Consider the following 278,502-nt stretch of genomic DNA (forward strand, 5'->3'; position numbering starts at 1 on the left):
GTTGACAATAAGAGCATTTTTGGACTGGTTAAGTCCAGTTCTCTTAAGATTTATTAGAGCAACTCAAAGCATTTCTCAACAATTAACCTAAACTTGCAATGCATACACGCATATGCATAGAATAATAATTTCCAAAGAGAAATTCGCCTTTGAAACTCTTCAACCCAACTTTCTTCGACCGATCATAGGGAGAAGTATTTTGACACTGAGAGGATGAAGCCACTAATATTTTCCATTTAAACAAAGCCATGTTCATTGAAAAAAAAACAGTGACAAGCAACACTTTTGTAGACTGCCTTTGCTTCCGCACAGCAGAAAACCTGTCAAGCAATCAACGCAGAGTAGAAGCCGTTTCACTTTAGTGGTGCAAAATAACTGAAATCTAAAAGCCATATAGATACAAATCGTCCAATAGTATTACAACTCGACCTTTTTGCGGTAAGCAATCATCCTGGAAAGGGAAAAAGAAAATAAAGGGAAATTTCTCATGCCCGGGACAATTACACCTTTGAGAAATAAGGAAGCATTTGCCTCCACAGCTGGAGATTTACAACGTGAACAGAGAATGACTAGGTATAATCAGCATCCATGACAACATCACCAGTAGACTTGCAGCTTTAAATTGCATTGCCTTCAAAACTTTCATATTCTTCACTTCAATAATGAACTATTATAGGCCCGTGATGCTCAAAGGAAAAAACTAAACCGCTTTTAGAAAATGCTGGTATTACCTACACAATGGATGGCACACAAAATCCGAATACAATGAACATTAGTTCATCTAAACCAAGAAAAGAAAACATGAAACAATTGGCAGAAGCACCAAATCAAGATAGTATGCAAAATAAGAGCATAAAGAAAAATCACTTCAAGAGGGTGACTTGAAAAGCTGACAAGATGGCAAGCCAACAATACAGAGAAGAATGTTATTCGATTTTTCAATTTTCACAACTAACAATTACCAAGCGTGGAACCTGCAAAATGTTTGCACATCGACTCCACGGAAATTTTCATGAATTCTCTTTTTTCCTTCTCTTAGACTTCTTATTAGGACTTTCAGTGTTTACAGCAAATGTTTCCCCATCATTTGCGGCTTTATCAGGCTCTGAAATTTCTCTGTTTTGCTCGTTTGCTCTCCTCTTTTTAATTGTACTGCAATATCAGTTTTCGCAGACAACATCACTACTCGTCAAGCCAAATAGTAATAAACCGTAAGATAGACGCACTCATTTAAAACAAGATAAATAAACTCAGACCAAATTCATTTTTATGCCAAGTAGACTAGAACCTGTCAGATTGTGACCATTCCTCCAAGTGTCTTTCCAACCATTTAACACATCCTGTGTGAGCAGGAAGCAATGAGCCAGATACGTGCAGTATTTCTTCATCGAAGCTACAATGACAAGTTACCACATACAATTATTTAACCATTTCATCCAAATTTCATAGTGAAACTACTGAAATCTGCAAGTATTAAATTAATCTCGTGAAATATTCTTACTATATGAAGCACAACTAGGCTTTATAACTAATGCGAAAAAAGCAATCACAACAATCTTATACAGGATCCCAAATAACAGAAATTGGTCAATTTCACACAGAAGATCCTTTCTCCCCTCCCCCCCCCCCCCAACCCCAAAAAATGAAAAATCCAGGAAAAGGGTCTACTATTGAAACAATCTTAGAGATCATATTAGCCAGCCTTACAGTTCTGTGAAAAAGCCATCAGATGCAGTTTATGGAGATATTTTCCTACAACTTTTCCAATTGACCAGAAAAACATGATTCAAATGACTTTTGGGCCCCTCTTGATATAAGGTTCAATATTTTCACAGAACGCGTGACACATTATGCCGACCACAATGGCATATGCACATAAAGAGGAGGAAAGTCCACCAAAAAAAACAACAACAACAACAAATCATAGACAGAAAATCACATCTTTTACAAGCAACTTTCCAATTAAAGTGAGATCAACTGAAACAAAGGAACTTGAACACATGAACCCCAAGTTACATATTAACTTGTAATCCAATTAGAATTCAGAACAAATGCAAAAGACATGCAAACATCCTTCATATCTCCCTGCTCTTCTTTTATCAAAAATCATAGAAAGACAACCAGGATACTAGATCTTTGCAGTGTGTCTACCCTAACAATATAAGACATTCTGCACAAGTACCTATAGGGGTATTAAAATAGTGCACAGTCAACAAAAAATACAGTATTCAAAAGATTTGCCATTCTACCTTTTAACTACAAAGCGTATAATAGTTCCAATTTTGATCCTGTGTTTCTTGTGAATTGTACTCCGAAAGACTTCTTTGCCAGGTTTCTGCAGCAAAAGAGTTGACTTACATTGTAGTCGCATTTAGGAGCTTAAATACACACATACATACCAGCCTCCATCCCCCTAGTCCATGCCTCCCTCAACCAAATTAATAAACAGATAGAAGAGTAAACTTTTCACTTGTGAAAGCTCACAGCTTTGAACTTAAATTCCTCACGAATATCTTCGGCCATTATAGCAGCGGCAGAAAAACCAAGAATAACAACATGAATGGACTGTTCGCTAAGTCTAACTACCTCTCCCTCTGCAAAAGAGAAGCAACAGGGAAGCAATTACTGAGAAAGTTAAGCATCTGCAAGAAAACAGACAGTATTAACCAGTGCAACAGAATCCCTCCAGTGTCCGGGCAAATTTATCATCATTCAAGTTTAGTATTGTTTTAATACAATAAAAAATGTTGCAATCTAATAAGACAAACTTTGGGAGTACCTAAAACCATGTCTGGTTTTGGATGAAAAAGCAGCAGTTTTGTTTCTAGCCGCACTCCAAAATAAGGATGAACTCCCGGCAAAATCTTAGCCAAATTACTTGGGAAGTCCGTGTCATATGCCAATAAAACACCATCAAAAGTTTCATTGAACCTGGTACATGCATCAATTACCCAAGGTAAAAAAAAAAAAAAAGATAACCAAATTAACCACAAATTAAACAGATTCTGCAATGAACTAGCATAATGCTGCAATTATTCTACCATTCTATCACAAAACTCTATACTTTCTATGCTGGGCACAAAGATTAATGGTTAATACACAGTATAATTTAAGGTTCAAGGAATTTTTTCTTACCATGCCATAAAATTCAAGTATACTCTTTTGACAAATAAACCGTTTTTTCACTCCATTCTGTAACCAGTCAACAATGATTTCGCACATCCATGGGATTTACTGGAATATTAGCAATCAATCAAAAATTCATATTGGATTCCAATTAGGACAGGAAGGATTTTGACAAGTTTCACTAGAATGCGGGGAAAATATACAATGAAGCTAAAAGTACAATAAAAAACTTCCACAATCTTAGAAGAGTTCGAGAATTCGCAGGCTCTGATGTGCTAAGATATGTGAAAGCTGAGGAATTCAGTTATTGACCAAACAATACATGCAATCAATTTTCATGTGCAAGGGCCAGAATCAAGCTTTATGATTGGCAGCTAGGACATCAGCATTGAGTGCACATTCATCAAGATCATGTTGTATGATGACTCAAGCTAAAATACAAAACTACAACAAACCAAAATCGTAAAACCTGGTGCATCCTTACATCAAGTTCTGCTTCAAGCTATTTGAACTCAAAACTTTTTAAATATCTATGCTTGACTCCATATGAAGATTCATCATTTTGAAAAAACAACACACAACAGCACAAAACTCTTAAACACACGTCATGAATTTTGCATCAAATACCAGTTCAACGTATCATTTGTGCGTACTAATCACAAATACGAACTCAAAGGTCCTAAATTGCCCAACTTAATAAAGACAATCAAAACACACAACAGATAGGTGTTTTACTATCTCAGTGGCACTTGTAAAGCACCTAAATGCACATAATTGCCATAACATGCTAACATCCGTTAGAAACTCACTCCTTAAGAAACTTATGGAGTATATTATCATAATAGCTTTGGCTTCCCAAGTTTTGTCAGAGTTGGCAGGTATGATTGCAGCTGGATCTTTTCGCGTCATAACCATAGTACAAACTCACTTCCCAAAATAGCTGCACTTGAGCTTCATTCAGACCAGATAAATGAATAAATTGCCATTTTACAATCTCGGTGGCCAGCTTGCTTTCATGCATTAAAACAACATTGTTCTATCCATTTTTTGCCAATAAGTTGACCAGCATGGAGAAGAACCTGGAGAACGAAAACTGAAATCTATGCAAACGAAATTATGCAAATTATAAACCTTCACCCAATCTTAATTGAGTTTTACAGTGGACGATACGCATTACAATTGGCAGCTAGCACAGCAGCATTGACTGACATTCATGACACTCACCAATAACGAAGATTAAGACTCAGTACGCAAGATTACTAAAGACCGGGATGCTAAAGAATACATTAAGTTCTGGATTTGAAGTTTCACTTAAAGGTATGAAATGTGCACGAATGCAAAGAACCATCAACATGAACTCACCGTTCCTTAATAGCCGCGGTTGATTAAAAAACAAATAAGGAGAATTAACAAGAAACTAGAAATTAACTGCACTCTATAACATAATTTTGGATAATTGAATTTGCAGAAATTAATTAAATTTATTACTTGAAAAGTAGAGAGCTGATTTCACCATGAATAGCATCGGCAACATTTTTGGCCTTGGATGGATGTAGATAGACTACCAATTTGGCGGCAGCCAACTTCAGCCCTTCCATTGCTTTAACCCACCAAGAGAATTGCTTTGTGTTGAGCAGCGAAACCCTAGGGATAATTTCATGGAGGTTTCTTCTACAATTTCACTGCCCTCCTCTAAAGTTTTGAAAATATCACTGACCTCCCTTATAAACTATTTTAGACCCATGCTTACCTCATGATTGGTCAAATGACTTTTATATCCTTACAACTTAGAAAATATTACGTATTTATTTGGAGATAAATAATTTAGTCACTTGTACTAAATTAATCATGAATTTGAATATAAAAAAAAATTGAAAATCTTGAATACTAAATTTTATAACGATAATTGTTAACATTTTAAAATTCTTTTTCTATATTTTAGTAGTTCTTGCAATTTCTTTCTAAAAAAAAGGTTAAAATGTCTATTTAAATATTATTCTTTCATAAAATTTTCATAAGAATAACAAGATGAATATGAAAAATACACAAAGAGAGTGTAAAGTATTAAAATATATTTATAATTATATTTTATTAAGTTATGGATAAAATGCAATTGCACATAACCTATTCTTTCCTTTCTTTTCCAAAATATTTATTAAATCTTTTCTTTCTTTGTATAAGTAACGCAAACAAGATGGTTAGAAAAAAAATTTCTACTTTGATTTATTTGCTTTTCCATTAAAATCATACCCTTTTATTAATCCAAACGCTTCTTGAGAATTATTATTTTTTAATTACAAATGATAAAATTTTCTTGTTAATCATTTGAAATAATGGACCCCATAAGTTAAAGAAATAATTCAAAATTCTAATACTAATAGCTAGTTTGAAAGTTGAGATTAGAAAAGAAAATATGGGAAATGTTAAATTATGAAAGAAAAGTAAAGAAGAGAAGATATTTTAATGTTGTTTGGAAATTAAGGTAGGAAAATGGATGATTTTGCATATACATATATATATATATATATATATATATATATATATATATATATATATATATATGTCAATAAAATTTTGTTCAATATGCATTTGAGAACAAAATTGGCATTTAAAAAATTTTATTAGGCATTCTCAACTTTTTCGATGCTTTCTGCCCAAAGGGTAACCATAACAGTAGGACCTCATCCGCTTAAATCAAATGCTTTTCCATAATTTTATATCCCTCAAAAACTCCCAAACGTTAGAAAAAGTGTTTTTTCTAATCAAATCACAGCTCCCAAACTAGCTATAAGAGTTTAAGAATTTTTCGCGTAAATTTTGATTCCAAATTAACAAGTCTTTCTCTCCAATACTTTGATTTTACTATTTTATGTAATACTATGAAAAATAGTCATTATTACTATATTCTATTACACTTATGATAGAGTTTAGTCTTTATTATCTATTTTTAACTAATACTTTCTTTTGATAACCAACTAGTAATAAGTTAAGGGGTATTTTTGGTATGAAATATTCTTCTTACTCTTGAAATCATTTTTCTGATTGTTGATTTTGTTGAATTGGGCTAATTTGTTACAAGAACATTAGTTTTAAGGAAGGTTGATGATATTTTGAAAACTTTAGGGGAGGACAGTGAAACTGTCATAAACCTCAAGGGAGGTTTCTAAAACTATCCCAAACCCTAGATAAACCCTTATTTGAAGTTTCAAACTTGCCGGGTCTGGAAAAGGAAGACGTTTACGGGCACGGGCCTAACATTTTCATCTGCCACAAGTTGTGGGCACCGGTTTTTGATCTTGACCCCAACTTCATTATGCTATTATTCGGTGACACCCAAAAATATGTTAGATTGAAACTACTGGGCCGTTTGACCCACCTGGCGATATGCATGCTATTGCTTGATTAAGAGTATCTTCCTGGCCCATGGAGTGTCTACTAACGCGTTGGCAAACAATAAGATATTTGTATGCGACTTAATTCCGGTCTCTAATTGGCCCTAATAAAAAGGGACAGTAATCTTTCTTAAGAAGAAAAATAGCAGTATACTTTGTACATAAATTCGCTTGTTGGGGGAACTAAGGTAATTTGTCACACCCTTACCCTTTTATTTTGAAGAGCAATTTGTGATAAATGGGACTGTAAAACCCAAAATGCACCCTGAAATTAATAATTACTTTTGTTGTCGCTTTAAGTAACTAGGAAAATAGGAATGTTAGCGGTTACATATTGCTCTTAGCCATTAGTTTTTTCAAATCTATTGCTTGTTCTTTTTTTCCTCTCACATTTTAGATATTTTTATATCCAGACTTTTAGGCAAATTTCGTAGTTTTTTAAATAGAATCCCATATTGAATGGAATCTAATTTTTTTTTTTTTTTTTTGTAAACAGAGTCTCGAATCCCAAATCTCTCACATACACTCGCTCTTTTGAATTACTCATTCCATCCCTCCATGGCACGTAGTTCTCAAGTATAAACAATTAAGGATTGGATATGCCACAAAATACACAACTAAGATGGTACTAAATTCACTGGCAAAGTAAATTTTAAAGCAGGAAGAATAGTTACTAAGCGAGAGAAGTTTTACGTTAGTTGGCATAACTACGAGGCATGCGTAGTATTTGTTCCATAACCTATAAAAAAAAAAAAAAAAAAAAGACATCACATGAACATATAAGTATCTCACTTACTAATTCACATGCTAAGTGGAGTTCAATAGACATGTTAAATGAAGCCAAGTGGACTCTTATATGTTCACGTGGAATTCTTTCATTAGTTAGGAAATAAGTATTAGACATGCTTTTTATAGTTGTTTTGAGCATATATAAAACTTTTCATTAGTAAAAGGATTAACAAGTTAATTGCCATATTGGAGGAAGAAATAGATTGAATGGTACGGAAAAAAAAAAGAGTATAAATAAGAGAGAATCTTGATTTGATTCTAGACATCCCATACTAAATAAAGAAATAAGAAAAGCAAATTTTAATTACCCGAATCTCCCAAATTAAGCTGGGAGTGAGTGGGCGCGACCAACGAAGCGAGTAGTACCGGAGGAATGAAGGATAAGTGGGCTGGACTGGAGTGGGACAAAACGGGGCTCTCCAATGTGTCGCGATTCGTACTTGATCGTCATCAGAGGAAGCAATACGAGTGTCCCCCTCTTATCCCTACACACAATACTGTTGCGATGTTCCCCTGGCAGCACGCTCAAAATTCCCCTTGCCTTCTTTCCTTCTGTCAATTATAACCACTGGCGTCTGGACCCCACCTCCTATTATGTGTTTGTCTCTCTTAATACCCCCTCCTAATTACTCCCTTTGTTTTTACCCAAATAAATACTCTCTTATTATGTCCCTAATCATAATCCTAATCATTCCACTGTTCCATAAAGTTCCTGCAATTTTTTGACCCATCTATTATGAAAAAGTGCTTCCTCTGTGATGGAATATCATGATTGCACCACTTACACTCCTGTAATTATTGATCTCCTAGACCTGCAAATACCCACGTATAGACTTTTAATGTATAGTCTTCCTCTTCTTCTTCTACGTGGCTTTTTTTTTTTTGAGGGATGACATGTTTCTGGCAATCAAATTGAACGCACTTTACAAGATCTACGGAGGAAGAGCAAAAGAAAAAGGTAGGAGTGGTTGCATTGCATATCATCCTTTTCATCTTAAAAAAAGAATCATATAACAAAAACAGTAGCGTTACACTCTTTTTTTTCCCCTAATAAAAAAATTTCCAAATCATCTTCGATCTGAGCACGCTAAATCGTCATTCTATTAAGTGCTTGCAGCTTTGGAGTCCATCTCGTAGATGTAGAGGTGCCACATGGATAATTCATACAAGTTCAACAAGTGATATGTCTAATTGAATAAACACACCTATATACCCACTTAATAAATGAACATGAACATACCTAATTGCATATTATTCATGACCGACCTGCTTAAAATTCTACTTATTTTTTTTTTTGGTCCAGATGTTGTTTGACAAGTGAAAACAACATTTTATTGGTATTGAGTTTGCTAGAAATTCAAATTCATCCACTTAATGTTCACAAAAAATTGAGTTCGAACGTGCAATTTTTTTAAAATAGGTATAAATAGGTAATGCGAATCAATTTATTGCCCACCGATTGGATGGGCTTGATTGAGTCACCCACCTAAATCTATTTAAAATTCATTGCGCATTCAAAGTCACTTATTAATTGATGGATGTGGATGAAGTAATATAATTGAATTGTAATTTACACCGATACTTGCCTGGAAGCATATAACCAACACATACCATATTGCTTAGCAAATGGCACGCAAAAAATTAAAAGCGCAACTCATAAATCAATAGTAATTTGCGTTATCTGTACGCTCAAGTTACGTAATTTGACGAGGAGCAGTTCTTCCTTTTCGCTTTCTCTTTTGTCATTGCCATATCGCTTAATCTCCACACTTCAACTCATGCCACATACGGCCTTCAGTGAGGTCGTCCCTGTGATTGCAGATTGAGGGAAGCCCACTTCGAATCATCATAAGCAACCGCAGCAGCCGGATGTCCTGGCTTTTGCTCTATAAAACTTTCTTCTTCTTCTTCTTCTTTTTTTTTTGGGTGGTAAATGATTGACATTAATTTGTGCATGATGTAGAGTGGATTTGACGAAGGCGCAGGATGGAGCACAATAATGCCAGTGTCCTCCTTATTCAACGTTGTAAATTATCACAATTGACCAAAATTAATCACGAGTAGCCACTGGCCATTTGGTCCGGTGGTCATCACCATCTTTGGTGATGCTGGGTTCAACCCTTATCTCCCACAAACTTGTCACTTTACGTGGCTGATCTTTTGCCTCCACGGGATAGCTTGAGCGGCCCGCTCCCCCTCTTTAGGGTATGGCGACCTTCTTGGCTTGTTCAGGATTCGAGTCCCGTTGTTAACGTGCTCGGTGTGGAGTGGGGCCTTCTCTCCCGGACCGCAGGAGATTAGTCGGACCCCGTAAGAATTGACCCTGTGTTGACAAAAAAAAAAAAAAAAAAACACGAGTAGCAAATCCAGAACTTAATGATGGAATGGAGAGATCCACGTCGGCTGATATGACTCTCCAGCTATGTATGTATCTCTCACTTTTTTTTTTCCCTTCCCTTATGCTGTTCTTTTTGTGCATGACTCACTTTTGTAAATTCATTTGCATTTTTCATAAAGTGATTGCTACTAATTAATAGATACTAGTAATATCCCGACTGTCGTAAAGGTCCAAAAAAGGCACCCCACATCCAAATCCAAACCATAATGAAAGGCTAAAACCGCGGGGCTCTTCAGTTTATTTGAAAGAATATCTCAGCTTTACCAATATTCATCGTGATCTTAGTGTTGTAGAACAGAATGTAGACCGATGCCTGGACCACTCTACAAACAGAGATACGTTCGACATCAGTACTACAATTTTGGCTTTTTTTCACTGTCCTCCTCCAGCTCAGTGGTGCTTTCAGTACAGTAAAGGGATAAAAAATAAAAAAACAAAAAACACGGAGAGAGAGAGAGAGAGAGAGAGAGAGAGAGAGAGAGAGTACGATAACAAGACTATAAACCCCATTAATAATTCATTGTCCATGATTATGGTTTGTTCTCGATTGATTATTTTAATTACAGTAATCTTAAAAAATTTATCAGAAATTTTAAGTTATATATTTCAAAATATCTAAAAATTTATACATTAAAAAAAAATTAATAATTTGTCACGGTAAGTTATAGTAGAATTTTAGACCGATACCCGAAAGAACTCATTTGCCAAACCGAAAATTTTGATACCACCTTTAAGTACATGCCAAATAGGATATTTGATGTCCTCCAACATCTAGACTTGATAGTATTAATTTGTCTTTCATGTTTTTGTTTGTTGTTTTGATAGATGGTAGTAGTATATAAAACAATCACCTTATCCTGAGGCTGCTGCAGACAGAACCAGGCTTCCTTTTTTTTTTCTCTTATAAATTACCTGGCCCTTCACCTGAAGTCTTGAACTATAGAGATAGATAGATTTGTAGGCCAAATTTACCTCCGTACGTGGGGAATTCCCAGCACCAGTAAGGAGAGGGGTATTTAGTATTTACTACTACCAGTACTTTCGTGGGATGCTTGCTTATTTATTATAGTCCATAGGACCCAAATTAAGGCAAAATCCATGTCGTGGGACCCAGTGGGAAGCATGTGCATGATCGACACGTGTGATGAGATTAAGGGTGGGGGATTAAGAGGTATCGAGAGTACCGCAAAATTGAGGAATAATCAATAATGTGCCGCTGGGATTGCGGCGAGTTTAATTTCCAAAGGTTTTGAAAAGTGTGCAAAGTGCAAACGAACCCTCCGATCCAATTCCTTGCTACTCACTGTACAGAGCAGAGTAGATCGCAAGTAGCGGGAAGAGGAGGAGGAGGAGGAGGAGTAGTTCGCAACTTCGCGTGCTACTGGGATTTCGATTTCGGAGAAGAGTTTGGACCGTTGGATCAAGTGAGCATCCACACGCGCATGCATGCATGATACTTACTCTGTGGTCCCCATCCATTTAATCACGTGGCTTGCGCAGGATTGATGCGAATTTGTGGATCAAGGATAAATCTGTAGTGTCACTGCTAAATACTGCACGGTAGTATTTTTATTTTCAGACGCATCCCATTTAATCTAAATAAATTTAAGCCTTGTTTGAATTGTCATTTATTTTTTTAAAATTTTTTAAATATTTTTTGTAAACATATTTTTAATCATCTTTTTATCTCATATACATTAAATCGTTATAATATATTATTCTACAAAAATTTCACTAAATAACAATTCAAACGTATCCTTAAATCTGAATCTCAAAATATGAATATATATATATTAATCCTTTTTTCGATTTATCTTTTGGCTATCCTCTGCATCCTGTGAACTGCGTGCAGGAGTCATTTTTCAGATTAAAGGACTAAAAGGAGATGATAAAAACGAATCCACCCTTTACTGCAGGATATATTAAGAAAACTGGGGCTCTATTCAGATTATGTTCTCGTTTTAAGGATGATTAGTGTCGCTTATCGTCCGCTGAACGGAACATTCTCTTGATAACAACCCCAAAAAAAAAAAAAACCTTATTAATTGCTTTTCGTTGTAACTAAAACGGTTTGAGCAGACCTGCGCCAGAATGAACCATTAAATGAATGGCACGTGGCCAGTTTCACTAACATGCGCCTCTCATAAATTTGTCGTGAACCGCAGGCGTGGCCGAACGGTCAAACATCAGAAGGGAAAGCACAGTGAGAAAGGTAGGCCCCAATGAAAAGGGCAGAGATCCCACGAAGAAATTTGCATTGAAAAATCATCCCAGAAAAGGCAATACAAACTTTACAAAGTCGTGGAATCTGAATCTCTTGGTTCTTGAAATACATTTAAGAACTTGGAGCATTTCCTCGATATGCCCAATTTTTGCACTCTTCATCCCTTGGCTTCATTTTTAATTCTACTTTAGCCCGTCAAGTTTCAACAATATCATATTTGGTTCCCAAATTCTTATTTTCGTTCTATTTTGGTCTCTCGTGTTTTAGTATCAAAACATTTGGTCCTTTATGCACCTAAAGTATAACCATTTGAAGACGAAACAATTATTAGATACAGTTTTCGTACAATTAAGTGCAACAAATGTACTTAAAAATAAAAACCTATAAGTTTTCATAAATACTTAGGTAAATCTAGTGTACAGTTTCATTTATAATTTAAATAGTATAGTTAAAAGTCACATGACTTTTTTTATATCATCACAATCATATATTAATATTTTTTAATATGATACTATTAGATATATCACATATTTCAAAATGTCTCATTTCAAGTTCAAAAAACATTTATGAAATCAACCCATTTTTTTTTTCAAAGTGTTGGAACCAATTAGTTCAATTTTTAATCAGTAGTTAGCAGGTGATCAACGTACCTATTTGGCTCGATTTTTCAAGTTAGGGCGAGACCATGAATTGTATTTTCAATCTATTAATTGGTACACGCCATTACAAAGGTTTTTACAAGCCAAACACTGATGCTAGTGTGTTCAGCAACAATGCTTATGGTGGGGACATTTTTCGAAATTGTAATAGCGGTATAATTTTTCCTCTCTACAAGGAGTTCTAAAACTTTGGACATTTTTTTACTGCTTAGAGCTATGCTTTGCTTCATGGGTTGCAATTATGTGTTTCTTAGGGTTATCATGCTACATAAGTGGAAGTGGATTTAGCTACACTAGTTAGGTCGTTAAGTTCCAGTTCAAAAGCTAAGTGGCCTTTGTGCAAATATTTGAAATAGATTCAGATCACCATTAATGTCTTCAAATAATCTATCTCTCATGTTTACCGCGAGGCGAATCCTGATTCCTGATGGTCTTGTCTTGTTTTCACTTAGACCATGTAGTTGTTTTCCCTCATTCCATCATCTTTCAACTAGAATTTAGGCATTAATTAATTTAAATATAATTATTTTGCTCTACTTAAAATTACACACTGTGAACTGAGAGTGTTGTACCCCTTATTTCATTTATATTATTTCTTTGTACTGAATGCCAGGTCCTTGTTCCCTCCACATTTTGTTGATATTTTAATAAAATAACCCCTCCACGTAAATGGAGTTTGCTACAAAAAAATTATCACATGATTTACAAGGAAACTAAAAAAAATTAACCTACTTGACTATTTTTGTATAGTGATGCCAAATTCGATTAGCTATAAAAGACATACGAATAAGTTTTGATCGAAATATTAATGGCTAAAACTGACGATGACGTTTGTTAGATACGGCATTACTATTTCCTATGATGAAATAGTTAATAGTAAAAATCTAAAATTGTATTTGGATTGCATTTTTCTAGATTTTTGGTAAAAAAAAAATACTGTAGCGATTGATATATGTAAGGTAAAAAGATGATAGGGAAATGTGTTTACGGAAAATGTGATAATTTTTCTTTGAAACAAACAGGGCCTTAACATTTAACAAGAAATTAATTGTGCCCGTCATGCCCAAGAAGAGCTGATTTCCTCTTCGCCCTTCGCATGCGTGAAAAACGGGTCCCAAATCCCAACCCGTCATGTACTAAAGAAGAAACACAAGGGACGGAACAAATTTGGTCCAAACCTTGAGGACTGAGAGTCAAATTTAAAAAAAAAAGAGTCAAATTCTCTCCCTCGATATCCACGTGCTAAAATGCGCCTCGCGTCTGTCTTATTCCCATGTCCCAAGTCCCAAATAGCACTCCCTCCATTTCTTTTTTAATTCGAAACTACAAAAGAAAACGGGAAAAATTCAAAGATTTGTTTTCTTTACTATTAGACTAGTGGATATATGCACGCAAGAAACGGTGGAGATGGTAGTAGAATACTTCAGTTATTAATTCTGACACGATCGATTTCGTGCTGGGATAGCTTTCCCCTGCTGCATTTATCCCATTTTTATTTACTCGTCACAAAGTTTTATTCATCAGATTCCTAAAGCTGCAAAACAATTCACCCATATCCAGTGTGTATGAGCTGGGCTGGGTAAGACCATGCATTCACACTAATCCATTTCAGTTTTAGGTTCATTTACTCAATCAAGAAATAGAAATTAGTAGAAAAAACCCAGAAGAAAATGGGCTATCTTTGGAGAAAAGTTTGTGTTTTTGGTAAAAAAGAGTGAAACTTTTGTGTCAATTATGATGAATGAGAGAGACAAATGGGAAAAGAAAAAGGGAAAGGCAAAACAAGGGGTGGGGCGAATAGGACTGGGATGGGCGGGTTGTTTCAGAGCTTAGAAGAGAGGAATCAGAATGATGATCACTTTCATTGAAAGGTCGGTTTCTTTTGAGGATAGGTAGAAAAAGAGAACAGATAAAAGGGATATCAAAGGCACACTTGATAAATGATAATCCGACCACTCGCTAATTTTTAGTCATGCTTTGGTCCGCGTGCTTTGATACAAACTGACCGGCCCCGGCCTTGGCCCCTGCTCCCGGACCTCCTTTTATTTCTCTTCTTTGTTTTTAGGGGGAGTTCATTTTCAAAAATTTCCCTTTCGCTGTGATGGCGTTGTTGATGGAGAGAAGCCCCACTTAGATTTTCAGTACCTTTTGCAGGGCTTTTGTTCCTTGGTTTTGGATTATTTGGGCATGCTCTCTCGCTCTCTCTCGTGTGTCAAATGGATTGTTTTCTCACATAGTGTTACTTCTAGATTCTCTAATCAGCTGTGTTCACTTGTTGGTCTTTTGGCGTAATCCTCAGTTTCTCTCAGAAATATCATGTTAGGCTAGTACTTTGACATGGGTTTGTTGGTGCCTATTAATAAAGTTGAAGACAGCATGAAGAAGAATCTTTAAAAGGGGTAAAGGGATATTTCTCTTTGCTTTGAAGAATTATGTGATCCCTTTTCAGGTGTGTTAGTGGTTTGCTAGCTCTGGTCCTTCTTTTGAGCTTGTATTACTCCCTTAGGATGGGTGGAAAGACTGGAACTTTTTGTGATGTTGATCAGTTGCATGGCATATTAAAGGGTTCTTTCTGATTTGATTGCTAGGTTCAGTGCTTGAGCAAAGATGAGTTCTTTTACTGTGTTATTGAGTTGAAATAGAAGAGGTACCGGCCAAGATGGGTGCCGTTGAAGAGAAGATCAAAGGCGGAGCTTTGGTTCCCGGAGTACAGAACAGTCTACTTGAGGAGATGAAACTGTTGAAGGAAATGCAGGATCAGTCTGGTTAGTTCCCTAAACTGATTCTTATTTGTCTCATAACTCTTAAATTGAATAATGTCTTCACCAGTTAAGAGGCTCGAGAGAGAGGTAATCTTCAATATTCTGGCTTTAGCATTTGTCTCTTGACATTATTCTGATAGGAGTCTTATTCTTTGCTGAACCTGAATTTCCATAGGAATTAGAAAGCCAATAAATTCGGAGCTGTGGCACGCATGTGCTGGTCCACTGGTGATGCTGCCTCAGGTGGGAAGCCTTGTGTATTATTTTCCACAAGGTCACAGCGAGCAGGTTAGTAGTTCATTTTGTTGCTACTAAGTTCAACAGAGTTATCATGTTAAAGAAATAGGTAAAACGCTGCTTGTTTTCAGTTTGCACTTGCATTGAATTTATCACGTTTCTGGCAGAAATTTCACATGCTTTGGTAGGGTGCGGTAAATTGGATGCTTGTTTATGACAGGCGAAGTGATTCTTTCTAAAATTCAAGTGGAATGTTACCTTTTAGGAGATGGCCTTAGGGATGGGAAAAGGTTTTCAGTGCACCCAAAAACAAGAAAAAGAAGAGGCCTAGAAATAAGGAATCTTATAAAAGCTCACAACGCCATTTTACCGCTGCTTTGACAAAAGTGGCTCTGAGGTCTGAGAAATTGCTGACAATTTGGGGATTTTTTTGGGTAAATAACAGATTGTGAATGATATAAACGAACTATTAATTAAATCTAGACAGTGTGTGCAATACCTTGGTTGTAGGCTTCATAGACTATTGAAGTAGCCAGACCATTTCCAGATTTGGTGCTTTTAAGTTTTCAAGCTTTAGTGTTAGGTAGAATATGTTGTGGACTTTCCAGATTATTTAGAACTTTGCAGGATTATGATCACTAAAAATGGATGACTAAACTTAGAATAGATTAAATGTGCTATCATAGGGATGTATCAGGAGTATGATCTACTTTTGATATGATTAAAATGTCAACGCATGCAGTCTCTTTGGATGCTTTTCTGGGTTACTGAGTTGGTTTTTGGGCTAATGGGATTTTGCTTTCATTGACACAGGTTTCAGTTTCAACAAATAGAACAGCAACGTCTCAAATCCCAAATTATCCCAATCTCCCCTCTCAACTTTTGTGTCAAGTGCACAATGTCACACACCATGTATGTGCTCTCAGAGATGTTTTCAGGAATCTCTCTATATAAAATCTTCGCTAATGTGTACAAGTCATTGACATTTCTCGTGGCATTCTTTGGTTGTGATAGGCAGATAAGGATACTGATGAGATTTATGCCCAAATGAGCCTTCAACCTGTGAACTCTGTAAGCTCAAAGTTGAAAAACTGTTTTTACTTGTCATAATATGAAATTAGCTAAGCCTAGAATGAAATAAATAAACAAACTCCTTTTAAGTTCTTTTACCTTAGAAAAAGTTTCCTTGACGGAATTTCTTCTCTTTCTGCATCAGGATAAAGATATTTTTCCCATGCCAGACTTTGGAATAAAGCCAAGCAAACATCCTACCGAATTCTTTTGCAAGACTCTGACCGCAAGTGACACTAGCACACATGGTGGCTTCTCAGTTCCTCGAAGGGCAGCTGAAAAACTCTTTCCTCAACTGGTGAGGTTCCTTATTGCTTGAGATATCTTTGCCAGCTTCTGTTGATGGATCATCTACTCCATCCATTGATTTTTCTTATCTCCATATTCAATTGTGCCATTTTAGGACTACTCAATGCAACCTCCAACTCAAGAGCTTGTTGTCCGAGACTTGCATGATAATACCTGGACTTTTCGTCATATATACCGAGGTGAGCATTCTCTGATTTCCCTCTTAAATTTCACTCTATATATTATTTCATGCTTGTTTCATTGAGACTAGGATTGCCTAGCACAATTTCGTCTGTAACGATAAGGTTCATTGAAAAGTAATCTTCACATTGATAGTCTCCATATTTCTACAATGTCCAACTTTCTATTATTCATTGATAACTTGCAATTAACCATTCCAACTAGGAAGCCAATGACATGCAGACATGTTTGTCATAATTGTATTGTAATATAGCAGGGTTGTCCTTGTTGAGGCCGGATTAAGTCTTACATTATTATTATCCAATACTGACCTGAAGTCAGAATTGATCTTCAGCATTGACCATTTCTCATTTTACTTTTATTGACTGTTGCTTTTAATACTTTGGTTTCTTATGTAGGTCAGCCAAAGCGGCATCTTCTTACTACTGGTTGGAGCATGTTTGTTGGAACAAAGAGACTTAGAGCAGGTGATTCTGTTCTGTTTATAAGGTAATTTCAAGTCAAATCAACTGACTGTTGGTTATTTTTCGATTTCCAATGCGTGGCATTTCTTGAGATGGTTGGATTTTTTTATTTTTTTCGAGCCATAAAGTGATGTTATTACAAATTCTGACGAGCATGTGCATTTCTCTGTTTGAGGAAAAGAAATGAAAACTCATTGTTGCGTGCAATGCGACTATTGATCTTCATAAATTATTTGGTGCTGATTATTGGAATAATACGGTTCATCACATAAAATTTAGTTTTTTAGTTGGCTTCATGTGTGGTTATTCATGATAGAAAAAGTGTTCGAAATACTCACTGATCAAGAATGTGTAATTCATTGATTTTTGAAGATTAGTAATGAACGACCCTATTTGTGATAGGGATGAGAAGTCACAGTTATTGCTTGGAGTGAGGCGTGCTAACCGTCAACAGGCTGCTTTACCATCATCGGTACTCTCTGCTGATAGCATGCATATAGGAGTCCTTGCTGCCGCAGCTCATGCTGCTGCAAATAGGAGTCCATTTACAATTTTCTACAATCCCAGGTACTTTGCAAATATTTTGTTACAATAATTATTTTTATATGATCAATCATTATTTGAAAAAAACGAGTAACCTTTGGTGAAATTTGTACGTTCACAGGGCATGTCCTTCTGAATTTGTCATCCCTTTGGCAAGATATCGAAAATCGGTATATGGAACACAGCTTTCAGCTGGTATGAGGTTTGGAATGATGTTTGAAACTGAGGAATCAAGTAAGCGAAGGTAAGTTCTGTTGTCATTGGCTGTTTACTGAACAAGGTCCCTTTTGACTTCGGTTTTCTCAAACTTTTCCGTTTCATGGACAGATATATGGGTACAATTGTTGGCATAAGTGACTTGGATCCACTGAGATGGCCTGGTTCCAAGTGGCGAAGTCTTCAGGTAAAGTGTATTGGGACTAATGTTGGATACTTCAAGAACAGTCAATTTGGCAAGTTCGGCAAGTTTTGCTTTCATGTTTGCTTATTGAACTTTACCTTTGTTCAAACAACAGGTAGAGTGGGATGAGCCTGGTTGTGGGGATAAGCAGAATAGAGTGAGTCCTTGGGAGATTGAAACCCCTGAAAGTCTCTTCATTTTTCCTTCTCTGACTGCAGGTCTTAAACGACCTTTCCAATCTGCATTTTTGGGTAAGTTTCTTCTTATGATGTCTTGTGGCCAGCCCCTGTATTAAAGTGATACTAACCAAATCAAAATAATCTTGCATCAGGAGCACAAACTGAATGGGAAAGTTTAGTTAACAAACCTTTTCTTCGAGTTCCAGGAAATCTTAGTGGGGATATTGTGTGTCCTTCTGTTTCCAACCCATGGTCAGAACAACTAATGAAGATGCTGATAAGACCCAATTGTGTCGACAATCTTCCCAGCACTGCATCTTCTATACTAGAAGCAAATGCTAAGGTTTCTCCAGTGCTGGAGGCTGAAAAGATTACGCAGGCAGTAATCAAGCAAAAGGCTGATATTATTCCTCAAGAGCATGTATCTTCGCAAAGTGAGAGTATTCAGCAAAGCCATCTTGACCAAGCCAACAACTCAAAACTGAACTTTTCATCCCAATCAGTTCTACCTGGAAAACCACAACATCTGGACAAACTTGGAAACCAAACACCTGTAATTCATACCGAAGCTACCAAACTAGAGCCTGAGCTGCAATCTGATCAGTTGAGCCAATATTCATCACTTGGACACTGTAACGATGATAGATTGGTAGTTAAGCCTGCAAATTCGCATAATCTCGTAAATGATATCGTATTATTGAATCAGAATAATAATATGCTAGCAGTGCAAGCAAGTCCAAAGATGATGCAGGCACAGTTGGACTCACATCTTCTCCAGTCTCTGCCAAGTGATGTATCCCAAGTAGAAAATTCGATCGCCGATGGTCTATTTGTTTACCCAGATCACAATGAATGGAATTTATATCCTTCATCTTGCCAATCTCTGGCTGGGCTTCTCAAACCTCCTGGATCTTCATCTGCTGCAATTAGGAAGCATGATCAGCCAGTTATATTATCAGGAGGATTGGGCCCTGAACTTTCGACAATTGAAGAATTGTGGAATAACCAATTTAATAATGCGAGATTTTTGTCCCAGACAAACCCCCTTGTTTCATTTCCTCAGCAAGATCTACCCAACCTTCACCTTTTAGCCAGCTCATTTGGTTTAAAAGATTTGTCAAATGAGAGCTCTAACCAAAGTGATATGTATAGTTGTCTAAATTTTGATGGAAATAACAGTGGAAGCACAGTGGTTGATCCTTCTGTTTCAAGCACAGCATTGGATGAATTCTGCACGCTAAAGAATTCTAATTTCCAGAGTCCTTCGGATTACCTCATGGGAAACTTCAATTCGTGCCAGGATGTTCAATCTCAGATTACCTCTACAAGCTTGGCTGATTCTCAAGCTTTCTCTGTGCAAGAATTTGTTGATAACTCGGGTGGTACATCTTCAAGCGATGTAGATTTTGATGAGAGCAATGCTTTGCCAAATAGCTCCTGGCAGCAAACAACTCCAAGGGTGCGAACGTATACAAAGGTAAGCAATTTGTTGCATGCAGCAAGTTGTGCATTTGGTTGTGGAGTATTTGCAAAAGTATTGAGTTGAATGTAGTAATTTTTATAATAAACGAAGAGGTAATGTCATTGCATCTACTTCCGAGATATGTTCAACCACTTTGTTGGTTGACTGGAGCAACTCGGTTATCCTTTGTTCATAGCAAAAGATTGTGGAGTCATACCTCTAGTAAGTGGTCGCCCATTGTCAAGTTTGTTTGTGGAATGCTGACAAATGTTATGGACCTGTAGAATATTCTTCCTGCAAAGTCACTGACTCTCTATGGAAGATTATTTGGTATACACTTATTCATGTCTGTTTGGCTTTCAACTTTTCAGCTTGCCTTGTGCATGTTATGCATGCCATTGCTGTTATCTTTTCCAAATTTTTAATGGCTTTCGCTTATTTTACTTCCTCAATGATGGAATACGTATTGGCTGATAGATCCAAAAGGCTGGATCTGTTGGAAGGTCAATTGACGTCTCAAGTTTCAAGAATTATGATGAACTATGTTCTGCAATTGAGCGGATGTTTGGACTCGAGGGACTGCTAAACGACTCGAAAGGTTCTGGCTGGAAACTGGTGTATGTGGATTTTGAGAATGATGTGCTTCTTGTTGGGGATGATCCTTGGGAGTAAGTTGCTTTTCTATTCTGTGTCTATAGAAAGCCTTGTGTATCATCAACATCAGAAGGCACGTTTAGTTTCTTGCTGTAAATTTATTGCAGATATTGTCCTGGAGACACTACTTGCAAGCAAAATTTCTCTTTCAGATTTACTATATTACTCCATGATTATGCAGCATAGCATGTATGGCGAATCAGAGCAATTATGTTTGCTGACAAAGGTTTTGTTTTTTCATCCTGAAATGGAATTACAGGGAATTTGTTGGTTGTGTCAAGTGCATCAGAATCCTATCACCCTCTGAGGTTCAGCAAATGGGTGAAGAGGGAATGCAACTTCTAAACTCTGTCTCAGAAGCAGGACGTTCTTGTGATGGCCTTGGCTAATATGTGAGAAAGCACGCCTGCTTTTGAAATCGCGGTGCTTTGTTGCCCCTCCTCGCTGATGCTGAGATAAAGTCTGATTTTCAACTCTGCTTAATCCATGCATCGCAGTATCATGTTGGCTGGCAACATAGATGCTAATAAATGTATTAATGTAATGTATGTACAACCTTATAAGGTGGTGTAGAGTAGTATTGTAGTTTGAGCTTTCTTTTAATGCTTGTCTTGTGTTATGGAAACGTACCAGTAGTTTGAGCATTTTTAAATGCAAGTCTTGTATGACGGAAACGTATCAGGTTCTGTAGCAGCGAGTGGCGACATTTTTAGCATATGAAGCTATTATGGGAAGACAATTTGCAGTTCATACACGCTAGTGTGGAAATAGACCTCTCCAGAAAACTGGTAATAAGTGTTGTTGCGTTCAAGGAATGAACCAAATCCTATGCAGAAGTAAGGCAACTCTGTTTTATTATTATTTCTCAACTTTCGTCGCGTAGGGATTCGTATTTTGCATTTCAAACAAGCTACAATTAAGAGAAACAGCTTCCCATTTGCTGCACCTTACATCACTTTTCTTCCGCTTCGCTTCGCTACTTAACATTTCAGGCATTTGAAAGATGCCTCCTAAGGATGTACATTGTACCGAGGTTCAGAAAAAAACAGGAGAGTTAATAATCTGGAAAAGCGCATAAAGAGGGAACTGTGGCCCTGGCAGTAGCGTATATCTTCCATGGCAATGAACCAAATGCCATTAAACAATTGAATGCCCCCTCAGGAGTTTTTGTTGTCTAAATTAACAGGCCCAACCATGCAGACGGTCAAACATACAACACTTGAATATTTGGAGATGGTGGTTAAAATGAAGTTCACATAGCTGAAGCATGACATTTACTCCTACAAACTCCCAAAATCAAGTGCTAAAATGGAAGAAATAGAGGCCCCAGAAGAGAGCCAACAACTCTGCTTGCAAGTGGACAAATCTTTAGTTGGTGAGAACTAGGCCTAGAGCTTAATAATTAGCATTACAATCAACTTTGCAAACTTAATGTTAACTGTTGATCTCCATCGTAATACAAGTTATTGACAGAGACTGAACTTGTCCCTTTTAGACAAGAGTGGGATGAGCCTGAATAATAGTCTTGTACCCTTGGGAGAGTATTAACCCTTGGGAAATTGAGAACCCTGGCAGTCTTCCAAATAATACTCTTGAACGATGTCCAAAAAGAACAAAAACTATCTTTTAAAGAAACCTGCGAGAGATATGCTACAACTATATCACAGATAAAGACGGTCTACACTTATCAGGAATATCTGGGACTCGCCACCGTATCAGATTGCTAGTCTGTATAGTCTGGTGGATGATAGAATGCATACAGAAAACAACCAGCTTGAGAATTATCATTTAAGAGAGTAGGTCTACTTTGTGGGTTGGGGAACTGAATTGTTGGAACTTATGTTGTTCTGGCTGAACCCCTTGGAAACATTTTTTCTGGCTGAAATGGATTAAAAAGGCCTAATATGGCTACCAACCAGTAGGATTAACCAGAAAGACCAAGAATGAAATCTAATCAAAACTGTAGGGCTTTCTAATCTTGTCTAACATTTCCCTGTGCAAGGGTGCTAAAGCTGAATGCTGGCAACTATGGAGGATGAGGGGGGAGGATTTAGAACATTTTTTGCAAGAATGGTCATAGGAGCTGCTTGTCAGGCCAACTGAATTTTAATACTTTATCCTTCCCTGGAAGTCCAGATAAGAAAGCTTGAAAGCATCAAATACCTCGCCATATACTCTGCAGAGTCTCCTTGTCGACCAAAAGCTGACACATGCTATGACAGCTAAGAATTATTTTTCTCAAAGTTAGGTCGTAGAAACCATTCGATGAACCAGATGCAAAATTGGCACATGCCCGCTAGTCAAAATGAACCTGAAAAAACCTATTCTAGGGATATGGAATCTCGGCGCTAACAGATCTAATTACGGACAGAAGAACCAAACACAATAAAAAGCTTAACAAAAGACAATGATCCAGAAACAACGAGCAAAAGGACCTGAACATTGAAAAGCATAAACAGCATTTGAGGACCATTTTGTATCTCAATGAAATGCCTCGAGCACTTATGCAGCAAAAGCCCTTAAATAGGTGATTGAAGAAATCAAGCAGAATCTTTTGACAGTCAGAAGCCAACACCCACCAAAAGCATTCAACAACTGGGCTTATCAGTGAGATAAAAAAGTTCACCGGAAGCACCTTAGTGACCCACATTGCAAGTTCATCCAGATATAAGCCTCAGGTTGTGCTGAAAATTTTCAAAATATTGAATAAATTGATATTACAAATGACCTTGTCAATAAAAATCCAACTAAGAAGACATCTTTCTTTAAAAATTCATCAAGAAGAAAGTAAAACAAATTTATAAAGTAAACAGATATACAACACTTGGAAATTGGCAGAGCCTATCATCATGTATGTTGCTGATTGCAGTCGAGAAAGATATAACCAATTCACCTTGCTTATTTCACATTGCAAAGAAATATATGAGGCAGTTAAGAAATGAGATAACAGCCAAAATATCTATTGTGGAGTCTATTGCTAGATAAGCTATTCTTACCTCTTAATATGCACGGACCAGTCCTAATTCATTGTACCCTTACTGGTTTCTGTAGAACAGCAGAGAGGTAAACTTCTGCTTTTCCTGATCCATTGATCTTCTCTCCCACTACCCATTTAAGCTTCTTGTAGCCGAATTGTTCAATTATCCGAGTTAAAGCTCTTTTCTTGTCATCATTAGAGCAGTAAAAGTTATCCAACCAAAGCAATCCGCCGGCTCTCAGTATTCTATCAATGTCAAACATCAAGAACTCCAACTTCTCAGGGCGGCCCCCAACATCCAATCCATTCGCAGCATGAATCAAATCGAACACATTATCATAGAAAGGGAACCTATGATCTAAACTCAAGAACACAGGAAAGAGCCCTCTTGCAGCAATGAATTCATTAAATGGTGCATCAATATTCAAAGTGGCAGTAACTAAAGTCACGTTCCTTTCAGCCATTCTAGCAGCAAAAGTCCCAGATCCTCCACCAATATCAAATCCAATTCTAATACCACCACTCCCCAAGGCTAATACATCATCAATAAGGAAATCATTTTTGCCTCTAGCCTTAATATACTTTTGAGTTTCGTAACCATTTACGATATCAAAACAACCAGCACAATCCCTATTCAACTTCTTGCTATTCAAACAAGCTAAATTCTTGCAAGTAAAACCACTCCAACTGTAAACCTTTTCACTAACATCTTTCCAAAGTGAAATAGGAAAAGGTTGGAGACCCACCTTAGGAATAGTCTTAGCAAAGCACCTCCTCCTAGGCAATGGCTCACATCCCCGCAAAATCAGCTTTTGGCCAAGACTCCAATCATCAGGACAAGGTCCACTGACCTTATAATTCATGTACTGAGACAGCAAATCGACAGATTTCTCGCAAGAATGCCCCACAGAAGCTACCATTTCAGTGATCCCAGTTCTTGAATCTTTTCCCAGAGGCAGCAAATGGTGCTGCAAGAAAACTTTTAGCTCACTTGCAGTATTGGGTCTGGAAAGATCGATGCTTTCATAGCCTAAGAGCTCCTTTTCCATCTGTGCGAGCTTCTTTTGAGAAGATTCAATCTCCCTGAGGATCAAGGAGACTTGTTCTGATATCAAAGATATGTTCTTTTGAGTATGGTGAATTGAGTGGGTGGTCAGAGGGTCCTTAGGGGAGTAAGTGAAAGCATACAAAGCAAAAAGATTGGTAGTGATAACGGAAAAAAGCATCAGCACATTCACTGCTGAGGAACACAGAGAAGCCCTCTTGAATCTTGCTGTTCCATCACCTATTTTCAGCGAAACAGAGCCCATCTTTGCTCTGCTTTCTTGCTGAACTGAATCACAAATCACAAGCCCGTGAAAGAGAGAGTGAGCTTTGTGAGAGTCTTGACAGTGAGTGAGCCAGCAAGTGGGAGAGAAAAGATTAAAAAGTTGATTATGATATTAAGAAGAAATTAAGACAATAAACTAAGGAGTCAGATACTTGTCGGTTGGGCTATGATAGGGGATGCTTTAGTGTAAGACGTGTACGTGTATGAAATCGATTGGACCTTTGTGGGGTCTGGTCCAGAATTACCTGAATCCGCTCTCCTCCATCCTCCGGTCCTGGTGAGCTTGCGGAAAAGATGGAATCCCAAGGGCTAAGATTTGCTTGATCAATTGATCTGGAGAAGTGAAAATAATAATAATTTGTTTGGATTGTGAATTATTAGAGATATTTTTACTGTAGCACTTTTTATAATGTGATGTATGTAAGATAAAAAGGTAATTGAAAAGATAAAAAAGTGTGTTAAAAATTGTAATGATGATGCAAGTAAATATATTTTTGACAAATAAACAACAATCCAAACAAACCCAATTAATGTATTATGTATTGAAGTGGCAGGGTTGTTTTGCTAATTAATGGAGTATTATGACAAAGGGAGTCGGACCCACGAGTCAAAACACTCCAAAGAAAGGAAAGGGTTGTCAACGGGGTGTTAATGCACTTTGCACTTGGCAACTGAAGAGAAGACGGGAAGACTGGTCTGACCACGACTGGTCTCCAATCTCCCATCATCACTCGTCCAGTCCAGTAGTTTAATTTACCATTCACTTTAGAGCTTGCCATGAAAAACAAGCCCAAAAGAGAAGCAGGGAGGACAATCGGCATTGTCCTGCTGTTCCCCTTCAGCCATTTGATTCTTTAAAGTATTGAATCTAATTTCTTGAGCAATGTTGCCCTCGCTTGGTTTATGTTACCGTCGAAATATTGTGAAAACATCAATTTTCAACTCATAAAATGGACTTAAAATCTGGTTTATGTGTGGCACAAATACAAGTAAAAACTAGAAGTGTCATGTTTTTTTTTTGTCAGTAATGATGTATCTGTATAACCTACTCTATCATAATTTAGGGGGAGGGGAGCCTAAGGAGGCTATGGAAGGGACTAGTGGGTATACGGACCCAACTAGATCAAGGAAGTGCTATGGCACAACTCTTAAATTTTTTTCGCTGCTGGTAAGGTTTAAACCCTTGCTAACAGCCCAAGGAGGGACTTAAGTCCCTCCCTGGTGGCCATTGAGCCAATGGCCCAGTGGTTTAGAAGTGTCATGTTACTATCCTGCTTTATAACTTCACATTATATGTAATCTTCAACCGTAAAGCAACTTAATACAATGGAAGAGGAATGCATTGGATTGGATGATATACGAGGTTTCGAAATTTGAAACCTCTCACTTATACTTCAAAAAAAAAATAATATAAATTAGTGTTATAAACTTAATATAAACTAGTTTTGACTAGGGATGGCAATGGGGGCGGGTGCCCGCGGGGGGCTCTTGGGGCGACGGGGAATTTTTTTCCCCCGCCCCGCCACCCGCAAAAAAAAAAAATATATATATATATATTATATATAATTATATATAATATGTAAGTTAATTAGTTATAAACTTATGATAATGATATTATTAGTTAGATGTATTATATAATGTATAGTAGTTTATGTAATATAATTGATATTATCAATTATATGAATAATTATACGTGTCTACTAATAAAATTTATTAATTAGTTATACTAAATTTACTAATACATTTATACTAAATTTCTAATTACACTTAATAGAATAACACTTTTTTCTCAAAAAAAAAAAAAACACAAACACAATAATGAATTAATGATTGCATTTGTACTAAAAGTGAAAACTTGACTATTTTAGTTATATTTATTTCATCATATTGGATTGTATTCAAATAACTTCTGTTTGATTGTTTTTATGGGTTTCAATTGTAAAATTACAATGAATAATAATTTGGTGATGTGTTAATATTTTAGTACTTGATTATTTATTAAAATTTAATTATAATAAATTATATAATACAATTTTATTAACCCCGCGGGTGAAGCGGGGCAAGGCGGGGCGGGGCGGGGGGAGCGGGAGGCGGGGGACGGGGGACGGGGCAGGGGACGGGGGGAACTAATAGGCAACGGGGCGGGGGACGGGAGAGGGGTCCCCCGCCCCGTTGCCATCCCTAGTTTTGACCCCATATTATTAGAGGAAAAGTCGTGGCAGGAAGAAAAGAGAAAATGAACCACCTCTAGGAAAGAAATGTTAGCACTAAATTTTCAAAAGTTTTCAAAAACTGAAAATCATAGCTGCGGAAACTCTTTTCCCTTTTGCTCTTCTTTTCAGTTGTTGTTTGGAATCTTATGTGTTGTAGTCTTGTTGAGAACAAATAGATGGATTAAAAAGAGGGAGGGATTAAGAGTTAAATAAAGAAAGTCACACTTATTTAATTAATGTATCTCACTACTGTGCTTTTTTTTTTTTGGTCATTTATTAGTATAACCCATTGCTTTACTCCGCGCAATTTGGTGCACAAGACCCAATTAAGGGGTAGATTAACTAACTAATAATAACATTAATTGTTATGAAACAATTAAATGGAAGTGAATATCCATTAAACTCTCCTATATTTATTAAGCTTATTTAATTCTATTGAATCCGTCCAAAAATAAAAGAGTATGGATGACGGTTTGATCTCCTTTTACAATTAATTTGTAACCTCACAGTGCATCTATAAATAGAAGTGCATTCTTGATCGTATGGAGTGAATAGAAGAAAAATAGTTCTCTACTTTTATCGGTTTCTCCCTATTTTATTTTGCCCCACATCTTGTTATTTCATTAGTTTTATAACATGTTATCAGCACGAGACTTCATTTCTGAGCAATTGTGAATCACAAGACTCTGTCGAGATTCTACCAATATCGAATCAACAATTGGGTATTTTTTCAAACAGCTTTTGACTACATATTGAGGTAAATTTCTAACTTATAAATATATTTTAATTTCTTATGACTAATCTTACAAAACAAGAGTTTGTACCTTTTAATATTTCTGGAAAAATTTATTTATTATGGGTATTGGATGTTGAAATTAATTTTGAGGCAATGGATCTTCGTAATACTATTGTTGAAAAAAATGAATCGTCAAACCAAGACCGTGCCAAAGTTATGATTTTCCTTCGCAATCATTTAGATGAAATATTAAAAATAGAGTATCTTACTGTTAAAGATCCTCTTGTCCTTTGGAGAGATTTGAAAGAAAGATTCGACCACCTGAAATTGGTCATTCTTTCAAAAGCCCGATATGATTGACTTCACTTACGGGTACAAGATTTTAAACCTGTCAACGAATATAATTCAGCCATGTTCAAAATTACTTCTCAATTATTATTGTGTGATGAAAAAGTCACCGATGAAGATATGTTAGAAAAATATTTTTTACTTTTTATGTCCCTAACAAGCTCCTGCAACAGCAATATCGATAGAAGGGGTTTAAAAAATATTCTGAACTCATTGTATATCTTCTCTTAACTAAACAAAATAATGAATTATTGTTAAAAAATCATGAGTCCTGACCGACTGGTGCAAGTCCATTCCCTGAAGCGAATGCGACTAAATTTCAAAATTTTTGTCGAGGTCGTGGACGTGATCGTAGAGGCGGCCGTGGAGGAGGCCGTGGACGTGATCGTAGTTGATTTGTGCCCCGTGAAAATTATAATCGTGGCAAACAACAAAATATTTCTCAAAAGAAGAATAATAACTACGATCAGAAAAATGAAGAAAAGAAAATTTATGAAAGAAAATGCTATCGGTGTGGCATGGAAGGTAACTGGTCCCGTACCTATCGTACAGCTGACCATCTTGTTGACCTTTATCAAGCATCTTTGAAAAAGAAAGACGAAAATATTGAGACAAATTTAATCGACCAAAAGAATGATTATGATGATACTGATATGACACACCTCAATGTAACTGATTTTTTTGAACATCTTGAAGATGTCAAAAAATATCCTATGATTGTTTAGATATTTTATGATACTTTATATCTTTCATGTATTTTTCTTTCTATTTAATACTCATTTTCGCATCTTTTTTACTATTTATTTTTGTTTGAAATTTTCTTCCTGAAAAATAAATGAATGTCAAATATTTGGGATTAAATAATAATGATGATGACATTTATCTCGTTGATAGTGCTAATACGCACACTATATTGAAAAATAAAAAATATTTTTTTTATTTGAAATGGAAGAGACAAATGTTAATACATCAATGGTAGTACAAAATTGATTGAAGATTCCGGAAGAGCCATTCTATTTCTTCCTGAAGGAACTAAAATTGTCATAAATAATGCACTATTCTCTCCCAAGTCTCAAGAAATTTATTGAGTTTTAGAGATATCCGCCAAAATGGATATCACATCGAGACAATAAATGAGACAAATGGTGAATTTTTATTAATTACAAATACCACTTCTACGGAGAAATTTGTATTAGAAAAATTACCTTCGCTTTCTTCTGGTTTATGTTATGCACAAATTAGTGCAGTTGAAATTTATCATTTAATAGACCAGAAATCTATTTATCCCAATAATTTTATAATTTGGTATAATTGTTTCGGACAACCTGAATCTATAATGATGAGACGAATAATCGAGAATTCGTATGGCCACCCGTTGAAAAATCAAAAGATATTAAAAGCAAATGAATTCTCCTGTGTTGCTTACTCCCAAGGAAAATTAATTATTAGACCATCACAAGTTAAAGTTCCCTACATTTCTAGAACGAATTCATGGTGATATATGTGGACTTGTAGATCCATCATGTGGATTATTTCGATATTTTATTGTGCTAATTGATGCATTAATTAGATGGTCACATGTATATTTATTATCTACTTGCAACCTGGTATATTGCGAGATTGCTCGCTCAAATAATTAAGTTGCGAGCACAATTTTCAGATGATCCATAAAAAAAATTCGTCTAGATAATGTTGGTGAATATTCGTCACATGTTTTTGACAAGTATTGCATGTTCATTGGAATAACTGTTGAACATTCTGTAATCTATATTCACACATAAAATGGTCTAACCGAGTCATTTATTAAAAGGTTTCAATTAATTGCTAGACAATTGTTGATGAGGTCTAAACTTCCTTCATCTGCTTGGGGACATGTTGTATTACATGCAGCAACACTTGTGAGGATTAGACCAACAAATTATTATACTTATTCTCCCCTACAGTTGACTTTTGGTTATGAGTCAAATATTTCACATTTACAAATATTTGGTTGTGGGATTTATGTTTCAATTGCACCGCTCCAACGTCGTAAATTGGGCCTCCAAAGAAGATTGGGAATATATGTCGAATATGAATCGCTTTCAATTATTAAGTATATAGAATCATTGACAGGTGATTTATTTACTGCAAGATTTACAAATTGTCATTTTGATGAATCACATTTCCCGATATTAAGGGGAGAAAAAAATCAACTAAAAAAGAAAATTCCTAAAAAGGAAATCATTTGAAAAATTTAATTGAATTTCTTGGATCCTCATACAAAAGAATGTGAATTAGAAATTCAAAGGATCATACATTTGCAAAATATTGCAAATTAATTGTCGGATGCATTTAGTGACTCCAGAAGAGTCACCAAATCACATATTCCTACTGAAAATGGACCGATTAAAATAAATGTCTCTGAAAGACAAATCACAAGTGCTAATGAATTTAAAACAAGCCTAAAGCGTGGGAGACCTCTTGGTTACAAAGATAAAATTCATAGAAAGAAAAGAGGATCAAATGAATCAATAATTAGTGACAAAATTCAACCTCCTAAAGAGATTGCTCCCGATGAGTCAACTCTTGAAGAGAATGAAATTATAGAAAATTCAATAAACTTTGTCACTACAAGAAAAAGTTGGAACCGAAGAGAAATAATTGTTGATAGTACTTTTGCATATAATGTTGACGTACAAATGATTGGTCAAAATGAAAAGATGCGATACAATTTGAATTAAATTCACTGGTTAAAAGGCAAGTTTTTGGACATGTAGTCCAAACATCTGAAGGTGTAAATCCAGTTAGATATAAATGGATATTTGTGAGAAAAATGAATGAAAAGAACGAAATTGTGAGATATAAAGTAAGACTTGTAGTCCAAGATTTTTTACAAAAACGTGGATTTTATTATGATGAAACGTATTCACTTGTAATAGATGCAATCACATATAGATATCTTGTGAGTTTTGCAGTGCATGAAAAACTAGAAATGCATCTGATGGACGTTGTCATTGATTATTTGTATAAAAATCTTAAAAATGATATTTACATGAGAATCCCTGAAGGATTCAACATGCCTGAAGCATGTAAATCAAATCCTAGAGATGTGTATTTTATTAAATTACAAAGGTTTTTGTATGGGTTCAAACAATCTAGACGTATGTGGTATAACCGTCTCAATAAATGTTTAACTAAAGAAAGTTATGTCAATGACCCATTATGTCCATGTGTCTTTATCAAGAGAAATGGGTCAAATTTTGTGATAATTGCTATATATGTTGATGACCTAAATTTGATTGGAACTTCTGAAGAGACACAAAAGGTTATTGAATATTTGAAAAAAGAATTTGAAATTAAATATTTTGAAAAGACAAAATTCTGCCTTGGTTTGCAAATTGAGCATTTAGAATGTGAAATTTTTGTCCATCAAACTGCTTCTATCCAAAAGGTATTAAAGCGATTTTATATGGATAAGACACGTACATTAAGTACTCCAATGGCCGTCAGATCATTAGATCCTAATATGGATTCTTTTAGACCACGAGAGGAAGATGAATAGATGCTTGGTCCTGAAGTGTCATATCTCAATGCAATTGATGCACTAATAAATATTACTAATTGTACAAGACCTGATATATCATTTGAGGTGAATTTATTAGCAAGATTTAGTTATTCGCCCACAAGACGACATTAGAATGGTATTAAATACATTTTTCGCTATTTCCAAGGAACAATTGATCTTGGTTTGTTTTATTCAAATAAATCCAAACCTGAATTGCTTGGTTATACTGATGTTGGGTATTTATCTGACCCACATAAAGCACGATCTCAGACTGGCTATCTCTTTACTTGCGGTGGTATAGCCATTTCTTGGCATTCTACAAAAAAATCCTTAACTGCCATTTCATCAAATCATGCTGAAATAATAGCAATTCATGAGGCCAGTCGAGAATGTTTTTGGTTAAGATCAATTACCCACAACATCTGGAAGAGTTGTGGGTTATCCTTCTAGAATGAAAATTCTTCAACAATTTTATATGAAGATAATGCAGTTTGTATAGTTCAATTAAAATGAGAATATGTTAAAGGAGATCAAACAAAACACATTTCACCGAAATTCTTCTTTACTCATGATTTGCAGAAGAATGATGAGATTGATATGTTACAAATCCGATCAGATAATAATTTGATAGATTTGTTTACCAAGGCATTGCCAATTGCCACATTTGAGAAACTGATGAAGAATATTGGAATGCATCGGCTAAAAGATCTCAAATAATGTTTGCATTAAGGGAAGAAATTATTACACAAGAACAATATACTCTTTTTCCTTCACTAGGATTTTTTTTCCCACTGAATTTTTTCCTAGTAAGGTTTTAACGAGATATATTTTTTGTGTAATGGACATCCAAAGGGGAGTGTTATGAAACAATTAAATGGAAATGAATGTCAATTAAACTCTCCTATATTTATTAAGCTTATTTATTTTTATTGAATCCGTCCAAAGATAAAAGAGTATGGATGACGATTTGATCTCCTTATACAATTAATTTGTAACCCCTCAGTGCATCTATAAATAGAGGTGCATTCTTGATTGTTTGGAGTGAATAGAAGAAAGATAGTTATCTACTTTTATTGGCTTCTCCCTATTTTATTTTACCCCACATCTTGTTACTTCATTAGTTTTATAACATTAATAACAACTAAATAAAATTGAAAAAGTGTTTGGGTCATAACTTTGATTGTCTTGGGCTTGGGTCAGGTCCAGGGAGCGTAAAGCCCAGCCCAGTAAAGATATTCATAAAGCATTTTTTTTTTCTGCCTTCCCCTTCTCCGTCGGTAGAGAACAGTTGCAGCTTCAAGCCTTCAGCCAGCAGAACGTGTAGAGAAGTTTGTGTGGAAGGTTGAAGAAAGAAGAGGAAACCAGAGGAAGGAAAAGGGGAAGAATAATGGGGCAATCATCATCGACAGAACAAATTTCAGGGGTTCAAAGGGAGGCAGAATCATTGGCAGCGTCTACTGGGGCTCTTCCGACTCTTCAGAAAGCATTTTCCCGTCTCTCTGATCCCCAAACGGAACTTATCCCTCTTGATTCCCTCCAGGCAGGTGCTTATTACTCAGTCTCCACGAAATCCCCGTTAGAATTATCATCCCAAGATTCCTTTACATCAAGTAAATAAGTCTAACTGATCGTACCAATTTCAGCTATCTTTCTTTAGTTGATTCTTTGTTTTTTGGCGGTGTTTAGCCTTTTGTTTTTTCGGATTTTCTTATTTAACTCGTTCATACTCATATGCAACTAAACGCCTAGTTCGTAGTTGCCGAAAAGTAATTTTTTTCCCAATGATTTTGATGTTTGTCGCACCTCTGTTATGATATGATAATTGATACGCGGGATTTAGTTTTTCTTCCCAATTTTCATGTTTGACTTCTTCGTATTAATATTCTTCAGAGCCAAAAGTGTGCCATCTGATGATTTTGATGTTTGATGAACCTCTTATGTGAGCTCATATTTCCGTACTTTCTTTCTCTCATCGTATTAGTCTAGGATTCAAATTGGTTAAATCAACTGTTTTTCCAACTGAAATGCTTACATTCCTTCTCTATGGACAATAGAAATGCTTTGGCCTCATTATTGAGGACCAATCATCAACAACTGAAGGAAGTATGGTGCCAAAAGAATTTCCGGTGCTCTTGAGTCACGTGGGTTCTGCCATTGTGGACCAATTCTTCTTGACTGAGAAAGGAGGGGTCAGTTGGGTTGAGTTTTTGAGAGGTTACGTGAATTGCTGTGGAAGGACAGTTACTTCAGCTTCATTTAATAATTTATTCAAGGTGTTTGTGATCGCACATAACAAGGCTGGCCTTCCTGTGGGGCTGCAATTTGATTCAGCTGAAGATGATGGTAAAATGAGTGGATCCTTGTTGCCCACTGATTTAGTTATGCTTCTTTGGATGTGTTGGATTATGTCATGGGATTCAAGGAAGTTGCAATCTTCTACCAGCCCTGGGAGTAGTGGTCTTCCAGATATTCATCACTTGGTGCTGTCAGCTGTTGAGTCATGTGCAGAATCAAGCAATAAATTTGATCTATGGAACTCGAGAATTTCTGGTTTGGATGTTCAACTTCTTGCTGCAAAATTTCACATGTGGGGAGTGAAGACAGTGCCATATCTTGCAGATTGCCTGGCGCATTTTGTGTATACAAGATTGGGTTACTTTACAACCCATGAGGTACCTTTTCCTTGAGATTTTCTGGATGTATTATCTTTGCTTTTTGTGAACCTTTTCTTGTATCTTCCTTCGCATGTTTAGAAGTCAATATTGGATGTTACATGGTCTAACAAGTGGTAAGGACAAATCACAACTTGTTTTACATGATTTAATTTGGTAAATGCAACATTCTTTGAGGCGAACAGATCCTCTATTTTGAGCTCTTTAGAAATCGGAAGTTCAAAACCATGTGTCTCTCTCATGATGACTTGTTCTGGAAATAGGTTTGTGCTTTCAATTCCTTTACTCAATATTCAGCTGTAACTCTTTTTGTGTAACGTGTCAAAATAAATAGTTATTTTGGGTTCTGGCTCTTTGAGAACTCTTCATTGTCCCAGCCCATGCCTGTTAATGTCGTTCTGGGGTCCCATAAGGTGAGTGTTTTTGGATGTTCTGATATTGTCTGCAGTTTATTAGAGTAGTTGACTTCTTGTGTGTCCCCATCTGACACAAAATTGATAATACAAAGCTGTAGAATGGCATTGTCAAACAATGTGGGCAATAAGTACATATTAAGCTTATACAGTATGCTGACTCTGGATACCTAATTTGCAGGGCAAATCGGAGGATTTGTGCTTCCCTGTGCATGCCAATTCTGCAGCAGAAGTTTGCAATACCCACCTTCTTACATGTGGAAGGGCTTGGGCCATATCATTGACCCTAAGTGGTACTCTAAATGAAGAGATTTTAAAAGCATGCTTCCCAAGTGAAACAGATGGGATATGCGTAAATCTACTTTACAAGTTGCTCTCTCTCTCTCTCTCTTGTGTTTGTTCTAGTTTCCCTACGTCTTTTTGCTGGTATTAATTGCAATTTCTGTGTACTTTTTCACCTTTTTAATTCTCCACTTCAAGTTATATGTTTAGCTATGCACCTAGTTACTTCTGATGGACCTGTGATCTTGAGAAATGTGTAATATAACTTGCATGAATATGGGTGATTTAGGTGCACCTGAAAATTTTCTTTCAGGAAAACGTGCTCTTTAGATATAGTAAGGGGTTTTAAGTGTAAAAGCCTGACTTGCTGACATGTGGGTTTTCCATTGCACTTGCAAACTTTATGTTGGCCGACACCTGCAGTTAGTAACCTCATGATCTTTTATTAATTATGTGCAGGTCATCTCTCCATGGGAAAGGTCTAAATAGATTCTGGTCACATGTTGAGGGTTATAATGGGCCAGTGCTAGTGCTCATTGCTGCTTGCAAGAATGATAACAATGAAAGGAGGTCAATTTTTGGTGCCCTCACACATCAGGGTTTTGAAAATAGGGAAGCATTCTACGGAAGTTCTGGTAGCCTCTATGCAATAGATCCTGTCTTTCATGTTTACTTGTCTTCAGGTAGGGAAACACTAAACAGAATTATTTTTATTTTTTTTTTTAAAATTTAGAATGAACACAAATTGTATTCTCTCAGCAAGTTAGGAGAAATCCATCTCTGTACTTGTGTAATGTTCAAAAATTGTTACTATTCCTTTGCAGGGAGGGAAAAAAATTTTGTGTATAGCCACTTGCATCCAACTATGAGGGCATATGACCCTCATCCAAAGCCAGCTGGAATTGCATTTGGAGGATCCATTGGGAATGAGAGAATACTTATGGATGAGGATTTTGTTAGAGTTACTTTTCGTCATCATGCTGTTGACAAAACTTATCAACATGGTCCCCTCATCCCTGATCAGGTACAGTTTTAATGATGTTCAGGTTGCTAGAGACAATCACTTCTACCTGCAAGTCATCATGTATGCCTTTTTTTCCACTGATTGGGTACTGGGATTTCTTGTTGCCCTAGAACCAATTTCTTGGTTCACTATAGAAATTGGTGGCACTAAGGTTTTTCGTGCTCTTTTTTGTCTTGCTTCATGGAGATGAAAATTACAATAAGCAACTACTCTGAAAGAAACAAGCAAACCATGGGATGCATATTGGGATATGTTGTATGATCTATGGGAAGACTGTAATTTTGTAGTCTATATTCATCTCATACTTCCATCGTCCTCAAGTAGTGAGCAGATGTCAACCTGACCTCATCCAATTGCCATGTAGTAGAACCCTTCAGTACTATTTGTTTACTTAAAAGTCTTTACAGTTAACGATACTATTGTACTCAACTCTTTCTCTATTGCAATTAGGAATCCAAATTATCTAGTGGAATGGTGGTAATTGCCCCTTTATGTTCACTCCTGGTTCAGTGGGATAATGTTAAACTGAGTGCCCCTCAACCGTCGGGCACACTTAATAGTATTGCTTTTTTGTTATCTGAGGGTTACTTGAATATTGAACTCACAAACCTTGTCAAAAGCTAAAAGTGACTTTGTGGTATCTATGAAGACTTATAGTTTCCTTATTCTAGGGGTTTTTACCACTTGAAGCTTCAGTTTTAGAGGTGGAGGTATGGGGATTAGGAGGAAGAACAGCAAAAGAAGTTCAAAATTCATACAAGAAGCGAGAAGAGCTTTTCACTGAGCAAAGACGGAAGGTAGATAAAGGGAATGGACACTTCTGCGTTTGAAACTTGATCAAATCAGAACTATTTCAGATTAATTATTCAAGTATTTCTTTCTAATTTCTGTGCAGGTTGACTTGAAGACGTTTGGAAACTGGGAGGACTCGCCTGAGAAGATGATGATGGACATGGTATCTGATCCCAATATAGTCCGACGGGAAGATCGATAGAAAAGCGGATAGTTTATGTTAAGCCAGACTATTGATGGCTAAGCGGGTCTTTTATTTTAAGCCAGACTGTTAAATGGCAACAATACACCCTTGTTTTTCCTTTTCTTCCTTTTTACCTTTTCACCAGGATGTGATTTAGGGTTCAATAGAAAACTACTTAGATTCGGATGTACAGAAAATTGTGAGTATATAGATTGTGGGGAAATTTGACTTCGGCCCGAGGCAGGAATTCTGTTTTACTGATTGCTCACTACTGTTTCACTTGGGTCCTACTGTATTAGTTCTTTTTTGTCAACAGATAATCGGAAGCAATCATTGCCGCCGGGCATTTACTTGCATACTCAAGCGATATACGTCTGCAGTTGTCTGAAATGTTCAGTTATTTAATCGGAAGCAATTATTGCTCTTGGGCATGCAAGCCAAGCGATATAGGTCTGCAGCAACACTTACCTGAAATGTTCAGTTATAGAACATTCAACCAGGCCTTGATGGAAGCCTTCATCCGTTTCTTCCAGATTGAAGGAATTAGAAAACCTCGAGCAGATTTCCTGATTCACCTAAATGTTCCTTCAGCTCTTCTCAGTGCATTCCATCATTTGCTGTCTTGTCCAAAATTCCAAGTGATTTAAAATTTTCCTAACTGATTTAAAATTACGAAGGGGAAATAGAAGAATGGAAAGCTGATTAAACAGATTATGAATCCAGTTTAAAAGTTTGAGCCTTCAATAATGCAGATGTACAAACTATTTGTCTTCAAGATTGAGATTCAAGTCACAACTAAAAGACTCGGCCCTATTGCTCAAATAATATCCTCGACGTTGCTGACTGCAGTCACTGCTTCTTCTCTTCTGCTTTCTTCGGCTGGAACAGAAAAACAAGCACAAGGAATTATGTACTCAAAGCCGTGTATACTTTAGATTACAACTAGAGTATACAATCTGCTATAGAAAATTAATCCTACGCCTACAATCAAGCAAAATATTTCCATTCACGACATTCAGCACCATGCAGATGATTTGAAATAATGTCATGTAATAAAGGGAACTTGAACATTGAGAATGGTAAATGGCGAAAGTGGCTACTAAACTATCAAAAATGGCATGGCTCGGTCACCAAACTTTTTTTTTTCCTCAACCAAAAAGGTCATTTAACTCCTTAAAACAGGCCTTTGGGATCATTCTCTGAAAATCACCTGCAATGCAAGACACTTTTGTCCCTAAAAATGTACAATAGCAGGTCAAATCTGCTTCTTTACTGTTGGTTTACTAGCGAAATTGGACGATATGACCCAAAAGACCCACTTTAAGGAGTTGAATGACCATTTTGGCAAAAAAAAAAAAAAAAGGTGTTCAATGATCAAACCGTGCTATTTTAGATGGTTCAGTGATAATTTTCGCCATTTACTCTATTGAGAATGATGCTGCTAATTCAAGAGGCATTACCATGCGGCCCGTACGTCCAATTATGAACCACTAATAAAAATGGCATACTTTATGAGCTCAAAGCTATTCAAAATAAACTCAACAGAACCACCATACAAATTGCTCGGCCATTCATTTCTTGATCTATGGATTGGTAAGAGAGCTAGTACCATGAATCTTAGCTAGAAATTACCTAATCCAAGTCGAGTACTTTTAACGGTTTAGTGAACCAAAGCTGTCACTCATTCAAGGCTTATCAGCGTAAGGGTCAAATACATGGAGCGAAGAGCAACATCTAAGAGGGACACAGGAATTTAACACCACCGCGTCATGGCAACAGTAGCTCACAGTCCATCAAAGCATTTACTTCGAGTATGAAAATCACCACCCCACCAGAGTGCTTAAATGCGAAATACACGTCGTGAAATACGCTTGTACTTTTTGCTTTTGGCATTTACAAGGTAAAATAGGGCCAAAAAAAAAGTTGAAATCGTAATGAATGAGAAGCCCAATTCGATATAAAAATTGCACATTATTTCTATATTCAGTGACAAGAAGAGAGAGTTTCAGCTCTTTGTATTTCTCAAGAATCTAAAGCTGATGTGTACTATCAAATTGCACATTATTTGCATTTATATTAGCATTTTTCACAATTTAACTTCTACCGTTGTTTATAGAATGAAGAACATGTTGAGCGTGAAAACTAAAACTTGGCAGACTCCAATAAAAGAGACCTAAAGTTTAGCAGAAAAATTAAATTTTGATCATGTATTTTGCTTCATAATCATCCCAAAAAAAAAAAGCAAAAGGAAAATCATATAAGCCCATAATCAACCTATAACTACAAACTCTAAAGTTAACGAGATATACTCATCAAGCACACAACTTGTTCGACCAAATGCCACAGCCACTCCCAACCCAAATCGAAATTATAATCAAGGAAAAAAACCCCAAAAATTGGAAAAAGAAGCTACCTTAATACCAGGGAATGGTTGGTTGAGCTCTTCCTCAGGTATAATGACAGGCCACCGCTCCCCAGCCTCTCGGAACATTTGCTCGGTCTCCAGGTACTGACCCTTCTCCAGAATCATGTTCCGGATGGTCTGCGCTGGAGTGGCGGTGGCGTCAAATTTCTCCTCAACTCCGTTGACGAAGGTGACGGTGATTTGAGGGGGTTGATCGTCGGTCCGGCGCTTAACTTGGACCTGGCAAGCTGGGTTCGATTCCTTAGCCTTGCGGGCGTTGCATTGAGCCAAAAACTCCATACACGCCGCCGTCCGTGGATCCAATGCGTTGAACTCGATCCTCACCTTCGACAGGAACTTCAACATTTTCCCCACCTTTCCTTTTTCCTCTTCTTCTGTTTCTCTCGCTTGAGGTTTTGCACAAACCCGGCGAGGTCGAACCCTCCTTTAATCAGTCCCACATCGGTCGTCTTAACAGCCATGCTTTTCTTTAATTGATGTTTTGGCGGCTAAAGCGGCCAACACACCGCGGACGAAGTGAGCGGGTCAGGACCACCACCTGTGTGGGTTTGGACCCAGGAAAGTCCCCGGGCCGTCACTGTAGAGATACAGGCTTGGAAACGAGTAAACTCCCTGGGCGGGAGAGTCCGTTGGGCTGAGACGCGTGTGGAGCCTTGTGACCCCCGTCCGGAAGTACCTTGGCCGAAAAACAGTTATTCACTTGGTCCACTGAGACTAACAGAACGGGGCTTATGATCCGCGGTGTTCTTCTTTTTGGCCCAGCAAGTGTTGTTCGTTTCATAGTATTGTTTTCCCGACACCAAACTGGGGTCCTCAAATGCGAGAATTCTTCGTTGTTTTGCCCTCTTTTTAACCCCTAAATTGTGGTTAGCTTTGTTGTTCTCTATGTCTGTTTGCCAAATTTATTTTGGATTAAGGATATAGGGATTCATATATTTTTCTTCGTTTTACAATTTCATATTTAAATCTCACATATTAGTTTCCAACTTAGTTTGTTAATTTCCATCCTTTAGCATTGGATCGTACATTTATTTTGAGCACAATATTTTTAGTTTGTGACAGGGATTAGGCAAGATTCGATTCAATAAAACAAACTGCTAATCCGGGTATAGAAATATAAGAAGCCGTAAAACAAAAGAAAAAAAAAAACTTTAAGTTAAACGGGAAAATTGTTTTAGCTTATCTCTCCCTTTTTAACTTTCCGAATAAACTTTTAAGTTGTAGTTTTGTCTAAAATTATTACGTCAATGCACATAAACGTATCAGAAAGCAAAAGAATTGAAAGAATAATGAGTGGAAAGACCCAAAAAAAAAAAGAACTACATATAGTAAATATCCACAAATTCAATAGTTACGAACTTTTGAGCATCTTTCTGAGAACACAACAACAATCATCGCCGATCGAACTCCCAAAGATGTTCAACCGACATCAGGCACTGAAAGGCAGGAAACAAGGAAAAGGTCACATTATGAAATTCCGGGAACCATGTCAAATAAATGCCAACCATCAAGTCGCACATTTGCAAAATGTCAAAATAATCTCAACCGATCAAAAATAAATAAATTAAAAATTGATTCTTTTGCTGTATAGTATTAAAAATGCAAACAAAAGAAAACGGCCCACTACAATTAGCATTCCACCCAAAAAACAAAAAATGATATACATGGAGATGCTAACTGTACTGATTATGTACCAGTGATCTCCCTATCCATTTTCATTCTCTTAGCGCTTTGTGAATCTGGCATTCCATTAACCCTCTGCTGGGGTGATGATTCATCATGTTGATATGCACAGTTCGCTCCATTCCGACATCCCCTCGAACTGTTAAAATACATACAAGGCTTCATTATTTTGGGTTTCATATCTCTGGATTTCGGGTTATTTAAGGGTTCTCTGGCCGAGAGCAAGTGAGTGTTGCTGCGGTTGTTGTAATGCAGCATTGGTTCTTGTCTATCTCCTCCATGTTGCTGGATCAGGCTCTTATAGTAGTTAATATCCTTTGCAACAGGAGCCCCTACAGATGGAGATGGAGCTGAGACAACATCAGGCACTGGCGGCCGCATATTGGAAATAGGTGCAATCCGACTCGGAGGGTAGAAGACCCCACCAGAAGCAGCTGTAACAGGGGGTGGAACAACTTCTGGTCTGCTCATGTGGGCTAAAGACCGATCTGTTCTACTAATAGAAATCTGAGACTGATCAGATAAACTTATTCCTGGTGTCATTGGCCTGGGCCTATTTGGCATGCTAGGGCCTGGTATACTCTGTGTGGTGGTTGATGCAATATTTGGAATCGCAGTGGCTGGCACATTCTGCATGCTTGCAACAGGCATTCGAGTACTGATAGATGCCACATGCTGCATATTAGTTGGCACATTCTGCATGCTGGTCGCTGGCATGGTTTGTGTACTAGTGGAGGATCCATGGTTCTTGACCAATTGTTCAACCATTTTTGGGTCACTCAGAATTTTGATGAGCAAGTCGCGGTCAATCATATTTCCTTGATTGGTGTTGGTCATTACCGCACTCAAGGCAGCATGTGCAGCTGCTACAACATCAAGATCCACTCCAGTGATTACCTCAGTTGCAGGGGCTCTCTGGGGATGATTAATTGTCACATGAGATGAGGAAGCTCCAGGTGTCAAGGGCTGGGACTGTAAGCTGAGGGGAAGAGTGTTCATTGTCACAGAATCAAATAATGCATTTGTAGGTGCAGGTGCATCTTCATCTTCAATAGGAGTGATGGGAATAAGAGTAACTGGTTCATCAGAAGAGATTTCTGCACCCGCATCAGTAGAAGGACTGCATGGAAATAGATGTAATTTGAGGAAAAACCATACATGCTAATAAGTCTCAAAACACATCCAAATATAAAGCACCTAGTAAGAAAGAAAACCCACTCTGGAGGAATAGCAGATGGTCGTGGATAAATTGCCTCAAGCACTGTGTTCTCCCGCCTATTTTCACGCTCAACTTCTACACTTTCTTCTCCGGCAACCACTCTCCAAGCATCATCCAATACAAACTGCCAAATCCAAAGGAACAAACAGAATGTTACAACAAGGAACGGGTTCTGCAACCCAAATTACATGATCGTGCACCTGCAAATTGGCTTCAATTAGTATACTTTATCATGCACTTTAAGAGACAGTTCACATCACTACAAAGAGTGATTTCCAAGAAAATTTTCTTTCTCCACAAAGATGTACAGAACTTTAAGCTTGGAATCTTACGAGCAACTTTGTTTTGCATACATATGACTTTATGCTAAATTGAAAACCAAAGTGGAAACAAACTCACACAATCTAAACGAATATAAATTCAGTGGGAAACTCGTGAGACAATTAGTTATCGTCCTACCCTGTAATTCAGGAAATATCCAAAACCTAAATGAAAATCTGTTATTTCACCCCATGTGACATCCTCTACTCCATAAAACACAAACTAAAACTGCAGATTTTCAACTCCATGCAAGTATACAACTCCAAATTACACCCAAAAATAATTTTAAAATAAAATAGTAGCACCATAAGTCATCTTTGTTTCTACTCAATCATATTTTGATCACAAATTTGATTAAAAATCATCCTCTTTCCCAATGTTATTCTTCCTTTCCCCATACATGGAAAGAATGGCTCGAGTTTAAAGAGAAATATAAACGCTACAAATTCAGTGGAAAAAATCTCTTACTCTAGGAGGGCATTTCCATTTGATAAGAGGTATTTGGGGTGATTTATTCCAAAGTAGATTTGCAGGCTGAGTTCCTTCGAAGCCTGGTGGTAAATTGTCATCAGACACTAAGGAATTTGAGTTTGATGACCATGATGTCTTTGCTTGGAGGTGATCCTGACACCCAAACCCAACTTGTGCAGGAGTCTCTTCCGATAAAAACAGTCTTACCTATTAAAAGAAATACATGAATCCATCAAACACAAATATAAATCAATCATATAAGTTTGTAAGTACCACATTATCAAGAAAGGGGCAAGCAGATAAAATACTCCCGTGAAAATTTTGATAGTGTATCCATTAAAGCATGCAAACAATAAAGCAATAAAAGAATGAAAAGACACACAACTTCCAGAATAACCAGATAAAGTTACAAAAGAATATGAACAACCAAGTAAAGAAATTTAAAGCAGAAAACTTGACAGACAAATTGTCTAGTTAGAACTACTACAAAAAGCAGATTGCCAGCAAAAGCAATTTCCACATTAAACCACACTTCCCAAGTTCCAAAACACTTCAGTAGCTCCAATCGATTTTGGCCTTAGAATACTTTCACCCCACTTGTCTCCCTCTCTCCCCTCCCTCCACAAATTGCCACAATCCAAACCAACTCATCCCAGATGCAAAAACACAGATGAGCATGACTGCTTCTCAAGAAAGTGGTAGCATCCTTGCATCCACTTGTCTAACCTCATTCACCAGTGACAAGGCAGCTTATCTGTGACCAGCTTTGGAAGCATGTGTGGAACCGTATTGTCCAAAGCACAACAAAATTTTGAACATTGGCAACCCTGTGCTGCACATACTACACAGTTCTTGATGCTCAGATGCACAATGAAGTCTGGAGACTGTCATAGAAAAGTAAAGGACTAGATGAATATGACAAAATAGAAAATACGTGTCTTCTTTGAACTGAAAACCCAAATTTTCATTTTAAAGCAGCGAGATGATATAAACCTCTTGACCAAGACAGATATGGCCCTGATGCACTCAACCATCGCTCACTTTCTTTCAAGATTCTGAAAATCAAGAACTATAGATGGTATCAACAATATCAGATGCTATACACTACTTGAATGCTGATGCGCTTGTCACGGGGAAAAGTTAATAGAGTTCAATGTCTACCAATGTCTAGGATTACATCTTTTGCAGATTGTTCACTCCTTCCCAAGTATCATTTTGGAAAATCCCCCTATTGAAGTATTCTATACTAATCATCCACAGTTGTTTAAGCATGGACATAAGTTAACATGCCAAGTCAAGCTCCTTCTAGTCGCCAGTTCAGCACAGTTCATTCTTCCTACTGTTTGAATTTTTATTTTTATTTTTTGGTGCAAACCTCTTCAACCCACCAAGAAATTAGTACATCCGAACATAATATTGACCCGTCACTGTACCACTGCCCTCAAACCCCAAATTCAGTGTCATGTGCGGACAAACCATCTTATCTTAATCAAAAGGCTGGTATGCTTATGGTTGTAATATATTCTTGTCTGATATTCCAGAAACACCCTGCTCCATACTATTATCATCATCACATGTCAGGAGAGATTAAGTATCTTTAAAGTCCATGATAAAAAGTTTAACCTCCACTTCTAGCTTTTTGTATAGATTACTCATGAATAATGCACAAAATCATGTTCTATCATACAAAAGTTCAAAATAAGCAGACATTGACCTTGGAATTCCCTAAACTTTGACTACTACCCAACTACCAGCCACAAACTGAAGTAACTCCAGCATATGCATTTTCTCATACCCTAGCCTTTGCTCATATTTCCTACTTGCACAGCCTCTTGCCCATTTCAAGACCCATAATACAACAACACTTGCAGCAAACATGCCTGACCTAAACCAATCTTTCAAAGTTATTTGTGCAATAGTTACCAACTGAAAGTCACCAAAACGCTTGAGGTAATCCAGTCTCTCAGAGTATCTCTGCAATGGTACTTCATTGAAACACAAATAAGTTAAAAGTTTTCTTAAGCTTAGAGAAGAATATGAAGGCTTTGTTTCTCCTGAATAGTCATTTATACTATATAAGCTGGCAAAACTTCCACCTATATTCTTATTCCACCCTGTTATGTAATCTCATGCTCGAAAAAGAAGGCATAGCACTAAAGCCCTTTCAAGATTTAAGTTAATTACTTCTCCAGGTTATTATAAATAAAACACTTCTCTTCATTCACAGGTCACAGCATTCAGAAACTTGTAGGAAAAATGCCATAGAATCTTTCAGTTGATTCAATTATCACCTTTTAAATGACCAAAAGCATGAGCTTAGCACCCAAAGAAACATCTAATTTAGTCTTTCCTATTAGTTGGGGAAACAAGTTTGGTGTAAGAATTTCACGTTGTGAGTGTCATCAACCTTTACAAAGTCACAGTCGAAAAGGATACAATCTTCTTTGTAAAGTGTTTGAAGTTACTATAGACTTGTTAGCAGCAATCTTGCCTCAGGATATTAATCCAGAATTTATATAAGTGAAGGCAATTTACCAATCAAACTAACTCTATTCATTATAAGCATTTTGAAATCACACTAACCTAAGTTAGATCGATTAAAGTCAAATTCAGCATCATGCCTTTAACTATTATAAACATTTTCTACTTCCAAACTACCAAACACTTGAAATACTATCCAAATTAAGTTCAATGGACTTCAATTTCAAATAATATCACCATTTAGATCATTGGAATTCCCAATTGAAATTTATAGATAGTAAAAAGATTGTTCCTTTTCTTCAAACTACATTCTTTCTCTAGCTTTAGTTTCCGAATTTGAACTTGGCAAAGCCAAAGGGTTGAAAAACATTTTCATTTCATTAGCAACTCCAGTACAAAAATAAAAAGGAAAATATCCAATTCGGTTTCACTTACTAACCACATCCAAACAGAACAAGATACAAACTTTACTGATATACTTACAAGAATAAAATATTTTTTTGTACAATATCCGCAGCCCACGCTAATTTTTTTACCCGGTTTATTTAGATTAAACCTCTCCAAAATGAAAAGAAGAAACCCAATCTCTCAATCAACATTGATAATGGGAGTTGTCTTTTATCCCCAATTGTTTAAAAAGAAAATAATCAATATGCATGGAAAAAATTAAGGATTTTTAACAAAAAACATATATGTTTACCTGACAAAGATTATCATCGGAAGGCCATCTAACCCTTTTTGATTTCTGCGATCCTCCCATTATTACATATGACAATATAGTACCAATCAAAAAGTTATCTTAACTACCCAAACTCTATTGGGGGATTTATTATCAATTGGCTTTTTCAAAACCCTTAAAAACCCCTAATTCTTTTACTAACCAATCCACAAAAACAAAACAGGCCGATGTTTGTAAGGAGACCGATTATTCTTCTCGATATATACACATCAATACAAAACCTGCATGTAAACTTATCGAAGAGGGATATGTAAATGGGCGAAGAGGAGAGAGATCGATCCAAGGCAACCCTAAAATAGGAACCCTAGATCCTTTGCCTTTATTAAGTTTTTATTTTGTTTTTGCCTCTCTTGTTTTTTATTTTCTTTTTCTACAACAATTTCGTTGGAACCTGCCAGAGGGCCCCAGTCCAGCGCGTGAAATTAACGTGACTGGGACCGTCACCTGCCTTCTTTTATAGACAGAGTGTGGGACTCACTCAACACTCTGTTTTTTTTTCTGGTTTTGGATTTTGGTTTTAGATTCCCTACTTTACGGCAGAAGCCAAAACGACGACGGTTCCTGATTTTGAACATTGCGTACTATCAACGTACGATTGACCGTAACGCCTCCTCAGATTGGAAGTCTCGATGCTTGAATTCTTGAAACTCCGTCCCATTTGTCTAATATATAAATTATTCAAATCTTTTTTCAAACTGTAATTTTGGATTTGCCTGTTTTTTTCTTTTCATATGATTATAGCTGTGCAGATTTTTCTATTACGAAAAATAAAACTGCAGCCAAATGACATGAATTGTCATCATTAAACAATTTAAATTTTTTATTTTGGCTAATAATTAATTTTCTTCAATCAATTCAAAAATATACACCTTTAGTCAGTCAACCATACAAACGCATATTTTTTTAGTGATTTAACTTTCTGTCTAGAAATTATATGTTTTTATTATTTATTTTTTTTACCACCTCACTAAATAAAAGAGTGAAGTGGACCAAAACAGGAATTTTATATTAATTTGGTAACCATTTACTTCATCATTTGCTCTATTAGTATGTATATTAGTAAATTAGAAAAAGCCCTAAGATGTAAGAAGGCAGCTTCGGCCCAAAAAGAGAATCTGTATAAGCGGCTAGTTAGCACACCCTTGCCCAGCACCGGTTCCATTTGAAGTCCAAACTTAGTTCCGCGCAGTCCAACGGGCAATTCTCTTGGCAAATGCTGGGCTATTCAGCCCGTTTTATCTATAATACCACGTAATAGTGGTCGATCCGAATTCTTTTTTTTAGTATTTTTAATCGTGTTCTTACTGTTGACCTTTTCTTTTCTTTTTTATTTTTAATCGGATTTGGAAGATTCGTGAATTGTCGAGTAGGATTTGTTGTAAACAATAAACAATGCTGATTTGGAAGAGAATCTGTAAACTCAGTCATTTTTGGTGCAAAGAGAACAAAATGTGTGAACGCTCTAAACTAAACTAGTTTGATTTTGGAGTTAGGTCCTACTGCGTCACCACACCTGTAAAATTTTGATTACGTGGTTATCGTTAGTTTCAAATGTTGGTGGTTCTTATCCTGGATTAGGGGTCCACTGAAGTGTATGTTAATATCACTTGGCACTCATAAAATTTTAAAAATATTATTATTAATTTCTCCTAAAATCATACCTTTTGTAACAATCTCATCCTTGTATCATTAAAATATTCTTATAAATATTTAATAAGAGAGATATTTTCTCCTAATTCTCCTTTTTTGTTTTGTCTTATATTAAATTTTCTACCAATTTGATTATAATAAAATATTTATATATTTTACTTAAAAATTTCTCTTTATTAATGTTTTGCCTAAAAATTGTTAAAATAGCAAAGATAATTTTGTCAGTTTATATGCTCTGATAGTAATCAATGGTCTTTCTACCCAAAAAAAAATCAATGGTCCCATCTATAAATTGTAAAATGAAAGTTAAGTGATATTTCTAAAACTTTAAGAATGCCAAATGACATTATCATAAATCTTAAGAAGGGTTTCTAAAATTATTTTCTAGTAAAAAGTATACCTTCTTACAAATTCAATTGGCAAAAATATACACTCAATAGTTAAAAATGGTCGATAAAGTTAACCAATTATATAATTTGAGGATCATTCATTTTTTGCCCTCCATTTTTTGTGCATATCGTTCAACTTCACTCAAACTCAAGACAAGGCCCTTCTTTTCAAAATTGAACTACCACTAAAAAGGGAAACACTCATAGCCAGAAATTACTTTAGTCATTTGTGAAAAACATTTTCTTGGTACATATGGCCCAACTGTGACATTTTTTTTACATTTGGTTTGTTTGGATAGAGAATTATTTGGAATAATTACTGCAGCACTTTTTGTGATGTGATGTATGTGAGATAAAAAGTTGATTGAAAATATAAAAAAATGAATTGAGAAATACGTTTATGATGCAAGCGAAGTATTATTTAGAATAATATGTGTTGAGAAATGTGTTTTAATGAAATAAAAGATCTCGAATCTAGAGCCCCTCCTTTCAAACCCCTCGACCCATTCCTCCCCCCATCCAACTGTAGCTTAAACTCAAACACTCTCAACAGGAAATTACTTTAATAATCTTTTTTTAAAAACGAATTCTTGGCATGCATTGGCCGACTGTAGCTTAAACTCGAGACCTCTCAGCCCAGAGATGACACTGTTCCACAGAGGGAAACTCCTTGGTAATTTCATCGTTTGATTCCAGCAGAACCATCATATACATGGTCCTTATCGTCCTCCCGTTAAAAGTCCGACCAAACAACTTCTGCAGTGCTTTAGGAATATTTTGGTGCCGAAGTAGTCAACATGATTCGGGCATACAACCGGATCATGACTTAAAAACTTAGCCAAGCAGCCATTTCTTTTAATTATATATTGCCCCACACAAAATCGTGTCAAGATGCAGTGATCAATCACAAATTACAGCAAAGCATACAGGCAAACCTTACCACGAATCTTCACTAGGCAAAGCAGGGGAAAATAAACAAAGGAAGAAATTAAGAGCAATTTGTTAATTTACATGAAATTTGTCTCTTCACATCTCTCCGCCTCTGAAAAGTATGAGCCTGAGGTACCAGTTTTAGTATGAATCATAAAGAGCAAAATGCCAGAAATCACCAGCAGATAGATGGCCAGTCCTGTAAATTGGTCAAATCCGCCCAAATAAACCTTCAAGGAATCTTGAGCATCATTTGCATTGTGTCATCGATATGTTCATCTTCGCCACTTCCTCTCTGGAAAAAAAGTAAAATCTCATTGTGAACAAAAAGATACAAGGCTACAAGCCAAACATCAACCGCATACAAATAAAAAACCACAGACAATATTAAAATAATAAATTTTTTTTTAAAAAAAAGAAGAAAAAGAAAAAGCCAACACTGGATGAAACACATAATAATGATTACACATGAAATCAACTTGTCAACAAGCTCTCTGTAGAGCTAAAAAAACCAAAATACCTTGAGGAGAATGAGTTCCATTTCCCTTGGCAGCCTGCTGTGCCTGAGACAGAGACCGCTGGACACGAGGTGACCCCTGTCTTGTGTTTGAACCAGATAGGGATTGTCTTTTTTTAATGTACACATCCTTGTACTGCATATCAGGACTTGATCTTGGAGAGTTATTAGCAAGAGCTTTGGCTCTTGCTGATTCTGTTGCTTGCATATAACTCGGCAGAGAGTTGCTACTACTACTTTCCCTTGGTTCTTGATCACCATGATCAGTTTTAGCTGTCCCAAAGGAGTCGCGCCGCTTCCCTGCTTTGTGCTCCCTCGATAAATGCTCTGAGCTACTTCTTGCACCATTATCTTCATTAGGTTCCAATTGGGATTCTTTACCAGTAGATACAGGTCCATGTTTATGTTTGGTACCATGCTTCCCACTCCTGATTCTCTTGGGCTTCACTGACACCTGACTAGAAGGTGTTCCATGGGATTCAGGGATTGTTACATGGCTTCTTGGAGAAGCTTCAGGTGAAGATTTAGACACTGGATGGCTTGACTCAGATTCCATCTCCACAAGCACACCAGTGGCAATAGAATCTGGCTTCTCCTCTATCTCAGACGATTCAACAGTCACTATGGAGCTCACATGCTCGGATTCAACAGCAGTACTGCTCTCCTGTTTCTCTGGCTGACTCGAATTTGAGTGTGATACATCTCTCTCGGAGAGTATGGACTCAACCTTTTCATCAACTTCCAAGTTTAGACTGCTCTTAGGATTTTCAGTGCCGTACTCCGAACTTTTGGTTTCCTTCTCAAAATCAACCACTCCAACCTCAGACCTATCCGGAGAATCAAGTGTGGAAGAAATAGAAAGTTCAGTCCCACATTCAGAGCCACCAACTTGAATTCCAGAAGTTTGGGGAATAGAACTTTCAGCATGATCAATTTCCCTGGCACCAAATGCATGATTTGTGCCAGGTGAAACAGCATCCATAGAATAATCTACACCAGCATCTTGATTGGACAAACCAACTGATTTTCCTAAATTGGCAGCTGAACTAAGTTCTTCAAACTTCGATTGAACTGCAATAAATGCAGGATTTGATGCCTTTCTTGATACGAATGAAGATTTCTTTCCATCAATTTCAGAACCTTCAGGTGCAGTTCTCTCGGACACGTCCACATGCTGCCTGTGTTCCATTTCAGATTGATCATGAAATGAATCAGGCTCAGCTTTGCAAACATCAGATGCTCTATGATGATCAGATAGAGATTCTAATGTGTTATTGCTCAAATTTGCTTGTTCAACATTTTGAGGATCGGACTGCTTGTGACTCACTGAAGATACGGTTGGCCTGCATTCTTGAAAGTTGTAGCTGTCTGCATCATATGTGATGACATTATTATCAGCTTCGGAAGCCAGTGACAATGCTTCAGCACTAGTCTTGATGTCTCTTGATTGACAATTTTCTGGAGATGATACTGCAGTTTCTAGTTGGCAGTCTGCTTCCACGATGTCGTCCTTACCTTGTTGATCTTTAGCAAACTCTAATTTCTGTGACTGTCCATTTTCCACTGATGCAACGGACATCCAGCGCTCCAACCATTTCCAGGCTGAGTCCGACTTGGAAGGATCACACTTGATATTGATGGTTTTGGTCTTGGGTGTTGATTCCAGAAGCTTACGCCAAGAAGAGTAACAGAAAACAAGATACAATAGAATAAGATTCTCAACCATCCAATCTTAATAAGATTAAATAAAAGACATAGGAATCATAATAACTTCTTTTACCTGACGTGCAAATGCATTACTTAGCAACTTCTCTATGGAAGTATATGTGTATGGCTCAGTCCCCGTATTTTCTTTCTCCTGAACACAATGAAGAACATTTAGACAAGTATTTAAAAGACAACACAGTGAAATTTTGGATACAAAATTTCTCTTCCTCAAACTTTTCCATCAGGCAAGTCAGCCTGACAATAAGACATCTTCAAAGTACAATCCAGAAATAATACCAACAACCACAAATTGTCTAGATCACAATGAATTTTTCTAGAAAATCATTTTGCATACTATTTATACAAGACATAAAAAATTTAAAAAAAAAAACTTTACCCTTAATCCTCTTGTCCTAAATATGCAGGATGGACCAACAACTCATGCAGGTACTTGTCTAAAAGTCAATCAATGGAAACAGAAACAACCACCATGATAAACTTAACTCACGATGAAATTGTGAAAAGTGATAACTTGAGCTGAACTTTTACCATGAATGAACCGTGATTGTTAATTCCATTCTTTTCATCTAAATTTTCTTCAATGTTTGACCGTTTTAGAAGCAAGCGAGCACGGCGTTTTCGGACAAGCGCTTGCATTTTAACAATGGCTTTGACACATCGAAGGCTGCCCACAGCATGCCGCCTAACTATGTGTCCACGTACAGCAGCTTGCAACTTAATTATATTCTTATGCTTCAAAAACACTCTTTGAGCCTGGAACACAAGAAACACATAATAAAAATCTATTTTCATCTTAAGTTTAACAATCAATACGTTGAAAGCCTCACCAGATATCTCCTAACTGCAGATTGGATGACAATTACAATTGCTTCATCCAGGATGCTGGCAATTCCGTTCTCATCCTCGGCAGAAGCTATAGCTGATGATGATTTTGAATCCACAGGAATTTGCACCTCGTTTTTCTCCTCTGTCCATTGAGCAGCAGAGGTTTTATCTCGAATAGTAGAGCTAGCCTGCGTCTGCAAGCTGACAGCAGCAGTATCCGGATCAGTCTTGCTCACAAAAGGTGTTTCTGAGGTAACAGAGTTGCTCAGCACTCGATGTCTTGCAGATCTTTTCCGGAAACTCCACCTACTTCTATCACTTGAGCCCTTACTCTGTAAGCAGCAAAATCATCGGAAGTAGGGAGGAGGAAAAAGAATAAAACGAAGAGATAGCATACCAATGAGAAAAATGCAACTACTTGTTTAATCATGCACGTATTCGCACAGCAACGAGAAAAATGCGCAAGTGTGGAGAAAATTTATGTTAACAGCATACGCTAACAAAGACTCTAAAGGTGCAAGTTCCTAATTATCAATTGTGATCTTTTATCAGAAACAGAAAAAAGCTAGCTTCTTCCAAGAAGAATCACACTTGGTCAGGACTCACAATGCTCCGAAGAGCCCACAACACATGTTAATTTTGCTGACACACAACATATATCCATACTTTTGGAAGTTTCTTTCAAGACATTATCCTGCTGGAAGGTAGCTGCAAAAAGAAGACAGCAAAATGCATGATAAGCAATCAGTACATAATTAACCCATTTATTCAGAAGTTGAGAAGCCAGGAAACCACAACCATTTCAGTCAGATGACTTTGATGCTGGTTATAGGAAATAAAAGGTGGGTGGAAGTCACTAATAACCGCAGCGCACAATAAAAGTTCCTTCTGAAATTAATATAGAATACCCCCTAGACATAAACCGGATAAGATACTAGCAAACATTACACTCATGTTGTACAATTTCATCTACCCTCCAATTGACAGATGAAATAGCCATCAACCTGATTTTCAATTGATGGTTTACAAAATTGAATAATTAAACAAGCATTTAGCCACCCTGCTACCAAGACTCACAAGCAGCCATGACTATGGTGGACAATAAGCTCAGGCGCTCATCTTTTTCTTCACATGGGCAGACTCAGGGAGGAAACACAAGAAATGCTCTGTTTAGATGTAAATGAATTAACATATTTATGTAGATATTTGGCCTTAAAACCACTAGTAACTTCTAATAATGCTTGTGCAGCATCAGCCATGAACCTGACAGAGCAGCCTGTTATTTCTAATTTTGTTGTAGTTTGTAAGTAGATGAGAGAAACATGTTCTTTTCTTTAGAGTAAACTTAAATAATATGTCCAAAACTCAACATACATTAATTAGAATTACTTGCATGCATTTCATTGCTGGCAACACAAGTCACCTCAAGCATGTACGCCATATCCATGCTACTACATCTTGCAAAATATTGTTAGGCAATAAAATCTTGACAAAACTTGTTATGAGCAGAAAAATATGAATATCTCAATAATTTTGCAGAAAATAACAACGTAAAAATTGCCACTAGACAAGGTTCTTGCATTTCTTGTTCCCTCTTTTAGTAAGGCGCACCATAAGACGCATTGAACTACTGACTCATCCCAGGTTTTCAAAGTGATTGGTTCAATTCCACAAATTAAATTTAATAGATCGATAAGCAATAACCTAGAAGCATTGAACACACATCCTCAAACTTTTAAGAAAGGAACAATCTCACTAAATGACCACTATTTAAGACAAAGCAGAAACAACAAGAAGTATCTTCTCTGGATAGTCCATGTCAATCTAGCAATGGACTACACATTTAGAACTATGCATAGCTTCACAATCAAACTTCTGCACTGTAAAAGCTCCCTTACAGTGTCGCTGATAAATTTAAAGCTAAATCCGCAGCAATTCAGGACCAACAATATAGAACATCTTGATACTCCTCCGCTAGCAACTATAATCTGTTCTAATAGAAAGAAGCTAGTTGAAGGTTTGAAGAAAGACAAGATATCAGGTTCACAGTCTAAAATCTAACAAAAAGCAAGATAATTCCAGGTGGAAAGGAAAGGAATCAACGAGATAACTTCCTGTACACAGATAAATTTCCTTCTGAGACACGGATTCCCTTAATATTGCAAATCCTGTAGCACCATATATCCACGATGACTAATCACAAGCGAATTTCAGATTCAAATCCTAAACCCCAGCCCTCATTCCTCAATATCCTAATTGATTCAGTTATGCAATAAAATGAATCCATTTAGACTAAGCAAAGCCACTGGAAATCAAAAGTCATTCTACACACTTTTCGTCGATAAATGAAATGCAGAGGAAGAAGGACAAATAAAACTCGAAACAGTGGGATATGTAGGATTCTATCTTTCCAGAATCGAAGATCTACTTCTAATACCTCGTTGACATTCAGCATTTACCAATGCAATACACTATCAAAGGATCTTGGCAAAGTGAACAGTGACACCGAATTAAATCTTTTGAAGTAATAGACATAGCTAATTACTTCTGGGGAAACAACTAACAACATCGATTTCATACCTCGGCCGTGGCAGACTAATCGCATGAATTAAGATTCCCTAATGATACATATACTCAACCGGAGAAACCAACTAATTGCGTAATAATATGCTTTTTAGTATGAAATTAATAGTGCACTTGAATCTCTAAATTACATTTTTCGTTTCATCCCTAAACTTGCCGGGTAAACAAAAGTAAGATTTTAGTTAAACCTTAATCCATCTGAAATACGGCTCCAACTTCTGAATTTCCTAGCTCGCCAGTTCATTCACAATATTGGCATACCTCCATACCAATCCTCAGATATTACCTCAATCTCCACGTCTACTCGCAAAGATCCTTACTTTTCTCATCTCCAGAAAGAATGGAAAAATCACGACAGTTCCCCATCAGAAGTCAAAAACTTCATAACAAAACAGCGGAGGAATAACAAACCAAACCAGTAACCGAAGCATATACCTCAGGAGCTTGAAGATCATCTCTGTCGACGGAGTCATTGTTGCCGGCGCAACTGATGAGCTTGAAACATGAAGCTGTGCCAGATCTCACCATTCTATCGATCGATTTTCTCTAATGTCGTGATCTCACTCACGCAGTACACACACTTCTCACAGCCTCCAGCAGAGTAGTAGAACTGTTACTGCTTGGAGTCACTCTAAAGTTGGTCTTTGTTATGGGAAATTGTACCCAAGGCAGGACACACTGGGGGAGACGGGGGGGAGAGAGAGAGAGAGAGAGGAAGTTTTAGGAACGCCGGACCTCAACCCTCTCCTGAAATCCAGCTCAATATTGCTTCACGAGTCCGCCAAGGTCCTCGTTTTCTTTTCGTCTCTCTACATATATATCCGTTGAGATTTCAAAGCCAGAGATGAGTGACGAGTGAGATAAAAAGCAGTACTGTGTTTGGAAATCCGATTAACAAAAGTTGCCTGATCCATACTTTTACTAATTTTCCTTTTTCTTTGTTGTTTCTGAATTAAAAAACAATTATTGATTAGTATAAAATTGAAATATCGGGTAAAGCTTTTTTTTTTTTTTTTAAATCACGACAAATTGCTTGCTTTTTTTGCTTTATCTCGTGTCAACAGCGGACAAAGAATGTAAAGTACCATGCCTAGAGGTACTTGTGTTTCTTTATCCGTTACATGTGTTTTAGCGTTTACGCCGTAAAAAGTTTGATACTTGCCTTTTTCTCTCTCTACATTTTTCTTTTTTCTTTTTAAGTTTTTCGTGGATTACCTTATGTCCAAACAGACCAGTATTATGATATATTACACCACATAAATATTATTTTCGCACGGATATGATACCAACAAAAATTGGATGTGTTTGCATTGGCATTATTTGTAAAAAAATTATTTAATTGCATCACTAATACTTTTTTTTTTTTTTGAGAAGATACTTTAGAAAAAAAAAACACAAACTAATTTTTACTATCGGTATTTAAACAGGTAATCCTCGTATGTATCCAGTTTCCTTTTACCCTTTTCTTTTAACTAAGGGTGTGTTTTCACTTTTTTTTTTATATAGATTATTATGGTTAACTTTGAATTAAAAACTCAACGCGTTGCAAATGTATTCAAGTACATGTGCCTATTGGCGACAGATCCGTTTGGATTTGTTTTTCTTTTTTAAATTTCGTACAAATGTATACTATAATAATTTGACGTATGTGTGGTAAAATAGTGATTAAGAAATGTGTTTATGTAAAAAATTTTGTGTTAATAAACTACGATCCAAACGTTTTATTCTTGTTGGCTTTCCCGTTGAACTTTGCAAAAAGATATTTTAGCGGGTAAAAATTTGTCACATAGATTTATGGTAAAAAATCTTCTGCACATAGATTTATCACCCGCCCATAGAAAAACGCAAGAAATGCAACATATCGGTAAAATTTGTAGAAATGGTCAACGCAGAGCTTATATAGAAATTTCTTTAAAACTGGATTATGTTCTTAAAAATGTATTTTGCAGTCAACAGCTGACAATTTTGACCATGGGGGAAGGCGTCATCATGTAAGATTTCCTACCAAAAGAACATAAATATTTTAATACCGCGCTTTGTCATGAACCTTATTTTAAAAGAAAAGAGAAGCATGCAAAACGCTTGCAGCAATGAGATTACAATACATCATAGATGAGACCATTAACAAATATGGCATTTTTTCCTTACCTATTATTATGTTGCCCGAACGAGTTTGCCCCTTGCCAAAGCAGACTCCATGCAGCTGCCTATAATTTCTTTCTTCATGAACTAATAACCACGTATGGTACGGAATTTCTTATATCAGGTTGAAGCTTTCTTAACATGCATGGCCAGTTCCACGTAACAGCCACAAAATTCGTTCAAGTGTGATTTATGGTCATCTTTAACAGAAATACTTAGCTAAATGTTGTGCCCAGAATCTCGCGAAAATTTTAGGAAAATAACAAAGCAAACGGTTGGTAATATCCTTTGGGAAATGTTGTGTTTGGATAGGAAATTGTTTGGAACGTCTAGTGTAATGTCTTTTATGATATGATATATGTGAGATAAAAAGGTGGTTGAATAAATTCAAAAAGAAAAATTGATTGAAAAATGTGTTTATGGTACAAACAAATAAGCGTACAAAAACATGCAAATACATCTGATCCTCCATCTCTTTTTTTGGTTAATCATGCTCCAACTATCATTTTAATAACATAATTTTCATTTATAAGACTATACGATAAAATAGAGCGTGAGAGAGCACGGATAATAAAAAATGGAGTGTAAATTACATTTTCCTACCTTTTCTACAATGCATAATTGTATTCAAACAAAGCACGTCAAGTTAGTGAACTAAAACGGAAGTACATTATTATTATTATTATTATTATGATTCTTATCATGAAGGAAACAGCCTAATTAGATTAGCTTACGGAAGTACACATGGACATGATTGCATTCTATGATAGATGGAAAGAGAATTTCTTCTTTGTTCTTGATTTTTGTGCATCATACAAATGCTCAAATACAATACCGGGTTTGCCAAATGCTCGGGAAATAAAATGATGAATTGGCTGCATAAACAAGCATCGTCGACAACTTTTAGCACTACAAGAATGAGCCTTTGACCCCACAGGAAGGATAAGATCACCACACCATAATCAATCTTCAAACTGCCATTAATTGGCCAAGTAATTGACTGCAGTTGCAATCATCTCCCCCCCCCCCCCCACCCGAATAGTTGTTACCACTTCAACTTAAAAGCCGGGTCATTGCTAATTATGTCGGATTAATTGGTTAATCAACTGAACCAGCATGATTATCCAATGGACCGTAATCTGATGCCATTATTACCCATGATGTTTGGTCATAATCCTGCATGATTAGAGTGAATAAAGCAAGCGCGAGAAGAAGAGGAAGATGGTGACTCGTAATACATCACACGATAGACCTGCCGAGAAAGTCAAAATGATAGCGAATCATAGAGCAGAACCGCGGCGGGGGTTGGGGCCCAGAGTGGGACCATTCATGCGAGCGGATGGGAATCATGACCTCCGGGACAGGTAACCATCAGGATTTGGAGGAGTAGTAATTTATTTAATTAAACGGTAACGTTAAACAGGGTAAACGGAGGTTATGGTGTGATGCACTATCCTTTTAGTTTGACAAACACCAAGCAACTGAAAATTGGATCGAGTGCTCCGAATTTGAATGTAGCTTTTCTTAATCGAATTTATTTTGGGGTAACTAAAATTTCCATAATAATTTTCAATCTTTCTATGATTGTCAACAAATTGTTAGATGATAGCGTTCGAAATAAGTTTTTTTTTTTTTTTTGAAAAAAACGGTTGCTATTTAGTTCAGATAAATACATATTAGTTTATAGTTCGACCTTAAGTATGATCAGTAAAATAAGATGTAAAAATGAAATAATGGCCTATATAACTTTAATTTTATTCTTTTTTAGTTGTTATAGATTTTAATTTGATTAATAATAGTTTATAAATTTAAATATTTTGTAATTTGGAATTCAAGTTAGACACGCTTAGCACGAATCAAAATATTAATTACATACATATCTCTACGTATATATAAAGAATTGTTCAAAGAGCTGTTTTATAGTACAACATAATTGTGAAAATGCTCGTTACTTCAAAGTTGACAAGATCTTGATATCTGTTCAAGGACCACAATATTATATTATGGCCACCACCTAGCTTGATGAACCCTTGCCTCTCGTCAAAATGCCATATTAAAGTGATCTGTTTCAAAAAATTCAGATGAATGTATTGTACATTTATTTGATCCAGTGATAGTTCAGTCCCTTTTGAGTTATTCATAGATTTTCTTTAAGTCCATTCCCTTCCCCTTAATATAAAATAAATTAAATTATAAAATTATTATCATCTTCGAAAAAAAAAATACCAAATATTGGTAGATATTGGCTCAAATATAGTAGTATCTCCAGCTCCAGTGAACTGAACACAAGTGCTGCTGGGCGGCAGGACTGAGGTTGAGGTCTCGAACAGATCAGACCAGTGTGAGGTAACCAAACCATCTTGACAGCTATTTTGTCCGGTTGGGCACGTGTCTCAATCCACAACCGACACGTTATGGCACATGAGTCCGCTTCAGCGGTGTGTCTGGTCTGGGCAGGGCTAATGCGGGTTACTTTATGCCCAACTCTGCTGCGCATGCCATGTCAGATATCTGCTTCAATTAAGAAGGCCGCCATTATATCTTTCCATGGGACCCACCAGGATTCCCACCGCTGGACCGCTCCACCATTGTCATTTGGCATTTAGCTCCAAAGAAAAGGAATATCAACACTTAAATTAAAGGAATAATTTTAGAAACCTTCCTTGAGGTTTTTAACTATTGCAAGAAGCTCACTTCTAGTTTAAAAATTTACATTTACCTCCAATATGATTAGCATTTCAGTAACAATATAGATCGAGTATGTGAAATTTATCCTAAAAAAATTCTAAAATACTCCTTTGTTACTTAGAAGTGGGAAAACTCACTAATAAATTTCTTTCACGTTGCAACTATACCACCCTAACGGACTTAATAAACCACTTCAGTTTAATTTTCATATTCTCACAGTTTTGACAGCCTATCATTGTTGTTCCAAAGCTTTCCATGCAAATCAATTATGACATCTTTATACCTTCATTTAGCATGACAACAAATCTGGTCCAGCAACTTGGCATTTGAAATTTTCAATTCAATAATACTTACACAAAAAAGGAACACCAAAAAAAAAAAAAGAGAAAGGATCTATTTCTATAATAATAAGGATTTAAGATGTATTAGATGGCAGTTGCGAAAAATAGTGAATTATGAGATACAGGAGAAAAAATATAGAAGAAACGGTCGGAGAGAAAAAATAATTGTTTATTTTGTGTGGCAGTCATTGTTTTAGACTAGTTGTAGTTGTATAAATTTTTTTTTGTATGAATTATTTATAAGTGAAGGATATTATAGTCATTTTACTATATAAAGGGAGGTTAGTATAATTATTCAAACCTAAAGGGAGGTGAGTGAAATTGTCAAATGAGAGGTTTATGAAATTATCCCTAAATTAAAAACATCCTTAATTCTACGCCTTTTTTTTCTTCTATATATAAAGTATGAACAATGGGTTCGGTGTTAAAGTAACGTGTCATTTTTTTAGTTTTCTAATTTCTTCCTCACAAAAGTGAAGATTTATAAGAATAATTACTTAAATGTAGTGCTAACTTCTAATACTTCCATTTCTACTAACTTCTATTTTTTAATTCGTTTTCCAAAAATAATCATAAACTATTTTGCAAAACAAAAAAAAATTCTAATGATTTTTATTGGTTTTAATAAAACAATTAAAAATTTTCTTAATTTACATACTCGTAGAATGTGCTTTTCTCACTGGTATTACATAATCTCAAACTCATCCCCCGTTTCTTTCTTTCCATTTGTACAGTTTGAAATATCTCTTCAAAAAAAAAAAAAATACAAGCAGAGTACTATTTTCTTCGAGATTAAAAGATTAATGATGTAAAACTTATTAGATTTTAATAGCAAACTCTAGAATTAGATGGGGAGAACCTGGAGAGTATTTACACTTAATATTTCATTTTAAGAAAATCGTTCAAGACATCCCTCACATATCATCAAATGAATTTTTTTATCATTCATTTTTAAAATATGAACTTTACATCATTTACAAATTCAAATTACCAGAATTTGATCTCACATTAAGTTTTTAACCAATTTCTAACTTGAAATCGTTATGTGATCTACATGTAGTCATTTTTTATATACAAAAATATCAAATTTCACATTTTTAGCAACAAAAATAAATATGGATTAAGTCGGGAAAAAATGAATATGATTCGGGTCATATCTTACTTTTTTAGGACCAAAACTGAATATGAATCAGATCACTTTTTTAACTATAAATGGAATATAATCCTTGTACTCCTTAAAAAATAAAGATTATATGTGGATCAAGTTATCGATTCAGAGAAAAAAGTAGTCGGCAGGACCAAATTTTATCGACTTATAATTTTTGTAAATGACGTAAAATTGCGATATTAAAAATGAAGGATGAACAAATTGATTTGACAAAATGTGAAGGATGGTTTGAACAAATTTTCCTCAATTGTCTTTTTAGTTTAGCAGATCTCTCTATTTGGTTATGTCCTTATATATTACAACTTCCCTTCTTAGCCACTTCATATGCAAGTTTGATATTTTCAGCATAAGGAGCAATGTTGAAGAAAAGTGTTACCCCAAAAAATTTTTTTGGCTCACCTTCGTGTTTTATTTCACAAGGCAAAATAACAAAAAATGTCCTACCTAAAAGTAAACTAAAAGGTGACAAAAAAATCAATTTCCCCCCAAAAAGAAAATAATAAAAAAAAGGAAGCCAAATGGTTGACGGAGTAATCATTGTCCAAAAGGGCGATGAATACTAGGAATAATCATCACTACAAAAAAAAAAAAAAAAGGTATCTTATGGCATACATCTTCCATGCAATCCCACATTCTGAAAATTGGACGTTGTGGGGCTTATGGCCACCAAATTAGCTTTATTTAACCTCTGATCTTAAGTTATAAACTGCAGCCACCTCAATTGTCCGACTCAAGAGGGTATAAAAAGACTTGCTCGATTCGTTAAAACTCGTGGCTCTAATTTATCTCGCGTGCCAAGTCACTTAGCTTTGATTAGAATAGTCTTATATGGGGGAAAAAAATAAAATAAAATCTAGCAAGAAAAGGAAATAAAGCGGGGGGACAAAGGAAAAGAATAAAAGAAGTGGAATAATCAACTGGAGGTGGTTGGTTTGGTCCTCGGTCTACACCGGGCATAGCAATTAAATTAGAGCAGCGAGACGAGATGTCTGCATCCCTCTATTCTTCTACAAACTTCAATTTGCAGGATGAAGGTGACAAACAAGGATACCTTACACATTAAATGTACTAAACACAGGCATGAATGCAGATCATGTGGGTGATGGAGAGCCAGCAACGCAACACATTCAATTTAATAAGTTTGCTGTTCCAACTTAATACTTGTTTAATGCCATCCTATGCGAACTGGATATGCCGACTTAGCTGTCTGGTCCCTCTCCGTGATAGTTTCCCTCATTTTGTTTCCCTTCAATGAAAGCACCAAACTAGCTCAGGAAAACGTACGCTCAGTCTAGCTAAAGCTTTTTTTTACTCTTCGCCTGCTTCTCCTCCGTTCGACATTTATGTTTCTACGATCAGTTATAAAGTTTTTTTTTTTTTTTTGTTGGGGGGTGGGGGTGGGGGTGGGGTTTGGAATTCGTTACTTAATCAAGGAAACCAGCCTTTGAAGGCATAAAATGGTTCTTCCATGCTTGTTATAGGTTGGGGAACATCTTTTAAGGCAGTATGTCACGGTCGAAAACTGCAGAGGCATGCCTTAATGGTCATTACTTGAAGGTGGAGAATACCACCACACTGCTTGTGGGCAATTAGCAAGTAACAAGCAATTAGGTACAACAAGAGCAGGGGTCATTCTCAAGCGTGTAGCTTTCTTTTTTTTTCAAAAGAAGTAGAGGTGTGGTCATTGTGGTGGTGGAGCCTTGGTCACATGGAGAAGCCTTCAATCATTACAAACCACGGACTGATTCAAGGCTCCTTTTTTCTTGGTGCGAATTATTACCGCATCCTCTTCATCAGTAAAGTCCAGCCACTTTGAGCTGAGAGTCTCAATGTCTGTTGTGGACAACTGGAGGAGGGCTTGAACATTCGTACGGATCTGCCTATAAGGGGGTAAGGTAATACAAATCCTTGGACCCAAAAAAAAAGAAATTGATAGAAATCCCTTCAGCGAGTTGAGAGATCAACTTAGTTATTAGATCGTGTAAAGTGATGGACAGTTCATCTCCTGAAGATTCAAGTACATTGATGAAACAAACATCTGCTGCACATTGACCGTAGCGTTTCAGCCCAGATGTCCTCGTGTGCCTTTCTTCTCAATTATTATGATTAAATCGCTTTTATAAAAAAGCAAAAAGAAGGCCCAGTAGGATTAATCAGATTGTGATGCAAAAAAGCTTCCCCCGATTCCAACATTCTTTGTTGGCAGTGAGACCACAACTGACAACCTCTGCTCAGCAAGCGGAAACCTGCTTACAGCTTTCCATACTTGGCAGCAAACATGAGTGAAGGTAGGACCCTGAGGAAACATCCAACCAATTCAAGTGGGGATCAGTTTTAACGTGCATTGCAGGATAGTCTTTCCCTTCAAATGTTATCAAGCAACCATGCGAACCAGTCTTTCCCAATCAACCTGGCACATTTCCTCCACATAGCATGTTCCACTCACAAACCATCACCTGCTAACTCACTGGAAGAAGACCAGAAACCTCAAACTTCTATTCAAAATGCAATACGAGGCACCACTTAAAGTTCTTTGCCTCACTACTACGCTACCCAATCTTTGAAACAAAGAATATAAGAACACACAATTTCAGCAGAAACACGATAGGAAAAATTCTTCTTTTTCCCTGGAAAGTAATAATGTAAGGTACAAGGCACATCCTTAAAAAGCTATTGTCATCAAATTCAAGATGACCATTTCCAAAGAAACAATCATATCCTGATAAAATGCAAAGGGGAAAAGCACATTTAAAATAAAAAAAAAAAAGATGCTACGAAAGACTGCAGATGCAGCAGCCAACAAGGACATAGCACACCACCCCAGGTGGAAAACAAAATTGCTCCATCGGCAGAAAACTGTAGATCATGATTTTCGGGGTCTTCCCCTTTTCCCTGACTTTGCTGGGGTGCTCTCGGAACTTTTCTTAGCAGACGAGGGACGCCCTCGCCCCCTCACGCTGCCCTTCTTGTCACCTGATGATTTGCCAATGCTCTTGCCTCGACCTCTGGCATTCTGCTTCCTTTTGTTCTCAGCTTGCCCATTCAATTTTCCTTCATCCTCATCACTAGCATCGTCACTAGATTCGCCATCTTCTTCAGACTCTGGTAGATCTTTTGAATTTTTCCTTTTCTTGGAATTTTCAGCACCCTTTTTTGCTTTTTTCAGAGCCAGTGTATTATTCTGTGGTTCTTCATTTGCTGCAGGAACAATATTCAAAATCAGAGGAGTGTTGGCAATGCCGGATCTGCAAACTAAGATTTTCTAAGAAATTAAGTCCATCAGATATGCTTATGTGTCTTGAACCCCATCTACATAACAGAACAGCTAGTCCAACCATATTATGAAAATCCTAAGAGATCACGTTCAAGATCTCCCAACTAGTTGCTGAATATACAACGCACTAATGCCTAAACATATGCACAACATTCAGAAACAACACCCTATTCATAATTTTGCTAGTCAATACCTTCAAAAGAGGCTTTGCCATCATACACGTCCAGCTGCCAAAAGTAAATGGACAAAGATTATATTCTGGCGGAACTAGGTAAAACACAGTGATGCAATTTTTAAAGAAGCTGATCCTTAAAAATAAATATACACAAAAAAAAGAAGAATAAGATAGAAATACATACACACACACTATAATATGGTCTCCTCGCATTGCCACACCCGCCCAAACCCCAAAAAAAAACACACACACAAAAAGAAAAACTTGTGCATCATAATTATCAGAAGCATCACGTCAGATCAGACTCCTATTAAAAGGATGTAACTGCATGATACTCAGCACCTAACATAAGGATACTCTATGACCAAATACCAATAACAGTAGATATCCTTATGTTAAATCTTCCGGCATTTCAGTTGTAACTACCTCACAATAGATCCTACAATTAAACTTCAACCACTTCGTCTCCCTATTAACCCCATTCTTGATAAATCCAAGAAACCATCCCCTCCATATAGGAATTTGTTACTTAATTAAAAAAGAGAGAGAGGAGCAAAGTTTTTACCCACTCAAGTCGATCATCAACATTAGTCCTAACAACTACTACCATTGAGTGGGCAAATCCACACAATAGATCCTACAATTAAACTTCAACCACTTCGTCTCCCTATATAACCATCCCCTCCATATAGGAATTTGTTATTTAATTAAAACAAAAAAGAGAGAGATGAGCAAAGTTTTTACCTGCTCAAGTCGATCATCAACATTAGTCCTATCAACTACTACCATTGAGTGGGCAAATCCACATGCAACACTACATTGGCGCAAAAGAAAGCTCAAATCAGCCCTTGCTACATTAATTTGTGACCTATTTAAATATATTTAGTGGTGAATTACCAACCTGATAACATGCATGCCCTCCAGAATGTCGACCTTTTTGGGAACTGCAGAAGATCTGCAATGAAAAAGAAACAGAAAACAAAAGTAACACTGACAGAGGAACACTAGTAAAAACGAAAAATGATTATCAGTAGGACGTCAACCATACTTCTGCCCCTCAGGTCCATATCCCAGCTCCCCTGATTGTGCATGTCCCCAACTTATACACGAGCGATCGGCACCAACAAAATGGTGCATACCACCTGAATCCATACAGCGTAGATGCCAGCCACTTCAGAACATAGGTTATATGAGAACAACCCTGTTAGTCTCCATGTGGAATAATTAAGGGCAAAATTATACCATATCAAAGCTAGATTGAACAAATTCAATATAAGGGTATAAATGGCAAAATTTAATATGAGAATGCAATAAACCAATCAGCTAAATTCTTTTTGTCCATTAACATCTTACATCATTTTCATGTTCATTTTAACTTTCAAAGGGAGAAAGATGCAGTGCTCATAAAAGTGGGAAATTTCCCCTGATAGAAAGCAACACATTAACATCAATGAGAGACAAGAATTGATGAAGAGTAACTCATGTATGCTGCTTATGACTTGAAATCGCTGTATATGTATGTGTGCCCAGCCAAATGAAGAAAACTACACCGACAAAGAGGTAATGATAAAGATTCAAGACATGTACACAACCTTAAATCCATTAGAGGCTTAGGGTACATCCAGTCATCCCCCGTGTTCTTTATCTTGCCCCACATGTAAAGCTGTCCTCCCCCTGCAAAAACAACTACCATAAGTACCTGATTTATATTGAAGAAGAAGAAGAAGAAACTTTCCAGTATTATAGTGGTCTTGTACCCTCTGATTGAAATCAGTGCCTCAATATTTTATCTATTATTTAGAGGACTTAAGCAGAGACCTTTTCACTTTTAAGGATATACATTCTAGGAGCTTGGCCCCAGTTAGAGTTATCTTCTGTATGATGCCATACCAGCATACCAGCAGAAGAGGTTGAGGCTCACAAAATGGCAACAATAAAATTTAGAGTATCATGTAGCACTGAAAATAGCCAATAAAGGAGTGGCTTATTGTACCAGCAGTACATGCAGAGTTGACAGAACCAGCAGAAACGACTGCATCTGGAGGCAGAACATTATGCCTAGTGAAGACATCAACACGGCGGGGAACCCATTCATCCTTCTGCTCTCTATGGCCAAGTCTGTAATTAGCAGACCAGCAAAATTCAAGATGACCATGGGGAAAAGAGACAGCTAATCAGAAAGGCCCACACCTTCTTGATATTGACTTAATGAGTTGACTTAAAATCTAGAATACAAACCTCCCATAACCACCAAATCCCCATCTACGCCAGAAAATAAAAAAAATAAAGGTCAGTACATAGCACATGGTAGCAATTGAATGAACAAAACTTAATAGCAGATCACTAAACATGCAACTCAACTTACGTGTAAACATAACCATTCTTATCCACTGCCACTGAATTAAATGTTAAAAACTCAAGTCAGATGTATATTAACAGCATTTTGGAAATAAACTATAAAGGTTCATTACACTTTTATAAGATAGACGGTATGAAGATAATCTCACAAACCTGTATGATTTGTTCCGCATGCAACTTTAACTATGGTTTCTCCAGCAAGAGAAGCTACAGCTCTGGGGCGGGGTTGAGCTTCATATGCAAGCCTCACTGAGCTATCTTTTGTATTGTACTGCAGAAAAGGGATTTAAAAAATCCTTTACAATAATTATAGCAACACCACTTATGCAAACATCACTTATATGAACTACAAATCAATTGCTGGCGTGACAATGTACAGTTGGATGCAGCATACCCTTTTTCATGAGACCCGTGAATGCTTGTAGTCATTAGATTGCATCTTAATATCTAGTGGCATGAAACCCACAACATTCACAGTTTGGTTTAAGCCAACACTAACACAATGGACAATGTTTCTTAAGGAGTTCAGCCTGGTAAATGTTTTCATGCTTTGTTTCAAGCATAAAGAACACAGCCCATCGATCATTTCCAGGTTAGACACTGTCAAGTATGTGATACAAAATCAACTTTTCGAAGATTCTAGCTTTGACAGCCAGAACCTTTTTCTCTCTTGGTGTAAATCTCTCTCTCTGATATGTATGGAAACAATCCAAATATGTCTAAAGAGCAACTTAACACATACCTCATTATCTGTTCCATGACCAAGTTGACCATATTGTGGCAGACCGGCAGTTCTGAAAAAATTACAGAGCTTGTCAACGGATGAAATCATCAAAGAATAGCTCCACATTAGTACATGCAGAAAGAGAAAACATTCCCAAACCATACACTATAGATGCTCCTTCAACAGAAGTCAACCACACAGTGAAGTCAGCCCCACAAGCGGTGTTACTAACATCAGACACAAGACATCGGACAGGCGATAATTCAACTTCTGCAACAAAGGCAAAGGTAGGCAAGTTACAAAGCCCTTATAGTAAGGTACATACAACTTTGTATTACCATGTCCAGAGCAACATTCACATAAAAGACCACGTATAAGTGAGACAAGATCACTAAATTTGATATTGATCCATTTCAGTGCATCAAGCATACTGTTCACAAAAAGCACCAATTTAATCAACTGTCAGAATATTGATACAAGGCACAGCAAAGAAGAACACAAACCATTTTTAGCAGAACCGGTACCCAGCTGTCCATGCTTGTTCCAACCAAAAGCAAGAGAGTCACCATCTTCAGTCACCACTACAGTGTGGCTTCTTCCTGCCCCTGCTGTAATGACTTTATGCCTGGTAAAAAAGAGTTTAGCAATTTAATTAGTCACCATTAGTGAGGGAGATGGTAAAGAATTAAAAAAGGATAGATAATGAGGGTCAACAGAGTTCAAACTAAAACCCTAAATTATGTATCAAAAAGGGCTGCAGTAAGATATTCCCAAAGCAATTCAAGCAAAGTACAAGAACCATGAGCTCATACCACCAGAATTCAGATGGAAAATACCAAAGAAAGAATTATAATGAGCTAGTACGCCACTAACTTGGAGAGTCCTGAAACAACAGTGGGCCTATCACGCTGAATTTTGTCTCCATGACCAAGCTGCCCCTTCTGCACATTTTTAACAACATAGAAACCACATAATATTTTTTTACAGATACTTCTACACAAAAATATTACTGGGAGAAAAACTTTGAACTGAAACTCAAAAATCACCTCATTGCGGCCCCAGGTGTAGCAACGTCCATCAACATCCAAAGCCACACAGTGACAAGAAGCTAAAGGCACACATTACACCCGGGAACAAAGTATCAGTATTATGAAAGATGCTGGTACACATTTAGGGCAAGGGGCATGCTTGAATTGTTGCCATATTAGCTGCATTTTTCTTTTGACCTAAAAAATGACAAGCCAAACAAGTCTACAGCCACTAGCGTCGAAGATGTATAAATTTCAAAGCTCTTTTCACTTCATTCATGTAAAACTGAAACTAGCATACCAAAAAATGGCACGACTAGAGCTACATGCAGTAAATAAACGCAAAGGTAAAATATTTAGCACAAAATAAAAGGAAAAGACTGAAGCTAAATCAGCGACTGAGGAAAAGAAAAACAAAAAAGCTAAGAAGCTTACTGCAGCCAGAGGCGACAAAAGAAATATTAATGCCAATAAGAGGGCGGAGCCGAGTCGGAGAAACTAAGTTCCCTTCCAAACCTTTGCGCCGACCAACTGCGTCCCAAGCAGTGGCCCCACAGAACAAGAGCTCTCCACCCTTCACAGCCTGCTCTTCCTCCTCCACCTTCTTCTCCGGCTCCACAGCTGCCATCTATCTCCGGCAAACTAAACGACCAAAACTCTATTAGGTATGAAAAGGCCTTTCATTTTTTTTTTTTATATATATAAAGCAAACAAAGAAACTCCGAGATCCAACCGCAATTACCCGATTGCCGCCGAATGAAGGTTCAAAAAGAGCTTGCAATCGACGGAGCAACGGCTAGTTTACGGGAATCGGCGGTTAGGGTTTAAGTAAGCCCTAGATCAGAGAGAAAACCTCATTCGAAACCCTACGAACAATGCCAACAAGAGTAAGCACTTTTTTGCGTTTGTTGGAGTTGTTATTATTATTATTTTTTGTTTCCTTTCGGATTAAAGAAAAAAGTGAAAGAGATATATCTGCGAAGACAGGGATTGTGGGTTTTCCGAGAATGCGACTTTTATGAGTAGTAATAAATGAATGAATCTATCTAATTAAAGAATACAGCTTTACAATTTGGTGGATAAAAAAAAAAAAAAAAAATATTGAGTAGATGGGTTGGGATATATATACTTGAATTGTTGCTCAAGTCAAGTGAGTGACTTCACCTGTTTCTTTACTTTAAGCGTACAAATGTTTTTCAAAAATCTGTCGTTCTTCTTTCCTTTTATAGCAGTATAATTGTACCATCTGTTTACTCGGCGTAGAAATCCAGTCCGGGCATAAATGGTAGTGCGGTACTACTTTTTATGGGCTTGGTATGACTTTTATCTGGTCACCGTCGGATCAATTTCCTGTTTGTTTTTGTTGCAGGGTTTCGGCCTCATAAAGCTTCCCGCAAATCTCGTCATTGGGGCAATATATGGGCGGAACGGGCAATTGGACTCGAGGGAGGGGGAGGAGGGCTGCTTTTTAACTTTTTGGCCAAATCTTCGAACAAGCCTTGTGAGCCCGCCGTATGCCTTGTACGGTTGAACTGTTGGACATTTCACTTTCGGGATGAAGTGACTTGATTCCCATCCAATCCAATTCTTTTGGCTATATTCTCCACCTCTTTTTTTTTCATTTTTTTACTATTTTAATAACATGTTAAAGAGTTTTTCTAACGATGTCCTGTAAGAAAACATTTAAATTATACATAACTTACCATATGAATACATATATAACTATTATTATTATTCTATCTCATATTATAAGTTTTTTCTATTTAACTTTATATTTGCAAAATATTAATATTGAGTGTGTTTGGATGGTTGTTTATTTTTGGGATAATTTTTTGAAAAAATACTATAACACTTTTTTATTGTGTGATGCATGTAAGATAACAAGGCGATTGAAAAATATGTCAATAATACAAGTAAATAAATTTGTGCAAATAATCCACTATCCAAACAAAATATCGATTTTGGTTTTTTGCTTGCATTATTTTGAATAGAAAAGAGGGAACATGTTTTCAATTTTTAATAGAAGAAGGATGTGTTTAGAGTTTATTAATAGAAGATAACTGGATGAGATGTAGCAATATCTACTTTATGTTCTTCTAGGCTCCGTTTGAATTAGCTATTTTTTAAAGCGTTTTTGAAAAATTTTACTGTAATAGTATATATAAAAATTTTTACTATAATAATTTTTTGAAATATTGTATAGATGAGATGTTTTTTGAATTATTGTGTATTACTGTAGTATTATATTTGAAAATTTTATTTTTGAAAAAATGGCCAATCCAAACGGAGTCGTTTATAGACCTCACCTTCTGTGTCAAGATGTCAACTTTCAAGCATGCTTCTCAATCTTTTTTGGAAAAAAACGTTCAAAATGTCTCTCACGTTTTATAGGATGACTTTTTTTGTCCTCCAATTTTAAAAGTGTAATTTTACGTCCCTTACAAATTCACATTGACCAAATTTAGTCACTATCTAGGTTTCCGACTAGTTTTTGGTAAGAATCTACCACATGACTTGCATGTGATCATTTTTTAAGGTTAAAATTGTCAAATCAAATTTTTACATAATCTGATTCATAGTCCCTCACATTTCACAAAATAAATTTTTTCGTTCCTAACATTTTACAAAATGAATTGTTTCGTTCATCATATATCAAAAAATAAATGTTTCTATCCCTTACATTTTTCAAAATGAATTTTTTCATTCCTCATTGATCATGTGTACGAATAGTTTTTTCTATAAATCCAAGTATATATCTATTTGATTTTATCTGAACAGTATAAATAACATGTAATTTATCTCTATTGGATTTCATCTAAACATGCTAATTGTAGTTATACACATACTATTCAATATATATATATATATATATATATAGGGATTTAAAACTAATGATTTTTTTTTTTTTTTGTAAGCGGGAGGATTCGAACCCGAGATCTCTTGCTTACACTCCCTCCCCCCGTACCACCCAACCCAACCCAACCCTCCCCCCCTATTTTGTTTGAAACCCATGCATGTATTTATATGATTTCACTATTTAAACCTATTCAAGATTTGTGACCTTTCTCTTTTGGTAATAATTTATTTATGGAATTGTATAATAAGATCATCTAATTAATGGGGTCTAACTCGAATTTTATAATTGTGCTAACAAAATTCAGTTTAAATATGAAATTTCTATTCGACACTTTTAAGACTAACAATTAAATTATTTACCTTGTGATTGTTTTAAAATTTGAAAGTGTCAATCACTTATTTCTTTTTATAATACTTTTCTTTTGTTTACTTTTTTCTATTCAAATTTAATTCGATATAAACAGTCGATAATATTTAGGATTAAATGTTTTCTTTATTTTCAAATTTCAAGTAAAAGAAAATGAATATAAGTGAAAAACTAACAATTTTTTTAAACCCATATATATATATATATATATATATATATATATATCTATTTGATTTCATTTGAGCAGTACGAATAGTATGTAATATATTTCTATTTGATTTCATATGCTATTCGTACTGTTCAGGTATAATCAAATAGATATATACATGGATTTAAAAAAATTATTCACACACATGATCAATAAAGAATGAAAAAATTCATTTTAAAAAATGTGAAGAATGAAAAAATTCATTTTGTGAAATATAAGGGACGAAAAAATTTATTTTATGAAATGTGAAGGATTATGAATCGAATTATATAAAATATGATTTAACAATTTTGCCTTTAAAATATGATCAGTGCAAGACACGTGATAAATTCCGACAAAAAACTAATCAAAAATCTAAATAGAAACCAAATTTGACTAATATGAATTTGTAAGGGACGTAAGATTACATTTTTAAAAGTAAGGGACGAAAAAAATTATTTTGCAAAATGTGAGAGACGTTTTGAATAATTTTTCCATCTTTTTTGAAGTTCAGAATTCCCCCCACGTTAACTTTGCTACACAAAATTTGATGAAAGGCAACTCCACATAACTTTCCTGAACATGAATTTCTTCACCAATTAAAACACGATATAAAATGTACATCAACAAAGACAACGTTGGAATGTTCAAAATCTATTTTGTATACCTATCCACCACCTATTTTACAAACAAAGAAGTTCTGGGGAGCCACAACCACAAGATGGAAGAGTTTCCTATTGGCTGCACCACTATCCGCAGTACAGAGCGGCAGGTCTAAGTATTCCTAAATATTTATAAAGCAATCCAATGAAGAAAGCCACCGGTTCATTGGATGAATAACCCAAAATAAAGTATGCAACAAGCAGTTAAGGAGCCACAAATTGTACGGAACGTTTCAGTTTTTCTAACACAGGAAGATCGTCCTGAGTCTACGAGCTCTATCTGTATGGCAAAGTTTTCCGGTTCGTCAGGAAATGCCCAAGAATGCTGAATTTTCGTTCAGCTGACTAAGCTGAAGTAGGTGTTGCCGAAGTTGTTGTTGCAGTTTTGGATGTTGCAACTGATAATTGTTGGATTTGACTGGATTGATGGTGCTGCAGCTGGAGTACATGATGCTTCATGGGTAGCTGCTGAATCATGGAAGTCGATGACCCATCATCTTCACCAAGCTCAGCAGCTGCAAGCTTTAGACGCTGCACTTCTGCGGTCAATGCCTCGTGAAGAGCTGCCATAAATATACCAACATGAATAATTGTTCTACCCAAGAGTAAAATGAAGGGGGGAAAAATTTATCTGTACAATAATATCTTGTGCCTATTAATAGTTGTTTGTAACTGCATAATACAAGACAGGCAAACTCATCATATCTGCACAACAACAGGGCAAAAGCACGCATTACATGCCAAGTCACTCTTCATAACAAACTGCCATATAAGCAGGCTAAAGAGGAGCATTAACCAACCAAGCATTTATAAAGAGGTCTCGCATTCTAGTCTTCAATAAGCCACAAGCTGGAAGGAGGTGTTTGAGAGGAGTAGCCCTTAAATAATCCAATCATGTAACTTATCATGATTCTATCTTGAATGGTCAAACTGCTACTTTTAGGTCTTACACATCCATAATTAAACTCATACAAAGTTCAGTCACAATAACTTCCCCCCCCCCCCTGGCTGAGCCTCCTCCTCCCTTTACCCCACCCAGCAAAATGCCCCAACACGCAAATAAATAAATAGGCTCTACGTCACAGTCCACCACCTGACACAAGAATTGGTAAAATAAAGAGTTTTAGGCCCTAAATCTTTTGATATTGACCGTATTGCCAATTTTCTATCAAAGAATTGCACTTGTTTTTAAGATAACAGGTTTGCAGATACTAATAATTTGGAAGATTTGTCTGAGCTCCAAAACTATCATGACACAGACTTTCAACAAACTAGGGAGGTGCAATGTAAGTCAGCAAATGGAGAAACAGAACCAAATCATCTTTAATAATCAGGACTCAGTGGACTGTGCATAATAATATTGTTGCACTCATAAATCCAAACGAATTTCAAATCACTCCTCCACCCCCCCCCCCTCTTCTTCGCCAAAAGAAATTTACGAAAAGGGTACTGTAGCAAACACATAATTCAAAGGTTATACAGAGATTCCAGTAGATCAACAATGTAGACAAACTATCAACAAAGAATCAACGGAGGAAGTGCAAATACCATCTCTAAGTCGTGCCTGTTGCTCCATGGCTTGAAGACGAAATTTCAGCTCATTGTTTTGATTTGTAAGCTCAGAAAAATCTTTCTGTAAGAAAAAAAAAAACATAGACAATTACCATAGGATCAAGGCTACCTCCTTGAGAAAAAAACTAGTCCTAAGCATTTGTGGCCAAGGCATTGATTTCCATAGGGCTGACTGGGATTTTAGTACTGGATTTCCACAAACTCATGTGCAAACCTGAAGAACAGTAAGTTGTGCAGATAGTGTAGTGGCCTCAGTTTGCAGTGTCAGCACCTTGTGTTCCAATTCTGAGATGTATCGCAACTTGCGCTCCTTAGAACGAGCAGCTGACTGACGATTAGCTAGTACCCTGGATAAACAATTTCAACCATGTAAATGAGACATCCAATCTACAAATATAACTTCAAAAATATTCATCAGTTCAAATTCATATCCAGTACACATACCTCTTGGCACGTTTTGGATCTGATAAGGCAATTTCAGCAAGTCTCTCATCTGTCATAATCTTTTTTACCTCAGCTTCACTAAATTCAGCATTTCCAAAGTCCAAGCTAAACTTAGCTGAGTTTTCACTGGCCAAATTGCTTGGTGAGAGTTGACTGACATGAATCCCAGCAGCACTAGGTAACTTTGGTGACACTTCATTGAAATGCAAACTTCCAAAGGCACTATCAACTGAAAGGCTTCTAAAGTGGCGAGCAGCAGGAGCAATATCCCCAATAGCACTCCTTTTGTTTCCTTCTGCTGAACCTGTCCCATCGAATTTAGTACTATTTGCCTTTGAGATGCTTTGGGCTTCAGTATTACTATTCTCACCACCACATTTCTTCATGCCACTAACCATGCTTCTTTTATCTTTCTCATCAGTTCTAGAAGGATTTAGACTATCTGCATTGTCCAATTTCAAATAAGATTGAAACAAGTCATTCACAATCTCTCCCTCCAATCTTCTCTGACCCATGCTGTTGAAATTGCTCTTACCTTCACTAATTGCATCCATTTCTTGCTTTTGCAAATGAATGGCCTTATCCATTCCAACTTTATCACTTCCGAAGGCTGTTTTGCCCGATATTCCCTGACCGCTTATTGGTACCAATTGAGGTGAAGTCTGAATCATAACATTGAACCCCAAGGGAACATCGCTACTGGATCGCCTATGGCCTTTTCGAGGCGGAAGACCCTCAAAATTGCCTCGAAAATTATTCTCAAATGTAACGGAGGGACCACCAACCACTGGCGGAACTCGAGAACTAACATCCACTTCATCCATTGACACGTCCTTGATACTTGAGTTGGAGGCCAATGAGGATTCGCTATGAGGCAACGGGCTCAATGGGGGCAAGCTATGATTAGCAAAAAATGCTGGTTGAGATGTAGACCTGGAGTGCGAACTCCCCGCGCCATAGTTCTGATTCATGGGTTGCTTACAATTCAACTGAGCCATCAAAATTCTGATTACAAATACGCAAGAAGTATATCTTCCCTCGTCGAGTCCTAAATTATCCTCTAGCCCCCAGAAGTTTAGTGCTGATTCAATGGGCCACTGAATTGAGCCTCAAAGAACAAGCAAAAATGCCCAAAATCTCTGAAACTGGAGTAAGAATATAGCTAGTCAACTACTGAAGTGTATCAAACAAAGCAGGGTTTTTCTTGCCCCCACCCCCCGGCCTAAACCCAAAACCCCAAAACAAATGAAGGAGCAAAAATTCCGGCATTTTACTAATTCTATCAAAAACCCAATTAAATCAAACAAACCAAGAGCTAAAATCAGAGAAAACTCAGAACTTTGATTCATTTCCACTCAATAACTCTTATCCATCCAAAACCCTACAACTCTACGAGAAACGAAAGAAAATTAAGCAGATAGAAAACTTTTTCTAGAAACACAAAAGTGATTTACCTTACAGCATCAGAAATGCAGCCAATCAAACCATCGATCAGCGGAGCCGCGTTGAAAAGAAAATGAGGAAGAAGGAAGGAAATGGGAATTATCGCTTACTTTATATTGAAAACAAGCGAATTTCCCGCTGAAACTGGCGGTGATTACGTTAAATAGTAGCAGAAGAAAAAGGTATTCTGGAAAAGACAAAAAACTTCGGATTGCATAGAAAATGACGAAAGTGCAAAATGGAAGCAGAAGCGTTTTTTTAATTTATACATTAATCTCTGCTTTCTTGCTATCTCAGTGCAGGCCGTACGAAGTTAACAAGCTGAGGAGTGAGAGGCACAAAATTGGAGTTATAACAAAGATGGTGACGTGGGAGTTTTGTGGGAAAGTCCGCGGTGAATTTGGCGTGAATTTCAGGTGAATGTAGGGTCGACTCTTTTGCATGGTTGCATTTTTCACTCCACACTTTTCAGCCGAGCCGTGTTGGGCTTTCTTGGACAGCCTGCAGGGGGACAATGCTCAGCCCGAATTTGCTGACAGGAAACTGCCATATGGAAACCAACGTTTGTGTGACACTTCATCAAACTATATATTGTGGTGTAAAGCCTTTCATTTTCCAAATTTCCCTTCTAGCTTTGACTTCTTGCTTTCCATAGTGATAAAATACAACCCGAATTTTTTATACTCTCAGCCCGATCGCCCTCGAGCTTGGCACTTTATTGTTAAAGGACTATGCTTTGACACTGCAAATCAAAATTAAAGGTCCTCAGTCGCATTTTCAGTTATCAATTGACTGGATGATGTTGATTTATAAATTTTACCTTAGATTGTATTTTTCATCAGGATTTCAATTATCTCTGACTGTTAATCTAACTTTGTTGTGTTCTTTCCAGTAATTCTATTATTGAAAAAAAAAAAAAGACACTGCAAATCAAAATGAAATTTAATTCCTTTTTTTTACATGATGAAGATGAAAAACATGAGTTGATTAGAGTAAATTAACTGTCTTTCTTGTTTTGACTCTTAAAGATAAGATGATGTTATTAAATGAGACGAGATTTTATCTCATAAAATCACTTTCCAAAAATGAAAACACGCAAATCAACAGCTTTTGGACGAGTGACGGGTGCGTCAAGATTTCAAACTTTGTCTTCCATCAATTATTATAATAATAAGTATCTCTTCTAAGAAATTCAGACGAGCGCGTAATTTAGTCCAGTGATGGTTTAGTTCTCATCTGTCTCTCGTGGGCTTAGTTGGGTCTCCCTGTATAAATTGGGATAGAGTAGGATATAGATAAAAAAAAATTACGAATGACCAAAAAAAAGAATGAAAACACGCATAAATCATAGAAGGTCAAAGTTTCTGTATAAGAGTGCATCATTATTGGAAAGTTTGCCCAAGAGTTTTGGCTACGAAATTGAGGAGGAGCAAGTGCACCCACGGCTTGGAGTTTGTGAAACCAATTAAAGAATACGCTCAATTTCATAATATATTATATATATTATTTTCAAAGACACTTGCAAATTACTGCTAATCCCTTCCTTTTTTTTTTTTTTTTTGAAACGATGAGTTGTATTACTCATATCAAAAGTATGTAGTATAATCTGAGCAAATACTCAAGGATACTTTACAGTTTGTGCCTCTTAGCTTAGTGGGAACCGGATAAGTCCGTTCCACATCTTAATTACTGCTAATCTCACAATATTAACTTCTGTTGAGAATTAAAATCCGTAAGGATATTACAGGCATACCCTCGAGGAAAAGAGATTTGCCAAAAGCTTATTAAATTGTTTAAAATATATTTTCGGTTTTAACCTTTTTTAAAAGGTGGGTCGATGTCCTAAACATGTATCTTTATAGTTCAAAAACAATGCCAAGGACATCATCCATTGCAAAAGCACAAGCAATTAAACATTATAACAACACGAATTAGAATTATATGACTTGTCTCTATAGTTAAATCTTGAAAGCAAAGATACCAAGACGATATCTGAATCATCAAAATGGTCCGTGCCTGTCGGGCGGAGTTATTAGTTATTTTCCTTTGAGAAAATTTGAGGATATAAGAATGTATTGAAAGTTCCGGCATGCATTTATGTCCCTTAACTAGTTAAATGTCAATAGAATTTAGAACAAATTTTCGAACTTAGAGATCCAAATCAAAATTTGTCACCTTAGAGGGGGTCATATTGAAGTTTTCACGAGCTCCTCCTTCTTTTAAAAAAAAAAAAAAAAAGTTTTTAGGAGCCTTAGAGGGCCAAATTGGCATTATCCTTTTGAGCCATTTTGATTTGCCTTTTTGTGGAGAAAAGTTCTGGAAAAGGGAGGACCCAAGCCATTGGATCAAATGTGTACAAGGACAAATTAAAAAAGTGGTATGGCACGAATCTTAAGAACATCTAATGGACGGCTCAGGAGTCAGGACGAGGGATTCGCGGCCACTCCTCACCAGCAGTCATTTCGCACTTCCCCTATCATTTTCAAATATTTTTTAAAGGATAATATCAGAAACCTCCTTTGACGTTTCCATTAATATCACTTCACACCTTTAATGTTTTAAAAAATCACTTACCCCCTAATAATTGTAAAAAGATTACATTAATTTTCACTTGATATATAATTTACATATCAAATAAATAGAATTCAAAAAACAAAAAAAAAGAGAAACAAAAGTCTCTTTCTTCAATATTTTCCTTTATTCAATTTTTTTGGATGACTATGAGGTTATTTGTAAATTATACATAGTATATTAAATTTTGTTTGCCTTTTAATTTTTGTGATTATGATAGAGTGCGGTATGATTTTTTTTTTTGCTTATTTTTAGTTAATTTTTATGATAATCAATACAATTTAAAGATTTGAGCACAGGTTGATAAGAAGTTGAAAAAAATATATATATATAAGACTCATAAAAAATTGATTTTGAACATATAGAGTTAAATTGATACTAATATATTTTTTTGTAAATATCTTTTTTAAATTTAAATTTATATTTTTTATGGACTATAACATTATTGCCACGTGGTAGTATTATTAGAAATTATTTTTTAGATGATGATTTTCCTAGAGTAAACAAAGTGGGTTTGGAGTATTTTTATTTAGCAAATAAAAGGGTGGTCTAGTATTTTTCAAAATTTTGTTACACAAACCACAAAAGGAAGGGAGTTAAATAATTTTTTAAAATTTTAAGGATGTTAGGTAACATTTTAGAAAAACGTTAGGGGAGGTTTCTGATATGATCCCTATTTTTAAAACATCCCTATGCGTAGCAGTTTTTTTTTTTTTTTTTTTTTTGAAAAAAAAGGCGATGGCATGGTGGCGTTGACACTTGAGAGAAAGGTCCTGTAAATAGTGAAAAAACAAAGAACGTTAAAAACAGGAAAGAGAGAGAGAGAGAGTGTGTGTGTGTGTGTGTGTGTTGAGTTGATGTTGGAGTAATGGGGGCTTAATCTCTTCTTTGCCCTTACAACAACTGTTCTTTCGTCATAGATATTTCTTCAATCACCTTCTCCTTCGATTTAGGGTTTTGACTCTTTTGCTTTCTCTCTATAGTCTCTGCAACTCTTTGCTCCATGATATTTCACTGTGAGCTTTCGATTAACTTATGATCTCTGTTTAATCCTGGCTGTTACTTGATTTTTCTACTCATCGTTTTTTGTGTTAGCTTCTTAGTTGATTTGGTGGACTGTTTATTTTATGTCAATACAACTGTGTTTGCATTGATTAATTTGCGCTCTTTCCTTTTTTTTTTTTTTTTGTCCCCTGCTGACTTTTAATCAAGTTGATTGGATATCTTTTTTCTTTCTTTTTCAAGCCAGTAGTTTTAGTTCGTTTTTCCCCAAGTGTGACGCAGGTTGAAGTTCATTTTTGGTGAACTTGAGCTTTTTAGAGCATTGAAGGTTTGAAATTTTAGCTGTAAATTCAGCTTCGGAAGCCGTTAAAGTTCATTTCAGTTGACAGACTTTCCTTCTCCGCTCCTTTGTTGGGGTTTTCGGGATCTTAATTTTCCTTCTTTTCTTTTTTTAAAGCTGAGTTACTGTTGTTCTTTCTTTCCCAAATGAGATCTAAATAAGATGAAGTGTGCATTGAAGGGAAATGGAGAGGATAACATTGACGGGGGGCTGAATATTGTAATGTTCTTTTGGTTCCGACAAATATGTAAAAACTGTAGGTGTAAAGGCTTACTTGATTTCTTCTTGTTAGTTTTTCTTCCCATTGAGAAGGGAACAATTTTACCAGTACAACTATTGGTGGAAAAGTGCCTATTTGATGAAACTCTAGTTTACTCAAGGTTCATACTGCCCTTAAAATGGACCATTGGACTGGTTCTATTATTACTCTAAAAGGTATGCCGTTATGCATGATAAAGAAAATCTAGATACTTTTGGGGTGGACTAATTTCTCATGTTGCTGGTTTGCCATTTGGAAGTGCTCTCAGAAACTTGCTGCTCAAAGTTAGCTTATAGAACCTCCTTCAGCTACGAAAGTGGTTCACCCGTTGCCACTCTGTGTCACATTTTGGTCACTGGTTTATTGGAAATACGTGCTGCATTTGCTTTCTCAATATTCCCCTTGTTTCTGTCTCATAACGTGTCTGCAAATGCTTTTTTGCAGATGCTCATGTACTTGTGTCTGCAACAAAAAGTAGGATAAAAATCCTAACAAGGTTCATTTGTAACAGATAGAGTTTTAATTATTTCTAGAAGAGTTTGAACACACTTGGTTATGATGTAGGAAACATATGCTAATTGCAATTTTGACTACTGTCTTCCAGAAGAATTATTGTCTTATAAATTATTGGTCATTGATTCTGTATGAGCTTTCCAGGTGTATTTCATTTGTGCTTCTCGTTGGGGTTTTCTGTTTTATCAGGATGTCAATCCTTTGATATCCGTCAGGCAGAACTGACTTAGAAATATAGTGTAGTTCTATTGTATGTAAATAGTATGTGTCGGTTTTCTATTGTGAATAGAAATATAGTGTTTTATCGGTTTTCTATTGGTTCTGTATTGTTGTATGTAAATAGTTCTATTGTATGTAAATATAGTGTAGTTCTATTGTATTGTGTAGTATTGCTTGGTTTTCTTTCTTATGCCTTGGGAAATTGTTTGTTTTTAAGTCAAAGATATTGTGTTATAATGAGTTTGTTTTACTGGATATCATGCTGACGCGCAAGTGAATTTTTCCAAGCAGGAATTTTACGGAATATGAGTTTCAGTTCATGATCCTCCTGCTTGGGTAATGGTATCATTCATTTCTACTTTGTAATTTTTTGTATAGAAAAGTATAGAGTTTGCATCCTTTAGAAATTTTTGGGAATCTTTTTAGATATGCTGTTCTTAAATGTTTGGTTGCAGGGCCTGAGTGGTTGTTTCATGCCTACCTGAGTCCATGTTGCGCCTATAGTACTGGTTGGCAAGTTCATACTGATACCAGCCGCTAGTCCTGTTGTTTGTTACAGATGGATGATAGCGGGCATCGTGAGAATGGGCGTCATAAGCCACCTCAGGGTCAGGTTAGATTCGACATGTTATAGATCAGTGATACAGTTTTATTTTTACTACATTTTCTTTAGTAAATCCTACATGGGAGGGAAATGGATTCTATAGTATCTGTACTGTGGAATGCTATCTATAGGTGCTAATTATAACTATTTTGATGCATTTGTTTCAGTGGTTAATGCAGCATCAGCCATCAATGAAACAAATCATGGCCATTATGGCTGAAAGAGATGCTGCTATCCAGGAGAGGAATTTGGCTCTTTCTGAGAAGAAGGCTGCTTTGGCAGAACGAGACATGGCTATCCTGCAGAGGGATTCAGCAATAGCTGAAAGAAATAATGCCATTATGGAACGCGATAATGCAATTGCCACTCTTCAGTATCGCGAAAACTCTATAAATAGTGGTAATATGTCTCCCTGCCCACCAGGGTGCCAAATTACACGTGGTGTGAAGCATATGCACCATCCTCAGCAGCACGTACACCACCAGCCCCAAGTAAATGAACCTCCATATGGTAGCAGAGATATGCCCATAAGTGATGCTATTCCAATATCACCTGGTGTGCTGGAGCCTGCAAAGTCCAGGAGGACAAAACGAACCAAGGATCCAAAGGCAGTAACATCAACTAAGAAGGCTTCAAAGTCATCGAAGAAGGTTAAAAGGGAGGGTGAGGACCTCAACAAAACAATGTTTGGCAAGTCACATGAGTGGAAGCCTGGGCAGGAAGTGGGTAGTGGCACTGATGACCTGAACAGACAACTGGGTGTCTCGAAGCCAGACTGGAAGGATCAGGACCTGGGTTTGAACCAGGTTGCTTTTGACGAGTCAACCATGCCAGTTCCTGTGTGCTCCTGCACAGGAGTTCTCAGGCCATGCTACAAGTGGGGAAATGGAGGCTGGCAATCATCTTGTTGTACCACCAATTTGTCTATGTATCCATTGCCAGCAGTGCCTAATAAGCGTCATGCCAGAATTGGTGGTCGGAAGATGAGTGGAAGTGCTTTTAACAAACTGCTGAGTCGCCTTGCAGCAGAAGGCCACGATCTGTCAAACCCTGTTGACCTTAAAGAGCACTGGGCGAAACATGGCACAAATCGCTACATTACCATCAAATAAATGTAAGTTGAAGTTTATAGGGGGAAAGGTTGTCAGCCACTACTGACAATTATATATATTTGATTTGGAATTGTCAGGGGAAAATTATTCGTTTAGTTAACGAAGTAATTGGAGTTTTCCCTTTTTTATTGTTGCCAATCAATTCTCTCCTTCACCCCTAATCTTCCCTTTCTGGATAATCTGAAGAATTAAGCTGTCTGCGTCTCCCCTTTTTTCTTTTTGTAATGTTGGTCGGGGAAAAGATGCAGGGCTATTGAAAAGTGATAGATAAATGAGCATGTGTATGGGCTGTATGGGCCATGGGGTAAGGTTGGACCCTTATCGCTTGTAATTAGTATCAAGTGTAGAGATCCGCTGTATTTCTCCTGTATTAAGGTACATGTTAATTGTGTTATTATTTTCTGTTTAGATTTTACTTTCAATATAGATCACTGGCAATTTCTCGAGCATCGATATTGATCACTGGCAATTGCTATTGACCCCTTTCCGGTTCTATGCTGACAATGAGTTAGTGCTGATTTTGATTAGGGTTGCAAATGAGCCGGGTTGAGTTTTAGATTTATTGAGCCGAGCTCGACTTAATAACAGGTGAACTCGAGCTCGACGAGCCAAAAAAATTGAGCTCGAGCTCAACTCGACCAAGGAAAAGCCATGCTCGAGCTCGACAATGCTTACGAGCAACTCGAATTGTTAGCTCGTAACGTGGCTCGAATTTCTGACTCATAAGCATCTCAGTAACTCGAGTTTCTGGAAATTAATCTAATAAAAATAACAAATAATTATTTTTTTTAATAAATACTAAAATATTATGAATATATATGTAATTTTATTATTAAAATAAAAAATTTAAAAAATATATATATATATATGTACACGAACTAATGAACTTAATATTTTAAAATCGAACTCGAGCTCGAGTTCGATTTTGCCAGCTCTATCTTGATTCGAGTTCGATATTGATCAAATTCGAGTCAAGTTTTAACTCGCGAGCTGTTCGATTCATTTGCAACCCGAGGTTTGATCATGCACGTCTCAATTCACTGGATATTCGGATGGATCCAAAAAACAGTTCCCATGTAGCAAAAGAAATGCATTAGCACTGCAATCCTGTTTCAGGCATTCCTTCCGGCCTTGCCATTAGTTTTTAGCGAAGGGCTCGGGTAGAACGGAAAAACGATGATTATTTTGTTTGTAAAACCGACTTTTGGATGACGTGTATTCAGTGAGGAATGTAAGTGGTAATTGTGAATTAGTGATGAATGGACGTAGCTTGTAAAAGATTCGGAACTTTTCATCATTTATCCATAAAACGTAGTGCACAGAGCCCATTAGAGGAAGAGAAAGCTAATTGTCCGACTCCTAGACTATTTTCATTGCACTCAATAATAAATTGTTGTAAATAAATCCCTCAACAAAAAAGTTTCACGTTTAAGGAATTTTGTCAAATTTAGTAGTTGATACTGATAGAACGAAGAATAAAATTAACCGAACACAAGAGTTTTTTAATGGTAAAGTATGTAGGGAACCATTAAACGATTTTCATTGTCAAGTTTTGGCTCTTAATTTATCTGAGAGTAACTCCCAAATAATTAAAAGTGTATAACATTTCAGTCATAAGTGTATCTAGAACTGAAGATATTTATGTCCAACCGCTTAGTATAACCGTCGAGACCAAAACCAAAAGGGTTAAGAAGAAATATAGACTTCATTTTACCATTAGTAGATTCAGCCTTTAACAAATGTTGACTAATGAAGTATATTTTTCGTCTTATCTTCTCTGATTCTAGTTATGATGGTTATATTAAATGATTTGACAAAAATGCCCTTTGGTTCCAATGCACACATTACACGGGCAAAAAGTTTGGAAGACCCTCAAACTATTATGTTAGTAGATTTTTAACCCTTCAACTATTAAGTATATATTTTTAACCCTCCAACTTGTAAAAAGGTATATTTTAGAAACCTCTTCAAGATTTATGTTAATATCACTTAGCATTCCTAAAGTTTCAAAAATATCACTGACCTCCCTTAAAATTATATCTTTTGTAATGATTTCACCCTTGTGTCGTTAAACTATTCTTATAATAATCATTTAACTAGAGAGATATATTTTTCTCTCAATTCTACCTATTTGTGTTGTTGTCTTATTTTGAATTTTCTAACAAGTTGGTTATAATGTAACATTTACAAGTTTTACCTACAAATTTTCTTTTCATGATGTTTTGCCTAAAAATTGTTAAAGTAGTGAAGATAATTTTTTAAATTCACACAATTTGATAGTGATTAATGGTCCATTCTACTAATATGGAAGTTGAGTGATGTTTTTGAAACTTCAAAAGTGCCAAATGATATTACCATAAATCTCAAAGAAGATTTTTAAAATTATCTAAACCTAAAAGGGTGAAGAATATACCCTTTTACAAGTCAAGAGGTAAACATATGCACTGGATAATTAGAGAGCTTAAAGTTGATCAACGATATTAGTTTGAGAGCTAATTAGGTTTTTTACCCTACTACTAAAATAGTTGGAATGGTACTATGAGACAATTGATATTAGGGGCCAAAACTTAACAATGTAAATAGTTTTAAGGGTTTTCTATACACTTTATTTCACGTTCTGTTGATATTAATAGCTAAGTTTGATGGAAGTATTTGAACATGACGCCTTTTTGTTGAGGGAATTCGTTATGGTAATATATTGTTGTTGAGAGACCAAAAGAGTGCTTGCAAATAGTTTAGGGGTTGGTTGAATAATTTTCTATCAAATGAGAGAATAATTGTACTAAAAAATACAAAAAATTGATATTTTATTTATTTATAAACTTATTGTCCGTGAAAACGTATGCAAGTGCAATTATAACTAAAACAGTATAGTTCTTCGACTAAATGTGTGATTTGTGCTATAGGTAAAAGTTCAAATGACCCTGGAATTTATTACATTTTTTTGGCTAAAATTTTTAAAACTAAATATTGCTGATCTAACTGCATGAAATATAAGAATTTTCAAATGCTTATAAGAAACCTCTTAGATCATATAATTCGCACTTGAGCTCACAAAATTATAGTTCAAAACTCTAGAATTGTACTAAGATCAGGATCGAAATCATAATTTTGAATCATAAAATCATAAGATTGTAATAGTAAGATTGGGAGTTTAACATTCATGCCCAAAATTCATTTATCTATGTATCTTATCTGAGGGTAAGATGTCCTAAATTTCTCTAGGGCTTGTTTTTGTTCAACGAGTTACAAGTTAATTTGAGTTTGCTTTGCTTTATCTATCTATCCTATTTGAGGGTAAAATGTCCTAAATTTTTGTTCAAGTACTTACGAGTTGATTTGAGTTTACTTTAGGTTTGTTTGGATAGAGTATTATTTAGAATGATTACTGTAATACTTTTTATGATGTGATGTATGTGAGATGAAAAGATGATTGAAAATATAAGGATGAGTTCAATCTCCACAAGATTTCTTTGGTAATATGGAACAGACCTTAGGGGAGGTAAATGTAATTAACCCTAAAAATTAATAGGCCAAGAGTTTGGGAGCCAGTTTAAACCTTGATCGGTGAGAGAAACGTGCCTGCCACCAGAACCAATGGACTAAACTCGCCAGAGCATGCAACAGACACAGAAGAAGCACAGGTTTCAGCGATCCGAGTGAACCAAAAGGCAACCAATGAGAGGGCTTTCTTGCAATAGGACAGCCAATGATAAGCGAGCACGCGGATCGAAATATTTTTCAAATAGCTGGGACATTTCCTCTTCCCATACGCAACCGTCGAAACACTCCAAAGTCCACGTCCCCGATTTAACCGACCATCAGGTCCTTCAGCCACCCCACCCTGCTTCCTCGCACCTATATATATATATATATATATGTACACCAATCCCCTCGTTCGGTTTCTCTCGCTCCTGCGTTCGTTACATTTTAATCCTTCTAGCGACCGGGGATTCTCTTCTATTCCCCCTTAGTAAAGGTAAGCTGCATCTTATGTGTGTGGGTGTGTGTGTTTTTTTTTTTTTTAAGATTTATTGTCTAGATATGGGGTGTAATTTTTCATATGGTGGTTGTAGATTTGTGTAAGAAATGGCTCGTACCAAGCAAACCGCTCGTAAGTCAACCGGTGGAAAGGCTCCCAGGAAACAGCTCGCCACCAAGGTCTGTATTTTACTCTCAATTCTTGTTTGGCGTTCTTGAGAAATTGACAAGTAGCACTAGCATTTGAAGATTTTAGGGGTTCGAATTGTACTAAATTTATGTTGTTCTTTCTTTTAAAGGCCGCAAGGAAGTCTGCACCTACCACCGGCGGAGTCAAGAAGCCTCACCGCTACCGCCCTGGAACCGTTGCTCTGCGGTAATTAATTATACCCTAATTCTCAGCTAATATGTGTAGCCAAGTCACTTAATTGAGTAATTTACCTGTTAATTGTTTTCTTCTTATTTTTCTATTCAATGAACAGAGAAATCCGAAAGTATCAAAAGAGCACCGAGCTTCTGATCCGAAAGCTGCCTTTCCAGCGCCTGGTCCGAGAAATCGCCCAGGATTTCAAGGTAAAATTGGAACTGTTGTATAAATTATATGTGCGGTAGTCTGGAATATCCTGTGGAGAATTGATAACTGATATTATTTTTTTTTTGAATTTTTTTTTGGGGGGGCCAAATTGCAGACAGATTTGAGGTTCCAGAGTCATGCAGTGCTGGCGCTGCAGGAGGCTGCTGAGGCGTACCTGGTGGGTTTGTTCGAGGACACAAACTTGTGTGCCATCCACGCCAAGAGGGTAACCATCATGCCCAAGGATATCCAGCTTGCCCGGCGGATTCGTGGAGAACGTGCTTAAGACATCCTTGACAACATTTTATGTGCTGATACATTGGCCTTTTCCTTAGACGAGCTAATAAATACTATACTTGGTAGAAACTTGTTTAGATACCATATGGCTTCCGTATTGATTTAGTTAGTTGCTCTGGCTTAATTCCTACCTAATTGGCGTTTATGGTTTTTGTAAATCTCTAGTGTTTTCATAACTTTACAGTTTAAGGATTCTATATGTTCAGTTTAACATGGATGTTTGATCCCCGTCCCAATTGGTGTTTAATATTTCTGATCAGTTTGCTCCTGATTTGTCTTGCAATCGTCGTCAGAGGGATATTCAATGTCTGTCTAACGTGGTTGTTGGCAGAAAAGTCGCTTCCTCCTTTGCGTGGACTCGAGATTATGATTTCCATAAAAGTCTTGGCTTTCAATCGTTGTTCGTTTTTCAATCATATGACGGAGATTCTCTTTCCACTTGTGCTGTCCCAATTTAGGTTTAATTGGAATATCACAGATTTCTCAATTAAGTATAATAATTGGATTAAGATTCATCCAAAGGACAGAGAGGGAGTGGGGCTGGAAAAAGATGAAATGCAAATGGTGGGTTTCAAAATGGAGGACGTCCGTATGAAAGTTCTCTTAACAACTTACCGGCAAAGCCTCCTATTACCTGAGCAAGAATATTTGCCGCGGCAGAGACTAGAGAGCCAAAAAGAAAATTATCTAAGATAGAGGATGGAAGTAAGACACAGAACGGGTCAATGGCCGGCGCAAGTCCGTCGTTGGAGGTTGCCGTTTATCTGTGGCTTCCTTTGACGGGAAAATTGTGTTGGCTCTCTCTCTCTGTTTAAATTAAATTAGATTAGAGTAGTTTATAAATGGTTATTGTTGCAATAAGTTTGAATTAGATTAGAGTAATTTGTACAAATATTATTGTTGCGGTAAAAAAAAAAAGGCAAGGACCTAGAGAAAAGTAAAATACCTTGTAAATTGGAATGATACGGGAGAAGATTAACGCGGCCCTTGTACACCGATGACAAGCACAAATCGAGAAAATGCACTTCTCCTGCTTTAATCTTGTTAGTCCAAAGGGATTATGAAAATGGTAGAATGCTAATAACATCTCTCATTTTTATATTTTTAATTTTTTTATTTTTTATCCCAGATACATTATACAATTTTTTTTTTAAAATCAAAACCAAGACCTGGGTTTTTAATCCAAACACGCGTGGGTCGTGTTGGCTGCGTGCTCATGCAGTTCCTATTGTAAAATGGGCCTCTGCAAATGTTCTTCTTTTAGGGCTGGGCTGCAGGTTGATGTCCAGGCCGGATATTGTGTTTGTATATGGATCTTATGAGAACTGAAGCCCTAACTAGGGACCTGGCGGCGGTCATAATCTTATGCACTCTGAAGGGAACAATGCTAGTTAATTTGTACTAGTGTGGATGAATGACGAGCCACATGGACCTGGGAAAGGGCCGCACTTTTACATATTCGGACACGATCGTCGCAATATCCTATGGATCGGTACTCTTCTCCAATAGGCTACCGGCAATCTAGCAATGTAAAAAGTCTAAGCTCTGTTGAGGCCTGAAATTTAACAAGAAGGATTTGTCCCAAATGCACTCGACACCAAAGCCTCATTCATTAGATCCCTAGACGTATTACCCTAACGCCTCCTGCAGTGACATGAGATTGCAGGCGTTTCTGCCCAAGTGATTCTAGTTATTATAAAATTAACTTTTTTGACCTAAAGTTCATGCAATACTGGGCTTATCGTAAACTAATTGCATGAGTGAATAAAATTCACATTTACATCAAAATCATGTCATGTCATTTTACGCCGAATGTAGCAAAGAAGTACGCAACTAGATGGAAACTGGACAACATTCCAAACTGAAGGGTGGCAAGTTTTAATGACAGGAATAGTAGTAGTAAGTTGGGATCCTCTGTACCATTATTCGGTGCCAATCTCACTAATCACGTGATTGCAGAAGAAATTTAAATAAACAACATATGACAAATTAAATAAATAGGACATTTGACATAAATATAGAAGTGACACTGAATTTTTACTGGAAAAGTGGCACTGAGGATCCGTGTGAGTAGCGGTATTCAATAATGTGACCACGGGAGATTATCCTCTATGTCTAAATGTTTTATTACATTGCGACGTTCCTCTTATTCGTAAATTAAGCTGGATTTGGCAGCCAAGCTTTTATTCCGTTGTAATGCTGCTCCATCCTAATCTGAGATATCGAAAAGCGGAAGGAAACGTTTGGATCTCGGTGAACGACAAAATGGGCTCACGGCCGATGAGTTCATTTATGGATCCTTCCTTCCTTCCTTCCTTCCACCACTGGTGAAGACTGAAGAATCATGAGCTTGCGCAAGCTCACCCCAGGCGCTTTGCATCCTTTTACTGAACAGCATTTGAACATTTAGTGAAAAAACGTACATAGGACCGGTGCAACCTTTCTTACGTACGAGAGTTGAATGCATGCTGCAGTTCTGTTTCAAACTCTAAAACATGAGCAGGAGAAAGAGAAACCTCGTTGGTGATTCTTTAAGGTCGGTCCAAAGGAGGAATTATATCATATAATTAAGCATTCATATCGAATTTTTACCCGGTACCTAGCCTAAGGGCTCCATATAGTAAATGAGCATTGGCATAGCTGAAACAAACGCATTATCCAAATTAATCGTAGGTGGAATAGCACAATTAGCTCACACGAAATTCTCGACGAACCCGCCCTCTTTTTTTTTGTTTGGAAGAGGGTGGGGGCGCACTAGCTAAGAACCCTGTTACTTCTGTCACTTGAGAAGTTTGTTTTATTGGTCAGAAGCGTTCTTGCTTTATAAAAGTAAATGACAAATCAGGGTGTCGCGTTATTCCTTTTTCCTTGATGGGCAGAAAATCCCAAAATATGGCCGGACAGACCCGTGAAGTTTGAAATCCCGGCATGGTCTCGGAGACCTGTGACCTGCAAACCGCCTTTCTGATTCTTTCCTTTGCGCTGTACTTTAGGATGTCTTTTTCCCAGATAACAAAAGAGAAATATTTAAGCTTTAAGACTTTGCTTGCGCGGACATGCAAGTTTTCCATTTCGATTTAGTCGTCGGATGGATGAACATGATTGTTCTTTGTCCTTTGTTTGAGTGTAAGCAATAAAAGCAGTTCTGTAATAAACTGTTTCCGCTACACGGATCGTTTAGAATTGAAAAGATGCTTCGTTATATAGATACGATCCAATAATGGAGAAGGCTTATCTGGTTTATGCTAAACAGCCATTTGCAGCACAACATCAAAAATTAAAGAGCATGTGTGTGTCCATGTTGGCTCTTCGTATGATTAATTAGCATCGACAGATGTATTTTTGGGAGTTTCATTTTGATTAGGGATAATATCAGAAGCCTTCCTTCGCCTGAGGTTTCTCTTAATATCAGTTGGTAACATCACCTGTGAACAAATACTTCAGCACCAATTCAACTTTATATCATTAAAACCAATTCTTTATGAACCTAATTTTTTTCAAATCTCTTTTGAGGGCATGACTTAAACTTTTGACTTGTACTAAACCCCTATAAAAATCAAATCAAAATGAACAAAGAAATCGTACTGCACTCTATATATCACAATCACTTTAAAAAATTCAGTTTGCAATAATTTACAAAATAAAAAAAAAATCGCATAGTCATCTAAAAAAATGGACAAATTAGATTGTTGAAAAAAGAGGAAAGAAAAAAAAGTAGTGACTTTGTTTCTTTTTCTTTAATTTTTTGAACTCCATTTATTTGACATGCAAGTCATGTATAAAGTGAGAATTAATATGGTCATTTTACAATAATAAACAAGGGAGGCAAGCGATATTTTTAAAAATCTCAAAAATACTAAGTGCTATTAAGACAAAGATTTCTAATATTATCCCTTTCGATTATCCAGCAATTGCTGTTCTTTACTATGCTACTTATAGCAGCAAGTCTTGGTAAAATGTAAACGATGATGTGTTCAAGTTTTCTGGCCCCCCACACGTATTAATTAGTTGATCTGCACAAAATTAAAGAGCTCTATCACATTGGAAAACATGAAATCATTGTCGCATTGCATTTGTCAGTAATGGTCTTCCAGCGCAAGGTTGTCGTACCAAAGTTTGATGGTATGCGTTTCAATCGCGCTCCATAGATTTCAACCACAAAAGTTCACTTTAAATGTAAGACCTACCCCCACCATGTCTCCAGCGAACTCACCAGCCAGCAGGTACCTTCGGGGCCAAACCTTAATTAGTTACCTCCGATATCTTTGCTTTCTATCTCGTTCTCAAGTTTGCATGGAAAGAAAATGACCTATTCGATCTTCAATCCCTTCGAAAGAGTTCTAGTATAGACAAATGACAATCAAGAGGATAAAGTTCGGCTGGACAATTCAAGTATTCAAACCAATGGAAACAAGGATTTAGTTGCTGATCACAGCCATAAACAGATAGTTTAGTCGTTCATATCACAGATTACATGTACAGAAATCGAATTAAATAATAAGTGAGGGGAGTGGTACACTCACCAGTGCAAGTACGGATACTTCAAAAGTATACATATATATAGATTGGCATGGCTTAATTATTCACATCATCACCTTCCACAATTTCCAACCTGAGGCTTTATTATTGGTACGCACGCCTTGTTGCTGCAAAAACAGATAATACTCCCTCCGTCCCACTTTGATAGTTCTGATTCTTTTTTCACACAATTTAATAAAAAGTAGTTAATTTGTTGAAACAATCAATTTAGGTAGCTATTTTTCTAAAATACCCTCACATTAATTAGAGTATAACTTTATGGGAACTTGAATTGATGGTAAAAAAAAGAATCAATTCTCATTAAATGGAGTAGATTTATAGTAACAACAACTTACATTGAATAAGGGTATTTTAGGAAAATTAAAATACAACTACATTTTTCAATTGGAAAGTGGACTATAATTTAGGACAGACGAAAAAGGAAAACTGGACTATCAAAGAGATAGTACGTACCCATTCAGCAGATTCAAGATTATTTTTCAGTGGTATTTATTTCCCTTGTTCTATCGATCGTGTATAGTAAATTGACTTGATCTAGCTAACCTAAGTTGTCTCGTGACACTAAAGGGACAGACGACATTGTTCTTTCTCAATTCTTTATCCTTGGAAGTCTAGCCAGCGCCATTATACCGCATCTAAAAATGTTCTCCAACCAAATCGTTCATGAACCATAATTAACAAATTACTTACTACTAGTAATATTTTCTATATTACTTACTACTCTGAACCATTGCCAATCACTTAGTAGTCTAGCACAGTGGGATAAGGAAAATGAAAACTGATTCAATGATGAAGGATTTCACGAAAAAATATATATATATGTATTGCATTCACTGCTTTGTTAAAATCAAGTGTACTACTCCCCAGCAACCGAGGAATAATTAATATTGTCGTAAATACGTATTAAAACAGATGCACAACAAATTCAATGTACGTACGTATTACATATGGTGCGAGTCCTATGAGTCCCTATGTATAATCCCTGTGCAAATGAATTATATGAGAGGATATTATTATTTTTTACTGTCTATAATTAAATATTTACTGGAGATGGACCCAAATGCCTTGGCTCGGTATATCTTGGTGCACCACCACAAAGAGAAGATAGAAGCCGGGCGGTGCAAGGCTGCTGGTGCTAGGTGTCAAAACAGCCGTTTGATAAGTTGAATTCCCAGCAATTTTCACATTGTCACCACCAAGCACCAAAAGCCTCTGATTCATGGAGAACGAATGTGTATTAAAAGAGGGTGCAGCCATTGTCACCGTGACCAAATTCCCCTTTAGCTGCCCTGAAACGGAGAACCGGATCACCAACTGCTGCCCGTACCCGATTTGAGATTGCGACGCGGGTGAGATGATCCGTGGGCGCAAGCCGGCGACTCCGGGATCCAGATACGAGGGTGAAAAGGCTTCTAAGCTTAATTCAGTAGGGTAAAGTACTCCGGTAAAATTGTACAGCATGTGCGGGTTGCTACCACCAACGAGTACCCGACCATCACGAAGCAGAATTGCACTAGAGTGATACATCCTCGGAATGGTGGACGGATTTTGTACCTCGAATCTCGACCCAATTGTCTTGTTGGGCTGATAAATAACCGGGCTGAGAACCGGGTTACGACCGTATTCCCAACCAGCAGTCCCAGCCGATGCCCCATTAATCATCAAAACGTGGCCATTTGGTAGTAACAACATATCACCCATGACCCTAGCCAATGGCATGGTCTCCATCACCCATTGTGGGTTTGGATCGTTTATGCTAATCCTACCGCAAGTATTCAATGCACCCATGAAGTCACCCTTTTGTGCGCTAGCGTACGCACCCTTCGGAGCGCCGCCGCACACCAAAACTTCAGCTTGAATGGCCGGCCCCTGAAGGTTCCTCAGCGGTAGAAGGACAGCAGAACCCGTACTGGGATAGCACCTAGGATTACCATCAGGCAGCTGTGGGTAGTTTTTCACCACGATATTTTTCTTGTAGTTGAGCAAAATAGCTCGATTGTTCGCGAAAATGAACAAATTTCCATCCACATTTAGGAAGACAAATGGATACAGGTTGTTCTCTACCACGGGATCATTGGTCTGGACAAGGAACCGCAGATTAAAGACTTGGTTAGTTGCCGCTGTCTTGGGATAAAACTCATAGTTGAACTGGCGGCGGCCACCGATGATGATCTGGCTGGAGTCGGGTAAAATATGATTTGTAGCATACCATCTCCTTTGTATTAGCCCGTTATTAATTTCTTGCCAGTCACAGTTGCTACCAGAACTGCATGGCTTGTAAAGTCGAACCACGTGGTCCCCATCATTGAAGCCGCCGGTCTGGACGAAAGTGCCGTCGGGCATGAGGGAGCCGGAGGAGCACCAGACATCAGTGAGGACTGTGAGGGGGCGAAAGGAGTTTGTAGCGACGTCGTATTCAACAGAATGCGCAGTGCAGTCAACTTTCAGGACTTGCTCTTGGGGGTCATACCTGCATTTGCCACTGGCCAGTGAAATATTGGAGGGGCCAAAATCTGTCCTGTCATAAATGACCACTTTGTCATTGTTGAGGAGTTGCATGTGCATGGATGCGATACCAATGCTTGATTGGAGTAGAGCCCACTGGCCTCCGGTGGTGGCGGCCTCCGCAAGTTTCCGGTGACATGGGTGCAGAAGTAGCACTAGTAGTAGAACCAGGCGGTGGCAGGGGGGAGAGGAATGTATCATCAGATGAGTTCGAGTCATGAGAGTTTGTTCCTATGGAAGTTTTTTGGACACTTTCGAGGGTTGAGAGAAGTAGCGTGACGTTCTTTTGGCTGGATAAGTCGTATAGTTGGTGAATGCATGCCAGCGCTATAAATACACACAATTCAATAGTAAATTGGAATTCTTCAAATTTTTATATGCTGCAGGAGCGTATTTACTACTTACTACTAGGGCAAGAGAAGTACTACTGCTTGTTTATCTATGTCGAGAGTAGAATTCTTGGCTTTTTGCATTGTAAAGTTGGGTGGTGAGAAATGAAGTTATGGCATCCAAGCAAGCAAACGCGTACGTACAAGAGAATTTATGGGGACGGGGCACTGATTATTAGTCTTTTTCCACAAATGATTTTTGAGTATCCTAACTAATTAAGGTAATAATGTACCATGTACATTATGGAAAATGGTGTAATTGATGCCATTTATTATGTCAATTAAGGATTACAGGAAATCGTACATTGGTTGGTTAACAAAAATAGTGAATGTATTAGTGATTAATGCCTAGCAGATTAAGGCGACAAGTTAACTGGATCTATACTATAGTCCCCATTCGCAGACTCTACTATCGAAATTAGTTGCACTACTTCTTGCCTTCTTGGTGGAAACTAGAAGTGCTGAATAGTTTTCACGCATGCAAAATGCTACCTGTGTTGAGTTGGACGAGAAACTCTGAAAATAAATACGCCACCTAGCTAGTTGATTCTTCTGAAAAAAAGAGTAGCAATTTCCCTTTGCTGACTGTTGTCTGTCAAAAAAGAAAGAAGAGAAAACGTCCAATTGAGGGATAAAAGTTTATTAGAATATCGAATGCGTAGTATGGCCGAATAAGTTTTGTAAAGGGTGATTAATTAGGGAGTTGGCAGCCAGCCAGGAGTAGCAGTTACTAGAAATATTCAAAGGCAAAAAATGCCCCATAACCTAACCTTTGACGCGTAATAGAGAGAAATTCCCGAGTATCTTTTGAGTAGAGCTGTTAATCGAGCCGAGTCGAGCCGAGTATTTGGCTGTCGAGCTCGACTCGAGTTTAATTCGAGCCGAGCTCGACTCGAGCTCGTTAAGAAAATGAGCTTTAAAATGTGTTCGAACTCGACTCGTTAAATGTACATGTGGCTCGAGCTCGAGCTCGAGCTCGACTCGTTTATCACAAACGAGTCGAGCTTCACGAGCTCGAGCTCGAGCTCGTGTAAATTAACATTAATAAAAATCTATAATTTTAATTTTTAAAATGACAAATATGCCCTTCATTAACGAGCTACTCGAGTATCAAACGAGCCGAGCTTACTCGGCTCGTTAACTAAACGAGCATGTTTCGAGCTCGAGCTTGACTCGTTAACCAAAATTAACGAGCCGAGCTCGAGCCTTAACGAGTCGAGCTCTAACGAGCTTTCGAGCTACTCGATTGGCTTAACAGCTCTACTTTTGAGTTGCCAAACTTCATCAATTCCTGAGTAGTGTTAGTGATCAAACTTAGACAGCCAAGCGACGTGTTTTGCCTTCTATGTTCCATTATAATAGCAGCCTCATTATTCATTCATTCATAGTGTTAATTTTCCGCTTCCCAAAAACTGAAGCTGACACACACTTAAATCATAAATAAATGTCAGGTACCCGATGATTCGGGCAAAGAACATAATAATAGGCAGCAATTCGATCCTCGTCTGGTTGTTCGTCGCTTGAAAGGGTTGGCTACGCATCTTTACCGAAGAAGGAATGCCGAACATTATAGGCCATTTGAAAGCGCAGCGCAGGATTAATCATAATCCATGAGTTTGCTGCCCCTTTTCAAATGGTACGTTTTCAGAAATGCTACTTGCGATGGTCGGTTACGTCTTGGACTTAACGTGGAAAGACGAAAAGGACTCGATCGAGGATGACCATTACCATTTTGTTTGAACTTCGCTTTTCTTCAATCTGCTCAATTGAGATTCCCATACGATATATACATACATACTAGTGTCTTGTTGGATGTGAATTTAAGGAGTAAGGAGGAGGGGCGTTGGGTGCACATTTAATGTGGGAATAGAAAGAAATACTGTATTCAAGCTATATAGCATCTCTGCGCCTGAAACCATGTCAGTAGTAAGTATCAGAGTCACATTTGGTCAGCAAGATTTACTGATTGAAATCAAGGGGACAAAAAAATAAATAAAAAAAATCAAGAACTTTGTGCTCTTCAGAGATTCAGGATTCATTAAACAAAAAGATTAAGGATATCTGGCCCCAGTAAGAGGCACTCCATATATAGTTTTTTGGTACATATATGAATCCCGTGAACAGAACTAGTATTAGGCTGGAGGTTCTTTTGTTGTTGGTCCCGATGGATTGGCCTACAAAACGTGTTCTCCTTGTTTGGAATAGTTATTAATGATTTGGTTAGAATCTTTGTATTCCTTCCTAGGAATAGGATCAACCATGGCTATGCCGATGTGTTCGATCGGGTCCCCCCTTTTTCATCTGTGGTTGGCTCCACAATTTGCTGTGTCCAATTCTACTTGATTCCGGGATACCGACCAAAAACGCCTATCAGGGTTTTTTATGGTTTTTAATTTTTTGTCAAAAACGCCATCCAAAAAGGTTCTTAGAATGAATGGACTTTCTACATTTTGTCACGTCCTTTTTATCTACAAAAAAAATTTGAAGCCCTCCGTCTCTCTACCTGAAAGAGTGGGTAGGGGAATGGAGAGAATGAGCAAAAGGAATGGAGTCGGCTGCCAAATACTCCTCCCTCACCTCACCTTGCTAGAAAAAAGAAAAAGGCCCAACTGCTAGCCTTAGCTTCCATCCATCTTTCGGTAAACTGGAAAAGGAGAAAATCTTGACACTTTCCAAACTGTTATGATTCACAGGCCACTAGAAAAAAGAAAAGAAAAGGCCGAACAAACAATAATAAAAAAAAAAAAAGAGGAAAGCACACATTTCCTATTGCAAATTGATTCCTAGAGGAAATTTTGTCAGTAAAATGACAAAATCATACTGCTGTTTTCCATGTCTACATTGAATTTGAATTTGTATATGTGTTCTTGTAGGGGCATGTTTCCTTCACTGAGTCAAAATCCTAGACCACCGACGAGCTTGAAAAATACTTTCCTTTTTTTTTTTTTTTTTTTTTTTTTTTAAGGAAGCTTGGAAAATAACTTACTACTAGTCTAGTAGTAGATGTAGTATGGATACAAACATATGGGGACATGATAACACAGAAGCATCTTTGAAAACCTTCGAGAAAAAAAAAAAAAAATCAGACGAGATATTTATTTGCTTCAATAATTTTTCGTTTTTGTACATTAGAATCCAAGGGACCAGCCAGAGTTAATTGTCGTGGACGGACAAGTAAAGACTTTGTTCTATTGGGTCTTCGGATGGGCTGTGGGCCACTGGTGTTGGGCTTCGAGTTGGAATTTGAATTGGCCCAGTTGTTCTTGTATTATGCTACAATTTAAAACTCTCTTTTTTTTTTTTTTTTTTTTTGTGAGAGGGTACTTACTACCATTAAAAACTTCGAACCGTTAATAAATAAATAAATATATATATATAGTTGTACAACTTCTATATCAACAGGACTGGGGACAGAGAGGAAATTAAAATTCATGAATTCATAAATCCGGACCAGCATTAAATTTTATTTAAGAAAGAAGTAAGTATCTCTTTTCTTTGGGTCCATTACCCAGGCTAGCTACCAGGCACAAGTGGCTACACCATCAGTTTGGTACCACTTTTGTCAAATCAGCAATTTGGAGTCACGTTTCAATTTTTCTAATAAAGAATTGCTTTTTTTTTTTTTTTTTGAAACAAAGTTATGCATTTACTGGACAAGAAAGCACATTTATGATGGCAAGGCATTTTACCTGTAGATTATGGGTTCGAATCATCCAGAGAGTAGATTATAGGTTCGAATAATCCAGAAAGCAGATAAAGAACTGCCTTGCATTCACAAAATTGACGCCAATCTGGGCTGGGGTCTTAGAACTGGAATTATTATTATTATTTTTTACCTAGAAGTATCCAAACTTTTCAACCAGACTAATCTCCCAAGTTTGTGTAGTATCTTACTCTAAGAATACATAGCGAGGTAACACACAAATATCGATAACGGAACTTGCAAGAAATCGTCAAATTACGGAACCAGTCCGACTCCTGCTGGGGAGAAATGCGAAGTAGATTAGAAGAAGTTGGAAATGTAATATAAACTAACATCCCCATGATCACAAAAATCAACATTGCCATTTTGCCATCAGCATCACCTCGACGATTTTGGCAGCTGTCGACTAGACATACATCTAATGGCAGAGGAAAATTTGAGGAAGCAACCGACATAGAGCTCCAAGGGATCGATCATCTTCTTGTTGTTACTCGGCATTCCACCGGGCAGTATGATTCAAATTCGCATAGTCAATTCACAGGTCGCACTCATTTTATTATTAAAAACACAATAATATGTTTAGTAAAAAAAAAAAAAAAAAAACTTAGTCTAGCCAATCAAAAATCCAACATCAAAGAAAAAAAATGTAAACTAGTCTTAAAAGTCTAGCCTTTCCTTGGCTCAGTTTTTCGGGAGTCCAACCTTGAAAAGCAGTAAAAGAAAGTCTCTAGCGGGTATTTAAAATATTTTACTGTAGTAATGTGGATAAAAAATTTTCATTATAAATGAGGTTATTTTTTAAGGCTATTTTTGGTATTTTTAAAATTATTTTTGTTTGTGTATTACTATAACATTATACATGAAAAATTTGTTTTTCAAAAAATGATCAAAACCTTTAGATTAGAGCACATAAAACAGGGAAAAAAAAAAAAGAACGAAACAAAATGCGTTAATGTTTGACGCGGAGGACACAAAGTCGAAATCACATTAACAATATTTGCTGATTATAAAACCATTGAATGTCTGTCCGTACGACCGGATTTCAAGTGACAGTTTGAGGAGGATACAGTTCCCACATTGCCACGGTTGTGTCTTCCGACGAGGAGGCTAATAATTTGCTATCAGCGGAGAACGAAACAGCATTACACTGCAAAAAAAAAGTACCCGCTATACATTAAGATGAGATCAAGCACCCCTACAGAAATAACAAGCTCTATAACCTCTAAAGGCTGATTGAACTTCTGGGCAAGTATCATTGAACTTCAACTCCTACGTGCAGCTTGGAGAAAGTAAATCTCTCTCTTACCTTTTTCATCTTAGCATGTAAGCAGTAAATGAGACACGATCAACCATTAATGCATCGATGTTCCAGAAAAACAAGTTAGCTGCACTTCTAATAACTAATTCAAACAAATAACCTTCCCAGAACAGCGATTGGTCAAACAAAATCCACCCAGTTCTGGCCGCTTATCTTCAAAAGGAGTACAATTCTAGTATGTTGGATGAAAAAACTATACAACAAGCAACGGATATAGATTAGAAAAGCTGGCATACCGTGGCATGATGATATTTCAATATGGCCAATGCAATTCCTTTCCGATAATTGTAAACCCTGACTCTGTCACCAAAGGGATGAACATATACTGCTTAAGATTGGTAAAAAATTCTCAAATTCTTGGTCTGATAAGTAGTACGTGATATGCTTTATTGCAAGTTTAACGTATAGAATTCAGATAATGCAGGAATGCCAAAACCATGACTATAATTCAAAGAAGCCAATCTTATCAGAAACAGCCACCAGAACTCAACAAGGCTGGTTTCACACCCATCCACCCAAGGGGCAGGGGAGGAGATGAGATTATTTCTGTGCTTTTGAAAGATCCAGCAGAACTTGGAATGAGTTTAAAAAATACATGGACGAAGGGCAAATATACCTCATCTCCTCCCCAATTTCCCTATAATGAATAAAATTTTATGTAAAGTAGCACACAAATAATTGTTACATTCGATGCCATAGATTTGCTCTCATACTGATGAGCTTACCATATGGAAAAAACAAAGATGATTTTTCTGAACAGGGCAGCTCACAGAAAAAGTTCAAGAGTGACTAACCGGTGATCCCAGCCAGCAAATGCAGCAATTTTACCATCTGGCCGGATTGATGTTCCTGCTATTCCAGGTCGCTCCAATGTAATTTCTTTCTTGACCAGTGCTGATCCCTGTATCGCAAGCCGGTAGAAAGATGAATAACTTAGAAATTTGAAATTCAAGGCGTTAAAAAAGACAAAAAGTCTCTTCCTCCTGCCCGCTGGCCACTGCTCAAAGAAATATTGCATGTCAATGATACCTATCACATGCAGCTCAAGTTCAAACTACAGTTCAATCATCATTTTTAGACCAACTGCAATTTAAATCCTTCAAAATTGCAAACCACAAAGTTCTGAACTTGTTTTTAAGTAAGGTGCATCTAACACATTACAAACGAGCATAACGTCTCATGATCACTTGGCATTTGCCAGACGAGGAGGAGAAGACTATTATGAGACCACTTGGGAGTCAAGAATGCAAAATTAAGGAAAACAGTAATCCTCACACTAAGAAAATTAAAGTTCAAAATAGGCACCTTCTGATGTTAAATAGTCACCAATTGCAAAACAAAAGATTGCTGGATTGAGGTATATTAGCATCAAATTTACTTCAAGAACAGGAAATGAAAACAACATAGAGGAGCTGCCAATAAATGGCACATGATATTTTTATCTTCTCTCATATTTCATTTTTTCAAGGCAAAGGAAGTAATGACTGACAGCAGCATGCCACATCCCGTTAGCTGAAAGTGTAAAAATGCCATGCAATAAAGTGACTTAACATGATAGGGATAAGAATTTATCAAGCCTGAATTTACCGATTGATAATCCAAAGAGAAAAACACAAGTTTTTCATCAGCAGCCCCAGAGATACCACCACTGCATGCCCCGTCAATACAAAGGCTCAAAACTGCAAAAAAGGAACAAGATCTCAATTTATTTTTGTTGGGTTTCTTGGGGAGAGAAAAGTTGCACTCAACAAATAACATGATATATATGGAGCCAGCACCACTATACCTGGTTCTTTATGAAACTTAACAGAATTCATTGGAACCCCTGGATTCCTTACATCCCACCAAGCCATGGAACCATCCTCATATCTAAAATATTGAAACTATAAAGGGAGCGAATAATCTTCATTTGATAGTTCAAGAATTTCAATCAGATGTAAGGTACATCTGCTCTATGCAGACTCTAAGCAACTGTTCCAGTGACATCAAGCATCTACCAATCACAGCAACTCAAAAAATTATAAAGCCACTTAATCAGATAAAATGCGGCAAACAGTCATAGAGACATGGTTTTTTAGGGGAAAAAAGGTTGTCGATTGTACCATTTTTGTGACAAAAGTCATAATTCCAAGACCAAAGGATGACGAAGAAAAGGCTGGATGTTATATATCAATAAAGGGGCCGTACATTGTGTATCCTTTTTCGAAAAAAAACCATGAGGCTTTGACCAATAGATTCTTGTTCATATGGTGACCTTGCTTCATATCTAAAAGCTAAGATTTTTGGTAAGGAGTAGTAACCTGAATGCCAAAAAAGTTTGGGTGATTTTTATCAGTTAAGATGAGCGACAGAGGTGGAAGCAGCTTCAACCAGTCAAATCATTCTTTAAGGAAGCCTGTACCACACTCATCAGGAAATATCCAATGATAAAGATAGCATTCATGGGTTTCCCCAATCATTTGTTGTCATGCCATCATGAGCACAAGCCCTTCCCCCAATTCTATAAGCCTTTCCACCCTATTGCAATAGAAGCTGAGTCCCAAGGCAGAAAAAAGATGAGCAAATAAAATGAAGACAAACCCGGTCAAAACATTTAGGTAGCCCTGTGATTCAGGAGATAAAAATGCTTGAAGCGCCATGCACATTCCTGGGGTGAGATATCAAATTAGGGGCAGATAGACAGAACTTCCCGCAAGGAAAATAAAGGGAGACAACGACAGGGCTAGCCTACATATTGTCACACTTTCATTAACATAGAAAACCGGGGGGGGGGAGGGAATAAGCAAAAAAATAAATAAGATAAGCCTTCAGTATATATGAAATAAATAGAAATTACAAGCAAATTTTTTTTCCAGGATAGTAATCCAGAGCATTCAACAGGTCACTTTGCAAAGAAAGTGCAGGTTATCATTTACAGAATCAGAGTTTAAGAAAGTGAGAGACCATTTACATGGTGAGAAAAAAAAATGGAGAATGCCAAACAGCAAAGACAAAACCCCTCCATGGTCCAAGTCCTCGGAGCTAAAATCTTAGATCATTAATGATTGTAAGGATAAACTAAAACTAAAAGGATCCATGGTCATAAAAATATGGGGTACAGCACTTTTGATATTTGTTAAAAATTTCTAAAATTATCTTAAGGTGTAATAGCATTTACATAGCAACTGAAAGTATGCTGTGCTGGCACTTTAGAAAATATATTCTATACGGATTTTAATCTTTTTTTCAATTTTCTAGGGATAGGCTTCACAACTGAACCAAGCAGCAGACAACTCTTAGAACTGCATCAACATGTAACATATTCTATTTACTGTCTAAGCAACTTTCATCTCGAAAAGAGCCGATGGGTATGAAGATATGTTATTAACAATAGAATATCCTGATTGATCACTTGACAAGATTGAAACTATGCAATAATGCTAAAGAATGTTGAGTCCAAATAGATGTCCAAATAAATTAAAGGTCCAAAAAATAAATGTCGAACAGTAACTTCAAAAACTTTCTTCAGAAACTATTAGTTGGCAGACACATGAATTTTCTCTAATATGATGTGGTAAAAATCAAAGTCCATATGAGTGATCATGAGTTCTTCAACAATCAATATAGGGTATTGTACTACACCCCCCATCAGACGTTACTTCTCTTGAATCGTCTCTTTTCTATATTCAGTGTCAATATGCAATTTTCAATTTTCATACTATTGTCTAATTTTGTGCACTAATAAGTGACTCTGAAGGCGGGGGATGTACATAAATGACCTAAAATAATGTTTAAAAATATAAAGTACATTACCAATTAGTAAACTACACTGTTAACAAATAAAATACAGTAATTTCACTAAACCAGTAAAACATTGGCAGATAGTTAAGAATCTGACCTCTAGCCTTCGTAGTTGTGTTAGGTGAGCCAGAAGACAAATGAGGTAGTTGCAGAAACTTCTCAGCACTTGCAAGATCCCAAAGCTCAACCTAGCATATTTGATCACAGAGGTCATATCCAGGGAAACTATAGTTGCATGATAAGCTGCTTTTAGAAGCATGAACTAACCACAGAAGACTGCTTCCCCGAAACGGCAACATATTTTGGTCCGTTTACTTGCTCGCTATCTAAGATATAAAAAGATATATATCAGTCAATCTTCATCAGTGTCGTCACTGCCATGCACTTTTGAGGAGAACTAAATTTCCTAAACAGTATTTCCTTATAGATGAGTTTGAAACTAGGATAAATATGACAGATAATTTGTCTTCAGGATGAATTTCTTCAAGTGCCAAACTAAAACTTGTCAGGGAGAATGCTACAGAACCACCTGAGTGGAACCATAAGATATGAAAAGTGAAATATAAAGTATAGTTCATAAATTTGAAAAGCAGCATGAGGTTAAGAGAAGGGAAGCTCATTGGGAACATCAGTACAGGTAGATTGTACATAACGATGGACATAAAGAAGGTTGAGAGCAATGGGATCAGAAAGAGGAGAGAGAAGGAGAGAGTATAGAAGAGACCTTCTATACTCTCCATTTGATTTCCTTGAAATGTAGTTTCCCCACCCGCTGCATCTTGGCAATTTTCTGGTACTCCAGTTTGGCGTGGGCCAAAGGCAAATTTCTTTACCAATGAAAGCTTGCAGAAATGGTAAGAGTTCGTTTTAATTGTAACTAATGGATTCCTGTTCAAACAAAAACTAGATTTTAACCTGCTTGTTTATATTGAAAAGGGGAAAAGGGCAGAAATCAGCTCATTTCAACTTAAAGTGAAAAAATAAGTCATGCATGCAGCAAGCTAAAAAGGTCAATGACAAAAGAGATTGTCAAGTAATTTTCGAGTATTTTTTGTTTGCTTCAAAATCCAGTACAACTTAAATGCGTCAATTCTTCTCAGTCACATAAGAAGTTAGTAGAATTAAAGTTGGATAATTTTTCTGTCATGAGCTTACAAACCTCACCAGCCCCTCTATACCTGCTTTACTTGTTGGACCATGAAACATTCAAAAGAAATTTCAACTCAAACCAGTTGATGAGAACAGTTCAAAGAGATAAATAAAGCATAGAAATTTCAACACAAGAAGGAGCTGATGGACAAATAGAACCTTCACTGTTTATTTGCAATTGGACCACTTACTGGCAAAAGATATTTGTTGTGTTACCCCAATTTGCTGTTCGAAAATGGTATACCAAGCATAGGCACGTTCTTACCTTTCCCAATGCTTTGAGTTTTAAAAAAGGAGTGTTAGGATCTGATCCAATTAATTGCTGCTTGAACCTCTTGGGGATGATTAATACTCCATATGGTTAACTTTCCTTTGCAAGCTTGATTTGGTTCATTCATTAATCCAACTCCCACATGGAGAGGAGGCAGCAGAGTAACATGCAAAAAATCTATTCTACTTCCAATTATCAGTTGATCGACTTGTACCTCTAAAATATAAGGTGAAGCAATGTAGCTGATGACAATTTTCAAACCAAAACTGCCATATTCAAGCACTAAGAACATGACATTATGCTTACATTTCATTAGATTCTGCATCTTAGGAACAACTGAACCCCAAAATCACACATAAACAAGTAGAAACCAGAAGGAAAGCTAAATACCTGGAGAGATCCCCATCTCCAATATCCCAACACTTCACAGTTCCATCCCTGCCCTGACTGCATATATCAGAGCCACAGAGACCAATAAGCACCAAAAGAAACCAGAAATGCATGAAGTCACTTGGAGCCACATAAACACAGACAAGTAACCTACAAAATTGTAATCCATGTATGATGACACAAACCAATATAAAGTATGTGAGTAAAGGAAATGAACCTAACTACTTTGTCGTCTCCAATCAAAGGACTAGCCGCAAGACCAATAATCCCGTGTGCTGCATTATGCACCCTGTAATCATTCACAAAATTTTATCACATATCATGTGTCATAATAATTCTCATGATCTTTGTATTTTTCTTTTATTGATCACTTTTCAGTTACCTTTTTGACTTTGGTTATGCATTCACAAAACCAAAAGTGAAAGACTGAATTTTAAATCAATAGATAATTTCTTATACTTCATAATCCGGCTTCCATAATTGTGACCAACATAAAAATAACAAAGGGTTATTTGAATAGTTCATTGGGAACATATTTCGTGTAAGAAATAATACAAAATAATGCGTCCTATCTGACTAAATTCTAATTCATTACAATGCAGATGAAATTGTCCGGCGCTGTACACTATCCCAAATGCGCAATTCACCATCTGCAGCCCTGTAGAAAAACAAGCACCAACCAATTATACGCAAGAAGTATCTAGGAACACGTCTGAATCTATGCAATAGATGTTCAACGGTCATTTAACAATTTCAGCTAGAAGTACGGCAAAGTGAACTTTTTACACAAGTACACACCCAGAGAACAGTATGTTCTTGGAGGGATGGAAACAGACGTCCATAACAGATGCACGGTGGCCTCTGAGCACAGCTACCGGGTCCGGCGGAGGTCTCTTGCTCATTCTGTAATCTTCCTCTTCCTTTATGGCTTTCCAACGCAAAGCCTGCCATTGCAGCATTTTGTCAACCACCTTATCAGAATTACAGAATCTCTACCGTTGCACATCCGTTTAATTAAAAAGAAAAAGGAGAAAGAGTTCAATTACTTTTGATTAATATGGGTGATTATGAACAAGATATGCACTCCAAGGAAAAATTTCTGGTATTAATTTTGTACGAGTAAACAGAAGGCATACTGAATAATGCTGTCCTTACTCGTGGGAGGGTGTGGAAGCGTGCAATTTCTTCGAAGTTCTAGTCTCTAGATTCTGATTCCACGAATTTCCAATCATAATCAGACGTTTGGAATTTGGTGTGGGATTAAATATTAAGGGATGGATCAGTTGACTTTAGATATTAATTAATGGTTTGGTGAGAAGGTCCATTTTTGAGCTTTCCCGTCAAGTCCTGGCGTCAACGGCGAATACGAAGGCGTGAGTCTCCTGTCACGTCCACTTTTGAGCTTTCCCGTCAAGTCCTACGCAAGGATGGATTGAACGATTCGGTTCTGGACCTTCTGGTTTGGAGGGCTTTGAGGCAAAAATAGATTAGAGAATTTGAAATTTCTCTATTTCTTCTCTTTTTTTGGAAAATCGTGAAAGAAACTAAACAATTTTGGACATACAAGTCATCAATTATTTAGTCAATGTTTGAGGAATCCAACCTTTTAAAAATAGTGATTTGATTATAATATTTTTGTACATTTTTTAAAAAAATTTTACCCTCATAAATTCAAAATTTAAATTTAAATGGTAACGCATATATGATTAGAAAGAAGAATCGGAGAGGATTGAGTTGGATAGTACAAGGGGAAGGAGTCTAAATTAGAGGTCTCGGATTCGAGTCCTCTCGCATAAATTATAAAAAAAAAAAAAACTAGAAATAAGGGTTATATTGAAAAGTAAAACTAAAAGATATTTTGATTTTTTTAATATCTTAAATATTTTTAAATATTTTAAAATAAAAAGTACAATACTTTTAATACGACGAAGAAGTACTGTGCCTTCAAAATGCACCTACGGAAATAAAAGGTTACGCCTTCAAATGAAAAGTGAAAACACGCTAAAAGCGCCCCATTCCAATTTTCCGGTAAAATAAGCCAACTCATTATCTTTAATTAACTAACAAAAAAGATTATCATGCACTGTACTAAATTTATTAATCACAATAATCTTGGAAAGAAGCAAAAGTAAAAAAGAGAAAACGAAAAACACGAAAAATCATCCACCATCTCACTCTACACTAGAAGCAGCGCGCTCGAGAATTCAGCCGACGACGTTCCCATCTCAAAAGTCACGTACCACAGGAAACGCTTAACGCTCGCTCCTTGCTCCGTCTTGGCGTCTTCGTTTTCCGTTAATGCAGAAAAAAGCCCTATTCATAGCTCCACCACTTCAGGTCTGATCCTCCTCCTTTTCACGCCTTCTGTCGGTTGAGTTCGTATCCTTTCGCACAAAACCCTAGCTTTCACTTTTGTTTTTTTTATTCTTGTGATTTTGTAAATAGCTGTAATTTCTGTTGTATAAGTGGAACTAATGAGTATGAAAACTGCCGAATGGATGACTCAATTGTTTTGAAGTCGATATTTTAATTCTTTTTGAGAATAGGTAGTGTTTTAATTTTCCTGTGAAAATTTTGGGTTTGAGTGGCGGTCGCAGTTTGTTAAAGAGCTGAGAATTTTGCTGTGGATTTTATTTTAGGGTTGAGTTACTTGTGAATTGACAGATGAAGGTAAATTGTTTTGGTTTCTGGTAAATGTGATATTGAAGTTTGCTTGTTTGGATTCCCTCAGGAATAATTGAATGATGGCTCCAGTTTGAGGAGAATTTGGGGCTGGGGTTCGATGTGGAGAGACGCTGTTCAAAAACCCTAGGGTTAGTGAGGATGGAAGGGGAAGAAAAAAACAAGGTTGGTTTGAAGAAAAGGGTAAAGCGGATTGAAATTGGGATTGATTCAGATGATGATGAACCTATTGGGTCATTTTTGAAGCTGAAAAGTAAAAGAAACCCCAAAAAGAATAAGGTGGTTTCAGATGGTGAAGACAAAGGGAAAGGAGTTGATAAATTGTCGGTTGAAGATCAGGATTTGGTTGGCATGGACGACACATTAGCAAGCTTTAGGAAGAAGCTGAGAGCTCCTAAGAAGGAAGGTGGGCCTGCTCTGGTGGTTGGAGGGGGGTTAGGTAGTACTGTGGCAGAACCATCAATTCAATCTCTTACCAAACCGGGTCTTGGAGATTTGGTTTCAAAGGTTATAGAAAAAGTTAAAGTAGATGATGATGGATATACAGTTGACAAAGGCTTAGGACTGGGGGCTAGAATGAAAGATAGGAGACCCAAAGTTGCAGCAGTGTCAAAGGATGTCAGTACTGACTCTGCGTCTAACAATATTTCAGATTGCCAGCCTTCTGGTGAGGGTTCATGTGAGAATGAGAAGGATGTGGATTTAGGGCTAGGAGACTGTCCTAGTAACTGCTTAGAGGAAGGTTTAGAAGATCCGTTATCTGCCTTTTTCCGCAAGGCACAATCTGGTTTCATTAGGAAATCGTGCAATTCTTTGAGATTGAAATCCGGAAATGAAACTCAAATTTCCCGTAATGGCGTCTCAGAAGATATTATGCCTGAGTCAACTAGCAAGTCTCGATCTGCTTCGAAGTTGGCCAATGAAATAGCTGAGTCTAAACAGTATTCACATCTAGCATCTGGTAGAGGTAAGATAGGTTTAACAGTGGGTGCCGATAAGGATGATGAAATTTTGCAGCGAAAATTTTCCAGTAGATCCAGTGACGATGTAGATGACACATCATCTGAAAGAATTTCATATAATTTAGTTCCCATGTCTAAAATCCAAGGATCTCAATCTAGTTTAAGGGGATGTTCTGATACCTTCATGCAAGTCCAAGGTGCTGGATTGACTTCTCATACACAGATTTCATGTCGCTCTGAGCACTGTTCAGGGGAAAGAACTAGTGCTTTATTGCATGCAATGGAAGTTCCAGTTGCTGTTTCTGTGTCGGAAGGATTGGAGAACCATCATACTGATGAGGGTCCTTTGGCGCGAGTGCACAATAATGAGCAAAATTTACGGTCAGATTTTACTTCAAGTAATGATGCATCAAACTTGGAGCAGAGAACTTGCAATAGTGTTGGTAAACAGTTTCTGCAGGTTTGTTTAGATCACGACTCACTAAACAGGTCATGTGAGGATAAATTCCCAAGCTCCATTAGAAAGGTCTGTGGAGAGACTTTGGAACTATCAATATCTCAAATGGGAGATGAAACAACTTTTGCGGGGAAGATGGATACGGCTGATGATTCAAATTCTGGTCCGCCTGGGCAATATTCTGCTCAAGCTCATGTATTCTCTACAGCTGATTCACCCAATAAGATTTCAAATCATGACATGGAAATTTGCACTGCAGAGCCAGATACTGCTTCAGTTTCTTCAGAAAAGGAAGATGTCATGGAGGGTAGTTTATCTCCAGCATCAGCTTGTGGAATCACCCAGTATGAATTTGCTCCTCGAGTGAAGCAACAGGACGGACCCCTAAGGCACGTGGGTGAAGCCGATCAGCTTTCTCAATGTCGAACTCCCAATGACTCTTTAATCTTGAATGATAAATGCAGTTCTGGCTTTTACCAAAATAAACCTTTTGATGGAGTGTCAAAAGATGCATCCTTTCCAAGTCTGGACTATTTTTCTGCTGAGGAAGAGGTTAAGGGAGCCTCTTCACCATCAGACGTGCCAGATTCTAATGACAGTTATGCAGAAGATGCAGGATTGTTTCCTGATCCCGATAATAAAACCAACAGCACAGAAGTTGGTGGGCGCCGCAAGCCTAGGAAGCGTAGGCTTGGAGATATGGCGTATGAGGGTGATGCTGACTGGGAGATCCTAATTCATGGGCAAGATTTTCTCATTGACCGTCAGGTTGGAGATGATTTCCAGTCTTCCACAGCAAGGGAAAAATTGAGTTCTCTGTCTAACACTTCAGAAACTGAAAATGGAGGAGCAGCAGCCATATCAGCTGGCCTAAGAGCTCATGCAGTTGGTCCAGTTGAAAAACTTAAGTTTAAGGAGGTACTGAAGCGCAAAGGAGGGCTGCAGGAATATCTAGACTGCAGGTCATTACTTAACTTTAATATACTTGTGTTTGCAAAAATTTCTCTCCTTATATTTGCCTGTTTTATTTAGATGTTTGCATACGCCATCTTTTACCACATGTTTGCAGTTACGTTGTAAAGATTTGAGGATCCGATATTTATAATCACCTACTATCAACTATCAACTCCTATTTGTCTTTTACGGGTATTACATGTTTGAAAGTACCTTGGTTGTTTTCACTTGATCAGGTGTTTCTGATTTTCTTTCCTCTTTATTGTTTTGTTGCTGGGCCTGATAGGATTCTTGTGGCTCTAATTGTGAATTGTAACAATTAGGCTAGTTTGATTTAAAACTGGCCTAGTTTGTTGATTATGAAGTAATTTGTTTTGATATCATTTCTCTGCCATATGCTATTCCTTAATCTCACTTGGCTTTATTGAGGAATAAGGTTCGAGTAAAGTAGCATCCATGCCCTAAGTTAGTGGTAGAGAATTTCATCCTGTAAGAAACCTACACTACTCTATTTTGACCTAAGAACCTGTTGTCCAACAATTGGACCAGAGAAGAACTTCACATTTATGAAGCAAGGAGATGGTCAGAGTTGGAATGGATGAATCAGCCATACATATGTATGTAGTAAATATGAGCTTTATGGTGGCTTAAGCACCAATGTGGGATTGCATTATGAACTCAGTTCTTGGAAAAGAACTTTGTTTGGGTTTCTGTGCCTGGCCGTAAGACAGTGGACTATAATAGTTTTGTATTGCTGGTACTTTTTCCACTATTTAAATTTGAGATTGCAAACTTACTACTAACTTTTTTGATGCTGTTTTCAAGTTAATCCTCAAGCTTTGAATACATCTATTGTTAAGTTTGTACCAAATCTTAAGCATGGATTCGGCCTAAATGTACAACTTTGTGGATAAATTTTTGTTAATATCAGAGTTTTATTTTCTGCTAGGGATGGCTAGCCAATTATGTTTATCTTGATTTCCTTATTGAGAGTAAAAGCAGCAAATGTAGCTGTTTCTGTAAGCTGCATTTCTTCTGGTTGCTTTCTGCTTAGCTTTGTCAAGTGGTAAGCTTTTCATGTTGAAAGAATGCCATTTTGGATTAATCATCTCGTTGCTCAAGCAAAATTAGTAAATACAAGGATGTGATCCTTAACACGTATTAGTTATCCTACTAACTGTACATCATTTTGCTCTAAGATTCTTCGATTTCAGGTATAACCTTGTTCAGGTCTCTGTAGGAAAAAGATATTAAAATCACTTTCAGTAACTAGTATCCGCTTCATAATGAAAGTTGTTTGGGATAATTAGACTAGTTAATTTTGTACTTAATAATACATTGTTTGACATGGCTTAATGAACAACTTTCACTTTAAATTTCTTTTTATTTGCTGTTTTATTCAATTGATCCATGCTGTCAATTGATTATATCTGTTTTTGTAGTTTGCTGCTGCAAAATTTTCTAGCTCTTATTTTGGACCTTTTTCAATATGGTGTAGGAATAACATTCTAAGTCTTTGGAACAAAGATGTCAGTCGCATTTTGCCACTTTCAGAATGTGGAGTGTCTGATACAGCTTTGGTGGATGAATCACCACGTGCGTCGCTAGTTAGAGATATCTATGCATTTCTTGACCAATGGGTAAGTTTGAAGCATAAATTGTTTTCTTTTATGCTTGTTAAGTTTAGTGCATTGCATTTTAACTTAATTTAGGGGTCTCATTTTGATGTGTTTCCAAGATTCATGTTTGAAATTCCTACCACCTTTTGACAGGGTTATATAAATTTTGGTGTTGCTTTGGAAAAGGCCGAGAATGGTTCTGCACATAACTTGAAACTTTTAAAGGAGGAAAAATTTGTGGAGAGATCCGGGGCTCCTGTTGCTGATGCAAATGATGGAGTTTGCTTTATCCTTGGGAGGATTAGAGATCCAGAGAGTTCCAAAATGGAGAAGAATGACACTGCATTGGGTGATGAGAAACAGGTAATGGCTAAATCCCAGTTAGATGAGGGACACATTAATCTTCAGGCTGCGGAAATTTCTGCCCAGACTGATCATGAGGGGTTTCCTGCTGTCAATTATGAGGAAAATGGTGTTTTTGATGCAAAAATACCTGGTGAAACAGTCAGCTCAGATTATTTGGGTTCAAATCCTTCTAGTGAAGATGAGAAGAGTAGAATACTTCCTGTGGAAAATCCTGATTCATTTCCTACAAGTGAAGCACAGGTTGGCAGATTGTTGTCTTGTGGTCTTTCACAACTTGAAAAAGATTCTAATCGTCAACCTAGCTCGTGTGATGACCAGAGTCATTTTGGGATATGTGATTTAGATACCAGAAAAAGAATTATTGTTGTAGGAGCTGGTCCTGCAGGTTTAACGGCTGCAAGGCACTTGAAGCGTCAAGGTTTTCATGTCACCGTGCTTGAGGCTAGGAGTAGAATTGGGGGTCGAGTTTATACCGATCGCTCATCTTTATCAGTTCCAGTGGATCTTGGTGCTAGCATTATTACTGGTGTTGAGGCAGATGTAGCTACTGAAAGAAGAGCTGACCCTTCTTCATTGGTTTGTGCTCAATTGGGCCTTGAGTTGACTGTCTTGAATAGTGATTGTCCTCTTTATGATACAGCAACTGGTCAAAAAGTTCCGGCCGATGTCGATGAAGCATTGGAAGCAGAATACAACAGCCTCCTAGATGACATGATATTGTTGATAGCTCAGAAGGGGGAGAATGCAATGCGGATGTCTCTTGAGGAGGGTCTAGAATATGCCCTCAAAAGACGTTGTATGGCTCGTTTTGGAAGGGGAAAGAATCTCATGAATACTGAACTGCCTAAATCTTTGGATGCTGTTATGGCCTTTGAAAAATTTTCTACCGATGATGAAGTTCCACAGGGTGATAGTGGTGAAACAGAGATCTTGGCTCCTCTTGAGAGAAGGGTTATGGATTGGCATTTTGCCAATCTGGAATATGGTTGTGCTGCATTGCTTAAAGAAGTCTCTCTTCCTCACTGGAACCAAGATGACGATTATGGAGGATTTGGTGGAGCTCATTGTATGATTAAAGGGGGTTATGGCACTGTCGTTGATTCATTGGGGGAGGGGCTTAGCATCAACTTAAATCATGTTGTAACGGACATTATTTATGGGCAGACAGATGGCATGAGCAATGATGACAAGTCTAAGAAGGTCAAAGTTTGTACATCAAATGGCAGTGAGTTTTCTGGTGATGCAATCCTGATAACAGTGCCTCTGGGATGCTTGAAAGCTGAAACCATCAAGTTTTCTCCACCATTACCGCAGTGGAAGTATTTGTCAATCCAGCGGCTTGGTTTTGGTGTTCTTAATAAAGTTGTCATGGAATTCTCTGAGGTTTTTTGGGATGATTCGATTGATTACTTTGGTGCCACTGCTGAAGAAACAAGTCAAAGAGGATGGTGCTTTATGTTCTGGAATGTCAAGAAAACTGTTGGGGCCCCTGTTCTTATAGCCTTAGTTGTTGGCAAAGCTGCTATGGATGGCCAAAAGATGAGTTCTTCTGATCATGTAAACCATGCTTTATTTGTTCTACGTAAGCTTTTTGGAGAGATGGCTGTACCTGATCCAGTTGCTTCAGTAGTGACTGACTGGGGGCAGGACCCTTACAGTTATGGGGCTTACTCCTATGTTGCTGTGGGGTCATCTGGAGAGGACTATGATATGTTAGGTAGGCCTGTTGAGAATTGTTTATTTTTTGCTGGTGAAGCTACTTGTAAGGAGCATCCGGACACAGTTGGCGGGGCAATGATGAGTGGACTTCGTGAGGCTGTCCGCATCATTGACATATTGAACACTGGAACTGATTATACAGCTGAAGCAGAGGCCATGGAGGCCGCAAAGAGACATTCAGACATTGAGAGGAGTGAAATTAGGGACATCATGAACAGACTTGAGGCTTATTCTTTGGATCAGACTCAAATATTGACCAAGAAGAGTTTGCTACAGGATTTATTTTACAGTGCAAAAACTACTGCAGGAAGATTGCATGTGGCAAAGCAGTTGCTGAAGCTTCCCGTTCAAGTCTTGAAATCCTTTGCTGGAAACAAAGATGGCCTAAGCATGCTTAACTCATGGATGCTGGTATGTTTTACTGGAATGTTTCCTTGTGACATTGATCATTGATCATTGATGTCAACTTTATGTTATGAATGTCATGTGTCTACTCATTTTTTGGTGGTTTGACTTCTGATTCTTACAAACAGGACTCCATGGGGAAGGATGGCACTCAGCTATTGCGTCATTGTGTCCGTCTACTTGTACTTGTTTCGACTGATTTGCTTGCAGTTCGACTTTCAGGTGATTGGAAGTTTCTTTGTTATTCATTGATTTTTTGAAAATACAAATCTCTCCCTGTGAAAACAAAGTACCCTTCTTTCTTTTTGATTCTCTAATAATCACATAAAGGTCTATTTTATAAGGAAGATCGGTTTTAAGATCATGCTGTAGTTCTATCCCTGTTGATTCTCTTAGCATTTTATTGGTTGAAGCTCCAGTAGTTGAATTCCTTCAGTAACTGGTCTCTCTCTTACAGTTAAAGAAAAATGATTTATACCTGTATCATGATTAGAAGTTAAAGTCTCAGGAAAGGCTGAAAGAAAAATATTTGCATGTTCAAAAGGTTGATTGGGTATTTCATGGCACAAAGTTGTTCTTGTCAGATGCATGCCTTGTCCCTTTCTTTCCCAAGTTAATTTCCATGCGGATCCTAGGCTTAAATTCCGCTTCGCAAGTCTTAAAGATTTATTCACTATGATATCTCATTGTCTTTTAGGAATTGGGAAGACTGTAAAAGAAAAAGTATGTGTACACACCAGCCGTGATATTCGTGCTATAGCAAGCCAGCTTGTTCGTGTGTGGATTGAAATATTCCGCAAAAAGAAGGCCTCAAAATTGAGGCAGCCAACTGGTGTTGATTCTTTTAAGAATAGATCATCTCAAGCTCTGGGGAAACCACCTTTGCGGACAAATCACATTGCTCCAGAGAACAGAGGAAGTCCAAAAGTTTCGTCTTCTAGGAATCATTTAGCCTCAAGTTCTAATGTTATAAGACCAACAGTTGAAGCTAAACCATCAAGTTCTGAAGGTTCAGTGGAAAGGCAAAATACCACAGGAGAGGAAACTAAGGAAAAAGAGGAAAAAGCTGCATTTGCTGCAAAAGAAGCATCCCTTGCTGCGGCTCTTGCTGCTGCCAAGGTTTGTTTGTTCCTAATAAAAAATGCTGCTTTTTATTTGCATATCTCTTTTGTTTTTGGAGTTGAAGGGGATGGAGCATTTGTTTGGAAAGGATGGTAGAAATTTCCACTAATCAAGTTGTGCATTTGATACATTGTAAAGGAAAATTTTTTGGGCCATGGTTTCTAGATGCTGGCTTGGACTGATTAATAACAAAGATCCTCTACTTTTTGTATGAATGTACTTTATATGGCTAAACTTTTATTTTTTGTTTTCATCAGTACTGAAACTGTTATAAATACTTGAGCATTTTACCAATCAATGAACATGAACATGATGTTGGCCTGCAGGTGAAGTAGCATTTAAAAGCTTTGGCATGTTGCCATCACTGAACGCAAGTTATTTAGGAATCAATAAGTCAATTTATTACCTGCCCTTTTATGGTTGATATCCGAACAACACTTGCCCCCCTTCCCCCCAGGGCGGTCATACTGCAGCTGCTGGCACTGAGTTAGCCAGGGCGCTAAACATTTGACTATTGCCTGTGTTTAACTTATATTTGGCTTTGCCTCATCTGTAATTGCTGTGCATTTATCTAGGGCATTGCCACATTGCTTATTTTCTTGTGCCTTGCTTTCCAATCTGGTGTGGTCTGTTGATTAAATGGTATCTTTTGATAACCACGTATGTCATGAGGGTTTCCTTTTTTGACTTTATTGGACTCCCTTTTTTGTTGCAATTTAAAGCTTTTTGACTTTTCACTTTGCAAATTCTTCATACCTGACTTTTGGGTGTTTTTGAACTTTGCTGCACCTTGATTGATTTGGTTGACTTGCCATATTTTGAAAAGTGTATTCGTTGTTGGGACTTCTTGTCTTTTCCTGCCCCTAACCCCTCCCTTCTTTTTTTGATGGCTGGGCTTGGAGGGTCAATTGGCTCTTAAGATTGGATGCCTTCCCATGCTCATTAACTACTCTTATAGGCATCTTGAGAAATTTTTTAGTGACTGAATGATTATTCCCTATCTCAGGCATATGCTTCTTCTGGTGCCAAGAGTGGCTTGTCTTTGCATCTTCCCAAGATACCTTCTTTTCACAAATTTGCTAGACGGGAACAGTACTCACGTATGGATGATGCTGATATCAGAAGGAATTGGTCTGCTGGTGCATTTGGGAAACAAGACTGTCTATCAGAAATAGATTCCAGGAACTGCAGAGTCAGGGACTGGTCTGTCGATTTCTCTGCTACTGGTGTCAACCTTGATCCCTCAAGAATGTCTGTTGATAATCATTCACAGCATAGCCAGTCAAATGAGATTGGCTGCCAGTTGAACTTTAGAGAGCACTCAGGGGAAAGTGTGGCTGTTGACAACAGCCTATTCACCAAAGCTTGGGTTGATAGTGCTGGTAGTGTTGGAACAAAAGATTACAATGACATTGAGAGATGGCAATGTCAGGCAGCTGCTGCTAATTCTGATTTCTACCATCAGACAATGCACTTAACTGATGAGGAGGATTCAACATTAAAGTTACCTGCTAAGAAGCCAGATGGCCCAGCAAATGAGAGCTCAGTTTCACAAGTTACCGTTAATAAGGAATTGGTGAAAAATCAACTTAGAGGAGCTGAGCGTATCAAACAGGCTGTTGTGGACTATGTCGCTTCACTACTCATGCCTCTCTATAAAGCAAGGAAACTTGACAAAGAAGGTTACAAGACAATAATGAAGAAAACTGCTACTAAGGTTGATATTCCTCCTCTTTTTACTTTTAGTTCTCCCTTTTTTCTACAATCACCTTAACGGTAAGTAGCAAAGTGCTACTTTGCTCTGTGATTTCTTCTTGTTTGGATATTGAGTCATTTCTGTTATGCAGCAGATATGGAATTAATAACAGAAAGTTTCAGTTTTCATGCTGCCTTTTCACTAAGTGGTTTTAAGTTTCCTTCTCTGATAGTTTATGCTATGAATTTAACATTGTTTGAGCAAATTTCAGGTAATGGAACAAGCCACTGATGCTGAGAAAGCAATGGCTGTTTCCGAATTCCTTGATTTTAAACGGAAAAACAAGGTAAAGCTTCATTTATTCATTTGTGAAATATCTTGTAGATCTGTTTTGTCAACATTAGATTGCTTCCAAAGTCGATGCATTGTCATGCTGTAAACTGCAAATGGATGCTTGGGTTTGAATGTTTCTACAATTTTTGTAAAATGTCCTCCCTTGGAGGCTTGAAAATCCTGGTGTTAATACACAGCTTGTTGCTATAACAGGAAAGCCTCTTTGCACAGTTTTTTCTTTTTCTTTGGGCTGGTTTTTTTTTTTTTTCCTGTCTTGGTGGTGGTTGGCTTTCTAGGAAATTTGTTTAATGAGATATGAAATTATGTTGGACTTTTTGATTCTTAAGTGTCTGTCCTCCATGAACTTTGTCCAAAAGAAGCGAAACTGAACCAACATGAGGAGATTCTTCGTCTCATTACTAGCTTATGATTACTCAGGTTTGGGGTTTGCCTGCCTGTCTCTGTCCAAACAGTTAGCGTTATTTCTTTTTCTTCTAGTCAACTTTCTGTATTCTTGCTTTTGTTTTCTTAAGTGGTTAGCTAATTAATTCTTCATCTCTCCATTTTGTTGCATGTGTTGCTTTCAGACATTTGGTCAAATAATAGTTACTTCTGTAATTATTTCTGTTTAATTTTGCAAGTTTCTTTGCATTCTCCGATGCAGATTCGTGCATTTGTGGACAAATTGATTGAAAGACACATGGCGATGAAGCCAGCTGTGAAATCATGACGATTGCCTGGAATGGCTGGTCATAGTTTTTTGGTGGCTTATCTGATGGTTGGGGATGCAGAAGATTGTTCCCTTGTGGATCTTTCCTCGGCTTCCACCTGCATGTGAGAATGAGGCGTCCTTTGGATTTCCCTTGACTTCTTTATCCAAGCTACCCAACAAGCTTTTGGTAAATTAAAGGATGCAGCTCAGGATGGAACTCTAATAGTTCTTGTGACTGTGTTCCAATCTACACAGTTATGTTGGGGCGACCAAATCCTACTATTGTTTCTTCAAAAAAATGTCAGGTTTAATGCAATATGTCCCAAAATGTGACAGGAAATTACATTACAGGATGGCAAAGGCCTCCTGTGGTGAAAATTTGAACATGGGTGCTATATGAAATGTTGTGGATTTAAATCCCACCTGATAGGCATCAGAATACATTTAGGATTGTTCATCATAATTCATCAGTTGTATCTTTTAGGTTAGAAAGTGAAGACCCCTAATTTTTCCATTCAGGGATCCTTGTAGATGAGAAATGACATGTTTTCCTAATTTTGACATATGTACAGCTCAGAATTGTTTTAATGGCTACAGGAGTACAGACATTTGCCATACTTATTCCAAGGCATTTATGCTCTCTTGCTTTATTATATTTTCTGGTTCTACGAAGATTTCAGAAATGGAATTATTACTTTAATTTTCAATTATATGATCAAATATAACCTTTCATTTGGGTGTTGTGTTGTTTTTAAGGAGCACAGCTTCATGCTTCTTCTTTTACTTGGAGCTGCTGGCCATCCATATGAATGGCGAGTTAAGAAACATGTTTGACCATGTTGTATTGTAAGACCGTTCACCAAGTTCTGAAGATGACGAACGGACACAGTGGCATTTTGGTAGGTTACTTTAAGAGGCGACTTAATGTTTATATAGGCATGGGAATACAGTGAATAGGTAAGGTGCTTCTTTTGTCTCAATAATTTAACCCAAATGCATTGTAAAGATCTGCTGATGATGATACATGATGGAGGTGCTGATTGGAGTCTTGCGCTTCAATGGTAGTAATTTTCACACTCTCCCTTCTGTTATTGTCCTGTTATTCACTTGCACATTTTGTTCTTGTTTGCAGATAAAGATAAAGCAGGCCATGGCTTTTTAACCTTTTGCATTGAGCACTTCAGTTCTTGTTCAGATTTTTCTCCAATAGATTTTGGGTAAAATCTGGTCCATCCCAAGCGTATTTCACACTGTTTTTTGTTCTTTTCCTGGAATACATTTAGGAATTTTCTTAGTACTTTGTTCTTGAGGGTGGAATCAGAGTGATTATATCCAACTGTGTTTACTATCTGGGCTGAATTGTTCATGACATAGTTTAGTCCCATACTTTGGGAAGGGAAAAATGATGTTATTTGTTAATAATTCTTTACCCCAAAGTTTACCTGTTCCTGACACATGGATTGCTTTTCTTTGACATTCATGGATTGCTCCTCTTCCTTTCCTCATCCCTCCAATTAGTTTGCTTTCTCTCTCTGTTTTCAGAATCAACCCTATTCAACTATGTACTTGAAGACTTTGTGAGGTGTATTGTTGGCGAAATGGTTTACCAAATCCTTTTAAGAGGTGAGGATAAATTAAGTTGGTCCCTCAGTTCCCTCAGAATTAAATACTTGACAAATTCTGAAGGAACTGTTTTGCTTTTAGCTCTTGGTGAATGCCTTGGATGTATAATAGGGCAACCTAATGTTTATTTCGTACATCAAAATTTGGAAAGTGATATTTGCATCCCAAGTTGAGCCTCTTGCACTCCTTGGAGGCATATTATTTGCTGAGTGGATTGGACTGCAAGAGGCTAAAATAGGAGTGCAAATATCAATTTCCTAAAATTTTTATGTACCATTGTGTGATAAGCATTTATTGGATCGTGGTTGCACCAGAAAACATTGCTCAGATCTCTGTTGTTGCTTTTGTACTAGGTTATATGCTTTTGCAATGTGGAGAATTTGCTTCAAAAAATAGTGGTGAACCTAAGCTTAATTCTACAGGATGATCCACCGGCAAATTGGAGTTGAGAATTTTTTTTTTCTTTTCAAATTGTCATTAAATTGTAATTTGGTGTTAGATATGGATCTTTTTGGTAAGTTTGAATGTTCTTTTCTGTTGATTCGCTGGGCATTTTCCTAGATTTGCTATGTATTTCAAATGGTATTTGTACAACCGCGCGTTCCACTGCTTAATGTGCCGAGGAGTGAAACGAGCTCAATATCAAGAATTGGTTGGTGATGAGACTGAAAAGAGTATACTCTTTGCTGGTGTTGCTGTGCGTCTGTTGCCTTGATTCTGCCATTTTTAGCAAGCAGCTCTTGGCTCTTCCTAATGATAAAGCAATTACAAAATTTAACCCGCAGGCGGTTTGGGGGAGGGGCTTGTACAATTGTTAGCCATAATTTTACTTTATAGTGTAAGCACTAGCAAATGAAGGGTGTAAACCAAACTGAAATAACAACTCTATGAACTCAAAAGAACAAGTTTGAAACATCTACTTTTTGCATGTTTTCAGGAGCTGGGTTAAAAGTGGTTTTTTTTTTTTTTTTTTTTTTGTAATATACTTCTTGTATTAGTGCATGGAACGGATGTACTGGTGTGATGCATGTGTTAGCGCCGCCTAGATCGTAGAGCATAATGCTGTGGTTGACGATTGTGGAGACACTTAATCCCAATTGATAGCATAATGCCCAGAACAACTTTTTGTGTCCTTCTCGTTATTGTGTTTTTTCTGCTAATCCTTTCTGACAAATGTTTATTTGCAAGTATGTACAAGTTGAAAGCAAATCGATTTCAGTGTAGTGTTTTTCTTTTGGAATATAATCAGGATATGCTTTTCTTGGGCTTTAGTCTCGCTCCCTTCTGCCTTTTAGTCTTCTGTAAAGGCTAGAAAAAAGAGGGGGGGGGGGGTTGGTGGTGGTGGAGGGTTACAATATTACTTTGCGATCATTACACTCTTAATAAAGTTTTTCTATATTTAATGTATAATATCTAATGTTTATACATTGTCAGTGTACAATCTGCATGTATTTTAACCTAACAATCAATAATAAAGTATGTTTAATTATCAAATAAAACATAAAAGTAGTATTGTCATTAAACTTAATAATAAAATAATATGCCACTTAGATTCCCTCTTTTTTTTCTTTTAAAAAAATATTCACACTCCAATTTTATTTTAATAAAACATGCCCCTAGTATGCAGCTTACTATCAAACATATATAACTTTATGAATTTTATAAATTAAAATTTTATCTAAATTCCATTTTTTTAATTTCAGGCTCCAATTTTTTAGTTATATCAGAATGATCCCTAAAACAGAGTTATACACAGTAATCACTTGCCACTGACATCTAAATTGTAGCGTCTTCTCATTCGTAATCACGTTTGCACCGTTCTTCCAGTCCACTCCCGATCATAATTGATTGATTCACAATTGATTGGTAGTATTTTAAAATAAACTGAGCAAAGGAGGGGAAGGGTCCCCCTGAGACAGAGACAGCTTCGAAACCAAACAGGTCTACGACTCTCCTGCCCGCAGGAGCCGTGAACCAAAAAAAAAAAAAGGGAAAAAAAAGTATCTCCATCTCAGATCCAACCCTCTTTTTCTACTCTTCTCTCCGTCTCTTCCTCTCTGATTAGATCCAATCCACTCAGAAAACATGTCTTCGACCTTCAGCGGCGATGAAACGGCACCGTTCTTCGGCTTCCTGGGGGCTGCCGCTGCTTTAGTCTTCTCCTGTAAACAAACACTGCCTACTTTTTTTTATACCAAGACATTCCTCTTCACGTCCAGATCTAGGCTTACAATTGCTAAGTTTCGGTGATATTTTGGTTTCCTTGTTCATCTTTTTCTTTGTGTGTGTGTGTTTTTTAATGGCTTGGTAGGTATGGGAGCGGCGTATGGGACGGCGAAGAGTGGAGTAGGGGTGGCGTCGATGGGTGTGATGAGGCCGGAGCTGGTGATGAAGTCCATTGTTCCCGTGGTTATGGCTGGTGTGCTTGGTATTTACGGGCTTATTATTGCTGTGATTATTAGCACGGGCATCAACCCTAAGACCAAGGCTTACTATCTCTTTGATGGTTATGCTCATCTCTCTTCTGGTCTTGCTTGTGGCCTCGCTGGCCTTTCTGCTGGTATGGCAATTGGAATTGTTGGTGATGCCGGTGTTAGGTATATTTACCCTCTCCTTGACTAATTTGCCAAGACTTTGTTGTACTTACTTAATATTTTGCATCTGATCTTAGGGCCAAAAAGATGTGTTTGATTGTGCGTTCTGAATTCTGATGATAGTTCAGGAACGTTTCTTTCTTCCGCAATTTTTGAATGAATATTTTCTCTAGCTTGATTATGTGGTAGTTCTTTATTTGCGTGCTTATTATGTATAATATTGTTTATTTCCAATTTAAGTGTAATATATGCTAAAGTGAATGGTTAACTCTCCTATTATCTGGCCCATAGAATAGTGGCTTGACAATCAACTTGATAAAAGCTTTTGCCTAGGATTTGAATATCCAGTGCATATAACTTACTAATTTTTACATTGTAAGAATTTTTTTTTTTAATTTTATGCGGCGTCTGCGTGAGTTAAAATTTGATTTGATTGGAATTTAGCTTATGAGGGTTTGGTACTTAACTTACTTCTGAAATTGATCTATTCAGTATACCTGCTGCTTTGGCATTTTCATGTCATTATGCTTAATTTTTCTTTGCTTTTATTCCTTTGGTTCTTAAAATGTGTGGTTTGAAGAAATTAAAGCTCTATCTGAGATATATGTGTTAATGTTGTTTTCATAATACGGAGTTACATCTGTACTAGTTCTGTGATTCTTGGGGAATCATCTTAGTACAATCTGTATGATTGAATATTCACTTTTTGGGAACACATAAATGTTCAATCAAATGCACCTGGTGGATGTGTCTAGCGAAAAACTTAAGGTAGTATAAGTTGGAGTTGTTTGTAAAATATGATAACCTTTGGCAGGAGGAGAAGATGTAGCTTTATATAACTAAGTTGGGTATAAAAACTCAATCTTACAATATCCCATCAGGTTTTATAGTTGATCTTGCAAAGGGTTCTAGCATTCTAGGACAAGGTTTGTTATGTTACTCATTTTGCATTAAGCTTTTGCTGATATCATTGTTTGCCCTTTTTGTCATGTTGCTCAGTATGGACAAGGGAAAGTTCCTATTTATGTTTTACTGAAACCTGTTTTTTGTGTTCATTATTGGAGTTCTGTTCCTGTGAGAAATCTCTACCTGTTTAGGCTCTCTTATAAATGCAGTTATATGGTTGCCATTAGCTTTAACCGTCGTGGTTCTGCGCTGGAGAGATCTTTATGATTCTGATTTCTTCTTGTCTTTTGCAGAGCCAATGCGCAACAACCTAAGCTTTTCGTGGGTATGATTCTCATCCTTATTTTTGCTGAAGCCCTGGCTCTCTACGGTCTGATTGTTGGCATCATCCTCTCTTCTCGAGCTGGTCAATCAAGAGCAGATTAGAACTGGATTATAGTTAGCCGACACTTTGTGGTGCTAGTAATTGATAAAGGGCTATATTACGTTCTCGGGTTAGAGGTGGTTATCCTGTTGCGGGAGTTACTTTTGCTCTAAAAGCTTTTATACGTGCAAATCCATTGCTCAACCTCAAGAATTGTTGTGGTCTTCGCATGTAGATTTTGGGTTTAAAATTCTTTCTTGAATAAAGCCTCTGTACTGTTGTTTGGTGCTGCACCTTGTCAAAACTGGGTTGAATTGTATAACGCTACCATCTAGTATTATCTACATTAGCTATTTGAGGACCTAAACGTTTCGCCATATTATCTTTAACCCCCAAATGGTGATTTCGGCATATACTCTCTTTGTCTATTTGGTATTTGCCCACTATTGCATTTTGGGGTAATTCATTTTATTTCCTGAAATAGGATCTGCATTTTTCTGTCGTTTAAATGGTTGTGTTCCCTGCCTGCTAGAGCCGAAGTTCCTTTCTGCACCAGTAAATCAACCACATCCATCCGAGCTTTCAAAGGATTGTCTCATTATTGTGTCTAAAGTTCTATAGCTTTCAAAAGCTTTTATTGTGTTCAAAAGGGCATCTATAAATACGTGAGGTAAATTCTCTATAAATTAATAATTTTGAATCATATAAAATTTATTAATTGGCTGAGTGTACTTATAATTTAAAGAAACACTCATTTAATTTTAAATTTTTATTTTATTTTATAAAAATATAAATTATTCTATTAATAAAAGGAGGTTAAAAGTCTAATATATACTTGGTTTGCATGTATAATTTCTTATTACAATACGAGAATTCAAGTAATGCAATAGGAAGAATTAAGGATGGGAGTCAGGTAGATTTAGATTAAAAAAAAAAAATAAGACACTCATATTTTAGTAAAATATGATACCTTATTTTAGTGAATTATTAATTTATTATATAAATAAGACTAGAAAGTTATGTAAGGTTTTTCACAAAAAAAATTTATTTTATTATTTTATCAAACTTATTAATTTAGCCCATTAATTCAAGTTGGGACCATAAAAAAGTTATTATTTAATAGAGGTTATTAATTTATCGGATATTGATTTATAGAGATTTTAGTGTAATAAATTGTTCAAGAGAGGCAATTATGATGCAGAATCCAAAACAAAACGGAGTGCACATAAAACCTAAATATGGTAATTCATTTTTTTTTTTTTTTTGTTTACGAAAAGTCGAAAACACAAGACAGAATTTCTCCCCTTTTCCCCGTAAACCCAAATTATTATATACGTCTAACTACTGTATTTCACAAATTTCCTAGCTAGGCGCTTAACAGGAAGGAGCGAAGGGGCCGTGATGGTGAGATTGAGACAACATCAGGAACAGCGTTGAACATATCAAGCCAGATTAGCCTACGTCGCTGGAAAGACCCCCAGATCCAATCTCTCATCCTCCTTGGACCCTCCTGCCAGATCTAATCCCAAGAAAATGTCTTCGACTTTCAGTGGCGATGAGACCGCACCCTTCTTTGGCTTTCTCGGCGCTGCTGCTGCCCTAGTCTTTTCATGTACCAATATCCTCTCTTTTCTTTTCTTGCCCTCTTAAATCAACTGGGGATTAGAATTAGGATTCGATATTAATTGTTTGAATTTTCGGATTTGGTAGGTATGGGAGCAGCTTATGGGACGGCCAAGAGTGGCGTAGGAGTGGCGTCGATGGGAGTGATGAGGCCGGAGCTGGTGATGAAGTCTATAGTTCCGGTGGTCATGGCTGGTGTGCTTGGTATCTACGGATTGATTATTGCCGTGATTATAAGTACCGGAATCAACCCTAAGACTAAAGCGTACTATCTCTTCGATGGTTACGCTCACCTTTCTTCTGGTCTTGCTTGTGGCCTCGCTGGTCTTTCTGCTGGTATGGCTATCGGAATCGTCGGTGATGCCGGCGTCAGGTATTACTTTACTCTTTCCTTCCCTTCCCCGACTTTTCTCTGCATGATTATTAAGTAACTGGCCTGGGTTTTTGGATTGTTCGTACATTGTGATCGTGCTTAGTTGAATTCTTAGCTTGTTTCATGAGTATCTATTCTAGCTTGGTTATCAATTACTGGTAGTAAATCTACCTCTTTATCATGCGAGATTTTTTTTCTTACTCGATTTTCTCAGTAATTTTGGGTCTGTTTGATTGGGTGTAAGATATTTTCCGGTCAAAAAATATTTTCCAAAGAAAAATTTTTCAAAGAAAATAAATGTTTTCCTATTCATTTTTCGGTGTTTGGTTGACTCATTTGGTCTCCTAGAAATTGAAGCCAGTTAGATCCCAAATGTCCAACCCACCACAACAACACCTTGCATCCTAGCATACCGTTTGCTCTGTCATACCCACCACCAGCAAAGCCGCCTACCATCCATGTTCTTTCCCCGCATTGTCACCACAGCTGCAAAAAGCCTCCTCCCAGTATTTACCATCACCACCATTGCCACCACTTCCTTCTTGCCAGCCCCAGCACCATCCCTACCCATTCCCCATAGTAAAAGAAAATTATCATCAATGGGGAAGTCTCATGAAACAATAACAAATTATTCAAAAATTCCAATTTGCTGGTAAATAATATTGCCGAAATTAAGATTCATCAGATTGGTTCCTCAACGAAGGAGTATCTTTCCTCAAAGATTTATACCTCAATATCAAAATCATGATCAGATAGGTAATCAAATTCAGAATCTGGTTGTGAGATGTAAAAGTCACCCTTGATTGACGAAGCAAGAATTTGGGCCTTCAGAGAGAGATTGCTGTGGAGAAGTGCCAACAAGATCACCAATGAATCATATGGGTAAAGATTGAGTAACCTTAATAATGGCCCTTGAAGGGTAGTCGACACCTCATTATCCTTGCATTAAATGAAGTGGCAGAACGTGAGTAAAATGTATTCATTATGGCGAGAAAGGAAGTTGTTTTACATCCGCCAGTGTAAAACATTTTTCAGCAGAAAAGATTTTGCCACACACTTGTGCAGCCAAACATTGGAAGTTCCAGAAAATATTTTCATTCCAATCAAACAGACCTATAGTGTAGTTGAATTGTGAATTGCACTATAATCTTCTCGGTTTGCAGCGTTCAATTATTTTTTATTTGTATGTCGTTGATTTTGATCTTTTCCTCTTTTCCTGAGCTTTGAATTTTTGCTGGACATCACTAATTACCTAGGTGTTACATTATACCAAGGTAGATCTGTTTAGACTTAAAAGAGCTTGATTTAAGCTTATATAGCTAGTGTCAATCTCCGTTGAGAAATCAATGCAGGTAATACTGTTGAAGTAGTTCGAAAACTATGATATATTGCTGCTATAGACATCTTAGTTGAGATAATGATTAATGTATCCATGTTACAGAAGGTTCTGAATATGGTTGTCCAGGGATAGAAATAAATTTTTAATTTATTTTAGTACTGGCGATAACTTATAGGCTACTACTGTCATCGCTGATGCTTCGTCATTTACTGTATCTTCTTTTGCGCTGTGCGTCTTCAGAGTGTTATGTAGTTGAGAAGCTTTTAGTGCACCATCTCTTGAGGCATTGTATATTAGCATTTTTTGGGATGCATTTTTATCAAGCATTTCTCATATGCATATGATTATAACTCTACTTTTTTCTTGCCTGCTGCAGAGCCAATGCTCAACAGCCGAAGCTTTTTGTGGGTATGATTCTTATTCTTATTTTTGCCGAAGCCTTGGCTCTTTATGGCCTTATTGTTGGCATCATCCTCTCTTCTCGAGCTGGTCAATCAAGAGCAGATTAGAAGAGGAACTTATTTTAGTGGAGACTTTCTGGTGTTTATCCTCGATTAAGGACTATGTTTATGTTTTCCCCATATAGGGATGGTCACCCAGTTGGATAAAAGTCCATGTCTCTCTAAGATTATATACATGCAAGGCCATTGCTCAATCTGAATTGTTGTTTTATTAGGTTGTGGAAATTGGATTTAGACTTTTTGGTTTGAATAACATCTGTATTGTGTTACTTAGTGCCTCATTATCTGTAAGTTGGATTGGACTGTGTAACACTATCATCTTAATTAGTCTGTTGAGACTTAAATCTTTCACTAGTTGAGTCTCTGTTTGCAACAGTAAATCTGGGAATCTTGTGCATACTCCTGTGTAAGGCAGTTGATTGCGCCAGTGTTCGTGTTTCAGTTTTGTAACTTGTCTATTGGGGGGCTTCGTTTGGTTTTCTGTCTGAGGCAAATGTAGTAGGCAGTGTTTGGATTGAGGGAATGGGAGGGAAATGAGTGGAGGGGAATTGGAGGGATTTGATTTTTGTTGATTGGATTGATTTTTGAAACGGGAAAGGAAAGGATATGGAGGGGAAGGATCTTTGTTTTGTTGATTGAAATAATTTAAAATTTTTTAAAAGGTAGTTTTTTCATTTTTTTTTTCAATAAATTAACACCTGATCTTTTCCTTTTCTTTCTTTTCCTCCTTCAATCCAAGCAAAAATTTAGTATTTTTTTCCTTTGCTTCGGCAAATAAGATGGATGGAAATCACTTTCATTTTTTTTCCTTTTCTATTGGTATCCTTTCCCTTCTTTTCCTTCAATCCAAACGGTGCCTAATAGAGCTAGTGTACCTGTTTCAAGATGAGCCGTATCGGACCAAGGCTATGTGCATTTTGCACACGTTTTAACTCTGTTTATATATGGTGTAATTTACTTATAATATTGTGTAATTTTATAATAAAATTTTGTGGGTTTCACACATGTTAAAAACAAGGTATAAGATGAGATCTGGATCGTATAATTTTTTTTGGTCAAATCTTATCCGTGAACTGTCAAAAAACGGTTGCTTCCTGTAATGTAACCGTTCCTGCCTCTCTTCCAACCGAATCCGCTCCAATCGTCTCCTTTGTCTCCTCTTACGAGTCGGCCTTTGCTCCGGCAACCAATTCGAGCATCTATTTATTTGAACTTGATTGGTATATTTACTTTTAATACTCTATTCTCATTCCTATGAGAATTTAATCTGGGACTGAACTGTATCCAATAAGAATGTATATTAACATTCTTAACCGGTCTGAACTTATTGAATAAATGTAAACAAACAAAGGTTAAGTTTGCTCATTTGTATTTAGAGTAAAATTAAGGGGTTTTTCCCCTATATTGACCTGATTAAAAAATGTCCTTAGCACTAAAACTATAACAACAAAAAAAAAAAAAAAACAAAGAGAAAAGTAATAAATTTTCTTCTTGGGAGAAAGGCATAAAGGTAATTAAATCTTTTTGATGATCCTCAGTTAAGTAATGCTCCATATGAGAAACAGCTTCTTTTTCTTTTTTCTTTTTTTTTTTTTTTAAAATGAAACATTAATTTTCATTTTCTTTTATAGGAAAATAACTAGAAAAGTAAATGCATTCTTGATTAAAAATCGGAGGGAGTGTAGCACCAACGTCATCCCTGACGTGGACCAACCATGTGAACGCCTCTATTCAGAAGATTCATTCAGGTCGTTGTTGATTATATATTGTTACTGCGTGTTTTATTATTAATTGCTAGCATTGCTTGCAGGAAAAACCAGAGACGAAAGTAAGCAAAGGAAAAAGGGTCCGTTCCGTCGGGGGAAGTCACCTAGATCCTTCGCACCGTCGCGCTACATATATATATATATATATATATATATATACGAGTCACAATGCTCGGAGAACAACAGTAGTGAAATGAAATTTGGACTTGGACTCGCTCTTTTGAAAATCGCATGAAACTTAGGAGGCCAAACAGCAGGTGGTCAAAGAAGATATCGCTGGCGAGCATGGCGGAGGGAATTGCTTCTCCTGCTGCCGCAGCCGCAACCACCTCTCAAACTGCAACCTCTACCGCCGCCACTACGGCCGAGTCTATTTGCAAGAAGAGATCGCTATGGCCTTCCATTCTTCGTTGGATACCTACCTCCACCGACCACATCATCAGAGCTGAGAAACGCCTCCTGTCTGTTGTAAAGTAATCTATCTCTCTTCCATTTCTTCCCCACTTCCGGAGTTTTGGGACAGTTTCAATGTAATCTCCTTCTCAATTTAGTATTCCGATTTTGCCGTTGAATTTCTAATTTGCTGTTCAATGCCAAGTGTAATTGATGCGGCGGATTATGGATTCGATATGAATATAAGCCTCCCGACATATTTTATGAATTTATGATTGCCTTTGCAATTTATCGAATTTTACATGTTAAGAGTAGGAAGAGAAAAATGTCTTTTTGTTTGATCATTTCTAGCTTGAAAGTTCATCAAGGATTAGATTCTGATCGTTTAATTTTCAATTTGGATCCGTTTAGCGTTAACTTGGAGAAAACTAGCGACTAAAGCTAGGTAATTGTTTGGCATCTCTGGTTTCGGCCATCTCAATTAGTGCACTGTTTGGCAGTTTTGGTTACTAATGCAATGTCATTAATTTGTGTTTGGGTTGAATGGCAGGACTCCATATATTCAAGAACACGTTAACATAGGATCTGGCCCACCAGGTTCTACAGTCAGGTGGTTTCGCTCTGTTAGCAATGACCCAAAATTTATCAATACACTAACTTTCGACAGCAAAGAGGGTTCTCCCACTCTTGTTATGGTACATGGATACGGTGCTTCCCAAGGTTTCTTCTTTCGGAACTTTGATACTCTTGCGGCTCATTTCAAAGTCATTGCTATTGATCAGCTTGGGTGAGTTTAGGGCCTGTAAATTTTGGCATCCAATCCTGCTTGAAACACAAGTTATCTTTACATACTTTTAGAAGCACTTGCAATGTTGGAGATGTGGGAAAATGACATACTTTGATTGTACATTGAAAGATATGAAGAGAACAAAATTTTTCAATATCATCGGGAACTTTTTATGGTATGCTTTGTAGTGAACAAGATCCAAAGTGAAATTCGCTATTAAGTATGAAATTATGTATATTTTTACATAGAAATAATGCACACTTACCTTTACTAATTAAAACTGGATACATTAAAATGTTTATATTAATTGCACTGAGACTAAACATGATGACGGGCATTATTGAGAATTTTGATAAAGTTAGAGGAGTTTTAGATTTAGTAGACGTCTTCTAAAAAATGGATTGAATTACCAACATTTTACCAGCTTTTTTTTCAAAATATATATACAAAACCTGAAAGTTGATGGTCTTCATAGTTAAGAACATGTAGAAATTATGATTAGGTACTCTATTTTTATGAATGTCGTCTTCCTTTTTTGCAGTTGGGGTGGATCAAGCAGGCCTGACTTCACGTGCAAAAGTACAGAAGGTCTGTTGTGGATTTATTAGCCCAATCTTTTATCTAAATCCCAAAATTTCTTCACTGGCATTTCTTGTCAAGCATGATAATCATGCATAATTTTGCTGGAATTTGTACTGCAGAAACTGAGGCATGGTTTATTGATTCCTTAGAGGAATGGCGCAAAGCCAAGAATCTTAGCAATTTTATTTTACTTGGTCATTCATTTGGCGGGTATGTTGCTGCAAAATATGCTCTCAAGGTAATTACTTCTCATGCTATGTCTCTGCTCGTACCGGCGTATAAGATGACTGCTATCAATTCCTGATATGCACTTCATTCTCTTGAAGCATCCTGAGCACATTCAGCACTTGATTTTAGTTGGACCTGCTGGATTTGCTTCAGAAAATGATTACAAGAGTGAATGGCTCACTCGTTTTAGAGCAACGTGGAAAGGAGCCGTTTTGAATCATCTGTGGGAGTCTAACTTCACTCCACAGAAAATTGTAAGGTGATGACAGGTCTCTTGCTCTGCATCTAGAATTTAATTTAATTTGTTTGATACTGCACTTTATCTTCATTTTTTCTGTTTAGCTTAAAGAGGGCAGCCATTTTTAGGTTCCTTCATATGCTAACATCAATTTTTTATGCCCTTGACAAAACTGCGTCATCTTAGAGCTTGTCACTCATTGACTTTGATATTCCTCCCATTGTGGTTTATCTTCTAGATTCCTACCATGCACTGGCAGTTTATGATGACTCTAGCAGATGTACAGATAATCTTTCTTCTCTTTGTAAAACTACTATCTTTTTTTGCAGTCCTTGGTCCTTTCTTTGAGTGCCTGAAAGATTAAGTTTTATATTTAGCATTAGCAGTTAAGTGATACCCAATATGTCCTTGCGGAAATTGCATCTCCGATGTCTTCTCATGCATGACTGGATAAAGATTATGCTACAAGTATCTCTTCTTAGTAATACAAGTATGTTACAAGTATCTCTTCTTAGTAATATAAGCTGCCTGTTTTATTGGGAAAGCAATTCAGAGGGCATGCTGTTATGTAGCAGCAAACCAATTTATAAAGTAGTTTCCATCTAATAAATGATCATACAGTGGTTCTTTATGCATGAGTGGCAGGTTAACTGTGGTGGTTGCTTCTTTCTCAGTCGATGGAACTTTTTTTTACTTGAGCTTGAAGTGTGGCATACTCATGTTCTACATCAACTGATAAATATAGTTACCGTGGATTATATATACCAAAAGTCTGGAATTCACTTTTGTTGTTGGGAATTCTGTATGTAGAGGTTTAGGCCCCTGGGGACCAGATATGGTCCGCAAATATACAAGTGCTCGGTTTGGTTCTCGCGCACAGGGATCTGTTCTGACTGAGGAGGAATCCAGATTACTCACAGGTAGGACAATATCAAATGTTTTTCATTGTGGCACAGTATGAAAAGTTCCTCATAATGACTATTTCTGGATTGAAGATTATGTATACCACACTTTAGCAGCCAAAGCTAGCGGAGAACTGTGTTTAAAGTACATATTTTCGTTCGGAGCATTTGCTAGGATGCCTCTTGTCCAAAGGTGAGAGGGTTATAATACTTTCTTCTCCTCTCTCATTCTTTACTTTTTCCCAATATTTGTAACAGAATTCCACTGCAATTTTCTTATTGGCATCTTAAAAGAGTTAATCATGTGAATTTTCTTGTGGGCAGCAGTATGAATGCTTTCCACAAGTTAATATATTGGTTCGGTAATTAAAAGTTGCATATTTGACTGGAAATTAAAGACCAGAATAACCATATGACTGCATTGTTGCCTTTTTGTGGCATGGGGATCATTGATCCTTAGGTAAAACAGCATTTGCTTCTGTGGAAGACAAGGCATATATCTGATTTCCTTGGAAATGTAGTGGGTGATAACTGGTCTGCCAAGTTCCAACATTGCAAGTCTTGGATATCTCTGAGAGATACTTGCAACCAATATTATTACAATATCTTCAAACAGAACTGCGATTAGCTTTTTATTTCCTTGGTTCCATTTTTACTTTTCCCTTTCCCTCGTAATTTTATTCATTTAAAGTCTGCATAGGACGGGTTGCAATAGTACTTGCAAAAGAGCCTAATATTTTATTCTCTTGAAGTGCTGGATTAAGAGGCAGACTGTAGAATGCTTGTAGCTGTATTCTTCAAAGTTTGGATCCAGTATATCAATTTGGGCGACTAAGATAGAATGACAATTTGCTAGAGAAACTGTTCATCAATAACATTTTGCTCTTCAAATCTTGTCTAAATAGCTTGGCTTGAATAGAACTGTCTATTTTTCGTGTTGTTTCTATGTTAAGGTGTAAACAATCCTGTCATCTTTTTGAGTGCAGGGCATCAGAATGGAAGGTGCCAACTTCCTTTATTTATGGTTTCCAGGATTGGATGAATTATCAAGGGGCGCAAGAAGCTCGCCAGCATATGAGGGTTCCATGCGAAATCATAAGGGTCCCTCAGGTCTGTTATCTCTCCTTTTTGTGCGATATGGGGGGAACAAGCAAAGTAGTTACTTTCATTTGTTTTGCTTTCTTTAACTTTTATCGCTTGATTAGACACATAATTTAATAGTTTATATTCTGATTAAAAATGATGGTAAAGGTGGTCTTTTTTGTGACTACAGGCTGGCCATTTTGTATTTATAGACGCTCCAGATGGTTTCCATTCAGCGGTTCTGCATGCTTGCAGGAGGTTTTTGTCCCCTGATCCTGACAGTGAGTCCCTCCCTGAGGGCCTGACAACTGCTTAGATGAAGAATTCAATGTTGTATTACTAAATGTAATTCTTAGTGTACTAAAAGAGCATCATTGTTTTGAGCGCAGGCTGCCCCCTTATTGTATCATTAATTCAAGTAATAAACTCGCTTTAAATGTATTTATTTGGTCTTGGGCTCTATGCATTATTTTAAATGCGCCGAGATCTTTGTAAAATTCTGACATAGGACGAAAGAAAAAAAAAATGTATGATTTTAAATTCGTTCATTGGGCTTGTTGGTGTCATTAGCTTCATTTGCCTTTTCAAACTTCTATTTCCACATCATGGTTTGGGCAATCTCTCAATGACCGTCCCGCTGGGACAAACTCAATGTCAACCCCACTGAAGTAACTGAGAAGTAACTCAATCTCTCAAGACTCCGATTGGACGAGAGGACCGATGGTTCCGCTCCATGCTTCAAGTCACCACTTGGTCAAACAGTTATAGACCTATAAGCTTTCAAGATTATATATTGTCAAAGTCGAACTTGCGGCGATGGTGATCGTATTCGGAGCCAGTCACGGTGCCACTCACAGAAATCTTTTTCTTCTCCCCTTTCTAGGACTATCAATGGAGTCGGGTTAACTCGGATTTTGAATATGAATGTTAGATTCAAATTAAATATGAGCTGAGATTGGACAAGTTATAAACTTATAATAATTTTCAATAAAAAGTATAAATTTATAATAATTCATAAATGTTAAACATATATTATACAAAATTATGTGTTTAATTATGAGTTTGGATTGAACCCAATTTGATTCCAAAACTCGTATGAAAATGTGAATCAAATTTGGGCCTTCTAATCTGGACTCGAATGCAAAAGCTCAAAAACTCAAAAGTTTTGTTTATTTTTGTGTGTCAAATTTGAATTTCTCAAAGTCCAATCTACTCGATTGATAACCCTACTTATTTCAGTATATTTTTTTGACTAGGGTGGTGAAAATTCCACCTCTCAAATTGTCAATGGTAACACTTTTCCTTTGACACAAGATAGACAATATATATATATACACCCTCCATTAATCTCACTCTATCGCCCATTAATTTGACATTGTATTGAGATTGGGTAAAAAGCAAATATGGGCAATGAAATAAGATCTATGGGCATTGTATTTTTGTCTATGTTATTGTAGTGCCAACATCAATTAGTATCCATTCTTTTCTTTTTTTTTTTTCTAAAGATGATAATAATTTGTATAACTTATTCTATCCTAAACTAGGAGGGAGGGGAGCCTAAGGCATTGAGCTTGGTTAATTAGTATCCATTCTAAACCGCTGGTTGGAAGAGTAAAAACTGTACATTCATTAGCTTAGAATCTGGAATTCAAATCTACTTACAGTAAAAGTCACTTTGTCTTCACTCCTAAAACTGTACATTCATTAATTTGACTGCGAATGAAATACAGACTAATATTTACAGTAGCCTCTCTCTCTCTCTCTCTCTCTCTCTCTCTCTCTCTCTCTCTCTCTCTCTCTCTCTCTCTCTCTATTTTAAATTTGAAACTCCTTTTTTTTTTTTCTTTTGACATGTGATATGCATGTAGATTTACTAGCATAAAAAAATTCTCCCTATTGTAGAAAAAAAGATTAAGGGATAATTTTAGAAACCTTCCATCAGATTTTTGGCAATATGGCTGACCTCCCCTGAGGTTTTCAGAATTACACTAATCTCCCTTGAGATTTAGCATTTGATAACAAAATCAGCCCATGTTAGGAAAAGTGAACATAAAAAAAGTGTTTTCAAGAGAGGGAAGGAGTTTTGTTCCCACAAATGCGCCTTTTGTAGGGGTACAAGTTGTATTTAGTGAAATAATGGAAACTAATAAAAGCCAGAAATAAATTAGAAAAGGTGAAGGGATATTAGTGAAATAAGGAAAAAAGAAGTCATAAGGTGCATCAAACCATTTTTGCTCAAAACTGTAGCAACGGCTGTTGCTTTCTCTTGCAATGGTTAAAATTGAATGAATACCTTTGCAATAGTATGCAAAGACATGAATCAGCATGAAGAAGGAAGACATTTTCACTTTAAGCATCAGCAATCATTTAAGGTGGAAAAGAGTGATTTCTTGCAGAAATTAGGGTGAAAAAAGTGATTTAAATGGGTTCACGAGAAATGCATAAACTGGCTCCGTTTGGATTAGCGGTTTTTGGATTTGTTTTGCAAAAACACCACTGTAGCATTTTGAATCTGAAAAACAAGTCTGTTTGGATTAGTTGTTTTTGGGATTGTTTTTCAAAAACTATATGAAAAACTTTTACTATAGATTTTTTTGGATTATTTTTAGAGGTATTTTTGAAACATATTTTTGAGTATTTTTAGAATATTATAATTTTTATATTTTTATATAAATATACATTTATGCATTTATAATACATTTATATTAATAAATGTATAGATGTATATTATTATAAATGTATAAATTATAAATGAATATTATATAAATGTATAAATTATAATTTATAATTTTTATATTTTTATATAAATATGCATTTATGCATTTATAATACATTTATAGATATTTATAAATAAATATATTTATATATTCATATAAAAATATATAAATGTATTATATTATATATAATACATAATATAAATATATTTATAAATGTATAAGTGTATATTATTATAAATTATAAATTATAAATGAATATTATAAATATATTATAAATATATTATAAATTATAAGTGTATATTATTATAAATGTATAAATTATAAATGAATATTATAAATGTATAAATTAATATATTATAAATATATATTAATATTATGTAGAAATGTATTTATATAATTAATATAAATGTATATATGTATTGATATTATGTATAAATGTAAAATTAATATTATGTATATTAATATAAATGTATAAATGCATTATATTATATATAATACATAATATAAATGTATAAGTGTATATTATTAAAAATGTATAAATTATAAATGAATATTATATAAATGTATAAATTAATATATTATAAATATATATTAATATTATGTAGAAATGTATTAATATAATTAATATAAATGTATACATGTATTAATATTATGTATAAATGTAAAAATATTATTATGTATATTAATATAAATGTATAAATGTATTATATTATATATTATACATAATATAAATGTATATTATAAATATACATAAATATTTATATATTATGTATAAATGTACATTTATATAAATGTATAATGTATTATATATTATATTATATATAATTTATATAACATATAATATTTATGTAAATATATTATAAATAAAATAAAATATTTATAATATGTATGTATAAATATATAATATTAGAAATGTATAATATATATAATATACATTATTATTAATATAATTTATGTATAATATACATAATTGAAATATACATATTAATATATATTAACATATATTATAAAACAAAATTGAATAAATATATTTATAAATTTATATATAAATAAATGTATTTATATAAATATAAAATAGTTATTTCAATTGATATAATATATATAATATTATACATAATTGAAATAAATATATTTATATTAATATAATATATATATAATATACATAATTGAAATATACATATTAAAATATAATTGAAATATACATATTAAAATACATAATTAAAATATACAAATTGAAATATACTTATTAAAATATACAAATTAAATATACATAATTGAAATATATTTGGAGTTGTTTTTGATATATTGTTTGGATATGGTGTTTTAGAAATACACATTTACTGTAGCATTTAAAATGTGAAAAACAGTTTTTCAAAAACAGGTGCAAAAACACTCCATCCAAACGCAGCCTAAGTTATTTGTCATATGTTCAAGTTGCAACATCATAGATCCATTATTAAATGACACATGCAAGTTAAGAGCTGAAATAATCATCTATGAAACCTCCTAACTAGTAAGAAGGTGCAAACCAGATTCTGCAATCCAAGAGAAATGTCATAAGTTCAGATTTTATAACCATATCAGTCAGTAGCTCTACTCTAAGCAAAATAGTAATGCAATCTAAGACCATCCAAAGCACCGTCAACCTTAAAGCAATTCAGGCGGAGAGCGAGAATTGCAAAATCATTTGTTTAATCATAGTTTCACGTAGCACCGTATCAATGGATGTGCCCTAACGACTCATTTATCAGATTTTAGTCTTCTAATGACACATAATAATGTATAGGGTATAATAAAATTTTGCACCGTATGACGTAAGCAACTGGGCCCCAAATTCTGTCAGCAAAGATCAATGAAATTGTCATCTTTGGGAGAAATTATCCCAAAGATTAATCCTAAATAGGAGACCCAAAGGGACGGGGTTTCTCCAAGACGGACCACCTTCAAAGATTTCGTGAAGCAATAAAATATCACAAGGCAAATGGCATGGCAAGGGCGGGGGTCCATGCACCCTGTCAAGTGTCAACCCACATATTTATATAACTGCGCGAAGCGAATATCTAAAAGGGGAGGGCCGACCCGAAGTTCATGTGAATGGCTGACTAGTCTACCACTATCCTCTTACAGTAACAGTAGGGGCAGTAATTTATCTTTTTATATACTAGAACAGAAGCGGACAAACAAATTTATACTCATGTACGAGGACATTCACGGATCCTGCGTCACTGACTCGCCCTTTCCCAATAATTAAAGTCCGTTTCTGGCTCTCTTCTGGCTCCATATGCCTAACGGCTACTTTCCCTGACCCCTCTGGAAACTAGGGACTACATAATAGACCACGTGGCATTCCCCATTGAATTGAACGACTCACGCTTTTGGCGGGAATCTGATATGGGGTCCCCTCCCAGTTCCCGGAAAATTATTCGCTATTACCGCGCTATCAAGCAAGGTCAAGGGCCTCAAAGCATTCAAATCCGGAGGAAGAAATTAGTGAAAGAATACTACTAGAAATAAATAAACAAATATCAAAAAGAATGATTTCTGCTTGGCAATGGCAATTCGTTAAGTGATGAATTTCAATTAATTATTTTTTTCTCCCTACAAACAAACTCAGATGGGGGAAGGAATGGTCGTGGGATCAGCCGAGGAAGGCATGTCAGGGCCAACCCGGCAGCCTTCTAGCATGAAAACAACGTCAGTCATAGATGGTCTTTCGAGAGGGTCTGGCATTGTGCATAGCAAACCCACTTTTACTCCCAACAAGAACTCTTCCCACTCTGCAGATTCTGGATCCAGCTCAAGCAATCCCGGTTCGAGCAGTTCTGAAATTTGACCAGTTTGTAGTTGCCGCTTGACCCACTTGACGATGTCCTCATCGTGATTGAACATCACTGGCTTTTTTCCTGTCAGTATCTCTAGCAAGACTATTCCGTAACTATATACATCAGCTTCCTTTGTCGGCAGGCCAGTCAACGTGACTTCCGGCGCGACGTAGCCAAGAGTTCCAACGGGGGTTGAAGACGTCGATGCTTCGGCTGGTGTTGCTATCGTTAGTTTATCTAAGCCAAAATCAGAGAGATGGGCCTCAAAGTCAGCGTCAAACAAGATATTTTGTGGCTTTATATCTCCATGCACCACCGAGGCTGAGTGCAAGAATGCCAGCCCGCGAGCAATGCCGAGTGCAATCAGGTGGCGCATTGGCCAATTGAGGACATGACCATCCTGGTGCAAAGCCTCCTGGAGGAGGGTGGCCAGGTTGCCATTGGGCATGTAATCGTACACGAGAAGGCGAATGTCCGAAGGAGGTCCTGCATAGTACCCTCGAAGAACTGTCAGATTGCGATGTTTCACCTTACCAAGCGATTCAGCTTCTTTGCGGAATGTGTTTACGTCAATGGATGTATCAGGAAGGCGACGGATGGCAAGCACCATTCCATCTGCATAAGTAGCCTTGTATAGGAGGCCATATTTTCCTCTGCTCAACACATTCTCCTCATCAAACTGCCTTGTTGCTTCTAAAGTCTCTGCATATGTGATCTTGTTGTTGAACAATACTAACTTCGGCCCTCCATTCTCTCCACTTCCGCGACCCCCCACGTCTCTCGGACTCGGACTTCTTTTCTTCTCTCCAGCTGCTTTAGCTCTCAGCTTCTTACGCCACCATATAAGACCGTATAGGTACGCGCCACAGCAGCAAAACAAAATCAAACCTGCTGCGGCAGCCACGAATATCATCAGAATCAACCTTTTCACTCTCCGCCTTTTTGGTTTCCTACACTCAGTCAGTGGCATTCCACATAAATTGTCATTCATTGCAAAAATAGAAGAATCATTAAAACGTGAAGCCAGAGATGCAGGGATTTCACCCTGAAGATTGTTATGGGAAAGATTCAAATGCTTCAAACCAGAAATGGAAGAAAGGCTTTCGGGTATGTCTCCACTTAAATCATTGGAAGAGAGATCCAACGCTGTTAAATTGGATAAATTTGACAGTGACTGTGGTATTCTTCCAAAAACGTGATTAGAATCTAGTAGTAGCATCCTCAATGAGAAACAGTTGGAAATGCTCGGTGGAATTGCACCATTTAGACTATTCTGACCCAGATCAAGCTTCTCCAAGTGAGATAACTGCGAGAAATCATTTAGAATTCGACCTGTTAAGCGATTCCCACGCAGCTCTAAGACTTCAAGATTTGAACAATTGCTCAACTCAGCAGGAATTGAACCGCTAACATGATTTTCAGCAAGAGATAATACAGTCAAGGATGTGAGGAACCCATATGTATCGGGAATCTCACCAGAGAATGCATTAGACGAGAGGTTCAGATACTGCAAGCTTGTTAAGCTACTAAAACCTTCAGGAACATCTCCTGATAACAAGTTCTCTTCTACAGCAACAACTTGCAAACTTGGCAACCCAAAAATCCCAAGAGGCAGTTCCCCTGAAAAATTTTGCTGACTCAAATCCAAAATTCTCAGCCTCAACAAATTTCCTACACTCTCAGGAATGGGCCCCAAAAATCTACAGCCACTAACATTTAACACCATCAACCCCTTCATATCCCCAATATTCCCTGGAAATCCACCCGAAAAATCATTTCTACTCAAGTTCAAACTACTCAAATTGCTAAGCGCTATCAGCTCTTGGGGCAAAGTCCCATTAAGATTATTATTACTCAAATCCAGAGACTCAAGCCGGGTAAGACCACCTAAACTCCCGGGAATTGACCCGCTAAAATAATTTTCTCCCAGGGATAGCAACTCCAGGCTCCTCATTTCCCCCAGAAAATCCGGAATCAAGCCCGACAACCGGTTGCCTCCCAAGTCCAACACTCTTAATGACCCACATTGTCGAATACCATCCGGAATCCCACCAGTCAAGGAATTATTCGCCAGCCTAAGCTCCTCGAGACTTGTCAAATTTCCAATTGTATTTGGTATAACCCCTGAAATTGAATTCCCGGAAATATCCAAAATCTTCAAGGTTGAAACATTAATTAACCACCCTGGAAACACATCTTTTATCTGATTCCCGTGAAGGTCTAAAACTTCCATAATACTTGAACATATTGCATTATCAGCTAGGCCCTGAATCCCCGTGAACCCATTAAAACTCAGGTCAATGATCCTAACTAAATGAGCACTGACATTTGAAATGCTGCAAATTATGGAAGTTGGGACCACCCCAGAAAGCTGATTATGCTGTAGAGAAATTACTTGTAAGCTCGGCAATATACCAATCGTCGCCGGAACGAGTCCCTGTAGGTTATTATCTCCGGCGCTGAGGTGGATGAGGCTAGAGCAGTTGGAGATAGCAGATGGGATTGTGCCGTAAAGGCGGTTTGAGTCTAGCCAGAGGTATTGGAGGTTGGACAGGTCGCCCAACGTCGCAGGAATCTCGCCGGAGAATTGGTTGTATGACAAGTTTATGAGTTGGAGTTGAGTGAAGGCCGAGAAGTTTGCCGGGATGTTGCCGGAGAAGGAGTTTGAGGAGAGGTCGAGGACCCGGAGGCCAGGCGGGACGTCGCCGGAGACCTGTCCGGAGATGAAATTGTGGGCGACATTGAGGACTTGAAGGTTGGTTAATTTGGACAAGGCGGGAGGGAGGGCGCCGGAGAGAGAGTTGTACTGGAGGTAGACGGCGCGTAGGAAGGCGCACTGGGAGAGGGCCGGTGGGATGGAACCGTTGAGGTTGTTGGAATGGAGGCTTAACCTGCGCAGCTGGCGCAAGTTACGAAGCTGGTCTGTCAGCCGGCCGCTGAGCTGGAACCGGGGCAGGCGGAGCTCACGAACATGGCCTTCAAAACAGGCAATGCCGGGCCAGTCACAGGGCGCTGAAGGCGTGGATGAATCCCAACCGTCCATTGCTCCGAGCGGATCATCCAGATTCTGCTTGAAAATGAACAACGCTTGAATCTCGGTTGCATTATCGGCGCACGTGAAGGATAAGGTGGCGGCGCACATTAGCACCACCACCGCGGTCAAGTGAAGAAACGTAGCCGTTGTTGACATGGGTTGGGAGCAGAAAGAATCAAGAAATGGCCGTGGCGCCGGTGGTGGGGTTGTTTGTTTTCTGAGTTGGGGCGGGGGAGTAGAAGAGAACGGTTAAGGGTTAAATGGGGGGGTTTTGGGACGTTGGAATGGACATGTTTTTTAATGGGTGAAGTTTTGGAGGAAGCGCTCAAGGGGAGGAGCGTATTGCAGCAGAGGTGGTCTGGGCTGGGGGAATAGTACGATTGAGATTGGCAGAGCTAACGCCATATGTTGCGGTTAAATGCCTGATTTGCCAAAAAGGGGATTTGGTGGGTTTTGTTAGAAGTTAGAACTTATGTATATGGGGAGACTACTACTGTTTGGGCAAAAGGGGTCGCTGTCTTTTCTCTGTTGCGAGGAACGGGGAAGGGGGTCTGTTCTGTTTTGTTTCCCTGTCCTCGAAAAGTAGAGGGGAGAGTCTGGGAATGGCCTTTTTTTTCCCCCTTTTCAGGCCATTTTGGGTGCCTTTTCAACTGGGCTAATGCGGATTTCATCATTGGCTCAACTCTTCCCTCTGTGGTTTCATGTCACAAGAGTTGGGATGGCACATGCAAACTGTTCCCTCCTTTAGCCTGATTGGCCTTTATTAAGACATTGTTGGCTGTCGAAAATTTTTGGTAATTCTTTAAGAACTTTATTTGGTTTTTACTGACATAAACTAACGTGTAAAAAAAATAAAAATGATACATTACCATGCGAGAATGTCCATACAAATTAGGAGCCCAAAAGAAGAACATGCACTAACTGGACTTTCTTCCATAAAATCTCAACATCCCAGCAGCTCAGCCAAAGGTGACACATTAGTAAATTGACTGTGAACGCGTCTGGGGACTGGACTGGGGAAGAAAAGCTCCCTAAAATAAATACACTATGGGCAGTAGCAATCACCTTTCAAAGTCAATAATTAATGATCTTTAGGAAGTCCAAGTAGGTCACTGTTTTAAGATGTACAGACCCTTTCTTAGGACCACCGCCCCCCTATTACTGACTAGTATCTTTCCTTTTGGACCACTGCTGCCCCAATTTTTTTTAAGGGCAGCTATTGTGTGTGTTGAGCGTTTCCACACGCAGAGCTCAAACATCTGCAAATGTGTAGAGGGTTCTTTCAATTTCGAAACTACCTTGCCTTGATTTCAGTTTTGCGGTGTCAAACAAAGCTTGGCATTGAGTCAAGTATTTGAGTCATCGTTAAATATGCTTGTCCTGGCCCATCCGAGAGTTTATGCCTGCGAAAGCGAAAGCGATGCTGCATTTTTTTTTGTCTGGATAGTATTATCACTTATCCCATTCTTGCATTAAGACGCATATGGACCTCAATTGCTTTTTTTTTTTTTTTTTTTCGGAGATGATAATTGTTATATAATCTAATCTATCCTACACGAAGGGGAGGGAGCGGACCTAAGAAAGTCCAGAAGTAACTCGAAGGAGACTAAACCATCACCGGACTAGACGGGTGCACTACGCATTTGTCTGGATTTTTTGAAGTCAAGCCACTTTAAATGTGGCATTTGGTGGGAGGTAAGGATTCACCCCACCAAGCCTTAATGGCTGGGTGGTGGCCACCAACCCAAAGGCTGGTGGTTTCATATGAACCTGTGTGCCTTGCAATTTCCCCAAATTATTGAACCAAGTAGAGAAAGGAATATATTATTAGTCCTTCGACTTGGTCATCTATGGTCTGTACATATCTGGGCATTCTGATTTTTTTTTTTTTCCTTTGTATTCATCGATCTTTGCAAACCATTATGAGGAAAATGTGGAGCCTTCTTATCTCAAGTAAGACGGGCATTTGGGGGACTCTTATGATTAAAATTAGGCACTTTCAAGGCAGAGAGGACTTTAAAGATCGCTACTACTGCTTTGGCTGTAAATGCTTTGCGGAAAACCATTTCGACAGAACGTACGCAGCTATCAATTTTCACACGACTTTGCATAAAAAAAAAATTTCTTAGTAATTATAGGGCAATCTTGTTGTTGGAGCCTGTGAGATGACTTTTTGTTCTGGCTCAGTGGAGAATTTGATGATACTCTCTCACACGTTAGATTGAGTGTTTGATTAGGATGTCAAGTCCTTGGATAAAGTGGTCCAGGAGAAATATTACATGTTTGAAGAGAAGAGCCAGCCCGGATTTTGCATAGACAGGAGGCCCGATACAATGAAACTCTAAAATTCACCTGACGTGTTTGGGTGAAGAAAAGAGATCGCGCTCATTGGTCACTTTACAACGCTTTCCAGGCAAATGACGTGTCTCGTTCGCATGGCGAAATTCGGCCCATTTTATCCCCATTATGTAAAGCCGTAAAAGTGAAATTCTGTCAAACCCACCCTCCTGTCCCCCGGACCCGGAGTCTACATGGGCAAAGCCATTAAAGCTCCAGTTAGATGTTCTATTGGGTCAACGAAGAGTTGCAATCTTATATTCACTTTATACTCTTTCCGTCTCGTTAAAACTGTTTTTTTTTTTTAAATACCTTTACATTGATATTAGAAGCATTTTTTTTTGAGCGAAGGCAGTATAAAATATGACCAAAACGCCAGCAGTCCGCACGAGGGTTTAAGGCTTTTACCCTTTATATAAGAAGCTAGCACCCAAAAACACTACTGGCAATTAGCTGAGCGAAGATATATTTTGTAAATTCTCTAAAACCTCCGAAACAAATGGAAGTTTTGAGGCACCTCAACATTGGCATCTGTACTCCGTCGCTGTTATCGCCACCACCACCACCACTGCCGCCGCTACTGATCACCAGAAAGCTCCCAAAACTCAACGCTGTCAGCGGCAGCGCTAGCAGCAGCAGCATCCCAAACAGCTTCTCCTCCGCCACCAGTAAATGGGCCGAACGACTTTTCGCCGACTTCCAATTTCTCCCTTCCACCAACGTCACTGCCGACCATTCCGACGACAATTCCGCCACCGCCACTCTCGCTCCTCCATTTACTACTCCTACACTGGCCCCGACCGAGCGCTCAGTAGAAATGCCCATTGATTTTTACAGAATTCTCGGCGCTGAGGCTCATTTCCTCGGCGATGGAATCAGAAGAGCTTACGAAGTTAAGGTTTCCAGACCGCCGCAGTATGGTTACAGCCAAGATGCTTTAGTCAGCCGACGGATGATCCTTCAAGCTGCTTGTGAAACCCTAGCAAATGCTAGCTCTCGAAGAGAGTATAATCAGGGGCTTGCGGATGATGAATTTGGTACCATTATCACTCAAGTACCTTGGGATAAGGTGAACTTTCCGAAAATCCAAATTATATTATTATTTGTCTTAGCGAAAGCAGCATAATTGATCTTACTTTTTGCATATTGTCCTGGTTATTAATCAAATTACTAGTAATCCAATTGCTCCTTCTTTCTCTTGAGTTTTTAGGCTGCGCTCTTGTGCTAGAAATGTTGTCTAAACTTGGGAATGTAGATAACCTGGTGGGCAAGTTAATTATTTGTTTGATCGGTTTAGTCCAAATGGATTGGAATAATAAGGGTTGTCAAACCAATTTTCTTGTATTACAGCTTATATTATAATGATTTGATATGCAAGGTTCCGGGAGCATTGAGTGTGTTGCAAGAAGCAGGGGAGACTGAAGTAGTACTTAAAATTGGGGAGAACTTGTTGAAAGAAAGGTTGCCGAAGTCATTCAAGCAAGATGTCTTATTGGCAATGGCACTTGCTTATGTCGACTTTTCAAGGGATGCTATGGCTCTGTCACCTCCAGATGTTATTACAGGTTGTGAACTCCTTGAGAGGGCATTGAAGTTGTTGCAGGTAAGCTTTTAAAAGTGTGATCGTGAAGCCTAAGCATGCATTTGCCTTATGAGTTGCATAATGCACGCTGCAAGAACCATTCTTCAAATACTTTTTTATATTTTCATGGGCTGGCACGCACTTAACCTATTGCTGATTACATATGTTTGGATTTAAACTAGTTGTGAACAGTCTGTTTGAATAGCTCACATTTGTGCCCATTCATGTTTGTAAATGCGTATGGCAGGAATTCAGAGTTCTTTGCTCTTTATTTGCCACTGTTGGGTCATTTTACTTTGTGCAATTAGTTAGATTTTTGTTTCTTTGGTTCTGTAAGAAATGTGCTTAGCTAGATAGAGAAATGGCGCCTGCCAGACATTGTCAATATTGTGTGAAACTGCCACTAGGCTTTTCCCTCATACTATTTTAGCTCTCAATACTAGGAAGACTTAAGCTGATTTCTAGCAGGTTGCTACTTCTCAGTTTTTAACTTTCCTTACTTTCAGATTGGATGTGAATCTTCTTATTTGGAAACCAGAGCAGTTATTAGTATTAATTATCCCTTATTCTCAATTATTTTTCATCTTGTCTATTCAAGTTTTTGTAAATGTACACTTCCAGGAAGAAGGAGCAAGTAGTCTTGCACAAGATTTGCAAGCACAGATTGATGAGACGTTGGAAGAAATAAGCCCGCGATATGTTCTTGAACTCCTGGCTTTACCCCTTGGTGAGGACTTTTGCACAAAAAGGGCGGAGGGTCTACAAGGTGTGCGCAATATTTTATGGGCTGTTGGAGGAGGAGGTGCTGCTGCCATTTCTGGGGGGTTTACTCGTGAAGGTTTTATGAATGAGGCGTTCCTGCGTATGACAGCAGCAGAACAGGTGATCAATTGCATTTTCTTGTTTACAAGGAAAATGTAGCTCTAAGTTTTTCTGGCTGTGATATTTTACTTTGTTTTTTTTTTTTTTGGGGAGTAATACTTAACTTTTACTTTGTAAATAATTTTTTTTCTTGATTTTTTGTAAGGTTGATCTATTTGTTGCCACACCAAATAATATTGCACCAGAAAATTTTGAAGTCTATGGAGTGGCACTTGCACTTGTTGCTCTGGCTTTTGTGGGTAAGAAACCTCATTTGATCCAGGATGCTAACAACCTTTTTCAGCAACTTCAACAGACCAAGGTTACTGCTCTTGCAAATTCCATGACCGTCTATACTGTTAGGGAGACCCACGAAATAGACTTTGCATTGGAAAGGGGTCTCTGTGCACTTCTTGTAGGAGAAATTGATGAATGTCGCATGTGGTTAGGATTGGATTCTGAGAGCTCTCCTTATAGAGATCCATCCATAGTTAACTTTGTCCTTGAACACTCCAAAGATGACCAGGAAAATGATGTTCTTCCTGGGCTTTGTAAACTGTTGGAAACATGGCTGATGGAGGTGGTATTTCCCAGGTTTAGGGAGACCCAGCATATAAAATTCAAGCTAGGAGACTATTATGATGATTCAACGGTCTTGAGGTATTTAGAGAGGTTGGAGGGACGTGGTCGTTCACCATTGGCTGCTGCAGCAGCCATAGCAAAACTGGGGGCTGAAGCTACTGCTGTGCTTGATAGTGTAAAGTTTAGTGCAATTCAAGCACTGCAGAAGGTGTTCCCTCTTGGTCCAAGTGACAGGAGTGTGAAAACTGATGAGGAATTCGAGATAAAAAATTCTGAAGTTGCCGGAGAAAGTGAGGAGCCTACAAGACCTAACAATTGGGATGATTCCTCCAATACTGGAGTATTACCCGATAGACAAGAATATGATGAACTACATGAACAGGAGCAGATAACTGAGGAAATAAAAGAGACAATCGTGAAGATTATGTGTGCTGGAGTAGCTGTTGGTTTGCTTGCTCTGTTTGGGTTGAAGTTCATTCCAAGTAGACATGGCATGTCAACTCTGCGCAAAGATGCTGGTTCAGCTATTGAATCTGACGTCATCAATGTGGGTATGACCTACAGATTATGTCAGTCAAGAAATTATTGATTGCTGTATCTTGGCATCTTCTTTCATATATGTACATGAAATTTAATGAGCAAATTAAAAAAGCATGAAGGTTTGCGATTAGAAATTGACACACCAAAACATTATTCGTGGGACAACACTCCTGTAATAAGGCTGGTTACAGCCACAGAAATATACCACATTAGCTGTTTTGCTGTACCGCTGGACAATTTCACTGAGAAAGTATATCAAATCCATGCAAAGACTATACGCTTCTTTGCAAAGACTATACGCTTCTTTGGGTGGTGCCATTACTTCCCTTCTATATTGAATTCTTTGCGGTTGGATTTGTAAATATCCAGGATGTATTTTGAAGTTGTTTTACAGTTAATAAATGAGAGCGTATGCATCAGTTTCTAATGTGAGTCCGTCCTTCTCTCTTGCTTTCATTTCTTCGTTCTCTTGATTGTTGCCTAAATTGCAGGGGCATCAGTAGATGAAAAGGACGTAAAAATACCTAGGATGGATGCCAGGTTGGCTGAAAATCTAGTTCGCAAGTGGCAAAATATCAAGTCCGAAGCTCTTGGACCTGATCATTGTCTTGAAAAATTGTCAGAGGTAAGAATCAACTGAGTAAATTTGTGATTTGATTGTCAAAGTCTTGGCTTCCTCCTACTGTTTCCTAGCTTTTGGTTTCGTTTTTATTTCACTCCCCCGTGGGGGTTCTAATCTGACCTTTATTTCTATAAGTACATGGATCTGGTAGCAATGAAATATATTAATCGTGCATTGTCTGAAATGAAGCCAATCAGAATGCCTGGATATTTGTGGCACTCAATATCATTTAGAAACTTGGCATAAATTGTGACACAGCCACACATGCCTGGTTCTCTCTCTCTGTCTCACACATACACATGCATCCCCACACCCACACCCACACACATGACACACCCACAACAACATATATATCTATATATATATATATATCTATTCTGATCAAAGTATCGTGTATTACTAGTTTATCTGCTAGATTTTTCTAAGCTCTCTTTCTGGAGAGTCATTGCAGTAAACGAGTAGGTGCAACAGGTGATTAACTCGATTGTTTGGTCTGTTGTCAATAGCCTTAGTAAAAGTTCAAGGTAGAGTCCAAATACAAACATTGAGCTGGAGAATTTCTTCGATTGCTTATTCATTATGGGTTGGCTTTTATAGCTGGGCTTGTTGTAGGATGAAGATCCTGGTTTCAACTGCACTATTTTTATTCTCCTGAGACTAAAAATAAGAATGTTAACTTGCCTCCAGGTTCTGGATGGGCAAATGCTGAAAATTTGGACAGACCGTGGAGCAGAGATTGCGCAACACGGTTGGTTTTGGCAACACATGCTATTGAACCTTAACATTGACAGTGTAACAGTTTCTGTTGATGGTCAGCGTGCAATTGTGGAAGCCACTCTTGAGGAGTCAGCTCAGCTCACTGATGTGGCCCATCCAGAACACAATGATTCTTATAATTCTATTTACACAACTAGGTATGAAATGTCATGTACAAAATCAGGCTGGAAAATCACAGAAGGAGCTGTCCTAAAAGCATGATTTGGAATCTGTATAGTGATGAATTCTTTAATGTAAATGTTGCTGAACTCATGGAGTTGAATTAGTTCTCTGTTTTTGGTGGACTGAGTATTAAAGTTTTTCCACTATTGTTGATTCTTTTGCTGGCTCAACACAAATATTCGGTAATAAGCATAGAACGAATGTTGCTTATAACTCTTTGTATTTGGAAACTGCTGACATGTTGGCTTTTGGCTGAGCTGTAGTAGAAAGAATCTCCCTGAATGATGTGGACTTTATCTTAATTGGTTAAACCTACCGAAGTTTATTCTGAAGTGATCACTGTTTCACGGTAGGATGAAGTAAACAGGGAGAAGTAATTCTGGTTTCGGAATGGAATCTAAGATTGCCAAAATCGAGCAGTGTGAACAAAATGCCGTTGGACTGTAGCACTTTGCCAGACTGCATAGCAGACAATGTTTGCTTCCATTGCTTGAGATATGCAAAAAAAATTGCTCCAGATGTAGAATTGTGAAAAATTTCAAGATGTTGATCAGCAATTTAGCAGTTGTTTCATACTGTATTTGTCTCAACGCATGTGCTATAGTCGTCTTATGAATTTCTTGAATCTTTATGGGCCGAACCACTTGAGGGCTTCCTCCTGTGGTGACACGCAACGAAACCGTGTTGCCACCTTGGTGACCAATATTGCCTCTCCCTGCTTCTTATTTGACCTCCCGTACATCGTTCACGTTTGTACATCTTTGGTTGTGGACTAAAATGTTCAATCAGTATATCGCTCTCATTATGAACTCGATCATGTGTATTGAAGTTCAACGCTGAGTATATTCTACCGTTGTAGAATATATGATTGTTGGCTTGCACAATTCTTAGTTTATCACCAAACCAAGGCTGTGAAATCACCGTTGAAAGGTTACGACTGGTGGCTCGTAATCAGATAGTACTTTGTTAACTACGCAGTGCATAATCAGTGGCTGCAGCATATTTCTGTTTCTTGCATCTCTGGATTGCCAAGTGGCTGCTGGTTAGACGTAAATGATGATCTCTTCTGTTTGTCTATTGGTACGTTCAGCTGAAGGTCGACAAGAAGAAGGAAGATACATACATTTTGCGAATGTGACAACATTAATCAAAACCAACCAAAACCAAATGGCACGGGGGCAGCTGTACAACTACCAGTGGACCAAACAAACAGGATTAAATACAAATGCATTGGCACGAGAGATTATGACTATCCACCAATAATTCAAGTGGCTGGCTCCACCATACCAAATCATCGCCAAATGTCTCTAAATGGTGTGTTGTTATGGGTACATTGATGAGACAAGTTATTAAAAAATTGAACTTAAGGGTATTGAAAAGCTTCATCTTTCTATCCATCATTATGATAGTTTAGTCATAACCCATTGAACCTTATCCTTGAATCATAATTATGGTTAAATTCTTGACCCCGTTACATAATTTTTGTAAAATACAGCTGACATGCACGTACAAAGACTGACTAATCCAATCATTTTCCTGCCGGCTACGTTGACAAACAAAGAGAAAAGGATAGAGGGGCAAGGAATCTAAAGCAGAGAAGAAGAAGAAGAAGAAGGGGAAGGACGATTACAGCATTGTTCTCCCTCTTCTCTTAATCATGGGTGCCCAGGTCTCTAAACAGGCGGAACGCAGGAAGAATGTCTCAACCGAGATGAAAGCTTTGGCTGATCTAAAGCAAAGCAGTGGAAGTGACTTTCCTGGTTCAGATTACCGTCCTGCAGATAGGAAAAACTGGATGTTAGGCCTTGACCCTGGGAAACTTGTCATAGAAAAGATTGTGTGGCCTGGAACTCATGACTCTGCTACTAATAAGATTGGAATTCCTTGCATCACCCGCCCATTTGCTCAATGCCAATCTCTTTCAATCTACCGTCAGCTCGTCAGAGGTGCCCGAGTCGTCGATATCCGAGTTCAGGAGGATCGACGGGTATGCCATGGGATCCTACTGACCTACAGCGTCGATGTTGTCATCAACGATGTTAAGAAGTTCCTCTCAGAAACCCAATCTGAGGTCATAGTCCTTGAAATTCGGACAGAATTCGGACACGATGATCCTCCTGAGTTTGACAAGTACTTGGAGGATCAGCTCGGGGAATATCTTATTCCCCAGGATGATTCAGTTTTTGGAAAGACTATTGCGGAATTATTGCCTAAGAGAGTAATTTGCGTGTGGAAGCCGAGGAAATCTCCACAGCCTCAGCATGGAAGTCCACTGTGGAGCGCTGGCTATTTGAAGGACAATTGGATTGACACTGATTTGCCATCTACAAAGTTTGACAGCAACATGAAGCATTTGAGCCAGCAGCCACCTGTGAATTCCAGGAAATTTTTTTACAGGGTTGAGAATACAGCAACGCCTCAAGCTGATAATCCAATTTTATGTGTGAAACCGGTCACCAATCGAATTCATGGGTATGCTAGACTGTTTATTATTGAGTGCCTTTCCAAGGGTTACGTCGATCGTTTGCAAATCTTCTCAACAGATTTTATAGACGAGGACTTTGTTGATGCATGTGTTGGGCTCACTCAGGCCAGGATTGAAGGAAAGCTCTGATATCCATCCCATTGGATTAAATGGCACTGTCAGGCCAATGGGCGGCAGCCAGGATTTCGTTCACTTTCTGCTTTCTTGTCTTCTCGTGAACAGCATGTGGAATAAATCCATTTGTTCGTTTGTAAGATGAAACCGTTCTTTCTTTTTTTTTTTGGTTCATTTGCTAGTTATGTTGTCAAACATCACGTGTGAAAAAAGGTGGGGATGTTATTTGTTCATTTAAAATGGGTATGTAAATTTGCACTTTTGAGGTTATCTTCCAATTTTCTGGGGAACTCTCTTTTGCCCAAGTCACCAATTCTGCTGCAACCCTGATAACTGCTTCTGAAACATTATTATGAGGACTAAGTTGATGGATCCATAAACGAAGTTTGGGTTTAACCAAACCAATTCCGGAAATTAGCGAGCATGAAACTTGACAAACCATTCCTGTGATCACTGTCTGATCTTTCGTGCTTTTCAGGTGGAGGTGTTGGATTAGTTAGCGAAGCCGAAGTGGAGCTCTCGGCCTCCAGAAGCCAACAACAGAGGTGAGAACTCGTCATCGCGATCCAGAACCAGAATGGACGCAATCGCATCACAAGCACTCCTAGTATTATTGCTGCTTGATTCTTGATTTTTTTCTATTTTCTATGTACTTATTTTTTATATTTTCATTACGTAAGTACATAGTATTATTGCAACCGTGAGGAACAGGGGACTAGGGGAGGGATCGAGTTTTTCTGTGAAAATCCTTGAAAAATTGCTATCCTGTTTACCACAATACATCATTTTTGCAGCTATGATGGCATGGATCAAGTTTTTGCTAGTCACGTGGCAACTGCATATTCAAATAATTGTTTTTTTACTGTAATTTGCTGCGGATGTCAGTTTATATATTCTAGGCTTGGTCGCTTATAAAATGCCAATTTATTTGAAGATTCTGAATAGCAATGACCATAGGAGAATGATTGAATTTGAATGAGACTTCAAATCAGTCTTCTCTTACATAATTTGGGTCCTGAGCAGAATTCCTATACATGTTAACAATATACAAAACAGTTAGGTTAGCTATGGAAAACTATATACCATTCTTCTTTTTCTTTATCTTTTATTGGATTTCTTCTTTCATCTCTTTGGATGAGGTACTGCACTGCCTCCAGCTACACCAGAGACGGCATGCTGTGTTTCCAACTGAAGGACCTAACATTCACCTGTGGGGTTGAGAAGCTGAGTCCAACAAACTCCTTTTGGACGTGGCTCAGCTCCACAATGCCAACCAATTTTGCAACCAGGGCAGCGCTTTCCTTGATGTGGTCCATGTCTTTTGTGTCTGTCCATAATCGTTGGCATAACTGAAGCCTTCTTCTCTTTGTTTTTAACCCAATACCCCACGTCTGGAATAGGGCCATTCTCTCCGTGTTTGAGAGCTTCTTAAGCATTAAGCTGCTCAGCATCTCTCTCTCGCGTTTCAGTGCCCTCGTGCTGTAGCCAAAGTAATAAATTATACGACTGATATAACTGTAAAACCAGGAATGAAGAAGTTGTCTTCCGCTAATATGAGTTTTTCAAGATGCTTGGGATCAACTCAGATGAAGATAACTAGAAAATTTTGGGAGTAGAGATAGAGCAAGCAGATAGATAAGGCCTTAATAAGTTACTCATCCCGCCAAGCTATAGTTAGTGTGGTAGTACAGGTTTGTTGTGTCTTCATCTCATATAACAGCTTCTTGGTGCAAAAAGCAGCCCATATTTGGCATGTCATAATGAGTTGGAAAGAAAAAGAAAGCAAGAATAGATCTATACCTCGAGGATTGACCATTTTTCACAGTATTAGTCTGCTGAGACGCCTTGAGAAAGGACAATCGGCGGAGTTCTACCTCCATGTATATAGAGTCAGATGGATCTCCTTTAAAGACCAGGAAAAAGTAGGTCCTGTGGACCAATGGTATGTCGCAAGCATCCCAGAGTTGAATAATCTCTGCTCTCTGCTTCTCGAATTGTATGGACCAATCTGAAGGGGATTTCTGAGAATCATGTACTCCACCCAAAACAACATTAGAATCTGTTTCAAACTTGTTAGAAGTTGGTTCAGCATCCAGGACCTAACAGATAAATCAATGAGCAGGTATAAACGCAAGTAGACCTACTGCTTCACAGTTTAAGGAAGATTGCTTGGTCATTTGAAGCATTAGAATAATTAATGACAAACACTTGTACAATAAGCCATGTTGGGGATGTTTTCATTTTGGAATTTTGTCCAATTTTGCGCAAGCATGATAACCAAAAGGTACAGTGTCAATCAATAGGTGATTAAGATGCATTCTTCACATTGGGTGACAATTAATAAATAGTAAGCATTAATTACTGAGTAAGGAAGGTGACGAATTAGGAGAGAGAGAACCTGCTCATTCACGAACTGATTCTTAGACTTGACCACCTCATCAGCAAGTCCCAATGCCTTCATACTTTCTTCCTTGGCATCTGTGGAGTCACTTTCACAATATTCCTCGGAATGCTCTCTGTGTAAATCTTTACCATCTGCAACTGATTCCAACTCGGAAAACTTCCCATCCTCGGATTGTTCTCTGCATAGATCTTTACCATCTGCAACTGATTCTGACTCGGAGAATTTCAGGTTGTTGTGTTCCAGACTTCTAATCGAGCCCTCCTCAACTTCAATGGATGGTGTTTCATGTTCTTTTTCCATCTTCGATCTGGGAGAAAATGGCATTGTTGTGAGGACTTCGCTACAACTCCTGCTCCTTGATGACTCAATGCTTCTCGAGTCGTTTAGTTCTGAGTCTGATGAAGAAGAATACTGTTCCACTGGATGGGAATGAATGGGAGAAATTGTAATTTCCTTAACCTCGTCAACTGTTGGCTTCAGAGTTCTGTTATCATGGTCTATGTTAACATTCACCAAACCCTGATTCTCCTTTTCTGGGGATGACACTGAGTCAAAGTTTATCTTTCTCATGTTAACATTCTCCAAACCCTGATCCTCCTTTTTTGGGGATGAGACTGAGTCAAAGTTTATCATTCTCATGTTAACATTCTCCAAACCCTGACTCTCATTTTCTGGGGATGACAGTGAGTCAAAGTTTATCTTTCTCATGTCAACATTCTCCAAACCCTGATTCTCCTTTTCTGGGGATGACACTGAGTCAAAGTTTATCTTTCTGATGCTTGTATCAATTTCAATGCATTGAACTTCCTTGCAATTGTCTTCATTGTTCAGGTCAATTCTTTCTGCAATTTTCTCCCAACCTTGTGTTGGATCTGGACCAAAGTACTTCTCTATAAACATTCTTGGGGAGGTATCATCAGAGAGAAATTGTTCTTCAGAATATTCAGCAAATTGTTCCTCGGACTTGTTAAAACTCAGGCCTTCACCTTTGTCATAAAAATGAGATATACTTGAACCAACATCTAAGCGAAAAGGATCAATTATCTCTGATGCTTCTGATGCTGGATATTCATCAAGCCATGTGCCTTTCTCTTGAGGTTCTGACATGCTACTGAGTGCATCCTAAAAATGATGGAAGGAGAATAAACTTTATCAAGATGTAATATGAGGGTAAAACGTATGACAAACATGTCGTGAGTACACATACCCATGGTCTTGAACCTTGAGATTCTCCAGCTGATTGCATCAAATTGTGAAGGCGAAAGTGAGCTTCATCACGTTGGTCAGTTAGCTCTCTAATCTCTTTATCCATCTGCAGAGGTAAATACACTAGCTAAGCATACCTGTATGCATAAAGCTAGATAAATATTCTAGTTACATTCAAAATTTATATGGCCCCATGTGGATTTCAAGCTAGACAAAGTGCAAGAGAACCCACCCTGTATGGTGCATTCTAAATTGTTTTGGATGGCTAAAACGAAATGAAATCATATGTTATGGATGCAAAACCAAAGATTGAAGGAAATTAATTTCTTGTCACCTTTTCAATGAGAATCTCCTTCTCTTTCAATGCAAGAGAGTCACATGAGTTGGAAAGTGATCCTAAATTCTTCAATTGACTCTCCAGTCTAGCTAATTCTCTCTGCAATTGCTTCACTAATGCCTTCTCTGACATCACTACATTGACATGTGCATTGGTGCTAACTTGCTTGGCACAACTTGCAAATAGTAGAGTGTTTCTTGATTGCTCAACATGACTGTGTGCAGGGCTCAGGGTGCAAATGATGGCTGTTCTTGCATTGCCTCCTAACGAGTTCTGAAGTATTCGTGTTAGCTTGGAGTCTCGGTATGGAATGTGTGCATTTCTACCTTTGCTGAATAGATCGATGGTCATAAATCAATGAGAAATGCATAGTCATATTGACAAATGTACATTACAGTCTTAGTTATGGCTACTAAAGCACCTTCGAAAACCTCACCTCAAGTAACAAGCTCAAAATGCTGACTGAAACCTCACAAAAACATGAGTAACATATCGTTAACATGTATCTGAGTGCATATTCTGCTCTTTATTCTGAAATTTTAGTTATTATCATTTGGTTTTCTGGTGCTCTCAGTACATAATGGCTATCATTTCAGTTTCGGACATGATAAGGAATACAACGGGAGGAAATTACCATTCACTGAAGATCAGACTAAGGAAATGACTATTACATTACATCCGATCAAAATATCTATAAGCTGATTTTCTTTGTTTTGATTTAATAAATATTTTATTATTGATTTTGTGGACTCCTGAGAAATAGGTATGAGCTATGTGGAAAGACAACTTACAGTCTTCTCCACAAGTAGTATGTACTAGAGCACTGAAATTCTCTCCTTAAATTGTTTTGGTCTTCCTTCTATTTCTTTCCCTTTCTCCTTTTGAACTTCTTCCCTTTTTTCTAGTTCTTCTAAAATTATATTTTCTTCAACCTTAGAAACAGCCATGCTATCATTATACATGGGAGAGAAGACCTTTCAATGACCAACAGTACTTGGCCCCTACCCCCAGAACAAGAAAGAGCAGGACCAACAACAGTATTTCCAGTTATTAATATCCAAATGTGAGAAAAAGTATGAGAAGGGAAAGAAAAAAAAATGAAGCTCCACCTCAACTTGCGAATAACAGTTCCAAGGGTCAGCAAACTGCGATTTATGTGGGAACCTTCTTTTAGTCTTGTACCAGCTGACAAGGTTTGAGAAGCACGTTCACTTCCAGCAAGATCTACAAAATTCTGTGATGGCAAGAGAATTTAAAGATGATGCCAAATTGTATCTCATCTATTGGCATCATGCACAGCTTAGTAGAAGGGAATAATCATTGAGCAGGGCTCATAGTGAGCATGAAATTACCAAGCATCAGCAGAATAACACTAAGGGGAAAAAAAAAAAAAAAAGTGTCCATACCACTGTAGCTGATAGAGTGCTGGAATTTTCAGTGCGTCTGAACTCTCGAGCAGAGCTATCAACTGTCTGCAAGAATACATTGTTGCAGAAGAATTAATGAATGTTTTGGGGAGCATATTATAAGTGTTAAAGTCCAATGCCATGTGATCCATTTGACGACTTAGACAAAAAAACTGTTTGAATGTCTTGGGCATCAAAATTCACGTTTTGTAAGAGGTTTACCAACTGACCTATAAAAATTGACATTTAAGTTAAAGTTTATGAATTACTATCTATCTAGGTATCTTAAGCACTGAAACTAGCTCAGGAACTAACAGACATACCAATCTCAATATCTGATGTGACCTGGAACTCATTTCATTCAGAGACGTCTCTCCAATTTTTCTTTGAGCTGCAAAAATGCAAATTCAACTTGGAATTGAGCCATGGCACTCACTTCTGGTAATCTATTTGCAATAGGAGGTGCACTCGTTTACCTGCACAGAGAGATAAGAGCTCCTTTAAATGGCTCCAATCCCTCAATGCAACCTCTGTTATTTTTTCAATCACGGTTCCCCTCTGTAGAAAAAAAAAAAGAAAATAAGATTCACTAGCACATCTACTGCCTCAAAAATTGCACAAATTTTTAATATTTTACGCATTTACATCTGGATCGTCTAGGAGTCTTAGGGGAGTAGCATCTGAGCTGAGCAGATCTCTCACGGCTTCATTGTAAATCTCCATTGCGCAGAATTTCAAGACAAATTGTCTGTTGGGATGCTGTGAAATAAAAAACATATATTGTTGTCAGAGGAGGTCCAGATGAAATAAAGAAACAGCAAAATTAGTTGCAAAAGAATTCTAGAAAGAAAAAGGAAAAGCAAGTACCTTCTGTATGTAGTCATATATATCTGCTATTGCGTACTCAGTAATCCCACACATAGTGTATGTTTTTCCACTACTTGTTTGGCCATAGGCAAATATACTTGCTGCAGAAGCATTTTACTTTAAAGAATAGTCTTATCACAGTAATGATTTGCTCTCAAAGAAGACAAGGACAGGAGTAATACTCACAGTTAATGCCACCCACAACAGAAAGCGCAACTCTTTTAGCAGACTCCTCATACACTTGCATCGTGGAGCAACCACCTGCAAATACTCTATCTATTCCCAGAGGATTGAAAAGGAAATGACAGAGTCAATATTGGAACAAAAACGAAGTAGAAACAGCAGGACAATATTGAAGTTATTTTGGTTCTCAAAATGTGTGGCCTATTGCACATTGGATCAGTCCTGATTATCAGGCTAAACTGGATATCTTCAATTAAATGGCAATGTGACTTTCTGGAACAACTAACCTCAAGATTTTCCATAGAATCAACTAATTAGGAGACAAGAAAACTTTCTGAGAGCCTTGGTTTTCTGAGTTTCATCGTAGTTACTGAAGAGGAAAGTTTACTTAAACCGCTACAGGAATGCCAAAAAGGAATTGCATCACATTTAAGGAAGAGCTACTCCATTTGCTCACCAAAATTATAGGCAGTTGGTAACGCGGAACGCTCTGGTAGGCTATTTTTGTACAGAAGTGTAGTGCTGTTGATGCATTCCCAGACAGCAGCATCTTCATTTGCAAGTTCTCTGTCATTCAAAGGCCTCAGTCTAATCGAGACAAAGATCTTCTCTTCGTGAGCATTTGACAATTGATTATCCGACTTAGCCGACTCGTCCACATTATTATTAACCATCCCCATCTTTGACTCAAAAATCAATTCCCCAGCTGCTACCGAAGATGCACTTGAAAAGGAGAATCAATGGGCAGGTAAACTAGAGAACAAAAAACCAATATGGGTTCCTCCTCCCTTCGTGAAAAGAAGAGGAACTCATCTCTAAGCTCTACGCTCGTCCTACGCCACCAAAATGGAAATACACCCCTACAAGCCTCTGATTATGTGATAAAAGGGAAAAGAATAAGAAATGATCATTCAGAAGATATGGATGAAATTGTAGTAGAAAAATAATGCGGAAAAAAAAAAGGACTGGGGTTTTACATTTTTGAGGGCTGCATGCAATCACAAAACAATAATATTTTTTGTATGGCAGTGCTATATCGCTTGTGTGAGTAACTCAGGCAACACAAGAAATCCTACCTTAATAAAGGTGGTAAAACCTTCGGGTCTTGAAGTTTGTAATGCAAATGTACGTATTCAGCACTAAAATGAGCAATACCTTCCAATCTGCCAGTAACAAGGTAAATTTAGTGACATCTTGATGTCTGATAGCAAACAGCTGCTCAAAAATGACCACCAATCTAACGCACAATAAACACATGCATTGACTGATTGAAATTGGAAAATGAAAAGTGTATAAACAGAAAATGCTGAACGAGCACTACAATTTTCACAGCAATAATGAATGCCCGGATAAGATTAGCTCACCATTATTAGCATTGTTTCGAATCAAGAATGGTGAATGCAACTCAAAATGATCCAAAAAGAAGAAACAAAGAAACTCCCAGAGTACCTACCCAGAAAAGAAACTCCCACGTTCAGGGAGAGAGACTGGTCGGGAAGAGGGAATTGGCAGTTGTACATTATTAGGGAACAACGGATGAGCTAAAATGACGGTTGAAACGGAGAATTTGAGAACCCGGAGAGAATTCCGGACAAATCCAGACAACATTTCCAATTCCAAGGGGGCTTTAACTTTTGATGAGATCATGCCATGCGAGGATCAGAGAATCTGCGAAGTGCAAACCAATATCAACACTTTGAGCGGAGTCAAAAGCATTTGGACCGCCGAAATTCATCGCCAACTATGACGGATATATTTTTTGTTTCAATATTTCAATAGAAGAAAAAGGAACGCGGGGGAATTTAATGGAGTACCAACTTTGAGTCTTGGACCTCATCTTTCCTTATACTAAGATATCAAAACTCACCATGAATTTTCTTCGACGGAAAATTATATTCGCACTCCTGAATCGGTCACCCTTGCTTTATTTTTGTCATGACATTTTTATCCAAGTAAGTTATTTATCACTTGACGTTTCCAAGTGATCGAGTGAGTTAATTGAAATAGTATAACAACTTTGAAGATATATATTAAGCTCCCTCCAACAGAACCAAAAAAAAAAAAAAAAAAAGGAGAGAGAGAGAGAGAAGATATATTGAGCCGAACCATTCGGAGTCATTTCTCTCACTATTACACGGTATGAAGAACCACATTATTATTGTCAAACCAAGAAAACTAAAGAGATTGATGACAGCAGGCGTTGGGAGAGTTAAATTGAGACATGCATGCAGGAGACCGAAACAATGAACTTCTGAAAGATGTGTGTTGCATTATGCCATATTTTTTATGTTTGACTATGCTTTGGGCTAATTGCATTATGCTTTTTTTCCTTTTGCTCTTGTATTTCTAATGAAATCCCTTCTATAAATTTTCTAATAAGAGTTTTCTCCTCTTTTAAAAATTCTCTTATCTTTTTAGTGGTTTTTGTCGCCTTTACAATTTCTCAAGGTTCTTAGTGTGTAGTTGTGAGAAATAGTCATCCATATAATTGTTGTTGTTAGTGTTATTGTTGTTATTATTAATAATATTAATGGAAATCATAGGTAAATGGCTCTATCTAACACGTTCCTTTTTTTTTTTTTTATCGTAATGATAGGATTCTTATAACCTAATCTAGCTTAACCAAGGGAGATGTGGAAGGGAGACTCGATGTGAGTACAGACTCCATCGAAGAAGGCCAATTAAGACCGCCACGTATAATGACAAATTGGTGAGAGCCAAGGGTTGAACCTTGACTTTTCACACCACCAAAAACCACCGGGCCAAAGGTCCAGCGGCGACACATTCCATTTTCTCGAGCCAAAGATATACATTCCTGCAGTGGTCCGGCCAAAATTCTTTGTAAGCATGACTTTGCCCTACGTGGTTCATTTTATTATTAGCAAGATGGAATTCTTTAATGGTAATTCAAGTAGGAAATAGGAATAGCTCCTGCAATTTTGCCAAATAACGATTTGTCAGGCCCACATAAACATAACCGGCCAAATTAATAAAATTTGGAAGAGGAATATCCAATACGAATGTGTGTGTCCCGGGCTCAAGGTTTAAGCATCCAAGAGAGTACGAATTGGAGGAGAGGACTCCAGCAGTCCAATCTCAAAACCCTTCCCAAACCCCTAGCGGCGAGATTATAACTCGGGTGCCTGCTGCCGGTTGTGAGACCAGCCCCTGATCCCAAGCTGCAATCCAAGAGCTACCTTCCACATGTACAAGTTGAAAAATTTTGTGACCTATATATATATATATATATATATATATATATAACAAAAGGACTCATGAACCAATGTATGTCGGTTAGTGGGTAAGGTCGGATTATTCTTTTAATAAAAGTCATGTGTTTGAATTGTAGCTTCGATTCAACGTACTCTCTAGTCCTTATTGATGATCAGAATCGAATTCGCACAAACTTTTTTATTTAAAAAAAAAAAAAAAAACTCATGCAAACAAAGAAATTAAATCCCAAGGCTAAAGTAGACGTGCAGGTGCGCGCGTATATATATATATATGAAGGTAGTTATTTTAATCACAGTATTTCTCCCTCTTACGTAGCATGTCTAATTGAAGAGAATTAATGGATTGTGGGTTATTTGGGTTTTACCCGTACTGAATCCTATTTGGATTATATTATGTGTTTATATATATTTAAATTATTGATATTTGTATGAATTCATAATAAATAAATAAATAAATAAAGACCGTGCTGATGCAGGGGTAAAATTCTATTTTTTCTTGAAAAAACAAAGAAATTAAGCTCAAGTCTAAGAGGCATAAAAATTGAGTTTAACAGATTTTTGTTTTTTTGCCTTCCCTTTTGCTGTAATAAATGCTTAATAGTCAGATAATTTATACTCCATGTAATACCTTCTGTCTGCATAGTTTCTATATAATGGGATAGCTTTGTATTTTCTTTTTGGAGTTTCTGAATTTACACTAGATCAGCACACAAAAAGGAAGATAGACTCTCTATTAAACCTATAAAATTACTCCGTATCCCTAAATTCTGTGATATTCTGTAATAAAAATTTGCCTTTTTTCCGTAGAAAGAAAAAAATAACACCCGACAAGACGCCAAATAGACGAATCCACATAAAAATAGTACCAAACCTCTTGAGCCTCGTACTTCACTCTAAAATTTGGCTATTTCTCTGACGGACTTTCCTACAGGGACAATAATTTGTGAATATGTATTTCCCATCTTTTACCCGTCGATATCCTTTTTATTTTATCTAATTTTTTTGGCATTTTCCTTGCTTTTGATTTTAACTTGGAGAAACTTCTTCTGGATCTGCATCATACTAAGATTTATATATATGCATGGCCGGAACAAATATTCATTCTTGTTGTCCTCATTGTAACGTGCCTGTTGGACTTACTCCAGCTTCAAGAGAAAAGGAGAAGGCATCGCGACGTCAAAATCCCAAAAAAAAAAAAAAAACTTTTGCTTTCCAGTCATTGACGCAAATAATTGTTCATTCGATTTGTCTAACAGATGCCCACAGGGCACTCGTTAAAGTATATTTCAGATGTTATATTTTTTAAAATATAAAATTAATTGAAAAAAATAAATAAATACAAGGGCGAGTAAGTAAGATTAAATATAAAAAATATTTATATATATATATATAAATACAAGAGAGGATAATAATTATGAGTATGTGTAAATACTATATGATAAGTTAGTTGAATAATAGGTGTGTTAACGAGAAAAACCCTTCTTTGTTTATTATGATTTGTGTGAGTGAAATGAAGATGCTTTATTAAATGGAAACAAATTAGGATGACTAACAACAATGTACGAATAATTGAGTTTCATATAATTAGTCGATTAATCATGTTGGTTCTGTTCTGATGATCGTGATATAATGATTTCCTAAGGTTGCGTTTGGATTGCATTTTTCATGGATTTTTCGTTGAAAAATTACTGTAGCAATTTGATGTATGTGAGGTAAAAAGGTGATTGGGAAATGTGTTCACGGAAAACAAGACCATTTTTCGGTGAAAAATGGCTATCCAAGCAAGGCCTAAGTTACAAGGCCAAAAGGTCACTTTTCACGTTTCTTTCCGTCACGCTTTTGACGTATGGTTTTTCTTTCATCGCGGGACAAATCTGATGTCTTGGTTTTTATTTCGAAAACCTGATGCGATTTACCATAAAAAAAAAAATCTCAACTCAGGTGGAAAGATGTTAACAGAGGAGGAAGGTACTAATTAATTAGCGTCATTGGCGTATCGAAACAAGATGCTAGCAGTCAAGAAGAAACAAGGAAATCGATTGCCCATAATTCAAGGACCAGCTGCTAATCTATCAACGGCCTTTTTATAATCTACCATAATTAACCCCATCAACTGAGATCATAGCCTGTATGATGAGGAATTAGAAAGATGCAAAAGCAAAAGGCAAAACTGTGATAAAAGAGTCCATTAACCCTTGTTTGTTCTCCTTCGAGTCTTTAGCCAGCTGATGAGCAATCAATGCAACTAATCATTAACGCAACTAACTCAAGTGTTACTGTATTATACATGAATGAAAAAGAAGCAGTCAAATAAGCAAGACTTATTTCAAGAGTCCCGCCCCTTAGCCAGCTTGGTGAGTAATCGCTCAAGAAAAGTAATTACAGGTCCAACTATATGTATCTATACGTTTAGTGTTCGTGGGACAGTGTGTGTGTAATATTGCTGAGCTATAATTTGTTTATATTATTCATACAATTATAACTTTCTTGCAATTTTATGTGTAGAAAAAGTTATTATTATTTTGTTTTTTTGTGACTAAGGACCCGTTTGATAACATGATTCAACACTTAAATTCAATGGATTCAGATCTTAATACGTTCAAACGCATTTGATAACAAAAAATAGTGCATATGAATTGGCATTGAATTTTCTAAATAAAACTTGTTTCAAACAACAACATGTAATAAGATGTTCACTTATCATTTAGTGTGATGTACACTCAAATGTATCGGATTTAGTATTTAGTAATTCAGTCACTTTATAGATTTAGTTTCAAATTTTAGATTTCAGATTTCAATTTCCAGATTTAAATTTTATCAAACTCATCCTAGAAATCTTAGATTCAAATTTTCAATAATTGCACAGGTGGTCTCTTTCATTTCAAAAATATTCCTGCTTTCATTTAACCATATAAATGTGTAATAAACTTTCATCTATAATATTTTGTGAATTATACTTCATTGTTTGAAAAAAAATTTTAAATTTAAGTATTGCAAATAACATGCTTCTAAGTTGTATATAAAATAAGAGCGACATATATCATAATAATTATAAATTTATACATATTTAAGCAATATGACAATAAAATTTTAATAAATTTAACTCTCACAAACAAAAATAAGTTTAACATTGGTATGAAAGTAGCATAGTTTTAGAAAACTATAGTAAATTTACCGGTATTTTTCATTTCGTAACTTTTAAATATTTCATACTATTTACGTATGAATTTACATATATAATTATGCGGAACATGTACTTTTACATTGAACTTTTAAGCATACTTTTTAAAAAAAAATTATATATGATATATGTATATATCATATCTTATATTATAGTCATCCCGTATTTTACTAACTATGATCTTACCCATCCTGTATTTTGTTAACTATTTTTTCATATTTATTTATTTAAAAAATAAATATAATTTAATAAAATTATAAAATTCGAGGCTGACAAATACGTTCCTTTTGCAACCAAAAAGAAATTTAAAAAAAAGGAGAAAAAAGAAGGTCCATACATCCCATTCCCAGAAAACCACAGGCATTCCCCGGTCTGTAACTCTGCCCCACCACTCCATCATCACAGCCACAAAAAGATAATATGAGACAGCTGAAACTGCTGAAGCAGCAGCAGCAGCTGGAGCAAAAAGGGAAACCCCTACACCCTTGTCCTCTTCTCTTTTCCACTTTGATTCCCATTCCAATTCCCATTTGCTTCAGATCCAATGCAACCACCTTCATAACCAATCAATTACCCTTCCCTATCCAGTTACCAATTCTGGCCCACATATAACCCTCCAAAAATTTGGACCATTTTTGCCCAATCCCCCATAAAAAATCCAGCTTTTAGGGTTCTTATTGAACTCTGACTTGAGCCCTAACCCTAATTTCAATTATCCAAAATTCAATCCCCTTCAGTTCCAAGATTAGATTCCCCACCCTCTCAAATTCTTTTAGTTTTAGTCTTTCTTTGTTGGGTTTAAATTTGTAGTCCTTAGCATTTTGATTTCCAATTGCCAGCTGTAATATTTCATAATTAAGTTAGAATTCCAAATGGCAACTAGAGGTAGCAGATCGGAGAAGGTGAAGAGAATTTTCCAGCAATTCGACGCGAACCGGGATGGAGGTCTGAACAGGGAGGAGATGGCGGCACTGGTGGTGGCCGTCAACCCTAGGGTGAAGTTCAGCGACGAGCAAATCAACGCCATTCTTGACGAAGTTTTCCGAACCTACGGCGAATTCATTGATGGCGAAAAGGGCCTTACGTATGACGGGCTGTTGCGCACTTATGATGATGGAGCTGGCGATGTCGACCGTGATTTCGACGCCTTGGGTCTCGAGCTCAAGCCCGAAGCAGCTGCCGCTGGCATCTCCGACGAAGCTGCCTCCACTTCATCAATCGCTGACGAGCGAGTTATTGAGCCTCACAAGAAGCAGAGGACTGCGGCCTGGGCTGCATCACCGAATCACGGCATTGTGTTTGATGATACGTGGAAATTGGTGGATGATCTTGATATTTTAATTAAAAGGTTAAAATCGAAGCAAGCGAAAGATGGGAAGATTAAAAATGATAATTCGGATATGTATTCAGATGCCGGTTGGTCTAGAGAATTGGGTCCATCAACAGAGATCTCGGACAAGAGATTTCTCTGGGAGGAATCTGGTCATGATTATGTAGTTTTTGTGAAGGAATTGGGTGTTTTGAGGTCGAGGGCAGACGGGGCAAGGTCAAGGGAGGAGGCATTTGATGGGCATATGGCTATTGGAAGGGTTTTGTATGATTACCATTTGTACAACGAGGCTCTTGTGAGCTTCAAGAGGGCTTCCGAGTTGCAGCCAACTGACGTAAGGCCTCATTTTAGAGCTGGCAATTGTTTATATGTACTTGGACGGCATGGGGAGGCTAAAGGGGAGTTCTTGCAGGCATTAGAGGCAGCTGAAGCTGGTGGCAATCAGTGGGCTTATTTGCTTCCTCAGATACATGTCAATTTGGGAATTGCTCTTGAAGGTGAAGGTATGGTTCTTGGTGCTTGTGAGCATTATAGAGAAGCTGCTATTTTGTGTCCAACTCATTTTAGGGCATTGAAACTTTTGGGTAGTGCATTATTTGGAGTAGGCGAGTATAAGGCGGCTGTTAAGGCATTGGAAGAGGCTATTTATATGAAAAATGATTATGCGGATGCGCATTGTGATTTGGCCTCAGCTTTACATGCTATGGGGGATGATGATAATGCGATTAAGGAGTTTCAGAAGGCTATTGATTTGAAACCTGGGCATGTGGATGCTTTGTACAATTTAGGTGGGCTATACATGGATATGGGTAGGTATCCAAGAGCTTCTGAAATGTATACCAGGGTATTGGCTGTTTGGCCGAATCATTGGAAAGCACAGCTGAATAAGGCAGTGTCGTTGCTGGGAGCTGGTGAAACTGAGGAAGCTAAGAAAGCTTTGAAAGAAGCTTTGAAAATGACAAACAGGGTTGAATTGCATGATGCAGTAGCTCACTTGAAGCAGCTCCAGAAGAAGAGGTTGAAGGGGAATGGAAGTGGTACTGGGGAGGAGGTTTATATAACTGTGGAACCCTCGAAGTTCAAGACTGTTGGGGAGAGAACTACATTGAGGCCAGAATTAGCAAACTCGCTTGATATTAGAGCTTTTCAGAAGATTACCAGACTGAATCGATGTGATGTGGAACTGATAAAGAAGCGAATGAATGACAACGATGTACCAGTGTCCTACTCTGGCGGTGGTGTGCCCGAAAAATCCATACGCAAGGCTGCACTAGAGGAGATTCTCCGCAAATTACTGAGTTTTTTGAAGCCTGACACCTTTGTGGGAGCTGTTAAGGCAATAAACCAGAAAATCCTCTCTGTTCTGGATGAATCTGAGTCAGGCAGGGTGGATTTGGGCTTGTTTTTTGCCGTTGCTGCCCCTCTTTGTGGAGGTCCTGCAGAGAGGCGGAAGCGGGTGGCATATGATGCACTGCTGTGGCGGCCTGTCAATGAAGGTAGCACCCAGATAAGAAAAAGTGATGCTCAAAGGTACATCAAGCTCTTGAGGGCCATCTACATTCCTTCTCAAGGTGTCAGTGAAATGCTGGAAATACACGGAGAAATGGATACATCACCGGTTTCTCTGACTGAGTTCCTTGCAATGTTTGATGATCAAGACTGGGGTTTTGGTGTCATGTCTACTCTGCTGAAGCTAGAAATCGGGGACAGAAATCGCCATGGCAGGCATATTTGTGCAACTTGTAGATATCCTATCATTGGGTCCCGCTTTAAGGAGATGAAATCACACTTCAGCCTCTGCAGTCAATGTTACAGTGAGGGGAAAGTTCCCCCAGCATGCAAGCAAGAAGAATACAGATTCAAAGAGTACGTCAGTGAAGCTGAAGCAGTGAAGGATAAGTGCCTATGGTTCAATTGGCATTCTAAGAGTTCCCCCCCTGCTGTACCTAGCTAGCAAGGTTTAGTTTTTGGGTGATTTTGCAGGCTTGATGTAGATGATTTGTTCAGTGTGAATTGCTTAGCACTTGAATGTATTTAGTGAGCTTTTTGGCCTTGTACAATAAATTCCTATGAGGTCACTGGTACCTCTGTATTCTTCACTTTGTGGCAGTCACTGTAAAGGTTCTCCTCTCTCTCCCTTTTCTTCTTTCTTTTTCTTGGTTGTCCTGTTGCTGTATTGGCTGTAGCTGACTACTCCTAGGTACATGACATTTCTCTCAACTAAGGTTTTCCGTGTAAAGATCACATTCACTGAGCTGAGTTGGATTGTATTACGGGATATTAATTGTGTACAGAATTCACTGCAGAATGCAAAGAGGTTGATTATCATTGGTGAGAGCTGATTTCATTGTCAAATGTTTCATTGTGTTGCGCATTTCACGAGTGTCAGAAAACGGGACTGATATCAGACATCCAAATAAACACTGCATTTTCATGGCACAGGTCATAAAAGTTGCAGTCACGCATAGGGGGATTTGCTGAGAATAGATGAATTTGGGTTGTTTCTGTTCGTATCCTATCTGAGCAGTTAATTACACTCCCCAACCTATTGAACAGGGTGCCCAGGTGAAGGAAATTTATGTGTGAAATCACACATACACATGTGATGCTTGGTACGAGTACTAACTTTATTAAGACCAAACGTATCCATTTTTTATGGAATAAAAGATCATAAAATTAAGTGAGCGAAGGTAAGTAATGCGTGCAGCGTGCGTGATAGGGGAAAAAACATCAAATGAATTCCAGTACAGTCTGAATAACAGAATTGGAGAAATCATTATTGTATCGCAGAAAGAGGTCTGGATGAATAAGATGAGGAGCAAAAAGCATAAGGATAAAAACAGATCATACGAGCTATGAGTGAAGATGTTATTGGCTCTTGGATGATTCGCCATTTGATTCTTCTCCATTGCTTTATATCTTCATCTTTCGTTGCAAGGATTCTGCACGACACGCCGTCTTCTTCTCTGCGGTATTGGATACTTGGTAACATATACGTTTGGATTTGTCTGTTCCTAACTTCATTGGCATAACCTTTTATGTTCAAGTTATGATCCACCCAATGCCTCAAGCTGCATTATCATCATCATCCATATCTAACAGGTTCCATATCTTTTTAATTACTTTATATGCTGCAACTCATTTTGATTACCTATAAATGCTGAATTGTAACTAAACCACATTGCGCTTGAGAAATTCTGAGCCGGTTATGGCTGTCTTGGTTGCCTGGTCGAAAAGATAAGTTCCGAGTACGGGGAGTTTCCTGTATTCAGGCTCTAACATGTTAATGTTCTAGGCGGACGTGTAATTTACACCGCTATAATAACCCCTCCCAAGTAATTTAAAGTTTTGATGTAACTAATTAGGCACAGTACTACACATTTGTATTGTTGAAATGCAACAATTTTTTTAGGAATCATATTTAAAACTTTTAATCATTTGTCGAGGCAATTAGAGAAAGGTTTAATAATATTTGGTTTGAAGTAAAACTCTAATTTTAGCGAATTTTACTTCATTTCTACTTAATTTCCTCTCCGCATTTGGATGAACCTACGAAACTCCAAAAAGTAGGAAGTTGTCCGTTCTGCAACGACATGAGCTGTCTCATCTCTAAAAACCTTGTACATGCAAGAACCATGATTATGTCATACACGCATGGCATGCAACAAGTATTATCCAACCTCAAACGTTGTGTGCCAAACTTGTCCTTGTGCTCGTAGCATCCTCCAGATAATACGGCATAAATTGACGAGATTGTGAGGATTGTTTGCTAACACAGAGTATATACTCCAAAAAAGGTGATTTCTGAGATTATCAAGAAGCAAACCAGCACAGCTTATATTGCTGAAAACTAATTCCGCGTGATCAGAGAGTATCGAATCAAGTTGGATATGGCGAACGCGATTGTGAGGTTGATCATGCGCTTGGCGCTGCAGATGATGTTGCTAATGACAAGGGCAGTTGCCGATGCAAGAGCCCCATCCTTGTTCACAGTCTCAGCAGAAGCAGAAGCACCATTCTCCTCCCCAGCATCAGTCGCCTCTGCTGAAGAACAGGAGGTGCAGCTACAAAGCCAGACTCCAATTCCTGATGATCCAATAGAGGAAGATTATGGCAATTGGGTTCCAACACCGTATTTCGGGGGAGGAAGCAGTGCTCCCATTCCTCATGCAGTTCCAGAAGTTACCTTTCCTCATTCGGCCGCAGCAGCAGAAGCTCCCCTTCCTCATTCGGCCTATGGCTGTGCCTGTGATGATGGTGGTCAGGGGCTCAAAGTGCAGTCCGCACCGCACTGATCTTCCGCAATTCGGCTCTATCTACTTCTCCATTTTATGTTGTCACCTTTACGTGGGGTATTATGAAAGGTTCGAATCAAATCGTCTTGACATATTTGCCGTGTCATGTTAACTACAGGTAGCTAAAGTCACTCCTATCCGGGCAAATTGGACAATTTTAGTAGAGGGCATTTCATTGTCTCCTCCTATCGTGGAATTACTATACCACAGTTTGATTAAGAAAATGTGAGTGGCGTCTGCTGTCTTCACACTTTGACTTAACTGCTCATCCACATGTTATAAAAGTCTCTGAGCTTTTCTTCAAATTTATGTCCATTGAAGTAACGCTTGTATTGGCAATTCCAAGGAAACAAACAAATCAAACGTTACCGTCGCTGCATTTGGAATTGGACAGCTAAAGACACGATAAAAGAGTTGCAGAACATCCAATTCACAAAAAGGGGCATCCGTTCCCTGAGGCTATCAAAATATTGAATCTTAGAACTTATTGCCGGAAAACTTGGGAGTGTATCTCTATGAATGTACACTGCTAACAAAAAAAACAGAATTTATCGTCATGCACACAAAATCCTGATAAACTTAGCAAAACCCTGGGATCCCACTTAATGCAAAAGCAAACTGGGGACTTTCATCTCTTAGGTATACGGCAATTGACATTGGAATCCTACCTTAGCTCAAAAAAATTATTTTCGCTGGCGTGTCGTCCAAAAATGTACGGTAATGCCAAACAACTCAACTGATCATTTTTTTTCGCCAGAATACCTATCAGGCTAGACTGTATTTCTAACAAATAGTGTATGCGCTTTCCTTCTATTTTTCTTTTTTTTCCCTCACTCTAAAAAGAGCATAGAGCCTGAAACACCAAAGCGTCAGAGCAATACAATCCCAACTGCATGTTAGACTACGCTAGCCAATTTGAGCCAGTAATATCAGCTACCACCAGAAACTTGAGAGCAGAAACATCCTGGTGAAGCACCATATTGTCTTCTATGATCCGAAACCATATTACCTATTGGAAACATCAAAGAAAGCACAGATGATTAGTTATTAGTATCAATCAACAGAACAAGGCACTCCCTAAAAGAAGCATTATTAGTCAAAATGAACACCAAAGGCACGGGACAAAATAAAGGTTGGATTAGCAAAATATTGGTCTCTAGGACTTTTAACCCAAAACTTGTACTGGGGACAGGAGATTATATGATTCAAATTCCAAATGTAATTTTGTAACAAAAAAGTTGCACTTGCAATGATGAACATCACATTGATACTAAGGACACATGCGCAGTTGCAAAATGCATTTTGATGATATTTCAAACTACAGAGAACTAAGCCTAAGTACAACAGCTGGACTCAACAAATTTCAGATACGTCAATGAATGTGAGGCAAGTTCCATAATGAATCAGCATAGGTGAAAAGCACAAGATATCAAGGGACTCCTGTGCAGTGTACTGAACTTTGAAGTATGATCAGATCATACATACTCACATTAGATGAACCAAAGATGGACCAGCAACAGCAGCAACCTTCTGAGCACGATTTGCTTCATACTTGTAAACCCCCTTCAATTCTTTTTTCACACGACGTGCCTCACGTCGTTCTTCTTTGACAGCAGCCTGTAACCATTATACATCAATGACAATAGGAAAATTTGGGGGGAAAAACTGTAAAAATGTCACTCAAACCTGAAAGGAAAACACTTAAGACGCGTAGCAACACATCAAGTAAATTCAATAGTAGTTAGGACATTATGGAAGATTGCCAGATTAATTAAGACACAAATATCAATTTTCAGCCCATGAGCACCACTTCTGGAAAATATTTATGGTACTTGTCTTGAGAATAAAACTACAATGTCAAGAGAAAAAAGAGGTTCAACCAAAAATATTTGGTGTAAGCAATGGTTCCACTTTCAAAACCAATCATTGTCCAAGCCAAAAAAAAAAAAGTAAGCAGCATAACAGATACCTTTCTTTCTTTCTTTTCCTCCTTTGTCTCTTGACCACGTTGTTTCCTCTGAGGTTGCTCAGGTCTCAGACTATTCATATCCTTCACCATATCTGTAGAAGATTTTCTAGTGGGCAAAAAGTCTACAGGAAGCTTCTGTTTGCCTTTAAGAGCTATTATATGTCCTGGAGAACTCAACGTTGCAGCAAAGGTTTCAGCTAGCTTCTTCTTTCTCGTTTCTGGAGCTCCGATCTTCCCAGGGTGATTATCAAGATTTGAATATGTTGAAACTATAGTCTCGCAATCCCAAACCTCTGATTCATCACTACTTTCCTGAAAAACCACCTCCTTTTCATCTTCACTTTCATTTTCATACTTTTCAGCATATTCTCTGCACCTTTGGATGACATCTGCAGCAGATTCTGGTGACTCCAGATCCTCCAACTCCTTCTTCTCTTCCAAGAGATCAGAAGGAACTGCATATTTACTATTTAAGCCATCAAGATGACGGCCTTTTAATGCATGATTAAGCTTCTCAGCGAGGGATTCTTCACAAGCATCTTCTTCAGCGTCATCATAAACACCATAATCACCATCACTGTCTGCACCATATTCCTGAAGTTCAAGCTGTACCAAATGACACTATATGAGAGATTGAATCTATAAGATACCCAATTTTGGCAGACAGCTTTGGTTTCCGTTCTTTATAAAATTTTTTATATGGTTTGTACTTCTGTTTTTCTGTCATTATCAAAGTTTGCATCCCTTTTCTAACAAGAACAGAAATTCGAGTGCAACAATGCTGAATACTTAGACTCATACTAAGGATTGGTGAAACAAAATTGAAGCTTTTGTTCTAAAATATTAGGAAAGAAATAAAGGTCAATATGTTAAAAAAAAATTCTTACCAAGTCAAACTGCTCATCTAAAGGACGGCGAACCCTTGGCTTCTCATTTTCAACAGTAACAGATCCTGCGACAGTTTCCTCTGCACCAGAGACAACCAAATCATTCCTTTCTACCCTATTAACCTGCGCGTTCTCTAGCAATCTCAGCTTTTTACCAAGTTCCAGGTCAGATGGTCCTTCTAGAAGGTTTGCTTTGACCACAAAGTCCTCTTCCAAGTCCTCTGTATCAGAGCCAAACTGTGACAAATCACTGTCATATAGTAATGCTGCAATGTCATCATCAGCCACTTTCTCAACTTTTGCATTTAGAGTTTTGGATGCAACAGCATACATAGACTTCTCATTGGACTCATCCTCCACTCTTGAAATTTCTAGCCTTGATGCATTATAGGCCTACAACAAACAAATTACATATGAGGCTGACAGAACAAAACACATACAACACACAATTAATATCACCACTTAGAAGTCAACGTCAATTCGAAACAATGCTTCTTGGTAATTGTATCCACAATAAGCATATGCCTTACTCATTTACTAATCAAAAGAAACCGAATTACTACTATTCTCTGTCCTATCTACACGGTATTAGCATTGAGCTAAACTGAGTAAGCGGACATTTAAAATTGACTGATAAACTCAATCCTCCCCGAACAAATTAAGTTTATGTTAACTTTTGAAGGTAGTCCAGTCTGCTCGATTAGCATAAATCTTGAAATCTAGGGATACATAAACCAAATTAAATCAAGCCGACGCAAAATCAACTTGAGCTCAGCTGGGTCAGACACAGAACTCTGAGCTCTTCAGTAGAATATTATCTAAATGAACACAAGCGTAATAACTATCTCTGCAAGATTAACAATTGGCCACAATGAAGGCTAGAAATTTGTCAATATAACAAAATGTAAGCCGAGTTCTAAGCTATATAGTCCTATTTAGGCTAAAATCCTTAATATTGTACATAGTATAAATAAAGATGAAGAGTCTCAAGCTTAACAAACCTTAACATCGGGAGGAAGATGACCAAGCTGAGCTTTGGGATTCTGATAATAAACAGAACCGCCGCCGGAATTCTTTATCTCCCTCAAATGCATCAGATAATTGTATCCATCGTCCAGAAAGCCTAGCTCAAGTATCTCCCTCCTTACATGGTCCGGCAACGACGACCCCGTCCGAGCTCCATTCCCAGGGTATCCGCACTCGTAATAGTCCTCCGGCGCGTCGTCGAATACTGAATTTGGGTCATCAAACGGAACGCCGTCGTTTGCTGGTTCCTCATCCTCAGAAAAGCCGTCAACTTTGTACTGATTATTGTCGACTCTCACGAAAACTCGGTCACTAGAGAGTCCGGATGAGTAGTTCGCATCCGAAGTATCCCGGGCGAGTAACTGGAACGTCGCCGATTTTTTCTTGTCGATGAATTTATTTTTTCCCATACTGATAGATAATTTAGTAGGCGAAGATAATTAAGAATTAAAATAAATAATACATAGATGAAAATCTGCCGAAGCAAAGGTGAAAGAAGAAGAAGGAACTAGTAAAGACGATTTGACAATGGACGGAATTTTTTTGGGTGGCTAAAACCCTAAAATTTGCCAAAACCAGAAGCACGTGCACCTCGCGTTGGAAATTAGTCAGTGAGGAAGGAAAATTAAAAAAAAAATAATAATTGAAAAAATTCCGTTGCCGGGACTCGAACCCGGGTCTCTCGGGTGAGAGCCGAGTATCCTAACCATCTAGACTACAACGGATTTATTGCATACGGTCCGCTATAATTCATATCAAATAGAAGGTTGAAATCTTGGTTCGACCAATAAATAAATGATTATTATATATAAACTCACGTAGAACGCCAAAGCCAGCCCCGGTGGTAGGTACTTGGGAAAGTTCTTGTGTTAACTAATTAATTTCGGTTCTGTCAGTTGATATTGTAGCAAAAATAACTCTTGATTGTGAAACATGTGATGACAGCCGTATGGAAAGATTACTACTATAAATTAGTACAAATTAAGGGTGCAAATTGAAGTTTTAAACATTGAATCTCCGGAAAATTCTATCATTAGAGTGCTTAACAAAGCGGCATTGCTCTACGGTTGCAGTGAAAATGCCTCAAGACAGCAATGGCGTTCCGCATAAAGCAAGCATGCGTAGAGCTTCCGTTTCCAATTCACTCTTTGGAGAAGGGGCTTTGAGCGAAAAGTAGGAGAACCATCAAAACAGCTTTAACAGCGGTAAATGCAAATCTCAAGCTGGAATTGGAGAGTCGGTTACTCGCAGAATTGCATGCTTAGGCTTTGAAACAATTTAGGAACTTCATTACCGAAAAAATTGTGGGACTGGTTTGATGGCAAGCTTCTGGTGGCGTTTGGTCAAGTTGGCATCCTTCCTTCCATCTTGAGCGTACGATCGCTGGGTGCACTGTGCAGTGAGGGAATAGTATGTATTTCTCGATTGGATTACAATACACTCATCTGATTTTAAAAAAATAAAAATAAAAAGTTAGTAACCAACAACAGCGTAATGTATTATGTATCATCAATCATGAGCATGCTACTATACAACAAGAATATTTCAAGTTCAAGATTGTCACCATCCAAGATTCAATGTGAAGCCACCATCTAAGGTCCCAACAAGAATACTTCTTCCACATGCAAAAAAGTTGTAGTTACTTGCATTCTACAGTAAACAAGAACTACGTACTTTTATGCTTTAAAAAATTTCATGTCCTTGTATCTTTCCAATATGTAGGACAGGCAACAATTATGAGGTCCTTTGAGGATGGGATAGCTGAGTACTGAAACCTGCAGAACGTTCGCATGCGTGCCAGTTGCCTTATTAACCTGTGTTAGCACACTAATCGGTTCCAAGCGTGAACTGCTTCAATTGTAGTCTGTAGAGGTGGGGACAAAAGTTCAAATGAAGCCATCTCTCCGTCTCTAACTGTTTGTTGGTGGGCAGTATTTGGTAAACGTTTGTTAGGTTGGCTTACCATTTAGCAGTCGGTGTACTTTAGTACCTGTCCTATATATAATCGGGAGAGCAACAAAAGAGTTTTACAACATCTTTTCAGGGGTAATAGTAGTGAAAGCATTAATGGAGATGACGAGAAAAGGTTCGAGCGCTTTTTTATTCCTAGCTTTGACTGTGATGGTATCAATAAGAGGTGAGGAACAAGATGGAATTAGCACTACTCTAGCTCAAACCAGTGTGACTTCACAAACTTCAGCTAAGCTTCCACAAGGAAGTGGTCAAGAGGCATACAGAATGAACAAAACTTACAACGATGTTGTCGTCAAGTACAATGAAAAGCGAAATTATGGAGGTGGTGGTGGAGGAGGAGGTGGAGGAGGGGGAGCTACTGTTGGTGGTGGTGGGGGTGCGGGTGCCATGGGAGGAGGTGGTGGCTGGGGATGGGGCGGGGGCGGGGGAGGTTGGTGGGGGTGGGGATGTAGGAGATCACAAAAAAAGTACAACGGGCGAGAGCACCAAGGCCATGCACACAGGAAGAATGTGCCTGCGAACCAATACTATAAGATAGGGGAATTTGCGCAATGCACGACGGAGGGAAGGTGTCAAGGCATGAGACTGGATTGTCCTCTTCATTGTGGCGGACCTTGTTTCTATGACTGCAAAAATATGTGCAAGGCTCATTGTAGACGCTAGATTATTCTCGGTTCTAATTTTCTCCACATTTGCTTTTTTGAGATGAGTTTGAAACGAGGGCTGTTTTAAGTTGTGTCTATACGAGTTTTAGTCCGCAATGTGCTCTTAGCAAACCAAATGAGGTTGCAGTTATCATCTACTATAGTTGCTTGGTGTAATGGTTGTGCTCCTTGACTTTGCATTGGTTGTTCTTGATTGTATTGTATCCGTATTCTTGCCTTGTATTGTCTGCCAACAAACATACTTGCACACTTTTAGAGAAAATGAAAGAAATATACTTCTATAAACTAGGGATTTGATGCACTACTATTGGCTTTACAACTTACTTTGTGATGCACTACTTCACAAAATGCTTTGCATGCATGGTGGCAAATGTGTCGTATTACTGCTATGAATTGTTTCAGATTTGTCAATCTGCATGGTGGCAAATGTGTCATCTACACTTGTGGTGGCTTAATTAATTAATGTTTGGTTAATTCCTTTACATATCAGTGCTGCCTCTTGCCATGGTTCTCCATTTTAGGAACGTCCAATCTGCAGTATCCTTGTGTATGGATGAAGCTCAAATCATTGGGAAGCACGATAAAGAGACCACAAATTCAAAAGAGGACCAAGCATTTTGGGGCGGCTTTAAAGCCTGCAAGATATTCTTTTCAGAGGGAAGCAGAATACTACCCGTAAGCAGTGATCATTGAGAGAGAAAAAGAGAGATGCTGGCAAATGAATGCATTCTAAGAACATCTGCACTTTATTTTGGAAGCTTATCATGATTGATGCGGGCAGGAGAGGATTCATTGGCTTTTGGGGTCGATGTTCAATACTTTTATACCTCACGACCTCACTTCATGAGTGAGGCAGAAGCATTGTGTTGGCCACAGAAACAGAGTGTTGCACAGGATGAGGCGCATGGTTCGATCCAAATCAAAAGAAGTCGGACTTCTTGGGACCATTGTCATGTACACCTCCTAGCCACTAGCTTTTGGGGTTAAAAGCATTCAACTTTACAAATTTGCTTGCAAATTACTCATCTTTGGCATTGTTTCATATTAACTCGGGATAGAAAAACGGCCAAGGGCCAAGGTTTCTTGACTATTGGCCCTAATATATATATAATTAAATTATTTGTCATCTTCGCAGTCCACAGAAATTAAATAAATAATTAAACAGCTACAATTTTATTGGTTCTAAAGGCAGAGTACCATTGCATTGGTGACTGAGTACCATGACAAATACTACTAGTATTATAATTGGAACAGCTCAGGGTCCAAAATGACCCAAAAAAAAAAAAGGAAAAAGAAAAAGGGAAAGTAGATAGAGGTCAAACAACGTTAACTAAAGCAAAATCTCAAGTCCGAAGTCCAAACAAATTCAAAAGCCTCCCAGGTCCGAATGTGGGTGGTATCGCTCAAAGCTCAGTTCCGAGTTCCGACACGTTTCAAACTCCCAAGCCTTCTTTTGTCTCTCCACTTTTGTCTTCCCTCACTATAGCTCAAACTCTCTCTCTCTCTCTCTCTACTTGGCATTTACGTGGAATTTGTAGTATAAAGTATGTACACAACACCAAAGTTAATGTGGAAGGTGGTGGTGGTGGTGGTTGTGGTTTGAGGGTGCTGTGAGATGGAAGCTATTAGGAAACAGGCAACCAAGCTCAGGGAACAAGTCGCCAAACAACAGCAGGTACCCCTGCCCCCACGCCCCATAAGCCCTAATTTGATTCTTTTTATTTTTTTTTTGGTTAAAATTATGCCTACCAGCTATAGATTTCTACTATATGCTTTCACTGTCAAGATGGTGGTATTCTTGTTTCTGGTTAGGTAGGGCCTTTCTGTTTTTCTTTTCATTTTGGGGTTCGGCTTCTTTTTTTTTTTGTAGTTTTTTTTTGTGACATTGAAAGCTTTGGACTTCATTCTAGTGGTTGTTTCTAATATCTTCAGCCCTTGTATTATCTTAATATCGTTGTGTAATTGCATTTGGAGTTGTGTTTTACTCTTCCATTTTAGACTCGAAACCAAATTCACGAGTATTAATGATCTGTCAGTGGTAGTATAAGGAGGAAAAACTTGATCTTTTTAGAGCTATAATATTGGTTGGTTCGCCTTAATTTTTGAACAGGACCCTTTATTTGATTTGCGGGATTATAATTTGTCTTGCTCCTAGCGTTCCTTGGATCTTCGTTTGCTCTGCTACTCTTTTTGGGTGGAAACTATTGCTACTCATGGAGTTGCATACATTACACCTATAAGCTCCTTCATGTGGATTCTTTATGAGCATGCACTTGTTGAAACAAGTCTGTTGAGTTTTTACTTTGATGAGTAAGCGAATATAATTAGATATCCTTTAGTACTTAATTACAAGTTGTCAGGTGGAGGAATAAAGCTCTTGATATCTCAGGTCCCCTTTGGTGAGTGGTGAAAGAGGTTATGTCCTATTGAAGTGATTATTTTTCCAGTTTCTCTGTGTTTGTGAATTGATATGCATGCATATGGTGGATAAGAAATGTGCCAATTCTACTGTTTTGTTTTTCCTTTTTTTCTTTTATTTTTTGAATGTGCGACTGGAAGTTGTTCTGTTAGCATTGTTTTCTAGTTGTTAATTTCTTCAAAAGTTTGCTCATAAATATTTCTCCCTTGCATTTTCTTGTATGAGTTGGCTCCAGGCTGTGCTCAAACAGTTTGCTGGTGGACTTGGGGGTTCAGAAACTGCCGTAAATGATGACACAGAACTGCAGCAGCATCAAAAACTTGAGAAACTTTACATCTCTACTCGTGCTGGAAAGGTTGATTTTTTTGGTACTGTTCATTTATGGCTCAATTATTTATTTTTTCCTGACCTATGTGTCTTTTCCTGTTTACCAGCACTTTCAGAGGGATATTATTCGAGGTGTGGAGGGCTATATTGTTACTGGATCAAAGCAAGTTGAGATCGGTTAGTAGCCAACATTCTTCCTTTTCTCTGGTCAATTGGTATCTTGTTATATATCCTCTAAATTGTGCGCTTTCTCTTACAGGTACTAAGTTGTCAGAAGATAGTAGAAAGTATGGTGCTGAAAACACGTGTACCTGTGGTAGTACGTTATCTCGAGCTGCATTGAGTTACAGTAGAGCTCGTGCTCTAATCGAGAAGGAGCATGGTCATCTGTTGAAAGCACTTGGCACACAGGTTTGAGATAGTTTTTTAACTCATTAAGTGGTTGTTTAGTGGGACCTTTTTGAGATTAATGTGGCATTGCTTTCTTTACAGTAGCAATGATAACTCTTTACCTTACTAGTAGTTCATCTATTTGTAATGGATTTTTCTATCCAGGTTGCTGAGCCATTGAGAGCAATGGTTGTGGGTGCTCCACTAGAGGATGCTCGGCAGCTTGCGCAACGTTATGACAGAGTGAGACAAGAAGTGGAAGCTCAGGTAACACAAAATTAGATTCAGACTCGCCTCCTTATTGTTGCCTATTTGGTTGATTTAGTTCTCCACCAAATCTAGCTTCGTGGATGTTCTTACCACTTGTTTGCATACAATTGGAAAGAATGACTTCCAGGAATTTATAAAGTAACTTAATCGCAGCTACTCATTATCAAGAGAATTGAGTAATGTAATGCACCAAGCAACTATATTGTGGAACCGCATGGGACCCTGTTTCCGTATTATCCTTTTTGCCAGGATTACATTCATTTTTGGACCCAAGCAGGCTATTGAGGTTTCCAGACGGCAAGCTAGAGTGAGGGAGTCAAATGGTCATCCTGATTATGTAGCAAAGCTGGAAGCTGCAGAAACGAAGCTTGAAGAGCTCAAGTCAAATATGGCTAAATTGGGCAAAGAAGCTGCTGCTGCGATGGCTGCTGTGGAAGCTCAACAACAGAGATTGACGCTCCAGCGACTTATAACAATGGTAATGCTATCCCTTTGCCTTTTTTGCAGTAAGCCAAACACCGTTTTACTTCAGGTATTAGTTTATTGGCATAGGAAACTTGTAATTTTGTTTTAATTCTAATGAAGGTCGAGGCAGAGCGCTATTATCATCAGCGAATTCTACAGATACTTGATCAACTAGAAGCTGAGGTTTTTTTTTTTTTTTTTTTGTTTTCTATCCACTGCGTTTTACATCTTAAGACAACATAAACCATTTTGTCTAGTGGCATGTGTATCACGTCATGATGGATATCCACTTATCTGTCGATTGTTTATTTACAGATGTTGTCAGAACGACAACGTAATGAAGATCCACCAAGGCCGGCTGCAGAAAATGCCATGCAGCCACCACCTTCTTATGGAGAACTTAATGGTATGTTTGCTTCTCAATCAAATGATGGGTCCATGGACGCCTTGGGTTACTTCCTAGGAGAGGTAAATATTGTTGTGTTCTTCATATCACACTTATATCCAAATTGTCAGTGCACTGTTTTTGGTTCTTATAATTTCGTCTTGGTGACCATTATGATTTGTACTCAGGTAGTGCATCCATACCAAGCCGAGTCTGATGTGGAGTTATCATTGTCGGTTGGTGACTATGTCGTAGTCAGAAAGGTAATACACGATTTGTCATTGCCAATTTACGTCTCCTTGCGTGTTTGGTATCCTTCCCCATTTTGTTTTTTTTTTTTTTTTTTTATCATCATCATCATTTTCATATCATACATGAATGTTAGTGGTTATATACACTGTTGCAGCACCATAGCTGCTGTAAGATTGTTCTTCCTTAAATGCAGTTTTTTAAGTTGTGCCTGTAGCGCCAGGGCTGCTATCTGGTTGGTGCTGTAGGATTGGTCACGCTTGCTTGTTCTCTTTTTACATATGCAGCTGCTCTCCCTTTTGTTTCAACTTCCTTTCATGTTGAGTTCAAATATACTTTCCTGACCCAATTGGTTTTTGTGGCATTTTGTAGATATCGAACAATGGGTGGGCCGAAGGAGAATGCAAGGGAAAGGCTGGTTGGTTTCCATTTGGATACGTGGAACGGCGTGAACGGGTTCTTGCAAGCAAAGTGGCTGAAGTATTTTGAAGCTTTGCAAACCTCCTCTCTTGGGTTGTGTAGTTTGAACTGGGCTTCTTGCTGGTATTGTTTGCCAAATTCCTGCATTGCCTTGAGCGCTGGAACCCTTTTTTGCACGACTGTAGTGCCAACTTGGCAGAAATACAACGTATTCGATTACTTGGGTAAACCGGTGAAAGGTTTCCTTGTTCGTGTTGAGGAGATCTGTCAAATATCATTTTACATATTTGAGTAAGAAAAATTAATCCAATAAACCTTAAGAACTTACCCCAAAAAAAAAAAAAAAAAGAATTAACCTCTGTTTCTCTAATAAATAATTTTTTTTATAATGGTATTTATTTCATCACTTGATTCAGTTTTACACAAACAATGCAATTTTTTTTTTATATATAAAACAAACGATGCATTTATATTTAGATTCATTGGGTATTGTCATTTGATTAAACATTACAACGTAGGATTTGGTTTTAACCATGATTGTGAAATACAGACCGGATTGGGTGGTTGAATCGATTAAACCGTCAACCGGTCTGTTGTTCAGTCCGATCAAGGACTCAAACTCAAAAAAGAGAAGCAAACATTGTCCGTTTAACTTGTTAGTTCAACCGCTAAATCGTTGACTAGAGTACTTTTGCGTGAGCCAGGTGGTTCATTACTCTTAGTGTAATTAATGTTTCAACTTTTAAATTTGGTCAAATTCCCATGACCGTCTGCATTAAATAACAATCAATTACCAATGCAATATCGTCTTCAAATTATCTCAGAATAACTATTCATACATTTATTATTATTATTTTTTGTGTAACTTCTGAAATTATTATTTTATTATTATTTATAAAAAAACAACAACAACAACACTCCTTTTCTTCATGGGTTATGTTGAACTTCTGAAATTCTCCAAAGTGTGACAACTTTCTTTTTTATATTGAGTTACAATTCTTTTATCATGTACATTTGAGAAGACGCTTTCTAAGAGTGCTGACCTGATTCGTCAACTAACAAAACACGTTAATGTAATAGTGCTCTCTAAAAACTATCTACAGTCTTTTATTATACCCCTCATGATCTGAACTTCACAAAAGGGACAAAAAGGAAAAAGGACTAATCAATCATGGCCCTCAACCTGGCTAATTGCTTAGAATATATGTAAAAAAAAAAAATATCGCATAAATATATCTCTGACACACTCTATTTCTCATTCTGAGCATGGCAGCAGAATGAATTGTCAAAACTCTGCAAAAATGTCAGCGGGACAGCAGCCCACAATTTTTTTTTTTGAAATTAGCATGTCTCCAGCGGTGCTAATTGGGCACGACTGGGGACAGGCGGTCCAAAAAAAAAAAAAAGGGGCCAGGAGCCTTTGGTTGTCAGCCTTTCTGTATCCTAAATAAATTTCATTACTTTAATTTTCAAAATAACATGATTAAACTAAATTTTAACCATAATCTTAAATATATAAAATTATATAATTCACGTAGAATTATTATATAATATAATTCATATAGAATGGAGGGAACAATTAATTAAAATTATTGGTTTTAACATGCATAAAATACTTTAATTAAGTAAATATAAGAAACCTGCCTGTCAATCGAAGTACGACCTTGTCGTGCTACGGGACAAAAGCTTTGCCTTTCAAGATACATTATTTAATCAATAATTTAATTGTTATAAAAAATAGAAGTTGGACTATTTAATCAAAAATAGAATTTAACCAATAGAAATTGTTATCAAAATTCCGAGAGGTTTATCTGGTTGTAAATATTTTAACTCACGATCAATTGTCATGACAAGTGACTAGGACAATAAAAAAGAAAAGAGTTATAATCTGCAAATATCAATAAAAAAATTTTGGAGAAGAGAATGATATAGATGAAGAATTCCTGTAGTCGTGGACTTTTGTAAGATATCATATATGTTGCATGCGAGGTAAAAATGTAGTTAAAAAAATATATAGAATGGAAGATTCTTGGAAGATGCAAAAATGTTGTTTCGGAAAAAATATTGATCCGAATTGGTTGTATAATTACGTACGCCAAGCCAAAGTAATTATAATAATTAATTCCTGTTTATTGGAATACATGAATCCTTCTTTAATTAACAACTATTATGCATTTAATAATGGTTGAATAATAATACAAAATTGAAGTAAAAGACAAATGGGATACTTACAATACAAAAGGCATCTGGGGACATGAATAGTGAGGTTAGGTTAATGTATTTATTTTAAAAATTAATGAAATGAAGTATATTCAAGATTATGGTTAAAATTTAATTTAATCAGGTTATTTTGAAAATTAAAGTAATGAAATTTATTTAGGATACAGAAAGGCTGAGAAAGGCTAACAAACAAAGGCCCCTGGCCCTTTTTTTTTTTGACCGCCTGTCCGCAGCCGTGCCCAGTCAGCACAGCTGGGGACAAGATAATTTAAAAAAAAATTGTGGGCCGCTAACCCACTGACATTTTTGCAGACTTTCTGACAATTCATTCTGCTGCCATGGTGCTGAGCTATAGAACGAGAAATAGAGTATGTCAAAGATACATTTGTGCGATGTTTTTTTTTTTTTTCATATATTCTAAGCAATTAGCCCCTCAACCTGCAGGAACAGTTAATGGAGCAACTGTTCCTGCCATAATTCCTCATAAACGTAGCAATAGTATCAGCGGTTACTGCCCCTAATTTGCCATAAAACGTAGCAGATCAGTGAAGAGAAGGCAGGTGGAAGAGCAAAGATTCCAGCTCCATTAACTTTCAGTGCGTTCTGCAGGTGCAGAAATGGAAATTGAAAATAATAATGATAGAGGCTGTCATGCTGGTTAATGTGTGGGTTCGCCATACTTAATTTACTTTATAACCTAAACAAGTCGTCGGGCGTACTGATGATGATTGATGATTACTGGCTCTAAGGAGGAATAGTTTCATCTATGTCGGCCAACCCTTTAATGCTTATAATAAATAACACTAGTAAAGATTAGACTTCAGCTGAAATATTCTTACCAGCAATCTTGCCCCAGTGCACTTTTCTACTCTTGGAATTAGTAAGACTGAGAAACAAAAGGCAGATACTGCAGTTCTTCTTTTTCCTTATTAGGAAAGAGTTTAAGTATATTCGATTTCGGTCACCAAATACACATTCGAAATTATAAAGTCGCTTGCAAGTGCAAATACTGTATGCGTCTGTAATCGCCAAATATACATTCTCTACGTGATTGACTTACTACCTTGAAAGAAGAAGGGAGTAGAAATTTGAACCCTTCGTGAATATGAAAATCGATCCTCTACTACTGACCTTAAATTATTTACTGGCGTAATTTTGCCATCTTTCAATTTCATTTCCTCGATATTGGGATTTGATTTGCATCACAGCGGTGTTCTAAGAAAAATGGGAATGAATCTGCTCACACATGAGGTCAAATTCTCCAAATTCTTGCTTTCAAAAATAATTTGCATTAACATTGAGGCTTGAGACATACGGAAAAGTTGAAGAATCCTGCAATCCTTTTATTCGACGTCAATCATGGTAAGAAGGGCATAACTGCTATAATAATGCTTGCATGGTGATGCTGGGCTGATGACTGAAACAGGGGTTTTTACTTTTTAACACCCAACAGAAGAATAATTATGAAAGATCCCAAAAGAGTAATAATTATGATCGGGGGCGGGGGGCAGGTGGTGTAACATATTGCAAGGACAGAGAAAGGAAAAACAGTTTTGGTGGGCCAAAAAATACAAAAATAGGACATCTCGAAACGCTTGGCGACTATCAGAGGAATTCTCCTAGTTGTGATTGTGAACCCATTAACAAGTAATAACTAACTTCACCGCTCTCGAATCGAGTCCACGGATGCCTACTTTCCCAGAACTAAACAAGATGACAAAACTATACTTTTTCTCTTCTATCTTTGAATTTTGAGGTGCATCTTTTATTCGGATGTGTGTTGAATTTCGATATCTTGAACAAATTTTCAAAGTCTAAGATTCTCAACTTACACATACCATCGATTCATCAAGGAAATAACAGATGGTCACTTTTTCTTTTCTTTTTTTCTTCCATTTTTCTTCTTTTTTTTAAAAAAAAAAAAAAAAAAAGCCTTTCTTGGAGAAGAGGTTGCCGAAACAATTCTCGTAACCTCTTGCATGACGAATAGGCGTCCAGTCGCTAGTCAAAGTTTAGTGTAATTACTACTTTTTCATACTTATGAAGTTTTAACGCTGATTTTGGAATATATCAACGAGTCTCGAGAGAAAGGAATCGGGATAAGAACCAATTTGCATAGTAAGATACTTTTGTTAAAAAGTATACTGTAACGGTGTAATAACGTACCTGAGATAAAAAGATAATTAAAATATATATATAGAAAATTTTTCTCCTAAAAATTACGATTCAAACAATATAAAATTCATATGAATACACCATATAAAATTAATCTAAACTATTGGAGTTACCCGAATGATGCTCTTTACATTTTTTCACACAATCAAGCTTAGGGTTAGAATTCTGAGCCTTGAGAAAGGAAAGAATGTGGAGAGGGGGAGGGGGAAAAAATCATCTAAACTTTTGTCTTGTTTCTTTGCCTCGAAAGCAGTGCTTGTCAGCAGCAGGCAATTGTGCACATTTGCAGCTTTAGACCCGGTTGGCGCCAACTCGGCTAAAGGCTCCACCGCCATCCAACCAGAACTACCCATTCTGCTCAGAAGATCAAGCCAACTCCCCTAATACTAATAGTGATGGGCATGGTCATGCACACGCTAGATTTTTGGATCTGGCTGCAGCTTTGAGCTGCTGGTCCATGATGGTATTAAAAAAATGATGGTGGAGTCCTCAGTGCCTCCCCTCCCCATCAAGGCCATTCGTCCTACTCTTGGCCTTCTAAAAACTTCTTTTGGTTCATACATTTAAATTGTCAGTTTCAACTCCGATTAGATTGGAATTTATTGCATTTATGTTTTGGTTTCGTACTTGCTACTTGTCTGAAAACAAATTTTGTCTCTTGCAGTGGCCATAGGTTTGGCCTTTTCAATTCCTTGAAGGAAGATATTTTCAAGGTTTTGTCTAGGCAAGAGCTATATCATTTCTAGGCAACCCCAAACTTCTAATTATTACGCTTCAAACAACATTTCACTTAGGGAAGAGGGCATGAGGGACGAGGATGAGAGTATGGAGCCAATCCCTTGTCTGGAAAATATCCAAAATTATCACTAGCCTAATTGGCTCTGGCCCTCGTCGTGCTCTCGAGTTTCTTGCCTCTTATTTGGAAAAGATTTCGAACTTGCGGGATGAATGCAGCTAAGCCATTATGGAATGCCACAATATTTGCACCATAATTAACAGCGTTGTCAGCTAGGTGCATGGCTCAAAAGGTAAGCAGAGGATGCAAATAGGCTGAGACCATAACCAATAATTTCGTGACGAATTAATTCTATCAGAAGAGGTCACATAAAGCTTTCGGGAGGAGAGGTGATGAAGTGACAGATTATGGCTGGGGGAGGTGGTAGGGAATCCAACAATTAATTGAGTGAGTTGAGGAATATATTAGTACCAAAAAAAGAAAAGGAGGAAAAATATAAAGTTGAAAACTTGTTTCTATGTATGGGACGAAGGTAGAGCGATCCAATTTGCCAGTCTGTCCTCCTTATCTAATCTTGCATAATCATTTTCTCAACTTTCTGCAATGTCGCAGTCTCCACGAGATAAACCTTATTCCCAGTCCAAAAAGGGAAAGGACTTGTGCTTTTCTAACTGTCACTTCCTTGTTCCTTTGCTTCAAATCAAGACTCATGGTTTGCCTTTTCTTAATTTCCTTTCCAAATTAACATGAAAATTTTCCTTGATTCTACAGTTTCTTTCTCCTATGAACAAGCACGTGAGATGTGACCCCTGATTGTCACTCTGGAGAGCATGCTCAAGTTTAATTAGGGACCAAAATTGTACCCAAAATTTGCTGAATTGGATGGTTTCATATTCATATCATTCATGAAAAGGAAAAAGATATTTACATCCAAAAGGGATCCTTGCGGCTTGCGAGTACATCGCGAAAGCTGCATAGCAGGCACGTAGAAGATCTACGCGTCAAACAACCTAATTCCATATGGACGATATTGGTTGCTCGAGAGGAGCATGGATCAGAGAAATTCATGATCCAACAGGGAAAAAAAGAAAAGAGAGAGAGAGAGAGAGAGAGAGAGAAATATGCTTGTCCATATGGTAGAGGGAAACAAAAAATGCAAAACCGTGACACTTGAGCGAGCGAAGCTAGATAGGGGTGAAAAAGAAAAAGAGGAGAGACACATCGAGATGGGGTCTAAAGAGATGAAATTTGGATGAGTTCGGTCTACCATAAAGTAGTCGTTTTAAGTCTCTTGGAGGAGGCAGAAGAAGGTGGGCTGATCTGTGGAACCGCAAAAGAATTGTCGTCATTCCGCTTTCTGCTGGACTTGATGTTTGAGATCATGTCTTTGGAACCTATATGCCCACCGAAACCAAAACCAAAACCCACATTGGATGCGGAGGAAGTGGAAAAGCTTTGAGGTTGAGTAGTAGGATGTGCATGCAGGGGCACAGGCGCAGCTTGCGGGACCCAAAGACCCGTATTTCCTGGCAGGAACGAGCTCAGATCGCTATGAAGACCTTCATCCCAAAATGGAATCATCTCACCATCACCAGTACTCTGATGAATCAAATTAGCCAAAATGCATCAGTACTGAAAATTCATGACTATTACCAACAAAGAAAAGTGAATGAAAGGATAGCTTGCAAACCTTACAGAAACCAAAAGGAGACGAGGAATCAAGAAAGTCTTCAACATGCCATCCTGGCAGCATCTCTATCAAGTACTCAGCTATGCTACTTGTGGGAGTCGAACTATTATTGGTATCCAATCCATTCATCGTTTGTCCATTCATAGCAGTGGTGGTGGTAGTAGTAGTACCTTTCTCATTTGTAGCTGCTGCTGCAGTTACCGTGTTTGCACTAGCTGAAGTTGTACTGGTAGCCTTCCAGGCATTAGTTCGAGGGGTTGGATTAAACTGCAAAACGTTCTCGCGGCTAATAGAAACAGGCTTGTTAATAACTGTGCTCTGGGGGTTGAAAGTGGGAACTGCATCAGAAACGTTGGTCAGAGAGGTACTAGCAGAGATTGCTGCTGCTGCTTCTGATGGTGCATAAAGGGCAGAATTTGCTGAGAGCTTGACACCTGTGAGAAGGAACCTGTTGTGTTTTTCAGTGTGCTCGTTTGCTTTATGTATTGGAATATCACACTCTCTGCATAAAATAGCCCGATCTTGTTGGCAAAACAAGAAGGCCCTTCTCTCCTGTATGCATAAAAATCAGAAGAAAAATTATCACGATCAACATAACTATCTTATTCATCCAAGAATGTCCCTTTTTTCAAAAACAAAAAAATAAAATAAAATTTGGACTTCTACTTAAGAAGTGATGAAAACGTACCTGACAGATATCGCAGAGAGGGGCTTGTTTGGGTGGTGGCTGAAGAAGAGAGAAGCGGTGGTGCTTGCTTGCGAGCTTATTAGCATGGTGGACCCTGTGGTCGCAAGTATTGCACAGAGCTGCCTCATCTGCAACACAGAAGACCGATGCTTCTCCTTTGTCACACACATCGCACTGGATCTTCATCAGGTAACTTGATTGCTAGATCAATAGGTATAGCAATCCGACACTTTTGAGGGAAACAGAGAACTGAGAAAGATCAAGAAGCCCGGAAACGAAGGAGAATCTAGACTCTTGAAAGAGGGGAGGAGAAAAGGTGGGGGATGATGGATGGGTGTTGAAGTTTGGAACTTGAAGGCGAGAAGCAAGCAAATTTTTTAATATTTTAGTTACTATAATTAGATATGGTGCATATTATATAGTCATTAGGTGAATACTGTATACCGGAATACAATACTGAAAACAGTACTGAGATGATAAGAACAGTATAGGATGTAATATATGTTAGCGTAGAAAGTGGAAACTGGAAAGAGGCGGTCATGGGGTGGATTGGATATTTTGCTATCCAAAAGAAAAAGAAAATACTTAAAATGTACGATCGGATTATGTGTGGAGTATTTGAGTTAGTTGGACTACTTGACGGAGCGAGACAAGGCAACCTGGCTGCTGGCCTGTTCCGTGTACACTATGCCGCACTAATCCCTATGAAACATATTCAGCTAATGCATTACTATTCAGAACCCGTTTGGACTGCATTTTTGGAAGAAGAGTTTTTTAAAGTTTTTATTTGTATTAAAAAGAATTTTATGGTAATAAATATAAATGCTTTAAGGGAATATTTTCGAAAAAAACTTTAAAAAAAACTACAATCCAAGCTTTAATTTGAACAACTGTTTGTTGGGTCTAAATTAGCCGTAATATGTTATAGCCATTAGAGAAAAGCAACACCAAATTTATAAAAGTTAGTGAACTAATTAATATGTTGTAGTACGGCTTTGTTTGGATTGTATTTTTTTGATTTTTTTATAAAAAAAATTATTATAACTATTTGTTATATATAAAATAAAAATAATTGAAAAATATATTTACGAAAAATATAATATCCAAACAAAGCCGCAAATGTTGGACCGTCAATTGTTGTGAATTTTCTAGAGCCTAAGTTGTGGTCTTTTCAATTAAGTATGCGTAGACAAATACATTAAAAAAAGGGAAAAGCTATTGGATAGAAAATTACAAGTTGATTTGATGGGATTCCTTTTAATTTATTGGATACAAAATTACAAGTTGATTAAGCTGATGTGAATACTTTTGCCATAGTGTTGCTTATCATTAAAAAAAAATACTATAAAAAAAAAGGTTAGTTTCAGAGTAAATTGAAAGGACGATTTGATGCATCTGACACCCTGCATTCTATAGTCCTACGTTAAATTTTGTTTTGCTTCTCCAAGCTGGAATTCTGTGTTCCACATGCCATGTTTCGTTGGGAAAAGCAGCCTCGTTGTGGTCGTCGCAGGTGGAACTTTGCTATAATATTTCCTTTTTTTTTTCTTTAACAAATTTTTTTGGGAAAAAAATTTGGAACTAATTACTGTAGTGATTGGAGCCCGATTGGCCCCACTCATCGCAGGGAGCTTTGACCTTGCTCCAAGATCGCAGAAAAACCTAAAGAGTATCTCCTGCCTCTGGATTTAAGGTCCATGGGTCGCCGATTCTATCATCAATTGGCTGAATCTGATTGTTTCGTAGATCCCATCTTAGATTATTCGTTTGGACCGTTCTTTGATATTCTTCGAGTGTTTAATTTAATTATGTACGTGTGTTATTGATCATTTGTGAGAAAAAAATCACTTATGTGACGAGGCTGTGCTCGGGGGAGGGGGATAGGGGCATCTCGTCCCACATCGAAAGATCGTAGGGCATTAATCTCTGGGTTTAATGTCCATGGGTCATCGGTTCTGTTACCAATTGGCTGAATCCGGTTATTTCGTGGGTCCCACCTTAGATTGCTCGTTTGGACCATTCTTTGATGTTCTCCGAGTATTTAATCTAACTGTGTGCGTGTGTTATTGGATCATTTGTGAGAAAAAAAAAATATCTCCTACCTCTGTACGAGGAGAGTCCATAAAGAAACCTCTTACCGGCAACTCATTTCCATAAACGTTGAATAGTAACATGGAAAATGCATTAAAACGTGCATCATATTTTGTTAAATAAATATTTTTATTTTTTATTTTTAAAATATTAATTTTATGTCTTTTATAAGTTTTAGTAAAATTTGGTTTCAATCTAAGTTTTTGATCACTCTTTATTTTGAATCCATCAGAGTGACTCACACGTAGAGCTGTTAAGTCAATCGAGTAGCTCGAAAACTCGTTAGAGCTCGACTTGTTAAGGCTCGAGCTCGGCTCGTTAATTTTTGTTAACGAGTCGAGCTCGAGGTCGAAACATACTCGTTTAGTTAACGAGGTCGAAACATGCTCGTTTGATACTCGAGTAGCTCGTTAAAACTCCTTAATGAAGGACATATTTGTCATTTTAGAAATCAAAATTATAGGTTTTTATTAAGGTTAATTTGCACGAGCTCGAGCTCGAGCCACATGTACATTTAACGAGCCGAGTTCGAATATATTTCAAAGCTCGTTTTCCTAACGAGCTCGAGTCGAGCTCGGCAGCCAAATACTCGGCTCGACTCGGCTCGATTAACAGCTCTCACACGTGATCATTTTCAGAAACAAAATGATTAGATACCATTGGTAGTAAAAACAAATAACTTAATACACATTCTTTTTTACCTCTAAAAATATAGAATTGGACCCGAGCTATATTTATTTTTCTTTAAAAAATTTAGATCTAACTCAATTTATATTCATTTTTTACCATAAAACAAGTGGGATCTAACCTTTTTGTACTAAAAAAAGTCACACGTGATGATTTCAAATTAAAAATTAGTTGAATACCTAGATTAGGGCTAATGTTTGCTAACTTAAACTTGTAAGGAGTGTAAAATTAACATTTTAAAAGTGAAGGAAAAAAATTCATTTAGCAAAAATGTGAATAACATTTTGAACGATTTTTTCTAATAAATAGGGGGAAGTAGAAAGGTACTCTCAAGGACATGGACAAGCAGACTAAAAAAAAATGATGGATATATTATGACAATTTCAATATTATTACCATTCAAACATCTTTGAATTGCAATACTTTTGCAGAATAAATTATACTTTTTACGCCAAAAATGACACTGAACCCAATTCTTATCACGCATTGAAATGGGAATGAGAAAAGGAGAAGGGAAGTTTTCAACAAATTTCATGTCATCATATACACCAAGTTGAGCCATCAAGACATGAAGCACTATGCATGAATAGAGAAATATGTCACTTGAAAAAGTTCATTCTTCAATGTAAGTGCTTCAGATAAATTTGAAAAAGATGAAGTTGGAGACACAGAACTGTAATTTTGTTTCTTTAACCTACCAAAAGACCATTCAATCCTGTTTTACAGTAACCAGCAAAAAATTTGCATCACTGCTTGAAAAATACTACTACTGAAGATATTTTCTTCACCCTGCAAACTAAGTCCTGTTACTGAAAACAACCGAACGATGATTATCGTGACGCAATGCGCCTTTCCAGTGATGACGACCGTGCTTGACTTTGTTAATACGCTTATCTCCCGTGAAGCAGGCGCAGCAGCGAGCGTTTAAAAAAAGAATGAAAAAAATGAACCGCCGTGTTGTTCTGACCCATGTCTAGGTCTCTATATTTCTAACATCATCTCGTTTCTTAAATTAATCCGGATTTATGCCTTCTAATTAGACCCATCAGGATTGTGAAGGAATCTTATAGTAGTGTTTTTGGTAGAAAAGCTAATGGGCTGTATTACACTTCTTTTAGCAAATTAATAGATATACAGTGAATCAACAGCCTTTGCTTTTGCTGACCAATGGAATAATTCGGCGTTTGCCATTTTAGTGCACCATTAAACTATTCATTATCTGTCTTGACAGGATAATCTTGTTTTTTTTTTTTCTTCTTTTCTAACTGGATAACGTTATTTTTTTCAGACCCAATTATCAAAGCACTTTTTTTTTTTTTTTTGTGAGTACGTTAAGATTGCTCTCTTGGGCAATGACTAATAAGATGCTGCATTATAAAAAATAAAAAAAAATAAAAACCCAAAAGAGAGAGATAATCGAAGTTCATTACTTAAAACTCCATTTTATTAGTCTTGTTTTCTATTTTGATTTGTTCCAAATTATTTATCCTAGGCTAAAATGGGTAATGAAAAAAGACCAAATCTCTCCATTTTACCCTTGTTTCAATTTCCAAAAAGTGCATTAAAGTCATGTTTCAAAATTAATTGCTCTAACTATCCACTGTGTAATTCAAAAATTTTAAAGCAAATTAATAATAAATTTTGAATTTAAATGAAGGGGGAGTCATGGAAAGAATTATTCATTGGTTGGTCAAACAATAAAACTCCTAAATTGTGTGCAAAATTGACCATGATAAATAAAATGGAATGGAGAGAGTAGTTAATATGAGTCCTCGCTCATGAATGCTAAAGCACCAGAGTCCATGGTGGATTTACCTAGGATAGGAGAATGCTTCACCTAGGGAGAGGAATGAGTTAGTTGGTATTGAAGGAGAAAGTGTAAATGAGAGGTTTTGGATTCGAAATTTTACACTTACAAAAAAAAAAAAAAAAAGGCCACCCAAGTAATTGGAATTATGCCATAGGTGTTATTGAACCATTGGAAGGCAACTTTATTTCGTAAAGGCAACCAATAAGATATATAGGCACACAACTAATTAATCAAATGATCGCGAAATTATTGGTTCAACTCTTTTTTATGCCTTTTTCCCCCCCTTTTCTTTGTAAAATTTGTATTCTTTATTTTTGAAAGGTTAAAAAAAAATTTGTTCGGCCAATCCTATGTCGAGGGGCCGCTCCCACCCACATTATTTTTATGGCCAATGGGCAACCAGCAGGTGTTGTTTTCATCCCTTTTTTTTTTAATAGAGTATTTTGCACCATGCTACATTTCTTGAATTCCACCACCACCACATCTCACATCGATAGCCCATACCATGTGAATGATAGGCAATTGGATGCCTTCGCAACTGATATCTCCGAGAGGCATTGTTTAGTAGTAATCAAAGTTATAACTTGCATGTGAAGGACGGCATGCGTGAGGGTTATAGTATATTTTGCTTAGATGTCGTCTCTTTCACTGGTATGGTATGCAAATACAAATTGGAGATGTCTTCTGACCTTAATCGCCCGTACAATATATATTTTAGTATACGCATCTATATTTTAGTACATGCCTGTAATTAGCTGATTTATTATGTAAACCTTTCTCTGTGAACAGGTTGAAAACCTCACTAACGCGTACTTTATTTCCTGATCAATGAAAATTACTGAAATTCCCGATCATCGCTTTTACATATTCTTTTTTTTTTTTTTTGCGGACAGCTTCATTTTAATTGAACTTATTTATACCCCAAGATTGCAAGCATAATACTTTGAATTAATCATTCCCACACTGTCAGACAGTGTATATACTGACGGGGTTGGATGAATGCCATATCATCTGAATTTGAATTTAAATATCAAATTTTGTATATGTGACGTGCATCTAGACCCGTTAGTGTATACAGTGTCAGTGTATAAAAGATTTACCCTAATACTTTTGATGATGAGTTAATTGGCAAGTCAACCAGTAAAATTCCTATTGGTCGACAGCAGCCAATCTACTCGACTCTCTCCTTTTCATCGGTTTCATGAAAAAGCGCCCGAAAATGCAGCAGAAAATATCGGACAATTCAACATTATCCTACATCAAATATCAATCACCACCACGTCGGTAAAAAAGAAAATACCTAAAAAAAGAAGAACCTAAACGCAGCCATTCTGGTTTCAAATTTTCTTTTTTTTAGTAAATTCAACCCCAGGAGAATCCACGCGATATCAAATGACGACTCGTGTGAAAGGGAAGTGGGAAATCGCAGATTGGCGGTAACAGAAACCGCATGTTATATGAATTTTTAATTACCCAAGTGGGAAAGAAAATTGGGTAATAATGTTTGACAAAAGAGGAGCAATAATTTGACCAATGGAATTAATTAAAAGCCTCTGATGCATACTTTCTTAGCAGAAGCAGTGCAAAAATCTGATAAGCAACGCACCCATAAAACAATTATTGATTGTTTAAAAAATCTTCGTCTTCGACGACCAGCTAACACTGAAGCTAAAGGACAAATAACGCTTTTTCTTGGGCATAATGTCGTCACTTACTGTTCCTTAAAATCAACGATCATTAACAGGGAGATTAGATCCACACACACACATATTATCAGCTGACAGATGTCCACTCTTAAGTGCATATGGAAACGGACACCCATCCATCCAAGTTCATTTCATCTGGACAAAGCTTTTGCTAAAATGGAACTAATCACCGAATTAATAATAATGCGCAGATGCAATCATAATACTTAATGATTTGACCAGTGTAAGAGCGGTGCAAGATAATGACCCGAAGTCAGATTGATTACAGGGGGCGTGAATTTAGAAGTTAAGGATGTCGGGATGAGAAATTGAATTGACGTAGTCTGAAACTTTGCACGTTCCCCGCCCCCAACAAAAATGGGAAAATTGTGGTCAGGCTGCATGGGACAAGAGAGCACTTTGCACGTTCTGAAACGAGAATCAGGATTGAATATGTGGACGATATTTGTGATCTCTTCTCGAGAATCAGGTGCAACTAAAGATCTGATGAGCTGCCTTGTTCGTCAACTGACCCAATTGAATGGGATTCCTGATAAATTTCAGTGCAAAGATACAGAATTTACGCTCGACAAGGCTTTGGAAGGTGGTCACAGCACAGACGAAAATTAGGAGTGTAATCCAATCGAACGCGCTAGTGTTCAAAGTTATTTAATTATTTCAGCAAGTTTGAAATTTTATTCAAACCAAACCTGTTCGTTTGCCGAACCGAATTTGAACGAGTTTTTGTTTTTTTTTTTTTTTTGGGGTTGAGTTTGCATGCTGTCAAACATCAAACGTCGTTCAAATTTGATTTGACTAGTTGACGAATCAAGTTCGAGCTACGAGCTCGTACCAAGCTAAACTCGATTCGAGTATCGGATAATTTGATTCATCTTTCAACCCTAAGTAAAACGTCCCGTGATATTCACAGAACTGGAGTAGCAACTTTTCTTGGTCTTAATTAGAGTCTGATGGGTGCGTACGGCAACGTGGCGAGAGCGCGCGAAATTGCACAGAAATTTTAGTCTGAAACTTTTGGTGATGTTGCGGGGTTAAGGTGGTCCTATAGCAACATTCCTGTTAACGTGGGTCATAGTACTTCAGGGTGCCAACCTGCAGGGCTACGTCCAATTTGTACGAGGAGGCAGTTTAACTAATGCGTCTAGGGTAGATTAAAGTGGATAAACCATTATGATGCATAATAACTTGAGCTTGTAGATGAAATAATCATTCAATAATTAGGCGATTACACGGATGACTTCAAGAATCATGTGCTGCTGTGGTCCTCCTGGACTGTTTAATGGAGCCTAGTCAATCTTATAAATCCACCTCCACATGCACAAATCCGCAGAACAACTTGGACCTCTTTAGTTCAATATCAGCAATGTCATTGGACCTCTGTGGTCCAGGGACTAAACTTGGAACTTTCCTCTTCTTCCCCAGGAAACGGTCCAAGTTTATTTTACTATTTTATACTTTTTCTTTCTTTCTTGAGTGGATTGCAAGTGTCCAAGTTTTGAAAAATCAGTTCTACAAATCGCACATTGAAAACAGCAGATAAGAGTACATCTTCTCATTTTCTGCACACGCTGGTAACACCCAAAAAAAAAAAGAAAAGGGATGAGTCATGTTGAAGTAATCGAGAACAGGGCTCGAGTGAATTGTGATGAAAGCCATTCACCTTTCTATTTATCATTTGAACTTTTTTAGGCCTTTTAGGCAGGCAGAACTATAGCTGGCAAACCTCAAGTTTCACGGTCGGATTGGTCAGTACAAATTCAGCAGAGTCTCTTTGTTTGGATCAAGCAAGCAAAATTCAGATGTCGATGATAATCAGATGCCTCGTGTATAATCATCCCTAAAGATGACGAGACATCTCTCTTTTCAAATTCTTTTCTCAGGAGGGGGAAAAGAGGAATGGGTAAACTGAGAACCAAAGTTCATTCCGAAACAGGGAAACGAAGTTCCTCAACCTTGTGCAACATTTGAAATAACAACAACTTGAGGAGGACTAACACTCTAGATAGAGACTTTTTGACCATGACAAGGTAAGAAAATCCACAGTGGGATATGGAAATGAAACCTTACTTGAAAGTTACTGCAGATCCTTGCACCATCTGGAATTCAAGACTATTTGCAATGAAATCCAAAGATGATAAACTCGTAAAATCTCGGCAACCATAAAAATTAAAAAATAAATAAACAAGAAATATCAAAACTTTGATGATGTGAATATGGACAACTTCCATTCACGGTTTGGTTATGTTCGCCAAGTATTCAATGTGCACGCAGCGATCTGTTTATGAATAGCCACCAACATATCACACACAAAGCAAAATTTTTGGTCCCAAACCCACAAATGAAAGGTGAGATTGGATTTTTGGCGGACAAAAATTGGAATTTATGTGTCTGCTCAAAGAAAAAGAAACTATTTCCACGCAGAGCGGGCTACAAAAGGTAGAGATCAGAACAAGTACTGATACAATAAAGGTATTTAGAACCTATTTTCAGGAATCTACTGCTAAAGAACAAGGAAACGCGCACCTTCCAGTACTTGTTTCAATCCATGTCTTGCGATCCCAGGTCTGGCTTCATACCGCATATATTATCACGATATGCTTTACGCAAAGTTCTATTTGTCTCAAATACAAATGTAATTCTCCCCATCTGCAATTTCCACAATTGCATTATTGCAAATATAGCACAAATGTAATTAAATTTAAATTTATGCTATATGAGAAGAAAATGTTGACCTCATCATATCACAAACATTGAAGGGAAGAACTGATTACTTGAAATACCTAGAAAATAACAAGATTTTTGGCCCTATGTTTACGCTCAAATAAGAGACGTAATTGGCTGAATGGCAAGGTCATTAAAAAGACATCTTGTCAGCAACTGCTAGATCACAGTTGAATGTTCAGAACTCTTAGCAGCTATTATCACAATAATCCTCACACGTTTATGGTGTTCCAGAGCAAGAAAACAAATCACTCTTTTATCCAAACCAACCAATATTCCTCCCAAGTTAAAGAATAGTGACATTCCAAGAAATAATAACAATTCAAAGAAAAATAATGTATGTATGTTCCATTAACACGGATTTTTATCAGGGGAAAACATGAGAAGTGGACACAATTAGCACCTATTAAAAATAATCTATTTTAAGAGATAAAAAGATAAACAAATAAGCCCTGTACTCCAAACAAGAATGAGCATACCTCAATTAAACAGCCAGAAATGAGGTTGACATTGTGCCCAGGCAGTACTTCTTTGCCATTAACAAAAGTTGGACATTTTCCATGGTTTTTTAAAAGAAATGATCCATCAATCTCCATCTTTAAAGTGGCCTATTAAAAAGCAAATAGAAGAAATTAAGAAACTTAATAGATGATAATAAACACACACAGAAGTTCAACATCTATTAGACAAAACTTGTTTAGATTTAAAATATGACTTCCTGTGAGATGTTTTAAAGATAAAAGGAAATGAGCTCCTAAAATATTGGATTTTCAAGGATAACCCTGCTGAATAAAAACTGATAAAAAAGCCTCTTTAACCAAATGCTTGTAATCATGAGCATGGTTATGCTTGTTTACAACTATTCTCTCTTGCTTTTAAGTACTAGCATAATTAGTGTTTCAATTTTTTCCAACCAAACCCAAGTTTTCTTCTTCTACTCTGCAAGCTAAGTACAAATAAATCTGAATTTTAATCAGCATTACAGAAGATTGGATCATTTCTGAACATTTTTCAGTCATAAAATATGCATCTACTCATTCTACCCCTTTGGGAACTGCATACAAGAGGTAGGAGCATCACTTCACCTGCCGTCTGGAAATCTTGTTTGCACAGGCTTCCCTTCCCAAGTCAATATCAACTTTGAAATCTTTCGTTCCTCTCCCCAGTAACACCTAAAATCGACCCAACTTCAATCAGAAATAAGATAGCAAACTCCATAATGAAACTTTATTATTAAAAAGAGAAAAGAACTCTACAATAGCATGCAATTTAAGTCAAAATAATCAATTTTTTTCTAACGTAACATGGTCATTTTGAAACTAAATTACAGAAATTTGCATCCATAATTGAACATGTATTAGAAAACTTCAGGCAAGTACTCTATTTTCAAGACAACAGAGATGCAGAAAGGGCTCACTAGGAAAATCTGTATTGAATGACATCCACCCCCCAAGAGAAAAGAAAAGCATGCTTCATCTGATCCATCAAACTAGCCTTCAGATACATCAGTTCACCATAGCAAAGCCATAAAAACCATAATTGGTCACTGGGTCAGCAAACACTTATTGGCACTCATTTGACTTAATGAGGCACTGAAAGAATCATAATACCTCAGGTTTCTTTATGAAGTGTCTTGAGCGGTGGCCATATAGAACAGCAAGTGCTCCCTGAGCTGCAATGCATCTCTGCACACAAGCATCTGCAGCCTGCTCCAGCCTTATGATTGTTTTTCTTGCATCTTCATGCTGGTATCTTAAGACTGCAAATCAAATAAATGTCGTTGACTGTAAAAAGCTGTCTATCGAAGCATTAAAATGTTAATCACAAGCTTAAGTTTCCCTCAAACGTCAAACACTACATTAACATGGAGATAAGACAGATATCATGTCACCAGAATCAAGAATGACATTGAAAAAGTTAAATTGGCTCAAAATTTTTGTTGATCTGGGCATTAAAATGTTAATTACAAGATACAGAGTTAAGTTTTCCTCAAACTTCAAATACAGGACATTAACAATAGAGACTAGGACAGATACCATGCAATTTCAGTGAAGCAGAAATCAAGAATTTATAAAACTGGTAAAGTTCAATTGATTCTGCTGACTAATATTTTACTAGAAAAATCTTATTATCAACCCACATGGACATATTATTAAATAGGCAAAACTCCATTTACTTGAAAAATATTTAAGAAGTCATGACCAACCCCCAAATTTCACACTTGGGTTAAACTTCTACTTCAGACATACTAAATCTAAATCACTCAACTTTTATCAAGAAACTGAGAATACCTCTTGGACTGTGATAAACATCCTGATCATCAGGACTTAAATCCATATCGAGGATCTGTAAAAAAGTGATTAACAAAAATATTGATGTTAGGAAAGCAAAGATTAACAGAATACTAAACTTTAAATTAACAGCAATGAATATATTACCATTGCTTCAACATCAGAAAAATATGGCACATCATCGTCACTCTCACAAGAAAACTCTTCCTCATCAGATAAAGTACAATTTACAGCTTGATTCGGAATTGTCTGTCCTATGGAGTACAATTCTGCATGTATATCATCGCTTATCTGAACAGGAGATATACAATCTCCTTCCTGCTTACAGACGATAGCTTTCTTTTGTCTGTCATAATCACCGGAGTCGTCATTTTGATCACTGTTTTCTACTTGCTTCATCAAATTATTGTTAAGAGATTCGTTGATGATATCCTTGTTGCTTAAATGTTTTATATTAGCACCATTTGGACACTCACTACCACCTGTCTTCTTGAGTGCAACATGTGGGACATCACTACAAGGCAGTTCAAATCTAAGCCCGTCATCATTAAATTGATGGTTATGACCCATTTCTGATGGAAATCTTGATTCTTGGGGAGGCACATGTACTTTACTGGTGCTTCTTGGTTCGCATTTGACCATAACTCCAGCAGTAGCCTTTTCACCATGTGAGAAATCATTCACAGATGAGGTCATGGGATAATAAGCTTCATCAGATTTTGCATTAGTTATCAAAGAGATAGATGAGCATGGCATCCAAATGGGAAGAAAAACATCGTCATTGTTAGGAATCTCAGTGTCTTCAGTGTTGAGTGTGCAGCAAATAACTCCATTGCGCAGTTCTGGAAATATAGGATTCACAGTCAAAGCAGAAGATAACTTTTGAGCCTCCACACTCCAAACTTGTCTTCCGTCACCACAATCATATTGCTCGTTTTCACCTGAATCTCCAAGGTGTTCAGCGATAGACATATCAAGACATTCCTGTCCCTGGGGTGCAGCACTAGGAATATCAAGGCATTCCTGTCCATGGTATACAGCATTAGAAATATTAAGGCATTCTTGTGGAGCGACTGAAGCTTCTGATAGACCTAGACTGGGTACATCACTTCCATCAGGAAAATCCAACAAGAGTGAGCTTAAGTTCTCAATATAAGATTTATCAATGATGTCCTTCCCATCAGCATCAGCATCCATGAAAAGTTGCTCATCCTCAGAAGTGAAATTGAGCAACGAATTGGATAACTGTTCAAAATACTCTTCAGCGTTTGGAGCCAAAATGTTCCTTTCATCACCTGTTGTTTGATTTGAAGAAAACTTTTCAGCACAAGGAGAGAAATCAGTCATGATACCAGACATGGTTTGATCTTTTATTTCAGATTTTGAGGGGATATCAATGTCGTCCAAAATTAGAAGTTCATCTTCTCCATGCTGTTCATTATCTCCAAGGCAGACACCAGGGCAAGCAGATGCTGAAATGCTGTCAATGCTACTCAAAACTGGCATCTGAGTGATAGGAGAACAATAACCCAAACTCTGTAAAGCAGTTCCACAATCAGATAAAGATGAGTTAATCACCTGGCATGTAGATCCAGAACAGGCGTTTCCTTCTTTATCAACACTTTGACCAAACATGTTTTGGGGTTTTTCCACTACATTCAAAGATTGAAGTAAATTACAAGCTTGTAATTCTTGAGATGGTCCATATTCATTAATTGAAATGTGATCCCCAGTCAAAGAAAGATTTTCGTCAAATGGAGGACAAAGATTTTGAGGCTGATTGCCTTGACCAGGGGAAAATCTATGATGATCATTTAATCCTGTACAACATGCAGCAGCGGAAAGACCATCACCACATGAACCGCCTTCATTGACTCCAAGTTTTCCAAGCGAATGATCTATAGCTCCAAAATTTAGTTCTTGATTCCCAAAATACTTCGAAATTTGATCTCCGAGCAGGAAACCATTAGATGTAGGTCCATTTCCATTTCCAACATCACCATAACTCGATTCATCCAGAAATATCAAATCTATCGAGTCAAAAGATTCATTACATATTCTTTTTCGCATAGCATAATAGCATTTACGTACAGTTTCTGCTTTTCTCTTCCTTGAAATGCACTTTGCCTCTTTATTATTGTCAATCCTGATCAATTTTGATTGCGCCATTGGAGCAGATTGTTCAAACTCAATCATGCGAACTGATGCCTCAAAAGACACAACTGGGTCATACAGAAGAGTATGCCAACGATCTTGCAATTCTTGAACAGTAAATCTGTGAGAAAATTGCACTGCACCTTTTGCAAGGGATTCCAATGATGCACCAGCCTAAAGCAGAAGAAAAGGAACCACAAAATGAGCACTCAGAAAACAATCTTTTCAGAATAATCATGACTAATCATAAGAAACTACAAAATTTTGGGTGCAACACTTTCAATGATGTAGTGCATCCCTTTTAGCCAAATTCATTGCCATTCCGGGGCTTTATATAAAGGGAAATCAACAATGTAGTGGATTCCCTTCTATCAGCACATCAAGAATATCTATAAGACAAATGGCTCTCCAACCATAAGCCTTCTGCAACGACATAGCAAGAAATGTCGCACTTAATATGATGGGAAGCAGTGAAAAATCCCCATGGCCACCGTTCTGCTTTGGAAGTGCAAACTCTAGCCATAACTATACTCCTACTCCTACTACTACTACTACGCCTGAACTTCCCCATCTAAACTAAACTCCAACATCAGTTACTTCACCCCTTAGCACTGTAGCTGAAAGAATAAACTATCAGTAGTATATACAGGTATGCTTCAAGTAAAGCTTAATAGAAACGCAAACAATGCATGCAACTTTCAAGTCCCAAGGACAAACCACCAGAAGAAATGCAGCATAATAAAATTGGAGTTCAAAAAAAGGACCTCTCTTTCGAAAATCAAAAGCACAACTCAATTCAACACAATCCCAGCCGAATTCAGTTAAATAAAGTAAAAACAACCCAAAACAAGAAAAAAGAAAATTTTCTTCGTACTGAAAACACGAAAAATAATAGAAAAAAAAAAGAACAAGAAAGAAATAAAACAACAGCAACAGATTTCAATAAAGCAAATTTTCCTCAGTAAAGCAATTCTGAGAAGTCCCAAAAAAAACAGAAATTCTGAGACAGAGCACAAATATTTGTACATGTTATATTTGGATTCTAAACTCACCTCAACGGCGTTTTTAAGCAGAAGATCATCTTGGGGAAGCCAATGAGTTGCCACCGGAGCGAGGGCTCCCATGTCTGCCCCAACAAGACTTGCATAAAAAACTCTCTCTCTCTGTCTCAGTTATTCCCCCGGCGCCCGGGCGCCGCTTTCAGGTTGTTCTACTTCTATCTTTGTACCTCTTTGCTAATTTACCTTTTTCTTTCTTGTGAGTGTCTTGAACTTGTGAATTCTTTGTCTCCAGATTGTGTGAGAGTGTGACGGAGAAAAGGATTTTGGTTTTAAGAGTGGGCCACCGCTTCTGAAGAATTGTAGAAGTACAGTAGGAGTCCTAGAACTTTGTTAGTTTCTTGCTCTATTCGCCAGGAAAAGGGTTAATTTCACTTTATCCCTCAAACTATATATGAAATCTCACTTCCATCTCTAAACTTTAAAATGAAACGTTTAAATCCTTAAACTATGAAATTCGTCCCAATTAAGTAAAATCGTTGACGAAATTTAAAAAATCATCACTATTATTGGGGCATGAGAAACACGCATATGTAAGTGTTGAAAACCAAAATAACGAGAATACAAATATCATTTCGCCCTAAAATATCTAACAAACAAATAAACAAAGTTTAGGTCTATATATCTACAAACCAATTCGTTTATATGTAGAACCCCTCCCCCTTTATATGTAGTATAGATATTAGATTGCTTATTTTTATTTGTTTATTGTACATTTAGGGGTGAAATTACATTTATGGCCTTGTTATTTTGGTTTCTAATACTTGATAAGCACACTAAATGAGTGTGTTTTCGCACGCTCTAGAAACAATGATAGTTTTTTAGATTCCGTTAACGATTTTAGTTAATTAGGACAGATTTCATAGTTTAGGGACTTAATTGTTCCATTATAAAATGTATGAACTGAAGCGAAATTTCATCTATAATTTGAGGGGGCGAGATGGAATTAACCCAAAAAGGAAAAATGAAGAAACTTCCAAGATTGGACTTGGGCCTCCTTGTCCTTATGTTGAAATTGATGACTAATAAGCTTTGATTTTGAACCCGTTTGAATGGCAAGTTTTTAGAGTTCTTTTTTTTTTTTTTTTTTGGTAAGATACTATATCGATATATATAAAACAAGAAAATTAAAGAATGTGTTGAGATAATATTTTTAAAAAAAATTATTGTGAAAAGTTATACAATCTAAACAAGGACAAGCTATTCGTATTTTTACGTTTTTGAAGAAAGAAATGTAATTAAAAAAGAAGCGGAATATGTGTTTTGTGTCAAAAGTTTTGAAAAGAAACAATACAGAAATAGAGATCAAATGTATTTAAAAAAGAAATAGAGACCATCGCAACATAGAAATAGAGATCAAATGTATATATATAGTACATCAAACTGCTACTCAAGCAGGGCAAAAGTCGTAAGATCCGAGCTTCCACCTCCACTGTGAAGATTAGGCTGGGTAGGCTGAAAGCGTAATGCCAACACACGAGGATAGCCAAGGACCGGATTGTAGTCCCCTCCGCCGTTATCAACCAAGCCATAGTGTGGATCCTCTCCTCTAGCATCCTGCGTACCAAATTTTTTTTTTTTTTTTTTTAAAAAAATTTGTGACCGGCCTCCATCATTTTCACATACTCATCATTCAAAAAAAAAAAAAAAAAAAAAAAAGGAAAGAAGAAAAGAACAAGGCAGCTCACCAGTTCAAGCAGGAGATTTCTGTGTATTTCTTCAACATTCCTCACCTGCAATTGGCATGTTGCATGGTAAGGTAAATACCAATTTCATAAATGCATACTAAAAAAAAGAAAAAAGAAAACATTTCCAAGATTTTATATTTCAATCAAGAATACCTTTTTCTTGTGAGTCTCGATCTGGTTCCCAATTACCTTGTACTGATCATGCAGAGAAAAAGACTAATTTTAGAGATAAAAGAATAGTAGGTATCATGAACCCTCCAACGGAGGGCATTGAAAGGTGCAAATTTGTTTGAAGTTGGCATGAAAAAGCTACACTTCCTAGTATTTAATTAGGAAGTGATTAGATATGTTACTCAGGTTAATTAGGTCCAATATCAACTTGTGATATAGATTTAGAAAGGGAAAGACAGTGGATAGCATTTTGATTTGATCCAAGAAGCATTGGCCAATTGTAATGAAGGCCGCGAGTTTTACAAACCGTCTAAAATTCTGATTGAAGTAATGGAGAGGCATGTGTGATTCACATAGGTCTAATCTAATCAAATTCAGATGGAATTTTAAGATATTCTGCTTCTATTTTTATTGGTCAACATAATGTTTGAGGTATAGGGAAAAAGGTAGCCTTTACAAACTACTAGTGATAATTTCTCGTAGGAAGAAGTGAAAAAACGACATAGCTTTTCCTTTATTCTCAAAAGTTCTTTTAGGTTTTGATACGCAGAAACTACAAGAAATCTTGATACCCTAGATCTACGAAGCAAAATTCTACCTTCCTCTCCCGAATGGCCCTCAGAGAATTATCCACGTCTTCTATGAGAAAACCGAGCTCATCATAACTCAGATCATTCAAACTCTCCCCCATCCTCTGCCTGGTTTTTTTTTGGAAAAAAAATTACTCCGGCAAGAACATATTATTAAATTGAATATTCAAATATAAAGAAGCAAACAAACAAACAGAGAAGAACCTGATCTCCTTACGAAGATTTCTATTCACCTCCTTTAGCTTCTTCAATTGCTCTTGCATTTTCTGAGCCAAAAATTTGACAGAAAGCAGATTTCCAGACATAAAAAAGTAAGTAAAAAAGAAGAGAAAAAAAAAAAAAAAAAAAAAGTGCAGGCAGGGAATAGAAAAATCAAGGACCTCGTGGTGGGAGCTCCAAAGATCAACCCCTACAGCCTTTTGATACTGATCAACCAACTGCTTTGTCCTGTAAACCAAAACAAAATATAATGTCTTTGCACATGCATCCCCAGTAGGGGCTAGCTAGTTAATTACCACACACAGTAAAAAAGAGCTCCCCGGACACGTACGTGGCTGTGGGACTGATGTATTCGTGAAGCTTCTGGGTACTGGAGACCATGATGATGGAAACTCTAGCATCGCACAGGACGGTGAGCTCATGAGCTTTCTTAAACAGCCCGTTTCTTCTCTTAGAGTAGGTCACTTGCCTGTTGGTTTGATTCTCTATCCTCTTGATCTGGATCTTCCCACGAGCCATTTTTTGCCCTCTTTCTAAAACTATTACTACCTCGATCTGCTCCTCCCCTTCCCCCTTCTATACGAGTATTTTCTTTTCTCTTCTTTAAGCCTAAGCCCTCTTTATAGAGTTTTAAATAGTCAGTTGAGTTATATGAATCTAGCCATCTACCAGTATGATTACTGTTCCTACTCCTGAAATGAAAGGAGATAAGCGCACATGGATTTTCTGAAATGAAAGGAGAGGTTGAGAATTGTTTAGGTCCATGGGTTACTAAAAATGGAAAGACTTACCAATTGCGCGAAAAAGTGTTGGCAGAAGTTGATAAAGTTGTTTAAGAATCAGTCACTTCTTAGTTATCTGTCACTGCCAATGCTTCAAGATTTTAAGACTCTTCTTGCTGTGATTGGGTCCCAGTCGTTGCTGAAATTTCCAATCCTTTTGCCTTCCATCTCGAAAGTTAGAGAGGAAGAAATACGAAAAACTCCGTCTTGTCTTCTTTTTTTTTTTTTTTTTTTTTTTCCTCCTGTTACATAATCACAAGTTGTTCGGTTCTGCTTTGCTCAGACCATCTCTATTGACTGGCTTTGGTTAATTCGTTCTTTCCTTTGGTGTATTTGGCTCGCGCAGTGACTTCGTCCGCTAACTTGGGTCCCCAATTACTCGAGCAAAATCATTTTGTATATATGTATCAGTAACTGAAAATTATTTTCCTTCTTGTTCAGAATTCTTGTAAATTAATTTGTTTAGAGCAACAAAATACATGTAGAGGTAATGCCACTGATTTGTACTCTATTTAACTTCCATTTTACTTCCGACTTTCTTTAGTGGGAAAATTGTTCGAAACACTCGTCACATTTCGTCAAATGAATTTTTTCATCCATTACTTTTAAAATACTCTATTTATGTCTCTTACAAAATCAAATTGGCCAAATTTAGTCCCAAATTATATTTCTATCACGTGACCATTACATGGTCATCTTTTTAGGGGCATAAAAATCAGATCCCATATATAGTTAAACATTCACTCTATCCACTATTTTACCCATAAGAAATAGAATTTGACCTTTCGTACTTAAAATAATAAACAAATATAAATCACACGGTGTATTCAGGCTAAAAAGTGCTAAAAAAAATTTTCAAGTTAAAACCAAATTTGATGGATTTTTGTTTGTAAGTGAGACGGATTGAACCTAATATTAACTAATTACAGTCCCTTCACTTTTACTGTTCAACCCAACCCAATCCTTCCTCGAAAATTTGGTGGATTTAATTTTATAGGAGACGTAGAATCAGCATTTTAAAACTGAGGAATGAAAAATATTATTTAATAAAATGTAAACTACGCTTTGAATGATTTTTCTGCTTTATTTATTTATGATAGAGTGAGACAACCTGATCACGGATGGGATGACCCCCGGGGGGGGGGGGGTTCAACGGTAATTGACCCGAAAACCACATGGAAATATATTCAAGAAAACACAAATTCCAACTATAGAGGCCCAGGGATTATGTCCTGCGAATTTTCGATAGCCTTATACAACCTGGATTTGCGCGAAGGAGAAAACCCAATATTGGGTGGAATATGGTGTTGGGCTGCCCTCCTGAAATCACTGGACCCTGAGGAATAGTCAATAATGATCCACCAAAACAAAACTCCATAATAGCTTTCTTTCAGATATAAAATTGAAATGATGCCACTCGACGTCTCCACACTCCACAGGTCACATTTTTGTCTTCCTAGTTTTGAAATCTTGGCTCTTTTTGAACTAATTCGGAGATAATTTTTTAAAAAAAAAATCCTAGCAGAAATGCACAAAGTTACAGGCTCATCCAGAAAAGGCAAACGTAATTAAGAAGGTGCTCAGCCCAAAATGGTAAGCCAAGCACCCAAGATTGGCAATATTATTATAAATACTATGTCAATACAAATTAATTCAATTGGTAAGAATTGATTACTTTTTTATAATGATCGTGTGTTTGAATTTCTCTATCGATGTGAGGAATGTGTTGATGGACGAACTTTTGTAGGCGAATTCTAACACACCTTGACCTGTGGTGGTGATGGAAATTGAATCCATCCAAACTTTTTATTACCAAAAGAATTATTATGCATACTAATGGTATTTTTTATTCCTTTTCCCATTATGCCCATCCTTACGTTTGAGGAGCCAATTAATTTCTCCATGCTAGTTTGTTCTTTATGAGTATTAATATTATTGGTTGTTAATTTGCCATGCGCGCTGCTAATGATCTCATAACATTTTATAATTTTTATTTGACGATGGACGCTGCATGGCCAGTCACCCTTCACTGGCTTTAAATATTTGTTAATTGAAAGTTACTCTTTTGTTCTTTGTGTCTTTGACACGTTGTTCTTTGTATTTCAACAACCCTTTCGTTTCTCGTGAACTGTAGTATACTCAGTGGCGGATTTACACGGGGGGCACGGCCCCACTGTCTCGTTAAAATTTTATAATAGCGATAAAAATTTGATATAATCTCAAGTATGTTTCCTGAAGTTCTGTGTATCTATTGATTTACATGCTTTTATAGTTGCTTTTGATTTTATCTGTTGTTATAACTACCTTAGAAAGAGTTTTTTCAATTATGAATATAGTGAAGAATCAGTTACAAAATAGAATGGAAGACACTTGGATGAATAATTGTTTAGTTACTTAAATTGAGAAAAATATATTTCACGAAATTCAAAATGAAAAGGTATAAACAATTATCAAAATATGAAAACTCGTCCTGAGTAATTGTAAATGGTTTAGTTTGCTTTTTGAAATAAAATTATTATTATATTAATAATTTTGAATTTATCTTTTTTTGTTTTTCATAAAATATATGCATCATTTATATTTGTTGGTAAATATTTTTTTTCTTAAAAAACTAGAAAAAAAACTAAGTAAAAAGTTTTAGAGTTTCTTTTACTCCCGCTGAATATTTTTTCTGGCTCCGCCACTTAGTATACTCGTTGATGCTATTGGTCAAAATTGTCGCATGTAATGTGGCGTATATTGTTTGACTCTATGCTGCTCTCCGTACACAGAAAATGAGAAATTTTACGTCAATCTTTGACAAATAGGATTTTGTTGATGGTATTGGTCAAAATTGTCCCAAAAATTACTTGAGACGCCCGTTGTTTATACGTTGCTTTGGTGCTCAAAAAGAGATATTTGTTGGTGCAAAATCAACAAGTACACGAGTCGTCTGCCTCGCAGCCATTTCAATCCATTAAAGTCAATGCTCCTTCAGTATCTCCTCAGCTCGGGCAAATAAAGAAAATGTGAAAATCTTTGATATATCTTTACACTCCGGCGCAACTACCAGGAGTCCAAAAAGCAACAAACTAAATTAAGTGATGAAGGAAGAATGTATAACAAAAAAGAAAAAAAAAAGAGATATAAAGAAATTTTTATAGGTATGCAGAATTTCAAACCCCTGATCTTTTACTGTGAAGGATAGAGGAGCCAACCGCACTTGGGATCCTCCGTAACATGTTTTCTATGTCAATCCAATGCCACCAATAGTTTCTGGTAAATGACCGCTGGTGAGAACGATATGATACAGCACAAAAATGACAATAGTTTTCAGAAAACTGGCATCATGCAGTGGATAAGGGATGATCTGGGAGGCTAGTGGGGAGAATGGGATCATCGTCCCGCAGAAGCATTTTGGTATTTAGAGCAGTGAAGACCAAAAGACTCAGGATCACCAGAACAGATAGCCCTGATAGAATGAGCATGATCACGTGTGTTACACCGCCTTCCACCTCTTGAGCGTATTCTGCTGAAGCTAACGCTAGAGAAGTTACCGGAAAAGAGTAAGCCCACCATGCGACGTCGTATCTTCTCATGGATTTCTTGAAAAGGAAGGGTCTGCAAATCTGTTATTTGGTTGGTAAAGATAACAAAACCCAAAAGGAAAAAAAAAAAAAAACAACTCTTTAATTAGTCAGATCAGTGTTAATGAAAAAAGGATCGAGTCCGATGCAGAAAAGTTAAGAGCATTTTCTGGTATTCACGTGCGATTCTTTCTACCACAAAAATGACCACAGAAATTGAAGATGAAAAAGAAATCCCATCCAATTTCAAGTCGTGCGTCTGGACGGTTTCTACTAATTTCTTTAGCTGCGGCGTGGTCAAAACTCTAAAGCCGCCCAAGATACGCAAGTCATCTGCTTCTACAGGACAAATTCTCTATACCGACCATCATAAATTACCATCATTAAGAACCAACAAACCAAGATTATGCGACATCGGACCCATGCACATGCACTGTCTATTTAACTCCAACCCACTCAGATTATGACTTTTCCAGGCAGGCCTTTATGGAAGATCGGTGGTAGCTAGGACTAGGAGAAGAAAAATTGTCTACTTTTTTCATGTCCATCACGGCTCCTACTAAATAACTCCAAGAAATATCCTACTTAATTAAGACTCCCAAAAACATATATATATCATCATCATTCATCACTATTTTAAGATCCTAGAGATCCATTTATTTACGCAACTTTAATTTACCAGTGATATGAACAGGAAGAGTGACAGAAAGAATAGCATCTTGGACGCAATATCGAAGCTTCCAGATATGGTGTCCCAAGCCAAGCTTGCCATGCTTGGTGCTGCAAAGAACAGGAAGAAAACGGGCCTTAACATTGCCGGCAGCCGATCGCACCCCGGTAACCTCTGATAAAGCGTTACAAATAGCACTAAATAATGAACCATCCCTAGTGAAAACAAGCAGACTGCAATTTCTTGCCATCCCATTTGAGCTGCAGCTCTTGCCCCAACCAAGTTCCCTATGACCGATATTTGGCTCGTCGGATTTGCTACCGCCGTCAAATACCTCTTTCCTTTGGTAAACCATTGGCCGTATATTTTGACGTCCAGCACGAAGACTGGAACCGCAAAAATCCACCAAAGGATAAGGTAGGAGACATTCTTGGGAGCTACAAAAGGAGAAGATTGAAGTAAGAGTAGCCATGATATCCATGGAGCAAAGAGATAATTTACTCCAATATGGTGCAAGAATTCTGCCTTGACCATGTTAAATCGGTATAAACACCGTAGGATATATAGGATGGAGAATAAAACTAGAATGAACAAGGCAAATGACCACACTATGATTGGTATAGTCGTCAAGATAACATGATTGGCTGGTTGAAGAAGGGTCTTCCATAGCAAGGCCTGACCACCTAAAGAGAGGCTTATTCTGAAGTAGCCAGCGTGGAATCTGGTTAGTAGTAATATCAGTGATTTTGAAACAATGGCGGCTGAGAGGTTAAAGCTCTGCGTCATTGCACTTGGAGAGATGGTGGCTCCATCCATCACATGTTCGATCTCAGATTGAGATTTTTGGCCTGCCATTAGGACGGTTTGTATGAGTTTTAGTATTACCCGAAATTTGGATTACAGATGTTGAGCACCTTGGATATATATAAATGATTATTGAAATCCAATGGAAATTGAGCGGTCCCAATATTGCAACTTGCATTGGAAAATTGGAGTAACAACCCGACCAATTGATCACAAAAGTCAATCTTTTTGTACTATAAAATTTGTAATTACTATGAGCACTACTAAAATAGTATAAATTTTAGTATAATAGTTCCATATAAAAGAAAATAAGGTAAACAAGAGTAAAGACGGCAGTATTTGATGTTGTAAGCCGGAGTAGGATTTTATGCGAAATTTTGTTCGTAGATAGCGCCGTTCGGGACAGGATAAACGCAACGGATCTTCTGTCCCACATGTTGTGCCACTCTCTGTTCCATTTTTTATTATATTACTATTATTCCTACATAAATATCATGTTTTAGTTCTTTTTTGTTACCTAAAGATCCAATAACTATTAATTAAGTAAAAAATAAACTCAACACCTTCAAAAAAGTAATATATAATAGAAAATTTAAAAATGTAGCAGAAAATTCATTAAAAAATCTCATTTTTTATGCATTTTGATATTTTGAATTTGTTAAATTTTGTGTATTACTCAATTAATAGTTATTGGATCTTTAGGAAACAAAAAAAAACTAAAACATGATGTTTATGTAGGAGAAATAATAATATAATAAAAAATGGGACAGAGAGTGGCACAGGACAAATATGCTAAAAGTTTGTGTGAAAGGTAACAATAACGCAACGGATCTTCTGTCCCATACCCTGTGCCACTCTCTGTCCCATTTTTTATTATATTGCTATTTCTCCTTCACAAACATCATGTTTTAATTCTTTTTTGTTTCCTTAAGATCCAATAACTATTAATTGAGTAAAAAATAAATACAACAGCTTCAAAAAACTAATATATAATAGAAAATTAAAAAATACAGCAGAAAATTCATAAAAAATCTCATTTTTTATGCATTTTGATTTTTTGAGTTTGTTAAATTTTGTGTATTACTCAATTGATAGTTATTGGATCTTAAGGAAACAAAAAAGAATTAAAACATGATATTTGTGAAAGAGAAATAGCAATATAATAAAAAGTGGGACAGAGAGTGGCACAGGGTGTGGGACAGAATATCCGTTGCGTAACAATAACGCAAAATGGTTTATGCTGATGTCAACTACATGATTCTAAAATCTCATGCTTATTACTTGTAACTCAAATGTGATCATGCACCATCCCAATTTGCAACTTATCATCCTAATTAAATTGGTAAAAACTTAATTCTCTATTTATTGGCATTTCTTCAATAATGATTCAACGCTTATTTTTTTGCTTTTTTTTTTTTCTCTAAAGACCAAGTTCTCTCCTCGCACAGACCTAGAGAGAAAAAAAAAAAAAAAAAAAAACTACATGTTCAGTTACATGGAAGGATGGCTGCACATCTTCAACCTAAATGTCAATTTGCCTTTTAAAACTTTGTTGACTGATTCTTTTACTTGAGCTTCACTTTTAGAAAAGTTTCATGGCGTTTTAAAGAAAAACAACTTGGATCCAAAAAGGTTTCATACAATAGTAGAAATCATATAACATTGTACAACTAAAAAAATACCCAAGCTTTTAATTTTACGACATGAATAAGCAGAAATGTACAGGAGAATAAAGCTATTTGAAAATCAAGTTATGCGCAATTTAACAAGTATAATCTTAAAAAGATAGCATGGATCTGTATATATAGGTGATTCTTTTCTGTATAACGTATTATCACATCCAAATCTCCATCCGCCTTATTCTTATTCATGCGAAAGGTGAGTTAGCGTTGAGGTATTATCAGACCCTTCATGCCATTTCGTAGGAACTATTTTGCTGTAACATTTTAAATTCACTAATCATTTTTCCAAAAAAATGGGAAAATCGCTGAAGAGGCGGAAAATAGGGGAAGGGAGGGAATGGGGCAATGGTTCTTAGATTTGGCTGTTTGATTTGTGACTTATTTACTGTTTTCCCTTATGATGATTATATAAACTTGAAAATTCATCCCATTGTTGCTTTTAAGCCCCTCTATTTTGGTTTTCCCACCATTCTAAAATTATAGGTTTTCTAAATTATTTAGAAATTTGGATTTCGTTTGTAATGTTGAGCACTGAGGAGATATAAAAACGATTGTTGAAATCCAATGCAAAATAAATTGGTCCCGGTATTGCAACTTGGATTGGACTATCGGATTGCCCACTCAGCCAATAAATTACAAAAAATATTTTTTGTTTTAATTTCTATAGAATTGTGAAATTTGTAATTACTATGTATACTACAAAAAATATATATATAATATTTTCATATAAAACATAAGTAACAAGATTAAAGAGCAACGATACAAGAACATAGCCTATGTCCTTTCTACTCTCAATCCACCCGTTCTATTTATTTTTTCTCTATTCTCGACCTTCTCTCTATTGTTCTTCCTTAATAAAAGAGAGATCTTGGCCTCAAAGCAAAGTCTTCCTTCCTCTTTCTTTGTTTTTATTTTAGATTTAATAAAGTTTCTCCTAGAATATTCTAGCGAGAGTTTCGTCTCTCCTAATGTTTTACTAGAGTGTGCTTTCTTCTCTCCTAAGCTATTTTAGTGGGAGTTTTGTTTAGTTTTTATTTTTTTCTCTTAAATGTAAGAGTTTTTTAGATATATATGTTAGATCTAAAATTTATTGGGTGTTCTCATCAAATCTCAACATTAGTTTTGAACTTGAACCAGTTGGATAGTAGATCTGAGGGAATAGAGGTTCACAGATATTTACAGAATAACTCGTATAATTGGTCAGATCTGATAGTTTATAGTTCACAGTATAATCTTTTATATTTGATAACTCAGATAAATTTAATGATTTTTCATATTAGATATATCTGTGACATGTCCTATATATGTTTTGCCATTAGAGCAGTTTTTTTTTTTTTTTTTGTCAAACAAATCGTGCTGAACGATTTTCAATTAGTTTATTAATAATATTGGGTTCTTTTTTACCAAAAAAAAAAAGCAACAAAGTAATGAGAAAGTAATCACTAGGACTAGGCCAAAGATCTCTCCTCATTGCCAAGTTCAAAATTGAATCCTGAACCTGACAGTTGGGAATAAGAAAGATCAAAGATGTGAAAATGTGTGGGAGTTAAAAAAAAAAAAAAGTAACAAGATTATAGAAAGTAGTATTTCATGTTGTACGGCTTGCATAACATATCCTGAACAAGAGTTCAACTATGAAAAATGTTATTCCCCTCACAAGTTTTTTAACCATCTTTTTGGTCTTTTTAATATATTTTTTTATTTTATATACATCACATCACAAAAAAAATCACAACATTAAAATAAATAAGTTTTTCAAATTATTTTCAATCCAAGCACACAGAAGCTTTATACATTGATTGGTTCAAGAAGGGTCCTCGTAGCAAAGCTTGGCCACGTAAAGACAGGCTTATTTAGGAGGAACCAGCATGGATTCTTGTTGATAATGAAAACACTTGATCGCTCGGAAAGAATGGTTTACGGGCTATGACAGTCTGTGCCTGCGCCGGAGAGATGGTACCTCTAAATCATAAGTTCGAAGATCTTTGATTGGCCATTCAACTTGATTCCACATGGTGAGGTGAAGAACGACGTATCCGCCGAAATCTCAATCCCTCTAATAAACCAATTGTTATTATATAAATAAATATGTGTGAATCATGTATACCAATAATTACACGTAAAAAAGTTGAATTTTAAATTTAAATTTTATATAATTATCATTTATCTGAAACTAATAATGTAAAAAGATTAATCCTATAAATATTGTTGCGTCATTGGAAATTTAGCGGACTGGAATAATTGCAACTTTTATCGTGGTAGCGGATTAGGACTCTACCAATCAATTGCTAATTCATATTTGGAACAAACTAGTATAAATACCCGTGCTACGCACAGTAGATTACATTTTTGAAAAAAAATTACAATCTATAGAGGAATTTAAAAATAGTAAAATGTTATAATCACGGGCACATGAAAGTATATTTAAAAAAATGAAACTTTGTAACAATAATTCAATATATAATAAAAACATCTCTATTATTTATAAACTATCACTTTGATGAAGGTTGGATCCTGAAAAAAATAGAAATCCATATCATAATTTGAGCGACATAAGGGTCCAATTAAATATTTAATTTGATAAATAAATGAAATACTTACAAACATTTTGCCTTCAATTTGATAATCTTCTACGAAGGCGTGAATATTTTTCACACCAATCAACTCTGAGTACGAACGCCAGTATTGGGGATTTAATTAATTCTGTTGATTTTTGTGGAGTTCGTACTATAAATGAGAATGCACGATTTTTGCATGAATTAATGTGTTGGTCGAACAATGCACCTCCATTTTCCTGACAATTAAAAGCATACATAATTCAAAATTATATTTTGTTTTAGATAGTTTGTAAATAATATTGTATAAAAATATATACATATAAATAATGTATACCTTTGTTTTTAAATTTCTAAGATAAAAAGCATCACAACAAAACATGAATCGTGCATGTCTGTCTTGAAGAGCGAGGTATAGGTTACCACTGAAATCTTTAACTTCTATATTAACATTGTATCTGTTAAAAAGAAATTGTGATGTATGATGTAAAAAATTATATTAAAATTCAAAATATATGAAAATAATTACCTGACAATAGTGTCGACTACGTCATTACAATGGATACACACCATTTTTGCAAAATGAGATTGACATGGTTGTCCAAAATTTTTGCATAACTCATGGAACATATTGTCTATGTTGATGCTTTGAATATAAGCAAGTATCCGAAAATATTTAATCCAAAACAATCCAAAGAATGTTTAGATTACAATTATTAATTCGAAACTACATATAGATACTTGTTCATTACTTAATTAATTGAGAGGAATTGTACCGTAAGTATAATTGTATATTTAAATATCAATATGTTTTTAGCATTTGATATCAATAATGCTTGGGACATTATAAAACTGCATGACCGCAACCACGTCACTAATTTCTGAGCACATTTATCATTCTCAAACCTGCAAATTTTTCAAATATATATTCGCAAGAGTATGAAATATTATTAATAATTTAATATTTTGGTATTTGTAAAACTTACCAACTGTGTAGGTATTGAGCAAAATCCAAGTAGTAATTGACATACAATTTGCTTGCTCGAATAGTATAAAGTGACGGTCCTGCACAATGTGCTATATTTATTGATAAACTATAAAAATTAAATAAAATAAAGTGAAAATAAATTGAATTACCTTTATGGGAATTAGTAGTGGCATGACGACCATCTGACACGCGTGGGCTAATAAGGATACCAACAGCAAGTGGAAAGAGATCTTACTCAATCTTCTCATGAAATTGGATTGGAAGAGGTTTAATTGTAGTGGGAAGATGTGTGTGGAGAGTTAGTTGGAATTAACTTCTTGTTTGAGGGAACGTGGGAATGTTTAGTTGGAGTTAACTTCTTGTTTGAGAAAAACGTGGGGGTGTAATGTGCTCATGATGTTTTTTACGAACTAAATTAAATGTAAAATGCTATAAAAATAGAGTTGAGAGTGGGAAGGATTGTGAAGGCTTGTTTCTAAAAATACCTTCTCAAATTTATATAGATATAGATACTATTGAAACATTTGTAAAATTGCTATGAAATCGTGTACGTGTTGTAATTTATTTAAATGCCACTAAATTAAGAATAAGCGCCCATTATTATTTTTCTGTAGGCATTTGATTCATTGCTGGCAATTAATTCATACTAGTACACGTTAGTATTCATTAATATGTCCAAGAGGGCATGGCAAGGTTCTGCTTTTATCGTCAGTGAGATTCTGCTGGGTATGTTACAATTTTTCGACTAAATAAAATTCGTTCATAGAGCTTGATTTGCAGATTTTGATTTACGAAAGCGTAGTCCCTCTTGATCATCATGCAGCTCTAGAGGCCCCAACTCCCAATCGGCATTGTTAAGACCAGCTTCACAGATCCCTCCCGTGACCGACAACAGAGGCCAATCACCACCACATAATACGGGTTTCGGGGGAATCAACAGAGAAGCAGACTTTCTTCTTCTTCCAGTGAGGAATATTATTCCCCAGTCGTACAACAAGGCTTTGAGCAACATCATGAAGCCCATGGACAGATGCCGTGACGTATGCAAGAGGCAAATGACCTGCGCTTGCCAAAATCTTAACACGCTCTTCGACATCACCCAGGCACAAGGCATCACTAAACTGAGCCATAAGATCATTCTTTACTTCCGCAATTTTCATCATTTTGGACAGCTTGCCTAAATTCGCAGTTATCAAATAAAGGAAAGACAACTTACCAAAGTTCTTCGTGCGCATGTATGCATATTCTGCAATGCAGGTATAACCTCTATGAAAAGCTTGCTCCCCCAGCTTAGACCAATTAATCGTATTACCAATCTCTTTAGCAGAATCAACTGCTATCTCAGTGTTCCCACTCTCAAGAGCCAAGTTGAAGTAAGTTCGCTTGTCCTTCACAAAATGTAGAGCAAATTCTGGAAAGCCCTGCTGCAGCAAATATGCAATCATTGCTTTCCCACATAAGTCCGAATTCCTAATCACGCCCATAACTTGATCATATCTCTTCCTTAGCAATGACAACTTGAAACTATACTCAGTTCGATCAATAATGATTGGAAGAATTCTCCCTTCTTGGTCAAAGCAAAATATTGTATTTCCACATATTCTAGTGATCTTAATAATTCCACTCTCCCCATTAGGGAGGCAATACTTGATGTGGGTCAGGGATGACTACAAAAAAACACCATCATCATCCCAAGCTCCGCCCTTTATAGAAGAATGCAAGTTGGCACAAGTTTCTTATCAACAAGAACTATGTTATGCTTTAGGAGCAAGGCAACGTTTTCTATATCATGTGACCATACAATGTACTTGACAGAAGGAAGTTGAAGGTCCCAAAGAACAATCCACCGTTGGAGGTCAACAATAAATAATCTCTCATCTCCCTTGCACAACAAGTTTCCAGGGCCAGCATAGAATATTGCATCTGCTGCTATTGGAAGAACATTCTTCTTGACAATCTGATTTCCAAGATTCCAGAGAAAGACTTGGTTGCTGCTTTTGTCAAGCACAGCAAACATATTTTAAGCCACAAAAACTGCTGATCTTCCAATGCCTCTGTTTGCCTCCGGTATGTCATTAGTATCACTGCCCGCTGGTAAAATATAGAGCTCATAAAATTCCTCATCCATGTCAGAACTGATTAGAGCAGCATTTACAGTATGACTGTAAGAAAGAGAACAGAGACCTAGGTTTGAGAAGAAGGCCTATGAATTGGTATTAACTGAACACTTTTCCCAGTTGAATAGTTGAAAATATCAAGAAATTGGTCTTTGAAGTAAAGCAGAAAATCACCACTCACAGAAAAAACTGGGCATTCCCTCTCCCACTTGAACACTTGGATGCCACTGTCATAACCAGAAGCCAGCAAATTCATCGCATGAGGAGATGCGAGGATCCAGAACCTATCATGATCCTTATAGAAAGTCCGGATTCCAATGTTCTTCTTAGCATCCCAAACTCGAACTGTCTTATCTTCAGAGCTCGAGACAATAAAGTCCCCCTTGCCCGACTGGAACAATACACATGATACATTATTTACATGCCTGTGCATTGTTTTGACCTCCCAATCTTTTGCATGTGAGGCAGAATAGTTTAATTTGGAAGTATCAGATTGTTACAACCAAGTTTCAAAAGAAATTGGCTCAAAGAAACACTGGAGTCGCAAAAACATTTTTTTTGAAAGGAAATTTTCCAAGAAGTTCGCATCTTCTGTTTATCCTCTAAGCTATGCTAGCCTGATTTACTAGACGGAAACAGCACATGAAGGGTAGCAAATCAGATTGTCACAGCTAGGTTTCAAAAGCTACAAAAGAAATTGACAAAAACATTTTTCTGAAAGGAAATTTTCTAAGAAGAAGTTCACATCTTCTGTTTACCTCTAAGCTCTGCCAGATTGATTTACTAGACGGAAACAGCTTACAAAAGGCACCAACTCCAAGAAACGATAACTCTAAAATATGTGCTTCACAAAATGATGAGAAAACTGCACCAAATCTTTCAAGAATAAACAAGTGATGCATAGAAGTCATTAGAGTTTTTAAAGCAGAAGACGTAGTGTCGGAAAACAGTGTCAACTACCATCCAACAGCAATAGAGACATCCCCGCATATTGAACTTGGAATTTATCATAAGATCAGTAAATACAACCACAGAAGTGCACTGAACCAAACCCTAAAAAACATACTTTAGTTCCACTCAAAGAATTCTATTGTACCCAAACTAGTGCTATCTATAATATATACACAAGTAAGTTTATGCTTCCCGGAGTGTTACTAGTTAAAAGAAACTACCAGTCAAAAAAGGAATGGCAGGAGAAAAATTAAAAGAATCATGATGTCAGACCTTTCATTCGCCAGATTTTCACTTTGTGATCATTTGCGCCAGTGACAATTAAAGGGAGAGTAGGATGAAAAGATGCCCAGTTCACGCCTTGGTCATGACCCTTCAAGATGTATTTTACAAAGCCGCTATCAGATCTACCCGAGGGATGTGCATTCACTTGACTCAACTGCAGAGCGTCACCTGAAGGGATAACCGCTTTCTCTCTCAAGGAGCCAATATCCCAGATTCGAAGGGTTCGATCCATTGAGGCAGAGAGAAGCAGGTCCTCCTTGGGATGAAAAAAAGCGGAGGTAACTGAGTCTTCGTGACCAGACAAAACAGAAATACAGGTTCTTGACTGCCAGTTCCAAATTCTGATTGTCCGATCATCACTAGCACTAATGATCCAAGAGAGATCATGATGAAATTGGACAGTGCGTATGATACCAACATGGCCAAGAAGAGAAAACAAACACCTGTGACTCTCATAACTCCAAACCTTGATTGTACAATCATCCCCTGTTAGAGTGCCAACATTTCTAGTATAAGGAAAATGAGGCTAACTACCACAACAATAATTAGGGGCAAAGTAATCTCCAAAAAAAAAATTATAGGAATGGTAGCACAAATTCAAGAATGAGAACAGTGATTTCTAATTCCGCTGGTGCATATCGTTAATCGGAGATTATAAGTTCCTTTAAGTTACTGCTAATGAATGGATGTGTATCTCTTACAATTTGCACCCCCCCTCCCCCGAAAAAAAAATATGCATGGATGTGCACCCCTGTTGACGGCAGAATTAGTAGAATGTGCAATGTCCGAGTCATTATTCGCGGAAATACCTCCGGAGACGAATAAAGGCCGAGAGTTGTGAAAATGCATTCCGCGGATGGGACCACGGTGTTGGCCGCAGCCGTAGCGGTGGATGATTGCGTGAATTCCGTAGTCCCACAATTCAATAGCATCGCTATGAAGACTCGCCAAAAGCCATAGCCGCACCCTATGAAAACTGAGTCCTTCAACTCTACTATCAGTTGTCGTCTCAAACATGGCCGACGCCATTTTCTTTGCTTGCTGATGACGACTTACCCAACGTTGCGCGAGGGAGGACCAGTAATTATAACCCAATCTTCAGTTAAGTGGCTCTTCAAACCCTAACCCCGAAACTATACACACTCTTAGACATGTCAATGAATTGGGTTTGATTTGGATCCATTTGATCCAGATTCACGTCCATTTAATTTAGTTAGATTCATACCTAAATTTGTATCGTCTAAAAAAATAAGTCCATATCCAGACTCTTATGAATTTAGGTATCTAATAGACATTTATGAATATTTTTTGAACATACTAAAGTAAAATTTTTTAAAAATATATAGAGTTAATAAATAATATAAATACCATTCAATTTTTGTTTTCAAATAATAAAATTAACATTCAACAAGTTGAATGCAATATTGTGAACTCAAAGGAAGAATTATTATTGACTACTCTATATATTTTCAAAGATTCAAATGCATCCATATCCAATATTTTATTTGTTTGCATTTGCCTTTTCCCCTATTCTTGAAAAATTTGTACCAATTATAATGACAACTAGGATTAGTTTTTAAAAAATAAAACAACCATAACATATATAAATATTTAATCTTATTAAAAATATAATTTTGTACCTCTTTTTTTTTATTTAAATCTCAATGTTAGTAGATGTCTCACAATCCAACACTGAAATAGTGAATGAGATAAAAGTCATTTAACTCAAGACCGATAGCAAATGAACAATAGAATAAGAATATTTACAAACACTATTTCATTTTTTTATTCAATCCAATAATTAGTAGTCACTAATATTTCAATCATATCTAGAAAATAATTTGGCACGAGTCTTATCAATCACTCAACCACCACCTGCAAACGAAGAAGCCATGGCCCATATGGCTGAGTTTGTAAGTGAGAACCCTAACATTTTCGAGGAGTTAGATAGATATTTTAAGAGCCAAGACAAACAAAAGGCCGAGTTCTCAAAAAGGCAATGAGATGGGTCCCCTGAAAGCCCATCCGATGAGGAATCTGAGAGAAGGCACTCCATCAGGAACACCTCGAAGTGAGTCTCTTCTAAGGCTGCTTCCAGGATTGCTTCCATGACCAAGGCATTCTTGCGAGATTTGCTGGGGAAGCGAGCTGAGGAAGAACCCCGGCATTTAGGAAGGCCAAGAGTGGATTACATGAATGCTGCGCCTTTCATAGACGATATTAATGAAGAAAGGCTTCCCCCAAACTTCAAACTCTCTTCAATACCTCCTTACAATGGCCGAGGTGATCCTGAAGATCACATTCATGCCTTCATCTCAGCTTTTCGGTTACATTGTATACCCAACCCAGTCATCTGTCGGGTTTTTCTAGTATTTCTCAAGGTTACTGCTCGAAAATGATTCTGGAGATTAGAACCTAGGAGCATATCCACCTTGGAAAAAATACAAAAAAAAAAAGGAAAAGTTCTCTGCTTGCTGTTTCATTGGCAGTTTCGGGAGAGGGAACATGGGATGGACTATGAAGGGGAAGGGGGAAGGGAGAGGGAGGGAGGAAAAGAAAAAAGAAAAAGTAAGAAAAAATAAAAAGAAATCTGTTGAAAATGAAAAGGAAAAAAGTTTTTCTATCTTATAAAAGTTTTTTTACAACTTCTACAGTGATCTACAGTAAAATTTTAGACAAACTCTCAAAAACCTCAGGTTCCAAATGGAGCCTACTACATATAATTAGCCTACTTCGCTTCCCATCACTAAAATTCACTTTTTCATTTCGTTCATCTCCCCATTTCATTTCAGAATCTCTCCCTTCTTTTCCTTTTCATTTCTTTACCTTCATCACCCATTTCATTTCTTTTAACTTCATCACCAAATCTTTGCATGATGGACCCAGCACATCAATCTCGAGGGTCTAATAAAGAACAACAGTATCAACAATTCCCACAACAACAAGAACGATATCAGATTGAACCCAGACAGAGGCGTTTTTACATGGTCATTGATATGCTTCTTACTTTTCTGGATTTCTTTCTCCTCACAAGGAGTAGGTTCGTCCAAACTTTTGTGCCTCCCATCGCAAATAACTTACCCTCCGCTCCTCCTCGTTGGCTTTCAAAATCACGTCCATCAAGCCGTAATACCAAAGTTCACCCCACTAACTTGTACCGGTGCCTTCACCACAACATGGTGACTGGTATTGTAATGGTTGTCACTGCATGTATCTCTGCTCTTTTTTCCGTTCTGTTATTCACAGCCTACTGACTTAATAGATTCCAGAGAGGACTCGAGAATGCCTTTGCAAGAATCTTAGTGAGAATTTTGAGCGTCTCGCTCTCTACCATAGTTTTTTATATGTCTATTCGCGTGGATACAAAACCTTTTTTGACTGGTAATCTTCCTACTCCACGCACAATCACTCTCCTCATGCATGATTTTAATCAAATGTTTGACCTCCACTTTGAAGGTAGGCAGGAAATTCAAAATCTACTATTTGTTGATCCATGGACTATTGGCACAGTAGCTATTTTTTCAATTTTATCTATATGTCTAGCAAGATTCCTACCAAACCCTAGCACTTTCTATCACCTTAATGAGGTTTTATTGGACCTCACCTGTCATTTGGCTGGTGACTACTTTGGAAGTAGTGTCTTTGCTTCATTGCTTATATTTGAATTTTGTTTGCTCGTAATCATTGTCAAAGAGTTAACAGAACCTAGAAGACATGTTCCTCAGGCATCTCCAGCCCAAGTTCCTCTGGACCAAGGCCCTTTGAGATCTCGACAAATTATGCGCAAGACAAGCTACAAAAAACGTGTATCATCAATATTGAGCAATGAGGATAGTCACTCCGGCTCGTGTATGACGAGGCCTTTCTTCACTAGAGAATCGTAGTACTCGTACCGTAGCCACCTCGGTACCTAGCCACATGTTGACAACCGAGGTGACCCCGTCGCAGTTGTCAACTCGGGCCACCGTCTAGCCCGACCACAACCGAGGTCATGTCCAAGGACTTCGGGGCCCAATAACGAGGATATGACCCCTGACACGCTGGTGATGTCTGACACTGACGACTGTCCTGACACACTACCCCCTGCACAGTGTAGTCAAATTCTTGTGATATGCTGTCTCCATCAGATGTCTAGGGATCTGGATCTATTGTTCCTCTCTCCCGATTGTCCCTTATAAATAGCAGGAGATCCCACAGAGAAAAGGGGACGAATCTCTAGTAAAGTACCCAAAACTTCCATCAAGTCTCACGTTGATATCTTATACCGAACTAACTTAAGTTTCGGAGTTATATCGGGGAACCCAACCCCTCTATTTGGGCAGGTGATCTAGGCGAGGTGGTCTCTCAGAGCGGGAATGCCCATCAGCAACTTGGAATTACTAGTTCGGTCAAAAATTAACTTTTCAATTGACACCCACTGTGGGGCCCGAAGAATCTTAGAATGAAACCTACGCATTCTAGGAACAGAAATGCCCTCACCATTGGAGCTAATCCCAATGTTGCAACTTAACAGGAAAACGTCTCAGAAGGACAGGAGTTCCTAGTGACTGGACCTGCAAACGAAGAAGCCATGACCCGTATGGCTGACTTTGTAAGTGAGAACCCTAACATCTTCGAGATGTTAGGTAGATATTTTAAGAGACAAGACAAACAAAAGGTCAAGTCCACAAAAAAGAAATCAGATGGGTCCCCTGAAGGCCCATTTGATGAGGAATCTGAGAAAAGGCACTCCATCAGGATCACCTCGAAGTGAGCCTCTTCTAAGGCTGCTTCCAGGATTGCCACCATGACCAAGCCATTCTCGCGAGGTTTGCTGGGGAAGCGAGTTGAGAAAGAACCCCGACATTTAGGAAGGCAAGGAGTGGATTACATGAAGACTCCGCCTTTCAAAGACGACATTAACGAGAAAAGGCTTTCCCCAAACTTCAAACTCCCTTCAATACCTCCTTATGACGGCCGAGGTGATCGTAAAGATCACATTCATGCCTTCATCTCAGCTTTCCCGTTATATTGTATACCCGACCCAGTCATCTGTCGGGTTTTTTCAGTATTTCTCCAGGGTACCGCTCGAAAATGGTTCTGAAAACTAGAACCTTGGAGCATATCCACCTTGGAAAAAATGCAAAAAAAAAAAGAAAAAAAAAGTTCTATGCTTCCTGCTTCATTGGCAGTTTCGGGTGATGGAACATGGGAGGGAAGATGAAGGGGAAGGGGGAAGGGGGAGGGAGAAGAAGCAGGAAGGGATGGAGGAAAAGAAAAAAGAAAAAGTAAGAAAAATAAAAAAAAATCTGTTGATAATGAAAATGAAAAAAGTTTTTCTATCTTATAAAAGTTTTTTTACAACTTTTACAGTGATCTACAGTAAATTTTTAAACAAACTCTCAAAAACCTCAAGTTCCAAACAGGGCCTATTATATATAATTAGCTTACTTCGTTTCCCATCACCAAAATTCACCTTTTCACTTTGTTCCTCTCCTCATTTCATTTCAGAATCTCTCCCTTCTTTTCCTTTTCATTTCTTTACCTTCATCACCCATTTCATTTCTTTTAATTTCATCACCAAATCTCTGCATAATGGACCCAACACATCAATCTCGAGGGTCTGATAAAGAACAATAGTATCAACAATTCCCACAACAACAAGAACGATATCAGATTGAACCCAGGCAGAGACGTTTTTACATGGTCATTGGTATGCTTCTTACTTTTCTGGGTTTCTTTCTCCTCACAAGGAGTAGGTTCGTCCAAACTTTTGTGCCTCCCATCGCAAATAACTTACCCTCCGCTCCTCCTCGTTGGCTTTCAAAATCACGTCCATCAAGCCGTAATACCAAAGTTCACCCCACTAACTTGTATCGGTATCTTCACCGCAACATGATGACTGGTATTGTAATGGTTGTCGCTGCATGTATCTCTGCTCTTTTTTTCGTTATGTTCTTCACAGCCCACTAACTTAATAGATTCTAGAGAGGACTGGAGAATACCTTTGGAAGAATTTTGGTGAAAATTTTGAGTTTCTCGCTCTCTATCATAGCTTTTTATATGTCTACCCGCATGGGTACAAGATCTTTTTTGACTGTTAATCTTCCTACTCCACGCACAATCACTCTCCTCATGCATGATTTTAATCAGCTGTTTGACCTCCACTTTGAAGGTAGGCAGGAAATTCAAAGTCTACTATTTGTTGATCCACGGACTATAGGCACAGTAGTTATTTTTTAAATTTCATCTATATGCCTAGCAAGACTCCTACCTAACCCTGGCACTTTCTATCATCTTAATGAGGTTTTATTGGACCTCACATGTCATTTGGCTGGTGACTATTTTAGAAGTAGTGTCTTTGCTTCATTGCTTATATTCGGATTTTGTCTGCTCGTAATCATCGTCAAAGAGTTAACAGAACCTAGAAAACACGTTCCGCAGGCACCTCCTGCCCAAGTTCCTTAGGACCAAGGCCCTTCGGAATCCTGACAAATTGTGCGCAAGACAAGCTACAAAAAACGTGTATCATCAATATTGAGCAGTGAAGATGGTCACCCCAACTCGTGTATGACGAGGTCTTTCTTCACTAGAGAATCGTGGTACCGTACCGTAGCGACTTCAATACCTAGCCAAATGTTGATAACCGAGGTAACCCCGTTTTAGTTGTCAACTCGGGCCACCTTCTGGCCCGACCACAACCGAGGTCATGTCCAAGGATTTCGGGGCCCAATAGCGAGGATATGACCCCTGACACGCTGGTGATGTCTGACACTGGCGACTGTCCTGACACATTGCCCCCTGCACAGTGTAGTCAAATCCCAGTGATATGCTGTCTCCATTAGATGTCTAGGGACCTGGACCTACTGTTCCTCTCTCCCGATTGCCCCTTATAAATAGCAGGAGATCCCACGGACAAAAGGGGAAGAATCTCTGGTAAAGTACCCAAAACTTCCATCAAGTCTAAAGTTGATATCTCAGGCCGAACTAATTTAAGTTTTGGAGTTATATCGGGGGACCCAACCCCTCTATTTGAGCAGGTGATCTAGGCGAGGTGGTTTCTCAGACTGGGAGTGCCCACTAGCAACTTGGAATTACCAGTCCGGTCAAAAATCACCTGTTCAATTGGCGCCCACCATGGAGCCCGAACAATCTTAGAATGAAACCCACGCATTCTAGGAGCAGAAAGGCCTTCACCATAGGAGCTGATCCTAATGTTGCTACTCAACAGGAAAATGTCTTAGAAGAACAAGAGTTCCCAGTGACTCAATCTGCAAACGAATTTGTATGACGAGTTTGTATGTGAGAACCCTAACGTTTTCGAGGAAATCCGATGGGTCCTCTGAAGGCCGATTCGATGAGGAATCTGAGGGAAAGCACTCCATCAGGAGCACCCCCAAGTCAGCCTCTTCCAAGGCTGCTTCCAGGATTGCCTTCATGGCCAAGGCATTCTCGCGAGATTTGTTGGGGAAGCGAGTTGAGGAAGAACCCCGGCATTTAGGAAGGCCAGGAGTGGATTACATGATGGCTCGGCTTTCACAGACGACATTAATAAGGAAAAGTTTCCCCCAAACTTCAAAATCCCTTCAATACCTTCATACGATGGCCGAGGTGATCCTGAATATCACATTCATGCCTTCATCTCAGCTTTTCGGTTATATTGTATACCCGACCCAATCATCTGTCAGGTTTTTCCAGTTTTTTCAGGGTACTGCTCGAAAATGATTCTGGAGACTAGAATCTAGGAGCATATCCACCTTGAAAAAAATGCAAAAGAAGAAAAGAAAAGAAAAGTTCTCTGTTTGCTGTTTCATTGGCAGTTTCGGGAAAGAGAACATGGGAGAGAAGATGAAGGGGTAGGGGGAAGGGGGAGGGAGAAAAAGCGGAAAAGGAGGGAGGAAAAAAAAAGAAAAAGAAATCTATTGAAAATGAAAAGGAAAAAATTTTTTCTATTTTTTAAAGTTTTTTTACAACTTCTACAGTGATCTACAGTAAAATTTTAGACAAATTCTAAAAAATCTCAGGTTCCAAATGGGGCCTATTATATACAATTAGCCTACTTCGCTTCCCATCACCAAAATTCACCTTTTCACGGCATTCCTCTCTCCATTTCATTTCAGAATCTATCCCTTCTTTTCTTTTTCATTTCTTTACCTTCATCACCCAATTCATCACTAAATCTCTGCATGATGGACCCAACACATCAATCTCGAGGGTCTGATGAAGAATAACAGTATCAACAATTCCCACAGCAACAAGAACGATATCAGATTGAACCCAGACAGAGGCGTTTTTACATGATCATTGGTATGCTTCTTACTTTTCTGGGTTTCTTTCTCCTCACAAGGAGTAGGTTCGTCCGAACTTTTGTGCCTCCCATCCCAAATAACTTACCCTTCGCTGCTCCTCATTGGCTTTCAAAATCACGTCCATCAAACCGTAATACCAAATTTCACCCCATTAACTTGTACCGGTATCGTCACCGCAACATGGTGACTGGTATTATAATGGTTGTCGCTGCATGTATCTCTGCTATTTTTTCCGTTCTATTCTTCACAGCCCACTGACTTAATAGATTCTAAAGAGGACTAGAGAATGCCTTTGCAAGAATCTTGGTGAGAATTTTGAGCTTCCCGCTCTCTACCATAGCTTTTTATATGTCTATCCGCGTGGATACAAAACCTTTTTTGACTGGTAATCTTCCTACTCCACGCACAACCACTCTCCTCATGCATGATTTTAATCAAATGTTTGACCTCCACTTTGAAGGTAGGCAGGAAATTCAAAATCTACTATTTGTTGATCCATGGACTATTAGCACAGTAGCTATTTTTTCAATTTCACCTATATGCCTAGCAAGACTCCTACCAAACCTTGGCACTTTCTGTCACCTTCATGAGGTTTTATTGGATCTCACCTGTCATTTGGCTGGTGACCACTTTGGAAGTAGTGTCTTTGCTTCGTTGCTTATATTTGGATTTTGTTTGCTCGTAATCATTGCTAAAGAGTTAACAGAACCTAAAAGACACGTTCCTCAGGTACCTCCTGCCCAAGTTCCTCAGGACCAAGGCCCTTCGAGATTTCGACAAATTGTGCGCATGACAAGCTACAAAAAACATGTATCATCAATATTGAGTAGTGAGGATGGTCACCCCAACTCGTGTATGACGAGGCCTTTCTTCACTAGAGAATCGTGGTACTCATACCGTAGCTACCTCGGTACCTAGCCACATGTTGACAACCGAGGTGACCCCGTCTTAGTTATTTACCCGGGCCACCATCTGACCCGACCACAACCGAGGTCATGTCCAAGGATTTTGGGGCCCAATAGCGAGGATATGACCCCTGACACGCTAGTGATGTCTGGCACTGACAACTGTCCTGACACACTGCCCCCTACACAGTGTCGTCAAATCACAGTGATATGCTATCTCCATTAGATGTCTAGGGACCTGGACCTACTATTCCTCTCTCCCAATTGCCCCTTATAAATAGCAGGAGATCCCACGGAGAAAATGGGAAGAACCTCTGGTAAAGTACCCAAAACTTCCATCAAGTCTAAAGTTGATATCTCAGGCCGAACTAACTTAAGTTTCGGAGTTATATCGTGGGACCCAACCCCTCTATTTGAACAGGTGATCTAAGCGAGGTGGTCTCTCAGAACCGGAGTGCCGACCAGCAACCCGAAATTACCAGTCCGGTCAAAAATCACCTCTTTAATTAGCGCCTACCGTGGAGCTCGAAGAATCTTAGAATGAAGCCCATGCGTGGAGCCCATGCCAGGAGTGGATTACATGAGGGCTCCGCTTTTCACAGACGACATTAATGATGAAAAGCTTTACCCAAACATCAAACTCTCTTCAATACCTCCTTACGATGGGCGAGGTGATCTTGAAGATCACATTCATGCCTTCATCTCAACTTTCCGGTTATATTGTATACCCGATCCAGTCATCTGTCTGATTTTTTCAGTATTTCTCTACGGTACTGCTCGAAAATGGTTCTGAAGACTAGAACCTAGAAGCATATCCACCTTGAAAAAAATGCAAAAAAAAAGAAAAAAAAATTCTCTGCTTGCTGCTTCAGTGGCAGTGCCGGGAGAGGGAACATGGGAGGGAAGATGAAGGGGGATGGAGAAGAAGCGGGAAGGGAGGGAGGAAAAGAAAAAATAAAAAGTAAGAAAAAATAAAATGAAATCTGTTGAAAAGAAAAAGAAAAAAAGTTTTTCTATCTTATAAAAGTTTTTTTACAATTTTTACAGTGATTTACAGTAAAATTTTAGACAAATTTTCAAAAATCTCTGGTTCCAAACGGGGCCTATTATATATAATTAGCCTATTTCACATCCCATCACCAAAATTCACATTTTCACTTCGTTCCTCTCCCCATTTCATTTCAGAATCTCTCCCTTCTTTTCCTTTTCATTTCTTTACCTTAATCACCCATTTCATTCCTTTTAACTTCATCACCAAATCTTTGCATGATGGACCCAACACATCAATCTCGAGGGTCTGATGAAGAACAATAGTATCAACAATTCCCACAACAACAAGAACGATATCAGGTTGAACCCAGACAGAGGCGTTTTTACTGGGTCATTGGTATGCTTCTTACATTTCTGGGTTTCTTTCTCCTCACAAGGAGTAGGTTCGTCCAAACTTTTGTGCCTCCCATCCCAAATAACTTACCCTCCGCTCCTATCTCATCCATCAAATCGTAATACCAAAGTTCACCCCATTAACTTGTACTGGTACCGTCACCGCAACATGGTGACTGGTATTGTAATTGTTGTCGCTGCATGTATCTCCGCACTTTTTTCCGTTCTGTTCTTCACAGCCCACAGGCTTAATAGATTCGAAAGAGGACTGGAGAATGCCTTTGCAATAATCTTGGTGAGAATTTTGAACTTCTCTCTCTCTACCACATCTTTTTATATGTCTACCCGCGTGGGTACAAGAGCTTTTCTTACTAGTAATCTTCTTACTCCACACACAACCACTATTCTCATGCATGATTTTAATCAGATGTTTGACCTCTACTTTGAAGGCAGGCAGGAAATACAAAGTCTACTATTTGTTGAATCATGGACTATATGCACAGTAGCTATTTTTTCAATTTCATCTATATACCTAGCAAAACTCCAACCAAACCCTGGCACTTTCTATCACCTTCGTGAGGTTTTATTGGACCTCACTTGTCATTTGGCTGATGACTACTTTGAAAGTAATGTCTTTGCTTCATTGCTTATATTTAAATTTTGTTTGCTCGCAATCATTGTCCAAGAGTTAACATAACCTAGAAGACACGTTCCTCAGGCACCTCCTGCCCAAGTTCCTCAGGACCAAGGCCATTCGGGATCCCGACAAATTGTGCGTAAGACAAGCTACAAAAAACATGTATCATCAATATTGAGCAGTGAGGATGGTCACTCCGACTCGTGTATGACGAGGCCTTTCTTCACTAGAGAATCGTGGTACTCGTACCGTAGCCACCTCGGTACCTAACCACATGTTGACAATCGAGATGACCTCGTCTTAGTTGTCAACCCGGGCCACCTTCTGGCCCGACCACAACCGAGGTCATGTCCAAGGACTTCGGGGCCCAATAACGAGGATACGACCCCTAACACGCTGGTGATGTCTGACACTGACGACTGTCCTGACACACTGCCCCCTACACAGTGTAGTCAAATCCCTGTGATATGCTGTCTTCATTAGATGTCTAGGGACCTGGATCTACTGTTCCTCTCTCCCGATTGTCCCTTATAAATAGCAGGAGATCCCATGGAGAAAATGGGGAGAATCTCTGGTAAAGTACCCAAAACTTCCATCAAGTCTCACGTTGATATCTCATACCGAACTAACTTAACTTTCGGAGTTATACCGGAGGACCCAACCCCTCTATTTGCGCAGGTAATCTAGGCGAGGTGATCTTTTAGAGCGGGAGTGCGTACCAGCAACCCGGAATTACCAGTTCGGTCAAAAATCACTTCTTCAATTGGCGCCCACCGTGGAGCTCGAAGAATCTTAGAATGATGCCCACGTGTTCTAGGAGTAGAAAGACCCTCGCCATTGGAGCTGATCCTAATATTGCAACTCAACAGGAAAACGTCTCAGAAGAACAGGAGTCCCTAGTGACTCGGCCTGCAAACGAAGAAGCCACGACCCGTATGGCTGAGTTTGTAAGTGAGAACCCTAACATTTTCGAGGAGTTAGGTAGCTATTTTAAGAAGCAAGGCAAACAAAAGACCGAGTCCTCAAAAAGGAAATCAGATGGGTCCACTGAAAGCCCACCCAATGAGGAATTTGAGAGAAGGCACTCCATCAGGAGCACCCCGAAGCGAGCTTCTTCTAAGGCTGCTTCCAGGATTGCCTCCATGACCAAGGCATTCCCGCGAGATTTGCAGGGGAAGCGAGTTGGGGAAGAACCCCGGCATTTGGGAAGGCCAGGAATGGATTACATGAGGGCTCCGCCTTTCACAGACGACATTAATGAGAAAGGGCTTTCCCCAAACATCAAACTCCCTTCAATACCTCCTTACGATGGGCGAGGTGATCCTGAAGATCACATTCATGCCTTCATCTCAGCTTTCCGGTTATATTGTATACCCAACCCAGTCATCTGTCGGGTTTTTTTCAGTATTTCTCCAGGGTACTACTCGAAAATAGTTCTGGAGACTAGAACCTAGGAGTATATCCACCTTGGAAAAAATGTTTAAAAAAAAGAAAAAAAAAGTTCTTTGCTTGCTGCTTCATTGGCAATGTCGGGAGAGGGAAAATGGGAGGGAAGATGAAGGGGGAGGGAGAAGAAGCAGGAAGGGAGAGAGGAAAAGAAAAAAGAAAAAGTAAGAAAAAATAAAAAGAAATCTGTTGAAAATGAAAAGGAAAAAAGTTTTTCTATCTTATAAAAGTTTTTCTATCTTATAAAAGTTTTTATACAACTTCTACAGTGATTTACAGTAAAGTTTTAGATAAACTCTCAAAACCTCAGGTTCCAAACGAGGCCTATTATATATAAATAGCCTACTTCGCTTCCCATCACCAAAATTCACCTTTTCACTTCGTTCATCTCCCCATTTCATTTCAGAATCTCTCCCTTCTTTTCCTTTTCATTTCTTTACCTTCATCACTCATTTCATTCCTTTTAACTTCATCACCAAATCTTTGCATGATGGGCCCAACACATCAATCTCGAGGGTCTGATGAAGAACAACAGTATCAAAAATTCCCACAAAAATAAGAACGATATCACATTGAACCAAGACAGAGGCGTTTTTACATGGTCATCGGTATGCTTCTTACATTTCTGGGTTTCTTTCTCCTCACAAGGAGTAGGTTCATCCAAACTTTTGTGCCTCCCATCCCAAATAACTTACCCTCCGCTTCTCCTCGTTGGCTTTCAAAATCACGTCCATCAAATCGGTACCGTACCAAAGTTCATCTCACTAACTTGTATCGGTACCGTCACCGCAACATAGTGACTGGTATTGTAATGGTTGTCACTGCATGTATCTCTGCTCTTTTTCCCGTTCTGTTCTTCACAGCCCACTGACTTAATAGATTCTAGAGAGGACTGGAGAATGCCTTTGCAAGAATCTTGGTGAGAATTTTGAGCGTCTCGCTCTCTACCATAGCTTTTTATATGTCTACCCGCATGGGTACAAGAGCTTTTCTGACTAGTAATTTTCCTACTCCATGCGCAATCACTCTCCTCATGCATGATTTTAATCAGATGTTTGACCTCCACTTTGAAGACAGGCAGGAAATTCAAAGTCTACTATTTGTTGATCCATGGACTATAGGCACAATAGCTATTTTTTCAATTTCATCTATATGTCTAGCAAAACTCCTACCAAACCCTGGCATTTTCTATCACCTTAATGAGGTTTTATTGGACCTCACCTGTCATTTGGCTGGTGACTACTTTGGAAGTGGTGTCTTTGCTTCATTGCTTATATTTGGATTTTGTCTGCTCGTAATCATTGTCAAAGAGTTAACAGAACCTAGAAGACACGTTCCTCAGGCACCTCCTGCCCAAGTTCCTCAGGACCAAGGCCCTTTGAGATCCCGATAAATTATGCGCAAGACAAGATACAAAAAACGTGTACCATCAATATTGAGCAGCGAGGATGGTCATCCCGGCTCGTGTATGACGAGGCCTTTCTTCACTAGAGAATCGTGGTACTCGTACCGTAGCCACCTCGGTACCTAGCCACATGTTGACAACCGAGGTGGCCCCGTCTTAGTTGTCAACCCGGGCCACCTTCTGGCCCGACCACAATCGAGGTCATGTCCAAGGACTTCGGGGCCCAATAGCGAGGATATGACCCCTGACACGCTGGTGATGTCTGACACTAATGACTATCTTGACACACTGCCCCCTGCACAGTGTAGTCAAATCCCTGTGATATGCTGTCTCCATCAGATGTCTGGGGACCTGGATCTACTGTTCCTCTCTCCAGATTATCCCTTATAAATAGCTGGAGATCCCATGGAGAAAAGGGGAAGAATCTCTAGTAAAGTACCCAAAACTTCCATCAAGTCTCACGTTGATATCTCATACCGATCTAACTTAAGTTTCGGAGTTATACCGAGGGATCCAATCCCTCTATTTGTGTAGGTAATCTAGGCGAGGTGGTCTCTCAGAGCGGGAGTGCCTACCAGCAACCCAAAATTACCAGTCCAGTTAAAAATCACCTCTTCAAGCAGCAAAGGCAAGAGCAAGAGACAAACTGAAACGCAGGAGGAGGCCAGGCTGTAGTAGCTGAGAGATTGGGATATGGTGTATGAAGGGTTGGGAATATGGTAGGTTTTTTCGATGAGATATGTTTTGCATGTTCACATACACGATTGTTGGTGAAGGTATTGAATTTTAGCACTGAACTATGTGTACAAGGCAGAATCCTTCTAGATTTTAAACCCTCAAGTTTATCAGGCAGTTTCTTCGTCTAGTATGAAAGTCACAGCCTATATGATTTTTGATTATCTTGACTTTTACATCATTAAAAGAACATACAAGTTAGAGAAAACATGGACTAATTGAAGCCAAATAATTAATCCTCCATGTAAAGTCTAAGCCATAAAAAGGTGAAAATTACATGTAAATTAATATAAAAATAAACTACAAAGTAGTCCAAAAAAATTGCACAACCAACTAATGGATAATATAACAAGGCTGTCTTGCACAAAGCCCGGGTAATGGAAGACAAATAGTAGTATCAATACATTTTGGTTATGATTCGCGGTTGCTAGCAGCAGTACTTCTTTGTTACTATGCACAGTAATAATAGACTGTATCCTTGGTAAAAACTTAGAGAAGGTGCCATTGGAGTCCTACCTCCAACGCAAAATGGAAAAATGGCGTAACAACGTACAGCAGATGAAAGATAAAATCGTTTGTAACATATGTCACTTGCGATTCAGTTTCCAAATCGTTTATATCTGTTCTGGAATGAAGTGGATTGCTGAAAAGGCAGTTGATATTAACTCTTCTTCTAGCTAAAAGATAAGTTTTAGCAGTCAATCAAATCTAGCATAGGCATACTTCTGCTTTCAAGATCATTTTCTTGAATTTTACGGGAATCTAAGTGCGTATGGATTGCATTCTTTAACAAAATGAGAGAAGAAGCCATTTTTGGTGTGTGTGTGTGTGTGTATTAATCTTATTCACGCAAAATCTATGTTGTCTTGGATCAATTCATAATGAGGTTCTTCAGTTATTGCAGAAATTTTTGGATGTTCTACGGTGGGCTTGATTAAAGTCCGTGGCACCTATACTTTTGGTGTTGATCCCCATTGGCATAATACACACAGTGAGTTTGCATTCTTTAACTCTTCGATGAGGATGAAAATGTCCATTTTTACTTGGTATAGCATAGATGAGTCTTGGAATAATGCTATTTTAATGCAAAGTTCTTCAGGAATGATATAATGGATATGGTGACTTTAGATTACTGAATATTACATGAATTTCATTTCATGCCATGCAGTACTGTTCCCCTTCCAATTCTTCACAGAATGCATCTGGGCTTCTATATAAACAGCCGTATTATAATGACATTTGTTCAGTTCTAGTTTAAACTATTTTAGGCAATTGGCTAAGTTCACCAGTTGGAGATATTCCTTTCGTTCTTCCTCTATGTTGTCTGCGGTTGGAAAATTAAGAGCTCATATCATGCCACACAGACCATCTTCTTCAGGTTCACACAACGCTCAGATAAGCTGATATTTAAGTAGAGTACCACCAAATGAAGATCAATGAATGATTATTGAGCTGATGTGTTAAAAAACTGGCAGAGCCTAAGATGAGACCATGTAACCAACCCCGCAATTTGTGCAACGCCTATGCATCCTGAAGAAGCCTCTATCCCAACTGTCACTTTAGGAGTTCTTCATTGTCCAATAAGGCTCGTCTTTGAGCTCGATATCCCGGCTGGGCCTCCAAACAAGTAGGTGTGCATGAGAGTTGAGTTGAGACCTCTCCAATGTATAACTGCAGCCGGAGTAACTGAAACTAAACAAAATTTAAGGAATGAGAATTAGTTCTCTGTCAGTACGTTCAACTCTTAACTAATGCAGAGAATCTCATTTTTCAATTCTCTCCCATGGAGGGAGCTTGCTCTGGGGACGTGCAAGTGTTAATTGGTGTAGCTGATTACCTGCAAGACAATCGTGCATGCTTCACCAGATGTGCAGCAACTTGATCTTGGTCAGTGGAAACAACTGTTAAGTTGGATTCTACGGCAACAATTTTGCTCTTATCAAATTTACAAGTTTCATCCCGGCCAGTGTGAATATTATCTTGCTCCCCGTTCAATTCCACCATATTTGAGTGTGTGCTCAAAAGGCATTGCTTAGCAATCAGCCATTACATCCAAAATCGCATAAAACCATGTTCTTCTGGATCGCACTGCAAAAGGTGAATGCATGCTTAGTCAGTTAAGAAAACAATGCTACCTCAACAAACTCAATATTGCCAATGCACGTGATAATTGATTTTCCCATTGCTTTTTTTTTTCTTTTAATTTTTTGGTAATAAGATTTCCTCATTTCTACATAGCAGCAACTACTCCCAAATTTCACCACAACCCGACATGGACTCACATGTCCAAGAATGAAGAAAATTTTAAACATTCCCTCAACATGCATGAAAGCTCAGTTCATTAAAGAGCGTATGTGAATTGACTTGTGCTATTGATGGAGAAGATCAATGCTCATTTTCCCACAACAACGCAGTCATCAAGTATCTTTGGTTTAACTGCTGCAAAAACTAGCAACAAGGTTAAAAATGAAGCATATTTCAAATCAATTAAGAGGTAATAACTTTTAAAGAAAGAAGCAAATCATACAACGAATTGGCTCACTTGACCAAAGGAGACATACATTTTGCAGCTACTTATGTGTCCATAAAAGGAAAGCCCTACTTAGTGCCTAATGCATACCACACCTAAAATACTATGCCATCACTTCTCCCTTTCTAATTCTATCAACTTGATCGAATATCGCAGAGACAAATACAATGTTTAGTTTTATCACAGAATCTTTGTTAGTTAACGTAGGCAAATAAGTGTAGGTGGACAACTTAAGAGGAGCATTTGCTGGAATCGCAGGTTGAATTCCTTCAAGAAAATTTTATCTTCCTAATTAATCTGCATGGCTGAATGTTAATTAGAGATGGGTAGGCTTAAATTTGTCAAGATATGGAAAATCAAAATTTATATAAAAAATTCATTAAACAATTTTGATTTATTAATCTTTTTTTCAATAAGGTTATCGTAATCTAGCAATTACAATACGTAGGGTGATTATGGGTAGTTATGTTAGCAAAATGCAATTAGAAAATTAGAATAAAAATTAGTTTTTATAAGGAAAAAATGAAAGTTTAAAAAATGACAAAAAAAAAATGTTTACAATCAATTGCCACTACTCTAGCTTTGTTTATTGTATAGAAATATATAGTATTGATATAGATAATAGTATAGATATAGATATAGATAAAATACATAAAAATAAAGAAATTCATGCAATATATAAAGCAAAAGGGCGACCAGTGATACTTGGTGTAAACAATTTTTTGTCATTTTTTGATCTTCTAATTTTACTCTTATAAAAATTATTTTTTGCCCTAATCATCTTTGCCAACATAACCATTCATAACTACCTTAAATATTGTAACTACAAAATTATCTATTATTTTATTGAAGAAAAATGTACTCATGAGTTGAAGTTTGTCAATGAAAAAATTTATATAAAATTTATTTGTGTAGAAGCAAAATTTATATATTCATAAAAATAGTAATTATTTTAGATTGTACACACATTATGTGTGCCTTTAACCCTAGTAGGTATAGTATTTTTTATAGATTAACTTTTTATGCACTAACAGTATAGTAATTTTTTACACTAGTAGCTATGGATGTATATCCCATGTGTCTGATTTAAATTTGAAATTTGAATTCATATTATGCGGTATGATCTAAATCTATTAGTATAAAAAAAAAATTGTACACTAATAGTGTATAAAAAACCTTAATCATTCTTTATTGTAATTCACTAGTTTTTAAATATGAGGTGAGACCTTCAAAAGTTAGAACTTTGTGGAATACTTATTGCCATTCCAACAGGGGGTCTTAGCGTTTTCATGGATAATTGACATAAATAATACAGATCATATTTTTTTATAAAGTCTATGTGTAAGGATATTTTGACACTATTAGGTTTAGATGAATCTTTATTCATATTTTAAATTCAATTTTTATAAATGTGATATGCATTTAAAATTGTTACCATGAAATATATTTAAATTGATAGTTTATGATAGATTTATGCAAATAATACATTTGTTTGTTGAAAATTCACACTTTTAGTATTTTTTTTCCCTTTCTAGATTATATAGAAAGGAAAACGAAGAACTTCATTGTATCTATTAATATATAGGATTGGTTTGGTGATTATACTAGTTTTCTTTTTTGTATTATTTCCTAAATCTTTTTCCAACCAAATTTCTCATTCAAATCATTTTTATATTTCATATATGGCACATCTTAAAAGAAGAAGCTATTCTGAAAACTAAAATGAAAACTTTGAACAATCTTTTATTGAAATGTGCAATTTTTGCAAAAGAGAAAAGTGAAAACCAAAAATAGATCTCCGTTTGGATTAGCTGTTTTTGGATTTGTTTTTCAAAAACACCACTGTAACATTTTGAATCTGCAAAACAAGTCCGTTTGGATTAGTTATTTTTGGGGTTGTTTTTCAAAAACTATATGAAAAACTTTTACTGTAGATTCTTTTGGATTATTTTTAGAGGTATTTTTGAAACATATTTTTGAGTATTTTTAGAATATTATAATTTTTATATTTTTATATAAATATACATTTATGCATTTATGGTACATTTATATTTACAAATGTATAGATGTATATTATTATAAATGAATAAATTATAAATGAATATTATATAAATGTATAAATTATAAATTATAAATTATAAATTATATATTTTTATACAAATATGCATTTATGCATTTATAATACATTTATAGATATTTATAAATAAATATATTTATATATTCATATAAAAATATATAAATGTATTATATTATATATAATACATAATATAAATATATTTATAAATGTATAAGTGTATATTATTATAAATGTATAAATTATAAATGAATATTATAAATATATTATAAATTATAAGTTTATATTATTATAAATGTATAAATTAATATATTATAAATATATATTAATATTATGTAGAAATGTATTTATATAATTAATATAAATGTATATATGTATTGATATTATGTATAAATGTAAAATTAATATTATGTATATTAATATAAATGTATAAATGTATTATATTATATATAATACATAATATAAATGTATATTTAAATGCATAAGTGTATATTATTAAAAATGTATAAATTATAAATGAATATTATATAAAGGTATAAATTAATAAAGTATAAATATATATTAATATTATGTAGAAATATATTAATATAATTAATATAAATATATACATGTATTAATATTATGTATAAATGTAAAATTAATATTATGTATATTAATATAAATGTATAAATGTATTATATTATATATTATATATAATATAAATGTATATTATAAATATAGATAAATATTTATATATTATGTATAAATGTACATTTATACAAATGTATAATATATTATATATTATATTTTATATAATTTATATAACATATAATATTTATGTAAATATATTATAAATATATAAAAATATATTATAAATAAAATAAAATATTTATAATATGTATGTATAAATATATAATATTAGAAATGTATAATATATATAATATACATTATTATTAATATAATTTATGTATAATATACATAATTGAAATATACATATTAATATATATATTAATATATATTATAAAACAAAATTGAATAAATATCTTTATAAATTTATATATAAATAAATGTATTTATATAAATATATAATATTTATTTCAATTGATATAATATATATAATATTATACATAATTGAAATAAATATATTTATATTAATATAATATATATAATATATACATAATTGAAATAAATATATTTATATTAATATAATATATACATAATTGAAATATACATATTAAAATATAATTGAAATATACATATTAAAATACATAATTAAAATATACAAATTGAAATATACTTATTAAAATATATAAATTAAATATACATAATTGAAATATATTTGGAGTTGTTTTTGATATATTGTTTGGATATGATGTTTTTAAAGTTATTTTTGAAATACACATTATTGTAGTATTTGGAATGTGAAAAATAATTTTTCAAAAACAGGTGTAAAAACACTCAATTCAAACGCAGTCGATAGCAGTGGAAAAAAACTTGGCCCAAGACCCACAACACAACCCAAATTTAACACCCGGCACCCGCAATTGATAGCCAGGAACAGTAGATCCAGAGTAGGCCGCAGCTGTAGCGACTAAGCGCTTGTGCTTAATAAAAGTTGGGTAAGTGAGCCCCTAAACTATTGCAGTTATCTATTTTGATCCCTTATCTAAATTTTATTTTTGATTGACCCTTAAATAATAAAAATTGCATACTTTAAGGCTTTCAATCGCTTTAGACTCAAATTTGACCGGATTTAAAGGGCAGCTTTGTCCATTCATATTTGAAGAATCGAGACCAACAAATCTTATGGTTAAAACTCAATTTTTTCATAAAATTTATGAAGAAAAATCTAATGATGGGCTTAAAAAAATTGAAGAATTATCTCTTTTTAGGGGTTTTTTATGCTAGTCTCGAAGCTTCAATTTAAATGAACAAAAATATCCTTTAAATTTGGCCCAATTTTTATTTAAAGTCATCGAAAGTTCTTAAAGTGTGCTGTTTTAATTATTTAAGGGCCAATTAAAAATAAAATTTAGATAAAGGGTCAAAATAGACAATGACAATAGTTTAGGCCTCCTCAAGCTTTTTACTCGTAAAAGTCTCTCAAAGCCTCGTCACTAGACAAATAGCAAATTAGAAATCTTTTCTCCTTTCTACGCTATGCTCCACACTCCCCAGTACCCCCACCCCGATATAAATAAATCTGATCCCCAATTTTAAAGCCTCAGCAATTCAATTCGTTTCAGATCTGACCCATTAAATCAATCAGATCTCCTTCACTTCTAAATCCAATTAGGGTTTCCCACCCGAATTTCGCAGCAAATTTTCACTGATCTCACTGCTTTCCCCCTTCCAGGAGTTTGTTTTGGGGCAATTGAGGTGAAGAGAAAATGTTAACCAAGTTCGAAACCAAGAGTAATCGAGTGAAGGGGTTGAGCTTTCATAGCAAGCGACCATGGATCTTGGCCAGTCTTCATAGTGGTGTGATCCAGCTATGGGACTATCGTATGGGCACTCTCATTGATCGGTTTGACGAGCACGATGGCCCCGTGCGTGGCGTCCATTTCCATAAATCTCAACCTCTCTTTGTCTCCGGAGGTATTGGTTTTATTCCCATTTGTATTTTAATTGAGTTTTTGGGGATCGAAATATGATCTATGTTTGGTTAATTTTAGTTTGTACTTGGATCTAATTGACGAATCAGCTCTTACTTAGTTTGGAATTTACGATTTATGATTCGGGAGTTTTTGTTTTTGAGCGGTAAATGTTTGATTTGTTCTATTCGTTACGTGATTGCAGTTTGTTTATTTAGCCTTGTACTAATGTAGATTAGGGAGATGGATTTAAATGTGGGTTGTCTTTCAATTTTAATGGATTATGATTTCAATTGTGTGCATCAGCATTAGGGGAATTGGATATGTCGGTTGCATTTTGTTGTTTTCTGTTGTGAATAAGCTATATTATTTCCTTTCTAATTAGTAGCGATCTGATGGGATAGTTGCGATGTGTGCCACTTTTTACGTGATTTCAGTTTGTTTATTTGGACTTGTAAAAATTTGGATTAGGGAGCTGGATTGAATGAGTTGTTTGTCTCTCATTGTTAAAGTATTCAACCCTATGCATCAGCATTAGGGGGATTGACATATGTTGGTTGCAATTTGTTGTTTTCCCTTGTAAATAAGTGATTTTTTCCTTTTGGGTTAGTGGTCATCTGGTGGGATAGTTTAGAAAGCAAAGATTGGATCTGTTGTGCTATTCTGGTTCTACTGTTGGACTTTCCAAAAGAGGTGGATCCAAATCCCCAAGCTCCAATACATATTGAACATCTGCTTTTGGTTTTCAGCAGGCCTTTGAGCTAATGAACTTTTTCTGTTGTGGAAACTTGATGAGGGTGGAAGCTTGATATCCTCCTCAGTAAAGGAGGTTATCCTCCCTTCCATGTTGTTTTCCCATTGTCAGAAATCATGATACAGAACCTTTTTTTTTTCAGGAGATGATTATAAGATCAAGGTTTGGAATTACAAGCTGCATAGGTGTTTGTTTACCCTGCTTGGGCATCTTGATTACATTCGTACTGTTCAATTTCACCACGAGTATCCATGGATTGTTAGTGCAAGTGATGATCAAACAATCAGAATATGGAACTGGCAGTCTCGAACTTGTATCTCTGTTTTGACTGGGCACAACCACTATGTGATGTGTGCCTCATTCCATCCCAAGGAGGACTTAGTTGTGTCTGCTTCTTTGGATCAGACCGTTCGAGTGTGGGATATTGGTGCCCTGAGGAAGAAAACAGTGTCCCCTGCTGATGACATCCTCAGATTGAGTCAGATGAACACAGATTTCTTCGGTGGTGTCGATGCAGTTGTAAAGTATGTCCTAGAGGGTCATGATCGAGGAGTGAACTGGGCTTCATTCCATCCCACTCTCCCTTTGATTGTCTCTGGTGCTGATGATCGCCAAGTTAAAATCTGGCGAATGAATGGTATGAAACTATTCTTCCCCCTGGCCCCCCAAATTAGAATTTTCTTGTCGCTTAGACTGAAAACTTTTTTTTTCTCTATTTCTAGTTTCTTGGTGTTGTAGTTAGCGTACATTTTTAGGTTGAAAAATCATATTTTGTACATATGTGGGTTACAAGTGTTGCAGATTGCTAGTTTTTAGACTACACAAATTGAATATCCCTGTCTTTCTTTGTCCTTTTAGTATTTTCCTTCCATTCAAGAAACTATGGCATGTGTAGGAATTGCTACTGAACTGTTTTAGAAGCTTTGTTGCGTGAAAATTTAGCTTACTACTCTTGATAAGCCTTTTAAGTTGTGCAGGCGGTCTCTATCAAATTTAAAATAAACAAAGAAGTGTTTAGATGTTATGTAAGCTAATGGCATATTCATCAGAACCTGCGGTAGCAGCATTCTTTTTCTAATATCCTGTGGGTGGGCATAGTCTTTTTAATAATTAGGTTTATGTGGAGGTGACTTCAGTTTTTCTTTGTTTGACTTTCAAAAGGTTGCTGCATAGTCCTTTTTTTTTTTAAATATTTTGATTCTTTTCAAATGGGTTTCCAAAGGAGGGTCTTCTTTCAATATGTTGGATACATTGTCTCACACCTGACTAGGTCCCTTATTATTCTACTCATTAAATGCTTCCCCTTCATGCACTTATTTTGTTTATTTTGTAGAAATAAAAACATTGAGGAAATTAATTTTGTGTTGCATTTGCTTTTGTGCTGTAGAAAACTGGCCCAGTGGAAGATCAATGGTCTTTTTAAAGTATAGTTTCTTCCCCAACCACCCCCCCCACCACCAAAAAAAAAAACATAGAAATGTGACCACCTAGCTGAAAATTTTGTTTCCAGCATTTCTGCTGTTACATTTTTAATTATTTCTCTTCATCTTGGAAGCAAAAGCCCTAATTATTATGAGATTCTCAATTATTTTTCTGCAGACACAAAAGCTTGGGAAGTTGACACATTGAGAGGGCATATGAACAATGTGTCATGTGTTCTATTCCATGCAAGACAGGACATTATTGTCTCAAATTCAGAAGATAAGAGCATACGAGTGTGGGATGCTACAAAGAGAACAGGTCTTCAGACTTTCAGAAGGGAACATGACCGATTCTGGATCCTTGCGGCTCACCCTGAGATGAATCTTCTAGCTGCCGGTCATGACAGTGGCATGATTGTATTCAAACTGGAGAGGGAACGCCCTGCATTTTCTGTGAGTGGTGATTCTCTGCTTTATGTGAAAGATCGCTTCCTGCGCATTTTTGAGTACTCAACTCAGAAGGATACTCAGTTGATACCAATTAGGAGGCCTGGTTCTAACAGCTTAAATCAAGGCCCCCGCACTCTTTCCTACAGCCCTACTGAAAATGCTGCTTTAATATGTTCAGACATGGATGGAGGTTCTTATGAGCTCTATATTGTACCGAAAGACAACTATGGTAGAGGTGAAACTGTTCAAGAAGCCAAAAGAGGTATTGGAGGTTCAGCAGTTTTCGTTGCTCGAAATAGATTTGCTGTGCTTGAGAAGAGCAGCAACCAAGTGGCGGTCAAGAATCTTAAGAATGATACTGTGAAGAAGAGTCCTCTTCCTATTGCTACAGATGCAATTTTTTATGCAGGCACAGGAAACTTGCTGTGTAGGGCAGAGGACCGAGTTGTCATTTTTGACCTCCAACAGCGCTTGGTACTTGGGGAACTTCAGACTTCTTTCATCAGGTATGTAGTCTGGTCACAGGACATGGAAAGCGTTGCTTTGCTCAGCAAGCACTCAATAGTCATAGCTGATAAGAAACTTGTTCATCGGTGTACTCTTCACGAGACAATCCGTGTCAAGAGTGGAGCTTGGGATGATAATGGTGTTTTCATATACACGACACTAACGCACATCAAGTATTGCCTTCCTAATGGGGACAGTGGAATTATTAAAACCCTGGATGTCCCTATATACATCACTAAAATATATGGCAATACAATCTTTTGCCTGGATCGAGAAGGCAAAAATCGTCCTATTATTATTGATTCAACCGAGTACATTTTTAAGCTGTCTCTGCTAAGGAAGAGATATGACCAGGTCATGAGTATGATTAGGAACTCAGAACTCTGTGGGCAAGCCATGATTGCTTATTTGCAGCAGAAGGGATTTCCAGAAGTTGCTCTGCATTTTGTAAAGGATGAGCGAACTCGATTCAACTTGGCTCTCGAAAGTGGAAACATCCAGATAGCAGTTGCATCTGCTAAAGAGATTGATGAGAAAGATCACTGGTACAGGCTAGGGGTGGAGGCCCTTCGTCAGGGTAATGCTGGCATAGTTGAATATGCATATCAGAGGACGAAGAACTTCGAGAGGCTGTCATTCCTTTATTTGATAACAGGGAATTTGGAAAAGTTGTCCAAAATGATGAAAATTGCTGAAGTTAAGAATGATGTTATGGGCCAGTTCCATGATGCTTTGTACCTGGGTGATATCCAAGAACGTGTCAAGATTTTGGAGAATGCTGGTCATTTGCCCCTTGCATACATCACAGCCTCAGTCCATGGGCTTCATGATGTTGCCGAGCGTCTCGCTGCAGATCTGGGAGATAACGTCCCAACTTTGCCCAAGGGGAAATCTGCTTCACTCTTGATTCCCCCAAAACCTGTGTTATGTGGTGGAGATTGGCCCTTGTTGATGGTCACGAGAGGGATCTTTGAGGGTGGTCTTGATAATGCTGGGAAGGGTGCACAAGAGGACTATGAAGATGCCGCAGATGCTGATTGGGGCGAGGCTTTGGATATTGGTGAAGTTGAAAACATCCAGAATGGTGACATCAGTATGGTCTTGGATGAAGATGAAGTGCAGGAAGACAATGAGGAGGGAGGATGGGATCTTGAGGATCTGGATCTGCCACCTGATGCTGATACGCCTAAGACTGCTTCAAATGCACGTTCATCTGTATTCATAACACCAACTAATGGAATGCCTGTTAGCCAGATTTGGGTTCAGAAATCATCCATTGCCGCAGAACATGCTGCTGCTGGGAATTTTGACACTGCAATGCGGTTACTGAGCCGACAATTAGGAATAAGAAATTTTGCTCCTTTGAAGCCATTGTTTATTGATCTTCAGTCAGGCAGTCATACTTATCTGCGTGCCTTCTCCTCTGCACCAGTGATTACTGTTGCAGTTGAACGGGGTTGGAGTGAGGCAGCAAGTCCTAATGTGCGGGGTCCACCTGCCCTTGTGTTCAACTTTTCTCAGCTGGATGAGAAACTGAAGGCTGGCTACAAGGCCACAACTTCTGGAAAGTTCACTGAAGCACTGAAACTATTTCGGTCTATTCTGCATACAATTCCCCTTATTGTAGTTGAGACTCGGAGAGAAGTGGATGAAGTTAAGGAATTGATTGTTATTGCAAAGGAGTATGTTCTAGGTTTGCAAATGGAGCTAAAAAGGAGGGAATTGAAGGAGGATCCTGTTCGTCAGCAGGAGCTAGCTGCCTACTTCACTCATTGCAATCTGCAGCTCCCCCATTCTAGACTTGCCCTATTGAATGCCATGCTTGTTTGCTACAAGGCTGGCAACCTCAGCACTGCAGCAAACTTTGCTAGGCGCCTCTTGGACACCAATCCAACAAATGAAAACCAGGCCAGGAATGCTCGTCAAGTTCTTCAGGCTGCAGAGAGAAACATGAAAGATGTTTCTCAGCTGAATTATGACTTCAGAAACCCCTTTGTGACCTGTGGAGCCACGTATGTTCCCATATACCGTGGACAGAAGGATGTCATCTGCCCTTATTGCGGTACCCATTTTGTTCCATCACAGCAGGGGCAATTATGTACTGTGTGTGATCTTGCTGTTGTTGGAGCTGATGCATCTGGCCTTCTTTGCTCTCCTTCACAAATGCGATGATTACAATTCCTTTGAATATTTAGTTCATCCCAACAGGCTGTGTCGTTAGAAACATAAAGGTAGGAATATTACTTTACCCACACTATACTTACTTTATTTCTGCAATTGGTTTCCTACACCCCCCCCCCCCATTTTTTAATTTGCCTGTAGCTTTACCAAATGCCAAAAAATGAAACTGATGTTTGCTCACATTACCTGGAGTTTTTCTTTACTAATGCCTCTCGCTCAAAAAACATCTTATGTCTTTCCCTTTTATTCATCCATCTCATATTTCTGCACTTGCTGATTAACTTTCCAAATATAAATGAAGAATTGAGGTAATTATCCATCTAACATTGTAGCGAATTCTTGGAATATTCTCTTTTTCCACATCCGTCTTATTCTTTTTTTTTTCCTTTGGTGGGCGGTGTGGATATTTATGTTGCAATTGCTTTGTATGTGGCAGATAAATATTTTTTCTCACTGTTGCTGTGAAGGAAGGGTTTCATCCAGAGACTTTGTAGGGAAAGCTGGAAGAGAGCTATTTAGAACCTCTGTTTTGTTTTGTTGAATGATGTCGTCTCTCCATCAAACAAGGTCAGGGAGCTCTACTCTATTGGCCGGTCTGATTTTGTTCTTTTTCCCTTTCTGCGGTGTGGCTGGCTATGAATAATGTAATGGAATTTGATACTATCTTTTTGTATTACTCCGTATTTGACTAGTTTTTTTCCCCATTCTTACCGATAGTGTTATCCTTCTGTACAAGTTTTCATTCTTTTTGCTATATCTACTGAACTCAATGATATCTTAATGGGATTCAGTATTTAGAACTCTCTGAAGGGAATTTACTGCAGTAAGAGCAATTGGTAGTTACCTTGGCGTCTGTCTTGGTTTGAATTTGATTAATGGTACCTATTTAATTGTCCTCATATTGTCTTCTAAGTTTCGAGTTGTCAACAGTTCAAGCGGGGGAGGTTTCTCTCTGTTGAATCAAATGGAATTGCCCCCTCTCTCTTTTTTTTTTTTTTCCCCGGTCTTTCCATCGTTTTGTTTTGAACTGATTCTGGTGTTTTACACTAAATTTATATTACTGCCAAAACAACCCTATTCTATGAAGAACGTGTTCAAACCCGTTTAAAAGTTGTAAGCTTGAGACGAACCAATTTACACGGCAGGGGATTACTAGACGACCCAATTTACACGACTAGGGATTTAGACGAGCATTACATGGGTCACGTGGGAGTAATTGATGTCCCTGAGTAAGTGACTTGTATATCATGCGACAGAAATTGCAGACTGCCAGATGCAAATGGACCTCCTGATGCACTGAAGTCCAACTGCTAGGAGTAACAATCCCGGGTATTGCTTCGTAAAAAGAAAAAAAACTAGTGTATCAGTTATATTGATGCTAGCTTGTAATTTGACTGATCAACGTTAATCTTTGTCATGTAGTGGTACCATGCAACCTTAGTGTCAGTTAATTGCAACTGATAATAAACAAGTTGAATTTCCAAAAGATTGAAGGAACAGGTTTGTGCTTTGGGCTTCAGAACACAGAATCTCAGTAGGGTAAAACCCACTGCAGACACAGTGCGCGTAGCATACAATGGCCCATGGTTGGTTTCCATTCTTCCGGCAGCAACCCTTTTCTTCCCCTGTTCTACATGCTCCGACACTGAATGGGCCTTCCACCTATTTAAATCATTTTATTTGGGGTTCGAGTTCTCTTATGTGGGGCCTCTTGTAGTTTGGCTCGTTTCGGTTTATTTGCTTAAGCTGGGCTTGGATCTGGGTATTTAGCTGTACAAAAGTATGCCAATGCCACCCTCTCTTTTTTTTCCCGGTTGATAGATTATCACGATAACCAATAATCTTAAGACGGTGAAATCATTCTTTATACCCAACAAATTATCTCATACCCAACTTATTTTATGTAAAAAAATTTCTTTACGCATGTCAGTTTGCATGTGTAACAGAATCACGTAAGAAAGCATGTGAAATTTCATTGCAAGCAGCAAGTAGTAATTGACTTGGTGCATAAAATAAAACGTTAAATTTGGTAGTCTGTAAGTCAAGTCCTTGTTCCACATTTCCTCGTGATATTTGCTGAAGGCAATAAAATTAATTTCCCGTGTTCACGCCCCCCAGTACCATACTTCAGACGAATCCATATACTTTGAGGTCGAAGAGGGTTCTCTCTGACAATTCCTTTAACCGGTTATCGCAGGACATAACATGTATAACCAACTCCCACTCTCTCTAGAGGTGTTGACCACAACATTAATTTTAGGACGAGAGGAGGACAATGGTTCAAAATTTTGTCTCCCATCAATATGTCTCTATATAAGGATTGTTCTAAATCTATACGGGTGCGTGATACACTCGTCTGATCTGATGGCGATTTAGTTCCCGTCAGATTCCTTCGACTCAGTTGGGCCACCCCTAGAGTGGGCTTCCCCCTATAGGACATAACATGTATCGCTTGGAAAAGCTCTTACGAAGTGCAATCAGCGTGAGAAGATGGAAAGTTTACCATGAGTAGCTATGCAGACATTTATACATGAGCACGTAAATATGAATATGCTGTTGTATATATAAATGTATGCATAATTAAATCTTTCTCTATATTTTTAGTGCATATGCTTATGGATCTAAATAGACGTTACAACATTTTAATTTGAATTTGAATATCAAATATATATATATGACATGCATTTTAAATTCGCTCGTGTATTTTAAGCTAAATTTCTTTACCAAAAATATATTACGGCCATACAATACATAACAGGCGTAGGATATATGCAAGATCTGCATATGATGTACTCCTACTAGTATTTGTACAGATCACAGAGAGCCAGGCAGGTAGCCAGCCAATTTGAGGTTTCGATTAACATAGGTAGGGATTTTGACCCCAAAAAAAAAAATTAACATAGGTAGGGTTGTGAAAACTCAAAAGTTGCTGGTAGACATGTGAATTTCGGAGGCAACTGTGATTCTTTCGGTTTCCTACACCAAATAATGACCGACCCATAACGGCCAAACGAGCCAATAATAATCATAAGCTTAAAGAGAAACCTACCTCCCGCTCTAAAAATCATCACCTAAAACATCCATATGCTACTACTACTTTTACTACAGCTCTCGCTAATTATTGGAATTAAGTTTTGCGCCCCCTTTATTTTATTAGTTAGATTTTATCATTATGTCCAGCACATGGGGGGTCAGGAGGACCCCACCAACTTGCCGCGGACCCACCCTTTTGTATGACTAGGCTGAGGACCATATCTTTCGGCCTTCCTCGTTCCTCCTTTTGGCCTTTCTCGAGTTCGATTCGAGTTGTCAATTTAATACTACCAGTAATTTTGAAAAAAAAAAAAAAAAAAACTAGGTCCATCCATCCGTACAATCCCGCCCTGTGAATGGACTTTCCATATATGGGTTCTATTTCTACTAGTAGAATGAACAAAGCATCCGTCAAAATACATACGGATAATTAGATGTTCCCCAACAAAGAAAATCTTCAAGGTTTCAAATTCAACTTGAGTAAAGCTGATCAACGAGTATATTTAAAGAAAATTAAAGAATTCTTCAACATCCACCCAATTCTGGATGGATCGATAAGAATGAGATGCCAGTTGACATCAATTGATTGATGGAGGAGTTAATTATCCCTGAGTTAATGAGTGATGGTGACTCCATACATCCATAATATATCCATGGAACAACAGAAAAGAAGTACAGCAGAAATTACCATCTCTTAGTTCTTGATAGCTGAGTACTAGGTAGATTTATATCATCAAAAAAAAAAAAAAGGTACGTTGTATAGGGTAGCTAGGTACATATTGCACTGGCATCCATGTGTTATTTATCTCAGACAGTCTGGTGCATTTTTGAACAAATAATAATGTGGCTTCCATTTATTGGAACTTTAATTATTTTGCAGATTACAACTTTTGTAATCAGCTTTCCAGCAATAAAATTCAAAAGTTGATGGCTGGAGTGAAGCAATTGAGAGTTTCCTTTTCCCCATTTTTGTTTTTATTTTTTGGTAGTGAAATGTCGTTCTCTTTTAATTTTTTTTTTTTCATAACGATAGAATTTCTATAATCTAATCTAACCTAATCTAGGAAGGAGAACTCGATGCGAGTATAGACTCCATCGAAGAAGGCCAATTAAGGTTGGTGGGAGACAAAGGTTGAACTCTTGACCTCCCACGCTACCAAGTTAGCAGTGATCACCGGGCCAAAAGCCTAGTGTCAATGTCGTACTCTATTTGATGGCTAGTAGAATAGAACTCATTAAATTGAAGCTCAACCCAATAGTAAGAGATTAAAGTAGGTTCTCAATTAATTACGACATTTGAGTCCGTAGAATTCAAAGAAAAAAAAATTTGATAGCCAAGCGTTTTAGCTTCAAATGGATGTTGCGCTCTGCGAAAAGCTAAAACTTGGATTTCGACAAGTTTCCATGCAACATTTCTTAATCCCATATTGATTACCGAGCTCTAATGGGTATTATATCATGTTGAATAATGAGCTCTAGTTGGGATCACAACAATAATAATATATATATATATATATTTTACGTTTCTTGCAATCATAAAACCAGCCTCCCAGGTCTTCAAGTCACATCTATGTATCCGCTAAAGAACAATTCCGCTAGTCTCGAAACGCTAGACGGAAGCTTCCTTGTCCCGAATTTTACATGATCAAAATGGGAGCGTGAAATCCTTTTTTGGTTTACTGAAGCTTGGTTTACATGATCAAAAGGGTTTGTTTGGATTGCTTCATATTTCCCCAATTTTATTTGCTTACATCATCTTTACAATTTTCAATACACCTTTTTATCTTCCCAATATCTTTTTATCTCACATACATCACATCACAAAAAGTGCTACAGTAAAAATATCCCAAATAATCCCAAATAACTTACAATCCAAACAGACCCTTAATGGTTTGTTTGGATTGAACATTATTTTTTCAATTTTATTTATTTACATCATCATTACAATTTTCAATACATCTTTTTATCTTTTTAATTATTTTTTATCTCACATATGTCACGTCACAAAAAGTGCTACAGTAAAAATATCTCAAATAATTTACAATCCAAACAAAATAGCCACCATAACTAGCCCCTTCCCTTCCTATCCCCTTTTTTTTTCACTAAATTCCCTCCTGGAAGAGTTACTAGCATAGCTTGGACAGTAATTTTTTTTTTTAATATTATTTTGCTTACATCATAATTATGATTCTCAATCAACCTTTTATTTTTTTCAACAATCATTTTGTCTCAAATATATTATATCACAAAAAAGTATTATAGTAATTATTACAAATAATATTTCAAATAATCTTCTATCTAAACATGCTAAATTAATACACTAGAAAATTAAAACTATGTCTGGGTATGTGTCTCTTATATATATGTGTGTGTGCGCGCATAATAAAATGCAACTGAAACATCAAAAAGTGTATATAAATTAAGATAATGAAGGAAGTCAGAGGTATTGAATTCGATTTCAACTATATATGAGTTTATTTTGCCATTATATGTGAGTTTTTTTTTTTATAAAATATCATAATTTCATTGAAATTTACATTAATGACAGAATTTAGATCATTAAATATACACTGATATGAAAGACTAAATCTGAAATTTTGATACCAGGGATCTAAATAATAGATAAAAATTATACTGTAAATTTCCAAAAAATATTTTTAAAATAAGATAAAATAATTGTAGCCGCATGAACATCTGTGCATGCTTCCAATTGTCAGATTTGCTGATTAACTATTTTAAATCCTGATATTATGGTGAGATCTGTCATATAAATTTAAGAAATTTCAGATCTGATAATAAAAAATTAAAAAAACTCAGATCTAATATAAAAAAATGAAAAAATTACCTAAAACTCCCACCGGTAATCCCTAGCAGAAAAAAAAAACTTTTACTAGAAAAGTATAGAAGAGCCCAAAAAAAAAATCTCATTAAGCAACTTTTAGAGAAAAGATACTCTAACTAGAAAATCTTAAAAGAGAATTTATTCACACAAATGAAAAAAAAAACTAGAGAGAGGACTTGTTCTGGGAGAAGGATCAGAAAAACTTGTTTATAAAATCTTTCTTTCATGGGAGAGTTGGAGGAAGTTTTTATTAGGCATTATGTGCGAGTTAATTTGTAGGATTATTATTGTCATGTATTTGAGTTAATTGACTTAAAATTCGGTGCACATCGTGGTCTATAGGTATTACTCCAACTAATGTGGCGGTATTACTTTGTAATCCTATTAAAAAAATACCTAGGGATATAGGTGTTACTAATACTTATCCTTCAAGATTCGAAATTGATCTCCTAGATCCAGGTCTCTCTATTTTCATAACAATGAATTTATTACTTCTTAGTCCTCGGGATGTAGTATTAAGATGATTACTTTGATTGGACTCGTTGATGATTTGCTTTACAACTATTTCCAGGAAAGCACACACTAGCACTACATTCCCGTTACAAAAAACTCTCTACATGTAATTCGAGAGAGAGCAAAAATGCACAGTTATGAGAAGAAGAATATCTAGAGCTGGGGGCCGGGCAGGGTTGAAGAGAAAGTTCGCAATAGTAGCTAAAATTTTGGTATGTTATCTCACATTGTTACAGAGTATAATTGAATTGACACGGACAGGGACACGGGACTCATTCGGAATCAGAACATTAGGAGAGTCAACCGGGGTAAAGCTGAGCACAGGGCTCGAGAATGGCAGAGACACAATTATTGGGACTCGCACATATCCATTCATCATCAGCCAGTCCAGCACCCCTCTAATCCTTCTTTCTTTCTCCTCCTTTACGTACTTGATTCAAACTAGCAATAAATTTGATTTTACCTCTGAGTCTACTGCCTCTACTTCTACTACTGCATATCTTATATCATCAACCATAACAACAACAAAGCAACTCCTGCAGGCAACCTACGGCTCCTCTATCAAGTTTCATTTATATCCATGATGATCAGCAGATTTTCTGGGATGACCCTTGCCATATCATATGACATATAGTATGACTTGCTCTTTTTTTTTTTTTTTTTTTTCTATAACATGTGATGTGCCCAAATGGATTTTCAAGCCCTTCTTCTATTTGCTGCTTTTCAAGAAAGAAGAAAATACACTACTACTAGTACTATGATTATGGTTAGACTCTCAAATGATCACGATTAAAAGGAATGTTGTAGTAGTAGCATCAAGTCTTGGAAAAGGGATTCCCCATTTTCTGGGATTTAGCAATTGGACTCAAATTGCAATCCTTAGAGGAAGGAGATGGCTACGATTTTCAGACAACAATACTAGTACTAGTAATAATCAAAGTTCTTTTTTGGCACGGACAGATTTTATGGGATATATCAATGAATCATCATATCCTAGGAGTCTGCCTCACTTGGATTCGAGCCTGCAGGCCTTGTTTAGTCTTGTTTTTCGCCGAAAAATAGTCTTGTTTTTCGTGAACATATTTTTTTATAATATTTTTTTCCTTACATATATCAAATTGCTACAGTAATTTTTTCATAAAAAATTCCGGTTTAGATTGTATTTTTCAGGAAAAAAAATACTATAACGATTTGATGTATGTGAGGGGAAAATGTAATAAAAAAATGTGACTACGAAAAATGACACAATTTTTTGGCAGAAACTTACAATCCAAACAGGTTCGATTAGCCAACAAACAATACTGAACTTTTTGAAAGTGAGGGTATATTGATCTACTGAAATGAGGGCATGAATGAATTAATTACCCGTGGAATAAACGCTTTCAGAAGCTTTCTTCCACCACAAAAAAGGACAAAAAGAAAGAAAGTTCGTTTAAAAAAAAAATGAAAGCAGCCACAAGAATCGATGACTACAAATATATACATATATATATATATATTCTGGGGAAAGAAGAATCGATGACTATTGTCAAGTCGCGAGCTATCTATCATGCAAAGGTTTGCCTGAGAATAATTGGTCAGAAATATAATAATAATAATGTGGGTGTGGCGCAGGCAGATATTTGTAGCCATGAGAGAGGGCAGAGGGTCAAATAGTGAAAAGAAAGAACCTCGGGCCCCTAAAAATATAAATATCCAATTTGAATTGCTATTTACTACTACCACTGCTGCTGCTGCTACTAAACAAACGCTCTTACACACTCATCATTGAATTTTGGCAACTAATTAGTGCTTTTCACGTTTTGGTTAGCCCAAATTAGTATTGAAAATTGATCCGATGCGGCCACTGATTCTTGATGATTTCTTCTAAACTGATTTCTCAAAGACCTCGGGGGCAAGCCACGGCTGGATTTGGGCCGTCGTCGGTCTCGTATATATTATTGAAAACTTAATAAATCTAAATACAGCCACTAATTAGGGGATGTCACGTGTTTGTTAAAGCTGACAAAAGAAAAAAAATTTCTTCCCGTCTGATAATTATGAGGATGGCTCCCGTGACAGATTACATACATTATATATATATATATATACGTATATATATTGATTATAGAGCCAGTCACAAGGCTATACTATTAGCACTAAGCCAAGTCGGAGTTCAAGTTCAAGGTTGGTCCTTGGCAACTTCTAAGTTGTCTTATCGAACAGATGTTAATAAGTTAACTCAGCTTGAAAAAGTTATTGACAACGTTATCCCGACAATTTTGACTAATGATGGGGAGCAGAATGAATGAAATAACGAGATCGAGAAAGTCTAGACAACATAATTATCTCAATAATTATTTCTTTATGTATGTGTGTTTTATTATTATTTTTTTTTATAAAACAAAGCGAATAGCATGAGAAAAAAACTAGTTATAAATCATCTAACACGATTTATTTAATGTATGATGCATAAAATATGCCTGATTTGAATTTAACAGAGTTACAAAATAAATAAATAAATATATAATGTGAATCGCAAATCATCAGATCTGACCAACTGTATAATTTGGATTTCCAATTTTATTTCACAAAAGTAAATTGCTACTATTTGAAATTGTTTGGATTCCATTGTGTTATGTTTATATATATATATATATATATACACACATACATAGTACATACATATTCTTTCTTCTTCGTTATTTATTGTTTTTGAGTAGGCTCAAGAACAAGTAGCAAATTTCTTTTGGTTTTCTAAGGAATAACGCCAACGCTAACACAAAATAGCAAGTAGCACTCATAGACACCTTTACCATACGAAAGAATTATAACTTGACGTGATGATTTCAGTTCATAATATACTCTTTGTTTCAGCATTCTAATGGGATTTTGATCTACGCTATAATGATCAAATTTGTAGAAGAAATTTTGTGATATAACTCAATGGAAAAGAAGAGAAATTTTCTCAACCGGTCTTAATGATTCCATCCATGTTCATTCTCTATGATTTGGTTAGAGACTCACAACCTGAGGATAATGCATGGGCAGATTGATACGTCACGCACCAATTCCACATAAAAGGGATGGAAAAAAAAAAAAAAAGAAGAGGAGGGAATGAGAGTAAAGCAATTCTTGGACTCGTGAAATGATGCTGATCTTCCGATGTCTTTTGTTGGACGAAGGGGTATAGGCAGCAGAATAAAGAACTTAACAATAATATGTCGACATTTAATTGTTTCCAACCATATGAAAAAATCTTACTTTACAGTTTACACCATTGCATCATATTAGTATTAAATTATAAAGAAGTGCTACCACCACATGGGCATTCTACAAAACCATATCCATATGCATCACAGAAGATTGCTATTCTTTCAATTAATACTACTTGATTACCTTAGATTTGATTTCTTCTGTTTGGATTAACTATGTTTTAAGGTATTTTTGAAATATTTTACTGTAGACTAGATTATTTTTTAGGCTGTTTTTAAGGTTCTTTTATATATATTTTTGAAGTTATTTTTTATGTTTTTGAAATTATTTTTATTTATATATTTCTGTAATATTATACATAATTTTTTTTAAAAAAATAATCAATTCAAACGGAGCACTGTAATTTTTAATTTCTTTGTGCCTACTGCCTACCCTATATATTGGTGCGGAGTGCATAGGAGAGAGTACGTGGAAACTTGCGTTTGCGTACATAAAGCGAAGCAAGTTTCATGGAGACGGATCTTTCAATTCTCTGTATGGCCTTTACAGAGATCCACTGTTGTTATACCCATAAAAGAACATAATTAATTGATCCATGCATTATTGTTGCTGGTGCATACAAACTCCCAAGTCAAGGACCCCCCCCCCCCCCCCTTTTCTTTCTCCCTCGATCTTCTCTTGTTCTTGTATGTTACATCACTTCTGTTACTGTCAATGGGAGTTGACCTCGAAATAGAGCACTGCCTTTACATTTCTTCATTGATCCCATCAATAATATTCCTAAAACCAAACTCGATGTAGAATGGAGTCAATCTTAAAATGATTACTCAAAGAGTTAAGAGAGGAATACGAGGCGTTTATTCTCTAATTCTAGAAATAATTGTGCAAAATACTTACTACTGTAGTATGAGGCTAAGGCCAACCATATGCTACTTACTATTGCAGTTTTCTGAATTCGAGAATTCCTCCTCTATCATCCTAATGTCCGCCCATGAATACATCTCTCTCATGCTATTGCTCTACAATAATTTAATTGAATGAAAAACTTCTTGAGATGTTTTCATTCATGCAATGCCAAATTTTAGTATATATATATATAGTCATTGGTCTGAAATTTCTCATCAACTTGAAAATCTTACCTGCAAGATCAATTCTTATCAACTCTTTAGCTTTGGCATCTTGTTCGCCTATCATGTGTATGTAAATGGTTAAAAATTCCAACTAAAAGAAAAGCAAATATCAACTTGAAAATCTTACCACACACTCCATTGCCCTAGTGTCTAGATGATGACCCCCTAATCATCCTCCATTGATTGGTCTGTGAGGGAAGAATTAGTAAAGTTACCCGTAGCATACCGTTTCCTCATTTAGTAGATGGCTTTGGCTCCGTTGGGAAGTTAATAGTAAAATCCATCTTAATTATTATGGTAAGGGGGTCAGAGGCAAAAAAAAAGTAGAGCGTGTTTTCCGGTGCAAGGACGAATAAGCAAAAGCTGATGCTTCGCCACGTGGGAAAGCATTGACCGTCCGATCGTCATGCAAGGGCTAGGATTCATCCCTCATTGAGGGAGATTTTTGTTGCAAACTGCAAGAGAACTGTAGAAGCAAGTGGTAAGATTTTGTTGTGCCTGCAGGCTCAAAGAGCCAGTTCATTCAGTGTTGTTAAGTGTGATACCTGTACATGTAAGTGCGTGAGTGCGTGAGAGAGAAGGAGATAGAGAGGAAATATTGGTACTACTATTACTGTTGGTTGTCTTAAATTGAGGTTGCAGAGAGGGTTCTCAGAGGCCATGGCGGCGTTTGCAGGAGCTGTGACTTTAATGCTTCAAAGAAAGACAAGGAATTCAAGTTAGCAGCAGCAAGTCCCCAACTCCAAGACTCAGAGAAGAAAACCGTCCTGCTTCCTTCCCTCCTTTCTCTTTCTTTCTTTCTTCTCTCACCCCCGCCCTTAAAACATTTTCCCTAAGCCTGTCCTGAAAACTGAAAAGCTGCATTAAAAACAAAAGACACCCGCAAAACACACACACCCTTACAACTTTACTACTACTACTACTACTGCTACTGCTACTGCTACCACTTCCCACTTATTCAAACCAACCTACTAGTCCGAACCCCAAAGAATAAAAAGAAAGGGAAGAAAAGAACTTGATGTTTCACAGCATACCAAATTCTTGTCTAGGGCGTAGAGGTTGAGTTGGGCTATGGATTTTTTTGGAGAATTGAGGAGCAGGAGGGTAGAGTTAGCTGGTGGTGTCTTTCTCACTAGGGGTAGAAAATGTCTGGGTTTTTTTCACTAGGTGGTGGGAAAGAGCAAGAGCAACAAGAGCAGCAAGATACTACCAATAATAGCAGCTTCTATCTGTTCAAGAACGAAGAGATCTATAACAAGGGTTTTGAGCTATGGCAGCAATACTACCAGTTGCATCAACAAAGAATACAACATCATCATCATCATCAAGTAGTTGGGCAGGATGTGGATTTCTCAGTGGGTCCCAGTAGGAGGATCATCAGTAGCGGTAGTGGTGGTAGTGGTAGTATTGGTGATGATTCTTCCTATAGATCAGCAGGATTTAGGGTGATGAGGCACGGAGGAGGAGGAGGAACTGGTAGTGGCAGTAGTAGTGGTGGTGGTGGTGGTGGTACTATGAATTGCCAAGACTGTGGGAATCAAGCTAAGAAAGACTGTCCACATATGAGGTGCAGAACTTGTTGTAAGAGCCGAGGGTTTCAGTGCCAAACTCACGTTAAGAGTACTTGGGTTCCTGCTGCCAAAAGGCGTGAAAGACAACAACAACTCTCTGCTCTGCAAACTCACCAACAGCAGCAACAACAAAATCAACAACAATTGAGCCTGATCAGAGGTGATAACCCCAAAAGACTCAGAGAAAATCCAGGCGGAGGAGGAGGGGGCTCTTCCTCTCTTGCTTGCACTCGTTTGCCTACTTCCACTTCAGGTAACGTTTGTTTTCTTCAAAAACATCATCAAGCAAAGCTCCACGGAGTGGATTTGATGGGCGTTTCATTCATCTAGATACAACTATTTTTCTTATCTTAAAGGCACACTAGTAGTAGTAGGTATTAGGTATGTAGGAATTAGGAGGAAGAAACAACAAAGCACTTGCACACTCTCAATCAGAGACTGTAAATGCTAGCTCTATAGAGAGATATCTCTACAGGAAAGAGAGAAAATACTCTCTATACCAACAAAATTCTCATCAACACTTAGTACATATATTTATTAATAATAAGAAGTCATACTCACCACAACCACCACAGCCAGCAAAGAGATCATATCTTCATATCCTTTGCGTGCGATCAATGAAGTCCACCTTCCATGGTCAGAAACACTCACCCTTTTGTCTTTATTTTTCTTTCCATGTCTTCTCTCCTGCCTTTCTTTTCATTCTCCTCCTTTTACTACTGTTACCGAGTAAACCTGACCAAAAAGTCTTGTTCTTGCTCTAGTAAAAATGCTTTCTTTGCACTTCCAAAATTTGCAGTTCCTTTTTCTTTAAAGGCCATTTTTTTTGTGGGTTCTGATTTTTATTGGCTTGTTTTTTTTGACTAGGGTTAGACGTGGGTAACTTTCCGGCTGAAGTGAATTATCCCGCTACATTTAGGTGCGTAAGAGTGAGTGCAATGGATGATGCAGAAGAACAGTACGCGTATCAGACAGCTGTTAACATAGGAGGTCACGTTTTCAAGGGAATTCTCTACGATCAAGGCCTTGAAAGCCGCTACGCTACTAGTGGAGGAGCTGGTGCTGGCGAAGCTTCCTCAGGCGGCGGTGGAGGTCATGGTCATCATCATGATCATGATCCGCAACCACCACTCAATCTTATCGGGACAGCCGCCGCGGCCACCGCCAACGCTGCAGTCACCTCTACCAACCCTGCTCTCACTATGCTTGACCCTTCCATTTATCCAACTCCACTAAGTGCTTTCATGGCCGGTACGCAATTCTTTCCACCACCAAGGTCTTAAAACGAAAAAAAAAGAAAAACAAAGTGCTAACTGGTAGTTGAGGCTAAAGAGCTTTCCCTTCTTGACTGCATTCAGTATACATTGATCTGATGTTGTTTTTCATTAAGTGTATTGACCATTGACATCCCCCATCGAAGTAGTTGGGAAAAAAAAAGGAAGAACAGATGAGTAACAAAAATGTACCATGACATTTCGGTTATGTTGGTTTCCATTTCGAATTTCTTTGCCATTTTGATCGTTTTCATTCTATTAATATTACTAGTATTGTTGTTGTTCATCTTCTTGTTGGTTTGATACTTTTTTTTAATAATAATTATTTTTTTGGGATTGTTTTTTCCCATTTCGAGAGGTTGGTGTAATATGCAACATGTGGATGTGTGCACAGTAGGCATATTCTGTGGGTTTTTGTTCCTTCTTTATGAGTTTACCTGTTTCGGGTGTGATTTTTCGTTGGCTTTTTTCGTTTGTATTGAACTTGCATCTGCTTTTTTCCCTTTTATCTGATTCCTTGCCGGAAAAATTGAGACTAAATAGCTGGTTTCATGTTCGTTTTGGACCAAGATTTTTTATATCCTAGTTCGCTACATGCCATCCATGTTTCATGCAACAAAATAATATACATTATAATATGCGCACCGTTGAAAATCAGAAGAGAAAACGGGGTACTAGAAGCGGTCCAGCTCTGCAAGTCTCCCATGCAGTGGCAAATGGCAGTTTGTCATCACAGTCCCAAAAGTATACGAGTCAAGAAATCTCGCTCCTCTCTCACCTTGTTTTTGTTTGATATACGTGTATGATGATTTAATGAAAAGTTTGCTAAACACAAATCTTCTCCAGTAATAGAAACTTGAGGGAGACTAGGTGGAGCAACGTGCATGGATGTGACCTGTAGAAAAATGGGACCTGTTGAATCCTAAATGCTAATCTTTAATGTTGGCAAATGCACAGAGATATAATGCTCTTATGATGTTAGACATATACGCGAGTGTGTGTGTGTGTGTGTGGGGGTGTGTTTGTGTGTGCAAGTAGAGCTTAATAAGTTTGGTTCCTCAAAATTATAAATCTTGATGTAGGTTAAAAGTTGTACACATCATACGAGCAGATTAAAGTTGCCTTCCATAGTTTGCTAGATTTGGTGTTGACGTATACAAACCTAAATTGAATAAGCTTTCCTAGATTCGAGACTTCTGCCCCATACCAAGTACTCTTTTATCTTGTATCAGATTAGGACAATACACTCTTTTAACGGATTGGCACAGCACTTCCAGTTCCTTTTTGCATGCATCCTATTGGATCTTTCTGCTAGTCTTTAATGGGAAAATTGGAGGGGGATCTGGAAGCATTTTCCACTTGCGATCTTGAACAAATAGCAAAGAATATCTTGGAGTAGCCATAAAATGTGTAGTCACCGGGCACGTATGCTTGCTTTGAGTTCTTGCAAAGTAGTATTGTGTTCTATGGGCATCAAGAAGAGAAGTGCTCTCAGTTGATGTACATGAAAAGACTAGATGGGATCTGGCTTCAACTTTTGAAATCTATCCTATAAAAGGAAAGCATAGAAACCTGAGTGAAAGAATGACTGTTGCCCTTTAGTTTCATGAGATATTTGGAGGAATTTTTTTTTTTTTTATATGTCGAAGTAACATACACATTAAAAAAGTACATGATCACTTGGATTAGTGCATATTTGAGTGCCATTATGAAAGAGTAAAGTTGGAATAAAAGATTACGTTAGAACTTCTACATGATGTAATAATCCCCACCTTGAGTTCATGGGGAGATCTGTTCACTTTGACCCTTATGTTGTATATGATGATTGTATTAGAAGCTTTCTTTGGTTCTGCATTCCAAAACTTGCATACCTCAAGGGGATTGTTTGTTGGATGAACAAGCTGTCTGCGAATAGCAGAATGTGGTTTCATGCTCTCCATCTCAAGTAGAAGCTTGGTGATTTCTTCCAGCTATCCATAACGGACCGCTAAAAATAAGAAAACAGATAAACGATGATCATCTAAGAATTTCCAGTGTTCCACTAAATGTGTAGATGTTGAAATTGAGAAACTAGGAGTGAGAAGTGCATTAAAAATCTGAATGAAGGCCAAGCATTTTGTTGATTAATAATACCTTTGAATTGTCATTTTAATCAATCGTTGAGCAAGATCGGACCAGTAACTAACATGTGCTATCAACCTCTTGGTACCGTGTCTTTGCATGCTTGTAAATTCGTTGTGCTGGAACGACGTTGTGAGATTATTAAGTACATACATTAAAGCTGCAATTGCTTGACACTGGCCTGCGAATCAGGTTGATGCCACAATGCCTCTGGAGGTTTTTGTGCTCCCTTTTTTATGATAATTCAGTTTTCAACACATCTGTTTCTCAACTCTTTTTTTATTTTATTTTATTTTATTTTATTTTAACCTCCCGTCCCCTCTCGTACCCTTCCAACTCTCAAGTGCCAGTCCTAGGTAATAATAGCTGGCCACAGGTTAGGGAATTTTGTCCTCCCATTCATTTCCATTCTTTGGTTTGAAATTTGAGGCAAGCAAATCGATCAAAACATTAGCAAGACAAACTTGAGATTTTTCGTCTTGTGATCATATGTATAGGTGTTGAACTCCATAATGAAATAGGTAAGACATGCATTGCTTAATTATGACCTCACCTCATTGTGGTGGATGACAATAATCAATCAGTAAAGAGGACAAACAGAAAAAAGACTTGCAACATGGGAAGCTGATCCCAGTTGTTTTATACTCATCAGTATAGAAAGGCCGGACTCCTCCAGTGCATTAGGCTTTATAGGGTATGGAAATTTTAGGATGGTAGGCTGAGGACAGCCGCGTGCTCGATTCTGCTGCTGCTGCTCTTCTTCGCTTTCTTCTCTAATTGACCTGGGAGAAGTGGTCCAAATTTCAACTTTGTTGCAAATGTTGCTACTACTGTATCATGCTCTCGATTCCATCTTTCCCTGTGGGTTGGGGTGCCGATGGCTTAATCCATCCTCCTTTTTCCATTCCATAAATGTGTCAAATAATAATGGAGTGGCAGCTATATATGGCGGGCTGATATTGGAGAATGCGAGTCCCTTTGCATGGAGGGCTGTCCTTCCTCTCTGGATTTCCTTGACTATGTCATCACTCGTACTCAAGGGTGTGGACCATTTTCGCATTCTATTTACCCATATATGGTGCATTATGTAAAAAGTGACAATCAAAGTCCGTAAACTTTAGGGCACTTATTTCTGATTTAAACCATCAACGTATCTACCCAACAATCCACAGACGCAGATTCAGCACTGCAACGTTGAAGAAAAATTTCGAAGAAACAAGAAACTTGTATAGGGTCAATAATTACTTACTTTTACAATATGAACATAAACTTTTTCCATAAATTATTCGTATAGCAAAAGAATAAAATAAAATTGCCTTGCAGCCAAAGAGACAACAACGAATCTACAAAACAAACACAAGCATAACTTCAATATTTGACAAGTTAAAGAACCATCCTATAACGTTTTGTTTGTTTATGAAATTTGTTCAAAAAAATTAATGCTTAACGAATTATAAATTTATGCATCACAAAAAAAAAAAGAAAAGATTTAGCTGTAGATAGGGACGTTTTTTAGTTGTGTTTTGGTGGGTGGGGGGGGTGGTGGGAAGAAAGCAAAATGTCAAAAATTAACATCTTAATATATATTTTTTTTTTGTCCAATTAGGGGAGACTTTTTAGGTGCTGTTTCGTTCAAATTTTCAGCAACACTGTCATGCACCATGATAAATTGGGGAATAGCTATGGGTTTGATAAAAACCCGAAAAGTGTTAGATGACTTTACACCAATGGGTTTAAGTAATAAAAAAAAAATATAATAGATAACTAAAACTCTACTCTTTAGTAGTAAGTAGGACTGCAAACGAATCGAACCGGTCACGAGCGGCTCGAGTTGGATATTGATTGAGCTTGAGTCGAGTTCGAACTAGCCAAATCGAACTTGAGTTCAAACTCGATATCAAAATATTAAGCTTTATTCGCGAGGTCAAATATGTATATATATTTTTTATTTTCATAGTAAAATTACATATATATCCCTAATTTTTAATTATTTATTAAGAAAAAAATTATTTTACTCATTTTAAAAAAAATAATAATTTTTTATTTTTTCGAGCTCGAACTTTACTTGAATTTGAATTGAGCTCCAGCTTGACCTTTAAATTAGCAGCTCATCGAGTTCGAGTTTGATAAAATTAAGTCAAGGCTCAACTCAATTAGATCAAATTTCGACTCGATTCAACTCGTTTGCAACTCTAGTAATAAGTCATGAACCTATTAAGTAATTTTGATTGACCTTAAACATATTTCTTATTTGTATACAGGTGTGATTGAACCTTAAACATTGTATGCGGGTGTGATTGAAATTGAAACATATTTCTTATATCAAAACTAGCTTACTTAATGAACACCTCATTAAGGCTTCTAAGGGAAAACAGGGAAAGGGGATTTTTTATTTCCTTTTAAGTGCAAGTAAAAGATCTCAAATCAGAAATCTCACAAGGAGAAGGAAAGGCTTAATCTACAATTGAACCTACCAACTGAAGTTATTGTTACCCTAACGTTAGCTAGGTGTTTGAGATAAAAGAAATTCTTCTGTTTCAAAAAGGCCGAAGAAAAAACAGTTCAAACAGAATTCATGGACTTTGGACTTTGCATAAATGCAAGACAAGTCCATACCATTCATGGGCCAAATAAAATGCCCATATCCGAATCCCAAATTTCAAATATCCTTTTGCGGGCTTTTGGTCCCCACCCAAAAGAGCGTATCCAACAGAGGAAGTTTCCAGCGGCATTGGACAACGACGTGGTTGAACGTTCGGTAGAATATCACCAACGAGGCAACCAGAAAAAATATAAAAAAAACTCAGAGGAAGCAAAACATTGCGACATGCTGGCACAAGGACAGAGCACTTTTTTAAATTCCGGCCAATCAGAACGAAAGAAGAAAAAAGAAAAAGAAAGTGCGGTATTTTTAGAACGTGAGAAGTCATAGGGCGCGTAAATTCCCCTCCGACTAGAGGAAGTAATCGGAGGGATCATAAATAAAAGCGCGTTCTGCATTTTATTCGTTTGTTTTTCTAGCAACATTTCCTGATTGGGAAAATAATATAAATTTAAAAAGGAAAAGGATTAATTGAAGAAGGAATGAGTTCTCCGACGATGGATCTGCTGCGGTCGGAGCCGATGCAATTGGCGCAGTTGATCATACCTATGGAGTCGGCTCATCGCACAATATCGTATCTCGGTGATCTCGGCCTTTTCCAATTCAAAGACGTAAGCTGCACGCTTCACATTTTTAGTTTTATCTTCATGAAATTTTGTACTATTTTGTTTTCCTGTTTTTCTTCTAGTTTAATTTTCTGTTCCTGAATATTTTTGTTTTATCATAAGCTTGATAATTTTCTAGCTGCATTTTGCTCTTCTCATTACTATTTTTTTCGTATGTATCTCTGTTTTGGTAATGTTTGCAATTTGATAGTAATTAGAAAGAGGAATACTAACTACTGGTTAATCCTATGCAAATGCAATAGAATCAGTAGCTTGGATTGTAATCATGTGATCAGATAATCTAGTATTGGATTTTAATTGTGTCATCAGATTATCTACTAGTCCATGTAACTACATTGCTAGGTTGATGCTCAATTCTTTTTTGTTGGCGTATGTGGATTATTGCTGGTAAAAGTAAGCAAAATAATCAAATTGCAATGTGGAAATTAATGTACAGTTCAGAATGATTAACAAGTCCTTTGCATGTACCTTTTTCTTTTCAATATTACCCTTGTTGTCAATCTATCTTTGTAAACATTGAAGTCATCTTGTTCGGTATCAGGATGTGGATATCCTAAGATTTAATCGTCTTGTTTCTTTTGTATCTATGTCAAGATTCAAAACCTAAAATGTTCTTGAATTGCTAACTTTTCCTTGTTTTATACAAGATATGACCTTCTTTTTGTCTGCTTCACCAGCTCAATACTGAAAAGAGCCCTTTCCAGAGAACATACGCCGCTCAGGTTTGTTTTAGTTCTATTAATGACCTCTCACTAAAATTTGTCTATTGAATCTTTGCCTATTTCAGCATATTTGTGTCAGTAGTGGATCAACTAAAATGTAAACTTGTAATGAGTTTATTTTGTCTTCAGTTTAATCCATGTACATTCTGTTGGAGTGCCTTTAATTCATTTTCGTTATTATCTTTTATATAGAACTTTCAAGTGATCTAGTTGGAAGTTATAATTAGGTTTACATTATCCCTTTTTCCATAGACTAGAGAATGGGAGATGATTATGTTGTCAAACTACTAATAATAGGTTCCGGAGAAGAACAATGTCTATCTTAGTTCTATCCTTTGATGAGACTAATGGCTTCGTGAGGTTTCTCTACTGTATCTGACATACTTGCATACTTTCTAGCAGCACTAAGAGTGAAAATTGCTTTCTGCAGCTTTTGAGATTGTCAACATGCTGTTAATATTGAGGAATTTACTTGATTGCGTAGGTTTGTCGATAATGAAAACTTTTTTGGAGATGATATTTTTTAGCTGCTAAGTCCACCTCCAGCTCATGCATGATGTACCTTCTACTCTGTGGGATATTTAGCTAGTTATTGAAATCAACTCAAGATAAAATCCTTGTCTACTTTAAGTTGAACTTGTTTTATGTTGCATAGACTCTACACATCTATAGAGTTTCACTTTTCTTTTAATATGATCGGCATAGTTGGTGAAACTCGTCAGTATAGTCTTAAGCTAATAGAGTGACATTTTTGGGTTTAATATCTGCCAGAACAAAGATACCTCTTTCATCCCCATCTTACTTTCTGAGAAGTTTCACACGTCAACTTAAGGGTTTAAAATTTGGTGGATGAAGTGCAACGAAATCTAACTATGTTGGGTTAATCGTAGCAAGAGATTGAGTGAAGTCTTATAGGCTTTAAGACCACCCCCATTAAAATGCAAGAGTGACCATGAGCGTGGCTTAAGAAACTGGAGAAAAGAGATACACAAGTCAGTTTTTTGTTTTTGATAATCCCTGACTCTCTGGCCATGTTGAACTGCTTAGATTAGGCCAAATAACCTTCCATTCTGCAGCCATGCCCAACGCTAAGACTTGGTGTTTTCCACATCTTGACGTCCTTTCTTTTTCAATTTTGTATGAGCTAGTGCCTTCTGGATCTTCTTTCTTTGCTCAGTACACTCTAAGGCATCCAACTTCAGTAAAATTGTTGTATGGAGAGATTGAAAGGAATGACATTCTGTTGCCGAATAATCTTTTTGTTTTTCCTTTACTTAATATATACTTCTCTGTAATTTATCAGTATTACCTACGAAATTATCAGATATATCTCATATAACTCCATAAGTGGAGGAAGAGTAGTTTCTTTATGTATAGATGTTGAAGTATGCAGTTTTCATTGGGAAGTTAAAGTCTATGATCTTCCTCTGTGATCACCTTCATTAATTAACTTTTGTTTGTAGAAATACAACTGAGTTTTGCATATTCTTTATTTTCATACTAACTAATTACGTGAATGCATGGTATGTAGATCAAAAGATGTGGAGAGATGGCACGTAAGCTTCGTTTTCTCAAAGATCAAATGACAAAGGCAGGCTTTTCACCTTCATCGAGGTGTAGCTTTGACACTCGTGTTACTTTGGATGAGCTAGAGGTTAGTTAAGTTTTGACTCCCTGTGCTCACTGTATGTGGTGGTCATTGATGTGATTAGTTATTCCAGCATTTGCAACAGTATCATCAACATCAATGACACCAGTTACAACAGCTGCAACAATATAATCATGATCACTATTTTTCAGTTTTTGGACAAATTATTCACCAGTGTAATTGGAATGGTAGGTAAAACTTGGAGAACTTGAAGAAGAGCTTATAGAAGTGAATGCCAACAGTGACAAGCTACAACGGTCACACAATGAGCTTTTGGAGTATAAGCTTGTTCTGCAGAAGGTAAGGCCACGTTGCAGGCCTTTTTAGTTACAATTCAAGCAGGAAACTATATATTTTCAGTTGTTTCTTATTTTTGCACTCATTACTTTTCAATCTTGGTCAATTCAGGCTGGTGAATTTTTCCATTCAGCACAAAGCATTGCTGCAGCCCAGAATCATGAATTTGAAGCAAATGTTATGGGAGAAGTATCTATTGACAGTCCTCTATTACTCGAGCAAGTAATTTTGTCTGATTTGACCTTATATAGTTTTCTCAAGCTAAGACATTCAGTTATTTGTCAAAATTTTCTTTCTAGGAAGTATATTTTGATTGTCAAGTTGAATATTGACTAGGAAATGTCTGTGGATCCATCAAAACAAGTAAAGCTGGGTTTTGTTAGTGGCCTTGTAGCAAGGGAGAAGTCAATGGCTTTTGAACGAATTTTATTTCGTGCAACTCGTGGAAATGTCTTTCTAAAGCAAGTGGCTGTGGAAGATCCTGTTATTGATCCTCTGTCAGGAGATAAGGTTGATACTCGATATTAGAGCTGTTTGCCATGTTCTTATCTTTTGGATTTGATTGTGGATGATGTCCCATATCTCTGTGTGCATTTTTGTTTCCTGTGATATAGAGGTTCTCTGTGCTTTTGATCTGCAGTGGTGTATAATGATAGGTTTAAAGGTATGTTTGATGGACTATTGCAATAATTAAATTTTTTTTTTCTTATTGTTTTCTACCTTTTAGTCTGCAAACTATTTTTCCTACAGTAAAGGGGCGGATGAAAACTAATGAATGAAAATCACATGAAAAAAGATAAACATAGTTCGAAACTATCCGATACCCTGCAATATCTTGTTTCCAGAACCTGCAATTTTTTCCCTTTTGTTGCATTCCTTTTGTTATCTTGTTTAAGTATAGTCCTTTTATGTATTTCATTTGCATATATGTAACCACCGGATGGTAATTTCAGATTGAGAAGAATGTCTTTGTTATCTTTTACTCTGGGGAAAGGGCAAGGATGAAAGTAACAAAGATTTGTGACGCGTTTGGAGCAAATCGCTACCCATTTACAGATGATATAGCCAAACAATACCAGACAATATCTGAGGTATGGTTTTCTATTGAAGAGGATTTAGGTTGATCATACCATCTCCAGTTTTTTTGGGATGTAATGTGAGCTTTTCATTGGTCTTTATGTTAAGAACATGTCTGAGATTAATTAAATTGCGATATTTAGGTATCTGGAAAGCTTTCAGAGTTGAAGACCACTATAGATGTTGGACAACTTCAGCGAAGCAATCTTTTACGGACTATTAGCTTCGAATTTGAGCAATGGAACCTTTTGGTTAGTTTCCTTTGAATAAATAGTTGGTTTGATGTTTGCTCTCCTTGCATAGAGGGCTTGTATTTCCTCAGTTTGTCTGGAAATCCTCTTAAATCACTGAAATTGCAATGCCTCTAAAGGTGAAGAAGGAGAAGTCAATATATCACATTTTAAATATGCTGAGTTTTGATGTGACCAAAAAGTGCCTTGTGGGAGAAGGCTGGTGTCCCATCTCCGCAACAGATCAAGTAAAGTTATCATACTACTTTCAATGGTGCACTTTCTTTGTTACCTTTGCAAGTTTTCTGAAACCAAAGTTTTAGCTGTAACTTATGAAATGATATTTGACTTGGCAGATAAAAAACACACTGCAGCAGGCATCTTTGGATAGCAACTCCCTAGTTGGAGCTATATTTCAGGTCCTGCAAACCGAGGAATCACCACCTACACATTTCCGCACAAACAAATTTACTTCTGCTTTCCAGGAAATTGTTGATGCATATGGGTAAGTAATAATAGGAATTGATCTGACATTGAGATATGTGAAAATGAAAACTATGTTAAAGGTGATATGCTTGTTGCTTTAACAATTTCAATTGTGTGTTGTACTTTTCTTGGAGTCTGTCATTTGGATTCAGGTTTTGCAAATATTCCTTGAATCTCCTTTCTTTCAACTGTTCTAGAATGTACTTGATTCTCTAATGTGAACCTGCTGAAATGACTTTGATATTTTTGTTTGGGTACTTATGTGTGAGGCCAAGGAGTATTAATTCTAGGTTTGCAAATATTCCTTGGACATTTTTGCTTCGACTGTTCTAGAATTTATGTAATTCCCTAACATTTTCCTCGTGAACTTAACTTTCTTATTTTTATTAGGGTATTTATAAATGAGATGAGAATTTGTTTTTTTTTTTTTGGGGGGGGGGGGGGGGGGGGTTTCTGCTGCTTTTAATGTTATCATATAGTGTTTGAAATTTACTTGGCCAATGCCTCTGGTTATTTTAAAGTTCCCTAGCGATGATTTTCTAGAAACTTTTTACAGGGTGGCAAAATATCAGGAAGCAAATCCTGGTGTTTTTACTATTGTAACATTTCCCTTTTTATTTGCCGTTATGTTCGGAGACTGGGGGCATGGCTTATGCTTGTTTCTCGCTACATTGTATTTTATACTCAGGGAGAAGAAATTGTCCCACCAGGTAATTTTACATTGTTTCTGGTTCTTATTTTTCAAGAGTTCAATTGTCTAAATGTGCATCTTGGATCTCTCAACTATTATGGCTATCTAATGTATCGCAACCTTCATCAGAATATTACATAATTTAGTGCAGATTAATATGTTCTTTTCACAAAGTTGTGTTTTATTTTTGATTCCTGTGTTTTTATAACTTTAGCCATGCACAATTGATTTGGTGATCCTTTACTGCATTGTCAGTGGAAGAAACAAGTTACTCGAGAGTAGTTATTATGTGATAAACTCTCAGAATACGGGGATATTCTGAAATAGCTTTTATGGCTCAGTTAGAGCTGAAAAATTTGACGTGGATGTATGCCTCTTGCTTTTCAATTACATAGTGGCTGGAGCCTTCATGCACTAGACTTTATAAGTTACATTCTGCGTGGCATAGTTCAAGGTTCACCATATGTTTCAAGTAAGAGGTGGATGTGAATGGTAATGCTTGAACAGAAAAAACTATCAGAAAAGTTGGCTGCATGTTTTATGATGCAGGTGATAGGGTATTATATATTAATATTAAAGCTTCACATCATACAGTGTATAATATGCTAAATCAGCTATTTCATGTTTTGTTACATATCTTTCTTGATTGGATAATTTTTGTTGATTTATATCAACAGAAGCTTGGAGATATTATGGAGATGGCTTTTGGTGGTCGTTATGTTATTATGATGATGGCACTCTTCTCAATATACACAGGATTGATATATAATGAGTTTTTTTCTGTTCCTTTTGAACTTTTTGGACGTTCTGCTTATGACTGCCGAGATTCTTCATGCAGGTGTCCAATTGCTACCTTAACTTCTAGTCACACACCCCCACCTCGAAATTAAAAAGTAATAACTATTCACACAATCCTTTAACTCAATGTTCTTTTCAGGGATGCATCTACAGTGGGCTTGATTAAGGTGCGTGGCACCTATCCTTTTGGTGTTGATCCCAAATGGCATGGCACACGCAGCGAGCTACCATTCCTCAACTCTTTGAAAATGAAAATGTCCATTTTACTTGGCATAGCACAGATGAATCTCGGAATAGTTTTAAGCTATTTCAATGCAAAGTTCTTTGGGAACGATATAAATATCTGGTAAGTTTAGATTCCTGAATATGTGCTGTTGCTTGTATTGCATGTGTGTATTTCATTCACACCATGCAGTGTTCCAATTGTAAGTCTTTACAGATGCATCTGGGCTTTTAATTGCATGGTAGCACAATAGAGCTCGAATATTTGATGTTGTTGTCGTGATTGATAAATATGTGCTTTATACCATAATATTGGCTCGTGTTTACATCCTTTTGCAGGTACCAGTTTGTTCCCCAGATTATTTTTTTAAACAGCCTGTTTGGCTACCTATCACTTCTCATAATTGTGAAATGGTGCTCCGGTTCCCAAGCTGATCTCTATCATGTAATGATATACATGTTCTTGAGTCCTACTGCTGATTTAGGTGATAATCAGCTATTTTTTGGCCAGAAATATCTCCAGGTTTTACTTTTATTTTGATGAATAAGTTCTTGGGACCAGTTCAGGTAGAGAAGAACTCTGACTCATTTCATGTATTCCATTCTACACTATCCTCAGATTCTTTTGCTATTGTTTGCGCTTGTTGCTGTTCCATGGATGTTATTTCCAAAGCCCCTTCTTTTGAAGAAGCAGCACCAGGAAGTATGTTCTGAATTAATTGCATCGCCTCTGTTAAGTTGGTAGTTTTTACTCTGTTGTCTTCCTGTCTTGATATCTATTTACTTCCATAACATGCTTTCTCAGAGACACCGAGGACAAGCCTACAGACCTCTTTATAGCACTGAGGACTCCTTTGAACTCGAGATACAAAGTGATTTACATGGTCATGAGGAGTTTGAGTTCAGTGAAGTTTTTGTCCATCAATTTATCCATACAATAGAGTTTGTTCTTGGAGCAGTCTCTAACACAGCTTCTTATCTACGTTTGTGGGCACTTAGGTACATATCTGAGGCTGTTGAAAATTTTATTTTAATTAAAATACATAAATCACTTGCTTCTGGAGAATCTCTTCTTTTTCCAGTATGACATTTGGTGTAGATTATGAAGTATTTCGGAAAACTCAAATTCGGTGGGAAGTTGTTCTTTGCCCAAGCATGAATGAAAGAAACAATGTTTGCAAATCCCTAACAAATGAATGAGCTCCCTGTTGCATTCACCCTGGCTTTTTTTTTTAAAGGTAGTTTTGTGTTCTTAATAATCTTAGAACCATGACAAGGAAAGTATGAGAAACTTTTAGGCTGTTTGCAAATCCCAATTATCCTTTTTCTTTAAACCTATGCCGAATTCTGTTTCCTTAAGTTGGATGTTGACATGTTGTCTTGAAATCATAACTGGACTACACTCAGGAATCATTGATAAATGCAATTCTACTCTGATCATATTCATTCAATCTACTTTATGCTGATCTAGTACCACATAATGATTGGAGCATTGTTGGTTTTGCAGTCTTGCACATTCAGAACTTTCCAGTGTGTTTTATGATAAAGTTCTGCTTCTTGCTTGGGGGTAAGGATCTCCGTATTTTTTTTTTTTATTTTTAAAAAGCTCCTAAAAATCTTGTAGAATCTGTTTTATGACTCACGTGAGGTTCATTGTGATCATGGCGTCAGGTTCAACAACGTCATTATCCTCATCATTGGGATTATTGTGTTTATATGTGCTACTGTTGGTGTATTACTGCTGATGGAAACCCTGAGTGCATTTCTCCATGCCCTGAGGCTTCACTGGGTAGAATTTCAGAGCAAGTTTTACGAGGGAGATGGTTACAAGTTTTATCCATTCTCATTTGCATCACTCAGCGAGGATGAGGAATGATAGGAGCAGTTTTTTTAACATGACTGAGTTTTAGATGATTCATTTGTGAGTAGACAGATATTAGAAGTCCCAGAGGAATTGCTGAAAATTTTCAGAGATTCAATTCTCTAAAGCACGCCCTTCCGGGTCAATGTAGTAGTAATTGTTTTATGGTGAATCCCGCAGGCTAGCGGTCATATTAGCTCTATCCGTGGAAATTGTTACTAAATTGATACTCATGATGCTATGAAAGGTATAACCACGATTTATGGCCCCTAGGATTAAGTCGTCCTGACACTCGTCGTTTGCTGTTTTGTGAATGAGAGTTCCATTTATTTATCTAAGAGAAGACTTTGCTGCGGTAAATTTCTTGATAAATCCGTCTTTAAGGGTTGCATATTTGCATAATGTCACAACATTGGATATCAAATCTGCTGCAAAATGTACGGACCTCTTATCCAACCTCTCACAAGGGGATCAACCCACACCATAAAAGAACTTTCTGCCCATTTTCAGAAGCAGACTTAAAAATAATTCTCAAACTAATTACGCGCCATGGTAGTCAACAGAAGTTACAGAACTTCAAAGTGCATCCATATTGCCACGAAAAAGGATAAAAATAATAATAATCGGCACAAACGGCAGTAAAAATTAAAACCGCTATTCTGATATACGTCGAGTTCTAATTTAAACCATTTTAGGAATGTTTGTTGGAGCCTCGAGGTGATACCATGCAGACCATCTTCTAGAATACATTAACGGAAAGTAGTTCCCATATACACAATACCCAAATAAGTTCACATTTAAGTACAATACCACCAAATGAAGATCAATGACTTGATACTGAGTTGATGTGTGATAGGACCGCCAAATGAAGGTTAATGACTTTTAATACTGAGTTCATGTGTGAACGGCAGCCACAGATGAGACCATAGAATCAACCCCGCACAAATTGCGATCAGCCCTACAGAACTTGTAGTAGCCATTCTCTCCCCAGTTTTCACCCCACGAGTTCTTTATGATCCAGTAAGGCTTGTCCTTGAGCCGGATAGGGGCGTAGCCCGCAGCACCATACCCAACTAAAAGCACCCCGTGATCCTGGCTCTTTGAACAAATGTATGGGCATGAAACCCCTCCAATATATGTCTGCATCCAGATTGCATTGATCGCAACTGCAGATGGGGACAAAAAAAAATAGAGGAAACAGTATTAGCATCTCTGTCGTCAACTCCCAACTAATACAGAAAATTTCACTTCTCAACTCTCTCCCAGGCAGCTTACTCTGGGGGTGTTCAAGTATTGAAGTAGCTGATTACCTGCAAGAGGGCCATGCTTCACCAGATTTGCAGCAATCTGATCTTCGTCGGTGGAGACAACACTGAAGTTGGACACTTTAGCAGCAATTTTGCTCTTATCAAATTTACATTTCTCATCCCTGCCAGTGTAAGGATAATCTTGCTCACGTTCAACTCCACCAGATTTCAGTATGTACTCGAAGGCATTGTTCATTAATCCGCCATTACAACCAGAATCACATGAATTATATTCTGCTGGATCGCACTGCAAAAGGTGAATGCTAAGTCAATTAAGACAACACTACATCAACAAGCTCAATATCTGCAGCTGCGCATCATAATTTCCTCATTACTACACAATACACATGCTAAGAAGACCGTCCAACCAATCTGGGCACAAACCAACATCGGCCCCATGTCCAGGAACAAAAAGCAATCTGACCATACCCTCAAAATGCACAAAAGCTTAGTTCATTTATATCGCGTATCTGTCTTCAATTGAAAAGGAATTTTAGTTTCACATAAGAGATTCAGAAACATGCTCATCAACAAAGGGCACCAAGGTACTAATAAGATTATACAGTATATACTTTATCAAGTCAAACTAGATTACATCCTGTGGTCTTCATGCGCGGCAGACAACAGTAGTGAATATAGAGATAAAAATACATAGAATTGAGAGTTGAACGTCACAAAAGTTCATACTTCAAATTAATCTTGTCGTGAGGCAGAAACCATCAAGCTAGCAACATCTATCCTTTTTCAGTTAACCAACTTGAAACAAAACTATCATTCAGGCCCTCCAATT

At 37.2% G+C, this 278,502-nt stretch overlaps 33 protein-coding genes, 1 long non-coding RNA gene, 1 other non-coding gene and 1 pseudogene across 65 annotated transcripts in view; 17 read left to right on the forward strand and 19 right to left on the reverse strand.

Moving 5' to 3' along the window:
- Positions 1–376: 376 nt before the first annotated feature.
- Positions 377–4,820, reverse strand: LOC113710903 (uncharacterized). 5 transcript variants are annotated; one of them, XM_072067902.1, is made up of 8 exons: positions 4,640–4,780; positions 3,136–3,234; positions 2,780–2,931; positions 2,485–2,594; positions 2,250–2,335; positions 1,289–1,393; positions 963–1,152; positions 377–731 (listed from the first exon to the last, which is right to left on the reverse strand). In XM_072067902.1, exons 2-7 carry the CDS (start codon positions 3,141–3,143, stop codon positions 1,011–1,013), a joined length of 603 nt encoding a protein of 200 aa, XP_071924003.1. In that variant the 5' UTR covers positions 3,144–3,234; positions 4,640–4,780; the 3' UTR covers positions 377–731; positions 963–1,010. The 5 variants fall into 5 exon arrangements, with proteins under 5 accessions (XP_071924003.1, XP_071924002.1, XP_027089773.1 ...); XM_072067901.1 differs by having other exon boundaries at positions 4,615–4,757; XM_027233972.2 differs by lacking the exon at positions 3,136–3,234 and having other exon boundaries at positions 975–1,152; positions 4,615–4,820.
- Positions 4,821–13,997: 9,177 nt separating this feature from the next.
- LOC113711724 (auxin response factor 5) lies at positions 13,998–21,599 on the forward strand. 4 transcript variants are annotated; one of them, XM_072067373.1, is made up of 15 exons: positions 13,998–15,037; positions 15,177–15,353; positions 15,526–15,638; positions 16,401–16,499; positions 16,602–16,658; positions 16,804–16,956; positions 17,062–17,146; positions 17,546–17,636; positions 18,014–18,178; positions 18,276–18,398; positions 18,482–18,557; positions 18,670–18,805; positions 18,940–20,210; positions 20,673–20,863; positions 21,109–21,599. In XM_072067373.1, exons 2-15 carry the CDS (start codon positions 15,248–15,250, stop codon positions 21,236–21,238), a joined length of 2,796 nt encoding a protein of 931 aa, XP_071923474.1. In that variant the 5' UTR covers positions 13,998–15,037; positions 15,177–15,247; the 3' UTR covers positions 21,239–21,599. The 4 variants fall into 4 exon arrangements, with proteins under 4 accessions (XP_071923474.1, XP_027090708.1, XP_027090710.1 ...); XM_027234907.2 differs by having other exon boundaries at positions 13,999–15,037; positions 18,886–20,210; XM_027234909.2 differs by having other exon boundaries at positions 13,999–15,037; positions 15,183–15,353; positions 18,886–20,210.
- Positions 21,600–22,216: 617 nt separating this feature from the next.
- On the reverse strand, positions 22,217–25,265 carry LOC113712778 (probable methyltransferase At1g29790). The gene is made up of 2 exons (XM_027236343.2): positions 23,846–25,265; positions 22,217–23,533 (listed from the first exon to the last, which is right to left on the reverse strand). The coding sequence occupies exon 1, from the start codon at positions 25,134–25,136 to the stop codon at positions 23,874–23,876; it is 1,263 nt and encodes a 420-aa protein (XP_027092144.1). The 5' UTR covers positions 25,137–25,265; the 3' UTR covers positions 22,217–23,533; positions 23,846–23,873.
- Positions 25,266–33,262: 7,997 nt separating this feature from the next.
- Positions 33,263–37,561, forward strand: LOC113712257 (uncharacterized). The gene is made up of 7 exons (XM_027235588.2): positions 33,263–33,537; positions 34,052–34,669; positions 35,264–35,451; positions 35,824–36,047; positions 36,189–36,388; positions 37,060–37,185; positions 37,284–37,561. The coding sequence occupies exons 1-7, from the start codon at positions 33,385–33,387 to the stop codon at positions 37,380–37,382; spliced, it is 1,608 nt and encodes a 535-aa protein (XP_027091389.1). The 5' UTR covers positions 33,263–33,384; the 3' UTR covers positions 37,383–37,561.
- A 486-nt stretch (positions 37,562–38,047) lies between these two features.
- On the reverse strand, positions 38,048–40,241 carry LOC113712258 (uncharacterized). Its single transcript, XM_027235589.2, has 2 exons — positions 39,778–40,241; positions 38,048–38,243 (listed from the first exon to the last, which is right to left on the reverse strand). Exons 1-2 carry the CDS (start codon positions 40,132–40,134, stop codon positions 38,214–38,216), a joined length of 387 nt encoding a protein of 128 aa, XP_027091390.1. The 5' UTR covers positions 40,135–40,241; the 3' UTR covers positions 38,048–38,213.
- A 1,084-nt stretch (positions 40,242–41,325) lies between these two features.
- LOC140015289 (zinc finger CCCH domain-containing protein 6) lies at positions 41,326–47,131 on the reverse strand. The gene is made up of 4 exons (XM_072067310.1): positions 46,665–47,131; positions 43,481–43,690; positions 42,691–42,815; positions 41,326–42,592 (listed from the first exon to the last, which is right to left on the reverse strand). Exons 1-4 carry the CDS (start codon positions 46,722–46,724, stop codon positions 41,476–41,478), a joined length of 1,512 nt encoding a protein of 503 aa, XP_071923411.1. The 5' UTR covers positions 46,725–47,131; the 3' UTR covers positions 41,326–41,475.
- A 2,433-nt stretch (positions 47,132–49,564) lies between these two features.
- Positions 49,565–56,148, reverse strand: LOC113712124 (protein IQ-DOMAIN 32). The gene is made up of 6 exons (XM_027235414.2): positions 55,761–56,148; positions 52,745–53,074; positions 52,446–52,670; positions 51,970–52,047; positions 50,193–51,858; positions 49,565–49,967 (listed from the first exon to the last, which is right to left on the reverse strand). The coding sequence occupies exons 1-6, from the start codon at positions 55,851–55,853 to the stop codon at positions 49,948–49,950; spliced, it is 2,412 nt and encodes an 803-aa protein (XP_027091215.1). The 5' UTR covers positions 55,854–56,148; the 3' UTR covers positions 49,565–49,947.
- Positions 56,149–64,252: 8,104 nt separating this feature from the next.
- On the reverse strand, positions 64,253–70,472 carry LOC113712308 (uncharacterized). 3 transcript variants are annotated; one of them, XM_072067439.1, is made up of 17 exons: positions 70,388–70,472; positions 69,966–70,089; positions 69,659–69,865; positions 69,069–69,303; positions 68,699–68,820; positions 68,360–68,465; positions 68,214–68,265; positions 67,625–67,742; positions 67,479–67,509; positions 67,352–67,375; positions 67,107–67,231; positions 66,706–66,787; positions 66,162–66,284; positions 66,015–66,068; positions 65,858–65,927; positions 65,132–65,165; positions 64,253–64,862 (listed from the first exon to the last, which is right to left on the reverse strand). In XM_072067439.1, exons 3-17 carry the CDS (start codon positions 69,849–69,851, stop codon positions 64,528–64,530), a joined length of 1,704 nt encoding a protein of 567 aa, XP_071923540.1. In that variant the 5' UTR covers positions 69,852–69,865; positions 69,966–70,089; positions 70,388–70,472; the 3' UTR covers positions 64,253–64,527. The 3 variants fall into 3 exon arrangements, with proteins under 3 accessions (XP_071923540.1, XP_071923541.1, XP_027091465.1); XM_072067440.1 differs by lacking the exon at positions 70,388–70,472 and adding an exon at positions 70,353–70,371; XM_027235664.2 differs by lacking the exon at positions 70,388–70,472 and having other exon boundaries at positions 69,069–69,136; positions 69,242–69,303; positions 69,966–70,286.
- Positions 70,473–73,205: 2,733 nt separating this feature from the next.
- Positions 73,206–77,155, reverse strand: LOC113711126 (bZIP transcription factor 29). 2 transcript variants are annotated; one of them, XM_072067996.1, is made up of 5 exons: positions 76,766–77,155; positions 75,312–76,456; positions 75,139–75,214; positions 74,844–74,928; positions 73,206–73,858 (listed from the first exon to the last, which is right to left on the reverse strand). In XM_072067996.1, exons 2-5 carry the CDS (start codon positions 76,307–76,309, stop codon positions 73,641–73,643), a joined length of 1,377 nt encoding a protein of 458 aa, XP_071924097.1. In that variant the 5' UTR covers positions 76,310–76,456; positions 76,766–77,155; the 3' UTR covers positions 73,206–73,640. The 2 variants fall into 2 exon arrangements, with proteins under 2 accessions (XP_071924097.1, XP_027090093.1); XM_027234292.2 differs by having other exon boundaries at positions 75,082–75,214; positions 76,766–77,143.
- A 2,947-nt stretch (positions 77,156–80,102) lies between these two features.
- Positions 80,103–83,823, forward strand: LOC113712437 (protein BASIC PENTACYSTEINE6). Of its 6 annotated transcripts, none has more exons than XM_072067333.1 (4): positions 80,103–80,341; positions 81,950–82,000; positions 82,218–82,271; positions 82,430–83,823. In XM_072067333.1, the coding sequence occupies exons 2-4, from the start codon at positions 81,998–82,000 to the stop codon at positions 83,372–83,374; spliced, it is 1,002 nt and encodes a 333-aa protein (XP_071923434.1). In that variant the 5' UTR covers positions 80,103–80,341; positions 81,950–81,997; the 3' UTR covers positions 83,375–83,823. The 6 variants fall into 6 exon arrangements, with proteins under 6 accessions (XP_071923434.1, XP_071923435.1, XP_071923437.1 ...); XM_072067334.1 differs by having other exon boundaries at positions 80,104–80,341; positions 81,950–81,994; XM_027235861.2 differs by having other exon boundaries at positions 80,105–80,341; positions 82,114–82,271.
- Positions 83,824–87,129: 3,306 nt separating this feature from the next.
- On the forward strand, positions 87,130–88,437 carry LOC113712899 (histone H3.3). Its single transcript, XM_027236531.2, has 5 exons — positions 87,130–87,353; positions 87,451–87,535; positions 87,655–87,731; positions 87,838–87,928; positions 88,045–88,437. Exons 2-5 carry the CDS (start codon positions 87,464–87,466, stop codon positions 88,213–88,215), a joined length of 411 nt encoding a protein of 136 aa, XP_027092332.1. The 5' UTR covers positions 87,130–87,353; positions 87,451–87,463; the 3' UTR covers positions 88,216–88,437.
- A 5,215-nt stretch (positions 88,438–93,652) lies between these two features.
- Positions 93,653–95,592, reverse strand: LOC113710992 (aldehyde oxidase GLOX-like). Its single transcript, XM_027234098.2, has one exon. The coding sequence runs from the start codon at positions 95,487–95,489 to the stop codon at positions 93,807–93,809; it is 1,683 nt and encodes a 560-aa protein (XP_027089899.2). The 5' UTR covers positions 95,490–95,592; the 3' UTR covers positions 93,653–93,806.
- Positions 95,593–100,298: 4,706 nt separating this feature from the next.
- LOC113710993 (protein DECREASED SIZE EXCLUSION LIMIT 1) lies at positions 100,299–107,814 on the reverse strand. 4 transcript variants are annotated; one of them, XM_027234100.2, is made up of 14 exons: positions 107,407–107,814; positions 107,069–107,214; positions 106,866–106,928; positions 106,488–106,559; positions 106,271–106,327; positions 105,185–105,348; positions 104,728–104,786; positions 104,558–104,648; positions 103,261–103,327; positions 102,467–102,549; positions 102,268–102,359; positions 101,475–101,581; positions 100,917–100,980; positions 100,299–100,509 (listed from the first exon to the last, which is right to left on the reverse strand). In XM_027234100.2, the coding sequence occupies exons 2-14, from the start codon at positions 107,170–107,172 to the stop codon at positions 100,405–100,407; spliced, it is 1,128 nt and encodes a 375-aa protein (XP_027089901.1). In that variant the 5' UTR covers positions 107,173–107,214; positions 107,407–107,814; the 3' UTR covers positions 100,299–100,404. The 4 variants fall into 4 exon arrangements, 3 of the variants coding, with proteins under 3 accessions (XP_027089901.1, XP_027089903.1, XP_027089900.1); XM_027234102.2 differs by having other exon boundaries at positions 107,317–107,814; XM_027234099.2 differs by having other exon boundaries at positions 107,426–107,813.
- Positions 107,815–108,408: 594 nt separating this feature from the next.
- Positions 108,409–119,918, forward strand: LOC113712141 (lysine-specific histone demethylase 1 homolog 3). Its single transcript, XM_027235433.2, has 9 exons — positions 108,409–108,607; positions 109,002–111,333; positions 112,824–112,965; positions 113,098–115,440; positions 115,563–115,656; positions 116,132–116,553; positions 117,563–118,273; positions 118,524–118,598; positions 119,250–119,918. The coding sequence occupies exons 2-9, from the start codon at positions 109,094–109,096 to the stop codon at positions 119,313–119,315; spliced, it is 6,093 nt and encodes a 2,030-aa protein (XP_027091234.1). The 5' UTR covers positions 108,409–108,607; positions 109,002–109,093; the 3' UTR covers positions 119,316–119,918.
- Positions 119,919–120,376: 458 nt separating this feature from the next.
- On the forward strand, positions 120,377–121,461 carry LOC140015403 (uncharacterized). The gene is made up of 3 exons (XR_011822055.1): positions 120,377–120,514; positions 120,840–120,920; positions 121,274–121,461. It is a non-coding gene; the product is annotated as an uncharacterized lncRNA (long non-coding RNA).
- Positions 121,462–122,726: 1,265 nt separating this feature from the next.
- Positions 122,727–125,151, forward strand: LOC113712706 (V-type proton ATPase 16 kDa proteolipid subunit). Its single transcript, XM_027236226.2, has 3 exons — positions 122,727–123,084; positions 123,232–123,517; positions 124,714–125,151. Exons 1-3 carry the CDS (start codon positions 123,006–123,008, stop codon positions 124,844–124,846), a joined length of 498 nt encoding a protein of 165 aa, XP_027092027.1. The 5' UTR covers positions 122,727–123,005; the 3' UTR covers positions 124,847–125,151.
- An 898-nt stretch (positions 125,152–126,049) lies between these two features.
- LOC113712829 (V-type proton ATPase 16 kDa proteolipid subunit) lies at positions 126,050–128,960 on the forward strand. The gene is made up of 3 exons (XM_027236430.2): positions 126,050–126,396; positions 126,495–126,780; positions 128,496–128,960. The coding sequence occupies exons 1-3, from the start codon at positions 126,318–126,320 to the stop codon at positions 128,626–128,628; spliced, it is 498 nt and encodes a 165-aa protein (XP_027092231.1). The 5' UTR covers positions 126,050–126,317; the 3' UTR covers positions 128,629–128,960.
- A 1,543-nt stretch (positions 128,961–130,503) lies between these two features.
- LOC113713072 (probable 1-acylglycerol-3-phosphate O-acyltransferase) lies at positions 130,504–135,107 on the forward strand. Of its 2 annotated transcripts, none has more exons than XM_027236790.2 (9): positions 130,504–130,819; positions 131,290–131,526; positions 132,068–132,114; positions 132,228–132,346; positions 132,435–132,595; positions 133,385–133,494; positions 133,570–133,669; positions 134,463–134,586; positions 134,750–135,107. In XM_027236790.2, the coding sequence occupies exons 1-9, from the start codon at positions 130,578–130,580 to the stop codon at positions 134,873–134,875; spliced, it is 1,266 nt and encodes a 421-aa protein (XP_027092591.2). In that variant the 5' UTR covers positions 130,504–130,577; the 3' UTR covers positions 134,876–135,107. The 2 variants fall into 2 exon arrangements, with proteins under 2 accessions (XP_027092591.2, XP_071923997.1); XM_072067896.1 differs by having other exon boundaries at positions 130,740–130,876.
- A 4,727-nt stretch (positions 135,108–139,834) lies between these two features.
- Positions 139,835–143,665, reverse strand: LOC113712030 (uncharacterized). The gene has a single exon (XM_027235306.2). It carries the CDS (start codon positions 143,286–143,288, stop codon positions 139,887–139,889), a length of 3,402 nt encoding a protein of 1,133 aa, XP_027091107.1. The 5' UTR covers positions 143,289–143,665; the 3' UTR covers positions 139,835–139,886.
- A 1,962-nt stretch (positions 143,666–145,627) lies between these two features.
- LOC113712769 (protein ACCUMULATION AND REPLICATION OF CHLOROPLASTS 6, chloroplastic) lies at positions 145,628–150,897 on the forward strand. Of its 2 annotated transcripts, XM_027236326.2 has the most exons (6): positions 145,639–146,538; positions 146,848–147,072; positions 147,673–147,933; positions 148,079–149,045; positions 149,526–149,659; positions 150,344–150,897. In XM_027236326.2, the coding sequence occupies exons 1-6, from the start codon at positions 145,969–145,971 to the stop codon at positions 150,632–150,634; spliced, it is 2,448 nt and encodes an 815-aa protein (XP_027092127.1). In that variant the 5' UTR covers positions 145,639–145,968; the 3' UTR covers positions 150,635–150,897. The 2 variants fall into 2 exon arrangements, with proteins under 2 accessions (XP_071924300.1, XP_027092127.1); XM_072068199.1 differs by lacking the exon at positions 150,344–150,897 and having other exon boundaries at positions 145,628–146,538; positions 148,079–149,041; positions 149,526–149,607.
- Positions 150,898–151,943: 1,046 nt separating this feature from the next.
- LOC113712075 (uncharacterized) lies at positions 151,944–153,484 on the forward strand. The gene has a single exon (XM_027235364.2). The coding sequence runs from the start codon at positions 152,253–152,255 to the stop codon at positions 153,207–153,209; it is 957 nt and encodes a 318-aa protein (XP_027091165.1). The 5' UTR covers positions 151,944–152,252; the 3' UTR covers positions 153,210–153,484.
- A 672-nt stretch (positions 153,485–154,156) lies between these two features.
- Positions 154,157–160,370, reverse strand: LOC113712074 (kinesin-like protein KIN-7E). The gene is made up of 13 exons (XM_072068200.1): positions 160,055–160,370; positions 159,601–159,690; positions 159,415–159,515; positions 159,193–159,306; positions 159,024–159,105; positions 158,871–158,938; positions 158,548–158,613; positions 158,251–158,375; positions 157,139–157,472; positions 156,806–156,910; positions 155,593–156,720; positions 154,995–155,293; positions 154,157–154,673 (listed from the first exon to the last, which is right to left on the reverse strand). Exons 1-13 carry the CDS (start codon positions 160,275–160,277, stop codon positions 154,352–154,354), a joined length of 3,057 nt encoding a protein of 1,018 aa, XP_071924301.1. The 5' UTR covers positions 160,278–160,370; the 3' UTR covers positions 154,157–154,351.
- Positions 160,371–166,465: 6,095 nt separating this feature from the next.
- On the forward strand, positions 166,466–169,440 carry LOC113712060 (uncharacterized TPR repeat-containing protein At1g05150-like). Its single transcript, XM_027235340.2, has one exon. The coding sequence runs from the start codon at positions 166,884–166,886 to the stop codon at positions 169,293–169,295; it is 2,412 nt and encodes an 803-aa protein (XP_027091141.1). The 5' UTR covers positions 166,466–166,883; the 3' UTR covers positions 169,296–169,440.
- Positions 169,441–172,215: 2,775 nt separating this feature from the next.
- On the reverse strand, positions 172,216–176,131 carry LOC113713087 (uncharacterized). Its single transcript, XM_027236806.2, has 5 exons — positions 175,494–176,131; positions 174,493–174,885; positions 173,606–174,211; positions 173,126–173,253; positions 172,216–172,645 (listed from the first exon to the last, which is right to left on the reverse strand). Exons 1-5 carry the CDS (start codon positions 175,926–175,928, stop codon positions 172,642–172,644), a joined length of 1,566 nt encoding a protein of 521 aa, XP_027092607.1. The 5' UTR covers positions 175,929–176,131; the 3' UTR covers positions 172,216–172,641.
- A 39-nt stretch (positions 176,132–176,170) lies between these two features.
- TRNAE-CUC (transfer RNA glutamic acid (anticodon CUC)) lies at positions 176,171–176,243 on the reverse strand. The gene has a single exon. It is a non-coding gene; the product is annotated as a tRNA-Glu (tRNA).
- Positions 176,244–177,585: 1,342 nt separating this feature from the next.
- On the forward strand, positions 177,586–178,463 carry LOC113712547 (uncharacterized). Its single transcript, XM_027236028.2, has one exon. It carries the CDS (start codon positions 177,586–177,588, stop codon positions 178,153–178,155), a length of 570 nt encoding a protein of 189 aa, XP_027091829.1. The 3' UTR covers positions 178,156–178,463.
- A 1,027-nt stretch (positions 178,464–179,490) lies between these two features.
- Positions 179,491–183,340, forward strand: LOC113711644 (SH3 domain-containing protein 2-like). Its single transcript, XM_027234807.2, has 10 exons — positions 179,491–179,832; positions 180,812–180,931; positions 181,011–181,080; positions 181,163–181,314; positions 181,459–181,560; positions 181,841–182,041; positions 182,149–182,211; positions 182,344–182,496; positions 182,602–182,676; positions 183,035–183,340. The coding sequence occupies exons 1-10, from the start codon at positions 179,773–179,775 to the stop codon at positions 183,149–183,151; spliced, it is 1,113 nt and encodes a 370-aa protein (XP_027090608.2). The 5' UTR covers positions 179,491–179,772; the 3' UTR covers positions 183,152–183,340.
- A 5,742-nt stretch (positions 183,341–189,082) lies between these two features.
- On the reverse strand, positions 189,083–191,058 carry LOC113711947 (B-box zinc finger protein 20-like). The gene is made up of 3 exons (XM_027235190.2): positions 190,592–191,058; positions 189,904–190,455; positions 189,083–189,812 (listed from the first exon to the last, which is right to left on the reverse strand). The coding sequence occupies exons 1-3, from the start codon at positions 190,775–190,777 to the stop codon at positions 189,477–189,479; spliced, it is 1,074 nt and encodes a 357-aa protein (XP_027090991.1). The 5' UTR covers positions 190,778–191,058; the 3' UTR covers positions 189,083–189,476.
- Positions 191,059–198,053: 6,995 nt separating this feature from the next.
- Positions 198,054–205,418, reverse strand: LOC113710919 (uncharacterized). 6 transcript variants are annotated; one of them, XR_011821788.1, is made up of 9 exons: positions 205,104–205,417; positions 202,045–204,225; positions 201,898–201,952; positions 201,217–201,365; positions 200,692–200,778; positions 200,086–200,214; positions 199,409–199,531; positions 198,546–198,994; positions 198,054–198,453 (listed from the first exon to the last, which is right to left on the reverse strand). XR_011821788.1 is itself a non-coding variant. In XM_072066843.1 (8 exons), the coding sequence occupies exons 1-7, from the start codon at positions 205,173–205,175 to the stop codon at positions 199,424–199,426; spliced, it is 2,781 nt and encodes a 926-aa protein (XP_071922944.1). In that variant the 5' UTR covers positions 205,176–205,417; the 3' UTR covers positions 198,526–198,994; positions 199,409–199,423. The 6 variants fall into 6 exon arrangements, 3 of the variants coding, with proteins under 3 accessions (XP_071922944.1, XP_071922943.1, XP_027089795.1); XR_011821789.1 differs by lacking the exons at positions 198,054–198,453; positions 198,546–198,994 and adding exons at positions 199,064–199,160; positions 201,024–201,100 and having other exon boundaries at positions 205,104–205,418; XM_072066843.1 differs by lacking the exon at positions 198,054–198,453 and having other exon boundaries at positions 198,526–198,994.
- Positions 205,419–206,400: 982 nt separating this feature from the next.
- LOC113711939 (floral homeotic protein DEFICIENS) lies at positions 206,401–208,703 on the reverse strand. Of its 3 annotated transcripts, XM_072066844.1 has the most exons (8): positions 208,569–208,703; positions 208,109–208,469; positions 207,939–208,005; positions 207,763–207,824; positions 207,567–207,666; positions 206,951–206,992; positions 206,798–206,842; positions 206,401–206,666 (listed from the first exon to the last, which is right to left on the reverse strand). In XM_072066844.1, exons 2-8 carry the CDS (start codon positions 208,294–208,296, stop codon positions 206,496–206,498), a joined length of 675 nt encoding a protein of 224 aa, XP_071922945.1. In that variant the 5' UTR covers positions 208,297–208,469; positions 208,569–208,703; the 3' UTR covers positions 206,401–206,495. The 3 variants fall into 3 exon arrangements, with proteins under 3 accessions (XP_071922945.1, XP_027090983.1, XP_071922946.1); XM_027235182.2 differs by having other exon boundaries at positions 208,109–208,693; XM_072066845.1 differs by lacking the exon at positions 206,951–206,992 and having other exon boundaries at positions 208,109–208,685.
- Positions 208,704–211,557: 2,854 nt separating this feature from the next.
- Positions 211,558–213,882, reverse strand: LOC113711973 (S-type anion channel SLAH4-like). The gene is made up of 2 exons (XM_027235236.2): positions 212,805–213,882; positions 211,558–212,167 (listed from the first exon to the last, which is right to left on the reverse strand). Exons 1-2 carry the CDS (start codon positions 213,648–213,650, stop codon positions 211,886–211,888), a joined length of 1,128 nt encoding a protein of 375 aa, XP_027091037.1. The 5' UTR covers positions 213,651–213,882; the 3' UTR covers positions 211,558–211,885.
- A 5,522-nt stretch (positions 213,883–219,404) lies between these two features.
- LOC113711141 (coatomer subunit alpha-1-like) lies at positions 219,405–223,452 on the reverse strand (annotated as a pseudogene).
- Positions 223,453–243,673: 20,221 nt separating this feature from the next.
- Positions 243,674–250,309, forward strand: LOC113712351 (coatomer subunit alpha-1). Its single transcript, XM_027235741.2, has 4 exons — positions 243,674–244,157; positions 245,050–245,544; positions 246,507–249,516; positions 249,903–250,309. Exons 1-3 carry the CDS (start codon positions 243,950–243,952, stop codon positions 249,455–249,457), a joined length of 3,654 nt encoding a protein of 1,217 aa, XP_027091542.1. The 5' UTR covers positions 243,674–243,949; the 3' UTR covers positions 249,458–249,516; positions 249,903–250,309.
- Positions 250,310–260,683: 10,374 nt separating this feature from the next.
- On the forward strand, positions 260,684–263,232 carry LOC113711092 (protein EXPRESSION OF TERPENOIDS 1-like). Of its 2 annotated transcripts, none has more exons than XM_072067343.1 (2): positions 260,684–262,003; positions 262,624–263,232. In XM_072067343.1, the coding sequence occupies exons 1-2, from the start codon at positions 261,325–261,327 to the stop codon at positions 263,031–263,033; spliced, it is 1,089 nt and encodes a 362-aa protein (XP_071923444.1). In that variant the 5' UTR covers positions 260,684–261,324; the 3' UTR covers positions 263,034–263,232. The 2 variants fall into 2 exon arrangements, with proteins under 2 accessions (XP_071923444.1, XP_027090043.1); XM_027234242.2 differs by having other exon boundaries at positions 260,687–262,003; positions 262,618–263,232.
- A 4,640-nt stretch (positions 263,233–267,872) lies between these two features.
- Positions 267,873–276,677, forward strand: LOC113712319 (V-type proton ATPase subunit a3). Of its 3 annotated transcripts, none has more exons than XM_027235683.2 (18): positions 267,875–268,358; positions 269,051–269,095; positions 270,627–270,749; positions 270,936–271,043; positions 271,152–271,262; positions 271,377–271,550; positions 271,994–272,131; positions 272,261–272,368; positions 272,488–272,595; positions 272,704–272,852; positions 273,390–273,543; positions 274,202–274,362; positions 274,462–274,668; positions 274,884–275,067; positions 275,164–275,247; positions 275,350–275,543; positions 276,052–276,111; positions 276,216–276,677. In XM_027235683.2, exons 1-18 carry the CDS (start codon positions 268,230–268,232, stop codon positions 276,418–276,420), a joined length of 2,442 nt encoding a protein of 813 aa, XP_027091484.1. In that variant the 5' UTR covers positions 267,875–268,229; the 3' UTR covers positions 276,421–276,677. The 3 variants fall into 3 exon arrangements, with proteins under 3 accessions (XP_071923443.1, XP_027091484.1, XP_071923442.1); XM_072067341.1 differs by having other exon boundaries at positions 268,221–268,358; positions 269,021–269,095; XM_072067342.1 differs by lacking the exons at positions 276,052–276,111; positions 276,216–276,677 and having other exon boundaries at positions 267,873–268,358; positions 274,884–275,029; positions 275,350–275,533.
- A 367-nt stretch (positions 276,678–277,044) lies between these two features.
- LOC113712320 (probable cysteine protease RD19C) overlaps positions 277,045–278,502 on the reverse strand; it is a 2,376-nt gene continuing 918 nt past the window's right edge. Inside the window, exons 3-4 of the mRNA XM_027235684.2 lie at positions 277,716–277,959; positions 277,045–277,571 (exon numbers count right to left, since the gene is read on the reverse strand). Of these exons, the coding sequence (XP_027091485.1) occupies positions 277,300–277,571; positions 277,716–277,959 (516 nt within the window). The 3' untranslated portion in view covers positions 277,045–277,299. The remainder of the gene's footprint in view (positions 277,572–277,715; positions 277,960–278,502) is intronic.

This window comes from Coffea arabica, chromosome 10e (assembly GCF_036785885.1).
Source record: "Coffea arabica cultivar ET-39 chromosome 10e, Coffea Arabica ET-39 HiFi, whole genome shotgun sequence".
Classification (NCBI taxonomy): Eukaryota; Viridiplantae; Streptophyta; class Magnoliopsida; order Gentianales; family Rubiaceae; genus Coffea; species Coffea arabica.

Excerpts from the sequence above, each read along its gene's own strand:
- LOC113710903 (XM_027233972.2), bottom strand. The coding sequence starts at position 4,724 with ATGGAAGGGCTGAAGTTGGCTGCCGCCAAATTGGTAGTCTATCTACAT. Across the intron at positions 2,932-4,614 it reads ATCAGCTCTCTACTTTTCAA|GTTCAATGAAACTTTTGATG; the intron begins GTAATAAATTTA and ends TGCATGTACCAG. Across the intron at positions 1,153-1,288 it reads GAATGGTCACAATCTGACAG|TACAATTAAAAAGAGGAGAG; the intron begins GTTCTAGTCTAC and ends CTGATATTGCAG.
- LOC113711724 (XM_027234907.2), top strand. The coding sequence starts at position 15,248 with ATGGGTGCCGTTGAAGAGAAGATCAAAGGCGGAGCTTTGGTTCCCGGA. Across the intron at positions 18,179-18,275 it reads ACAATTTTCTACAATCCCAG|GGCATGTCCTTCTGAATTTG; the intron begins GTACTTTGCAAA and ends GTACGTTCACAG. Across the intron at positions 18,399-18,481 it reads GAGGAATCAAGTAAGCGAAG|ATATATGGGTACAATTGTTG; the intron begins GTAAGTTCTGTT and ends TTTCATGGACAG.
- LOC113712778 (XM_027236343.2), bottom strand. The coding sequence starts at position 25,136 with ATGGGCTCTGTTTCGCTGAAAATAGGTGATGGAACAGCAAGATTCAAG.
- LOC113712257 (XM_027235588.2), top strand. The coding sequence starts at position 33,385 with ATGGGGCAATCATCATCGACAGAACAAATTTCAGGGGTTCAAAGGGAG. Across the intron at positions 36,048-36,188 it reads TCATGTTTACTTGTCTTCAG|GGAGGGAAAAAAATTTTGTG; the intron begins GTAGGGAAACAC and ends ATTCCTTTGCAG. Across the intron at positions 36,389-37,059 it reads GTCCCCTCATCCCTGATCAG|GGGTTTTTACCACTTGAAGC; the intron begins GTACAGTTTTAA and ends TCCTTATTCTAG.
- LOC113712258 (XM_027235589.2), bottom strand. The coding sequence starts at position 40,134 with ATGTTGAAGTTCCTGTCGAAGGTGAGGATCGAGTTCAACGCATTGGAT. Across the intron at positions 38,244-39,777 it reads AACCATTCCCTGGTATTAAG|CCGAAGAAAGCAGAAGAGAA; the intron begins GTAGCTTCTTTT and ends TTTCTGTTCCAG.
- LOC140015289 (XM_072067310.1), bottom strand. The coding sequence starts at position 46,724 with ATGGGAGGATCGCAGAAATCAAAAAGGGTTAGATGGCCTTCCGATGAT. Across the intron at positions 43,691-46,664 it reads CCGATGATAATCTTTGTCAG|GTAAGACTGTTTTTATCGGA; the intron begins GTAAACATATAT and ends TTCTTTTAATAG. Across the intron at positions 42,593-42,690 it reads CCATCTGCTATTCCTCCAGA|TCCTTCTACTGATGCGGGTG; the intron begins GTGGGTTTTCTT and ends ATTTCCATGCAG.
- LOC113712124 (XM_027235414.2), bottom strand. The coding sequence starts at position 55,853 with ATGGTGAGATCTGGCACAGCTTCATGTTTCAAGCTCATCAGTTGCGCC. Across the intron at positions 53,075-55,760 it reads ATGATCTTCAAGCTCCTGAG|AGTAAGGGCTCAAGTGATAG; the intron begins GTATATGCTTCG and ends TGCTGCTTACAG. Across the intron at positions 51,859-51,969 it reads GTAATGCATTTGCACGTCAG|CTTCTGGAATCAACACCCAA; the intron begins GTAAAAGAAGTT and ends TCTTGGCGTAAG.
- LOC113712308 (XM_072067439.1), bottom strand. The coding sequence starts at position 69,851 with ATGGCAGCTGTGGAGCCGGAGAAGAAGGTGGAGGAGGAAGAGCAGGCT. Across the intron at positions 68,266-68,359 it reads GTTGAAGGAGCATCTATAGT|AACTGCCGGTCTGCCACAAT; the intron begins GTATGGTTTGGG and ends TAATTTTTTCAG. Across the intron at positions 66,285-66,705 it reads AAGCCTCTAATGGATTTAAG|TGGCTGGCATCTACGCTGTA; the intron begins GTTGTGTACATG and ends TATGTTCTGAAG.
- LOC113711126 (XM_027234292.2), bottom strand. The coding sequence starts at position 76,309 with ATGGCTCAGTTGAATTGTAAGCAACCCATGAATCAGAACTATGGCGCG. Across the intron at positions 74,929-75,081 it reads CACAACTTACTGTTCTTCAG|AAAGATTTTTCTGAGCTTAC; the intron begins GTTTGCACATGA and ends TTTTTCTTACAG. Across the intron at positions 73,859-74,843 it reads ACAGGCACGACTTAGAGATG|CTCTTCACGAGGCATTGACC; the intron begins GTATTTGCACTT and ends TATTTATGGCAG.
- LOC113712437 (XM_072067333.1), top strand. Across the intron at positions 82,272-82,429 it reads ATAAGCCACCTCAGGGTCAG|TGGTTAATGCAGCATCAGCC; the intron begins GTTAGATTCGAC and ends CATTTGTTTCAG.
- LOC113712899 (XM_027236531.2), top strand. The coding sequence starts at position 87,464 with ATGGCTCGTACCAAGCAAACCGCTCGTAAGTCAACCGGTGGAAAGGCT. Across the intron at positions 87,536-87,654 it reads GGAAACAGCTCGCCACCAAG|GCCGCAAGGAAGTCTGCACC; the intron begins GTCTGTATTTTA and ends TTTCTTTTAAAG. Across the intron at positions 87,929-88,044 it reads AAATCGCCCAGGATTTCAAG|ACAGATTTGAGGTTCCAGAG; the intron begins GTAAAATTGGAA and ends GCCAAATTGCAG.
- LOC113710992 (XM_027234098.2), bottom strand. The coding sequence starts at position 95,489 with ATGACTCGAACTCATCTGATGATACATTCCTCTCCCCCCTGCCACCGC.
- LOC113710993 (XM_027234100.2), bottom strand. The coding sequence starts at position 107,172 with ATGAGCAAGAGACCTCCGCCGGACCCGGTAGCTGTGCTCAGAGGCCAC. Across the intron at positions 102,550-103,260 it reads TACCTAAATGTTTTGACCGG|ATATGAGGATGGTTCCATGG; the intron begins GTTTGTCTTCAT and ends TCAATATTTTAG. Across the intron at positions 102,360-102,466 it reads TAAGTTTCATAAAGAACCAG|TTTTGAGCCTTTGTATTGAC; the intron begins GTATAGTGGTGC and ends CCTTTTTTGCAG.
- LOC113712141 (XM_027235433.2), top strand. The coding sequence starts at position 109,094 with ATGGAAGGGGAAGAAAAAAACAAGGTTGGTTTGAAGAAAAGGGTAAAG. Across the intron at positions 111,334-112,823 it reads CAGGAATATCTAGACTGCAG|GAATAACATTCTAAGTCTTT; the intron begins GTCATTACTTAA and ends AATATGGTGTAG. Across the intron at positions 115,657-116,131 it reads GCTTGCAGTTCGACTTTCAG|GAATTGGGAAGACTGTAAAA; the intron begins GTGATTGGAAGT and ends ATTGTCTTTTAG.
- LOC113712706 (XM_027236226.2), top strand. The coding sequence starts at position 123,006 with ATGTCTTCGACCTTCAGCGGCGATGAAACGGCACCGTTCTTCGGCTTC. Across the intron at positions 123,085-123,231 it reads CGCTGCTTTAGTCTTCTCCT|GTATGGGAGCGGCGTATGGG; the intron begins GTAAACAAACAC and ends ATGGCTTGGTAG. Across the intron at positions 123,518-124,713 it reads GTTGGTGATGCCGGTGTTAG|AGCCAATGCGCAACAACCTA; the intron begins GTATATTTACCC and ends TGTCTTTTGCAG.
- LOC113712829 (XM_027236430.2), top strand. The coding sequence starts at position 126,318 with ATGTCTTCGACTTTCAGTGGCGATGAGACCGCACCCTTCTTTGGCTTT. Across the intron at positions 126,397-126,494 it reads TGCTGCCCTAGTCTTTTCAT|GTATGGGAGCAGCTTATGGG; the intron begins GTACCAATATCC and ends CGGATTTGGTAG. Across the intron at positions 126,781-128,495 it reads GTCGGTGATGCCGGCGTCAG|AGCCAATGCTCAACAGCCGA; the intron begins GTATTACTTTAC and ends TGCCTGCTGCAG.
- LOC113713072 (XM_027236790.2), top strand. The coding sequence starts at position 130,578 with ATGAAACTTAGGAGGCCAAACAGCAGGTGGTCAAAGAAGATATCGCTG. Across the intron at positions 132,115-132,227 it reads CACGTGCAAAAGTACAGAAG|AAACTGAGGCATGGTTTATT; the intron begins GTCTGTTGTGGA and ends TTTGTACTGCAG. Across the intron at positions 132,596-133,384 it reads ACTCCACAGAAAATTGTAAG|AGGTTTAGGCCCCTGGGGAC; the intron begins GTGATGACAGGT and ends TTCTGTATGTAG.
- LOC113712030 (XM_027235306.2), bottom strand. The coding sequence starts at position 143,288 with ATGTCAACAACGGCTACGTTTCTTCACTTGACCGCGGTGGTGGTGCTA.
- LOC113712769 (XM_027236326.2), top strand. The coding sequence starts at position 145,969 with ATGGAAGTTTTGAGGCACCTCAACATTGGCATCTGTACTCCGTCGCTG. Across the intron at positions 149,046-149,525 it reads ATCTGACGTCATCAATGTGG|GGGCATCAGTAGATGAAAAG; the intron begins GTATGACCTACA and ends CCTAAATTGCAG. Across the intron at positions 149,660-150,343 it reads GTCTTGAAAAATTGTCAGAG|GTTCTGGATGGGCAAATGCT; the intron begins GTAAGAATCAAC and ends ACTTGCCTCCAG.
- LOC113712075 (XM_027235364.2), top strand. The coding sequence starts at position 152,253 with ATGGGTGCCCAGGTCTCTAAACAGGCGGAACGCAGGAAGAATGTCTCA.
- LOC113712074 (XM_072068200.1), bottom strand. The coding sequence starts at position 160,277 with ATGGGGATGGTTAATAATAATGTGGACGAGTCGGCTAAGTCGGATAAT. Across the intron at positions 158,614-158,870 it reads CACATCAGATATTGAGATTG|ACAGTTGATAGCTCTGCTCG; the intron begins GTATGTCTGTTA and ends GTATTCTTGCAG. Across the intron at positions 158,376-158,547 it reads GCACTCTATCAGCTACAGTG|AATTTTGTAGATCTTGCTGG; the intron begins GTATGGACACTT and ends TTGCCATCACAG.
- LOC113712060 (XM_027235340.2), top strand. The coding sequence starts at position 166,884 with ATGGCAACTAGAGGTAGCAGATCGGAGAAGGTGAAGAGAATTTTCCAG.
- LOC113713087 (XM_027236806.2), bottom strand. The coding sequence starts at position 175,928 with ATGGGAAAAAATAAATTCATCGACAAGAAAAAATCGGCGACGTTCCAG. Across the intron at positions 174,886-175,493 it reads ATCTTCCTCCCGATGTTAAG|GCCTATAATGCATCAAGGCT; the intron begins GTTTGTTAAGCT and ends TGTTTGTTGTAG. Across the intron at positions 174,212-174,492 it reads TAGATGAGCAGTTTGACTTG|CTTGAACTTCAGGAATATGG; the intron begins GTAAGAATTTTT and ends CATTTGGTACAG.
- LOC113712547 (XM_027236028.2), top strand. The coding sequence starts at position 177,586 with ATGGAGATGACGAGAAAAGGTTCGAGCGCTTTTTTATTCCTAGCTTTG.
- LOC113711644 (XM_027234807.2), top strand. The coding sequence starts at position 179,773 with ATGGAAGCTATTAGGAAACAGGCAACCAAGCTCAGGGAACAAGTCGCC. Across the intron at positions 181,081-181,162 it reads ATCAAAGCAAGTTGAGATCG|GTACTAAGTTGTCAGAAGAT; the intron begins GTTAGTAGCCAA and ends TTTCTCTTACAG. Across the intron at positions 181,315-181,458 it reads TGAAAGCACTTGGCACACAG|GTTGCTGAGCCATTGAGAGC; the intron begins GTTTGAGATAGT and ends TTTTCTATCCAG.
- LOC113711947 (XM_027235190.2), bottom strand. The coding sequence starts at position 190,777 with ATGAAGATCCAGTGCGATGTGTGTGACAAAGGAGAAGCATCGGTCTTC. Across the intron at positions 190,456-190,591 it reads CTCTCTGCGATATCTGTCAG|GAGAGAAGGGCCTTCTTGTT; the intron begins GTACGTTTTCAT and ends TTATGCATACAG. Across the intron at positions 189,813-189,903 it reads CTCCTTTTGGTTTCTGTAAG|AGTACTGGTGATGGTGAGAT; the intron begins GTTTGCAAGCTA and ends TTGATTCATCAG.
- LOC113710919 (XM_072066843.1), bottom strand. The coding sequence starts at position 205,175 with ATGGGAGCCCTCGCTCCGGTGGCAACTCATTGGCTTCCCCAAGATGAT. Across the intron at positions 200,215-200,691 it reads ACAAGATTTCCAGACGGCAG|GCCACTTTAAAGATGGAGAT; the intron begins GTGAAGTGATGC and ends GCTTTTTAATAG. Across the intron at positions 199,532-200,085 it reads TTTCTGGCTGTTTAATTGAG|ATGGGGAGAATTACATTTGT; the intron begins GTATGCTCATTC and ends TGGAAATTGCAG.
- LOC113711939 (XM_072066844.1), bottom strand. The coding sequence starts at position 208,296 with ATGGCTCGTGGGAAGATCCAGATCAAGAGGATAGAGAATCAAACCAAC. Across the intron at positions 208,006-208,108 it reads TACATCAGTCCCACAGCCAC|GACAAAGCAGTTGGTTGATC; the intron begins GTACGTGTCCGG and ends TTTGGTTTACAG. Across the intron at positions 207,825-207,938 it reads TTTGGAGCTCCCACCACGAG|AAAATGCAAGAGCAATTGAA; the intron begins GTCCTTGATTTT and ends TTTTTGGCTCAG.
- LOC113711973 (XM_027235236.2), bottom strand. The coding sequence starts at position 213,650 with ATGGCAGGCCAAAAATCTCAATCTGAGATCGAACATGTGATGGATGGA. Across the intron at positions 212,168-212,804 it reads TCTTCCTGTTCATATCACTG|ATTTGCAGACCCTTCCTTTT; the intron begins GTAAATTAAAGT and ends ACCAAATAACAG.
- LOC113712351 (XM_027235741.2), top strand. The coding sequence starts at position 243,950 with ATGTTAACCAAGTTCGAAACCAAGAGTAATCGAGTGAAGGGGTTGAGC. Across the intron at positions 244,158-245,049 it reads ACCTCTCTTTGTCTCCGGAG|GAGATGATTATAAGATCAAG; the intron begins GTATTGGTTTTA and ends TTTTTTTTTCAG. Across the intron at positions 245,545-246,506 it reads TAAAATCTGGCGAATGAATG|ACACAAAAGCTTGGGAAGTT; the intron begins GTATGAAACTAT and ends ATTTTTCTGCAG.
- LOC113711092 (XM_027234242.2), top strand. The coding sequence starts at position 261,325 with ATGTCTGGGTTTTTTTCACTAGGTGGTGGGAAAGAGCAAGAGCAACAA. Across the intron at positions 262,004-262,617 it reads TTTGCCTACTTCCACTTCAG|GGTTAGACGTGGGTAACTTT; the intron begins GTAACGTTTGTT and ends TTTTTTGACTAG.
- LOC113712319 (XM_027235683.2), top strand. The coding sequence starts at position 268,230 with ATGAGTTCTCCGACGATGGATCTGCTGCGGTCGGAGCCGATGCAATTG. Across the intron at positions 272,596-272,703 it reads CCATCTCCGCAACAGATCAA|ATAAAAAACACACTGCAGCA; the intron begins GTAAAGTTATCA and ends TTGACTTGGCAG. Across the intron at positions 274,669-274,883 it reads GGGAACGATATAAATATCTG|GTACCAGTTTGTTCCCCAGA; the intron begins GTAAGTTTAGAT and ends ATCCTTTTGCAG.